The sequence below is a fragment of the Sciurus vulgaris genome (assembly GCF_902686455.1).
Source record: "Sciurus vulgaris genome assembly, chromosome: 9".
NCBI classification, from domain to species: Eukaryota; Metazoa; Chordata; class Mammalia; order Rodentia; family Sciuridae; genus Sciurus; species Sciurus vulgaris.
In genome coordinates this window covers 51769465-52057822 of record NC_136469.1, presented here as the reverse complement: position 1 = coordinate 52057822, position 288358 = coordinate 51769465, and the positions used below count along the sequence as shown (strand labels likewise).

Below are 288358 nucleotides of genomic sequence, written 5' to 3'. Positions count from 1 at the left end.
ATAAGTCGCAAATGCATTAGTTATTGCTTAGAGTGAAAAATCCACTTTGTTGGATTTGAATTCTGGGTAAACACCCTCCCCCACCTTTTAATGCCTGTGTCATCCCGATGCCATTAAGTGCAATCCAGCCAAATAAACACTTCCATTCTCTTTATCTTTATTGCTAAATTTTCAACAGTATCTGCCTAAGAAGGGAGTGATTCATGAAGGGTCTGGCTATTGTTTTTGTACTTCTATGAGACATGTTTTGAAGCTTCTTTTCAATATTCTCTAATGACCTAATAGCTGTTTTATTCCTTCTCATGTCCATGACTCTCCTTATACTGCTTTCTTAAAGGTCACAATATCCAACAGCTTCAAATTAAATTATCCTTTTTTTTCTTTTTGTGTTTTTTATATTCAATCTCTCTGTTGAAGCAATACTTTTTTCATCTCCTGTTTCCAAAGCACAAATCAAATTATGCTTCTCTTGTACTTAAATTCTAATAGTTTCCCTACAGAACAAAGAACAAACTTCTTAAGCATGTGCTCGAGAGCCTCAAAAATTTTCCCCAGGCTCATTTTCAAAAAATAAAATAAAATCTATACTCTATACCCGCTCTCATAAACCTACCCACCTCAAAAGTGAGAAGTGCATACATACACTATTCCCCTGCATACGTCTCACTTACCTTTCATAGACTTTCATCCAAACTCATGTTGTTTATAATATATACAACATTACCAGAGCCAATAATGGAAATTTTTAAAGCTATATGCAAAAATATCATATTAGCTAATTTAAAAGAATAATCTATTATGAAAACTCACCTAAGAAAGTAGGGAACAGTCATTGGAAAATTTTAAAGTAATTCACAGCTACAATAAAACAGAGCAATTCTTAACTTTCTAAAGGATATTTACCAACAACCAATACTGAACATTTCAGTAAAGTCAGAAGGCAAGGATGCCCACAATATTTCCAGTAGTTAAGTCTATATTGACTATCTTATTGGAATAAAATTTAAAAATAAAGTTATAAATGTTAGAAACAAAAAGACTATTATTATTTTAGAGAATACATCTGCCCCTCAAAATGAGAATCAACTGAAAAACTAACTAGCAAAGCAATAAGATGACTTGATATAAGATCAGTATATAGATATATCAATACTTTCCTATAAACCAATTTTTAAAAGTAAAATAATTAAAAAATTATTCACAACTACAACCCAAAGTTCTAAAATATTTAAGGAAAACTAAAAAGAAGTATAATACTAGCAAGGGGAGGGAGGAACATTTTGCATAAGCCTGTAAGAGTTTTAAAGAGTTGAGCATATGATACATTATCCAACAGGAGAGACAATAATTTCAAAGATGACATAACTCCCCAAAATAATAATATTAAAGAAATCCTGATCAAAATAATGAGATATCTTATGAAACTTTAAAATTATAAAATCATATGGAAACGAACTAAACTAGAATAATTAAGAAAAATAAATTAAAAGGCAAATGAGAAGTTGCTTTAGATGCCAAGCATCCACCAAAAACAGTATGGAAATAAACTAAAAATTCAGTGTAACTGAATGTAAACTATGAACAGAATCCACATATATACAGAAACTTGGTATACAACATAGTTGACACTTCACACCCAAACTAAACCTCTTTTAATGACACTGGGACAACTGAATGTGTATACAGAAAGATATGAGGAGATTCCAAAAACAGTGAATGCCTCACACTCACCTCCTCTGCCACAAAGAAAAACCAAAACAACCAATGAAGAGCTGCATCTTGAGTTGGGTAACTGAGGGCCCATGGCAAGGAAGGGACAGGAACCCTGTAAGACAGAGACCAGAGATGGCAGCATAGGGAGAGGAACAAAGCACATCAGCAACCATGACTCTGGCTCCTTGCCAGAGAACTCCCTGTTGCAAGGGAAAAGGTGAAAAGAGAATTCTAGAAGACCATACTCCATGGACAATGGCAATCCTAGCTACAGTGAAGTTGTACAGCCAACAGAGGTTTACAGACTAATTAGAGGAACTATTTACTGTCTGTACTGGTAGGTTTTCTTTGGAGAAGGAATGCATATAATCTTCCCACCAACCTCTAAAGCCTGCTGTAGCCTGGCACCATCTTAAGAAGCAAAATGCTCAGAATTCATACTACCCTAGGAATCAGAAGCTTCTGCATAGCCTCATCCCTGGGCCCTAATACACATTCCACCATAGTAGCACAGGAGGCTACAGCCTCACAATTTCAATTAGACCTGGTAGAGCAACTGTAACCCCAGCACCAAATCCCAGTGTCCAGTGCTATAGTGGACAAGAAGGGTGCTGCCTCCAAAACCTGAAAGACCAAGGAACTTCCCCTCTTGGATCTGAACCTATTCTCTTCCATTTTCTGCTACTGCCTCCCACAGCCTGCTACCTTAGGACCCACACCACCACTAGGGTTGGTACTGTCAATGGTGGAGGGCCCCGACCAACAGAGGAGCTTATCCAAGCAGTGCCTAAGGAAACATCCTCTGTACTCTATGCTCCCAGCACACTACTCCCATTTCCACAGTGGTCACAGAGTGGGCACCCCATTCTCACATGGGTTGCTAGAGTATCCTTATCCCTACCCCTTCCTTGGAGACTAATGGTCTCCAAGTTTGCTGCCACTAGCACCATGTACAAAGCCATTGAGGATAGCTGAAGAAGATAGAGGGAGATTACATTACAATGCTTAAACAGAACCAAAGCCAACAAAAGCTTACCAAACTGACACTCTAAGACACATTTTCAGGAAAAATTCTTCTATTACGAAACCCAACTCATAAAATTGGTAGAGATAACTGATCTTCCAGATGCACAATAATAAACAAAGGACTTGAGAAGTATGAAAAAGAAAGATAACCTAATGCCTTCACAGGGACACAATAACTCTCTACTAAGAGACTCCAAAGAAAAAGGTGGTAATGATATACCCAATAAAGGATTCAAATAAAGGATGATTGTAAGGAAACTCAATGAGATGTTAGAGAAAGATGATTCAACAAAATTTGGAAAATACTTCATTATATGAATTAGAAATTCAGCAAAAAATAGAATCATGAAAAAGAAATAAACATAAATCTTGGAAATGAACAATTCAATAAATCATTACTCTGATACCAGGACACAATGGAAGGAAGGAAGAAAGAACAGAAAAATAAAGTAAAAACCAAAATCCTTTATGGATATAGCTGTAAAAATTCTCAATAAAACACCAGAAAATCACATCCAACAGCACATCATAAAAATAATTCATTATGATCAAGTGAAATTTATTCCAGAGATGCAAGGATGATTTGAGACCCCTCAGATCAATAGATATAATAAATCAGATCAAGATAATAAAGGACAAAAGAATCATATCACTATCTCAATAGATACAGAAAAATATTCAGTAAAATTCTACATCCCTTTATGATAAAAATTCTGAACAAATTAACTTATAGAAGGAATAAATTAACTTACAGAATAGACATAATAAAGTCTATATTTAACAAACCCACAGTCAATAGCATACTGAATGAGGAAAAGTTAAAAGTGTTTCCTATAAAACTGGAACAAAGACAAGTATATCCAATCTCCCTGTTCTTATTTAATATAATACTACAAGTCTTAGCCAGAGCAATTGGGCAAGTAAAAAACTAATAATAATAAAAGGCATTCAATAGGAAGGAAGTTGAATTATTCTTGTATGCAGATCATATGATTCTATACATATAGAAAAATCTAAAGACTCCAAAAATGGTTAGAACTGATGATTCTGTAAATTTTCAAGATACAAAATCAGCATACAAAAATCAGTGACATTTCTATACACCAATAACTAACTTGATGAGAAAGAAACCAAGAAAGTAATTCCATTAATAGAGGCTATGAAGCCAGCCTTGTTAACAAATGGTGCTGGAAAAACTGGAAATCCATATGTAGAAGGATGAAATTTAACCCCAATCCCTCACTCTGCACAAAACTCAACTCAAAATGGATCTAAGACCTAGGAATTGGACCAGAAATCCTTCACCTGCTAGAAGAAAATGTAGGCCTAATTCTGCAACATGTCAACACAGGCACCAACTTCCTTAACAAGACTCCTAAAGCACAAGAAATAAAATCAAAATCACTAAGTGGGATGGCATCAAATTCAAAAAGCTTCTGCACAGCAAAGGAAATATGTAAGAGTGTGAAGAGAGAGCCTACAGAATGGGAGAAAATCTTTGCCACCTGCTCCTCAGATAGGGCATTAATACTCAGATTATACAAAGAACTCCTAAAAAAATTTTAAAAAATCAATAAAAGGGCAAAAGAATGAAATAGACACTTCTCAGAGAATAAATATAAATGGTCAACAAATATATGAAAAAATGTTCAACATCTCTAGCAATTAGAGAAATGCAAATCAAAGCTACATTGAGAGGCTGGGTTGTAGCTCAGTGGTAGAGTGCTTGCCTAGCATGTGTGAGGCACTGGGTTCGATTCTCATATGAATAAAAATAAAATATTCACATATGAATAAAAAATAAATAAATAGTCCATGGACAATAAAAAAAAATTTAAATACATTGAGATTTCATCTCACTCTAGTCAGAATTGCAATTATCAAGAATACAAATAATAACAAATGTTAGAAGGATGCAGGGGGAAAGGTACACTCATACATTGTTGATGGGACTGCAAATTGGTGCAGTCACTCTGGAAAGCAGTGTGGCAATTCCTCAAAACACTAGGAATGGAACCACCATTTGACCCAGCTATTCCACTCCTTGGTATGTATCCAAAAGATTTTAAATCAGCATACTAAGTGAAGCAGCCACATCAATGTTTATAGCAGCACAATTCACAATAACCAAGTTATGGCACCAACCTAGGTACCCTTCAATAGATGAATGAATAAAGAAAATGTGGTATATATACACAATGGAATATTACTCAGCCACAGAGAACAATGTCATTATGACATTTGCTGTAAGCTGAAAACTATCACACTCAGTGAAATAAGCCAGTCCCAAAAAGTCAAAGGTTGAGCCTTTTCTCTGATATGCAGAATCTAATCCAAAATAAGAGGGGGAGGAATTTTTTAAAAAGAAAGGAGAAAAAGAGAGAAGAAATTTCATCAAAATAGAAGAAAGATCAATAATGTAGGTGAAGGGGGTTGAGAAGAAAGGAGGAGGAAGAAGGGATGGGAAACAAGAAGAGCAATGGAATAAATCTGACTGAACTTTCATATCTGCATGTGTGGATGTGGCACACATCCCAGCATCAGGTGTACATATAGGACACTAAGTTTTTTAAAAAGTAAACTATAAATAGATTGAAAAGGGATCAGTGGTGTGGAGGGAGGGTGGAGTGATGAGGAGTGAATTGGAGTGAATTGTTTTCCACACTTTTGTGATAATGCCAGGGTGTATCCTGGTATTGCATAAAACTAAAATGAACTTTTTAAGAAGACAACACATTTAAGAATAATTTAACCAAAGGAGTGAAAGCACTTTTCAATGAAACTGACAAAAATTAATGAAAGATATTGAAAAGTTCGCAAAAAAATCAAAAGTCTTACTATATTTATAGATTGGAAGAATTAATATTTACTGGATGTTACATCCACAGAATTAGTACAATTTCTATCAAAATACCAATAGCATTCATCACAGCAATAGAAAAAATAATCTAAGAATTTGAATTTATGAGGAAGTACAAACTACCCCAAAGAATTCTTGAGTGGAAAAGAACAAAGCTGGAGACCTCGTTACCACTGAAACTGAAGCCATAGTACAAGAAGATGCTAAACCAAAACAGCATGATAGTAGCATAGGAATTGACACATGGTCCAGGAGAACAGAATAAAGATTCCAGAAATAAGTCCATGTATCCACTGCCAACTGATTCTCCACAAAGACATCAAAAACACACTTTGAAGAATAAACAGTCTTTAACAAATAGTGCCGACAAAACCACATATTCACTAGAAGATTAAAACTTAACCCTTATCTCTCATTATATAAAAATCAACTCAAGATGTATCAAAGACCTACACTTAACACCCAAAATTATGAAAATACTATAAGAAAGCATAGAGGAAATAATTGAAGACATTGGTATGGGCAATGATTTTTTATAAGATCCTAAAACCACAGGCAACAAAAGCAAAAATCAATAAATATGTGGCGGGTGAGACCCGGGGCCCAGGGTTATGCTGTGCATCTAAAGATGGCGACTGGCAGAGAGCAAACGGCGTCCTGATTATGCCTGGAGAAAGGCAGGAAGCGTTTACAATTGGCTGTATGATAATCAGTTCAGCTGCCTAGCGTGTGGACAGATATACTTTACATGTATGCTTGAGCTAGTGATCGCTTGACCTTTAACAGGATTGGATGGACATATCTGGTTACAATTGCTTATGCTTATATATTGAGGGTGTTATCTGAATAAACGGGAAGCTGCTTCATGAACTTCTGAAGAGTACATGTCTTTTGTCCTGCTGGTCGGGCCGGGCCGTAAGAGCAAGAAGCAGTGGCGAGCCACTTGGAGCAACCGGGCTGGGAGCGGCAGTAATCCGTAAAATAGAATCATATCAAACCAAAAAGATTCTGCACAACAAAGGAAACAATCAGCAGAGTGAAGAGACAGTCTAAAAAATGGAAGAATTTTTTTCAAACTATTTATCTGACAAAGAATTAATATCCAAAATTTATATGGAATGTGTTCATCAATAAATGAACTGATAAAGAAAATGTAATATAGATCCACAAAGGAATATTATTCTACCACAAAAAGAATGAAATCCTGTCATCAGCACAATGGATAGATCTGGAGGACATTATGTTAATTGACATAAGTCAGACACAAAAAGACAAGCACCCCCTCATTTTATCATATGTGGAATTCAATATCCCTCTATGTCAGGTGATCATGTCTCCCAAGAATCACACATCTAGTGCAGGTCTTAGGAAAAATAAACATTGGAAAATATTTGCTCTTTTTTTTCCTTTTTAAATTCAACGTGAATGTAGAATAATGATTATAAGCAACTGGGAAGGGTGAGGTAAAGGGAAGAGAGGATAGTTGGAAAACAGATACCAAAACAGAATAGAGATTCCAGAAATAAGTCCATGTATCCACAGCCAACTGATTCTCCACAAAGACATCAAATTACAGAACTATAGTACAATGAATTGACCACAATTATTTAAATAACCTAATGTAATTTTTACACATAATTAAATTAGAGGATCTGGTAGTCTCCAAAGTAATGATAAGAAGATGGAGATGCTAATTACTTATCAGTACATATGGTATACATGTATGGAAATATCACTTTGTACCCCATAAACATGTACAAGTGGTATGTATCAATCTAAATATTTGCTTTAAATATTTGAGATAGAAATATTAACTACACCAATTTAACCACTCCATACTATAGGCATGTACTAAATTATCACAGTTATATCCACTCCATAAATTTATGTAATTAAAATTACAATAAAAACTAATAATGTAGACAATTGGAAAAATAAGAAAAATACCTCACCATTCATTAAAAAAAAAAATCTGAATGGAGTAAAGACATTCATTTTGTAGAATAATTAGAAGAAAATATAAGAGACTAACTTGTGTACTCTGAGCAGGGAAGGTTTTTCTGAAGGGAAAAACAGAAATCAGAAAAGAGAAAAAAGAGACTTAACTATAAAAAAAGATTTTTCCAGTAAAGAAGTACCATTTTTAAAAAATTGAATATCAAGAAAATGATAGAAAAAAAATTCCAAGACACAAAGACCTGACTACCTATCATCTTTTAAAGTTCCCCCAAGTCAATAAAAAAAGATCAATTTTGAAATGAGTAAATGACATGAACAGGCAATTGAAGATTTCTAAAATGAAAGATATAATTAAAACAATTAAATTTTTCTAACTACATATCTGGGTTATAGTATAACCCAGAAAATTATTTCAAAATTCAGAAAATATCAACAAGACTTAAAATTTAACAAATTCATGTTTTTGGTCCAATTAAATAAAGTTTTCTATTTTGTTAGGTATGTATTTAAATTTTATACATAAAGAATATAAATGTGAGAATGAGAAATGAACAATGAATATCTATAATGAATCTGCAAATAATTTTTTACTCATTGAAAACCAGAATTAATATTTGCCAAGATCCACAAACCTTTAAATAAACAAAAAAAAAAAAAAAAAAGATTGATTTAGGTTTAAATGAAAAATGTTTTATGACTAACAGATGCAGGCACCAAAGTTGAAGGAAAGGAGCTCAAAGATGAGAGAAGGTTCTTTGCACATGAAGAATTTAAATGCTTTTCTCACAAAGGACCAGGCACAGTAAAGGCAGAAACTTTCATTACAATTGTCCTTGAGAACTTGAGACTTTTCAGGGTATCTTTGTGATGGGTTAAAATCGCACACACTATTACAATTTTCATATAATTCATTTCTGGAAAATAATATACATTAACATTGTTTCTTATCTGATTCCCATATAAGCGATAGCAGTTTTCCAAATTAAAAAAAAATTTGGAGAATACCAGGAAAAACTCTGATCATAAGATTTGATCATAATAGTTGGAGGTTTTTATAGTTATGAACATAAATCTTGTTATTTTACTATGCCAGACCTTAAGGAAATCATTTAAATCATTAAAGAAAAAAAATTCCAAGCACTGTAACAATTCTAGTTTCTTGAGAATTATAATTTTGGTCACCAAAATACTATTTTGTAAAAGGATACTTATTGAAAAGATTAACAATGAGGGCTGGGGTGTGGTTCAGTGGTACCGTGCTTGCCTAGCCTGAGGCACTGGGTTCCCTCCTCAGCACCACATAAAAAATGATAAAAAAAAAAAAAAAAAATGTTAAAAAAATCATATCCTTTAAAAAAAAAAGATTAACAAAGAAATATAAGAGTACTGTGGGCCTCTAGTTCTTAGCCAGCTTTGTCTTGCCTTTCTACCCTACAAAAATGTAAACACAAGTACATTCTTTCCGAAAGTCAAAGGCAATCTTGTAAACAACCTTACTAAGTTTGCATTGGTTATTTCTAAGTTAACTTTAGAAAATGAAGTATTTAAGCATAAGTCTAAAAAAAGTAGTTGAGAAGATGAATCAGAAAAAGAAACAACTGCTCTTCTGTAACCAATCTTTATTGTGCTCTGTAGACCCAGAACTGTGTGAAAGAGAAACTAAGAGTTCATATTCTTTTTTCATTGAGCTGACAATCACACCACTTTCATTTAATTATTTAATAAGTGTTTACTAAATATTTCTTTATCTCTGGTGTTATTGCTAGTTTCCTATCATTGTGACATCCCTAAGGATAGGAAACTTAAGTTTTATAGGTCAACCAGACACATAAGAAAAAGCAAAACAATTTCAAGAATACCATCTTAGTATGTTTAGAATTTCAAGCAAAATACCATAAACTCAGTGACTTATAGACAACAGAAATCTATCAAAATTCTGGAGGCAAGGCCCAAGGTCAAGGCATCAGATGATTTGGTATCTGGTAACATCCCTATTCCTGGGTCATAGGTGGTAGCTTCATGCTGAATATTCACGTGGTGGAAGAAATAAGAGCCCTCTTTTATATGGGCACTAGTTTCCTTCATGAGGACTCTGACCCCTGATCCAATCCCAAGGCCCACACCTCCTCATATCGACACCTAAAGTTGCAGTCTCAACATATGAACTTTGAAGGCACATAGACATTCAGTCTACTGCAGACATATAACTCAGATATTATAACAGGTAGTCTACATAAAACTTCTGGAGCAAGTATTAGCAGAGAATAAACACTTGAAAACATTAGTTCTTTTTCTTTTTAATTTTTTCTTGTAAATATTAGGTAGCATGCAAATCCCTTTAAGGCATATTAAAGTGAAATGAACTAATTGAATGTCTATAGAACTTCCTGCAGCAAGTGACGAGGACAATGTGCGTTTGTACTTGGGTTCAGAGTTCTTCTGTATGCATCCTTTGAGTGCTCTGTCTGCTGTGCTCCAGTGTCCTCAGAGTGGCCAGCCCCATCCACCATACCATTCAGCAGCAGATGTGCTATTAGTGTTCATTGAATTAGATCAAATGATAGTTACTTGAAGACCAAGTTCAGTCTGAGTTCGTTAAAGCAGCATGAAAAGATCAATGACACCAAACTTGGGGCAAATGTTGTTACAAAAAAAAAGTATACACAAGTTTAGAGCAGGCTTGTTTGCTGGTGGAAATGTTCTAGCAGAAAGAAAAGATTCATGATATGGATACAATGGGAGAAAACCAGAGGAGTAAACTAACAATGGCAGGAAACATATCATTGTCCAAAATTTCAATTTACCGCTTCACCCAATAACTTCTAGTTGAAACCCACCCATAACTCCAGAAAGCAATCTTGTTCGTTGCCAAGTGATCTTGTCTCCTACGAGTCACAGTGATCTGAACCAAACTCTCTTCAATTCTTCTGCAATTTTGGAATTCAGATGGTGATAGCACGGAGCTAGTTAATTATGGGGAGCTGAGCTAAAAGGTCACAAAAAGTCAGAACCGAAGTTACATTCACAGGCAAAATTCCAACAGAAACTGGAATTAGCAAAGGAGCAGAATCCATTAACAAGCTTGTCCCTCTAGCAGAGCATAGAGAAGATGCGTGGAGCAAGCAGAGATGGAAAACCAGAGAGAGGGCAGCACAGTTCTGGGCTGCCTGACATTTTCCCATGTCGCTTCTGTTCTCCTGAGGTGCAGCTATCGTTCTTTTGGTATCTCCATTTTTCATACTGATCCTTTATTTTTGCATACAAAATGTAAGTAGTTTCTCTTCCTTACAACATATGTAGTCCGACTGAAAAATAATTCAGGAGCAAAGAGTTTCAGATTCATGTATCTAGGATGGCATCACCCAATGGAATTATGATGCAAGCCATAAGTGTCATTTTTAATTTTTTAGTAGCCAAATTATAAAAAGAAAGTAAAATTAATTAAGAATATACTTCATTTAAACTAACCTATTTAAAATATGATCACTCAATAAGCAAACTATATAAAATTATGAATATTATACATTCATTTGTACTGTCTTTAAAATCCTGCACTCATATTTGCAACACATCTCAAATAGGATATGCCACACTTCAAATAGTCAATGATCACATATAGACAGTGGCTGCCCATATTGGGCAACCCAGCTCCAGAAGCAGCTCAGAAAGAGGAGAGAACAATCTGTACATAATAAAAGGGCCTGGGAGACTGCATGGGCGTTGGCTTTTCTTGTCAAAGCAGTGTGGGGAGATGCAGAAAGAGGATCTGTTAGGGAGAGTGAAGGAATGGGTGCAAGAAATCTGAAAAAATAATGAAAAGAATGAAGCTTTCTACCAGCCTTGTCAGATCCTTTAGTTATTATCCCAGAAAACATTGCTAGGTAATCCTGAGTGTAGTTATTTATCTTTTCCTGAAGTGGATTTCAACTTTCACACGTAGAACAAATTTTCTCTTTATCAGCTTTAGTGAATTTAGAACCTCTTAAAACCTTCCATTTGTTATCTTTGTAGAACTTTATGTCATTTCAGATTTAGAGACCAATGATACCTTTTACTGACTTACCCCAAGAAAGGGAAAAGATTGTTCCCAATGTCGCCTCTTATTAGTCATCTTTACATTAATTACTGCAATGAAATACCAGAGGCAATTAACTTATTTTTTAAATATCTTTGTGTTATTTATTTATTATTATGTGGTGCCATGGATCAAACCCAGTGCCTCAGACATGCTAGGCAAATGGTCTCCACTGAGCTACATCCCCAGACCCAGAGGCCATTAAATTATAAAGAGAAAAAGTTTATTTCACTCACAGTTTTGGAGGATTAAAGGCATGGTACCTGCATCTGCTCAATTTTGGTGAGGTCAGAAGATGGTGGAACATGCTAACAGGAGTGAGTAGCCAAGCAACCAATCACATCTTGAGCCAGGTAGGAGAGAGGTAGAGAAGAAGAGACCAGAGTCCCACAATCTCCTTTGAGGTCACGCCAACCAATGACCTAAGGACCTCCCACCAGATTCCCCCTCTTAAAGGTCCAAAGGCCCTCTCAACACTGGCACCCTAAGGACCAAGGCTTTATGTACAAGTTTTTGGGAACACTTCTAATCACACCCAAACCATAGCACCATCTTTCTGTAGGTGATAAGGGGGAGTAGCTGTGCTTGGGTCTCAATACCAGAAGGTTCTCTAATGCTCTTCTCTCACCTGACTGATCATTGTGAATCTTCTAAAGTTCTAAGGATCTGAATTCATTTTTAGCACTATAAAACCTCATTTTATTTATAAGCTTTGTTGTTTTCCAGGAAGGGAAGAGTCTGCATGATCGAGTAGAGGTGCATTAAAAGTCTGCAGCATCCTGGGACAGGCTGCCACCTAAACCTGGGAGGAGGAACTGAGTTATCTCAACAGCCCAGCGACCAGGTGGTCACTCTACTTCCCGGTGGAACACATGAAGGGTAGACACAGGAACATGTCTTATTTATCCTCCCAAGATTGAGTGTCTTCACTTACTAAATGATCAATAAAAGTGGAAGGAAAGAATAAAGGAAGGTGTGGATGCAGCTCTTCCTCAGAAGAATACAAGGTATAATCTGCTATCTGAGTTTGTTATGGCCCTTTTCTGTGATGCTAAATTCTTGGGAATAGTGGTGGGACAGAAGCACGCATCTGCAACAATTCACTATTCTCAGACCAATGAACTCCAAGGGCATTTAAAAATCTCACAGAACTGCCTAACTCATTGAATTCCTCCCCAGATCAAGGTGAGTGGGCAGATAGCTGTCACTCCCTCCCTCTTCTGCCTGCCTGGTTGATTCCAGCATCACACATGCATTAACATGTGGGCACGTTCTTTCCCTCTCTCCTTTCCTCCAGCAACCTAAAATCACTTCTCCATTTTTGATATTGATGTCCAAGATTTGACAGCTAAGAATCTTTGGATCCATTATTTAACACAGCTTAATATTCTACCCAAATCAGACTCTTCTTAATCAGACTCTGCTTAATTTTTCCACCACTAATTCTTCACCCCTCAATTCTTACATCCTATAGCACTCCTTGGCAATCCACTCCCAAGTATATTCTCAAAAGTGAAATAAGAGAGACCTAGAAAATCATGGAGTTGGGGAGTCTGTTCTCTGGCATCAGCATCCCTCTAGAGGCCTAATCCTGAAGGAATGACAGAGCAGCTTTGAGGAAGCCGCCCACCTCTTTATAGGTGGTTCCTTTAGGCCAGCTTAGACTAGAGTGGGTCCCAGAAAATAAATCATCAACTTATTTCTTTTGCTACTGAAGCAAGTTGGACAAAAGTCCTGTGATGCTCTCTGTCTTCAAGTTGAAATGATTAACCCCATTCTCAAACAAGCTCAAAATTTTAAAAATTCAAAAAAAACCTGTAACCTCTCTCTCTATGATCAGTATAAGAACTGCAAAGTAAATAGGATGTTGCTATCCACTGTGTCTAGGAATGCTGATTTTATTTAAGGTGGATTTTGCTTGTTTTTGTCTTTTGAGGCAGACCTACTGCATGTGTTGGAGACAGTCCCTGGCACAGCTTGCTGTTTCTGGTGTGGTAGCGATTTGGGTCTCTTCTGGCACTGTCATTGAAATGAAGGCTGCTGCCCTGTTTTGTTTCTTCTTTCGTACTAACTACAGGCATGTTGACCACCACTTATTAGCTCTTTGATCTTTTTTATTTTTGAACATATGGTCAAGACCTCACCAGTGCCCAGAATGGCAGGCTAAAATTCTAGTAGACTCAGGCCCACGTGATAAACTGCTTTGCTCTGGGAAGAAAGTGAGTGCTGTGCAGAGTAAAGCCCGGTGCATATTAAACACCCCCAACAGCGGCAAGAAATGTGCTTTCCTGAGTGTCTGTGAACACAGGATCGCTGCCTCACCATGAATTTAAAGGGCCCTACTGAGAGTCCTACTCTTAGAGAATAGGACTTCCAAGTCTCTTGGAAGTTCCAAATGTTGCCAAATACCGAATTCAAAAGCTGCATTAACTTAATGGAATCTACTTCATAAGTGAAAATGTGTTTAATTGAACCTGCTCTTTGTTCTTAATTTCCCTTGTCTGTTGCTTTTTCTAAAACAGTATCTGCACAGAACTCTGCTCCATAAGAAATCAAGTCCTCTATGCTCCCCACTCTGCTTACATTTCAGCAAGCCTAGTTTTTCTTAATAGCGTTTAATGACCATATATATACTTTGGAAAAACATTCATCAAGTACTTTTTAGTGAGCAAGAATATTGTTTGTCAAGTTTTTAATATGACTTTATTCCAAACTCCTTAGTACTCATTTAACAAATCTCTGGCACTTTATCATCCAAGCATAGAATAAGATCCATGGTGCCAATGTCCATGAACTGAAAACAGTTCTAACCCTTAGGAAACAAGAGGGGATTCTATGGTGGTTAATGAACGATAATCAGACAGTCATGGGGCCCCTGGCACTCACTGAATCTGCCACTTGCTAAATTCAGGTAAGTCACTCTCACTTCTCTGAACCTCATTTCTTCATTTGTAGAATAGAAATAATAGACCTGTGTAAGAGGAATGTTTATGGGAATTAAAGAATATATAGAAATGCATGGCTAATCATATAATGAAATTCAAATGTTGAGTTTCATTGACTAATAGAAAAAAGCACGTGGGAGGGGATATTTTGCAAATCCTTATTTCTTTCTTAGTTTAGAGAAACTCTACTCATTCTCCTCCGTGGGTCCACAAGGCATTTTTGTTCTCAAAAGTCAGGAATATTTTCTTCCACTTGTACAAGTATGAAAGTAGAGAACTTTAACCCTGTAACTTATTTCTGCAACATAGGCATATTTTTGTTTGTCCTCGTGGTACAACACCCCAGTAGACTGTGTGCCTGGCACTGTACAAAGCAGTTAGTATGCACCCCTCAGCCTCATGGTCTTCCTCCTCCTCCATTGCCACCACCACCGCCACCCCAACCACCACATCAACAGTGCACCTAAGATTCCTCCTGGTCTTAATGTCTTCACTGTACCCTACTACCCAAGCTCTCTCCTTATGCTCTTTACCTCCATGTCCTCCTGTCTAGAAGCATCCTAGAAAGCAGAACAATAAACCCTCTACCCCAAGTTTTTCAATTTCCATACTCTTTGTTTCACACACCACGATCTAGATCACCACTCCCACAACCCAGGTTATATTCATATTTTCACAAGAAATTTACATTTGCATCCTCCTCCTTCTGTAAGATCAAGGGATGGTCACAGAGCTCAAAATGTCCTGATTCTCTTTTCTACCTTTTACAGGGACATCTGTATTCCAAAATGGGACTGTGGCCTAAACAAAACTTGAAGTTATAGTTGTAAAAATGTTGGAAGTTAGACTTTTAATTTCTGTATTTAAAAGCATAGAATGGGAGTGATGTTAAAGAATTGAAGAGACATTTTATTAAATTTTACTCAGGGCTCAAATTTCAGCCTTAAACATTTTTATAGTACCAGACAGAGCATAAAAGATCTATATTTTAGCTCCTATGTTCATATATAGGCAATGAGTCTATCAATCATTTGAGGATGGTATGAGGATTACTGTGTTGACATCTTCAAGGACATTGAAGTCCTTGAATTAAAGATGGTGTGACTTGAGCACCTTCCACAAGTAGGCAAACTTGGCCATGTGTTTTCCCATTCCATTCCTCCCACCGTTGAGGTAACAACAGAAGGACCTGAATACATCAGGAGAATATTTTACCCAGGTAGTTGAGATTCTGTCTCTACTGTTGAAATTCCAATTTGGCCTCTAGAACACTCCCAAGACAGGGGTCCTTTTGAGATTACCAGAACAGAAACAAAATAAGGGAGCTAAAGTTTGCCCACAGAGCTTAGAATGTTTGGAAAACTGTTCAAGGAGATTAACATCATGGACTTGTCAACTCACCAAACCATGTACACACTTTGTTGAGGAACTTGACAGCAAGCATGAAAGCTGACTGCAGTTAACTCTGTCCTTCCCAGATCACCCTGAGCATCCACCAACATTAATCCATTCACCTACACTTCTCACACAGCATCTATCAATGAGAAGGAGAGAGGCTTACTGAGGACATCTTCAGCAGTCCACAGAGGACCTGGGTGAGTCTCTCTCTCTCACTCCTCTTCCTGAGAGTCAACTGATTTCAGTCTCCAAGTCTGAACTATATTATAAGCCTCTCTCTGACCTAGGCATATACTTTTGTCTCATTCACACTATACTGTAAGACAGTAATAAATGTCTCTTAATAAAAAATTTTGAAAGGAAATGAATTCCAAAGCAGATTTTAAAGACATTCTTGGTTCTTAAAGCAGCAGGATGGAATAGCAATATTTAGTAGATGGCAAGAAGCTTTTCACTGACACTCATCTTTCGCCAGTCTTCAATTTTGCCCATCAGTGGGTCACCTTGTTCTGTGTTCAGGGCCCTCTCTTTCTAAAGTAATTATTCAAGGGAAAGAAGTCTAGTGTCCTCCCTTGAATATATTTGTTAAGTAATATCTTTCTACTTCTGTAACATCATTGTCTAAGGGAAGCAAAAAAGAAGTGGCACTCTCAGATCAGAATAGTGACACTTCTTCATGTTTCTCTTTTGGGATGCTTTTGATTTCAAAGCAATTCCAAAGAAAATTCTGGGCCATGTAACTATTCTCCCAAGATTAATAAAGTGGTAGCTTTAAGTCATTACTTATATGCCTTTCCTGGACTTTATTCTAGACACTGTGCAGAAAAGTCCTCTTTACTGAAGGAGGTTATTCCATTTTAGATACTTGGAGACTCATAAGCCTTAAGGTTTTTGCTTGCTTTGTCAAAAGTGAGGCAAGAGTTTTCTCTTTTTATCCTGTTTTTAATTGACACATAATTTCACATATCCATGGGGTATCATGTGATGTTTTGACACATGTACACATTATATAATGATTCAATCAGGGTATCTGGCATATCCAGCACCTCATACATTGAAAAGTATATTTTCACTCTTCTTGTAGAATGCCATGTTTAGGTTAAAGAAGTAGATAGATATTGGTTAAAGAAGTAGGCCGGGCACAGTGGCCTTTGAACACAAGTTCAAAGCCAGCAAAGCCCCAAGAAAATTAGTGAGACCTTATCTCAAAATTTAAAAATTAAAAATTAAAGAGCTGGGAATGTGACTGAGTTGTTGGTTAAGCACCCCTGGGTTCAAGTCACATTTAAAAAAAAAAAGTAGCTATATGTTCCCTTTTCAATAATTAGGTTTTTGGTCAAAAAATGCTTATAATTGCAGACTACTTTTTAGCCAAGAGTTTTGGGAATATATTAATTGAATGTTTTGCCAAAGGCAACAGGCTCTGGTATGAGGGGAGAAGAGGGGTATGCTCAAATAAGGCCAGTATTCCTCATTCTTGGTCCTTTGGACTTACTTTAGTAGAGGGTAGCAGGTTGGTTTCAAGTGGGAAGGAAGGAGGCAGGCAATCAGGGTTTTCTCTCTCAGAAACCTAAAAAGACCACTCACAGAATTCTTGGCATTTTTCTCTAATTTTAAATTTTTATTCTTTTCTATTTGCTTTGCACAGCAGAATCCTTTTTTAAAAGAAATTTATGAACAACCAATATAGAAAGCAGATCAAAGCAACATTATTGGGTACAAAGTTATTTTGTACATGTTAAAGACCTTTTGCTTAAGTTAATCACTGAAGGCATAAGTAATACACCTGTGACTTTCATTATGCTCAAGTTTGGTATTTAACAGCTGCATATATTGGGTTGTTTTTCCATTTTACTAAAATTTGATTTTATAATGATAGTCATCAAATTTTCATAGGATCCCAAAGCCCTTTAAAAAGTACTTGTCTAATTATTGGGGTCAAATCCATAATAGAAAGATTCAAAAGTACAAAAGAAAGTACATTCTCCTGTTCTATCAGAAATACCAATGTCTTCACATAGAAGTTTTCCCCAATCTCTTATTAGCAAATATAGAATGAAATGATTCTCATTATGTATATTTGTATGGAAATATCACAATGAATCACCTTAATCTGTACAATTAATATGTGTTAATAAAAATAAAGTAAAAATAAATATTTTTGCTAAAAAAAAAAGAGGAATTTACACATTACAAAAGAATTAGAGACCATGTAACATTTCTAAGTGTGTTCATAAAACAGTGGAAGCTACATGTATATCAACCAGAAATTAAAGCAAATTTGAAGTTGTAAAACAAAAATAACAGGTAAACAGGTAGAATTGCCAAAACAAGATAGCTGCAGGAATTTCCTAAAAGGACACATTCAGTCATTTAACTTGGATTATTCGTATTTGTTGGTTTGCATGGAGGTATGCCAGTCAAGAGACTCCCATGGGGAAAAAAAAAAAAACAAAACACTTCATCTTTGGCCTGTTGCTGCGATGTACTCATGACCACAGCAAGCTCATGTCCAGAAGAAAAAGGGTATCACCCAGAGCTCAGCACTTGTGAGGGACCAAGGACTGCTCATCATTTCCATTCGAAATCTGGTCTCTCAGAAGAAACCACTGTGTGTAATCCAAAATGGGCTTGGATTACAGGCCTGGTCGACACCTGTATCTCTGCTTTCATGTGCTGTCTTAGATCTTCAATGTGAAGACAGATCTGTGTAGTGTTCACAGGAGTCCATGTGATCCTTCCATGGACTTTGACCTCTTCTGAGACTCACTCAGATGTCCGTTCTCATTCACCTGGAGAAATCATGGCCTATATCAAATTGGAAGCCAAGTGATTTTTTTTCCACCCACATATTTGCTTTTGATGATGAATATTTTTCAAACTACAAGTTCCTGTTAAATACTTTGATGTGATTCATAAATAAAATACAATATAAAAGCACAAAACTCTCTACAACTCTAAATCACATCTTTAAAATTAGTATGAATCTCTCTCTCTCTCTCTCTCTCTCTCTCTCTCTCTCACACACACACACACACACACACACACACACACACGGACATTTGTCTTTGCAAAATAATGCAATTCTTATGGTTCATTTCTGTTTTTCTAAGTATGTCTTCTGCAAGGTAGGTGGTGGTGAGTTCTCCCCTAATCTATTATTAAATTTTCAATGTCTGAAAAGAAGGAAGTTCCAAACCTACTTCTTCTGATTTTGCAACTTCTGACCACCTTAGAGAGGAGAACTGGATGAAAGCCAAGGCCCAACTGAGCCGGGTTAAGTGAAACTTTAAAGAGCTCACTGTTGGCATGATCACTCCAGAAGCAGCAATTGATGAGGCTGAGGCTAAGGAAGTCCAGGATTCTGATTTTCAGTTGAAGTGCTGGGGAAAATGGGGCTCCCCAAAGGCTACTGTGCTGAGAGGAAGCTTCATGCTTGATACATACTACCTTGCAGTCCTGATTGTCACTTGATGACCAATGCTACTCCATCACCACACTGCCACTTAGTCCTTGACATTTCATGACTTAATATTATCATTATAATTCAAGGTCACAGTATGAATCCTTTTTAAGAGGTTGTCCATGCTTCACCTCACTTTTTCCATTCCTTCCAAACCTGCAGGCAACTTCCTGTGTCTCCATTCAACTTACCTTATGAAATACTTCATATGACAATAATAGCAGCCAGAGAAATTTCCCTATTTGCTTCACATGAAATCTGGTGACTTTTTTCTTTCTTTCTTTCTTTTTTATTGACCATAAAGAAATTTAAAGAAAATTCTACTTCTTTGGGAATCTCTTTTCTCTATAGGCTTGCTAGAATCTTCACCCATAGTCATTACCCCTTTCTACCCTTACGTTATGAAGTATCCCTCAGGTGTGCAAATTATCCTATCATATGAAAAGGCACACGATGAGAGCCACCATTCTAAATAAATCTATTCTAAGTTGTGCTCTGTGAATTATGAAAAGGGGATCCTCAAAAGAATGGTTTGGGGTTAAATAAATTAGAAAAATGCAACATATTATTTTTCTTCTTTAGTCAGTCACAGGGCACATTAAAGATTTAAAGATTCTGCAAAGCCCTACAGTTAAAAAAAAAAAAAAAAAAAAAAACTACTGAATTTCACATAATACAATGTTTCCCAAATTTGTTTGAACAAAGGACCCACAGAACATAATTAGGAAAATGATGACCTAAAACAATTTAATTAGGAGAGTTTGAAAAGTTTTCTCATTGAAACTTCTTGAAGAATTGTCCCCTAATCTTTTGTAACCAAATTTCTGTTGTATTGTCCCAGCTCCTCTGTGGTGAAGGAAAGCAATGTGGCCCTAGCAATTAAGCACTAACTGGAGAACACACAGCCCTAGATTCTCCTCTAGGCTCTGCACCCCACTTGTTCCACCTATCTTTATTTTCCCATCTTTTTTGCAGCAATCCATAGTTATTAGGATTATTTTTCACCATGGTTGCCAGCCAAATATTGAGAATATGAAAGCTCAATATGAAGGTAAACCAAACCAGAGAAGCCTATGATCAGGATGGCTTAATTATTTTTTTTCATTTTTAAGGATAGATTAAAAAGAGAAATAGCCCCTATGGGTAATCTACACACTCAGAAAGCAATCATTTCTGATATTAATATTATTCCTTTCCAAGATGTATTTATAAGATTAAGGATACATTTAATCCTTAAAGAAGGGACTTACAGGAGTTCTTTTTTCAGAGCTGTCAAATCAAATTGGCCTATGTATGCAGAAAGATTATTATATACCTTAATATATACAAAATACTTACATTATTATTTACACTAGATTAAATTGCAAACACAGTGTTTTCCCCAAAAAAATATCAAATTTTGACTTTTTATCTTTTACTGGAACATAAGATCGTATATAGAACTTCTGCACCCAAATCATCCTCCATTCACCCCAAACATGGTCTGCAACAGTTGGTGAAAAAGACACTGAATCAATGAAATTTTAATCACAACTGTGAAGTAAGTGGTCAGAAGTTTTCCTGCTCCCAGAGAAAACAGTTAATGACATTTGTAAAAATGCTATAAAATAAACAAAAATGAACCCTGCTTTTAGATCTGAATACAAATCAGATGGAAAGAGCTACATGATGCCTGTAGTGCTTCTGGTGCTCTCTGTCGCTGCTTGTGTCTCCGCCCCCTAATGCATTTTGAAAATCATTTCTTAAAGACACTCAACATCTTAAAGTTTACAATATTTCTTTTAAGTGCAATGATTACTTTATTGTCTGAGTATCCCTGTAAATTATCAGTCCCCTGAAGGGTCTGTTTTGGTGATGGCTCCATGTCCCATGCCTTAGTACAATGCCTGGAATGTAGCACATGCTCAATAAGTATTTTTAATTGAAGTAAGAAATTAAGGATTCAAGCATTTTAGAGAAAGTTTTCTTTTTCTAAAACTAAGGAAATTGTAAGGGCTCGGTGCAACAGAACACACCTGTAATCCCAACAGCTGGGGAGACTGAGGCAAGAGGATCAAAAGTTCAAAGTCAGTCTCAGCCAGTTAGTGAGACTTTAAGCAACTTAGTGAGACCCTATCTCATAAAAAAAAAAAAAAAAAAAAAAAAGAAAAAAGGGCTGGGGAAGTGGCTCAGTGGTAAAGCACCCCTGTGTTCAATCCTCAGTACACACACACAGAGAGAAGAGGGGGGGTGGGGGGAAGGAAAGAAGAAAGGAAGGAAGAAGGAAAATTGTGTAAAGGCAGAAAAGAATAAGAAGAATTTTAAGGTGATGAACACATCGCTACTATTATCCTTTTGATGATAATTAATAAATGTCTTATTTTAAATAGGCTAAAATCTAAAATGTGTTATAAGCAAACTGCTGCAGAAAGATAAACCACCTTAGCAGAAATGCCAGTGAGATTACATGAGAAGAGTACCTACCTATCTTGAAGCTAATCTTATGTGCAGTTCCTCTGACATAGAAATCCCCCCCAAAAAATGCTCCGTAAAATTGGAACCTCCTGCTAAGGCTAAGATTTGGCAAGTTACTGCATTTCAACTAGGCTAAACCACTGTAGTCAAAGAGGAAATTTTAAATAAATATGTGTTTTAATGCGGCAATTAGACAAAAAGAAAAAATACATAAAGGAAGAGAAAGGAATATAATAGGTCAAATCTTCAAAACAGATGTAGAAGTAAAAACCAACCATTGTTTCAGCATGCTAGTACCCAGCATTATATTATAGGGGTCATTATGAGACATACAGACACCCCTGTTCACTGTCCAATATTTCAGCAGGAAATTCTGGAAAACAGTACCAAAAACCCAGAACTGCCATAGGCCTACTTCATTTTTTGTATGTCAAAAATTGAAAATTTTCAAGAAGAAAAAATACAAAGGAGAATAAACTAAGTTCAAAGCTCTGAGGCATTATTGAATAAATTGTTTAGTTTTAAAAAGTTGTTTTGAGGGGCTAGGGTTGTAAGTCAGTGGTAGAGCACTTGTCTAGCATGTGTGAGTCACTGGGTTCTATCCTCAGCACCACACAAAAATAAATAAATAAAATAAAGGTATTATGTCCTTTTACAACTAAAAAAATATTGTTTTAAATAAATAAAATAAAAAGTTGTTTTGAAGTCAGTCGAGTGCTAAAAAATATAGAGAAAAATATTTTTAAATGTATGGGATTTTCTAAAACACATACATATTATATGTATATTTATTTATAAAGCATATACATGTGTTTCCAATCCATATACTAAATAGTATAGTAGTGAAGCATGATTTCTTTGATCATTTTACATAAAAATAAATATTCCTTTCTTCCAATTCTTCAAATAATTATGATGTGCATTCCAAAGCTTTGTTCAGACTTCTTAATGAACCACTGCTCTAGGAATTTGAAAATTGGTAAAAAAAAAAAAAAAAAAAAAAAAAAAAAAAAAAAAAGTGTTCAAGATCAGAAATTGCATTGGAAAGTAGGCGATAAGAAATTTGAGAAAGGAAAGAGCATGAGAGGAATGGGTTGGTTTGTCGTGCATGGAGACATAATCAGAAGCTTATTCTTACATTATTAAAACTAAAAAGAGAGTCATGTAATTGATAGGTTGATTGTGTTTTAGCAATCAGCGATAGGTTTCTTAACTATACATACGACATACAAAATTGATTTTAAAATACTAATTTCCAACCAGGCACGGTGTACATGCCTGTAATCCCAGTGACTTGGGAGGCTGAGGCAGGAGGATCGTGAGTTCAAAGCCAGCCTCAGCAAAAAGCAAGGCTCTAAGCAACACAGTGAGACCCTGTCTCTAAATAAAACACAAAATAGGGCTGTGAATGTGGTTCAGTGGTCGAGTTCCCTGAGTTCAATCCCTGGTACTCCCCCCAAAAAAAAATTAAATTCCAAACAAGATTGGAATATCTGAACTGCTAGTGCAGATGCTGCAGGAACGGAGAAAATGCTGCCTACTGGTGTCCAGGCAGAGATGGAGATGTGGGAGGAGGGACGCTGGTGATACAAAATGAAAAGAAAAATAAGGGGATCCACATAAGCAGAAACCAAGCTGTCAGGATATCTATATCTCCATTATTCTGAAAGGTTATAATATAAATGACAGGAACCTATTTTATTTGCATACTCACAAGGACAATCACATGGCAAGTATGAAATTTTATTTCTGTATCAATCCCTAATATCTTCATTCATATCCTTGCTATGAGATATCAGTTACCCGAATTTAACAATGAATTCACCAAAAGAAATTTCCAGTGACAGGAAAAGATAGATTTTCAATTTTCCCTTGAGAGCCCACATACATTCAGTTTTTCTTAATTCCCAAACTTGCAGGTGCTTTTCATTTTCATCAATACATTTTTGTATGACTAGTCTGCCACTGGATATTATAAATTCTTATTTCAATTTTCATGATGCATTAAAATCTCACTTCAATGATTAAGCCCTAGAGCAAAAGGCTTCTTCGCCAGCACGCGAGTGTTGTATTCGGCAAAGTCTCCCTGTGGTACTGAGGTTCTATTTCTAACTCATTCAGTGTTCTTCCCTTTCAGGATGTTTTTTTACTCCATGACTTCTCCGTTTTCTCCAGGAATTCTTTCACTTGGGCAACACTGGCTCATTTTTCAGCAAAATATTTTTCCTTTCTTGACAAAAAGAAAAGAAAGAAAGGTCACGTTAGTCACTTGAGTTGCCACCTGTTGAACATTTTCAATTTCCACAATTTCCTCCCAATAAAATGCTGACCAGAATTACAAGAATTCTGAATGTGTTCTCACTGGCTCTTTATTTAATGCTGGAATAACTTACCACTGATGTACTATTTCTTTTGATATTTATACATTCCAAGACCTTGCATTTTACTACTGCCAAATCAAATGCAGATGGTTTCAATGTAGAAGCCACAGTCTATCCCCAGTCTGTTTCCTGATCAGTATTCTTCATGGGGTTTTCATTTCAAACTGTTGATCCCAGGAGTCTCTGGCCTTGTCTTTATAAACTAATCAATTCCCTCCACAAAGGGTGAAATGCTGAGAATATTGCAAAGTCACACCCCTTAGACCCATCAGAACCACTACTCTTTGTATTTATCAACACTCAAATCACTGTATATCAAACACCCCTCCCTAATCGATCACGCAGACATCACCAGGTTGGATGTTACTTCTTCAGCACCTACTCAACTTCCTCTCCCCACCCACCAGTTTTCAACATTCACTGCGTTTTTCCCATCTGTAGGTGAAATGTTGATTTGTTTTTCCCCTATCGCTCTTCTAAATTAGACCTAGACACAAACTGCATCCTCAACCACAAAAGGATTCTCAGCTACAAAAAATAAAATAAATAAATAAAACTATGAGAAAATCTGTTGCAGAGAAAGAATAAGAAACCTGGTCAGAGGAATGAGAGCGCCACTATAAATTGTGACCATTTCCACTTGCCCTTAGCGTGGGTTGAGTGGTGGCCCTCCAAAAGATATGTCCCCATCCCAGAAACTACAAAGTTTGGCCTGCTCAAGAAGAGGACTTTGGCAGATGTAATGAAGTATTTTAAGAATCTCATCAGAGATTATTCAGATGTCAAGTGTCCTCATAATCAACAGAAGAGGAAGACACAGCAAGCAGAAATTCATGTGAAGACAGAGGCAAAGACTGGAATTATGCAGCCACAAGCCAAGGAACATCTGGGTTTACCAGAAGCTGGAAGAGGCATGGAAGGATTCTCCCCTAAAGCCATCAGAAGGAGCACAGCCCTTCTAACATCTTAATTTTGGATTTCTGGTCTCCAAAGTCTGAGAGCATAACTTTCTGTTGTTCTAAGCCATCCAGTTCAAGGTAATTTATGACAGCAGCCTTGGGAAAGTAATAAACTCATGAAAGCTACATAAAGTTTATTAAGAAGGGAAACACCCCTTAAGAAGTCAAGACCTTTGAATGCAAATGATTGGATCACAAAAAAATTAGAGTCATCTAATGGTTCACTCATCCAATAATTATTGAGCCCCTGCTATTTGCCAGGCCCTATGCTAATTACTGGGGCTCCATGGCTAAGCTAAACAACAACGACAACAATCAGTGTTACTGCCCAAAGAAAGATGATATGGTTAGTGTTTCAGTCCCAAGCACAGCCAAATGCAACTTCAATTTCTAAAGGAAAATAAATCTTTGAAATCCTTTTAACTTGTTGGAAGTCCTTAATTATGTGTAAAATAATTAAGAACATGTGGAAGAAGTTTTCTTCCAAACATGAAGTTTCAGAAATGAAGCATTTGACATATTTTGGACACTACTGAGTTTGAGCCTTTAGGAAAATGGTTTGAAGTGCCTAATGAACCGTTAAATGACAATGGTGATGAAAATGAGCATACCGGAATTGAACTTTTTTTCTTTGTTTTCCTGAAGAGCTCAACATACTTCACGTGTACTATGGAAACCTTGTTTCTTCACTGTAAGCTGGACACCTTGGGAAAACTCGCAAGGTGGAATGGAGCATGACAATCCTCTGCTTGGCCATACAACATGAATTAATAATGATAACTATCATTTATTGTGATTATGTATTACTTTCCAGGCACTTTGATAGATGCTATTATACAAAAGAGCTCACTTAAGATATAGAGAGAGCTACAAAGATATGCATATATGTATGTGCATGCATGAGAGTGTGTGTGTGTGTGTGCATAGATGTATAAGGTAGTTCTCAATGTCCTGTGTTCTTTCAAATCAACTGTTGAAAACTTTGTGACTGTTCAGATTTGTAAGTTTTTGTAACCACTGCCTTGCTTATTGCCCCTCTGTGCCTTCTCATATTCTTCTTCTCTCATAGCCATTGAAATGATCATCACCACCTTAGAAATATAACCCAAAATGAGTATTTATAAAAAGTGTCCTCCAGTCTTCATCAGGTCAAGCTAAGAAGCAAAATAGCTCTGGGCTTGAATGGACTTCTCCCTAAACTGCCTGGGAGTAAACCTAGCCCCAGCTTCTCAGACACGCCTACTAAATAAAGAGCACAGGCTTAAGACCTGGGAATCTGCTCTGTTAAGACTCCCACTTGGTTCAACGTGTCATGAAGAACAGAAACCACTGTCCCTGGAAATCTCCCCAAAAAGTTATCAGTGAGTGCACGTCTACTGGTGAAGCTATGAAGTGTTTACAGGGAGGGCAAAGAAGGGGGACACAAGGACTGCAAGAGATGAGCCATAAACCATTTGGAAACAGCCGCAGTGGTTCAGGACTCCCAGACCTGGCTTCTGTGTGAACTCCACCATTTATTCATTCAAAATATATTTATTAATTACCTACTTGATAGCAAACATTGAACTAGGCTCTGAGAATACAGCAGAAAGCAAATCCCCAACCAAAAGGAGCTTTAAGAGAAAATAAATATATACTACTTGATAATATATAAGTGCTATGAAGAAAAATAGCACTGAGGATAAAGAGTGGTAGATGGTAGAAGGGATGGTATTTTAGATCAGGTTGGGATCTCTAGGAAGGGAGGGAAATAAGGGAAAAAACCACGTAGGTATTGGAAGGGAAAGCATTCAGGTTGATGGAATAGCAGTGAAAAGCTTTAAAGAAAGTAGTGAGTCTGTTATTTACAAGGAAGAGAAGGAAAATAATGTGGCTGGCTGGAGCAATGCATTTGAGCATATTACAGTGGATCTTACTCATCTCATTCCATAAACTTTATTTTCTCAATATACATTTATAGGTCAAATTCAATTTCCTGTGTTGTGACCCATAGCAGGCTTGGTTGGTGAAGTTCTGATTTAATCTTCTACATACAAGAGTGACTTGAAAAAGTCAGAATATTTCTTAAATCAATCAGCTTGCAGTCTACATAATCATGCTGCTGTGGTTTTCCAGCCATTCCCTGACATCCTGACCTAAACAGTCATCCTATTAAGAAAGGGACAGAAAAGCCCATTTTGTCTAAAAGGCTACTTAGTACCTCTAGAACTCTGGAGCTCTATTTCCCAGCCATGATCACATTAGCATGGCTTTGCTTATGAGATTAGCTAAGTCAACCACCCCCCTGCCTACCAGGCTCATAATGGCTGGGGCCACGGTCAGAGTGAGGAGGATGAGCAAAAATAAAATTTTGTTTCCAAACAGAAAAGAGGGAGAAGAAGGAGCAAGCTAGAGAGAGGCCTTCCTGTGATCCAGATTCTTGGTGGGATTCTTGGCCGCAGAATCCCGACTCACGGCTCAGAGACAGTGTGAGAGCAGCACCAGAACCCACGTGCCCACACAGCAGGCCAGATGCTGGAACTCCTTGAGTGAAAGTCATTTCTCTTCTTTTGACATTTTTCAAGACTGAACATCATTTTTTTTTCTGTTCACTGAGTGAATCCTACTTCCAATCTACTCCGTTGCCTTTCTTGTTCATCCCCAGCTGCCTCTTCTAGGCTCCTCTGCCTCCCACTCTCCCTCAGGGGCCCAGCAGTCCGCCTAATTTCTAGCCACACAGAGTCCCATTATCCTTAGTCATAACACCTTTAAAAAATAGTTGGTAGGTGCGATTGATTCCAAGGGATTTTACTTACATTGGAGCCCTACCTTTTTGTTTAAAGAAAAGGAAGTCTCTCCAAGAGAAGGTTAACTGGAGATGGACTTCTTGATTTGAAAATGAAGATTAAAAAAGGAAAAATAGTCTTTAGAATAGTTCTACAGCCAGGTGTGGTGGCTCACACCTGTAATCTCAGTGATTTGGGAGACTGAGGAAGGAGGTTTCCAAGTTAAAGTTCAGCCTCAGAAATTTAGCAAGACCCTATGTTAAGATAAAGAGGGACAGAGATGTAGCTCAGTGGTAAAGCACCTCGGGTGTTCAATGCCCAGGACCCAGGGGAAAAAATAATTCAATATAGAGAACTAAACATAAACAAACGAAAGAAGAGAACGTGGAACTACAAAAACACTGTCTAATCTCCCTAGACATGGAAGACATTTAAGATACAATAAGTAAATGCATCCCCTGCCGTAAATTTCATATCCACACTGAGAATTTCATCAATCCATATTTTGAGTACAATTTTAGAACCAAGAACAATAAGCAATTTAGTTGCCCTTTTCTTGCTATAAAAATGATTTATCTCAAAATCAGGCCACTGTTGGACCCCACTGAGTGAAACACAGTTGTTTTCACTGGTTCTCACAAAGCTGTTAGAATGTCCCTCAAGCCAAATTCTGAACATTCAATCATCTATCCACTCACTGAAATATAAAGTTAGAAACGAAACATTGAAAACAACATTTTAATAACTACAACTCTCTCTCTTTTAAATATCGATTGGCTTCAGAGTTCACTCCTTTGCCTCCCTCCTCTCTCTCTCTTTTTTTTTTTTTTTTTTTTTTTTTTTTTTTTTTAATTCTACATTCATTTCTCTGGCAGTTTCAGCCATTTCTGTTGCTGAAGCAACCATCTCACTGTGGATCAATTGCAGACCTATTTTCAGTCTTAGATTCATGCATCTAAATGCCTACAGGGCAGCTGCAGATTTCAGTGGAGAAACTAAGCTGGAGCAATGAATGAATGAACACTCACTGAGCATCTGCAAAGCTCTGAACACCTCAGACTTAGGTCGTCACCTTTCCTACCTCCTCTCACATACGGCTGTTGGCTCGAGCAGCCCCCTTTTCTCCCACCACTGAAACCAGAAATCAAAGAGCAACCTGGACTCCTCACTCTCACTGAACCACACACTCAACCAGCCACAAGAGCATTTTTTAATCTGGTCCTTTTTCTGTATCTTCACTTCCAATGCCATAACTTCATCTCATTGTTCCTCACGTGGGTTTATGTGCTAACCTCTTAGCTCTTCTTCCTACCACTCATCTTGTCTTCAGCAGGCAGAGTTATTCCAAAAATGCAAATAGAATCATGCCTTTCCTTACTATAAATATTTTAATGACTATCCATTATCCTCGCAAAAGTTGTAAACTCAGGTGCTGCCAGTCCCCCTTACCTGCCTTACACAGCCGCAGTGCTGACCTGCACACATTGTCCCAATCATGCAGTGCTCAGAACAGTGGTTGTGTGTGGGATTTTTTTCTTTTATTAAATTTGCTCTTTTTAGTTATACATAATAGTAGAATAGTGTGTGGTATTTTTAATGACTCCAGAAAACTCTCCCTGTCTTCCCTTCCCCTTTGACATTTCGAGAATCTCTTCTCTTTGCCAGCATAGTTCCACAGGAACGCTTATCATGTTGCATTCTTGTCTGAGTTGTCTTTTCTGTCCTTTTAAATCATGCATTCCTTGAATCAGAGACACTCTTTCACCTCTTCAGCCTCACCATCTAGCACAGTGCCTGCAACAAGTCCCCAGAAAAATGTGTCTGAAGGAGAAAACATGCCCAAAGTTCCCTTACCTATCTCTACCAAGCCTGGGATGGAGGGAGCCACAGCACGTTTGAGAGGATGTAAGGGCCATGAAGCAAAGCAGCAGCTAACTGTGCAATTGCCAACATCCCTAAAACTCTACCAGTCCCTCATCAACACACAGATAAGGAATGTTCCCTCATCTCTCATACAAGCTTATTTCTAATTGAAAGACCCAAAATAGATAAGTTTTGCATATAAAAAAGAGGGTGCCCTTGTGACTAGAATGACCAACGGAGACTTTTAAAATATCAAAGACTTTGGAGGTGATCATGCAGGAGACAATAGCAAACTCAGAAGGAGGTTAAGATGGGTATTTTATTCTCTAGACCACACTGCCTCCCTGTGGGAGCTTGCTGGGCAAGGATGTGCCTAAGAAAGCAAATCCAATTTTGGAAAATTGATTGTAGCTAGTGGAAAGTGGTTGTAGCTAGATTTTTTTGTCACTTTATAGTACAAGTTCATTCCCAAATACTGGGTTATCAATGGTGCCAGTGAGGAATGTGTTTTCTGAAGGAGTGATGCCCACTTTTACAGATTTGGAATAGAAAAAGTTTTTTCACTTAAAAATAAGTAGTCCTGGGAATGGTTTTTGCAAATGTTAAAACTAAGAAATGAAATAACGACAGTCTAATTATTTCATTTTACTACTTTCAATAACTATGGTTTAAAGGTTTTTACTCTTTGATTTTCTTATGAGGAATATATGAGTGTAAGATCCTTACAAATCAAAAATTGCAAATGAAAGATATTCCATTTGCTATGTACTTAACATTCTTAACCATTTAATTCTAATTATTAAAAACCCATATAGTTATTAAAATTCATTAATTAATTACTCCCTGCCTGGATATTCCTCCTGAATCAGAGCTTAAACCTAAAAAACAAAACTAAAACAGATGTACTTCTGAAAATTAAAAAGGTGCAGCCAGTTTAAAAAACACCTCAGGGACCATTTTCATTTACCTGGTAGAAGTTATTCATGTAACGCTACTTTTCAAAAGAAAAACAAATCTATTTCCTGTACAGTATACATTGTTAATGATTTCAGGATTTTTTTCTTTAAATTTGTCCCTAAGTTTCTAACAATACACATGCATCAGTCAAAGAAAATGGTTTAAGTCTAATGTTTCTTCAAAAGGCTTTGAGCAATTTCCAGAAATGAAATAATTGTTCATGAGCTACCTTGATGCAGATATCTGAAGGCTCCGCTTTTGAATTTCCGGAATCTCAGAAGTATTCAAATTCATTATTTGTCTATTTCCTGGCCAGTTTCCTTTGAAGTGGTTCTGGGATCCCAGCTATTATTTGAAATGTCTGGCTGTCAGTAAATAGTTACTATTTCCTTGATGTCTGTGAGCCTGCTTTCTTTCTTGTGACCTTAACCTACAGTACCTCTGCTGAAGCCACATATGCATTTCCATGTCTGCACACTGCGCGACCCATACATACGGTCCTTGTTAGATGTTTTTGCTGCTTTATCTCAATAGAAAAGGAAACACGTCCACATTATTGACTCTTGGCTGAAACTACATTTCTATTTTCTCCAAGAGTCAAGTTGTTTTATTTACTATATGAATATGCAAATAAAAGCTTGAGCAACTTATTTTTAATGATGAAAGTACACATGTCATCCATATGACAAGCACGTGATCTCTGCTGTTCTCTACTAACATTATTAAATACCTCAGAGATTAATAAAAAACGATAGTGTGCATAATGTTTTGTTATGAGCAATCAGAGATAGGAATATGGGATGTAGGGAGAGAAAGGTAGCCTGAGGGGAAGATTAGGGGAAATGGAGAGGAGAGCTGAGGGAATCTGCCTGGCTTTCACTCAAAAGGAGAGGCGGGACACCTCCATATCATAAGCTCAGGCCAAAGGGGAAAAACAGATTGCTGGCATGAGAAGTGTAGATCAGGAAAGAAAACAAGAATGTTTTCCATTTTCTCTCCCTAATTCAACTAGGCTTAAAAGGGACAGAAGAGAGAATTCTCTTCTGAGATGGAAAACCTGGACTTAATCTGGGATTTGCCACTAATATACTGTGTGATCTGGTCAAGTCAACCTCCTTGGGACAGAGCCTCCTTATACCTCAAATCAAGGTGGTACATTAGATAATTCCAAGGATGATTTGGTTCCAAAAATTCAAAACATATCAGAAGAAACACATGCAAGGACAGGTGGAGAAGGCCAGGAGTCCGTTCGAGGTTAATGCACTTGGATTGGTCACATGATGAGTCACTATTCTGACTTTATTTTTAAATCAAATACTGCTACAGTCTGAATGTTTGTACCCTCCAAAACTCAGGTTGAAATTTAGTTGTCACTGCAACAGTTTTAACAGACTTTTCTGTTGTCTTGGTTTTTTTTTGTTTGGGGTTTTTTGTTGCTGTTGTTTTACCTCTGAGAGGTCATGTGGACCCTGCCTTCATGGGCATATGACATGAAATAAAGGTGAGCCTGGTTCCCTTTAGCCTTTCTTGCCCTTCCAAATAAATAGGCATGGGTGCTCCTTCACTGTAGAGGCCACAGCTGGAAGACACTTGCCAACTCCCAGCACCTTGATCTGGTACTTCCCAGCCTTTAGAACCATGAGGAATTAGTTTCTCTTCTTCATAAACACCCAGTCTATGAGATTCTGTTACGGCAGCACAAATGGGCTAAGACAGATATTGAACATCGTCTTCACTTTCTGAGAGAACGCTATCCACAGGGACAGGATGCTCTGCTTGTCTTCCTTAGGAATGAAGGAAGGAGAAATAGAGAAGAACAAAGAGAAACAGAGAAAAGAACTAGCCCAAAACAGAACTAATTTTTTATAGCAAAGAGTAGAAAAACAGAAAGGGAGGTAGGGAGAGAGGTCGCCAAATAGACCACATCAGGAAGGGGAGGGAAATCCAGAGGAAGTAACAATCAATACCAGGATTAGAGGAATATAGGTACAGATTGTCATGGCGTGTGCAGGTAGCGATAAGCAGTTTGATACTGACAATCTGACATGGAGGAGCTAAAAAGAGTATGTTCTGCGCTAAGGAACACTGAATTTTTCTTTTTCCTCTGGCAATAGGACTTAATGGAGTATATTGAGAGGGTATCAGAGTAGCTGCAGACAGACCCCCAGAACAAATCCTAGCTGTGCTCTTTGTCATTGGGTACATCACCATTTTGTGCCTCTGTCTCCTCTTCTGTAGAGTGGGAATGATAATACTCATAGGATGGTTGTGGAAATTTGGGTGAGTTAATGCACAGGAAGTTCTTACAATATCACATGACATAGGGAAAACCCTCAGTAAACAATAGCTGTGACGACCACAATCAGACTTCCAATTTAGCCAGGTAATTCTACAAGATATTTCTTAAGTTCTGTGCCTACTTAATGTGGATTGGAATGGAAGTGTGAGGCAGGTATTATGCTAAGTTTGAGAATTTCCTATGAATATTTTTCACCCCCTGAATGAATAAAGCAAAGTTATAGTGACCTGTTGAGGACTAAGAGTAAGTATGTTTGGGGGTGAAATATACAATGGATTAGAGATTATTTATAATAGTTGGGACCTAGCCAGAGAAATAGTTTAAATCATCCATCACGAAAATTATCTCCCTAAATCAAGAAAAATCATCATCCCCTAAATCTTCCATGTGGGTTCTAGGGCAAATAAACCAGACTAAATGAAGACCCTTCTAATACCCACTTGCAGGAGAGAAGGACCAGGAAGAAGCCAGTCTTGGGCTGCTAGACTGAACTGAAGTTAGAGAGTCATAAATGAGAACGAGGCCCCAAAGGGTAGTACTGCCAATCTACTAGAGTGAGTGTCCACCGTCCAACCCCAGGCCTCTTGCTTTCTCTGGCCAGGAAATATGGGAACCTGTACGGTGAAGCCATAGGCTAGAGGGAGACTTAAAGCCCATTCCTGCTGTGAACCATTTTGTAGGAAAGAATGCATAAATCCCAAAAGACTCAGCCCAGAATCACAGCTGGCAAAATGGGAGTGTTAGAGGGAAATGATGATTAATATAAATTTGATGTCTTCCCATTTGTGGTCGGCTAAATCCGACAAATAGGTCTCCTTTCCGTCTTTAAATGTCTGGAGTAAAGAGAGCTAACCTTGGTTAAATCATGCAGGAAGACTAGGAAGAACTGAGCTCAGCTCTCAAATATTCAAGTTACACAGTCACACTCTAGTAGTACTTTAAGATCACAGATCTGACAGAACTATGCTGAGTGTAGGAAGACCAATGAGTCACCATATTCCAGGTCAGAGATGATGAAAATCTGAATGGTGGAAATAGAAAGGGAAGATGATTTAAAGGTTTTCACTAGGAGATAAAAGGAGCAGGTGACTGTCAAGGGGCAGTGTGGTATAGTAGTTCTGATTCTGGACCCTGAAGTCAGATGAATGGACTTCAAATCCCAACTCTGTCACACACCAGCTGTATGAGCTCAGACAGTTGTTCGACTTGTCTTTGACTCACTTTCTTCATTTATAACGTGGGCAAAAAAGAAAAAATAGGACTTAAACTAGGCAAAAAAAAAAAAAAAGTTAAGTATGCACTTTCATTAACTGAGTGTGAATGTTTCCTTAAATTTTGCTCACCAGGTGCTTCACTTGGCTCCCCCTACTCCCTGCATTGATAAAGATTATCTACTTCACAGTGTAAACAAAGAGATGAAATAAGTTAATACAGGCAATGCGTTTAAGAACATTATATATGTTTAAGAGTACAAGAATGGGGTACTACTTATATTAAAGATATAGTCCCTGCTTTTATAATTATATCCAAATGGATTCTGTCACATATAACTAAAAAGATTCAATAAAAAATAAAAATAATAAAAGTAAACTAAAGATACTTGTGAAAAAAGAGCATACATACTAAGGATTAGAAAATAATCAGAATTATTGGTCAGATTTTAGTGGTTAGGAGTTGAAATGACTCTAGAGGGTCAACTCCCATTTTGTTGTCCTACATGAAGATAGAAATGTAAGAGAAAGAACAGGTTGAGCCAAGGGCATGAAACTAACAGTTGAATTTGAGGTACAATTGGAACATTCGGACACAAACATCCAATAGTAGTTACCTACCTGCCTTCAGGTAGCTCGCTGATACCCAGAAGTGAAGATTAGAAAGACTATTAGCAAACAGAGTAAAAGATGTTTTTGGTGACAACAACAAAAACCAAAGTGGATTGTGTCACCAGGAAATCTAAGTGGTTATTTATTATTCCTGGGAAAGAAGCCCCTTACAACTTTTCACCAAGATCTTCATGAAGACAGACAAAACTGAGCAGTACCTTCAAAGTAGAGGCAATCATCAATCTTCTTCAAAAAATCTGAGATCTATTTTGTGTGTTCAGGCTGAACACAAAATGAACTGCCAATGCTAACCCCCACTTATCTGCTTGCCCAAAATGCCTATTCTTTTACCCTAGTAAACCAATCAGAAAATTGGAAAGCCAGCTCTTGAATTCTGAGACATTTCCCCCATGGTATACTTACTTCAGCTTACTTGCTTGAGCTTATCAGAAAATTGAAGTGTTTTCAGCAAAACTGGAGTCAGTCAAAGTCTGGAAAGTCCTTAGAAATAGGATAGCCATATGCATTAACTTGTCTTTTGCACATTGGAGGAGATTCTTCTAGAACCACTGGCCAGAGAATATGGCCAAGAACAACCCACACAACTTCCCTATAAAACAGTAAGCATAGATAGATTTGTCTTTCTAGTAAACAGAAAACCAAAATATATATATATAAAGACCTACAAGGGAAAATAAGCAGTCAATGGAAAATGAATTTTAATGAAGACTCAGAATCATCTTGTAGAGAGAAGATGAGAAAAAAAATAGTTTGGTATCCTTCCCAGAATAGCAATACATGTTGTTTCTATCAAACAGGAAAAGAAAGTAAATAAAGAGTTGAGATTAAAAGGCCATAAATAAGATTATAAATAAGAAAGTTTATGTGAAATAAGGAAGGATTAAAAGAAATTAAAATTCAATAATATAACAAAATCCTTATGAAAGGCAACAATATATGACAAAATTGTGAAAAATCAAATCAGTATTGTAAGAGACAAATTTGGAATGTTCTACCAGAGTTTAGAATTGTAAAAAGATGAAGAGACAATAGTGAAAGAGAAAATGACTTAGGAAAAAGAAAATGAAGGGCTTTTTTTGAATTTTTTTTTTTTTTTTTTTTTTTTACCAGGAATTGAACCCAGGGGCATCTAAACAGTGAACCATATCCCCAGACATTTTTTTGTACTTTAGTTACAGACAGGGTCTTGCTGAGTTGCTAAGTGCCTCGATAAATTGCTGAGGCTGGCTTTGAACTCATCATCCTCCTACCTCAGCCTCCTAAGTCATTGGGATTGCAGGCGAATGCCACTCAGCTCAGCAGAAAATGAAGATTTAAAGTTAAGAATTTTAGCACCCTGAACAAAGATGGCATTAACACTGCCAGTCACCCATGACATAAGTTCTGCTTCCCCAAATGTTGAACTTTGAACACCAGAGAAGTGCCAAGGCAAGCATAGAAAGCAAGTTTTATTTATAGGTTGGAAACAGACTTCTCCTGGGAGGAAGAAGGGGGCCATAGCTGGTATCCTGATATCCAAAAGTGGGAGCATCCTGCCCCCTTTATAAATTTTAGAGTCTCTTTGTTCTCCTGCCCTCTTTTCCCTTATCTCTCCCCATCCCGCATAAGTGACCAGGCCAGTGTGAGCCAAAAGGTGGGAAGCAAATGGGCAAGGGGAAGAAGGGTCAAATGGTGGAGTGATCCAGGCAGGTAACAGGCCAGGAGGCATTAATTAACAACTTTTACAACTCCCTGCAGGGGGGAACAATTCCTGGAACTGATTACCTTAGGAAAAGGTTGGAGCTTGAAAGGGGAGTGGGGGGGTGTTGGGGAAGGAAGAAGGGAAAAAGGCAGCATTGGATTTCCTTTCCTTTCTAACCAGCGCCTACCTTCCCAATAGGACCCAATTATTATCTATATGGACTGTATTTTTGTCCCAGGCTTCAGTATCAGTTGGATAAAATGTAATAATTAAAGATATAACTGAAGAAAACTTTTGACTTGAAAATAAATTATCTAATTCTCATATTAAAGAGTTCTTACTAGATTTGGGTTAAAAAAAATCAACGAAGGGTGACAGATAAAGTCATTCAAAATAATTGAATGGCAAGAGAAAAATGTCTACAAGTATAAGGAGGATATTTTTTCAAAGAACAAAACTCAGGTTATCATACATTTATCAAATAAATGTCAAAAAACAAAATTAAAATTTCACATCAAGACTCTTTTACTCAGCCAGTTTGTAAAGGCAACAAAACATATTCAAGTATTCAGAATCTGAGAAAACACACGACTCCCCTACTCCTTTCATCAGATTCCTTTCCCCCGCCCCTCCCTCTCTCTCTTTCTCTTTCTAGCTTCCACAGGAGAGAATATACTCAACTCTTGACTTTCTTATTCTAATTTATTTCACTTAGCTTGATGTTCTCCAGTTCCGTTTACCAGCAAATGACACAATGTCGTTCTTCTTTATGGTCGAGTAGAACTCCACTGTGTGTATATACCTCATTTCCTTTAACCATTCATCTGTTGACAGGCACCTAGGATGTTTCTGTAACTCAGCTATTGTGACTTGACATGTATAAACATCGGTATGTATATATCATTATGTTAGGTTGATTTTAATTATTTTGGATAAATAATAAGTAAAGGAAGGGAAATCAAGAGTGAAGTAGGAGAGGAGGGTACAAGTAAATAAAATCTACCAAATTATGTCCATGTACAAATATACCACATGGAATCTCACATATATATATATAGTTCTAATATGCTAATTAAAATAAAAATAATAATAATAAAAAACAAGAATCAGGAGAGAAGAACAAATGATCAGGGGGAGCAGAGAGGGGAAAAGAAAGGTGCTGGGAATAAGATTGATCAAATTATGTGCATTAATGAATATGGTAAAATGAATCCCACTATCATGTATAATTATAATGCACCATTTTTCTTTTAATTTTTTAATTGTAAACAAATGGGGTACAACTTTTTTCTTTGGTTGTTCATGAAGTAGAGGCATACAATTTGCGTAATCATACATTTACATAGGGTAATGAGGTTTGATTCATTCTGTTATTTTTCCTTCCCCCCACCCCGCCCATCCCTTTTTCCTCTAAATAGTTCATCCTTCCTCCATTCTTGTCTCCCTCCCACCCCCCATTATGTATCGCCATCCACTTATCAGAGAGACCATTCGTCCTTCGGTTTTTTGCGATTGGCTTATCTCCCTTAGCATGATATTCTCCAGCTTCATCCATTTGCCTGCAAATGCCATGATTTTATTATTCTTTATGGCTGAGTAATATTCCATTCTATACATATATACCATAGATTCTTTATCCATTCATCAATTGAAGGGCATCTAGGTTGGTTCCACAATCTGGTTATTGTGAATTGAGCAGCTATAAACACAGACGTGGCTGCATCACTTGTAGTAGGCTGATTTTAAGTCCTTTGGGTATAGGCCAAGGAGTGGGATAACTGGGTCAAATGGTGGTTCCATTCCAAGTTTTCTAAGGAATCTCTACACTCCTTTCCAGAGAGGCTGCACTAATTTGCAACCCCACCAACAATGTATGAGTGTACCTTTTTCCACACATCCTCACCAATACCTACTGTTGCTTGTATTCTTGATAATTGCCATTCTAATTGGGGTGAGATGGAATCTTAGAGTAGTTTTGATTTGCATTTCTCTTATTACTAGAGATGTTGAACATTTTTTCATATATCTACCAATTGCTTATAGATCTTCTTCTGTGAAGTGTCTGTTCATTTCCTTAGCCTATTCGTTGACTGGGTTATTTGTATTCTTGGTGTAAAGTTTTTTGAGTTCTTTATATATTCTGGAGATTAGTGCTCTATCTGAAGTATGAGTGGCAAAGATTTTCTCCCACTCTGTGGGCTCTCTCTTCACATTGCTGCTAGTTTCCTTTGCTGAGAGAAACCTTTTTAATTTGAATCCATCCCAGTTATTGATTCTTGCTTTTATTTCTTGTGCTTTGGGAGTCATGTTAAGGAAGTCTGAGCCAAAGCCGACATGATGAAGATTTGGACCTACTTTTTCTTCTATACAGTGCAAGGTCTCTGGTTTGATTCCAAGGTCCTTGATCTATTTTGAGTTGAGTTTTGTGCAGGGTGAGAGATAGGGGTTTAGTTTCATTCTGTTGCATATAGATTTCCAGTTTTCCCAGCACCATTTGTTGAACAGGCTGTCTTTTCTCCATTGCATATTTTTGGCACCTTTGTCTAGTATGAGAAAATTGTATTTATTTGGGTTTGTGTCCATGTCCTCTATTCCATACCATTGATCTACCTGTCTATTTTGGTACCAATACCATGCCGTTTTTGTTACTATAGTCTTGTACTATAGTTGAAGTTCTGGTATTGGGATACCCCCTGCTTCACTCTTCCTGCTAAGAATTGTTTTATCTATTCTGGGTCTCTTATTCTTCCAAATGAATTTCATGATTGCTTGCTCTATTTCTGTGGGGTATGTCCATGGGATTTTAATTGGAATTGCATTGAACCTGTATAGCACTTTTGATAGTGTGGCCATTTTGACAATATTAGTTCTGCCTATCTAAGATCATGGGAAATCTTTCCATCTTCTAAGGTTTTCTTTAATTTCTTTCTTTAGTGTTCTGTAGTTCTCGTTGTAGAGGTCTTTCACCTCTTTTGTGAGATTGATTCCCAAGTATTTTATTTTTTTCAAGGCTATTGTGATTGGGGTAGGTTTCCTAAATTATTTTTCTGAGGATTCATTACTTACGAATAAAAATGCATTAGATTTATGAGCATTGATCTTATATCCTGCTACTTTATTGAATTCACTTATAAGTTTTAGAAGTTTTCTGGTGGAATTTCCCAGCTCCTCTAAATATAGAATCATGTCATCAGCAAATAGGAATAGTTTGAGTTCTTCTTTTCCTATTCATATCCCTTTAATTTCTTTTGTCTGCCTAATTGCTCTGGCTAGAGTTTTAAGGACGATGTTGAATAGAAGTGGTGAAAGAGGGCATCCCTGTCTTGTTCCAGTTTTTAAGGGGAATGCTTTCAGTTTTTCACCATTTAGAATGATGTTGGCTGTGGACTTAGCATAGATAGCCTTTACAACGTTAAGGAATGTTCCCACTATCCCTATTTTTTCTAGTGTTTTGAGCATGAAGGGATGCTGTATTTTATCAAATGCTTTTTCTGCATTTATTGAAATAATCATGTGATTCTTGACTTTAAGTCTGTTGATATAGTGAATTACATTTATTGATTTCTGGATGTTGAACCAACCTTGCATCCCTGGGATAAAACCCACTTGATTGTGGTGCACTATCTTTTTAATATATTTTTGGATGTGATTTGCTAAAATTTTGTTGAGAATTTTTGCATCTATGTTCATTAAGGATATTAGCCTGAAATTTTCTTTCCTCGAAGTGTCTCTGTCTGGTTTAGGTATCAAGGTGATATTGGCTTCATAGAATGAGTTTGGAAGGGTTCCCTCCTCTTCTATTTCATGGAATACTTTGAGGAGTATTGGAATGAGCTCTTCTTTAAAGGTTTTGTAGAACTCAGCTGAGAACCCATCTGGTCCCAGACTTTTCTTTGTTGGTAGGCTTTTGATGACTTCTTCTATTTCATTACTTGAAATTGATCTACTTAAATTGTGTATGTCCTCCTGATTCAATTTGGGTGAATCATATGTCTGTAGAAACCTGCTGATGTCTTTGAGATTTTCTATTTTGTTGGAGTATAGATTTTTCCAAGTAACTTCTAATGATGTTTTGTATTTCAATAGTGTCTGTTGCGATATTTCCTTGTTCATTCTGAATTTTAGTAATTTGAGTTTTCTCTCTCCTTCTCTTTGTTAGTGTGGCTAAAGGTTTATCAATTTTGTTTATTTTTTCAAAGAACCAACTTTTTATTTTGTCAATTTTTTCGATCATTTCTTTGATTTCAACTTCACTGATTTCAGCTCCGATTTTAACTATTTCCTGTCTTCTACTTTTGGTGTTGATCTGTTCTTTCTTTAAGGATTTGAGCTGTAGTTTTAGGTTGTTTATTTGTTGATTTTTTCTTCTTTTATTGAATGTGCTCCATGAAATAAATTTTCCTCTAAGTACGGCTTTCATAGTGTCCCAGAGATTTTGATACATTGTATTTTCTCATTTACCTCTAAGAATTTTTTTTATTTCCTCCCTGATGTCTTCTGTTATCCATTCATCATTCAGTAACACATTATTTAATCTCCAGGTGTTGGAGTAGTTTCTGTTTTTTATTCTGTCATTTATTTCTAATTTCAATCCTTTATGATATGATAGAGTACAAGGTAGTATCTCTATCTTCTTGTATTTGCTAACAGTAGCTTTGTGACATAATATATGGTCTATTTTAGAGAAGGATCCATGTGCTGCTGAGAAGAAAGTGTATTCGCTCTTGGTTGGATGGAGTATTCTATATGTGTTCGTTAAGTCTAAATTATCGATTGTGTTATTGATATCTATGGTTTATTTATTCAATTTTTGTTTGGAAGATATGTCCATTGGTGAGAGAGGTGTGTTAAAATCACCTAGTATTATGTGTTGTGATCTACTTGGTTCCTGGAATTGAGAAGGATTTGTTTGACATCCATGGATGAGCCACTGTTTGGGGCATAGATATTTATGATTGTTAAGTCTTGCTGATTTATGCTTCCCTTAAGCTGTATGAAATGTCCTTCTTTATTCCTTCTGACTAACTTTGGCATGAAGTCCACATTACCTAATATGAGGATGGATACTCCAGCTCTTTTGCTGAGTCCATGTGCATGGTATGTTTTTTCCCAATCTTTCACCTTTAGTCTGTGGGAATCTCTTCCTATGAGATGAGTCTCTTGCAGGCAGCACATTGTTGGGTCTTTCTTTTTAATCCAATCTGCCAGTCTATGTCTTTTGATTGATGAGTTCAGGCCATTAACATTCAGGGTTATTATTGAGATATGATTCGTATTCCTGGTCATTTGGTTCATTTTTGTTTTTTAACATGGCTTGGTTTCTCCTTTATATGGCTATTCCTTTAGGGTTGTTCCTCCTGTTGCTGATTTACATCATTGTTTTTCATCTCTTTCTCATGGAATATTTTGCTGAGAATGTTCTGTAATGCCGGCTTTCTATTTGTAAATTCTTTTAGCTTTTGTTTATCATGGAAGAATTTTATTTCATCCTCAAATCTGAAGGTAAGTTTTGCTGGGTATAAGATTCTTGGTTGGCATCCATTCTCTTTCAGAGCTTGAAAAATGTTGTTCCAGTCCCTTCTAGCTTTTAGGGTCTGGGTTGAAAAATCTTCTGATATCCATATTGGTTTCCCCCTGAATGTAATTTGATTTTTTTCTTCTTTAAAAATCTATCTTTAAAATTCTATCTTTATTTTGTGTGTTAGGTATTTTCATTATAATATGCCTTGGTGTAGGTCTATTGTAGTGTAATGTAATGTAAGGTGGGTCTGTTGTAATGTAATGTAATGCACCATTTTTAAAAACAAGGAAACCCACTACTGAAACCTTTTCCTCAAAAAATCTTATTTGGAGATTTTATTTGCAGATTAAACAAAATGAAAGATTATGGCTATGTTCCTCTTCTTAGCAATTTGGTTGGATGGTACATGGTCAGGTGAATTGAACGGCCTGGGGAGGGAAGCTCTACTGTTTCTTTCAATTTCTGCTTCCTCTCCTTCCCCAGAATCAGAAAATTTTTCTCATACCCACTCTTCATCCCACAGGTTACATGGAATCTCCATCTCTGATAGTTCACAAAACACACAAACTTGTCCTATTCTGTTACTATCTTGTTAATAATGAAGAAAATATTTAAATGATTAAGGCTTATACTGAGAGAATAAATCTTTTTACTTCTCCTTCAACAAAGAGCTACATGGTGCAACTTAATGATTACTTCCACTGCAGAGGAACTTGAGTAATGATTTTCTATAATATTAAAAACCTGTATTCAAATAGTCCAGTCAACAAATGGGCTAAGGAAATGAATAGACACTTCACAGAAGAAGATCTACAAGCAATCAACAAACACATGGAAAAATGTTCAACATCTCTAGTAATAAGAGAAATGCAAATCAAAACCACCCTAAGATTCCATATCACCCCAATTAGAATGGCAATTATCAAGAATACGAGCAACAACAGGTGTTGGCGAGGATGTGGGGAGAAAGGTACACTCATACACTGCTGGTGGGGCTGCAAATTAGTGCAGCCGCTCTGGAAAGCAGTGTGGAGATTCCTTAGAAAACTTGGAATGGAACCACCATTTGACCCAGCTATCCCACTCCTTGGCCTATACCCAAAGGACTTAAAATCTGCATACTACAGAGATACAGCCTCATCAATGTTCATAGCTGCTCAATTCACAATAGCCAGACTGTGGAACCAACCTAGATGCCCTTCAATTGATGAGTGGATAAAGAAACTGTGGTATATATATACAATGGAATATTACTCAGCCATAAAGAATGATAAAATTATGACATTTGCAGGCAAATGGATGAAATTGGAGAATATCATGCTAAGTGAGATAGGCCGATCTCAAAAAGCCAAAGGACGAATGATATCGCTGATAAGTGGAGGATGACACATAATGGGGGGGAGGGAAGGGTTAGAGTTAGGGTTAGGGAGGGGGGCAAGTATGGAGGAAGGAACTACTGTATAGAGGGTAAAGAGGGGTGGGAGGGGTGGGGGGAAGGGAAAAAATAACAGAATGAATCAAACAACATTGTTCTATGTAAATTTATGATTACACAAATGGTATGCCTTTACGCCATGTACAAACAGAGAAACAACATGTATCCCATTTGTTTACAATAAAAAAAAAAAAAAAAAAAAAAAAAAAAAAAAAAACAAACCTGTATTGACCAGACAATTGTTGGGATTTTTTTTTCCATTGTAAAAGATGAATAAAACTTCTGTGCCACTGTGGATGTTAATGTTTCCAAGCAGGTCTCATGCCATCTCAAGAGTAAGGAAATGCAAAAATTAAATAATAGTGGCCTATCTCTGGAGGATAAAGTTCATTTTTATATTTTTTAAATTTTCTGCAGTGTTCTTGGTTATAAAAATTTAAATGACAAAGAATTTTGTATAAATCATTTAATCTCACATTTTTCAAAAGACATCAAATAATCTGCTTCAGAAATTTCTTTACAGTACTGAGAAGTTAATGCAGTATTATAAAGCAACAGTAATATAACAAATAACTATTCTCTAAGTGGTTTTATGGGGGAAAACATTTCTCATTTAATCAATGAAGGGAATTGGTCAATATTATTTTTTAATGTGAGCTCATTAGAGTCTATTTTAGGCATGTAAGTAATTTTAAGTAGCTTTACTGGGAGTCGCCAGTGTGGATGATGACTAGTAATGACATCAAGGCAATCAAGGAGGATAACTGGTAATCAAATTACCTCATACTGCAGAAGTCAAATATATCAGGACCTTAAAGTCCCCCTTGGATTGTCCAAGATGAGAACTGATTCAGTAAAATAGTGAAGGCAGAAGTCAAATGTCATAGTTTGAAGTAAGGAAAGAAACAGGGAAAGGAACTGGAAAAATATCAGAGAGGTTTAGTGCTCAAGGCAGCTGTCATGGGGAAAGGGGACAATTCTTGTCCAAAACATCTAAAGCAGGATACTGCTGGTTTCTTCTGCAGCTACCATCATTCTTTTGCCCCTTAAAAATAATTCCCAGTTTCCTAAGCTGGCACTAACCAGACCTAATTCAGGCACAGAAGGACAGATACCATGTGATCTCATTCATGTGGAATCTAAAAAGATAGATATCATTGAAATAGGGAATAGAATAGTGGTTAGCAATGGCTGGGGAGGATTGGGGGAGGAGTCATAGGGAAAGATTGGCCATAGGTACTAGGTTACAATTAGGAGAAATAAGTTCTGGCCTTCCCTTACACAGTAGGGTAACTGTAGTTAATAATAATGTGCTGCATATTAAAAAAAAAAGAGAAAGAGAGAGAGAGAAAGCATTTTGAATGTTCTCAACACAAAAAATAAGTGTTGGAAGTGACGGATACGTTACTAGTCCTTATTTGATCATTACAAGGTGTATCATGTATCAAACCATCACATTATACACATAAAGATGTATAATTATGGGTCAATAATGAAATAAATCATAAAACAAAACAAAAAGAAATTTAAAAAAATAATCCCCAGTTTCTTTTGGAAATCCATGTGGTTCCAATGAATCTTACTCATTTTTCTACAGGGGTGCCTCCCATGGCCCTAGACTAAACCAATATAGGCATTCCATTCTCATGACACTGTGCGTGGTTCATGGGTGGATATGAAGTCTACACTGGTCCAAACCCTGAAAGAATCAAGATACTTTTTGCTAGGAATTTGGGGATGCAGACGCCCGTGCCACCACCTCCCACCACCCTGAAAGACATGATTCACATCATTCCATGTGAACTGGGTCCCCTGGAGTTGTGGGACACAGTGGCCCTGACAGATGTTCTCTCCTGCTCTGGAAAGTTGTACTGTGAAGATATAAGGTCTTGAAGCTGAGGCCATCTTGAACCACAAAGACAGTACGAAGACAAAGACCATATGTGAATATAGTTGAGTGACATGAGAACAAACTGAATTAGTCACAGAGAAGGAGCACAGCAAGATCCTAGACCAATTTCACCTGCAGCCTGTCCTACCTCTGGACACTTTCAGTAACGTGAGCCAACAAATCCCTTTTGTTTATCAACCCAGTTAGACTTGAGTTTTCTATTATGTAGAACAGAAATCATTCTTATGATACAACATCCTGCTTCCTTGTTTGTCTTTGCTGCAAACATTCTGTACAAAGTCTTGAGTTTCAGTTTTTTGTACTTTTCTTATTTTTCCCCCCCAGACAAGCAGGCAAAACCACTTACATTCTCCAGAAGACAAAAGGTGAAATTTAATAGGACATTTCAGGAATTTTACCCGTGCCTGGGCCAAGAAGGAAAACAAGGCAGAGTTTGGAGGGCCCTGCTGTCATAGTCAGGCCTGAGTTGAGAAGCACACTGTCTTTCTTCTGTGGCTTCTGCCCCGCAGGTACACAGTGCTCTTGGAGACTGTCAGTTGTAACGACCCCCAGGCTCCTGTTCTCCATGTTTCTACCAGAGTAAGCTCATGTACATGTGCCACTTTAAATATTTCTTAGCTTACTGTCCATAAACTTTCCATTTTTCCTGCATGTGTATTATTTCTGTGTTATTTTGCCCATCCTAAGAAAGTGGAAAATCCTCTAGGTTAATCCTGAAAACAAGCTTTAAATTCAGGTTTCTTTTCATTACACACCATGCACAGATGAACGTCTTTTCCACAGAACAAAAATTACTGAATATGTCTTAATTTGAAGAATTAAGAAAGGAAAATACATGTTAAACCAAAAAGAATTTAACAAAAAAGGCAAGTCTCATCCCAAACAAATAAGACTCTTTCTGCCACATTCTGGAGGACATTAGCATAAATCCCCTCTGCTCCACTTGTGCCTTTAATCATACTTGGGCTAATGTTAGGTTCTCTCCTCATGTGAAAGTTGTTAAGTACATACAAGGTAAAACCAGCCCATATTTTTTGATCCTAATACTTCCCAATAGTCTAATTTGCAGACACAAAAGGCCATATTCAACTGAACTACAGTATAATGATTCTCTCCCCTTGAGAAGAAAAATGTACTTCAAAGAAGTACTACTCAGAGAAAACTTTCATTTGATTTCCAGTTACATAATCATTTATATGTATCATAGTCTCCTCCCCAACACAAGCATACACACACACACACACACACACACACACACCCCAAAATATTCAATATCCAAGAAATTTTAATCTGAACCCAGGAAAATAACAATTTAAAGATATAGGGGACAATAGAAGAAATAGGGAAAATAATATAGCAGACATGTATCAAAATCCAGAGGAAATTCCACTACTAAATCTGTTCTGTCATTATGAGCTGAACAGATTATATTCTATGGTCTTCGGAAATGCAGTTACCAGCTGGACTGCTAAATGTCTACTGCCTATAAGGGGAATCTCAGGAGAATGACCTAGACATACAAAATCACACAGGGAAGACTTTTTAAATTGCTGTTCTTGAAAAGACAAAAATAACTAACTTACTTATTCTTGCTTCAATATCACTGAGTTATAAATAACCCTTGGAGTATTAGAATTTCTGCATCTTATCATGCTACACACACTATTTAAATCATATAATATATTTGTCCATTTTGCAAAAGGTATTCTCTTATAGAAACCTTGGGTACTATGTAAGTAAGGTCTATTTCATTCTGGATGTATTGCCAGATTTGTGAATGGATTACTTTGAATTCTATCATATAAATATGCAATAATTATATGTATTAGCAATAATATATATTAAAATATACTTGCATTCATTTGATTTACAAATATATGTCTGGGTTAAGACCAAACTATTTTTAAAAGGTTGTTTTAAAATGTCATCTATTCTACATTTGTGATAACCTAGGGACTCATTAACTTTTGCAATACCGAGAGTCAAGAAGAAAACATGAACAAACTCTTTGTACTTTGGTAAAACAAACTGATGAAAACTAAGTGTCCAAAGAAGTAGTCTTTGTTGAAAACAAATATTTAAAAGATTTAAACTTAGATACTGGTAATGACCTTTTTAAATTTTCTAGAACATTAATTACATGTAATAAAAGATCTTAAACAAACATGAAATTCTACTAGTTTGTACCAAAACTGGTTTCTATCCCTTGACACCCAGGAAAACACATTTGAAAAATTTTTAATAGCTAGTAGTCTCCAAAATTCAAAATAACTTGCATATGGGAAGAAACAAAATTTATTGCATCCATATGGTATTTCTCCATACTCATGTACAGGCAGTTCAATCATCTAACATTAACCTAATTAGCCAATTAGCGAATGTTTATTTCATTCTATTGGGAATCTGAGAAAGTCAAAATTATCTGTATTATATTTTCTTGTGTTCTCCTAATTGATGATTCTAAAATAGACATCTGCATATTTTAACTTAAAGTGACAAACCTTACTGATTCTTTGAGGAAGCACCTAGGTACACCATTAGAGAGATCAAAGGTAAGTTGAAAACTTTGTGAAAATCATCAGCAACAAAGTACCCTGGTATTCAATTTAACTGGCTTTTCTTAGTGTAGAACAGTCTTGGGATTTCAGGTACATAGAAAGAAAATCAATATCAAATCATGTCTTGTCCCCATGGTTTGGGAAAAAAATTGAGCAGATTTTGAGTCTTCAAGTTGGAAAAGCAAAAAAGCAGCAGACTTTGTAACCACAGACCTGAGATAGATCTGGTCCAAGTTTCTTAAACCTATGGACTTAACTCTGTTTTAATAAAATAAAATCCTAACCCTAAAATAAGTCAAACTTGTCCTTAATTTTCAAAATCAGCAGTTAGCGAAGAAAGAAAAATGTATGTTTAAGAAGAAAGAAAAATGTATGTTTAAGATCATTTTCTGCAGTATTATTATTATTTTTTAAAATCAAAAGATTGGCTACCCCACAGATGTCCATCAGTAGTGGTTAGCTAGATAAACTATAGTATATCCGTGCAAATTCTATAAAAAGTTTTGTTTAAATACTGGGAAGCTCTCCACATGTTAGTATGAAAACCTTCAGGTATGTTTTTTAGTTAAAAATAAATGAAGTAATAAGAATGAATTCATGAGATATATACTACATATGACAGTTTATAGTGTACATATGCACCATCATATATTATGTGTACCAAATGTATACAAAAACATATTTGTTAAACAACTATGGGTGTGGTTATCATATGCCTTTTGTCATTCACACAGATGATAAGATTTTCTCATCTTTAATTTATATAGTGGATTATATCAATAAATTTTTAAAAATCAAAAATATGATATTATTGTATTAAATTATACATTGTCGAGGTTTGTTATTTTATTGTGAAGATGTGCTTAATTGCAAATATAATGGTGTTATGCTCAGGTGATAATATCTTATTATCTTTAAATCCACCAATTTTTACTCCCCAACTCATCCATAGTCCCACCACCCAACTCTAAGCATCTGGAAAAGCCTGCAGTCTCACAGAGGAGCAAGGCGTGGGGAGGGCTGGCTAAGTAACAATCGTCACTCTGCACTGCCCCCACATAGATGCAAGGCCCACATACCCTCTCCAGGTCTGGCCATGGTCCTTCTGCTCCTCTACCATGGATAATGAATAGAACCATGGCAAGATGGGGCACCGTGCAGATGCTCCCCAGGGCCAGGAAGAGGTGCAGACCTCTGCCACTCACAGTTCAATTCTCTGGTCCCAGCATCCCTTTATTGTTACTCTGGGGGAAGGCCCTCCCCATCTATGAGTTTTTCTTAGGGACTCACTTTTCCTCCACTTCCTCCAAGATCCCTAGCCATCTCCACATAGGCTCCAGCTTTAGAGGCCATACCTGGAGAAGAATGTCACAGAGGCAATTCTGGCTTCCCTCATTGCCACAAACTTCCCCTGAGACACATAGAACAGAACACCTATTCTATGGTAAAGGAGGAAAATGAAAGTAAAAAATATTTAAAAGTTTAAAAACAAACCCAAATATTTGAAAATGTCAGACATTTTAATGTATCATTAGGTATTCATAAAGCAGATTTATCTATAATTTCTTTGTATGTACTATCTTTGTATAGTTTGGGTAGCATTGTTATAATGGCTTTAAAAAAAATAATTTGTAAGTATTCCTACCCTCTGGACCCAGCAGTTGAAGTAGAATTAGAATTACAAGTTCCTTGAAAGTATGCTAAAATGTACTTGTGAAACCATTTGAGCTTAGCTGAAATTGTTCCATGACTATTTCTCGAGTATTCAATGGTCTATTGAGCTGTTCTATGTACTTCTGAATAATACTGGTGTGCTGGTTTGGATATGAGATGTCCCCCCAAAAGCTCCTGTGTTAACAAAGGAAGGTTCAGGTGTCAAATGATAGGATTGTGAAAGCAGCGACCTAATCAGTCCACCCTAGTTTGAATGGATTGGATGGTAACTATAGCCAGGTGGGGCATGGCAGGAGGAGGTGTGTCACTAGGGGGCATGCCTGGAAGGGTCTATCTTGCCTATGACCCCTTCCACCCACCCTTTGCTTCCCAGCTGCCAGGTCATAAGCAGCTTCCCTGTACCACACTCTTCCACCATGATGTGCTACCATGGAGTTCCACCATGGACTAACCCTCTGAAGCCATGAGCCAAAATAAACTTTCCTTCCTCAGAGTTGTTCTTGTCAGGTCAACACAAAGTTGACTAAAAACTGGTCATTTTTATTTTTCAAGAAATTTATTTATTTGTTGCAGATATTTAAACATATCTGAAAAGGTTTAAATTATCTTTAAATTATTTTAATTTTATTTTTATTTGTAGTCATTCCCTCCCTGAATTTCTAATTTTGTGGATTTGTAGAAAAGACCAATTTTAAACTAAGGAAAAATAATGATATTAAATAGAACAATTTATAAATTAAAATAAGGACATTCAGTCAGATAATAAAGAATGTTAGAGGAATCAAATTCTGAGCTAGCTCATATGCCTTCTAAATTGACAAATGATAACATTGGCATTCATTTTCATGTTGATTTCAACTCAAGTTATTCAGAGGCTAGATAGGAAAGATTTGCCATTATGTGTTCAGAATAGTTCATTGTTTAATTATACAAAATGCTTTCAAGTGGCCAACTGAGGAAAGCTCCCAAGTTTTTTGTTCTTCATTTTTGTTTAGATACTATTGGTTTTGCTTTTATTTCACTTTTTTTCTTTCATTTATTAATTTAGTTCTCCAAACGGTAGTTTTGCACTAACATTTCTGGTTTATCTTACGAATTTGTACATTTCTTTATTACAGTAGATTTGAATTCAGTTGCTTCTAGCCACAACGCAACCAATGAAAATGTAAGATTTTGCTTATTTTCTTTCTAATGATACCCATTCATGAACAGCAAACTTAGGGTTAAAGGAAGGGGCCTTGAAGAGAATGACTTCTGAGCAAGTATTCACTAAATTGAACATGAGGGATTTTTTTTTTTTTTTTTTTTTGGCCAGGTTATATAAATTATAGACTTAGCCCAAGCACTTTAATCCTTAATCTAGACCAGTGGTTCTAAACCTTGGCTAAATAGTAGAATCACCTGGGGAACTTTAAAACTCTTGCTCCGTGGGCCGTGACTTGGACCAATTAAGCTTGAATCTCTGGGGTTGAGACCCAGGCATCAGTGGATTGTTTTTTGTTTTTTTAAAGTTCCCCAATGAGCAGTCAAAGTAAAGAACAATGACATAGCTTATCTGATATAGAAGCCATCAAAAATGAGAACGTTTATTCAACTGAAGTTCATTCATCAATTTAATATATCAAACAGAATAATAATCTTCCACTGAGGGCTCTCAGTGGAAGGAAAAATTTCAGAATATTTAGTATAGAAATCTCTCCTTTTCACAGGCTATAATTTAGTGGAAGATAGAGCTGATCATGGTGAAGTTATAGAATTCATAAAGGACTTCCACTCTTGCCTGTTTCCTGCCTGACTCCAAATCAATTCAGATACCACCTTCCTATCCCACTTGCTAACATGATTCTCCATAAGGGATAAGAAGAATTCTGAATTCTTCTGTTTCACTCTGCATCCCATTCACACTGTGTCATCTAAGGTGCATCTTGGGCTGTTACTTTAGTTGTGTAATGACAGGTTCTCTCAACATATTCACCAAGGGGATCTGGATAGGCACGAGGATACATATGGAATGGAAGGGTGGGATGGATTCTGTGCCTCCACTGAGGTCTCAGATCAAGCCTGGCCTAGTGGGGCTGGGAAGGCATCTGTAAGAGAGAGAACCAACGTGCTGCTCTGAGCTGAGAATTGAGTGAGGTTGGTTACAGTTTGCTGCTTGCCAAAAGTCCTACAACAGCAAGAGGAGAAAAACATGGAAGACTGTGGACTTCTCTTTTTTAATATACCCAAGAACAATTAGATCACATCAAAGCAACCCAGGGACAAAGTCTAAGAGCTACTAAACACAGGAAAAGACTTATAGAAATTTCAACTCAGGGCCCTGAATGAGAGAGACAGTGCCTCAGAGAACTTCCAGGTTGGTGAATTAGGTGGCATCAGGATTAAGCATTTACCCAGGAACAAGGACTTTGCATATGAGCTGATTTCAATCATCCCTGCAGCAATGAGTGACAGGTACCATCATTCCACTTTTAAAGATGAGGAGGTTACCCCTTCTTAGTCCAATTGTCTTACTATAACATAACAGAACATTGGTGACCAGTAACTTAAGAAGAACAGAAGTTTATTTCTTAAGGTTCTGGAGGCTGGGAAGTCCAAGATCAAGATGCCAGCAGATTTGGGTATCTGATTGGCCTTGCTTTCTGCTTTTACAACATGGTACCTTGATGCTGCAATGTCTGGAGTGGAGAAATACTGGGTATCCACATGGCAGAAGGTAGAGCAAACTAGCCAAACACTGTATGAAGCTTCTCTTAAAAGGCTTCAGGAGGAAGCAGCCTGCATAGCCCAATCAACTATTTTAGGCCCCACGTCTTAATACTACCATATTAGCAACACCTGGATTTTGAGGGTAACACATTTAAACCATTACAGACTCCTACAAAGGTCAAGTGACTCACCCAAGGCCACATAGTTTGTACATGTTTATGCAACTTTGTATATATTCTAAAAATTAAGAAACATCATTTACAATAAACTTTAAAATCCCATTGTAAGTATTCAAGTCATGCCCAAACTGATCTTTACAAAATTTAGTATAAAACAGCCAAGCTCTGCCAGACTCCTCTCATTCCCTTCAACTTTAAAACAGTATGAGAGTCACCCTATACGAAAGATGAAAAATGCAGTGCACTCATTTCCGTTTACAAAAAATGTTAAATAAAAGAAATAGGGATTTGGAGATTCATCATGTTACAAACAGTGGGGGAAGACTGGTTATTGGTAACTGAGTTTATGATCATAGCCAAAATAAAACTTGATCTTGTTTTGCTCTGGTGCATTCAATTGCTCTCTGATCTCCTAAACTTATTGAAGGGATTTCACTTTTAAGGCAAAGATAATTCTTTTCAGATTTGCATGTTATATTCTAACTTTTAAACCATAAAGCTCAGAAATGCAGACTATGGCCTGGGATAACCTAGGTGGATGGAGTCCCAAAAAGTGATAATGTGATTTAATTTGAACAGTCATGTATCAAGTGGGCATCAGATTTTTATCCTTACACTTTATGAATGTGTTTACCAGGCATATGCTATAAAGTATACATGACTATATACCTGTGGAGAGAAGAAAGATATAGAAAAGTGTGATTTGTCCAAAATCGTTTAGGAAAAAATATGTGCAAACATGACATTTTTGACAAGGCTGTTTTGACACAGCTGTGCACTGATGCAGCTGTTTCAAGCAGGGGATTTTTAAACACGGCCCCCAAAACAAACTATTAAACCTTCAGCTATTTCTATTAACAAGTAATGTGTGAAACAGACATAGTTTTCCCATTCTAAAATCTCTCCACAACCTTGAGCCTCACCCTGCTATAGCTCCCCAGCCCCTTGGGTTACAAAGCAGGGATTAAGTGGGGGTCTGGAATGAGGTGGGGTCAGGAATGGGTTGAGGATGAGGGATGGGGTGAGGTTAGGCATCATCTGGCAGACAAACTATATGTGACCAGAAGTTATATGTTTACCACACTTACTCATCTTGGAGAGGCCATTCATCATTCTTAGTTAAGTGCCTGCTCATTCTCTGAGAATTCACTTATATCCTAAATAGTCTGCTAAATTTACAATGGCATATCCTTTTACATTCATGAACAAAAAAAAAAAATTGCATAAAGATGCTACTTCATCTGTTTTACACTTGAACATCTAGAGAACAAGATTGTGGCTACCTCTGAGTTTAGAGGTTTCCCAATTATGCAAATTTGATTCAATTGGATGTATACTGCACACCAACATAGGGAAGGATATTTGAACTATTATATGAATCCCAAACAGAAAATGTGAGATCTGTTTTCTAACAGTTCTCTCAATTCTCAGCATTTTTTTTTATTTATGAAAGTAATGTATAAAAAAATTCCAGGATAAGATCAAATAAAAATGGTAAGGAATAGTCAGGGATAGCTGTTATCCTCATTATATTGTAATAAGTGACCTAATCAATATGAGAGTTACATCAACATGTCCAACTTGGAGAAATGCCTACCTATGAGCATGCCTGAGATCTTCTTCTCCAAAATAGTGAAGACATATCTCTCTTATAGCTCCTTTTGCATTTTTTATTCATGTTTTATTCAGTTGCTTTACTGATGTCTCCAATTGATTAGAATCAATAAATCATGGCCTTGTTCCAAGAGAAGCTCTGATGATTGACATAGGCTATCTTCCTGGAAGAATATTCAGCATCATGAATTTAACATGTATTCTTAATTTGGTTAACTGCCTAGTTGGAAACACAGTGGGTTGGGGGATTCCTTGCTATTTCTTAGAACAATATCTATCCTTAAGCTACTACAGAAGCCAATATGTATATCCATTGTTCAGTGTGGAAACTATTCTATTCTGAATGACAGATTTGGTGCTTGGCTTTTGGGGAGTCCTTCGTGTATCACCTGGTTTCAATTTCTCCACCAACTTTGTGCTGTTGTGAATGTGTATATCTGTGTTTGTGCTTGCATAAACCCATAACTAACCTAAATATACTATACATGCATGCGTATAAATCCTCATTCTTTCAAAGTAAAACTCTTACATTGAAGACATGCACACACACAAAAGGCTGAGATGTAGCTCAATGGTAGTAGAAAGTTTGCTTAACCTGCACAAAGTCCTGAGTTTGAACCTCAGCACTGGGGGAAAAAAAAGAAAGAAATAAAAAGGAAGGAAGGAAGGAAGGAAGGAAGGAAGGAAGGAAGGAAGGAAGGAAGGAAGGAAGGAAGGAAGGAAGGAAGGAAGGAAGGAGGGAAGGAAGGAAGGATGGAAGGAGGGAAGGAGGGAAGGAGGGAAGGAGGGAAGGAGGGAGGGAGGAAGGAAGGAAGGGAGGGAGGAAGGAAGGAAGGAAGGAAGGAAGGAAGGAAGGAAGGAAGGAAGGAAGGAAGGAAGGAAGGAAGGAAGGGAGGGAGAGAGACACATACACCCAAGAATAGAATTAAATTGAATTGAAACCTGAAGAGAAAATGAACAAGGTGAAAAGATCAGGATATGGTTATAAATTTCATATATTAAGTCTAAGATAGCCAATGTAGAGCTAACAAAATGAAAATTAGAAAATGAAGAGTGTGGCTAATTTAATAAAATTAATACAATGCATTGTTATTTCACATGAATCTACTTAGCTCATAAATATATTTCTTTATAAACTGCCTTACGAGCCCTTATGAAACGCCAGGCACTGTTCTGGTTATTAGGGATATAGCAGTGCACAAGAGAGACCAGGTCCATGCCCTGCAGAAGCTCATAGTTTAGCAAGGTAAACAAGATGGATAAACAAATAGTTATATAATTTCACATCACAATCATTTTTTAAAGAAAAATAAAGCAGAGTAAGGAAATTCAGAATGACTCTGGGCTGGGGGATATATGATATTTCAGCAAAGGCTGAAATGAAATGAGGAAGCTAGTCTTGCAGGTGTATGATGAGGAAATGTGCCAGGAAGAGAGGAAAATATAGAGAATTTGAGGCAGGAGAAGCATGTTGTGGTCAAGAATCAGCAAGGGCAGTACAAGTGGAGGACAGCAGGAGGGGAGAGGTAAATAATGAGGTAGGTGAATTAGCAAGAACTGGACTGTGACCTCTCAGGACAGGAAGGAAGAGGCAACAAAGATGGAAGAGACTGGCCAATGGGATAGGAGAGTGTAGCATCTTGGAAACTCAGAGAAGTTTCTAGAAGGAAGAAGCGATACAATGTCAAACAATGCTGAGAAACCTGGAACACAGATTGAATGAACCTTAAGGTTTTTCTCTCTGGGGTTCTTTCAGTGGAGGGGTGGAGATCTCTTCAAGAGTTTTTCCTTAATAGAAAGCAGAGAATGGAGTATCAGCTGCAGGGGAACATGAGATGAAGAGAGGTGTTCTAAGACAAGAGGCATGACAATGGTCAATGAAGATTAACACTAACAAAGATAAATCTTGCACCATTTATTGTACCGCATTGCTGTGCGAGAATCTTACACAAATTCCTTAATACTGACTTTAATAATGTTAGGTCAGCTCTTCAACTATCCATCTTTTTCTTTCCCCTGTACCCTAGTCTACAGTCTTAATTTGCCTCCCAGGGATATTAAATGCATCGACAACATAAATTGTTATAGAAATCCTCAAAAAATATAACATCTGCATATATGAATACATAACCAGAGAAACTCCACATCATGTTCAACCACAAGAATGTGATCATAATTAGAAAATACACTCTACTGTCATATATATATAAAAAGAACAAATAAAAAATTACCAAAATATATATATATTTTATACCAGAAAAGTATGTATATATAAGTAATTGTCAACTGAAGTGACAACTCAGAATTAGTCAGGGCTCTTTAGGGGAACAGAACCAATAGAAGATGTGTGAGCTTAGGTTGGTTTGCATGGTCAGAAACTCAGCATTCCCAGAATGACCACCTGCTGGCAGAAGAGACAGAGAAACCAGGAGTTGCTCAATCAAAGAAGGGGGAGCCTCGGAAAAAAAGAGATCAATGATGCATTCTGCATCCAAGGCTGAAGGCCTGGAAGCTTCTTGGAGGGACACTGGGGACTTCATTCAAAAGCTGAAGAATCTGGAGTCTGCTGAACTCAGGCAATGCCAGCAGCAAAAAACACACCCACTCAAGAACCAAGCTTGTACACACATGTGTGCCCCCTTCCTCCACTTCGTGTCCAGTCCAGGTCCCAGCCTGTTGACTGGTGCCACCAGCATTCAGGGCCTTTTCCCACTCAGTCACTGCCCGCATGCTATTGTCTCTGGAAATGCCCTCACAGACATACCCAGAAGTATCTTCATCAATTTTTGAGGCTAGTTGACCACCAAGAGTAACCATCACAAATCCCAAAATGAGTTAAAAATCATCATTTTGGTTAAAAATTGCATATAATTATCCACTTTGATAATTTAAAATCCTCTTAGAGTTTAATATGAATCATATTCTGAGCACTATTTTGAAAGAAACGTGTATTTGTGTATATGTGTATATACAGAGACTTGAAGGGCACTGGCAGAATATATAAATCATCATCTAGATAAAGTCAAGTGACCTTGCAAAAACAATACAGACACAAAACTGGAGAGAACCAGGATGGCATCCCAGCTGTGCCAATTCCTAGCAGTATACCTTGAGCTCCTTGATTGAGCTCCAGGCCCCTCATTTGAGGCTTAAGAATTTGTAAAAAATAGAGGTAGAGAGACTGGCATATATACAATATGCTCAGTAAAAGGAAGCACTGTTTTTTATTAATTCAGCTAAGTAGGCTTTGATTTATATACTATATTTTCAACTGCCATTATTATTCTTTCATTGCAAAGACACAGGATGGTACATGGTACAGTATTCAATCCTGTAATGGTTAATTTGAATTGTCAACTTGATTGGATTAAGAGATGTCACTGATTAAGAGGCTTCTGGGTGTGTCAATGAGGGCGTGTCTAGGAAAGACTGGAATGTGGTTTAGTGAGCTGAAGGGGAGACCCTCCCTGAGGGTAGGCGGCACCACCCAGTAGAATGGAATAAAAGCTGGAAGAACAAGGAAGCAGATGCAGATGCAAGCTCCACCCTTCTTTTTTCTTTTTTCTTTTCTCTTTTTTTTTTTTTATTTTTACAGACTGCATTTTGATTCATTGTACACAATGGAGTACATCATTTCTTTTCTATGGTTGTGCATGATATAGATTAATACAATTTGTGTAATCATACACGTACTTAGGTTAATAATGTCTATCTCATTCCACCATTTTTCATACCCCCCTCCCTCTCATTTCCCTCTACATAATCTAAAGTTCCTCCATTCTTCTCTCACCCCTCCCCTCACCCCCATTATATATCATCATCCACTTTTCGGGGAAAACATTCATCCTTTGGTTTTTTTGGGATTGGCTTATTTGACTTAGCATGATATTCTCCAGTTCCATCCATTTATCAGTAAATGCCATAATATTCTTCCTTATGACTGAATAATATTCCATTGTGTATATATACCACAGTTTCTTTATCCATCCATCTGTTGAAGGGCATCTAAGTTGGTTCCACAATCTAGCTATTGTGAATTGAGCTGCTATAAGCAATGATGTGGCTGCATTACTGTAGTATGCTAATTTTAAGTCCTTTGGGTATAAACAAAGGAGTGGTATAACTGGATCAAAAGGTGGGTTCATTCCAAGTTTTCTAAGGATTCTCCACACTGCTTTCCAGAGTGGCTGTACCAATTTGCAACTCCACCAACAATGTAAAAGTGTGCCGTTTTCCCCACACCCATGCCAATATCTGTTATTGTTTGTGTTCTTGATAATAGCCATTCTAATTGGAGTAAGATGAAATCTTATAGTTTTTTTAATTTGCATTTCTCTAATTACTAGAGATGTTGAACACTTTTCATATATTTATTAATTGCCTATATATCTTCTTCTGTAAAGTATCCAATTCCTTGACACATTTATTGATTGGGTTCTTTGTATTTTTGGTGTAAAGTTTTATAAGTTCTTTATAAATATTGGAGATTAGTGCTCTATCTGAAGTGCATGTGGAAAAGATTTTCTCCCACTCATGAACTTCATCTGGAAGAATAAGAGACATCGAATAGCCAAAACAATCCTGAGCAGGAAAAGTGAAGCAGGAGGTATCACAATACCAGATCTTAAACTATACTATAGAGCAATATTAACAAAAATGGCATAGTATTGGCATCAAAATAGACAGGCAGATCATTGGTACAGAATAGAAGACACAGAGATGAACCCACATAAATACAGTTACTTCATACTAGGCAAAGGAGTCAAAAAAATACAAGAAAAGATAGCCTCTTCAACAAACGGTGCTGGAAAAACTAGAAATCCATATGCAGTAAAATGAAATTAAACATCTATCTCTCACCCTGTAAAAAACTCAACTCAAAATGAATCAAGGACTTAGGAATTAAACCAGAGACCCTGCACCAAATAGAAGACAAAGTAGGCCTGAATCTTCATCATATTGGCTTAGAATCAGACTCCTTAACAAGAAATCAAAGCAAGAATCAATAAATGGGATGGACTCAAACTAAAAAGCTTTTTCTCAGCAAAGGATACAATCAATAATATGAAAAGAGAGCCTACAGAGTGGGAGAAAATCTTTTCCACATGCACTTCAGATAGACCTCCACTCTTCTTGAATGGGTTTTTGATTGCTGCTTCGATGGTCTGAGGATATCAAACTCTTGCTTCTTCACTCTTCCAAGGTAGACTCTGTCAGTGGTCCTCCAGGTAGTTTCCAGAAGCCTTGGTCTCATTCTAGGGTAGCACTATTGATCCTTCTTGTTCTGGGGCTTCTGCCTCTGGGACTGTGCAGCTATTGGTTCTTCCAGCTCTCTAGACAGCAGACTACCATTGTGGACTATCCAGCTTCTGATCATGTAAGTGAGTCTAATAAATCCCCTTTTTATAATCATACTTCCTGTTGATTCTGTTCCTCTAGAGAACCCTAATATAAATCCTTCAGAGTCATTTCTCACCATCTGTTGTAACTGATAATCCATGAGACAGCTGTTATCTCTTAGACGATAACTAATCATTCCTTCAAAAGGAAGGTAGAAAAGAGATATGTGCAATAACTTTCTACCAAAATGAAAATCTGGCAAATGATTGTATAGAAAATGTATGTGTACAAGACTGAACAGCAGTGGTTTTAAAATGTGGTTACCAGACCTAGGGATAAAAGTATATCAAGGTCCTCAAAATGTCTCACAGGCACAAGGAGCAGGATGGAAAGAGTGTTTGGGAATGGAGGGGGTTTCGCTGCATCCATCCGAGCTGTTCCTCTCCTACCTGTGCGTACACTAGACGCTTGGATTTCATTTGAAGAAAGGGCTCCAAAACTAAAAGAACGTTTGAGAGTCTTTCCCTAAAAAAGAGTTCAAGGTTAGGGTGATCCTGTCATTACCCATTCAAGTCCCTCTCACTACAGTTCTACAAGTCAACAAATTTGATTTAAATAATCACTGAAACCAGACGGAAAATTAAATTACAAATGCAATGCACAGTCCAAGTTTGAAGTGAGGCTTAAAATTAAATAAGTGGCACTGAGGAGAGAATTGATAGATATCTCAAATTGTTTATTCATGAAACACCACATCATTGAAGACACAAGTAAAAACTTGCTTGGTTCTCCTTCTTGTCCACTATCCCATACAGTAATAGGATTTCCTCCTCTGCTGTGGTCCCCAATGTAATGGTGAGTTGGAAAATTAACTCTAAATTTCCTCTTTTCAAATGCTCATAACTCATCTGACCCTTGAGGGAGAAATTCTCACCCGTTTGCTCAGGGTGAGGGCCATGTGATTCCCATCGTCTTTAATAGAAATCACACATCTCAAATTGGAAAAAAGGCTTTAGCAATTTAGGTATTCGTGTTTCCATAGCCAAATCTCTTGCTTTTAATTTCCTCTGGGAGTTTTTTCCTCCATTAAAATGTTGTAAGAGACTTATGGAGTGTGTCCACAAACAAGATACTCTGTAGAGCTTCCCTTTCTTCTCCCATTGGGTCTGAGCACAGCACTACAGTTTCTTCACTCTGATAATCCCCCACTTGGCATGCGAAATGTGTTCTCATAGCCAAGTTTGGGCAGAGTCTGACTAATCATGGAGGCTGATGAGTTCACATGACTTCTTATGCCTAAAACGTCTCCAATACGAAGATTCTTTTGACTTCGAAAATATTATTGCCTTGCCACTTAAGAGTAATTGCACTTTTGAAATCTGAACATTGAAAAAAATATATAGGGGCAAGAAACTGTATTGATTACCTAGCCCTATTAATGAACCACTTCTTTTTTAATTGCAAGAATGGGCTTTGTGTGTTAGTCACAGGATACATCTGAAAATAGCATACATGAGTGAACTGTATTATACATCTGTCCGCAGATGAGTCTTAGCTTAGCACAACCATGGGCTCATGAGCTCATGGTCCCATACCACCAATGGACCCTTCAGAAATCCTCACACTAAACGTCACAAACTTTAAGTAGAGGAAAAAGCACAGGTCTCCAGAGTGAGAAATCTGATTTAAATTTTAAAATCAGCCTCTTATCATGAATGTAACCAACCTGAATTTCAGTTTCCTTCTCTGGTAGTTCTAGTTTTAGGATAAATATTGAGTATATTATAATATGTATAGTACTTCATATGCAGTAGTAAAAATGGCTAATAATTGTATATTTACTGTGTGTTATACATTGGGGTAAGTGCTTTAGACTGTCACAAGACATAGACTTGTAAACAACAATCCCATGAAGCACATTGTGGTGGTCAAGAGAACATATGCTGGTCAAGGGAACACTCCAAGGAGTCCAAGTCTCTGAACTCCAATGCCTGCTAGCAGTATAGCCAGGAACAAGCTATTTAATCTTCATTATGTTCTTTCTCATCTTGAAAGGGGGATCATAACAGTCCTTACCCTTTAGTGATAATATTTCAAGTGATTGAAAAAGTGCCTAGTACACAGTAAAATACATAACATTTGATGTCATTTTATAGGTGAGGCAACTGGATTCAGTAAATTAACTTTCCAAGGTCACATAGCTGTTAAAAGGCAGAATAAAGACTTTAATTCAGAATTATCTTATAGATGTTGGCTTCTTTCAGGCAGATACCTACTTTTCTTCACACTATTCCCCTCTAGATTCAGTTCTTCTGGATAATTGCAAGGGATAAGCAGCTCAATCTAAGCAGTAGGCAGGGATCAGGGTTCTAACCAGGAGCTACCTTAAATAGGCCACCAAGAGAATGAACTCCCTGTTCCCCTTCCAGAGAACAATGCTGATAGCTAGAACAAGTGAAATAACAGATTTGCAAATCCTTGCTTTCTTGTATTGATTGAAATCCACCAGTTAGTGAAAAAGCAGTAAGCACAGTATCCAGAAGCACTTGAGCACGTAGACTCAAAAAATGTCGCAACACATAATGCAGGTCTATCCCCTATAATCTCTCATTTTCCTCCCTCTGTCAAAAGTCTGCCAAGGTATCTACCATGTGATCCAGCAATCCCACTACTGTGTATATATCCAAAGGCTAGGAAATCAATATGTTGAAGAAACATGTGCATTCACAACAGTCAAGAAATGGAATCAACCTAAATGTCCATAAGCCGATAAATGGATAAGGAAATGCGGCAGATGTATACAAAAGAATACTATTCAACCATTTAAAGGAATCCTGTCATTTGTGACAACATGGATAAAACCGGAGGATGTTATATGAAATGAAATAAGCCGGGCACAGAAAGACAAATACCACAGATTTGCAAATCCTTGCTTTCTTGTATCAACTGAAATCCACCAGTTAGTAAAAAAGCAGTAGGCACAGTATCCAGAAGCATGGAATTTTAAAAAGTGGATCTTATAGAAATCGATGGTGGTTATAAGAGACTGTGGAGAGTAGGAGAAGAAGGATGGACAAGGGCTGTTCAACAGGTACGAAGTTACAATTAAATAGGAAAAATAAGTTCTGGAGTTCGATTGCACAATAGGGTGACTATAGATAATGACTATGCATTGTAAATTTCAAAAAAAGTTAAAAGAGAAGATTTTTGATGTTGTCACCACAGAGAAATGACAAATGTATGAGGAGATAAGTACACTGACCCTGATTTGAATATTATGTATATACATACTATGAATGTATATATCAAAATAACATGCAGTGTCCCATAAACATACATAATTCTTATGTGGCAATTTACATTTTTTTTAAATTTTTGTAAAATTTCCCTCCAGACTAACCTAATCAGGCTCTTGCATCTTTCCAGGATAGTCTGTATATTAACATAAGAACTCCCCATAATGTGATTAATATGAAGAAAATGCCCTTCTCAAGCTGAGAGTAATACAGACAGTAAAGTCCTGCAGAAACCTAGACTCAGCCTGCTTGAAGCCCAACTATCCACTTAGAGTATGAGTACCCAGAAGCAGGGCAAAACCCATCCTCTATCTCTCTTTGGTCAGATTTATTTTTTTCCTAAAAGTACTTTCACTCGAAATCCCCAGCCCAACATACTTTATTATTAATTCAGTATGAAACTAAAATTGATAATCCAGGTCCCAAAGTCTTTCATAAGACCTACCATAACTGTATGTGGTTTTTAATCCTTGAACCTTAGTTCCATTTTAATACATTCCAGTTCTACCAACTAGCCTTGATAAAAATATGATCTCCAATGACTTCCACTTTTCATCAATACTATAATACTATTTAGGACTTTCTATTTAAACTTGGCCTTAGAAGTACCTGAAAACTTTCACGATTTGAATAATGCTCAATAAGCCAAAAGCACAAGGAAGTTCTCAATGTCAATGAACTTTTGTATTCTGTATAAAATCACTAAAATTTGATGATATGACCCCAAAATACGTCATGATCCACTATCTTTACACCCTAAATAGTTGATTTTTAAAATTTGAGATAGTTCTTCTCAAAATTCTTCAAAGATTTAAACTTGAGAGTTGGTCTCACATTTGTATATCCCCCTGTGACCCTCATTTTTTGAGCAGTATCTTCTTTTCCATTAATAGACCATGCTTTCTGATCCATGCCACAAACCTCTCCACTTGACAAAATTGTCACTTAAGTTCAAGCAAAGTAGATGGCACATCCCCAACAAGTAACAGATGAACACTGAAAGGAAAGCCAGGCCTCCAGTAGTACTGAGATCGTCAATATAACCTTCAGAAGAAAAATTAAACGTTCCATTAGAAACACACAAAGCTCTCTTTGCCAAATTGAAAAGGAAACCCTAGTACAAGGAGAATTTCCAACTTTTTAAAAGGTCATATGAACAATAGAATTTAAGGGGAAAAAAACTATTAAAAAAAAAAAAATGTTGGCACTGCCCCCTTGAAACAAGTTGAAAGACGAAATAAGCTGAAATGTGAACACTGTAAGCGGGGTGCTCAGTCAGCCCAATCCTTGCCAAAATAGTCCCAGAGTCATAATTTTGTTGCCTTATTCTTGCCTTTCAAGTCTGAAGAATTTTCCTTTGATTAACTCCTTTCCAGGATGGGGGCCCCACAGTATTCAGAGTGCAAGCTTGAAACTTGAGGCAACTAACAATGGGACAATTTCCCACAGGCAGGATTTCAAGAAGAGGTGGACGTGTCAGCCCAATTTAGGACTCTTGTCTCAAGGAACCCCAGAATCTAACAATCCAAAAGAGTGGGTGGGGAGATTGGGTCTGAAAGATACAACCAGATCTATTTTCTTCTCCCAACACACACTCAAAACACTTGTGTAACTTTTTTTTTTAACCCTGAAATTTCTGCTTATATATACAATCACTAAATTTAGCATCCAAAAACAGTAGAAAATTAAGTCAATCACTCTAGTTACTGATTTATAGTCCAGCTCTCTGAAATCACAAAGGACTTTTCAAATTACCTCCAGCTAGCTGGAGTCCACCAGGCCTATGATCTTTGAAAGGTATCTGTGAGGAAGTGGAGGGAAAAAATGTTTCTTCAAGAGTGAAGGAAGTGGATTTATTCAAGTGTGAAGAACAGAACCAGAACTCCTGAGGGGCAAGAGGGGACCAGCAGTAGGTTACCCAGGGGAAGAAATTTTTTGTAATCTTGTTGGCATTGCAATGAGCTGATTACAATCATTTAGCTGACTTGCCAGTCTCAGCAATACCCTTTCTTGAAGGTTAACAGAGATAAAGCATGAGAATTTATTTCAAGAACCAAACCAAGTGTTATGCTACTAAAAGAAAGTAGAAACAAGTACTGTGACCTAAAGGAAGCAGGAGAGAGAGAGCACAGTGGCTTCCTAGCAAGCTTTCTAAATAATCCAACCTCAACTCTCACTCATTTTCTTAAGTCATGAGTTACACTATTCTACCAAATAATAACTGAGCACCAAACTAAATGCTTCCCACATTTTATCTCATTTATCTCTCACAGAACCTCCAAGAGAATATTTTGCTCTTCCCATTATAGATTTATAACATGAGAACCAAGTTACAGAGAATTGAAAGCAACTCACACAAATTTGCTCAGTAAGTTGCAAAGGTGAGATTTGTACCCAGATGTTTCTGGTTCCAAAGCTACTAACTACAATTAGGTCTAATGTAAGAAACAAATACTTAGTAGAAACCTTGTAACATTGAACAGTACTTTTGTAACTTCTCATCGCCTTAATATTCCATCATGAAAATAAAAAATGTCAACCAGAAAATAGCGTTTTTTAAATGTTCAAAATACTCAGAATACAGATTAGCATGAACAAAACTTGAGTTGTGAGATCTGTCAATAGTTTGTAACTCCTAATCTTGTTACTAAAAATAGGCTTTAAAAATTCCTCAAGGGTTGTTTTAAGGGAGAGATACCATTTCAGTGACTGAGTTTCAGAGACAGAGGAAAGATTCTTTCAAAAAAAAAACACTTGCTCCACACCAATTCCTCAAATTTGTTTAATCCTTAATTAAGGGCAATCCAGCAAAAACAAAATACTTTTAAGATATGTATCTTAGTATGGAATGATTATAAATTCATTCATATTAAGATGTGAATGACAGGTTATACCTTTCCTGAAAATCATGGTTTTGAGATGGAAAAGTAAACAAGAATTCTAGAATGGTTCTCAAACTTCTGTTTTTATCAGAACCACCTGGAAACTATATTAAACATGACTAGCTGAGTTTTACCCCCATTACTGATTGAGTATATTTGGCATGGACTAGAGAATTTGTACTTCCGAAAGTTCCTCGAAGCTTCTGATGTCACTAATCCCAGGATCACACACTGGGACACATTGAAATAACTGATCACAACTGAGACAAATTGAAATAAAGGTTGTGTTTCTAAAGATGCCAAAGTCCAGATGTGCCAGAAAAAAACTTCAAAATGCTTCATATATTTGTATTGGTTTTGTCCTGCTCTAAATCTCTAAAGGTGAGTTTTTAATGTTACTCTTCAAGTTCCTCTGTTAATTTAGCTGGCAGCTACTGACCCTGGCATCCAGGGGAGGCTCAGACAGAAGAGCACCCTCAGAGAATCCACCTGCAGGGGTTCTTGTGGGGCCATCAGGGTCAATGACACAATCATGATGAGAAAATTCAGAGACTTTTGTACTACTTACAGATCCTCCATTTAGGCATCAGACCAGAGAGGGGCAGACAGCATTCCTATATCCCCGTCTCCAGGAGCAACCTCAACCTCATGCACACAGGAGAGATCTTCCCTGAAGGGTCATCTGGGATGATTTTGCAGGCTTACTTTCTACCGGGTACTTCAAATAACTCTGACAGCAAGGGCAGATTTGGCACAGAGTTGGGGTTAAAACAGTATTCTAAGGAGGAGCTCTTATCTGCCTTGGTCATCCTGAGCCAGGCCTAGGCAGCAATCAACTCTGGCCTCTCCATGACCCCACAAACAAGATAACGTTTTTTCCACTTCCAAAGTCTGCTCACTCCTCTGACCTGTGTTTGCCTCCTTCCTATGCACACCTGAAATCATGAGCCAGAATAAAACTTCTCCTTCTTTAGGATGATTTTCTAAAGTATTTTGTCACTATGACTAAAAGCTGACTAACAGTGACGTATATGGTTGTTAATGGAGATGAACAATGAAGCCCAGTGAGGTGGCACACACTTGTAATATTTGGGAGACTGAGGCAGGAGGATTGCAAGTTTGAAGCCAGCCTTAGCAATTTAGCAAGGACCTAAGGAACTTTGAAAGACCCTGTCTCAAAACAACAAAAAGGGCCAGAGATATAATTCAGTAGTCAAGCACCTCTGAGTTTAGTCCCCAGTATAAGAAAAAGGGAGGAAAAGAGAGAGATGAGCAATAGACTCTGTCCCCAAGCATGAGAGTACCACAGTACTTAAGCCTCTGTAAGCCAAGAATCACACATATTCATTAGGCAGCTGCTCCTACAGGTATAGAGGTCAAAGCTCACGGACACATAAACACAGCCTTTTCAAGCCATGAAGAAATGTACATTTCCACAGTGACATTTGTGAGATTAGTGGAATCTTAATTCAGGAGAACGGGAATTGTTGCCGTCTCCAGGCTCTTCCCTTAGACCCTCTCCATCTCTTGGACCTCAGGTCTCAACAGGAGCTGCTCAGAAAGTAGCTAAATAGATTTTTAAATAGTAATTTGAAAATAACTACTTCCTTATCTCAAAACACTTCACGCTTCACCAGGAGTTAAAGGGAGATAGAGGATGGCTCATTTAGTCAAGAGTGGGAAAGAATGAAAACTCAGAAGCTCAGATTTCTCTGGCCACGAGTGTGTTTTGGGTTGTGCTGTGTTTACTCTTGGAAAAATGTGGCATCCCGTTTTTATTCTCAAAGGGCTTTAAATGCTTATTAAAAAATGTTCTTTGAAATCAAATAGCTCTTTAAAGGCTGTATTTTGATGATTTGATTGTAAATGAATGAAAAGCATATGGATTAAGTCACACATGGTTTTAAAGAATTACAGGCAAAAGTGTCTAACAAGACACATTAAGAGTTTTCCAAATTCAAATGCATGAAAGAAAAAAGTCATGGGATAGAGGAAAACAAGCTGGATTTTTTTAATTGCAAGTTAACAAATGTAAATATGTATATGTTAAGATTTTATCATCACCACTAATATCTCCATTTATCATTTCTGCCAGGGATCCAGTATTTCTACTTTCATAATATTCTAGACTAGGTTAACCACCTGAATGTACACCCCCTATTCTGAAATAGGAGGTTTCAGATAAGATAAATCATATTTTATCCTCCATCCAGGGCTGAGATAGAGCCCCTAAAATGGCTATTGTATTGTCATTAATGAATTACCTACATGTATAAACACAAAAGATAAAGAATCTTTTTAGATCTTCATTGATAGGGTTTCAGGTTAGAGGGTTGAACAGGTAAGGTTTCTAAGGATGTGGGGAAGGAAGTGGAAGTTATGGAAATAGTGAGTGGACACAAAAGGACAGGACACAAGAAAGCAGAGTTGGCCTCTAGGCTCCATGTGAATGGGTACTGAACATGACCTTCATTCTGCAACAGCATTATCATTCATTCCTGTCTCGTACTTAGAGCCCTTTTGTTGGTTATGGCCTTAATATTATTGTTTTATTCATTCTGCTTATTTTTCATGGTCAGTTTTTCCAGATTTTGTCTAAGTGTTTCTCAAAAGTCAGGTTTTAGTTTTGATCACCTCTGTTGGTTTTTATCTGTTTAATTCCTTGCTTGCTTTTTTTCAATATCTTTATTATGTCCTTCTTCCACTATATTTGTGTTTCTTCTGTGTTCTTTTCCTAGCTTTCTGAGTTGACTGTTTAATATCTTTATGTTAATTTTTTAAAAGAAATGCATGTTAAGTTATAAATCTCCCTCAGTGCTGCAATAATAAATGACAATAAAAAATCAACTGCATTTTGCTAATTTATAAACATTTCAAAATTCTAATGTTTATGACCTGTTCAACTCTTATTTACTTGGTATTATGTTTTGTAGATTCCAAATGTTCAAGAATTGCTTAAGTATATTTATTATTGGTTATATTAATAATATAATCTAATAATAATATATATCTAATGATATAATCTAAGTTTATTGGATAGAGTCTCTATGAAATCAATTAGTTGGGAAAATTACTTATGTGCTCCATGTTGAACTTGGGCAAAACTGTGTTCTCTTAATTTTTGAGCTCCGTGGTATCTGAATGTTCCCTAAATGAGCTTGCTAACTACATCATTAAAATATTCTACATAATTTACTGATTGTTGCCTTATTGATCCATAATTTTTTCATACCCTCCTATATGAGAGCAATTTTATTATCTTCTGTTTTCTTTCTCCTATATTCATTTTTCATAAGATACATGTTTCTCATTTCACCTTTTCTTAAGCAAAATATAAGCTATAGATACAAATAAAGATATTGATAGATACAGGGTGTGTTTATGTGAGTGCTTCCTTTTTCTCATTTGACAATATATCCTAAAAGTTATATGTAAATTAATATAAATCACACTTGATCATGGTTTATTGTTAATGTAAAGTGGTAATGGAGTCTATTCATTAATTTTTATTTAAGATTTTTAAACAAATATACATAAGTGATGTGGTACCACTATCTTTGTAAGGTTTAAATATCAATATTTTACTCAATTCATATAAAGAATTTGGATAGTTTTCCTTATTTTCTTTATTTCCTGTACTCTAAAATAATTTATGTAGGGCAATGTATGTATCTGCCTTTATAAAAACATTTAGGTCTGGTGTTTTCTTGAGTACTGGTTCCTTGATAATTCTAGTCCTCCTAAAAATTATGATCTATTGAATCTTTCTGTTTCTACTGGGATCGATTTTGATAAACTTGAATTCAAATTTGTTTGCATAGAGATGTGCAAATTAGTCTTTTAGGATGTGTAAATTTCCTTGCATCAATAATCAGTTTCCACTTGCCATTTCTTATTTTGCACCTCTGCACTTTTTTAAATCTAGCTATCGGTTTTGTATTTTAATAATTTTTTTAATAAATCAGAAGTTTTATTAATTTAACCTGATGTTTCTATATTCTATCTCAGTAAATTCTTCTTAGAATTTATTATACCCTTCTTTACCTTTTCTTTTTCTTTTTATTTGCTTTGTTATTCTATTATTGTTTTTTAAGGTAGGATTTGTTTATTTTTATCCTTTTACTTTTGTTCATATCGATATGTGAGACCATTATTATTTCTCTCTGATCACTGCTTTAAATACATCTCACAGTTGTGGTTATGTAGTTTTATTACTATCACTTTCCAGAAATTCCATAAATTCTATTTGTATTTCCCCTTTCACCCAGATTTGTTTAATAGAAGGTGTTTGGTAGCCACATAAGGGTCTTTCAGAGTCATTTTTTAAATTCATTTTAGATTTCCAGTTTTACTACATTGTTATGGAATATTATTTGTAATATTTTGACTTTATGGAACTTACTGATGTTTTCTTTAGACCTAAACTATGACTTATTTTTATGAATGTTACATGTAAGTTTGAAAAAAAAAGTCTAGTCTCTATTGTTAGTAATGTTCTCTCTATACATTCAGAACATTTCCTCATTGGTCATGTTCTTTAACTCTTCTGTCTTCTTATCTTTTTCGTGTGTGTGTGTGTGTGTGTGTGTGTGTGTGTGTGTGTGTTTTCTGCCTGATGATAAGGGCTGAACCTAGAGGGGCTTTACCACTGAGTCACATCCCCAACCCTTTTCATTTTTTTTATTTCAAGATAGAGTCTCACTAAGTTGCTGAGGGCTCACTAAATTGCTGAGATTGGCTTTGAACTAGGGATCCTCCTGTCTCAATCTCCCAAGTCACTTCGATTAGAGGCATGTGCTGCTGTGTCAGGTCTTTGTGTTCCTTTTTGATTTTATGAGTTCAAGGAGGTTTTCAGAGAGATCTAGATTTGGGTGATCAGCATTATCCTAGAATCAACCAAAATTCTCCATTAATTCTTTAAATATTTTCCCCCTAGTTCTCTCTTATTTTGGAGTCCATATTATATATGTATTGGACTCTCTCATTCTTCCTTCCATGTCTCTTGTTTCTTTTGTTTATATTTTTTCTTTCACATTTTTAAAAAATTTTGTCTCCTTTTATTTCTATTATATACTATTGTCAAATAAACCTTTCAATTCATTCTTTCTCTTTTCAACTGTGGCTTGTCTAATATACAGCTGTGTCAACCCCACTTTCTGCTATTATAACACAATGCCACAGGCTGGGTAAGTTATAAAGGAAAGAAGTTTATTCAGGCTCATTGTTCTGGTCTAAGGTCAAGATATCATACATATCTTGCTGATAGAGAACCAAGGCAGTGCAGAGTATCACATGGTAAGAGAAAGGAATGTGTGTGTGCATGTGCATGTGAGTGTGTGTGTGTGTGTGTGTGTGTGTGTGTGTGTGTGTGTGTCTGCCTGTCTGTCTGTCCATCTCTCTCCCTCTTCTTATAAAGCCACCAACAGTATTCAATTTCCAGGGTTCTACCACAATAACCCCCTGCCTAATTCTAATCACCTCTCAAAGGCCCCGCCTCTACACATCACAGTCACATTAAATTTCCTTTCTCATAATACCTGACAATAAGGATTAAATGCCAACCTAAGTTTCAGAAAAACAAGTCTCATTCACATCATAGCAATCTCCTTTGGAGATTTTTTTTTCCCAAATTATTCTTTCATGATTCCTGTTTTTGTAAGATAATAATAGTATGTATTTCATAGGATCCTTGGAAATATTAAGAGTTTTAAAAGGCTCATGTTTCAAAAGTTCCTGGCATACAGTAGGTCATTGTCTTAGTCCATTTGTAACAAAATACCATAAACTAGGTGGCTTATAAACAACAGAAATTTATTTCTCAGGTTCTGGAAGCAGAAAAATTCAAGACCAAGGTCAGCAGATTCTGTGTCTGATGAGGGTCTGTTTCCTGGTCTACAATGGTGCTTTCTCATTTTGTCCACATGGTAGAAGAGACTAGGCAGCTCTCCAGGGCTTCTTCTGTAAGGGCATTAATTCCATTCAGGGAGCTCTGCCCTCATGACCTAATGCTGTCACCTTGGTGACTAGGTTTCACCATATGGATTAGGGTGAGGTAAAAGAGTCAGCTATTACTATTATATATTTGGAAAACTTTAGCTGCCCTCCCCATAGGGTCTTCAACCTAGATTTTTCTTTCTCTCCAGATGTCAAAGTCGCAGGCCCCCACCATTTGGACCTCTATCTGCCTTCCATAACTCCATCATCAAATTTCAATCCAGCTCCCACACACCCCTCTATAACTTAATGTATTTCATTTGGAGTCTGGTTTGTCTGTATCCAAAAATTCCATTCTTGTATTTTATGATAATGGTGGCAATAAATTCTAAAAGACTTATAGCACTCTTCCTAGACTCCACTCAAAAGCCAAGATAGCTGGTCTTGTCATCCATATCTGATTAGAAATGGCCTGCAGCAACACGCAGGAATTAGCTTGAAAGCTTCCCAGAAGTTAATATCTATCCAACCCCTGAGAATGGGTTTGGCCCCTGCCTTTCCTCTTCATTCTGGATGATCCCTTTGCACTATCCCCAAGAAATCTGAGTTCCAGAGAAGAAAGTGAAAATCTTGAAAGCTAGCTACATAGGAGGAACGGGGGGGGGACACTCCCACACCCATATGTATGTACAGCCAGTTTAATAAAGTGCCTTGAGTATAATTGCTTTATGCCATATTTTTTCTAGCTATATAAAAAGCACTATATTAAGAAGTTCCCATTCATATTCTGTTTAGAGAACTTATTTTATCATTTCTAAACCTGAAAATATATCATCTGAGCCAAATAATAGATAAAAACAAATTGGCAGCAAATAGGAGATGGAGGGGAAAAAAGATGGCACAGGAAAAGGAAGAAAAGACACCAATTCAAACATACGAGAAAGTCAGCCAAGTTTCCTGGTAAAAGGGTAATGATGTAGAGAAGAAGAGGAGTTGGAAGAACTGGGAATAGCCCTGGGCAAAGGATAAGGATGAAGATGAAGATGGAGGCCAGGGCGCTGAAGGAGACTCAGACTGTAGTCATCATAATGTTTCAATGAGATGCAGAATAATATGAAAACCACCCCAAAGATGCTTTGATTTTTTATTTCCTTTCTTGTGGCAGCTAGTGAAAGGACTGAGTGTTACACCAAACCCATATACAAAACTGAAAAGGATCCCATTCAGACAGGAAAATTCCTCCATGTGGGTTATGGTAAGAATCAAGTCTCTTAAAAGGTTGTAGTAGGGATCGCATCTCGCCATAATAAAAATTTGAACATATGTAGTGGGAGGAAATAAATCTTTTATGCAAGGAAAGATGGAAAATCTAGAGAAACAACATTGCAAATGTTATTGTTTTTTTAATCAGTCTCTTTTCAAAGTCCTTTCAAGTAGCTTCAGCGAGGACACTGGTTCTGAAATATTTTTGATTGGGATTGAAAGTAGTGGTCCTGTCTCAAAACCCAAGGCCTCCATCAGTAGGAACAGAATTAATCCTTGCTAATCAGCCCAGCATGGTATTGCCTTAAGCAGTACAGGTGGCCAAATCTAGATGAAATACAGAAATCACACATCCCTTCTATTCCTGTGTGTTCTTGCCTATTAATTGATAATTCTCCTGGCTATAAACTGTTCCTTCCTAGCAACAACATACCATGATTTCTCTGGCCATTCTTATTCATTAATACCAGCTGCTTAGCAGTGCCTGAAGGTATCAGAAGAAATATGTGGAGATGTTTTTGCCATATGGTTTGTTAAAAACTGATGAAGCCCTTTCATGTAGGCTGGGGCTGGCCAGGCACAATGTGCACAAAGCAAAGTCCAGCCATGTGAAACGAGGATCAAGGCTGCCACAGAAGAAGCATTCTTTGCTCTTTGTCATCTTTGACTTATGACTGTCTTTGTACCTGGGTACTAAGAATAGCTAAAAATATCTTAGGCCATGTCACCACTGTGAATTTATAAACTGTGTTCCAAAGATCATTTTTTATTGAAAGCACTGGAACTAAAGACAAGAGGTTATGGTAGCTTTTTGATAAAAAATAAAATCTCAGTTACAAAATTGTTTCATGTTAATGGTTTTTGTTTTTTGCATTATTTGAGATTGATGTTCATATTCAAAAATACATTTCTGTTTTGTTTTGTTTTAGTACCAGGGATTGAACCCAGGGGCAGTTAACCACTGAGCCTCATACCCAGACCTTTGGTGTATTTTATTTAGAAATAGGGTCTCACTGAGTTGCTTAAGGCCTTACTAAGGCTAGCTTCAAACTGATGATCCTCCTGCCTCAGCCTCCTGAGCCACTGAGATTATAGGCATGCACCACTGTGCCCAGCTCATTTTTTTTTTAATTGACACATTATAAGTGTATATATTTATGGGGTCCTGTGTAATAATTCAATACATGTATATGACATTTAATGATCAAACCAGAATAAATAGCATTGCCATCTCCTTAAACATTTATCATTTCTTTGTGTTGGGAACCTTTGAGCTCCTTTCTTCTAGTTCTTTAAAAACTATACAGTAAATTGTTGGAAAATGTATTCACCTCGCTGTGCTTAGAACACTAGAACTTACTCCTCCTAATGGTATTTTGGTACCCATATCCCTTCATCCCACTTGCCCATACGCTTTCCGGTCTCAAGTGACCACTATTCCACACTCTACTTCCGTGAGATCAACTTTAGATTCCACATATGAGGTCATATAGTATTTGTCATAGTATTTATCCTTCCATACCTGGTTTATCAACAACAAGGTCTTACCTGAGACTATCCTGTGGAATTTATTCAGTTTTTCTGTAAATATTTAGTGCCTATCCTGGTCAGGCACTATTTTATATGCTGAGGACATGATGGTGAACATGATGGTCCCTGCCTGCATAGAACTCACACTGTAAATCTGTGGAACCAGAGAAGATGGTATCCTGGAGACAGTGATATTTAAACTGACTCTTTATAAGGACGGAAGGGTTGGAGTTACCTAGAACTGTGGGGAGCAGAGTTTCACTGGAAGAAAGAAGTAGTACATGAGCAAGAATCCTGAGTAACAAAGTGGAGGGGACTTCAAGTCACTTGCAGACATTTAGGATGGCTGGAGAAAATGAGTGTGGGTGAGGTGAATCTGACAACAAGATAGTGTTCTGATCATTGTGATGACATTTGATTTTATGTCAACAGCAAGGGAAGTAATGGGTACAGCATAAAGACTTGATCAGGGACCTATTTTCAAGTGATCACTTCTGACAGCAAATGGTGGATGTGCAGAAGTTGCTGAGAGTCTGCATCCGGTGGAAGCTGAGAAGATGAAGAGACATTGTAATCCCCTGAGAAGCAGAAGCCACAGACCACATTTCAGTTCCTAGGCATTGGCATCTCCATTCTGCCAAACATCTCCAACCCCAAAACCATACTATTCTTAACCCCATTCTCTCTGTAAGAACGGTAAGAAGGCACTTCCAGGTACCAAGAGTCATAGCTTTGGAAATATGGAGGGCCAGATCCTCAGTCACAGTGACCAGAGCAAACAGAACTGAAGCAGACCCATTCAAAGCCTAAAGGAACAGGATATGTGATCTACTGTGCAATCAGAAAGGAGGTGACAGCAAGGGAGGGAGAAAGAGTCCATAGAACAAAGAATCAGCAGGGCACCAGTCACCCCTTAATCTGGCCCAGAACAGTGATGAGAAGAGCCCTTCTTTGATCATTGTGCACCAGTGAGCCTACAACAGTCAGATTTCCTTCTGCAAGATGGATCATAAGGCCTTGTTGAATTTGATTACCTACAAAATATTCTTGGTCATGAAGATCTAAGAAACAAAGAAAACCAAATCAAAGCATTACGAAAGGTCCTCTGGGAGGCCATTTGACAGTGGGGCAGCTGGCTGTGGGAGGAATCCCAAGATGAGATTGAAGGCCTTAACTTGGTAAAAGTGCTAACCCTCCGTATGACTCAGAGACTTAGACCCTGGCCATTGCGTGATGTCCCATGAACATTAGTGATTAAAACTAAATGGCAAGACAAAATTATTAACAGTGGTCCTGGAATGTACTCAGACTTCGAAGATGGATGCAACATTCACCTGAGCGTAATTCTCTTGGACAAGACAGGTGGAAGCTGGCTGACAGCAGGATATCCATACAGATGTTTTAAAAGTTGAAGAAAGTCAATGTTAAATTAAAGAAATATTTTGAAAGTATAATGAAACACATACCAAATGAGCAAGCTTTTCTCTAGAGAGACATGAAAAATCCAGAGATATACCAAGCTATTCATTGATTAGAGAAACTGATTTTTGAAAATTTTTTTATCTGTTCTAATTAGTTATATATGACAATATAATGAATTTTGACACATCATATACAAATGGAGTATAACTTCTCATTCATCTGGTTGTACATGATGTAGAGTTACACAGGTCATGTAATCATATACACATATGAACATAGGGTAAGATGATTTTTTTAACATGGAGTTATTTTTAAGAAAAAATCAGTCTCATACTGAATATAGCATGATGAAAAATAATAATTAAAAAAAAGCTATTTTAGTCAGTTTTTTCATTGCTGAGACCAAAAGACCTGATAAGAACAATTTTAAGGAGGAAAAGTTTATTTGGGAGCTCATGGTTTCAGAGGTCTCAGTCCATAGATGCTGACTCCAATCCTCAGGGCCTAAAGCAAGGCAGAACATCATGGTGGAAGGATGTGATAGAATAAAGCAGCCAGGGACATAGTCCCAGGAAGCCGACAGCAAGAGATCTCTGCTGAACAAGGACAAAGTATAAATCCCAAAGGCACACCGCCCAGGGACCCACCTCCTCCAGTCACTTCTTATCTGCTTAGGGAATTAATGCACTAATTAGGTTAAACCTCTTATCTTGTATTGTCTTACACATGAGTTTTTGGACCCCTAATGTCTAAACCATAACGAAATCTAACCACTGGAAAGATATTTCCCTGGGCATAAGGACAACTCTTATATGCATGCAGTATAGAGAGGACTTGTATCCAGAATCTGGTTTTCCCAATCATTTGAGAAGCAAGAAAAAGACCTCAGCCAATGATATTTGATCCTTTCAGGAAGATCAGTGCCAAATTAGAGAAATCAAGTTTGTCATCACACTGAAATTCTCAGTTCCATTTAGACATCATCAAAAGCACCATCAAAAGCACAAAATTCTTTGTTCTTATGACATCTTGGCCTTAAGATGAGCAACTGAGATTACTCTGTTGGTCAGAAATAGAGGCATTTGCATTTACATTTTCCACTGTTTATACTTAAGCCGAAATATCACTCTGCAGAGTAACTATGAAATACTTTAAAAAAAAAAAGTCACAATTTTTTGACCCCTTTCCCATGCAGACGTAGGGGATAGACCGCCTTCTCTTAAATCTGGACATTGGTCTACCAACAAGTTACAAAAGTGATACTGGACCAGATACAGGGTAGCTCCTACTTCCTGTGTCTCCACTCACTCACTCTGGGGAAAGCCAGACACCATGAAAGAATCTCAGTTTCCTGAGATTTTCATGCTATGAGAAAACCTGGGGTAGTCACATGGGGAGGCTGTATGCAGAGGATACCTGGCCAGCTCCCAGCTGTTCTAACCACACCAGCCAGGACACCTGACATGAGGAGGGAAGTTCTCTTATATGTCCATTCAGTAGAGTTATCAGATGGTGCCAGTCCCATTTGACATCTCACTGGAACTATAAGAGGAACCCCAGATGAGAACTGCCCAGCTGAATAGTCAACCCACTGAGTCCTGAGAAACAATAACCAATTACTGTTTAAAGCCACTAGGTTTGGTATGATTTATTACAATAGTAGATGGCAGGAATGGTAACATTTTGCCAAAATCTCAGTGAGATTTTCAAGAATCAAATTATCTGAATCTGGGCTGTGAAATAAAGTGTTCCCTAGCCATACACCTATTTAAATTTGAATTAATTAAATTTAAATTAGTTAGGAATGGTGGTGCACTCCTGTTATCCCAGCTACTTGGGAGGCTGAGGCCGGAGGACCACAAGATGAAGGCCAGCATCAGTAATTTTGTGAGACCTTGTCCCAAAATAAAAAAGATGGAATATAGCTCAGTGGTAGAGCATCCCTGGGTCAATCCCCAGTACAAAAAAAAAAAAAAAAAAAAAAAGTGAAATTACATTGAAAATTCAATTTATCCATAACACAGGGCTAGTGGTTACCATATCCAGCAAAGCAGATTATTGGACATTTCAATTATTACAGAAAATTCCATCAGATGACACTGTTACAGACCAACCCAGAGCTCTGCCCAGGCTTCTCTGCAGAAGGATGAGGCTAAGAGGAAACATTTGAACAATGTATTCTGTCTGCTTAAGCATAAAATGAATTCCAAGCACAGCTCCCAGATCTAATTGAAGTGAGGAGAGAGTTGATAAGCTAGGCTCAAATTTGAAAAAAAGCTGGTAAAAGTTGTCCAGGCAGAATTTATCTAGGCATGAGTCACATAAAGAAAAACTTTTTTTGTTCATTATGTTTCCCCTGTTGTAACTGATCTCATTTTGTCACTGAATATGGGAGAGATTCTGAGAGGAAAAGTCTGAAGCTTAGCCTTGCAGAGCTGAGTCAAGTGTGCTCCTGTAATTGAACAGGACAGTATGCAGAATCCATGAAGGCTTTTTTCTGACAGAGAATCGTTAAGATAAATCAACTGGAAAAGAACAAGGATCCGGTAATTTGAAAAAAAAAAAGGATTTTGGCATGGATCCATAAAAAATGTTGCTTTTCATTATGAGATTCCCTTTGTTCCTTGTGGAAAATTCTGAATGTAAATGGGTATCCATTACATGTCTGCATGAGAGAGGTACAGAAGGGCTACCCACACAAATCAGCTATTCCCATGCATATACATAGGTCTGACTTAGAAACAGGACATATGTAAGAGGGCGTCTTGTCAAATGCCTCTGGGGCAACTTTGTGGGTTTTTTAAAGTAAAGATCGATCTGCCTAATTTCAAAAGTGATGACTTTCTAATGACATTTAAGAGGAGAATAGAGTTCAAATCAAGAGTGAGGTGAAGATTCTGACACACAAGAATATAAGATATAGGGTATTTCCTTTTCTCTGGTTTGGACCCCCAAATAATTCCTGCCTATGCCTTCCTTTCATTCCTTTTATCCTCGGGAATGCTGTTTAATCCTCACATGATAGTAAGCCTCAGTTTATTTTTCATTTCTGGATAAAGCAAGGAGCACAATTACAGTAACACTTATAGATATCCCTGGACCAAAAAATAAATAAATGTGTGTGTGTGTGTGTGTGTGTGTCTATGCAGGACCACTCCAAGACCTGTTTAGCATTATGACTATCAGAAATAAAAACATAGAAGCATTTTCAACAAAAACACCTAAAAATTCTAGAATCATCCTTATGTTCTGATAACCATATAACCATATGTTCTGATAAGAAGCCACTTTTTCTTTCTTAAAATAAGATTATATTTTTTTTCACCGGGCAGGGAATGGTGGAAAAGGACCAGGAAGAGACCTGAACTTCTATCTCAAGAGCATCAGAGACAGGGAATTATTGCAATTTGTCATAACAATCAGCTAAACATTCATATTTCAATATCATGGGAATCTAAGCTCTAGGGATCTTTTTTCCTGCTTCCATACAAAAGACTAGCTCCTGTAATGACTGAGGCATGCCAGATTCACAGTGAGCATGCTCCAGTTAGTTTAGGAAATGAGTTGAATGAAATGATCTTAGGTATAGACTCCAGAGGCTTTTTATGGTTCTAGTTGAACACACAAATACCATAATATGCTCCCTTACATTTAAATATTTCTTTTTTTTTCCCCTGCTCTTGCCTCCATTGAAATTAGGAGAGGTTTATATGATAGCCAAAAGAATTGCCCTGCAACTTTAAAAAATAATTTTTAAATACCTTTGAGCTTAAACCAGGCATGGAAAATTTCAACCCGAAAGATTAAATTTGGAGAAAGTTACTAGCAGATGAGGACTAGAGTTATAATAGAAACCACATTGTAGACACTATTACATGTAACTCATTACTAAAAATGTTGCTTTATATATATAGTAAACTTTATATACTCTATGCCACAAATTTATTGAAATCAGATATTATCTTGGAGGCATTATCTTGGAAATCAGATATTATTTCCAAGAGATATTGTCTTGGAAATATCCACTAATGTTTGCAAAGCATTTTAACCTTGAGAAAAGAAAGACACTGTCCTTCCCCATTGAAGGCATTTAGTACAAATTTGTTGCATTAAGTTTGGATTTTTTTTTTTTTTTTTTCATTTTAGATTTGGGAATAGACTTATCAGGGCTAGAATTGAGGTTATCTTTTCCAACTACAAAGAAAAAGCTCTGATTTCCTTAAATAGTGCCAGCGAGATGCTATATATGAAAGGGAGCATATTTAAGTTGAAACAACTTTTTTTAATTCAACAATTGGTTCGTGTGCTAATACATGTTGCTGATAACAAATCACTCTGCCAAAACAAAGTACCCACCTACATTCAGAGAATTTAGCCCTCCATATTGTGTGTTTTGAAACTTAAACTCCCCTCCACCATCACTACCACCACCACCACCACCACCACCATTTTTGATATGGGAAGGCACTGAGGAGAGGGAGGAGGAAGTGGCCATCAAATGTTTCTCATTCAGTTGGCGTTACCCATCCCCAGTGACCAAGAGTCACTCAAATCTAATGCAAAGACCCTGTCAGTATTAAAACAAACACAAAGGAGTCACGATGCTTCCTAGCACTTAAGCACTACAAATGCAGGGATTTTGTTGCCTTCTCTACAACTATAGTAGTAATGAGCACATAATTGGTGTTTAATAAGTATTTGCTTAGTTCTTCCATGAATAACTAAATAACACCAACATTACCATTTCACAAGGAGCAGGGTAAAATTGTTCTAACATTTCTTCTCCTCTCACACTGAGTGTGGTTAATGCTGCTGATCTTAGAGATGTATGCTGGTCCTGTTACTAGGGAAGGAGCGGCAATAATTTCAGGTGGTCTGGAAGTTGAACAAGTTAGGATCCGGTTTTTTGGTTTTTTTTTCAAGCAGGGGGTTGAACCCAGGGTTGCTTAACCCTGAGTCACATTCCCAGCCTGTCTTGTTTTTTATTTTGAAACAGGGTCTCACTGCGTTACTTAGGGCATCGCTAAGTTGCTGAGGCTGGCTTTGAGCTCTTGATCCTCTTCCTGTCTCAGCCTCCCGAGCAGCTGGGATTACACGTGTGCACCAACACACCCAGCTATGATCCACATTCCAGAAAGACCTCCCCTAATATCTGCAAGACCTAGAGCAAGGGCACTGGCACTACCCTCCCTTCAGTCAAAGACCACCAGGAACACCCCCACAGCATGATGGGATTTTTGACTTGCAACAAGGGAGCATGTCCATCATGGAAGATGGAGGTTTGTGGGGAGGTGCTTCTTATAAGAGGATATTTGAAGATGCTTCCAGGATTTGGGCTTGTGTCCAAAGGTTTTTGAAGAGACTTTAAGGTTATGGGACTTGGCTCTAGGATTGGGTACTGTCAGGCTGTGGGCATAATTTTATGCTTGAGCTTCTTTATGATTCTAGTCTAGAAAGTGAGGAAAGGGGAAGCTAAGTCATGATAAATAACTAGCAGTATCTCATAGTAACTAGAGGAGGGATGTTTGTTCACAGGTGGGTTTGGAAAGGTTCTCGTATTTCACACATGATTCCAGCGTGGTCTACTTCTGTCTTGCCCCTCATCATCAAAGAACAGCCCTGCCTGTGGTGGGCATCCTGTGAATCTGTCTGCACTCCACATAAGGACTGCTCAGCTTCCAGCCATCCAAGACTCTGCTGAGAGGACAGACCCCAGCTGTCTGGGGCTGCTTTTCTACTTCTCAGGTACATATCATTTATCTCTGTATTTAAAAATGAAAAATCCATTTAACTGTTAGTCAGGTATGTTGTATTTTCTTTCCTTGATAATCACACTTATAACAAGGCTAACAAGACTGCAAAAAGCTATGTTTTTAATATGACTGAAAATTGGCAAAATATTTTAAAGAACTGAATTTAATTATTGTTCTTCATGTCTGAATGTTTTGTTGATGAGTCAGTAATGTTTGTATGACTAATAAGAGAAAGACCTATGTGATTCACAGATTATTATATGTTTGTTTCATAAATATTTTGACTACATTTCAGCAAAAATCACTACATTGTTTTTAGTAAAGTTTTTTCTTACTTTTTAAATTTGTTCTAATTAGTTATACACCTCAGTAGAATGCATTTTGCAATTTGACTCATCATACATAAATGGTCAGACACATGAGTTACTCTTCTTTTGAATAACTAAATCCACAAGGGCTTGTGTAGAATGGGGGTTATAGCCAACAAGTTACAGGCAAGGTTCCCTCCTCCCTGAACTGCTCTTTTTGAGGCACAGCTGAGCCTTTGGTAAAACAACTTTATGTATTTGCCTTATAGACTATCAGAAGGGTTATGGCCCTATTCTCAAGATGCTGTGATGGATATTGAGAACCACCCTCAGAGAGGAAGTGGTGTTGCTCGCACCCTGGGTATTACCAGGCAGAGTTTCCGCTGGAGATCCATAGTGGCAAAGGGCCGCAGTAACAGAATGAATTCCCAGAGTTCCACCCCCATTCTCTCACCGCCACCATCTTTTAGCTGGGAAACACCAGACAAGGCAGAAACAAAGCACAAGGACCCTCCTGAACCTCCGTTCTGCTTGAAAACTTCTTAAAATTCAACAATATTCTATAACGTTCACAGTTCAGAACCCCAAACCCACCCCATTCCTCCAGAATACTTAAAATTTTACATTCCTGGGAACCATATTTTTGACATTTTGAAAAGGCTGTCACTGGTGAGGTAACTCCATCTACTGTAGATGAAATGGATATGAGATGTGCCCAAACATCATTGGTTTGGTAGCTTCTACTCTTTAGATTTCCATGATCCTCTTTTATTAATTTTAAAAACATTGTGCTCAGCTGCTGAAGTTACAAAGATGAAATGACAGTTTTCAGCCTCATAGAACTCAGCAGTCTATCAAAAAATGCTACTCCCTCTACATTAAATTATTTACTGTTAGAAACCACTGTTACTTAAACCTCTGAACTTACAGAAAAAATTCTTGACTATTGTAATATAAGAAAATTTGTATTAAGTGAAAGGAAAAACTATTTTAAATTGCCTTGGTGTTTATTTAACAGCTTATGAATTTGGCAGTTTATTCCTGCTTCATGGTATTTCATACTGTCAAACTACTGGGCAAGTGTTGATATTGGGTGGGGTTTCAAGTCAATGACATGCAGTTATTAACCTTGAATAATTCCAGTGTTCAAACTCTTAGTTTATCATGGGTCCATGTTTTAGGGAGGGTTCTCTAGAGAAATAGAACTAGTAGGATGTATATATAAAAAGATATTTATGATAAGGAATTGGCTCATGTTATTAAGGAGGCTGGCAAATCCAAATCTTCAATTGGGTTGGCAGGCTAAAGACTCAGGCAGGCACATGGTGCAATTCCAGTGTCGGACAGCAGACAGGGGACTCAGGAGAACTGATGGTGGGGATGAAGTTCTAAGACAGCCTGCTGGAGTGTTCCCTGTTCTTGGGGAGGTCAGTCTTTTTTGTTCTATTCAGACCTTGGACTGGTTGAGGCCCACTCACACAATGGAGGACAATCTGCTTAAAGTTCAATGATTTAAATGCTAACTTCATCCTAAAAAAGCCTCCAGGTTGACATATAAAATCAACCATCACAATCTATTATGGGTTTTTATAGATTTACTAAATTTAATTGTTTCAATGAGTCCTTAACATCACCCTTTGAAGTAGGCATACAAACTATTGTAATAGATAAAGAAAATCTTTTTTGCAGGGGATAGTACTGGGGATCGAACTCAAGGGTACATGGTCACTAAGCCATATCCCCCTCCCTATTTTGTATTTTATTTAGAGACAGCATCTCACTAAGTTGCTTAGCACCTTGCTTTTGCTGAGGCTGGCTTTGAGCTCTCAATCCTCCTGTCTCAGCCTCCCAAGCTGGTGGGATTACAAGCATGCACCACTGCATCCGGCAAGAAAATTATTCTTAAAGGTAAAGAAACTTGCTGAAAGTTACACCACTAGTATGTGGGAAAGATAGAACTTGCAACCAGATCTATTTGGCTACAAATGGTGCTTCTTTTTTCTTTCTTTTTTTTTTCCCCCATCAACCAATACTGGGAAATGCCACTTGCTGATGTTTTCTATCCTGACATCAATCAAAAAGAGGTTTGCCCATGAAAACCTATGAAAAACACTGTACAGCCCCAGTTGCTGGTTCAATTCTTCCTTCTATAATTGTGCCTGATTGTGTCCAGATACCCAAAGGTAGATAAAAGTAACAAAATCTCAAAATGCATGCTATGGTCTGAATATGATTTAAGTATGTCCACAAGTGTTCATGTGTTAGAAGCTTGGTTTTCAATGTGGCAATATTAGGAGGTAGTGGAACATTTAAGAGGTAGGTCTTAGTAATAAGGTCATTGGATGCACTGCCCTTGGAATGGATTAATGTAGATTTGGTTGGGCCCTAGTTATTTTCTGAAAGAAGTAGTTATAAAAGAAAAAAACTGGCCTCCTCTCCCTGGCTTCCTGTCTTGTCATGTTATATCTCTCTATAGCACATGCTTTTACCATGATGCCATCTGCTATGATATAATAAAGGCAGGGGGATCTTCACCAGAACTGGGTCTATGTTGTTTGTACTTTCATCCTCCTAAACTGAGAAAAATAAACCTCTTTTCTTTATAAAACATCCAACCTCACATATTTTGTTATAGCAATGGAAGAAGGGCTAAAACATTTCACTACTCCTATTTATGAAAAGGCTAAAGACTCTGAAGATTAGGGAGAACAAAAATAAAGAAGGTACTAACTCCATTATAAAATGGCATCTGCATATCTGCAAATATAAAATGAATATTCTTACAGACCACTCAATGATTATAAATACTCACATACCAAAATGTAATAAATTCATGAGTATGCAATTAAAATAGAGTCCAGCATAGTCATACCTCAGCACATCTCCCTGGCTGATGTTTTATGGTGAAACATCTTCTGTTTTCCATACCCAACCTTCATGGAATATATGTGTCTTTCAACACAACTTATTTTGGCTGATACCTATATAGGAGCATTTATATTTATATCCCTAAATCTCATGGCAAAGTATTAAACAAAATGATATGCAGGCAAATTCTGTGATTCCAAATACTGATGTTAAAATTTGAGAATCTACACTGACTTTTTTTTTTTTTTAACAGAACATGCTATGCACAGTCCAGGCAAACCAAGTGTTCATTAACCACTGTGCTTGTAGTTTAATGATCAGGAAGCAATCTTACAAGCATACTACAACCCATTAATATACACAATTGCTGCTTTAGTTTCACTGAAGGAAACTAAAGAGGATAGAGTACTGTATAATATTTATTATATGATCATCTGCCACATAATGTTTCAGTCAATGACAGACTGCATGCAAGACAGTGTCCCATGAGATTTAATGGCTTAGTGACATGATAGTCATCTTAGTTTGTTTAAGTACACTCTATCATGTTTGCACAGCAATCAAATAGCCTGATGAGGCGTCTGGTAGACTGTGTCACCCTCATTACTCAACACATGACTGTACCTCCTATTTAAAGTAATGATGCATGAGCTCCAAATTCACATTTGTTGCACAGAACATGTAAGTTTCGGAAATGAATTACTATGTTAAGAAGATTGTTTCGATTTGATTTCAATAACTATGGTAGCAAGCAGCAAGTATTTAGTGGAAATCATCCTGTTGGAGGAAAATGAAAAGTATCCATTTCCTTTCCTCTAGCCTGGAAATCTGCAAGTTTTAATGATTTCCTCATCTTGGGACTGGCTCCACTGGAATTATGAGGGCCAAAGAAGTCAAGTCGGAAGATTGTTTAATTGTCCTCAATGCTGATGAGATGGTCTTTTGGTGGCAACAAGACCCTCATGATATTGCCTAAACCCCTAGCTTTGGAAGGTGTAGCAAATGTTGGCACAGATGCTGGCCTCCAGCACTTGGAAGACCAGAGTAACAATGTCCAAATATTTGCCAGGTGCTCACTCTATACTGAGGTTGTATTAATTGTTTAAACGCAAGTAATAAATATAAAGTCTTGCTTCCTTTTCCCTTTGAGTCAAACATGGATACACAAACATGAACAAGTACTATGGTATTTTAGGACAGGTGAAGTGCCTAAGGTAGAAGCAGAAGGACTTTCTTGATTTCACCAGAAAAAGCATTTTCACCAAGTCACCAAGGAAATACACTAAAAGTTACTGGAATTTCTAATTTAGACCTTGATGCTGCCAAAATACAAAATTATAAGACTTCATAATTGAAGATGATAGTAGAGTTGTTACTATTTATTAAAATCCATGTGTCTTCATTTCAAAATGTGAGCTGAAGAAAGATAGGCCTGTTTTTAAATGAATCAACACATAAAGATGAATTTGATTAAGATATTTGGAAGATAGCAAAGGTATTTGCTTTAAGTTCTTTAAATGTAAAAGTTTTATGTTTCTCTTTGATTTTAAAATCAAATCTTTAAGGTCTAATGGGTTTTTCTTTTAATTGTGGCAGTGCTGGGGATTGAACCCAGGACATTGGGCATGCTAGGCAGGTACTCTACCATTGAGCCATATCCCCAGCACAAGGTCTAATGGATTTATGGATTTTATCAATAATCTTATCTTACATTATTTCTGTTTGTGGAGGAAGCATCATAATTGATAGTAGAAGTTTGTAATCATAGAAGAGTTGGTTTCTACTTGTCTATTATGATTTGGATCTGGAATGTCTTCCAGGGCTCATGTGTAAAAGCTTGGTCCTGAGGTTACAATGTTCAAAAGCAGAGCTTTTGGGAAGCAATGAGATCATGAGAGCTATGATCTGATTAGTGGGTTAATCCAGTGATGGATTCATAATTTGATGGCATTACAAGGAGGTGAGGGATATTGTGGTAGGTGGAGCCTAATTGGAGGAAGTGGGTGCCCAGGGACTGGCCCAGAAAGGATATATCGTGACCCAGCACCTTCCTTGCTCTCTCTCTGCTTCCTGGCCACCATGAGGTAAGCAGCTATGCTCTGTCATGCCCTTCCACATGATGTTCTGCCTCACCTTAACCCTAGAAACAATGGGGCCAAATGGCCATGAACTAAAATCTCTGAAACACTGAACCAAAATAAATCTTTCCTTCTTTAAGTTGATTTTCTCAGGTATTTTGTCACAGCTTTGGAAAACTAACATATTAGCCTTTCAACACATTAAGGTAGCTAAATATAGAAACACACTTAGCACTATAAAAAGGGACCGACAACCTACTCTCTGAAAGAAACTTCTAGCTGGGTATAGTGGTGCACACCTGTAATTCCAGCAACTCAGGAGGCTGAGACAGGAGGATTGCAAGTTCAAGACTAGTCTAAACAATTTAGTGAGGCCCTAAGGAACTTAGTGAGACTGTCTCGAAATAAAAAGGGCTGGGGATGTAGCTCAGTGGTAAATTGCCCCGGGGCTAAATCCCCAGTACCAAAAAATAAAAAAGAAAAGAAACTTGTATTCTTTTCCTTCCCTTGGGAAAAAAAAAAAAAAAAGGTCTTCATAGATACATCGTATTTCATCAATATAGCACACACACACACACACACACGCATGCACGTACTCACACATACACACACACTTGTGTAACAAAATAAGGAGCAAGTATTCAGAACATAGATTATCTTTTATATGTTGTTTATTATTGTTTTCCTTATCAATCACTCCACCATGAAAAGTGAAGCACACACAAAACATACTTGCACTCTTCATACACAAACATCTGAATTAGTGAGTTTAGAACTAAAGTATATACTCAAATAAATTTGTGTTTATTTCTTCTCTTTATAAAGTTCCAAATATAAAAATCCTTTCAATTGTTGTAATGAGATGAGGGAGCCATCTTATCATTTTCACCCATATTTGGAAACATAATTGCAAAAAAAATGAGCAGTTTGCCAGTTACATGACACATGAATGAATGTCACAAACAAAATCAAACATTAGAAGACAGACGAAAGGGCATATGCCATATGACTGCATTTATACAAAGTTTCAAAAGCAGGCAAAACCAAACTCCAGTATTTAGGGATGTATGCTTCAATGCTAAAACTATAAATAAAAGCAAATTGTGGTTTCCTTTGCAGGGTAAAAAGGAAATACTGACCGGGAGAGTGCACTTCTGGAGCAGGGCAATGTAAGTAGATTGGTGTTTGCTTTGTAATAAGTAAATGAGAAAAAAACTGTTTGAGGGGTGTGTACTTTTCTATTTATGTACCTCATTGCATAATTTAAAAGCAGGGTAAAATAATTTGTGAGTCCAATTATTTGCAAGAGTTTTAATTCTTTTAAAAAAAAAAAGGAGGCGGGCTGAGACTCTGCTACATAAATTCTACCTTTTCAAATTTACTTTATAGGTAATATCTTTTTAAAAAGTTCTATCCTAATGATAGTCACTGAAAAATTATTAATGCTTTGGAAATTAATATAATCTAAAATCTCACAATAAGCAAATAGCTTCAATAAATTACATTTACAAACCATCTGGTCTAATTAGAAATATGTAAAATTATAACTATTTTTTTTTGGTTTATGTTTTATTGTTTTTGGTACCAATGACCACATCCCCAGCCCTTTTTTGTATTTTTTTAGAGACAGGGTCTCACTGAGTTGCTATGGCCTCGCTAAGTTGCTGAGACTGGCTTTGAACTCGCATCCTCCTGCCTCAACTACTTGAATTCAGGTGTGCACTACTGTGCCTGGCCAGTTTTTTAAATTCTATCCATGAAAATAAGACTTTAGAGATGGACAAGAAAATATTAAAAGTAAGTTTGGGAAGTGGGATTATAGCTGATTTCTTTTCTCCATGCCTTATCTGATTTCTCTGCTTTATTTAGTGCTTATTAATTTTAAAATGTTTTAAAAGATGTTGCCCAGTTAAGGCAGATCTTTTATACATCTGGGATTTACCAAGATGCCTTTATATTTGAATATACAACTTGGAGTTTTGCAATACTTCCTCAAAGTCTCCTGTGAAACTTATGAAGAAAGATTACAGCCCCTTGATCAACTGAAGAATAGAGACCCAAAGAGCTTAAGTGACCTTTCCTAACTCATGCAATCAAGAAGAAGAGCCAGAATTTGAACATATCCTTGCTGATTCTAAATCAGATTGTGAAATTCATTAAATTATGTGTATATACTCATATAAACATATAATGTTATATATATTTATTATATTTTTATGTATGGTAATACAAAAAACATTAAATGCAAATAAGAATAGCAATAACTAATCACCTCTAAAAAATGTAGTAGCATTCCCAGGTCAATACCATGTTAACCAGTGATTCTCAACATTTTTGAAGGACAATATAGATGTTTGTGAGAATCTGTTGCAAACCAGAAAAAAAAAAAAAAGGCACATACACACAAATGCAAGTATGCACACACAAACACAGATGTGCAGGATTTTTAAAAATATACTTAGCGGGCTGGATTGTGGCTCAGTGGTAGAGTGCTTGCCTAGCATGTGTGAGGCACTAGGTTCGATTCTCAGCCCCACATACAAATAAATAAATAAAAGTTCGTCAACAACTAATAAAAAATATATATATGTATGTACTTACAGAGGGTCCATTAAATCTATGATGCTTAACCACATATCCCAGGTTTTAAATCCCTGCTGCATGAATATGAATGCCAGAGAAAAACAGGCTAATATTGAGTACGTGAATGGCTGGAAAAACACTGCTTAATATTCAGAGAGTAGCTAGAATAAATGTATTTTTCCTCCTCAAGAGTCAATAAATCTTACCATGAAGATGATAGAAATGAGTCCATTGATTGACCTGTGGAAGACTTCAAGGATGGCAGATCTTATTCTTTTCTTTCCACCTAGAAAAGTGGAAGTCGTACAAAGAACTTCTCAAAATCAGTAGATAAATCCCTACCACCCTGCTAATTGTTTTTTTTTAATTTATTTTTATTGTAAACAAATGGGATACATGTTGTTTCTGTTTGCACATGGAGTAACCGCATACATTTGCGTATTCATACATTTACATAGGGTAATGGTGTTTGATTCATTCTGTTTTCTTCCTCCCCCCCACCCCTCCGACCCCTCTTTTCCCTCTATACAGCCCTCCTGCTATATTGTTTAATGAAGAAGATGAAGGCTTTCTTTGCAATGTCTTCTTCCAGGTGCATAGTCCTGACCTGACATGTCATATCATGCCATAAAGCTGGGGAGACAGCTCTAGGCACAAGACCAACCTCCCACACTCAGATCTTCCCTACAAGTGCATCTGAGATATTTGAAGGAGACAACATAGGAGATTCTCAGAGCTCTGACCATCTCTCTTCACTGTGCTTGCCAGGAAGCTCCTAGCCCACCACGTTAGGTGCCACATTATCATTCATAAGTGTTAGACTGTACTCTCTCCTCCCAGTTTCTTATCCCCAAACAGAATCATTGGATTACAACTATAAACTTATTTATATTTCTTCCACCCACCATCCTGTTCCCTCCCAAGACTGAAAAAAGTGGGCTTAAACTTGGTGATGTTTCAGGTTATAAACATAAATATCTGGAATCTCACATATTACAGAATGACCTGACTACTCTGTGCCGTAGCAGAGTTTGGGGACCAGGTTGCAGTCTTTAAGCTGGTGTTTGTCTCTCCGTAGCCATGATCTAGATTACTATCACCCACCCTGGTGCCACATCAGAGGGGACACAGGCTCTGACTAGGAGATAAAAGAAGATCCCCATAAAACTCTAATAAACATTTGTAAATTCCTTTCTATGTGCCAGAAACTAGGAGTTAACTGATTTCAAATATTTTCTCTCACCAAGCCCCAAATCCTTCCGAGATTCTCATTTTATAGGTGTGAAGTGAGGTGACTTCCCCAAGAACACATTTGGCCTTGACTCTTGCTGGGGAAATAGAACGTTTGGCTGAGAGTTGTATTGAAATCAGCTTCTACCATAGCCAGCCACATCACAGCAATCAAGAACACTGTCAGTGTATGAGCTTAAAATCAAGATCCCCAAATGACACTTTGCCAATGGATCCCCTTTAGCCCCACTTTTCATCTGTCTTGGAGATTTAATCACTGTAACAATCACTTGCATGACAGTTACACTTAAGATTTTTGTGCTTCCATTTTAGAAGAAGATGGGGAAGTCACTATCAGACTCTTTCTTACTTCCCAGATTTTTATCAAGGCCAAAAGTAAGTGATATGGATGAGGCTAATTAAATAGGATTTCCATTTTGATTCCTTGTTGGACCCAATCACAGGGAAACTGAACTGGCGTAATGAGGAAAGAACCAGTGACCCTGGTTACATGATAAGTAACAAAAGAAGTTCAAGCTCATGAAACCTAAATGTAGTACAAGATACTTTTCACAGGGCTGGGGGTGTAGTGAGGTTCAATGGGAATCACCTGCCTAGCATGAGCAAAGCTCTGGGCTCCATTCCCAGCCCTGCAAATAAATAAATAAGTAAGTAAAAATAAAAGAGACATCTTTCAGTCTCATTAGCTCATTGTCCTCATTTCCATACTTACTTATTTTAGTCATTTCTCATGAATCCTCATCATTCTTAATTGTTTTTGAAAAGCATCAAGAATATTTTTAAAGTTCTGACACAAGTTAATTAAAGGCACATTAATCCCTATAACTATTCCTGTGAATTTAGAAGAAGTACATTTGCAAGCCCTCCTTGGAGTTAGATTGGACTGACTCTGATCAGTGGATATAGCTGATAAGTTGTGTCAGTCACTTTCCCCCAAAGCCCTGCCTGACCACCCCCACTCAGTTATCTTCCAGTGGTCAAGGGAGCTGTTTTAGTCAGCTTTTTTGATGCCATGACTAAAAGATCTGACCAGAACAATTTTAGGAGGAAAAGTTTATTTGGGGAGCGGGGAGGCTCATGGTTTCAGAGGTCTCAATCTACAGACAACAGGCTCCATTCCTCAGGGATCAATCAAGGTGAGAAAGAGTACTGTGGAGAGAAGCAGCTCACCTGATGATCAAAAAACACACACACAGAGACTCCACTCACCAGTTTCAAATATATACCCCATAGCCACGCCCCCAATGAACCACTTCCTCCAGCCACACCCCACCTGCCTCCAGCTACCACTCAGTTAATCCCATCAGATATCAGTTCACTGATTAGATTAAGGCTATAACCCAATCATTTCTCCACCAAACCTTCTTGCATTGTCTCACACGTGAGCTTTTGGGGGACACCTCACATCCAAACCATAACAGGAGCCATTTATTAATAGTAGCAGTGTCAAAAGATGGGGTCATCTAAATCTACCTAGATTGTAATAAACGTAAAGAATAAACTGGCTTGGTTAAAAAAAACATGAGATTTTTTAAATGATCAGTTACCTTGTTTATCCTGGTTATGCGGTAAGAAAATTCATATTGTTCTATTTTTGAAGGGTGGGAAGCAAGAGACAGGCAACTAAAAAATTTTTGTTTTTCAAGCTCTAGCAAAGAATTATGCAAACTTACAGACTCTTACACCTCAGGGCATGTTTCAGGTTTGGCAGAATTCCCAATATGACCCTCTGTTACTCATGCCTGGATCCATACATTTGACTTTTTCATTTGAAAAGATGCCAAAGCCCTTTTAATATGTTGTGGTTTGTTGAATGGGAGCCCCTCCTCCAAAAAACCTTTTTTTTTTTTTTCATGACCTAATCCCCAGAACCTGGGGATGTGACCTTTTTTGTAAAAAAGATTTTGCAGATGTAATTAAAGGTCTTGAGATGAGATCATCTTGGATTACCCAAGTGGACCCTTAAATACAATGAAAAGTATCTTTATAATAGAAATAAAAGAAGATGGTGTAGGCTGTGCAAAGGAGATAGATGTCAGAGTCATGGAGAGAGCCTGGGAACACCTGGAGCCACCAGCTGTTGAGGGGGCAAGGAAGGATTGCCCTTAGAGCCCTCAAAGGGAATACAGCTCTACCAAGGCCTTGGTTTCAGACTTCTGGCCTCCAGAGCTGTGAGAGAATAAAACTTCCTGTTCTTTTTAAAAACCACTAACTCGTGGTAATTTGTTACAGTAGTCCCCAAAACTAATGCAGGGTCCATCTTCTGTAAAGATTAACCAAAGCATATATAGCACGGTGTCCCCAATTTCCTGATCCTTCAGAAGGCAATCTCATGGCCCTTCTATCCCATAATTTTTATTGTTAATCACTATTGGAAACAAACCAGGGATGACCAAAAGTAGCAACCTTGGAGAAATTGTGAATAAATCTTTACAAAGCTATGTTTTCATTCAGCTTTGAGCTCTCTCATCCCTGATTATAAAGCACCCAAAAGCCTATAAAGTGCTACATTTCTGAAGGTGGAGCTCATAAAGACCCCACTCTCAGTGATCTTCAAATATTGAGATCACATGTTTGCATGTATTAATGATATTCTGAACACACATCTCTATTGATGCATAAGTCTTCATTTATCTTTTTATTGTGCTAAACCATATATAACTTAAAATTTACCATTTTGACCATATTTAAGTTATTTTTATTACAATACAGTGCCTAAGCACATTCACAATGTTGTATAATCATCATCACTATGCATTTTCAGAACTTTTTCATCATCCCAAACAGAAACTGTAACGTGTGTGTGTTTGTGTGTGTGTGTGTGTGTGTGTTTTGCCGGGGATTGAACCCAGGGTCTTGTGCTCTACCACTGAACTACATCCCCAACCCAAAACTCTGTAACACAACAACACCTCCTTCTGTGCACAACACCTCCTCCTTCCTCACTCCCTCCAGTCCCTGCATCCATTCTACTTTCCGCCCCGTACATGTGCTTACACCAGGTACCTGTATAAGTAGAATCATAAATATTTCTCTTTCTGTGACTGACTCATTTCACTTAGCACAAGGTTTTCAAAATTCATCTCTGTTGTAATGGATTATTTCAAGTCTGAATAATATTTCATTGTGTGTACATATCACACTCATTATCCATTCATATGCTGATGGGAGTTTTCCATGTTTTTACCTATAGGGAATAATGCTGTTATGAACATTGGTGTAAAATGTATTAGTTTGTGTCTCTACTTTCAATTATTTCAGGATACACCTTAAAGTTGAATGCTGGAGTGTATAGGAATTCTGTGTTTAACTTTTCGAGGAAACACCTTACCATTTTCCATACTGCTGCTCCATTAGCAACCCACCAAGGTTCCACTTTCTCTGCCTCTTCACCTCTTGTTATTTTCTGTTTTTAATAAGAGCCATTCTAATTGGTGAGATATTTATTTTTATATATGTGTCCTTCGTTCTAATGAAAACTTAAAAATAGAAGTTTGAAGGATATGATAAAGATCATATAGTCTATACTTTTAATAAATTCTAATTTTATGTTATTTCTCAGAACACTTTATACTAAAATTTTAATATTGATATTAATGATTTTGGTAAGCACAAAGGTATTAAACATATTTTGTTGTACTTTAAAACTTAGTTCAGCTTTTTGAGATGTTACTGAGTTTTAATGGCTATCATCTGAAAAAATGTTTCCTATACATATATTTAGATTCTCATGTGAAAAACTATGGTTGGTTGTAAATTCTGGAGTTTAGTTTTCAATTTCATCCGTCAGTTTTTAACATTTTTCTGTTAAAATACATTTTTACAACATTTTCATCTGATATCAAGTCTGTTTCCTTGTACAAAATCAGAAAGTATCTTTTTTTTATTACAGTAAAATAATTCAGATAGTTTTGTTTGGTTGGTTTTTGTTTGTTTGTTTGGTGATGGGGATTCAACCCAGAGGTTCTACCACTGAGCCACATCCCCAGCCCTTTTTATATTTTATTTTGAGACTGGGTCTCTCTCAGTTGCTTAGGGCCTTGCTAAGTTGCTGATGCTGACCTCAAACTTGTGATCCTCCTGTCTCAGCCTCCTGAGTCACTGGGGTCACAGATGGTCACTAATACTTCCATCTCCCAGTCCTTATTTTGAAGCATGATCTTGCTAAGTTGCCCAGGTTGGCACTCAAACTTGCAATCCTTCTGCCTCAGACTCCTTAGTTTTGGGATTAAATAGTGCACCACTCTGGCTTCAAATAGTTTTAAAACCTACTAAAACTTTCTTTGAGTGATATTTTAAGACATTGTAGTTTCCAACTTTTTAACAGTTTAGATATGAGAAAATCTGTATGGGACACATTTTCATTGTTGGAAATAAAATCACATTAACAATGGAAACATTTCCAAATATCCAATTTCCAAAATGTTTTGTTCATAGCAGGAGTTTCTTTTGAAAAGCAATTACTTTCTCACTCATTGTTAAAACATCATTGAATATACTTGAGGGATGGATTAAGTGTGTTTATATGTTCAAAAAATGTCTGGTGTGTAGCATGCTATTGACAGCCACTTGTCATCACAGGAAAGAACAGCAAATTTGAAGCATTTGTCTTTTTGTTAAAAAAAATGCAAAATACAACTCTAAGTTAAACAATTCTTTACTACTTTGCCATGAGAAATACAGGGAAACTTTTATGGTACAGATTTTCGGTCTCTTCCCATTTGATTGCAAAATCTATTTTGCTTCTGTGAAGCCAAGTGCATGAGTCCATTCTGCACTGTGGAAATATGTTAGGATGGGATCAGAGTAAATGAATAAGTAAGGGGTTCACTGGTAAGCGTACTGCTTGGTGAAATTCCCATTCGTAATACAATGAAAAAAAAAAAAAAAAGACCCCAGAATATTTGCAATGTGTCTTTCACTTGACTACAGTTCCTTCCATCAAAAGATAAATTGCTGTCTCTCCCCTTGAATTTCTGGTGGCCTCGTGCCTTGTTTTAGCCAATGGTGTATGTTAGTAGCACTATGGAACACATTACAAGAATGAGTCACTAGATTCTTTGCATGATTCTGCTCATGTTCTTGGTGATCAAGCAGGAGTTCCTGAGAAATTCAGATCCCTAGGCACCTTCATAGACTTGGAATCACTGGGTCAAGGATCTATACTTTTATCAAGCATCAGCAGCATTTTGATTCAGGAGGTCTTCAGATGACACTTCACACAACAGTGAGTATGGATAGTGGAGAGTCCTCAATTCCAAACATAAAAAGAACCAGAAAATACAGAGGAACAAGGGTTCACTCCAAGCAACTTCAAATGTGTGTGAACTTTTGCAGGATCCTGAGTTTGATTCTAGCCCTCCTTTTGCCTTATACTAACTTTGTGATTTTGGGTAATTACCCTCACCTCTCTGAGAGTCAGGTTTTGTTGTTGTTGTTTGTTTTTAAGAAATTAAACCTTATTTATTTGCTTTTATGTGGTGCTGAGGATTGAACCCAATGCCTCACACGTGCAAGGCAAGCGCTCTACCACTGAGCTACAACCCAACACTGAGCTTCAGTTTTCCTATCTATAAATAGAAATTTTGTCTATCTTATATATATTTGTTGCCAGAGGAAATGAGATAAGCTGTATGAAGTAGTTAAGGCAGAACTTAGTATACAGTAGATGTTCAACTATTTATTATTCATTTCATATGATGCTGTTTTAAGTATCTACTCCTTTCAAAGAGCTAATTTGCATTTTTGGACATATCCAAATCCCTCAGGGGAAATCTTCCTCATATACAGACTTTGGAATCAGCCACACCTTGGTTCCTGTCCCCAACTTCACTGATTAGTAATGTGTGACCTTGAGCAAGTCACTTACCCAAATATCAGTTTTTGCATCTGTGAAACCGGGGACAATATTAGCATGTATCACAGCATTGTAAACATTAGCAGAGTCAATGTGTTCAAAGCCCTTCCCCTGTCAACCTGCAGCACAATAGTAACTATGAATGTTATTTCCTCAGGGCTCTTCCTCTTAAGTCCTGAAATCCAAATTGATAAAAGACATCTACAGTTTTATCAAAAATGACCTAGAAACTCAATGCAAGGTCTCATCACATATTCCTAGTGCACATGAGACAGTATTGTAGAACATTTGCAGGGAAGGCTTCAGAGAAGAGGAAAAGAGGGGACCCTAGAGGCTCACCTGAGGCACAGACCCTGAAAGTAGACACACGTGGTGTTTGGAACTTCAGCAAAAGGAATGGATTTGGTTCTGTTGAATTCACCTTGACAAAAGCTCATCTGTGAGTGACCAATGAAGTTAAAACACATGTGGCCACCAAAGAACAGGCAGAGCTGTGAGGCCCAGGGAGTTATTTAGGACAATGGCAAGGGTGGACACCTTCTCCATTACCTGTTCCACCACCTAAGCCAGACTCCCCAGGCCCATCCTGGGAACGCACAGGCCTTTTAACTGGTCTCTCAGCATCTTGCTCTTCAGTTCATCGGCTCCACTCAGCACACCAAGTTACTGAAAACAGCCCTGGCCTCCACCGCAGGTGAGTGAACCCTACAGGGGCGGCTTCTAGGAGTCCAGTGTAAATGCTTCATTTGGTGATTCCATACCCAGGAGATTCCTCCCACTGTCAACAGTGATCTCACAACTGCTCAAGGTGTCCTGAACACTCAGGCGGCCCAAGTCAGAAGGCTTAGACTCAACAAAATTCCTCAGACTCTCATACCTTATGCCTGATTTTATTGCCAGCATGGAGCCTTTAGATTGGTCCAATTTGCATTAATAATAAATCTGCTGCAGTTGAATGTTTTTTTCATGTTTTTTTTCAACTTGGTATTATTTCATTTTTATTTCTTATGACATGATATTTTCTAACATTTTAAAATCTTTTCATTTTTTAACTAAGTTCCCTGTTACAATTTGGATGTGAGGTGTCCCCCAAAAGTTCACATGTGAGACAATGCAGGAAGGTTCAGAAGAGAAACGATTGGGTTGTAAGAGTCTTAACCCAATCAGTGAATTAATCCCTAAAGGAATTGATTGAAGAGATAGGGTGTGGCTGGAAGAGATTGGAATTGGGGTGTAGCTTTGGGGTATATACTTTGTATCTGGCGTGTGGAGACTCTCTCTGCTTCCTGATGATGTGAGTTGCTTCCCTCTGCCATGCTCTCCTGCCATGATGTTCTGCCTCACCTGGAGCCCTGAGGAATGGAGCCAGCCTTCTATGGACTAAGACCTCTGAAACCATGAACCTTCAAATAAACCTTTGCTCCTCTATAATTGTGCTGGTCAGATCATTTAGTCACAGCAGCGAAAAAGCTGACTAAAACCTTCCCAGAAACAGGAACCCAGCTTCTCCTAGTCATTTACTTGCTTGGATAGAGCCAAGATTCTTACTTCTAACCTACCATAGTCACATTCTGTGGCTCACTTCCAGATTAGAGGTGGGAATCTTCTAGCAGTGACTCCTGGCAACCAGAGAGGCAATGAGCTGCCCCTAGTGGTAAGGGGATGTCAGTCAGCCATCCATTACCATAAGGAATACCTGTAATAATAATTTATAAAGAGAAAAGTTTTTGCTTTTTTTTTTTTTTTTTTTTTGACTCAGTTTAGGAGGTTCCAGTCCACAGTCTCAGCTAGCCACATTGCTTTTTGGTCTTGGCAAGGCAGTACATCACAGCAGGAGCGAATAGTGGAACAAAGCTGCCGATCTTATTGTAGGGAAGCAAAAAAGAGAAAGAGGAAAGAGCTGGGGTCTCAATATCTGCTTCAAGGGCACACCCCAAATGACCAGAAGACCTCCTACCAGGCCTCACCTCCCAGAAGTGCCATGCTGGGATTAACACACGGACCTCTAGGAGGCATTTGAGATCCAAACTATACCAGATACCCAGCTCCCATGAAGGGCTGCATGCTTACCTTGCAACCCTCTGAGCATGAAGCAAATTTGAGGGGCAAAAATGTACTGAAATGCTTGCCTCAAGGCCTCTGGTCCTTAGCACTTTTCTGAGTCTGAAGCGTTCCTTCCTCTCATATTTCATAACCCTTTCATTGGGTTTGGAGAGCCATGGAGAAAAATGGAAATGCTGTGAGAATGGAATGCTGCTTTGGCCCTGAAGAACAAAATGCCTGCATTGTGATGGACACTGGGCAGAGGGGACAACAGAAACAAAAGTATACCTTGTGAAATTACATGGGCTTCTTCTCTAGTGTTGGAGGGTCTCCTGAGATAGGATTGACTTTTGGAGGACTCTGAAGATATTGGTAGGTACCTTATAATGTCGGTAACTTTTCCTTTTTAAAATTCCACTTAATTGATTATAAGGTTTTCAACTAGGAATTTTAAGGAGTTTTTGGAAGGAATCATGAAACAAACTGAAAATCCCTTAAGAGGTGACCTAGGCTCCAGAATGCATTAAAAATGTTCTTCTTACTATTGTTAGTGGTGGTCTTGTTCTATTCTTTTAAAAAAGATTATATGGAACTTTAGGATTTCAGAAATTTGTGAGAATTATTTGTGAGAACATATTTTTGAGCACGGTTAGCAAAGGAGAAATGATTTATTAGAGCCTAAGTCCAAGACAGGGCCATCTTTGTTCCACCCTGGCTTGAGCTGAAAATAAAGTGTTTACTCTTGACTTAAATATTTCTCAAAATGTCCCAAGGACCAGGGCTTTATTCAGTGAGTCTAAGCAATAATTTCTCCATGAACCTTACTTCTGGAGCTAATAGTCAAGTCCAAAGTTTATTAAAGTTTTTAACTAGCATATCCAAATGAAAACCATGTAATTTTTTAAAAACCCATCTCGGTTTTTATGCCACCAGATCTCACACTTTAGGATGCATATAATGACACAAAGCACCATTTAAAACGTATATTCCTGCCTTCCATCCAGAAATAACCATTCAAGTGAATTTAATACAAATGAGTCAAGGTCACAATTTGAAAAACATTTCTGTGATCTTTCTCAGATACAACTGAACAGAAATTGCTATATAACATCCATCATGTCTTGTTACAGAGTTGTGTCGGGTCCTCTCTGTCACGTCCTGCATGGAGGAGGAAAGGGTGAACTGCTGGAGGAGGATGTTGGTGGTTTTTCTATCTATTACTCAAAAAACTTATCTACTCAATGAACACACAAGAGCCAATACTCTTTTTATGAAAGATGGGGTGTGACAGGTCTGACCATACCAGCTCCGGCCTCTTCACAACATTCGACCTGGAGTAGCCCAACTCTCTTTTATTTATAGACACACAGATAAAGGGGACAAGGACCAGGAGGAGCTTCTTCAGTGATGGACAGGATAGGGTGGAGTTAGGGGACCTATATCCCCTAAGGGATAATTCCAGAAGAAGACAGGGAACCGCTCCCACGCAGCCACACACTTCCCGGCAGTTTCTAGAAGCCAGGCCTCTGCGTCCCATGGCTCAACCTAGTCTGATTCTGCTAAATAAGAATGGCTTCCCACAGAACGGACCGAGGAAGCTCTGTCGAATCTGCCTACTAGGCAGAAAAAAGAAGGGAACGGTACATGGCAAGCTGCGTCTTCTCTATGAGGAAAGCAAAGCCTCCACCCCAACAGAGTTCCACATAGGTCTCCTCGGCCTGAACTGGTCCCATGTCCTCAGACAGTCACACAGAGGTGTGGGAGAGCTGGGAGCAAGGCTACATGAGCAGTTCAAGTGCTTCCTGACCCATCCTCCAGGGCTTAGCACATCAACCTCAACAAAATCAGAATACAGACAGGTCCTGTCTATAAAGAAGGTGGAAAGGAGAAACACACAGGTCTTAGTGTATACCTTAAAAAAGACGGAAGAGTCATATTTGAAAACCTACTATGTGGAAAGTTCTAGAACACGTGCTTACACATTATTTTTAAAGTCTCATCTAACATTAATACCCCAAACTCCCTTGTAAACAGAGGTCTTTGCTGTTGCCATATCACCTCTGCTCTCTTTCAGCTATATGATGGTAGAAAACATCACGCCAGACCATTTTATAAGGGAGAACATTTTAAAAGTTTCCATTTCCATAATTTAATCAATTAAAACTGAATTTTCAAGTTTGTCTTTAAGCTATATTATACTTTAATTTTTCTTTATTGAGGCTCTTTGTTGTCTTTGGTTATTTCTGGCAGTAAGAGAAAAAAGGATCATGAAAACTTTGAGCATAATACACTTACTCCATTAGAAATATGAATAAAAATTGATTACCTTCACCATTGTTCCAAAATCAAAAATATAAAAAACTTAAGACCCCCAGTATAACTATTATGTGGTATATGTCGTTTCCCTGAGAGATCGGGAAATTAAATTTTTTCTTTTGTTCTCATTTTTTTTTTAAGAAAGGAAACTATATGCAAGGAGAAATGTTAATACAATGCACAGGGCACAAATGAAAACATAGGAGTCAGAAAATGCAATGGTGAATGATCTCACAGGAACCTCAACTCACGTGCTCACGTGCAGGATGACTTGGCAGCACTACTCATCTGGTGTTCCTGTGGGTAAACCTGACATTTTGGTTATGAACTTTTGTGAACCAAGAGTTGCCTGGACAGTCATCATAAGTTTAGAATGCTGGAATCATTGCTTATTAAAATTTATATTTGTCTTTATTCTCTCCACCCATATTTATTTTAAAGCAATATATTTATGAAGTTTTAGTTCCCATTACTTAGAATTGTTGCTGGATCAACATGCTACTGAAAAGTCTCGTTTATTTAGTACACAGTTCAGTTCATATGGCCCCAAATTGAGTCAGCACTTGATGTCTGACACCTGAATGAATTGTTTGGCCATTTGACAATTGCTAACATCCCATCTCAGTCACAGATTAGGAGGCAACCCAGCACAGTGGTTTTGCTTGATCTTGAGGTTGGACAAAGCTTATTGAAGTCTTCCCTGTGTCATCTCCCCCTCTCCATCTCCAACTCTCTGACCAAGTCCGAGAAAGGAATAGAAAAGCGAGATATATGGACTGAAAACTGTGTGTATCACTCTCTTCCCCAAGTCTGTCCCCTCTTTTTAAGTAGGAATTCTGAAATGGGAACTCTAGGTTGCAGAAGTAATTCCCAGTCTGAAGAAGGGGTCAGCAGACTTTTTCTATGAAGGGCCAGATATTCAACATTACCATCCATCATGGTTAATTTGAATTGTCAACTAGATTGGATTAAGATGCTGATGATTAAGAGACTTCTGGGTGTGTCAATGAGGGCATGGTCTACGAATGATTGGAATGTGGGATAGTGAACTGAACTGAAGACCCTCCCTGAGTGTGGGCAGCACTGCCCAATAGGATGGTGGCTTGGATGGAATAATAGTTGACAAGGAAGCAGATGCAGATGCAAGCTTGACTCTTCTTGAATGGGTTCTTGATCACTGCTTCAATCCTCTGAGGATATTGGACTCTCACTTCTTCAATCTTCCAAAGCAGAATCTGCCAGTGATTCTCCAGGTAGTTTCCAGAAGACTTGGTCTTGGACTAGGGTAGCACTGTTGATCCTTCTTGTTCTGGGGCTTCTGTTTCTTGGACTGCACAGCTACTGGTTTCATCCAGCTCTCCAGCTGCAGACAGCCATTGTGGACTATCCAGTTTCTGGTGGTGTAAGCCAATCTAATAAATCCCCTTTTTATAATCATACTTCCTGCTGATTCTGTTCCTCTAAAGAACCCTGACTAATATACCAGCTTCTCAGGACATAAGGTCTGCCTCTGTCTCAACTACTCAACCGTGCTGTTGGAGAACAAAAGCAGCAATGGACAATATGTTAACAAGGTTTGAATGTTGGAATAAAACTTCATTTACAAAAAGAGGCACTAGCTGGTCACTTTGCTGATGCCAGGTCTAAAGAAATCTACTAACTAGTCTATTTTTCCCTTAATATACGAAGTATATATTCAATTTTTTTTTGGAGGGGGGTTCCAGGGATTGAACTCAGGGGCACTTGCCCATTGAGCTACATCCCAAGCCCTGTTTTGTATTTTATTTAGTGACAGGGTGTCACTGAGTTGCTTAGTGTCTCACTTTTGCTGAGGCTGGCTTTGAACTCGCAATCCTCCTGCCTCAGCCTCCCGAGCTGCTGGGAGCACAGGAGTGCACCACCACCATGCCCAGCTATATTCAATTTTTTAACTGCAACTCAACACTTCTTAATACAGTTGCCCAATTCCATTTTATTTCTCACCACTACTATTCTAATTAACATACTCAATTCTTCTAATAGTAAAGTTTCTAGCTACTACTTTGGATTCCTTTTTCTTTACCTTTACCACATCCAGCTGTGGTAGTCATATTTCTATTACTGGGCCAAAATACCAGAGAAAAATAGAAGGAAAGATTTATCTTAGGTCATGGTTTCAGAGGTTTCAGTTCATATTCTGTTGGCTCCAAGGCAGAAACATCATGGCCGAAGGGCATGGTGGAGGAAAACTTCTGTGCTCATAGCCACCACAAAGCAGAGACAGGAGGAAAGGGTTAGGAACAAGATTTGCCCTTCTGGGACATGCCCCCAGTGACCTACTTCTTACAATTCAGTCCACCTCCACTTTCCAATAATGCCATCAAATTAGTCCATCAATGGATTAATCTGATGAGGTCCAAGCCCTCATAATCCCATCATTTCTCAAGTGTCCCACCTGGGAACACTGATGCATTGGGAACCAAGCCTTCAACACATAAGACTTCGGGGGAATTCCAGATTCAAACTGTAACACCAGTCTTCACAAGCTGGTGAGTCGAGTTAAATTAAGACACATTAGCTTAATACCTCTATTAATTATTGTGGAGAACAAGCATAGGCAACCCCCAAAATATGCCACTGTGGCATAAGGATTATTTTGAGGTAAGCCAAACTTCAAGAATCAATAGATGCAGAAAGAAGCCTTCCTAGAGCTTCCCTAATCTGACCAAAAGCAAAGACTTCTGAGAAATAACTGCTGATTATCCATCCCCTCTACTTGATGGCCCTGAAGAGGACAAAAGTCAGCACAGAGCGAACCTGCAAAGAAACCCTACTCCACTAGTTTCCATTACTCCAGTAGAACCCAGGAATCTCATACCCCAGTAGTCTGTTAGTGCTCTTAAGATTAAGTCCCAGTTCTAACCTCCACTTTCAGCCATTCATCACTGCTGATCCTAAATTCTGGAGCATCTTTCTTGGGAACCTGCAGCAGGAAATAAGGATAAGGAGGTTTTACTTCTTAAAACATCCCCACTCAACCATAGTCTTCAACTACATATCTTCAGAGGTGTTACAGTATGGATGTGAGGTGTTTCCCCAAAAGCTCACATGTGAGATAATGAAAGAAGGTTCAGAGAAGAAATGATTGGGTTGTGAGAGTCTTAACATAACCGGTGAATTAATCCCTGATGGGCATTAGCTGAGTGGTAACTGAAGGCAGGCAGGGTGTGGCTGGAGGAGGTGGGCATCAGGGGCACAGTTTTGGGGTGTGTATTTTGTATTTGGAGAATGGAGTCTCTCTCTCTGCTTTCTGATCATCATGTGAGCTGCTTCCCTCGTCACACTCTTCCTCCTCGGTGTTCCACCTCACCTTGAGCCCAGAGGAATGGAGCCTGCTGACTATGGACTGAGACCTCTGAAACCATAAGCCCTAAAATCTTCCTCCTCTACAATTTTTCTGGTCAGATCTTTTAGTTACAACAGAGAAAACAAGGGGGGGACCAGATTTTACCTCAGTTCAGAAAAAGTACTCGCTGGAAATTAGGTGGGCAATATGGTTTTTGCACAACTCATACATAATTATGTTCAGCACAAGTCTATGTGGAATAAGAAATGAAATCCAGCACAGATACAACCAGAGGCTTGTAGGCTCCATAAGAAATATATACCACACAAAAAGAGGCCCAATGGGCAAATACCTCCTTACTTTATGAGCCAACCCACTCCTGGATACATATGTGCTAATAAAGATATACCATATGTGGGAAGCATGACTTCCGAATTTTTCCTGATAAAATATTTGAATGTTGACTTCTAAGAGATAGACATAATTGTTCCCCCCTTGGATGGAAATAAAACTCAAATATGTGGTCTTGATTATCATATAGAATATTGACAGATTAAAGACATTATATTTCTGCCAAGATGATTGTACTTTTTCTTTTCAAAAAAGTAATTATTTTTCCACTCACTTCTCCAGCTGATGGATAGATAAAAATGGCACTTGGATTTCTAAGACCTCTTGGCAGGAGATGTTTGGTGTAAGGATTCAATGTATTAAAGATTGGTTTGGGCTCATTTTTATGAACTAGGAAAAGGAAAAATAAAATTTCCACACGCATCAGACTTGTAGACTAAAGAAACACAACTTATGAACACATGGAAATAACTGGTTGTTTTATTTTCTTCTCTATACCTCTGGAACACACAAGTGGGTGGCTAATCTCAAAGGAATGGAGGTCTGGAGTCATGTTTAAATCATGTCCCTCTCTGGTGAGCTCAAGGCTGGGGGTATATTGGGTAACTAGACTCAGAAAGGACAATAACCTGATAAAACCTAAGAGTACTTTCTATATCATATTTTGACCTAGTGTTATTAATTTTGATTTCTTCATATTCTCATCTTAATTTTGAAGTTTGCTGCAGTATTGAAAGGATGCTGTGAAGACTGTTAGAATCAAAATGAAGTCATTTATGTCAAACTCTAAGAAAATGGGAGTTAGAAGGCCATGAAGCCTTGGAAGTTCTGAGAACCATAACAAAAGATTTCTACAACCATATCCTTGGACAAAGTCTGCCATAACTTTACACAAAAAATACTTCTACAAGGATGCCTACCTAGCAACTGCTCCTTTGACCTTGAACTGACACCATCCTTATTATCAATCATTGCAGCCCTAGGACATTATTTCAAAACAACTTATGTAACCTTCTCATTTTACCTTTAAAAACTCTTGTCTTCCTTTGTCCCCCTGAATATACCCATTGTCTACCAGGGCACTTGTAATCACAGACTGCAATCTCATTATTCCTGAATAAAATCATTGTTTTGGACAGCCAGTCTCTGTCACTCATTTTAGGTTGACATGCTGTTTTCTGAGTGACAAACATTTGCTAAAATGCCTTTTACCAATGCATTTAGTTTTTGCAATGTTTTTGATAATAAAAAAAAAAAAAAAACTTGAATTTAGCAGTCCTCTTGCCTTCCTGTATCCAGGAATGGTTCCCACCACTCCTGACATGTGAATGGGGCTGTGATACGTTCTGCTCAGGGAACTAGCAGAAAGTGGTAGTACCTCAGCCTGAATGATCAAGGTGAACAGAACCTCTCTACATCCCACATAAGCCAGTTTTCCTAACTAAAGCAATAATACCCAAGTGCATTCTAAATCCTCAGTGGACTGTTTGATAGGTGTTTAAGAATGTTAAAGACATATTTGGGGAAGCTGGTTGAGTTTCAGGACAGATGAAGAATGTTTTAACATGTGTAATGTTATGTAACATATGTTTATGTAATATTTTTATAACATGGTATTAGGAGCTAAGTACTAGATCACAGAAATGAAAGATGCCTACATCTCCCCTCTTCCATCAGAAACTTCTTCAGGAGAAAAAGGGTATGTGTAAACAAAACAATATAAAAAGTATCCAATAAGAAGCCAAAAAAATTAATTTTATTGAATAAAGAAATTCATTCGGAGTTTACAGTGATCATAAGAATACTTTAGATTATAACAGCTGAAAGCAATAGCTGATTGGAAGGAAGAGAGGAGGCAGTTTACATTTTCAATGTAGAAAAAAATTCTAATTGCTACACGTCTTGTAAAATTCCCAAAACAAGGTCAAGCCACGTTTACTGTTTAGTGATTTTTTTTTTAAAGGGATGAAAAGTGAGATTCAATATGTATACTGGTTACAACTAATACAACAGCTTGAAAAAAAATCATGAGGCAGAGCATAAATATAATATAAAAAGACAAGATTTTAAAATCGTATTATAGGAATCTTAACTATTACAAGTGGAAAAGATACATTAAAACCAGCAGTGTGTTACACTAGTTCAAAACAGAACTCGTAAGGCAGACCAAAACTGACATAAGTTAAGGAAAATGGTCTGTTTTTAGGAAGCGTGTCCAGACAGATACAACCACAAAGAAATGCCAACAGTGACTATGTGGTCCCCTCTGTGAGTTGGTGAAGCATCGAAGGTGGAGCAACTGGGTTAACACTTAGGCTTTCTCAAGGGACTTGTAGTATTCCATCAGCACCGTCCAGGCCTTGGGTGCCATGAACCCTTCAGGAGGCTTCTGGCCTTCTCGGGCAAGTTTGCGCATTCGTGTTCCTGAAATAAATTCAAAGTCTTCATGGCTGAAAGAGTCAAAAGAAAATTATTTCACATTTTTAGAAAGCAACTGTGAAAAAATCTTAAAGCATTTATTCTTTCTGTTCATATTAGACTATTACACATGTTTAATATCAACTGGATTTCCCAAAGTTGTCACTGAGCAAAATACACTGCACTACCTAATATTATTCAGTTTTAGAACTAGGAAAACTTTTAACTGAAGTTTTTATTGTGACCATTGTAGATTCTTATGAAATTTGTAAGAAATAATATAGCAAAATTCTGTGTTTCTCTTCACCCGATGTCTCCCAACGATAACACCTTGCCGAAGCATGGCATTAATTATCACAACCAGTAGGGCAGCACGGAAGCAAGCTACCAGTCTTACTTGAATTGCCTCGGCTTCCCCTTGCACTCATTTCCCTGTGTGTGCATTCAGTGCTGTTTAATTTTATCATGTGTGTACATTCATATACCCACCACAGTGAAGCTGCAGAATAGTTCCAAACCACCAAGATCCCTTGTGTTGCCCCTTTTTAGCTGTACCCCCACACACACCTCATGTGCTCCTCTCCAGCCCCTGGCAACTGCTAATCTAGAACCAGAAACTTTTTAAATCAAATTTAGCTATCACAGATTGATGCACATTGGAACATGGAGAAGCAAAGCAAAATTTTCTTTTTTTAAAGCAGGAGTAACTAAATAGCAAATAATCAATATTCCTCTATCAATGAGATGTCACAGAGGAAGTGTTGACAGTTTTGCTCATCTTCACACATACAAAAACACATAAAAGCTTTTACAGCATTAAGCACAGGGCTACTACAGCTATGACACACTGCCTGCCTGTAGTTTCATCCCCATCTCTCAAACATGGAACCAATCTAGACAGCTGACCAGAATCCAGGGAGAGGAGTGGGTCACTGAGGTCATTAGATCATGGGCCCTATTTACTCTTAGTGAGCACCTCTATGCTCCCTCCTTTTTTCATTATTTGTGAAGTTAGCCTAAGGATGCTGCAAAATCATAAACTGCCAAGTGGCCCTTTCTTCTAGAGGTGACCAGCTATGTTTTAATAAATAATCATACTTCTAGGTATCTAGGCAGACAAACGTTATGCATAAGATAGCTATGTGAAAGTTGTGTTAAGACAGCAAAATACTATAAAAGACCTTAAGGTCAAATACCCTAAATAAATTAGTGCACAGCCCTAAGCAGACTATTAACATTGTCATTAAAGCAAGTATGGTACCAGGCACGGTGGCACATGCCTGTAATCCCAGCAGCGCGGGAGGGAGCCTGAATTCAAAGCCAGGCTCAGCAAAAACAAGACTTTCTAAGCAACTCAGTGAGAACCTGTCTCTAAAATACAAAATGGGCTGGAGATGTGGCTCAGTAGTCAAGTGCCCCTGAGTTCAATCCCCAGTAACCTCCCCCACCAAAAAAAAAAAAAAAAAGTAATAAGTATGGGATAAAATGTTTAAGACATAACTAAAGGTGAGTGAAATAATCAGGACACAAAATATTATATATCATATTGTTATGGACAGAACATCTGTCCTGTCCAAAACTTACACATAGAAGCCCTAATCCCCAGTGTGATGGCATTTGGGGGTGGAGCCTTTGAGGGGTGACTAGAGGTAGATAAGATCATAAAGGTGGGGCTCCTGGTGAGTAATTCCTTCATAATAAAGGAAGAGAAACAGGATCTCTCTTTCTTCCCCACACAAAGACACTGTGAGAGGGTGACTGCAAACCAGCTGAGGGTCTCACCAGACACCAAATCTGCCATCACCTTGATCCTGGACCTCCCAATACTCAAAAATGTGAGAAGTCAATGTCACTTAAGTCAATGACTACTTTGTTATAGTAGTCCAAAGTAGAACAAATACTGTAATTGTGTTAAGAAGGAGAATATGAAGAAATAACCCAGATGGTTATTTCCAGGAAGTGGTATTGCAAGGCTTTTTATTTTGCTCATCATGTTTTTTGCAGTTTTCTATGAGGATCATTTTCATTGATTATCATCAATATCAAAATCAAATAAAACATCAATTATCAGTAAAAATTTTATAGTAAGGAAAAATATCTAAAGTGATTTTCAAAAATTTCAAATAACATAACCTTTAACCTGAAACCTCAATTATTTGGAACATCGACCCTGATGAGAACAGATCAACAGGGCCATGTCAAGGCATTGTAGACCTCCTATTCTGCCCCACAGAGCTTACAATGGCTGCTACTTCCCACCTCAGCGATAGATGTTAGCAGTAAAGAGAGATGTCTATTCTGTTCAAGGGACATAGGACACAATCAATAAATATTTACTGACCACGGATCAGGTATTTTATTATCTTTCTAATTGGAGTTCAATAAATATTTGGTGAAATATGAAGGAATTAATAGGTATACACAGAGAAAAAATTTTATTGATTCAATACAGAACATTTCACCTCCCTAAATGAGTCATGCTCTTCCTACTGGCAATTTAGAGATCATTATGAAGGGAACAAATGATCCTCTAGTGTTAATAATCCAGATTTAGATAAAAAGAAATATAATAGCTTAAATCAACCACTGCATTCAGAAACTTATCTCTAATAGCCCCTTCAGGTCTGTCTGCTCTCTGACTTTGTTCACCTCCTCTGTAGTCAGGGGAACCTGAAAGTTACCTTCCCAACCTGGTTCATTTAGTCTATCTATGAGAGCTCAGGCTGGCCACTCCCTGGGAATGCAGTCCAGACCAAGAAAGAGGTACCAGGGTTTCCTCTATGCTCCATATTGGGCATCTGACTTGTGGTCTCTGGTCTCTTCTGCTTTCCTGATTTTTGTTTACTGTGTACCCAGAGACCCCACTTGCTCAGAGGCCTTGGAAGCACCAGCCTATAACACCTCCCCCACCTGGCTGGTCTACCTTCACACCTGAACACAACTGTCAGTTCCTAAGATCAATGTGAATCTTGCTCCCAGATCTAGTTCTACCTCTTAGATTTGTGGCTAGTCAATTCAACTCCATTGAAGTACTGGGATGTTATTGAACACTCCATTCCTTTTAACCACATCTAAGAGTTTATTCTGAAATACTCTATAGAGGATATGAATATAAAACAGTGCAACTATTAAATAAATCATAGGAAATCAACGCCAATGCTTTATAATTCCATCTCTACCTAATAAGCAGAAAGGCACTCCTTCAATTCAGACAGAACATCTCCCAGTCACCCCATCTGCTCTTACTATTCCCCTGAATTACCAGAAAGATAGGAAGATAGATAAGCATGTACATTCAACTTAGTATTTTAACTAACAGCTCTCTCACTTCCCCCACCTCGCCCGTTCCTGGATGCCATGGAGTTGAGTAGTGCTTCTCTTCCACACTCTTCCATCATGTTCTGTCTCACCTTGGGCCTAGAGCTATGGAGCTAGCTGACCATGGACTGAACTTCTGAAGCTATGAGTCCAGATAAACTTCCCTCCTCTATGTTGTTCTGGTCAGGTATTTTGGTCACAGAGATACAGAATCTAAAAATGCTTACTCCAACCTGATGTAAAATTAGTTTATCTGAGAAGCATCCAGCAAAATGTTGGTTGAATGCTTCAGGTTCCTCAGGAGGTCCACTTATCAGCTCCCTAAACAAACTTCACAGAGGAGAACTATGATTCTGGAGCTTTCTGGACATGCAAATCTGAAACTTCAGTTTCAAAAATGAAAAACTCATGTCATATGCATCAAGTGCATGCTCTTGATGGTAGTATTAAAGTAGTAAGAGAGCAGCTTGCTAGATGGCTCCGCCTGAACTTTTTGATTAAAGGAAAAAAGTCAGCCCAATTAAAGTCCTTTCTTTCCCCATAATGCCAAATTGTCTGAAATCCAGAAGTTTTCTTGCATTCCTTCTGAAATTGCATTTTTTTAAACCAAGGTCCCTGGGTACCTCTTTTCCTGAAGCTATTTCACACACTCCATCTGCCCTGCATGCCACAAGCATTTCTTCATCACATGAAATGGGAGTTCCTGCTTCCACATGGTGGTGGTTCCACTCCACCCTGGCTACGGGAAACACATTTCCCTCTGCCTCAAACTTGTATGTCTATCTTGGTTACATAAGGACTTTATTTTTACCAGGAGCCAGGTTTACAGTCTTGACACAAGTCACTATCTATAAAATTAAATCACATCTTCACAAGTATTACAGACATCATTTTGCAAAAATCATTCCATAAAATAAAAACTGAGGCATATCTGGAATCATCTAAATTTAGCTGTTAATTTTACCTATGAGTAATCATGAATTTGCCAGAAGCACAAAAGACTACTAAATAAAGGACCTTGGGCTTTCACTACAAAGCAATTCTAATTAGGGCTATTTCATTAGACTCCAGTTAACCAATCTCCCATGGCACCTGGAAAGAGAAACACAAATATGTTTGTTTTTTTTCCTTTCCAAAATCACTGGGTTACAGATTCCTATAATCTACAGCAGACAGAGGCTAGCTCTTAAAAAACAAAGAGGAAGGGGCAGAACAGCAGGAAGGGAAAAAACACCAGCAAGCAACCTACATGGGACCCTTAATAACACACCAGCCACATGTGGCCAGCATCTTGACTAACTCCAAAGTACAATGACTCTTGGCCACTTGCTGACGATTTTAAATCTTTACAACCATCTGCTGTCCCAGTCCACATATGTGGCCACCAGAGCCACCAGCACGAGTTATTCACACGGACAGGAGATGGGATCAGCAGATGGCTCTTCAAGTACACCTTTAGAAGGTCCATATTCAATTACCCCAGGTTTCTAAGATTGCTAACTAGATGATAAGTGATTCAGAGAAGGAAAGAGATATTTATTCTTTGATAGAACTCAAACTAATGGTGGTAACTTACAAGTGAATCTAATTATTTTGGATCTAATTAGCTTTTCATCTAACTTGAAGGCAGTTCATTTATAATACATCAAAACACTAAGAATTCTTGAGACTGAGATTAAAAATGATCTCTTCAAAACCAGATAAGCAGCTATTTATAGCTTTCTTTCAGAGACTACAAAGCCCTGGCTGATGTCATATATGATAACTTTAACAATTATTATTTTTTAATCAAAGACCAATGGAATATTTGAAAACTTAACTACCTATAATCTAATTAACCAAATTCCTTAACTTGTCATGTTTTTCTCCCAGCACCTCAGTCATAAAGGTCACAGAATAGCTCCCATCAGATATTCAGTCAATAATGAATTCTCAGAGCCATCCTAAAATATGTTATAGAATCAACTCAATTTTCTTGACCATAAAGTGTCATGAAATCTATAATATACCATGGAGTAGGTTGAATTTTTAACTGAGTAGTAATGGATAGGTTTCAAAAGGACTCAGAAAAATATTTTGATGCGCCAAATTTGAGGTTTCTGTGCTTTCAATTGGGACAGGGTACATGATTATTCACTACTCCTGGAAGTAAGTCTCTGATTACTCAGTAGCAGACCTCAAATGTCAGAAAGTAATCCCCAAAACTCTCAGATGTCCAATTATCCAAATAAAAGTAGTTGGTTCTGGAATGTCCCCCAAAGACCCACTGAGGCTTGGTCCTTAGCTTGGCACCACTGGAAGGTGGGGGAAACCTTTAGGAAGTAGGGCCAAATGCAAAGTCTTAGGTCACTGGGGGTGTGTCCTGGAAAGGTCTGTGAGATGCTGATCTCTTTCTCTCACTTTATTGTTTCCTGGCCACCACAGGTGAGCAGCTTGTTCCATTATGCACATCCCACCATGAAGTATTGCTTCACCAGAGTTACCAAGTAAGAGGGCCAAGCAGTCATGAACTAAAACATCTAAAACTGAGCCAAAATAAGCTCTTCTACTTTTCTGGTTGATTACCTCAGGCATTTTGTTACAGTACTGGAAAGCTGTCTAATAAGACACATTTTCATAGTTTTAGAAAATGGTAGTCCACTGTAATGTTTACAGAGAACCTCTAGCAACATGAAAACATGTTCATGAAAAGTAAATAAAAGGCAGGAAACAAAATTCTATTACAGTAAAAACTAACTATGCTCAACTGTATTAAATGAATATATAGAGGAAAAAAGGAAAGCACATAAACATTTTGGCAATAGCACAGGTGTTATTTTTCTCTTTTTAAAGGCTTTCATAATTTTTCAGAAAGACATTTTCTTAATTGGTAGACCTTTCATATTCACCCTTTATTTTCCCAAGAATACATCAAAACCAGGGTACTCCATTCATCCATGAAGATGGAACTTTCTAATAAGGGAGGATTTTAAGAGTGAGCTCACATGACTGAGGCTGATTTTCTTTCCACTGGGCTGCAGTATCAAGATCACTCTGCACTACATGGAGAACTGGACTACTCTGTCCTAAATACTAGGGAAAACATTCTCTCCAATGCTGTCTCATTTGCCTTCTGCTTTTTCTCTAATACTGATGGGTGTCATTTCATCCTTCAGAGTGGTCAGATCTGTAGATCTGTACAGAACTCTGCAACAGAAAAGAAGCAGAGATTGTGCCTTGCTTTAGGCTACTTTGGTTTCCTGGCATTAAGAAAACAAGCATTCCAAGGAATCTGTTCCAGCTCTAGCGTTCTACCGTGGGGCCAAAGTCTCAGAATACGGCTCTATATTACTCTGCTGGTTACTGCTTGGTGCCTAGCTCCCCCTGCCCTCTCATCTATTGGTAGTAAGGCAGATTGAAAGCAACACATGGGAATTGCTGCGTTTTACAGTAACAATATCACAAAACAGCTACTATAATAGAGTCTTATCTAATGCTCCTAAACATATCGAAGGGAAAAAAAATCATTTCTTTTTTATTTCTAGGACTGGAAAGCTTCTCGCTGCTCTAGAATGTTTTCAAAAGAGGGGTCTGTGAAAGGATGAAGAACAATGCACATTTACATATCATCTAAGTCTTATAAGATTTATAAGATATAAGATATAAGATATATGTCTTATAAGATATAAAATTGGAATCAGAATCATGCCATCAGAACACTTTCAGAATCAAAACAACTGTTCTTTTACAGAACACTTCAGAGTTTATCTTGCACAAAATAATGATACTATGAAAAACACAAACCCTTCGACAAATTTACCACACCTTTACTGCTACAATTTTTTCCATCAAATCCTCTGCCCATCATCTACAGTTCCAGAGGAGGACACTGAACTAAACTGTTCTGCTGTTACTGTTTGTTTTGAAATTGGTGGGATGGACAGGATTTCAGATATTTTTATTTATTAAGGAAAAAAGAGGTAACACCGGATTTAAGCAGAGGATATCTGTTTCTCGGTGAGGCAGTTTTTGCTGCTTATCGATCCTCTGGTGTTTACCCATTTATCTGCTGTGATGACCGGCAGTCTGCCAGCATATCGACGCCTTTTTTGAGAGCAGATTGCTCACTGTCAGGCGTCTATCAACCTCCATTTGCCTGCCTCTCGCCTGTCCATCGTCTGCCTTACTCCAATCCATCACCCAACGCTCGAGGTTCTCGTTCGACAACAGTCAGCAAACTGATCGCCAACCGCCAGTGGAGCACCAGCTGCCTGCTGCTGCCTGGAAGTTCACTGTTACAGTACCTGCAGGTTTGATTACACGTGGCTGCTGCCATTTTGAGACAACAGCCAGGCCCTGTAGGACCCCTGGCCGGACTGACTGAGCCCCATCTCCAGGATCCCTCAGCCCGACTGATCACTCCCTGCCTCTGGGGCCCTCACATTGACTGACTGCTCCCTGCTGCCAGGACAACCAGACCAACGATTGCACCCTATCACCAAGACCCCAGACAGACTGATTGCACCCAGCCTCCAGGACCCCACAACCCCACCAAACACACAGGACCTCCAGGACCCCTGCCGGACCAACTATATCCCATCTCCAGGACCGCCAGCTGACCACGTCCACTCCTGCGCTGCAGCTCCCCATTTGCCAACACATTTCGAAGCCAGAGCAGCCATCTTGGATAATCCTGGAAGCCGTGGTTCCGATCTTTGGGTGGGGCAAATTCCATCCTGAGACACCTGCTGGAGGCTTGAAGCTCATTGTCAGGTACTTCTCATGCATCAGGCTACTGAACACTGGGAGGTTTCATTAGTATATGACTGCTATACAGTAGATTTTCTTTTTTCTCCTTTTTAAAAAAATTTAAGTTTTTATTTCTTTACTTTTCTTGCTCTCTTTTCCTTTTGTTTACCTGTTCCCTCAGAGTCTCTTTCTCCCTTTTTTGCATGCTAACATCCGATTTCTTTTGATTACACTCTCACCCTTTCTATTGTATAGAACTTCTGTATATTCTTTTCTTATCCCATTAACAGCCACATTCTACATCCCTCTGCATCCTCTTTGTCCTCCATTAGAAACTGCAGACCTTATTGCAAACCTGTTTGTTTTACTGAAGATAATATTTGAACTCACTTTGTTTATTATGACAACTTTGTTATTGTCCCCATACAGGCTATTTGGTCTAGGATTGCATAGTGTTGATTTGGGCACTGCTAATATTGATCTCCCCTTAAAGAAAGGGTTTTGGAAACCTATAGGGCCACTATAAGCCTATCGGGGGATATCTGCAATACCCCAGATCTGCACTGCTAGAGGGGAAGATACATGAACAACATGAAAAAACAAGGGAAGAAAATGATCCAAACAAATCTAGATTCTATAGTAATAGAATCCAATGACAGTATGTTAGAAGAAATGTCAGAAAAGGACTTCAGATTATACATGATTAAGATGATTCACGAAGCAAAGGATGAGAAAAGAGAGCAAATGCAGGCAATGAATGATAATACCAATAAGCTGAAAGAGCACCTGCAGGAAGCAAAAGATCATTTCAACAAAGAGATAGAGATTCTCAAAAGGAAAAAAGAGCCATCATTTAATATAGCAATTACACTACAAATCCTACTGATTGTGCCTCCTAAAAATGTTTTGAGTCAATCCATCTCTTCAATCCTGATTGCAACCCACCAAATTCATGCTACAATCAAAACCTGCCTATCAGTCATCAGGACATAAAAACAATAATAAATGTTGGAGAGGATGTGGAGAAAAAGGAACTTCAACATTATTGGGATTATAAATTAGTACAACCTCTATGGAAATCAGTATGCAGATTCCTCAAAAGACCAGGCATGGAACCATAACATGACCCAGCTATACTACTCCTTAGTACTTATCCTAAAGAATTAGCCATCATACTATAATGATACATGTGCACAATTCACAAGAGCCAAACTATGAAATCATCCTAGGTGTCCATTACAGATGAATAAGTAGATAAAGAAAATGTGGAATATACACACAATGGAGCTTTATACAGCCATAAAGAAAAATGAAATTGTGTCATTTGCAGGAAAATTGATGGCACTAGAAACCATTATCTCAAATGAAATAGGTCAAACTCAGAAGATCGAGGGTCATATCTTTTTTCTCATACATGGAAGCCAGAAAGGAAACAGGAAAAGTGTGTGTGTGTGTGTGTGTGTGTGTGTGTGTGTGTGTGTGTGTCGGGGGGTGTCTTATGAAAATCAAAGGGAGATAAGTAGAAAAAAGAGAAAAGGGTAAAAGGTGAAGCAGGAGAGGGGAGGTGCTGGGGGGTCATATTGGCTAAATTACATTCTTACATTGTGTGCATGGACGAATACATAATAACAAATCCCAACATTATGTACAACTATAATGAACCAGTAAAAAAAAAATGTGGAAAGAAAAAAAAAAAAAAAACCCCTGCCTGTACTAATACACATCTTCACATAGGCCTCCACTATCTTTCTGTTTTCTAAACTGCTAGACCATCTTTACATTTTTATGTTCCGTGCAGAGTTTCAATCTTATCTTTGATTTTATAAACACTGTAAGTACCATAATCCGCGTCTGCTAATGCTAGTACGTGAAGTCCCTACAGGCTTGCTTCTGCTGACTATAGTTTCTTTTCTTGCTTGTGGCATTCACAGCTTTTATATTTTGTCACTTTTGACTAAAGTTGTTCTTTATGTTTATAGAATGATTTACTGGAGTAAGTAAAGGCCTAGGATTCAAGGTGAATGCTCAGCAAGACCTACTGAAGTTTGCTTTTGCTGAATGCTTTGAAGCATGCCTGATCAACCCCCTAAAAGTAATTTCATGGCTTCAGGGTCTTGTTGATCTGTTTTGGTATCACCCAGGTAATAAGAACTGGCCCTTTTTAGCAGAGCTTTAAGCTTTTGAGTCCACAGCCCACTACTCTGCTCACAGTCTACCAGGGAAGGAGAATGAGTTGGGTTCTCATCAGGTCCTCCCCTACACGTAAGGTAGGAGTAAGTCCCAACTGAATGGGAGTGTCTCCTGTTGACTGCCAATTTTGACGAAGTTCATGATTGTGTTTTATGACTCCACCTACACTATGAGGCCACAGGTCTACCAGAGCAAAAGCAGATTCAATGCTTAGTTTACCTGAAGTTCTAACACTCACTTAATGGCTCTTATCATCATCTTGTCAGTTCACAATACTTTTTTATGAAACTGCTGTTTTACATAGCCTTTTAAGTTAATTGCTTAGGAAAGTCAACCTATAAATTTAACTTAACTGATTACCAGAAACCTGAACTTCCTCCTTTCCAAACCACACTGTGACATCATCTTTTAAAATTTCATATCTATTCCAGTTCCAGTTCAAAGAACTGCCTTTATCTGGTTTCTGGCATCTCATCATCCTTTAACTCTGTTCTATACCATCCCAGCTTTCTTTCCAAGCCCTCTAAGATAATCTCCACAGGATCATGGCATGTGTTGATCCTCTGGTCCAGAATGTAATTATTCCCTTCTTTACCACAAGAATGCCAACTGTCTTAGCCCAGAACTCACTTCCTGCAGGAATCTATACCTGGTGCCCTAGACTTGGTCAGGAAAGTGCCAGCAGAGTTTCCCACAGTATTCTGCAAAGCTCTCATCACCCTGAACTATGCTGTCACTGGTTTACTGCCTGTCTTCGTCCCTAAAATTTATGTCCTGTGAAGGCAGGGTGTTTTTGCAGGGTGAAGTGGTACACATCTGTAATCCCAGTGACTCAGGAGGCTGAGACAAGAGGATTGCAAGTTTGAGGTCAGCCTGGGCTATGTAGAAACACCCTGTCTCAAAATTAAAAACAAAAAGGGCTGAGGATACAGTTCAGTGGTAGAATGTCCCTAGATTCTATCTCCAGTACCAAAATAAGTAAATAAATAAATAAATATCTGCCTATTTCCAACTATACTACCTACCCTCAGCAATGGCATATACATAGTAAAGGCTCAACAAGTAGTTAAAAGGAATAGTACACAGCAAAGTCAATGTTTTGTACTAATTTCAATATTATCTATTGACTGCAAATAAGAGAGGGTAAAAATAAATCATTTGATTTTCAAAAGTATACATAGTAATGCTATCCCTAGTTATGATTCAAATGTATGCTAAAACAAAGAAGATAAGAAATTCTAAATCAGGTCTTTTAATGGTAAATCCCATAATAAAATATATGCAAAATCTACAAATTCAGGATAAAACCACTGGCAAACTCATGCAGTTACAATCAGACTTCCACAGAAGAAACAATACAACTAACAAAACCAAAGTATTTTATGCATCACTAGAAAACACAGTTCTCCATGCTCCAAAAGATTTGTATATTGCAAAAACTGTGGCAGGAAAGGGAAAGAAAAGAATTCACACAAGAAGTATTTCAATGATCGACACAAGACTTGGAGGTGAAGAGTCAGGTGGAAGGAGAAATGACTTTACAGTTCTATGTAACAGGAAGACCAATAACTGAAGAAAGTCAGGATTCAGAAATATTATGAGAGTAAAGGTAGGATTGGTTCTGAGCATTTTACATAATATCTAGAAATCTAAACTGAAATGTCCATTCCTATGGTAGGCAAAATTCAAAGATGGCCCCAATGACCTTTGCCCCTGGTGTTTATCATGATCTGTTGCTGCATCGCAAAAAGGATTTTGCAGACACAATTAAAGTTCCTAATCATTTGACCTTAAAACAGTAATATCTGGTGGGGTTACCTAATCACTTACGACTTTTAAATGCAAAAACAATTTTTTTTTTTTTTTTTCCAGAAAGGAAGTCGCTGACAACGAAGGCAGACCCTCTGGACAACTGAGCCCGAGACCTCCAGCACAATGCCATCAGAGAAGACCTTCTTCAGCGCCACACTTTGGGACAAAAAGAAGAAGATGTGCGACTCATCAGAGAGCAGCATCCCACCAAGATCCCAGTGATAACAGAACGATACAAGGGCCAGAAGCAGCTGCCTATCCTGGACAAGACCACGTTTCTTGTGCCTGACCATATCAACATGAGCAAGCTCATCAAGATAATCAGAAGGTGCTTGCAGTTCAAAGCAAACCAAGCGTTCTTCCTCTTGGAAGGAAGAAGCATGGTGAGCATGTCCATGCCCGTGACCGAGGTTTATGTGAGAAGGACGAGCAGCTTCCTGTACATGGTGTATGCCTCCCAGGAGATGTTCAGGAGCAAGTGGGCACTGTAAGACTAGGACCACATGCCAGCCTTCTAAGCTCTTACCAAAGAAAATAAAGGGATGTCACCAAATGAGACTGATGAGTTCATCTAGTCACAGGCCATCAGAGCAGTTGTGTTCCACCTAGGAGCTTTAGGAGTTGTTTTTGTATTTCAAGCAGAAAAATGGATCTCCAAATGAGCATACTCAGCTTTGGAAACTATATCATTTAGCCTAGGTGTCTTGTTTTCAAATTTTAGAAGTTTAAAAATAAAATACTTTGCATCCAAAAATAAAAAATCAGTAGCAAATGGGAACCCAGAGAAATCTGAGGCATGAAAGGGATTCCATGAGTGAGGGAAATTCTGCTACTGCAATGGAGGAGTCCACAAGGAAGGACTGAAAGCGACCTCTGGACAGGGAGCAATCCTCAACCAACAGCTAGTACGAAAATAGGGATATCAATTCTACAGCAATAAAGAACTCAATGCTGCTAAGGATCAACATGGAAGTGGATTCTTTCCAGAACTATCACATATGAGGCCAGTGCAGCCAGAGAATCCAGGCAAGCTCACCCTCTCATCTGACCTAAAGAAATGCAACAGAATAAATTGGTAGGGTCTTAAACCATTAAGTTAGTGATAATGTGTTACTTCAGCAATAGAAAACTCATACAATCAGCAACTGGGAAACTGACTTATATGTTTAGAGCCATGGCATAGAAAGTCTCCTAAAAAAGTAATAAAAGAGGGCTAGGTTTGTGGCTCAGTGGCAGAGCACTTGCCTAGCACAAGTGAGCCACTAGGTTCAATTCTCAGCACCACATATAAATAAATAAATAAATAAAGGTCCATTGCCAACTTAAAAAAAATTTTTTTTTTTAAGTTAAAAAAAATTTTTTTTTTAAGTAATAAAAGGAAGAACATCTATAAATGCCCTAAAGGACACACACAAGTAGAGTATTTTTTTAAATTACACTAACAGGACATGCATTTAAAATATGAAAGAAATACTCTATTGAAAACATGAATATACCAGACAATGAACACTTATGCTCACTTCCCCCTCACCCCTCCATTTACCACTTTCCACAAGATACTTTTCACTTGGAACTTTTTGAGTTTGTTGTTTAATCATATAAATAAATTTGCATTTATCTATTCAAACACAAAGATTTATTTTTAAAGGAGAAAAATGCAAATAAGATAACTGAATGACTTCTATAAGTTTGTAATATCTACAAGAACAGACTTTAATACTGCAGTTCTAAAATTAAATTTCCTTGAGTGACTATTATAGCTAATATGAATCTCCTAAACTTCCTAAATATAAACACATGACTTTTAATCACAATTCCTATCAATACTATCTTGCCTGAAATCTTCATGATTTTTTTTTTCTCCTAAGCCTTGTCTTACACTGGTATTTAATCAAATCGAAAGCTACAAAATCATTAATTACATAAAAGTTGGCACTGAGTAATGACCATTAATCAAACTTAAGGCAACCTCATATGTGCATAATTAATAACTGTGTTTTCTCACTACATCAAAGACTATCGCCTTTCCACAAAATTTTAATCACTTTCCAACATATTCCCATCAACTTAATTATATTTGAACACAAATATAAAAAGTTAGAAAACGAAGGGAGTTTTAAAGCTTCCCAAGTTACAACTTATTAAGATTTGGTAACCCAAAAAAATTCCAAGGAAATGAGCCACTCATGCAACTAATATAGAATTCATCTTTGGAAAATCTTATGAGAACTGATGTAATTATTTAGCTTTTTGAATGATTAAAAGAAAGACTTAAAGCAATACTACACAGATTTAACCAAACATCAAAGTTATCAAGGGCTTCCCAGCACATCAGTCAACCACATACAGATGGGTTCTAGGGTCCTGCATGTGATTAAACTAGCTGACCATGCAAAGGGACCACAGTAATGAGATGTATTGGCACGAGAAGTATAAAAGAAAAGCTCAACTCTTTCTTAGGTTAGCTTTGCTTTCTTAATGCAGCAAAACAGAAACGCACCGAAGTTTGACATAGTTAGCCACTGAGAGGATGATTCTCTTCCTTGCTCTCCCTTGCCACTTTGTGAGTGAATTAATGCAATTAAGCACGACTCTCAGAACAAGTTGACATCCACAACCTCTTTTACACAGCCTACACAAATAAACTGTGTTGGGTGAGAAGCCAAAAATACTCTGTCCTAGCACTTCATCCCTGACACTGAATGTTCTACAGACTGTAGGAAGGTGCTGCTACCCTCCCTCTGGGGGTTAGGTGGGGACCCTTTAAAAGAATTACCAATGGGTAGACCTCCCCATAGACTAAGTAAAATTAGAATCTTTGATGGTGGCCTACATAAGTTTATCATAAAAGGGCAGGATTGTACCTGAAACCTATGAATTTTCCTTAATAATTTATATTTTAAGGTTTCAATAATCTTATGTGGCAAAGTTTACTAGAATTGCTTTCATTTTTCTTATAATACTTTTTTCCAAAGCTTCAGAAGTGGCATCCCTGGTAGAAAATGTCAATTTATAACCTTTAGCATATCACTTTTATGGCTATTACTTTTAGTGAAATTATAGTATATGCATATGAAGTTTGTGTATATAAATATACATGCTGTATATATACACCTTTGCAGTGGGGCAGTACTGGAGAATGAGCTCAGGGCCTCACACAGGCTAGGAAGGCACTTCCACTGAGTTATCTTCCCCAGCCCTTTTAAAAATTTTATTTTGGGACAGTCTTGCTAAGTTGCCAGGGGTTGGTCTTCAACTTGCAATCCTCCCTCAGCATCCTAAGTAGCTGGAATTACAGGCTTGCATCACTGTGCCCAGTCACACATATATTTTTGAAAGGTTTAAAAAAACAAAAAACCCACATGATGTAAAACTATTCCTAGATGTCTGAAATCTGATTTTGTACAAGGACAAAAATGTTCTGGTTAGCTCTGAATTCTGTGGTTGAGAAGTACACTGGAATCTGGGTTACGTTTGATAGGGAACACATCTGATAAGAAATGGTGACAAATTCTTTTACACTTGCCTGCATCAGTTATGAAAACCTTTTCCGTTCATTCACTCCCAGAAGACTTTCTTATATTATTAGCTGCAGTTATCACTCAGGAAAGCCATCTAAAATGTGCACTGTCCAGAATTATTTGTCATTAAATGAGAAATCAACAAGTTTTCCAATCTCCAGTGACAATAATAATATTTCTTTATCCAAATAACTTATTTTACCTCAAAGAAATTAACCAAAAAGGAACTTTTTGTCTATTTTAGAAACCGATCCTTATGGCCTAAATCTATGTCAAGGCAGGACCTATTCTAGACTGTAGGCTAAATATGTCAATTAAGACTGTTGTTTTAATACATGAAAAGGGGATCATCTCTAATAATTAGAGAAATGCAAATCAAAATCACCCTAAGATTTCATTTTACTCCAATTAGAATAGCTATTATCAAGAATACAAGCAATAATAGGTGTTGGTGTGGATGTGGGGGGAAAAGGCACACTTTTACATTGCTGGTGGAGTTGCAAATTGGTGCAGCCACTCTGGAAAGCAGTATGGAGATTCCTCAGAAAACTTGGAATGGACCCACCATTTGACACAGTTATCCCACTCCTGAGTTTATACCCAAAGGACTTAAAATCAGCATACTACAGTGATACAATCTCAACCATGTTTATAGTAGCTCAATTCACAATAGCTAGATTGTGGAACCAACGTAGATTCCCTTCAATAAATGAATGGATAAAAAAACTGTGGTATATATACACAATGGAATATTATTCAGCCATAAAGAAGAATAAAATTATGGCATTTGCAGGTAAATGGATGGAACTGGAGAGTTATCATGCTAAGTGAAATAAACCAATCCCAAAAAACCAAAGGCTGAATGTTTTCTCTGATAAGTGGATGCTGATATATAATGAGGGGTGGGAGAATAAGGGAAGAATAGAGGAACTTTGGATTGTGTAGAGGGAAATGAGGGGAGGGGAGTGGGTAGGGAAGGGAAAGATAGTGGAATGAGACAGACACCATTACCCTATATACATATATGATTACACAAATGGTGTGACTGTACATCATGTACAACCATAGAAATGAAAAATTGTACCCCATTTGTGTACAATGAATCAAAATGCAGCCTGTAAAAATAAAATAAATAAAATTTTTAAAAAAAATTAAAAACACTGTTGTTTTAATTTTTAAAAGGCTTCTTTTTCTTCCTGGTCCCACTGTGACAAAATGGGCCACACCAAGTGAGGACACATGTGAGCATCATTCCTCAATATGGGGCCAGTGTAAAGTGCCATGGGAAAAATGACAAGAGCTCTTAGAGTAAGTGTCACTGGAACACAGCTGACTTTCAGTGAGTGCCCCTCAGGAGAGTTGACACTGATGAAAAATAAACTAACAAATCAAGTGTTCTACTTGCTGAATCTCTGTTTTACTTGCTGAGTGTGAATCATAATTTGTACTATAAAAATAAGTGTACTATACATTAGTATCAAAACAACTCTTATGTATCAGCACCTACTGAAGTTTAAAAATAACTAGTTATTCCAAATCAGAGAAAGAGCTACAGATTTTGAAATGAAAGAAACTGCCGTGTCCACTGCCACCGTTCCAGAAATGAGAAAGTAAGAGCAAAAATAAATAAATAAATAAATAAATAAATAAATAAATAAATAAATAAATGAGAAAAACTTAGAACTAATTAAGTCACATAGCAAAGACAGGACTAGAATCTGTATCTTCTGATTCTATAGTTTCACAGTGCCACTTCGAATGCACAGAGTGTACTACCTACAGAAATTACCTATAGGTAGAAATTAATAAAACTTTGTCAGTCAAAGGGGGATACATATGTGCTCAATACCACCAATAATTTGTACTACCAATTGGTAGCAGACATGGTAGACACAGAAGTATCAGTACTGCCCTTGAACTCAAAATGAAATTCCTGAAACCATGAACAAAAACATAGATGAGATTTTTACTTCTACTTCTAACTTTTGAATGAGAGATGTTTCCCTGATTTGCCTTTCTCTGAATGGGTACGACAAAGCCTATCATAAGAACAGTTGTAAAGATGAAGTAAAGCCCCGGAGCAGCCTGGACTGCAAAGTGCTACACAGATTTGTGCAGAGAATGCCAAACTTACTGCTCAGAGTCATAGTAGTCCATGCGCTTCTTCTTCTTGTTGTAAGCTGCAACTCGAAAGGGAACTATTTCCAAGGTGATTAGGCCAGGGGCCATTGTCAGCACTTTGGCACCATGGGTCGGCTCATAGAGATCCTTCCCTGTTTCTGGATGAGGCATGCCAGCAGGGTCCCGCCCAACAATGTAAAAATTTGCTCCTGCAACCATCCGTGCTCTGCAATGCCACTGCACCTAGAATAGAAGTTTGCATATTAAATAACTATACTTTATGACCAAGTCCGGAGAGTAGTAAATGGATTATAAATGCATATACCTTTTATAGCATCAATACCTAAGAGTTGGAAATCTCAACAAATGAATCCTCTTAGAAAGCCAGAAACAAAATTAGCATATCACCCCTGCAAAAAAAAAAAAAAAAAAAAAAAAAAATTCTGCCCCAAAATGAGGGTGTATGGATAAATATATATACATATATGCTACTTACTTATACGAGATGTGTGAATGTACACATACCTGTGCATATGATTTTATACAACTACATGTTGTCCTTTATAAAGTTCAAAATCTAATCTATGAGGTGAGAAGTCAGGATAGTGATTGACCCCTAGAGTTAAGCAACTGCAAGGGGTTTTGGGATAATGGTGATGTCCCAGTTTCAGATCCTGCATCCAGGTGTCAATTCAGGGCTTGCTCATGGAAAAGTCCATTGAGGTGTATACACACAATGTAGAGACTTGCATACTTAATGAACTATTACAGTTGAATAGGTTAAAAAAAAATACTGGGTGAAAATGACCTAAATTATATGATTACTTACATAAGCTGGTACTGAGCCAATCATGTAACAAAGCACTGTTTTAGAAGTGCAATATACAAGGACAATCCCTTAACTGAATCCCCATAATTGAACTGGTCATACTGAGGGGTTTCAGCTTTTTTTGATAAGCTCCTATTTTCTGTAGTGATGGGGATGGAACTCCAGAGACTTATGCATGCTAAGTAAAGCAAGTTCTCTACCACTGAGCTGCACCCCCAGCTCCATTTTAAGTCCTTCTACAGTACATACTTCTGCTGCTTTGTCTTGACTCTGTTACATATTATATAATACAAACATTATTTTCACATCATTTAGATTTCCTACTATGAAAGATGATGTTTGGTTCTTATTCTACTCTATTTCCCATTCCATTTGCCCAAAACAATCATTTTTAAAGTAAAAATTATAATGGTATTCATCTCATAAAATTTTAAAGAAAAAAATGAAACATGAGGTTGTCTGACTTAATTCTAATGTTAGGAAGTTCAAATCATTTAATCCAAACCCTTTGGATTTTTAAAACAAGAGAGAAAACTGGAAAGCTCCCATCTCCCACAAATTAAGCACCTCACCGTGGGGTTGTATGCTCTATACTGTGGACAGCAGCTAGTTCTAATTGAGTTTTATCAAAAATTACCAAAAAAATCAACTCACCTCTTAAACTTCTTTTAGAGGTTTTATGAGTAAATTAAATGTGAACAGAACAAACAAAGTGATAACATTCTCCTACAGGTGACTAATTTCAATTTACATTTTAGTGAATGGTTTTCCAAGGAACACTATAAAAATTGTAACCAACATGAATAAAAAGAAGGTCTATTGTCGAGTCAACTTATAACCTGAGAATATCCTTTAATCAAGAGAATGCAAGCCAGCCAGCTATAAGGACTTCCTGTTAAGAATTCAGACTTTGGTATCAGGCTATCCTAAGTGATATGCTGCCTGGAAGATGAGGTTGGAAACCACCAGGAGCTGCCTAATTCCCTGGCAGAGTTAGGTCAGGAGGTATTACCTTGCTATACCCAGAGGCCAGCATGGTGTCTCAAGAAATTTAAGGTAATTTCTAAAGGTTTTCTAGAAAGTCCTAAAAGAATCTATAAATGGTCAGCCAACAACAAATGACTTGTTTTCTGCTTTATTATTTGTATCTATGAACCAACTAACGAATACTATTATTTTCTGATTACAAAAGTAATTTAAATATAATTTAATTTATATGTGGCAAACCCTGCTGTTTCTCTCTGCAAGTATTTCTCATCATTGCCCTAATCTCCCTATTCCTCAATGGAAGAAACACCCTCACTCTAGGAAGGATGAAAATGCCACGTTTTTGCTCCCAGAGCCTTCCTGGCCATACACCAAGAGCATCTGAGCCCATAAAGGAACCCCCAGGGGTTCTTCTGCTGAAGGTTTCTGGAAACTGTTTTCCTCCCTAATAAAATTTTTAAATTTTACCTGAAAATATCTTTACTTCACCTTTACTCTTTAAAGCTAGTTTTGCTTGAATGCAGAATTCTAGATTAAAAGGCTTATTTTTACTTTGCCTGTTTTTCTTCTTCAATTTTCTTTAACCTGTTTTGTCCTATTGTCCCAGATGTGGAACACATATAAAAACAAATTGAACTACTATGTATAACCAGAAAGCTCTTAAAATAAGTAAACAAATATTTTAAAAACAACAACAAAAAGCAAATTGAAGTCATGCATGGTGGTGCACCTGTGACCCCAGTGACAAGGAAGGCTAAGGCAGGAGGACCATAAGTTGGAGGCCAGCCTCAGGAACTTAGCAAGGCCCTAAGCAACTTAATTAGACCCTATCTCAAAATTAATTTTTTTTAAAAGACTGGGATGTAGCTTTAATATAAAGTCTGAATATTTGTTGTGTTTGCAGAATTAAAAACTTCGCACTTGATGGGTTAAGATGTTACTCCAGTGTTTCTGTTTCTTACTGATTCTGAGAAGTCAGCCATCATCCTACGGCTCCTTTGGATGAAATGTTCCCTTTCCTACCCCCAATCTCCTTTTCTCTTTACAGATAATTTTCAGCTGAATAATTAAATGTGCCTATTTTATTTTTTTCTCTGAATTCATCCTGAGATTCACTATGTTTCTTAAATGTGTAGGTTGATGTTTTTCACCAATTTCAACAATTATTTATTTTTCAAAACTTTTCTGCCACATATTCTTTCCCTTACTCCCTGCCTTTCAGAATTCCGATCAGACATACATTATCGCCTTAATGCTATTCCCAAGTCACTCAGGCTCTGCTCATCTTTCCCCCATTTTTTCCTTTTGTAAAATAATTTCTAACTTCTTTCTTCAACTGACCTGCCAACTCTAGTCTACATTTAAGGGCATCCAGTAAATGTGTTCACTTCACATACTATTCTCTTTTAGTCCTTGAATTTCCATTTAATTTTTTAAAAGCTTCCATTTTTCTGAGCTTCTCCATCCATAAGACCACATTTTTCTTTTGGAAGCTTTAATGCTCTTATTTGCTTAATTCCAACATTAGTGTCATCTCGACGTATGGTTTTAGTGAGAGCTTTGATTCTAGATTAGAATCTTTGGTGTATGATGTTGTATGATGGACTGGTAAATGATTTAAGAAACCTGAATTGCATTGTTTTCCTATTGAGTGTTGAGAAGTCAATTCTAGCAAGCAGGTAACTGACCAACATCTCTCCTTATCTTTTTGTGGCTTGGCTTTAGGTCTTGCTGGCCAGATTCAGTCTAGTCTTTTGTATCAATTATCAATCTATTGCCTCCCATCTTCAAATTTACCCTTTGGTACCCACCCTGAGATGACAGATTGAATATGTTAAGTATTTCCCCTTCACAGTGAGCATGATGTTAACTTTTATCAGCTGAGGACATTAGAAAGACATTGCAGGAGGAAGGTTGCTACTCTTGGTCCTGGTAAACTTTTACTTTTCTTGCTCCTACTGCATGGTCTGCCAGTCGTGACTGGGTAGCAAACATATGATGGCACTCTGCTCCAGCAGCTTGCTGCACAGTCCTTCTCATAGACCTCAAAGTCCTAGTCTGAACTCAGTGACCATATTGTTGCAGCCCTCCTTGGGTGGACACAGGGCCACTCCAAGCCTTGCCTCAGCAGGGGTTCCCACCTCCCACTGCACACTGCCAGCCTGTGCTCACATGTGCCCCAGATGGTTGTTTCTTGTGTCCAACCCAATACACATTTCACCCACTGCGCACCATACACAAGTGTGCTCCTGACACCAACCCACTGTGAGCACCAGGTCAGCAGCCTCAGCTAAGCTTGAGCCCCAGAGTGCTATTTTCTGCTCTCTGGAATCTATGAAACAATTCTGGTCTAACAATCCAGTGAAATTCTCCACCCTGTAGTGGGCTAAAACCGCCTTCTTCAAGAAGGTCTGAAGCCCAGTGTTTGGAAAAAGATCTCTTTATCTCTTTTCCAGCTTATCAACTTCCTTTGGTGATCTTCCTCATCCCCAAGGTATCCTCTGATAATCTTCTTTGTTTCCAAGGAACACTTTACATTTTTATAGCTACAATCTATTAATTTAATAATTCTTCAAAGTTCCCTGTACAAACTATGTTGTTTCCACCTCCTTAATGGATCAGACTGATAACACCCTTTTTCTCTAGGGCAATGGACTTTACTCCTCAGGAATGCTTCCCTGATGTCTTGTCAAATGCCTGGAGTTTAACAAGGTCTCTCCCCTCTAAGTGGACTGGAGTGTCATCTTCCAACTCTGTAACCTGTAGTGTCTCCATTTCTCCCTCAAATGTACTGCAGACACTCTACCAGGCCTTGCAGAATCACACAAAAACAGTCCAGGGATGATGGAAAACACTCTTGAAGTCTTGTGCTCCTCTCTGTGTTGCCCCCTCCTCTCTGTAAGCACTCAGCAAGTGAGCTATTCCACAGCTACAATTCTAGTCTCTGTTTCTGGAGCTCAGCAAGACCACTGTGCTTTACTTGGGTTCCAACAGCCTGGAGGAGGTAAGCAGATGAACTCCAGGCAGAGAACCAGGGATGATGCTGTGTTGTTGTTGTTGTTTTTAGTTTCATCTCTCAGGACGTGTTTCTATTCTCCTCTTTTCCAATGTTTACATTAAAAGTTCTACTATTTAATTTCGTAGCTGTATTCAGCAAGTCCAGCACAGGATGGTCAGTTACTCCATCATGACCAGAGCAGAAACCCAGCTATATTTTTCAAAGAAGAGGTAACAGCATTTTTGTGGATAGATCAGACTGAGGATGTGAAAGTGAGAGATCAGTGCAAGATTTTTGAAAGAACTGAAGTCAGCTGAGATAGCAAGCTAAGGATAAAGCATAGCTGACAGGTAAAATGAGGCAGTTAACATTTTAGACACATTCTATTGGTGGACATTCAAGGTGGCTGGAGATATAGGTTTGGAGTTTAGAAAGAGATGTGAATTAGTGGTGGATATCTGAGTATCATCAGCACAGAGAGAAGGCATTTAAGGCCAGAAGACTAGATAAAGCCAAAACCTGGCATAGGATAAATACAGAGGAGAGTTGTTCTTTTTTTTTTTTTTTTTTTCCTCTTTTTTTGTGCCGCTGGAGATTGAACCCAGGGCCTTGTGCATTGAAGGCAAGCACTCTACCAACTGAGCTATATCCCCAGCCCAGAGGAGAGTTATTCTAACATGTAGGAAATTAAAAAGTAGAATTATTTCCTTCAGAAGAGGAACAGCTGGGCCAAATACCATGTAATTTTTTGTATATTTTTTATGTACAAAATAAAGTGTTAACAAACAACTACTTCGAAATTAAATGACACACATAAATATCTCACAGCTCAAAAAGAAAGCATAAGAAAAGTAAATAAAAAGTGCTTTGAACTAAGTGATAATAAAAGCTTAAACTATCAGAATCTCTGGGACAAAATCGTACCCAGATGAACACTTAAGAAATTTGTATCAGAAAGAAGCTAGATTAACAATCAAATTATTTTCAAATTAGGTAGTAGGAAGGAAAAAAACAAGAATAGATACAGAAATATGTGAAATGTAAAAGAAATAATATAGCTAAAAGTTGATAAAAATTTAAGTCTAATCAAGAAAAAAAGCAAAGAAAAAATATCAATGGAAAAGGAGCTATCAAAACAACCCTACAAATGCTAAAAATGTATTAAGGTAATATTACAATTGTTTAATTACAATTATATAGCTTACATAACTTGGTTTATTTTAGAAGATATAACCCTGCTTATTTACATGATCCATGTAGGTAATATGTTTTTTCCCATTCTTTTACCTTCTGCCTATGAGGTGAGTCTCTTGGAGACACCATATTGTTGGGTCTTGTTTTTAAATCCAATCTGCCAATCTGTATATTTTGATTGATGAATTTAGGCCATTAATGTTCAAGATTATTATTGATATGTGATTTGTGTTCTCCGTCATTTTGGTTTATTTCTAGTTTTTAATTTGAATTAATTTCTCCTTTGATTGACTATTCCTTTAGTATTGTTCCTTCCTTCCCTGGTTTTCACTTTTCTTTTTTCATTTCATCTTCATGGAATATTCTGTTGAGAATATTCTGAAGTGCAGGCTTTTTCTGATTGCGAATTCTTTTTAATTTTGATTTATCAGGGAAGATTTTTATTTCATCTTCAAATCTGAAGCTTAATTTTGCTGCATATAGGAGTCTTGGTTGGCATTCATTTTTCTTTCAGAGCTTGGTATATGTTATTCCAAGACCTCTTAGCTTTGAGGGTCTGGGTTGAGAAATCAGAGGGGATCCGAATTGGTTTTCCCCTCTATCTAATCTGATATTTTTCTCTTGCAGTTTAAAATTTTATCCTTATTCTGTATGCTACACATTTTCATTATAATGTGCCTTGATGTGGGTCTGTTGTAATTTTGCACATCTGGGGTTCTGTAAGTCTCCTGTATTTGATTTTCTGTTTCATTCTTTAGCTTTGGGAAAATTTCTGATATTATTTCATTGAAAAAGATTGTGCATTCCTTTGCTTTGTATCTCTGCACCTTCATCTATCCCAATAAATCTTAAATTTGGTCTTTTCAGTTATCCCATAATTCTTGGAAGTTCTGTTCATGATTTCTTAAAATTGTTTCTCTATGGTTAACTATTTTCAAGATTATATATTTTCTCTTCATTGCCTGAGGTTCTGTTTTCCAAGTGGCCTAGTCTGTTGGTGATGCTGCCTATTGAATTTTTAATTTGGTTTACTGTTTCTTTCATTTCAAGGATTTGTTTGTTTTTTTAAGAATCTCTATTTATTGAAGTGATCTTTTGCTAACTGTATTTGCTCTCTTACATCATCCTTTACTTCACATCTCAGTTTAACTAGGTACAATCTAAACTACTCTGACATTTCTTCCACTGTGGTATTGATGGATTCTGTTATTGGAGTATCTTGGTTTGCCTGGGGGGATTGATTCCCTTGCTTTTTCATGTTGTTTGTTGTCTATCCATCTCACAGTATGGATCTGAGGCAGCAGCATTCTCCCCTGTGAACTCAGTGTCCGGAAGGTTTCCAGTACCTCCCTGGTTAGGGGGAAACAAATAATAACAACAACCAATTCAAACAATATACAGCGTTAAACCAAATAGTTTCTACTATGACATGTACAATGTTAATCATCACAACAAACAAATTATATGATCAGTTATTGCATACAATAAAAACAGAAAGTTTGTAAGAGTTTACAATTTTAAATGGTGGACAGGATGAGAACAGAAGTGACAGAGAATGTGATGATTATGAAGGAGGAGGAGAGAAGACAGAAGTAAAAGATTAAAGGAACAGTGAAAGAGAATAATAGCGATTGACTGATAGAGGAAGAAAAGAGAGAATCAAGGGAAATGGGAAAAATATACATAAAGCAAAAATTTAAGTTAAAAATTGAAAATAAAAGAATACAAAACTAAGGATACCAATCAACATCCTACTTCACAAAAAACTAATCCATTTTAAAATAACTGGTTTCAAAAATGCTACAGACAAGAAGAAAAAAAAAAATGGAAACCATATAAATGTTCACGTACCATTAAGGTCATAATTAAACAGTGAAAAAGAATTTAAAAATTTTTTTTTGATGAAAAGTTAAAAAATTCTTTCTGCTGGAATTCAAAATATTCTCAGGTTCTCTTCTCAGCAGTTTTAGGTGGGGTCTTTCTGGAGCACGATGTTCCACCCTCTGGATTGCCGGAGTGAGGGAGGTAATCCCATAGGTGGAGTTCCTAGAGGCACGGTTTAGGCTTAAGTGGGTTCCAGGCTCTTTGCTGAATGCCAATTAGTCTGGAGAGCACCTCCAGTGCCCAGTACTTGCTGGCCCACTCTGGAGGACTTTGCCTTAGGGCTCCCCTGGGATCCACCTTGTGTGGTAGGGGAGCCAATTCTTAGTCCCCTACCGTCACCTGCAACGCCAGATGCATTTCTCCCAGCTGGTCCTGCGAGCAATAGGATTGAATGGGGAGGGGTAGAGCCAGTTTGTTTCCTTTACCACTTGCACCTTGTGTAAACCTCTCTCCATGTTTGATTTTCTTCTGGTCAATTAGGCACACCCTATGTCATGCAGCCTGTGTTTACCAGGCCTGTATTTCAGGCCAAACTCAGGTTTGCCGGGAATTGGGTCCTACACTACAGCTGCAAAATGGTTCCTTCCTTTGTCCTCCACTCCCTGCCTGAACAGACGGCAGCTTCTTTCCCCACGATCAGATATCATGCAGTCTGTTCGGCAATGTCCTTGTGGTCACTAAACACTCCCTACCCAGACACACCTCAGGCCTCCCCAAAATATAGGGTTCCTATATATAGGAAAATATAGGGTTCCTTATTCCCAAAATATAGGGTTCCTTATCCTTCCACTATGCTCACAGACGGGGTGCTCTGGCTGGAGGTTCCCGCCCAGCTGTGACAGTAGCTGTGCTGCTGGGGTTTTTCCTTATTTTATTAATCCAACCTCCTGTGTCCCAGATCTGCTTTGATTGTCCAGTTTTAGATTCCAGTAAAGTATCCGCCCCCCTCACTTTTTTTTTTTTTTTGTACCTTAGCATCTGTTTAGAAAATACAAATAATATAATGTTAATAAATGGCCAACAACTGACAACTCAGTAACAATTTGAACAGTCATGCATTTAGGAACACATCCTCATAATCTGACATATGAATCTGTCATCTCTTGCACATGCACACCATTTTAAAAAGAAGAAAAAATGGCCAATGATAGTGTCTATTATCAGTCAGGAGCACAGCCTCTGATTTACCTATCACTTGGAACAACGTACACGGAAGGCTGCGTGGGAACTCGGTCCTGCTGCCTTCCTGCTTTCTTGGAACAGCTCAATACTATGCAGTTTTAAGACATCAGATACATATTATCAAATCACCTCCTAAAAATGGATATACCATTAGAAGAATTTAGGGATTAGATTCTCCTGTATATCACTGGGAGTGTGAGAGTGGAAACTAATATAACCCTTTTTAAAAATAAATTTGGATCACCATCCCAATTTGTTTATCTGCATTTCACAGGACTCAAATTCCACTCCAAGGAGAAACTTTTGTACTCTTGGTAAGACAGGCAACAAAAAAATTACAGTAACAATGTTCACAATAGCAAAAATTAAATACAAAACAAAAACAACACACACAACAGAAAAGGTAAAAACATGAATACTTCAATAATGGGAAAATCACAGGTAAAATGCAGTTTGTTCTCCTAATGAAAGATCACGTCACATACGTGAACTACAGCTACATACCATGTGGAAGAATCCTGGTAACATAAAAATATCTGCGAGTACCATAAGTAATGAAAGCAAGTCCAAAAGGACAACGTAAAGCATTATACCCTTTTCATAAAAGTTGGAAAACAAGTAAAAACTAAGAAATAGATCACTTAAACACATGTACATGTGATAAAACTGTGTTTGTGTGTGTGTGTGTGTGTGTGTGTGTGCGCGCGCGCGCGTGCGCACATGCAAAGGTGTGTGTGTGCACAGACAAGGAAAAATATATAAAATTAAAGACCCTGATTACCCTTTGAAGGAAGGGAATGGCAGCAGAGACATGGGATTGCTAGAGATACCAGTAGATATAAGTTATATTTCTCAGGTCAGAGGCAATTCATAATTGTTCATTCAATGGTTTAAAAAAACAACAAATGGTTAGGCATGGTGGTGTACACCTGAAATTTCAGCAACTCCAGAGGTTGAGGTAGGAGGATCACAAGTTCAAGTCTACCCTCAAGCAACTTAACAAGGCCAAGAGAAACTTAGCCAGACCCTGTCTCGAAATTAAAAAATAAAAAGGGCTGGGGACAGAGCTCAATGGTAAAGTGCCTCTGGGTTCAACCCCCAGTATCCCATAAAAATAAATATATGATTGAAATTTAAAAAGATCAATTAATTCATGAACAAATGATTATGATAAAGTACCATGTACCATAGATTATGTATGATCAATCTAATTTAATATATCTGAGGCCCATGCAAGATCTTTTTAGAAAGTAGTATTAATGTATATCCTCACCATATTTTACTTTTTTAATATAATAGGAACATGGTAGAAAACTTATTAAGGTTCACATTTCGCAACAAAGATTTTGGATGAAAGACTGTGAATCTTTATTATACTACTCAACAAATTTGTGAATAAAATAAATGAGTAGATGACAGAATTATCGGAAACCCCAAAGAAGTTTAAAACTACAGCTAGTACTTGGAAGTAGTATGCTTATATAATTAGGCTCAGATCTCAAGAAGTCAAGTCCCTGTAAATTGCTGGAGCTCCTGGAAGTGTTTACAGGCAAGCACAGGTTTATAGCCTAACAGTAAGTAGTAAGTACTACTTACTATAGTAAGTAGTAGATACCCTACTTACTGCTCCATATACTGATTTAAAACATGGACTAATTACACAAATAAACTGGCATTCACATGGCAATATATCCCCACTGTACCTTTTTAAGGGCATCTGCTCAGTTACACAGAATCAGTTTCTACCAAAGAGTCATTTACAGTGCATGGATAACTTTCATAGCAAAGTGCCTACCTCCAACAAATGCATTTCTCTCCCAAATTTAATTGATAATCCTCATTAAAACTTCATAAACCTAGAATATAGCTGTTAGTTATACATATTCACATTCCAAAATACATCTTACTCTTAGCACTTCCATGTAACAGGTCTTAGAAAGCATTATTTGTTCTTTACAAACATAGATTTAGTATTTAACAAGGTGAGACTCACAGAATTTCCTATATTGCCATTTAACTCCTCACATGGTCAAAAATGTACATTCATAACACCATTTGAGCATTAAAAAGTTAATTCTACCCCCAATCTCCCTCCCACCCCATTCCTAAATGGAACTTAGGAATCAAGACATTAAATCTTTATAGACTGGAAAATCAGGAACATCCTGTTGATAATCAAATAGTCTTAACAGCTGCTCATTGTTCTGAAAAGCATCTGTGCTAAGGAAACAAATCTGGTATCAATGCCTTCTAAATGACCTACAGAAAACGATTAAAGGAAGAATCATTGTTTTTATTTTATTATTATTAGTTGGCAAATAAGTGTTACTGGCAGACTTCTTCCTGATGTCACTGGAAAAGCTACAAAAACAAGGGTGTGTATGTGTGTGTGTGTGTATTATTACAAGAAAATTCTTCACTTAAAGGTTTGCAAATGCACCAATAAACACACAAGTGAAGCATTAAAGAAAAAGAAATGGATAGCTTTCATAAGCCACTTAATCTAACAGTTTAAATCCTGCCAGATCATAAGCCTTAAAACATTTAATGGTTTAAAATATGAAGATGTTCACTAGAATTTCTAAAGGTTATTACTTAAAAGCTCAGATGTTAAAACTGCCTTTTGCTCAGGCACCAGATCTGGAGCTTCCTGATGAGAACCATATCTCTTAGTTCATAATTTACATTTTGAGCAGAGGTCTATAGACAAGTACAACTTCACTGTGACTGTGTTCTCTTGCAAGCAAATAAGGTACTTCAAGGCATTTGGCTGCAATGAAATGAGTGCAAAGAAGGTCCCAGCCTATTATCCAGGACCACTGCCATCCCAGCTCTGTATCTCTTTGGTCTTAAGGCTGACAAAGACTCTCCCCTTGACTCAACTTTAGTCAGGCTGACGTGGATACACTAGTCTTAGCCTTAAGTGTCCACCTTTTTTGGGTCTGCAGTTGTCAGTTATAGCAGAAATCTTGCTAAGCCTATTTATTGAGACTCCCCCACTCTCCATATTGGATGGACCTCCGTGTCTGCTCAAATTCCTCATCTTCCATGCACCTCAGGTGACATGTGTTTACCTGGTCCGCCTTTAGCAAGAATCCTAACTACAACTGCCAACAGCTCATGTTTTATTTTTTTTCTCAGTAATTTTCCATCCCCTGATCCCTTCCTGCTTTTTTGCTATAAATCCCCACTTATCTGTGCTGTATTCAGAATTGAGTCTCATTCTATCTAAAATTCAATCTCTTTTCCCCTGTTGCAATAAGTCCTGAATAAAATTTGATTTTACTTCTATACAGCTCAGGGTTTCTTTGATAGAGCAGAGTTAAGTTACTTTCTCTAAATTTCAGTAACCCCACTGGGAAAATGTGAATAAAATATGTATCTCACAAGCATAAATTCTGTATGTGACACATGTACTCAAAAATGTTTACTTTCATTTTCTATATAGTAATAGTTTTTATTATTAAACACCACACAGCATTTCAATTCAGACTGTGGATACATGCTCTGACATGAAAACTTGCATAAGTCTCTGCCACATTCAAAACTCTAGGTCTTTAAGCAGACTTAAGAAGCAGCCTTGAGATAAAGACAATTCCCTTATGTGGGAACAGAATAGGACACCGAGACTGTGCAGTATAGTAATTTTTCAGTTTTTTAAAAGCTGCTAGTAACATTAATTATCATTTGACATGAGCCAGGTAACGCAGTAATTTGCATTTGTACTATTTACTCCCAACACCACCCACAAAAAACTTAAGTATATATTACTAACAATATGAGGCAAGTATCATAAGAATACAAGGATAAGAGGCTGGAGTTGTGGCTCAGTGGTAAAGCATTCGCCTGGCATGTGTAAGGCACTGGGTTTGATCCTCAGCACCACTGACAACTAAAAAATATTAAAAAAAAAAAAAAAAAAAGAATATAAAGATGAGAACACAGAATAAACAAAGAATATCAAAACACCACCGTAGGCTGTGATAAATGTTTGATAGTCACTCCATTAGGCAGTCTACCACTAATGAATACCAGTCAGAAATATTCTCACTCATTCTTTTGGAAGAACTACATCAATTTACTTCAAGTCTGTTTCCAAAAAATAGAGTAGCTACATCATTACCCTATGTACATGTATGATTACACAAATGTTATGAATCTACACTGTGCACAACCATAGAAATAAAAAGATGTACCTGATTTGTGCAATGAATCAAAATGCAGACTGTAAAAATAAAAAAATAATTTAAAAATATTTTAACATTAAATAATATTAAAACCCCTGTGAAACTGCACAGCATGGTGCTGGAGTCAGATTACATAGGTTCAGGAACATTCCTATTATAACAACTTCTATCCATTTACTACCAGATGAACTTGAACGTTTATTTAACTTCTCTATGTCAGTTTCCTCACCTGTAAATCACAAATAATCATAGTACCTACTCTCTTATTATTGCTATAAGGATTTTGTTAGCATATATAAGGCACTAAGAATATTGCCTGACAAATGCAATAAGAAGAGAGTAAAACTGCTTTATTATAGTTTATTTCTTCATCATTATCTATAACTATATCTCTTTTACTACAAATCTCCATCTCCTCTTCAGTGAAACCCGGTCCAATGAAAAGATTTTCGTGGTTGGTAAAGAAATAATAAAAGTATTAGAGTGTTTGGCTAAACAGTCAGAAATAAAAGATCGAAATGGCTACAATGAGAGAGGATCAAGCTTGGAGAGGACACACTGCTGATGGTAGTATAAAACTAACTAGAAAACAGATTAGCGGCATCATCTAATGCTGAACAAAAGCACACCCCATGACCCAGCAATTCCACTCCAAGCTGCAGCCAGAAGACATGTTCACAAGAAGGCATCACTGGAATCTTTATGCCAGCTACTGTTCATAGCGAAAACCTGGAAATGGCCCACATGCTCCTGAAGGATACTGGGTGAAATCCCACAACAGAACATTACAGAGACCTGAGAATGAACAATCCACCACTAACCACAAACAAGAAGGGTGATTTTTCACAAGCATAATGGAAGGTGAAAAAAATCCTATTTTAACTCTCTGAGTCTGCTTCCCAGGGTATGCAATCCTCAACAGAAGCACAATGTGTGTAACATCAGGCACAAGGACAGAGACTACTGTTGGTAGGGTAGGTACAAATTAGAGGGGGCAAGAAGGAAAGCTTTTGGCACTGATTGAAGTCTTTTTCTTAAATTCTGGGTGCTTACATTCAAATATTTATATGCTTATGTTAAAATAATAAAAATTAATTTAATTGAATGCTTATTAGGAAATGTTATTTCTAACTTCCTTCAACATGAAACATTTACCTTTTCATAACTTCCTTCGATATGAAGTTAAAATAAGACAAATTAGAAAATGATAAGAATGGGATAGAACCTTAAAGAATAGTCAGTCCAACTTGTATATTCTTTAAATAACCAGTCAATGTGCACTTAAACATAGTTCAGAGAGTTCTAAAAAAGACTAAGCTGAAATTATAGTTCAGCTGGTAGCAAACCAGGTCAAACCCACCCCTGAACTCCTCGACAATATGCTTGTGTTATTTTTACTAGACCATGCTCTTAAGGGTAGTGATCAGAGGCCAATGCAAGTTCTGCTACAGTCAGCTCATTGATGGGTTTAGGGTCATGCTTCCCCAAAATGCATCACCTCGATATCTAAGAAAACAGCAGAAGCAGGAAGACAACTTTCACTTCTCTCCTTCTTTATTCCTGAATTAAGTCATAAAACCCTGCTGACTTTACCCTAAAGTAGGTCATAAGACTCTCACATTCTCAGGTGTTCTCTCTGTACCCAGAGGAAAAGAAGGTTCCTGAAGATATAAAGATATAGAGAAGGATCTGAGGAAACAGTTCCCAGGGGGGTCATCGGTATCAGATCATAATCCTTTTTCCAATCATATTTCTGCATGATTGTCCACTCTTCATCAAACCACAATGTAGAATTCACAGGATTCTGTTTCATTGGGTCTTCATTTCTAAAGGTCTTCATGTCATGCAAAACTTGTACTACGCAAATGTGTACCTTTCTCTTGTTAATCTTTTGTAATAGGTACCTTAGCCAAGAACCAGGATGGGTGAGGAAAGACATCTCTTACTGTTCAGGATCAGTGACTCAGCTTTGCCCTGCAAGGAGGTCAAGATGCTAGGATAAGCCATGACCTTTAGGTTCCTTCTCCTTGATTTTCCTTCACAAACACCTGGCTCCAAAGTCAGAAGGCATAAACATCTTCCCAATTTAGACAAAGGAGTATACCTGACCCTTTATGGTAGTCTCTGAGGACCTTCTGTTTACTATGGCTAGCTATTTTATTATTTATCTACTCCTCCATTCTCACTTTTCAGTTTATTTGAGAAAATGTCATATCTCTTCCACTTTTAGATAGGGAATAAGAAACAGAAAAAGGACAAAACAGGCCCTAAAAAGTGGAAGTAAATTGCTTCATTTTTCTCAGCTGACTTTTAATGGGATTATTGATCTTAAACCCATTTCTGATCTCATTTGGGTCATTCCCACATTAAAAAACATTTCTCCTTTAATTTAGGAGAATAACACCAAATGTCCTCCTTAGAAATGAGCACCAAGAGAGGCTGAGGTTGGGGGAACTACTAGAATAAAATTATTACTTTTATTTCCAACACAATAGGCTTTTGAAAGGCAAGAACGAAAGGTCATGGTGGTAGTTAGTGAACATGAAGGGACACCACTGGCCAGTTCTTAGGAAGGTACCACACAAAAGAGGGTGGAATGTGAAGCATTACCCGACAAGGAAGTTTCAATGCAATGTTTAGGCTGGACCTGAAAGAAGAGTCAAATACATCTTAATCTTTTATCCTGTTGTTATTGCTGCTTTTGTCTGTTTTTCTCAGATAAAGAGGTAACAGAATATACAACCCCATAACTAAACTCCAATAAAAATGTTTAGGCTTAATCCCAAAGAACAGTTAAATGTCTTGGATTCCTTTTGAAATTGTTTCTAGAGGAAGATATCACAGAGTTTATATGACTAAATTACTTAGATCTTTTTAGAAAGGGTTTGCCTCTCAGATAAACTGAAGAGAATTCATCACCCTTCAAGGCAGGCATGAAAAAGAATGCAATAATAATGTGCATTCCATTCTTTATCTTGAAAAATCAACAGGAAGCTGCCTGGGAATTTCCCGCCCACTGTTTTTGAGGTCACTCACTGATTTATTCATTCGTTTAGCAAATACTTTTTTGAAAGCCTACTTTGCCTTGAAGCTAAAACTTAATCAAGTCCTCTTCTTTACATATGGATATAAAAAAAATCTCAAACATTCCTTTTGACCAAGAAATAGAATTCCATAACCCCCTCCTCACCAATATCAAGAAGCAATTTTACATCTGACTCAATCATGCTCCAATCACTCACAAAGAACAGATGAAAAACATCCTGAACCTTTTTCTAAGATACTGAACGCATTTTGCATTAGCAGATGAAAATGCCATAAGTTTGGTATGGAATGTCCCCACAAAGGCCCCTGTGTTGGAGGTTCGGTTTCTAACTTGTTAAACTTGGGAGCTGGTGGAATCTTTTAGGGTCTAAACAGATGTCTTCAGGTCACTAGGGTCATGTCTTTGAGGGAACTGTAGGACCTGAGCCCCTTCTCCTTTCTTTCACTCCCTGGCCATGACATGAATGGTTCTGCTCCACCATGCGCTTCTGCCACGATATGCTGCCTTTACCACAGGCCCAAAAGCAATGGAACCAACTGATCATGAATTAAAACCTCTAAAACTTTGAGCCAAAATATAATTACCTCAAATATTTGTTATAATAGAAGGTTGACTGAAGATACAGTGCTTTTTTCCTCACTGAAATTCGTTTAGTTCTTGCAAATTTAGATAAAGCAAAAATAAGATCAAATCTGTTGCTTGAAGACAGTAACCTACCTAGGATTTTGTTAAAGGAACAATATCAGTGTTGCTAGAGCTGTGTCTGTAACATGGCCAGGGGTTACAAAGAAGGCCTATGTCACACCTTCCCAGTCTCACCAAGACTTCTATCTGCAGGGAAAGTTCTCTCTCTCAGAACTGGTACTAAGAATCACAAGAAAAGCAACAAAAACCTCTCCAACCTTCCCTTTCCCAAACAGGCTTCTTCTTGGGGGCTACAGGTGGGAAATATCCCTGCCAGCAGGAGTACTCAGGAACACTGAATGTCTGGAATAGATCTGCCCATCACGGAGAAATCAGCAGGTAAACTAGCAACACTACCTGCTGCAGTGAAAAATCTTAAAAGCAACCTACCTCAGTCGGCCCAGCATACATCATGGGAGATGGGAAGATGGCCACCACCGTGCTTTCAGGATTCAGGACTCCTTCCTCCAGCACCGCAGCATGTTGCTTCATACGCCACATCAAAGGAACATCGTCATCCTTAGTCCAGCCACCGAGGGGGTGAAGAAGGAGGACGGGGCGCCGGTAGCCCCTCTCTAGAAGTTGCTTGTGAGTGTCCTGCATTAACAGAGCATGTCCATTGTGCACTGGGTTGCGTAATTGAAATGCAAAGACAGCATCTGAAAAGAGAATTTCCAGAGTGAAGAATTTCTAATATTACCTTCTACAGATTAAGAAATTCTTAAAGTTTGATGCTTAGGTTTAAGAAAACACACGCATGCTTAGAATCAGAAAATGGGTGAAAAATAAGTTCTGCTTTGACCATTTGTTCTAGGGCAACATGACACATACGTCTAGTTACAAATATTAAGTACATCTTACATGCCTGAGGATATGTAATATAATAGTCATGGATTTATAGGAATTACTCTCTCCATTCACTGGAAACTAGAGTGTCAGACTCTCTTTCTGTTCCTAACATCTTGTTCAATTACAACAGATATAATTTCTTGGTGTGTGCTTCAATTAACCACCAAGTCAACTCCTCATAGAACCTTAGACACTGTCTTAATAAAGAAGACAGAAAGGTAGAGATATTTGTAGTTTCAAAATCTTACTGTCCAAGTATGCTTATTTATGTTGACCACTTCGCTTGTCTAGAACCCTACTCTGTCCTGTGATCCTGTGTCAGGATTCTGGATTGCAGTGCAGCAGGAACAGTTCCCCTTTACAAGAGTCACTGCAATTACCCAAACAATGGAACCACAAGATTAACTGAACTGATTACTGTTTCCTGCTTACAAACCTGGTTTCATTCCTACATGGTGCTCGCTACCTACCAGAAGACCACTCTTAGATGCCATGATTCTTTAAGGTATGGAGTAATTTCACAGAACAGAGAAAGAAGCCAATGTGAGGTTCTCTGTATTTATTGCCCTCACCCCTGGTATAGCATCCTATAATAGACCTGATCCTACTCAGAGAGAGAAACACCCTCCTTCCCTAATACTTTTTAAACCACAGTAGACACCTTACTCAACCTCTGACCCTCTCCTATCACCATGACAAAGGCAGAGTAGGAAGACTGTTACACTGCACTTGACTAAGACATTTTTGTTTGTTTTGCCACATCCGATAATACCAAGATATACAGTATTATTACTATTATTATTATTATTATTAGAAGTTCTCCAGTTGCCTTTTATACATGAAGAAGGCTGGTTTTCATCCAGGAAATGGCTAATATGACATTAGGTACAAAACACAGTAAAGTCCATGATACAAATACTCTATTCTGCTTTGGGATGGAAGAGGGATATGTAGACCTGAAATTTTTTCTATCCTTCTAAATTTGCTTCAAATTTTATCTTACATATGGACATGAAAAACCCCAAAACCATTCAGGAGAACTGCACGGCTCCCCTAGATCAAGAATCAGTTTTCTTCCTAACTCTATCATACCAGTCTTTCAAAAAGAATGGATGGAGACTGCATACATAAGTACAAATACTCCTTAACTTAGAGAATGACTTGCTGAACTTATTCTGCCACTCTGGTACTAGTCTAAACAATCCCATCACTGAATTTAGTCTTATGGTCTCTCTCCCCTCACTTTACTCTGCCCCTTCTGCATAAACAGCCTTGAGCCATGAAGTCACACTTACTAAGCATTAATGAATCTGACTCGTGGGCTAATCTGGGTCCCTGAACAGAGTGGAGAGCACAAGCCTGCAGCAGGATCAAGAAGCCTGGCTGGTACCTGGAGCTAATAAGGCCAAGGCTGAGAGGACCACTGGTTTGACTAGAAGACTGTTTACATACAGAGAGGTAGGGTGAATAAGTCACCAAATTAAGGATAAGGAACAAGCATTCTCACTGTGGAAGGAAGGCATAAACACAGAAGGGAGAAAGGCCATGATGTTCTCTCAGGTCCCTGAGGAATGGAGCTGGCCTTCTACGGACTAAGACCTCTGAAACCATGAGCCCCCAAATAAATTTTTCCTCCCCTAAAACTGTTCCCATCAGGTCTTTTAGTCACACCAGCAAAAAAGCTGACTAAAACAACATGTGAACTACAAAAACATCAAGGTCATGCAAGTCAAGATAAAGACTAAGTGACTGTTCTAGCTAGAAGGAGACTAAAGTCACATGACCTAGGTTCGGAACAGGAAGAACTGGTGAGAAAGAGAATACTTGGCTGTTGTTGTTCACTGACTTAAAAAAATATGTGTGTGTGTGTGTGTGTGTGTGTATTTAGTTGTAGATGAACACAATACCTTCATTTTGTTTACTTATTTTCATGCAAGCTGAGGATCAAACCCAGTGCCTCAAACATGCTAGGAAAGTGCTCTACCACTGAGCAACAACCCCAGCCCTGTTCACTGGCTTTTCAATAAAGACTTTGTTACAACATGAGATAATGTGAATCAATATTTGGATTAAAGAGTATTGCAACAATGCTACTTTCCTGAGTTTGATGAGCATTACACTTTTAGGTAGAAGACTGTCCTTATTTTTAGGAAATACAGGTGAAAATATTAAGGGGTAATAAGACATCAAGTCTGCAACTTACTCCCGAAAAGAGTGAGAACAAGAATGCAAATGAAGTATGTCAATAATTGTGGAATCTGGGTGAAAAATTACACAGGAGTTCCTGGTACTATTCTTGGAATTTCATGTAAAATTAAATAAAATGTAAAAAACAAATGAAAACTAAGATGACATATCAAACAATTACAATGTGCAGATCTTATTTAGGTCCTGGATTAAACAAATGCTAAGAAAAAAAAAAAAAAGAAGGGAAAGAGGGAAGTGGCTATGAAATTACTAGAAATTTGAACACTGACAGGATATTGACTAATATTAAGAAACTATTATTATTTAGGTTCAATAATGGCATTGTGGTTGTCTTTATCATTAGTAGACACTGAAGTAATGAGATAAGATGACATGGAGTTTGACATTTATTTCAGGATAATATGAGGGGGTAATGGGTACACATGAAACAAGATTAGCCTAGAGTTGGTAACTAACTACTGAAGCTGGACTAGAAGTACACAGGAATTTGTTACACTATTACATATGTTTTACACTACATATGTTTTAAGTTTCCCACAATAGCAAGTGTTGAAAGAGAAGAAGCACTGTAGGGTATCAGAAGAGGCACTGCTCTGCAATAGGGTATTTATAGGCTTGAATTGTAGGTCTACCAGTTTCTAGCCATGCCTGTGCCTTTAAGGACTGAATTTCAATGTCTACAACTTTGAAATGTGGATGATTCTAAGGTTATTATTATAAAGAAAATAATATAAAATGCCTAGCCTGTTGAGAGACACCTTGTAGTACTCACAAATCCAAGTTCACTAGATAATTCATTCTTTAAAATAGAAAACAACCCCATAGACAGGGCATTGGATCTCCTATTCCACTCCACTACTATCACTTTCAGCCAGTTTCCAGAATGAGAGTGCATTACCATGCGGTGATACACAGGCTCTGTCCTCCTTAACCCCAATCGGGCTCCTGCCTTTGAATACACATCTCAGGTAGAAGATGACTATGTTCTTAGACTTCAATCTGATCAAGTCTGAGTTTATGAAACTTGTCGATTAGCAAGAGTATTTATATGGCAGAATATATGAAAGCAAGCAAGAAATATAAATTCTGTCTCAAATGTACATGTTCTAAAGATTCTAATAGTTTACCTGGGTTTTCTTTCCAAAAAGACTTAATCTAGCTTCATACTAGACATTTAACAAATGAGGTTAAGATATATGACTTACTAAAACTTCACTTCAGCAACATATAAAAGATTTTATTGCCCAAATTTCTTCCAGGTAGAATTATTTCCTATCAATTTCATTCAAAAATCCAACGGTCACTTGATCTGCTTAGTCTTTCATAAGCTTCTGGTTTTCTCAATCCCGTGGAACCATTTATCAATGAATTACACAAATGGCTTTAAATGCCTGTTGTTCCAGGCTGAATTTGCATCCCTAACAGTTTGTTTCTCCACTAGATATGAAAAATGTAATATAAGTCCTCAATCCATTGGAAACTTACATGTCCAAGACATTGTCACAACCAGCACAAGCCAATATGCCTGTCTTCTACCAATTTCAATAAAGGATAGAAAAAGAATAACAAGTTACTATGGGTACTTAAAGTCACTTGCGTCAACATCTTACACCTTGTCCCCATTTTCTAAAGGACAATGACTGTCACACCATAATCCGTGTAAAACATTTGCCTTTGCACTGCAATTCCTAGTGACTTATTTTAATACTGCTTTTAGCTAAAATTGAGGGAGATATAGAAGGGCCTAGATAGCTAGGGTAAGATGGTGAGGGCTGGGGATATAGCTCAGTTGGTAGAGTGCTTGCCTCGCAAGCACAAGGCCCTGGGTTCAAATCCCTGGCACCACAAAAAAAAAAAAAAAAAAAAAAGATGGTGAGCGAGGAAGTCAGGGGCAGGACCAGATCTAAGGAGCATGGAGAGGGTCTTCTGATGAGGTCAAACTTCCTGACTGACAAAAAGTGCTCATGAACATGAGCAGGGACCCGATCAGACAGACACTTCTATACTCATGCTTAGGAAAGCAGAGGATCCAATAGAAAAACTAAAACAGACATGAGGACAGAGGGGGCACCAATCAATAACAGGAGTTTATGGTCCATAAAAAGAACAGGCCAATACTCCCCCACCAGATTCTCTGTTCTAGGGTCCCTTCTTTGGAGAAGTCTAGCTCTGTCACTTTTGCAATAAACCTGCTGCTTGCTTACTATCTCTGGGTCCTGTTCTTCAATTCTTGGAGACAATGAACCTAGCACCCCTAGATGATAACAAAACCATGATTTCTACTGAGTTTGAAAATAGAAGATGATCTATAAGATGACTGAACGTTAATTTTAACATTATAACTGCCATTTTCTTCCTAGCCATCCATCCCTGTTCCTGAGAAAGGATTAGGAGTTCTATAATCCTGACTCCTGGAAAAGCACACTGCAAAGTGTGCTTTGCACCACACATAAAAGTACGCTTTTTCTATAGGAAGTCAGAGCAAGTATTTTAGGCTTTGCAGGCTGGGGGTGTCTGCAACTGCTCAACCCTACATCAGAGTGCAAAAGCAGCCACCAAATAAAGCTGTTTTCCAATAAATGTTATTTACAAAAACTGATAGCAGGACAGATTTGGCCTTCGGGCTGTGGTTTGTTGATCTCTGAAAGACAAATAAAATGTGGTAGGTAGGAGTAAAAAGAAAATTCTAACTAAGCCAACTGGTATGAGGAAAAGCACAGAGGAAGGGAGGCAGATTTTGTGTCTGAAAAGCACAAAATCATCCATTTTGTCAAAGATGGAAGACACATGGAGCCTGACACAAAACCTGGCAAAAGATTGCTCTGTAAGGATTCTGAATGCCCAGTTGGGATCATACTGGGTACCAGGCTGTGAGTGAAAGTAAAATAAGCAGTAACATTTACAGCAATTAGTTGAATAGGACTGTGTAGAATTGACATGGGGGAGAGCAGAGAGGAAATAGGTAGAGTAGCAAGACAAAAAAAAAAAAAAAAAAATCAGCAGGCTGCTGTCCATTCATATAAAATTTTCATATAAAATTCCTGCCAACTCTATCTACCATTCATCCCCCAGGACACTGGACAGACTTATCTGACAAACCAATCTCCACACTGGTGGAATGAAGTCACACTAAGACAATGGCAAAGATAGCTGCTGCCTACCTCCTACACTCTCCCCCTCAGTGCCCAGGGGCACTGAGCAGATCTGTGAGTCAGCAACTTGCAAATTCCTGTTTTCTAACCAAAACTACCCCCCCCCCCCACCCCCCAGCTCAGAACATCTCTCCGTCTGCCTTCATGGTGTACAGACACCCTAAATTCAAACCCTGCTGGTCTCCTCAATGCCCTCTGAGCACAGAACCATTCCACTTTGGAATCTTTGACTCCTTCCCTGCATTTTCCACATACAGCGGATCACTTGTGCTCCTACTCTTATTCACAGATCTACTTTCTTCACACACACAGACTTCCTCAGCCATTCGCCATCTCTTCATGAGGTGCCTCAATGAGGGCTCTTTCTCCCCATACAGCCTCCATAGCAGGCAGGCACAGAGAAGAGAAGAAATAAGTTTGAACAAAACAAAAAATTCTGGTTAGACCAGCTGCTCCTGAGGTAATAGAAGAACTAATCTTTCTCTCCAGAAGCTTACAATCTAGAGAAAGAGAAACATTCACGAGTAAGAGAATAACTACATGTTAAAAGAAATATAGTGCCTTCAACTCCAGCAAGCCATGAATAGGTCTGTTTTCAAAAGATAAGGCTGCTAGTAGTGTGGAGACAGTGATGAGGAAAAGAACAGGGCTACAGGGCTTCATCTCTTCACCTCTACATGAACTGCTGCGCTGGATTCACTCATTCAACCAGGTCCTTCCTGCTCTGTCACGGTGAGCAGGAAACGCCTGCCAAATCCAAAAGGCACCTTCCTGCTTTAAGAGGTCCTGGCCTCTCTCTACTGCCTGCAACATAAAAATCTACCCGCTGTCTTCCTAGCCTTGAGGCCCGCTAAGCACAGCACCAAGCTTTCACTGTTCTCATCTGCCTCTTTACAGCCCTCCTGCCCCTTTCTGTTTAAAGTAAAACCACGAACCAAATGGAGAAAATTTAAGGGGAAAATCATTCTTAAATGGATTATCTCAGTACAACTGTCTTTTTTGCAGTTTCCTATTTTTTCTTTTTGTGCATTTTATGCAGTCATAATCAAATATATGTGATGTTTTACATTCTGCTTGGCTGTTTTGACCTAACCACCTGTTTCTCACATCTCGCAGTTCTCTTGGAGCAGCAGGGCTCACTGCTGGGCCCTCCGGAATTCTTTCTTTACATTCTCATTTAGAAACTGACCCCTTCACCTGGATTCGATTATTGCACATACATAGATGCCTTCTTTTAGCCACATCTCTAAGTCCTGACCTTCTAATTCATCAGTTATAGATTAATCATAAAACACATTTCAATATATATATTGCTTATTACCTTCCCACCTTCCCTCAGATCTTCTATATTGACTATTACTGTCACATCTCAAGTCAAACTCAGATCTAATCCCCACACCTCCTTGTCCTCCTGCACTAAGTAGCCATGTGAAGGGACCGCCTTGTAACACAGGCTCACTTCCTTTGCTCTGAATAGATGCTACACCATCCAGGCCAGGAGCAAAACGCAGAGGGAACAAGTGAAGTCTGACCCCTTGTGACCGTGGAAGGAAAGGGCAGTATCAGTATTCCCTGATGGTATGAGGCAGGTGGAGCACCCAAGCCCTGGAGAGGTGTAGGATTTGCCATTTCTTGCCTCATCTAGCAGTACAGGCAGCAAGAACTGCCGTGGCCCAGTGCAAAGAGGCAGGCAGACGCTGCTCGTTCCCAGCTGAGTGCTGGAAGACAAATGCAGTTCAGTGAACTAATGAAGGAGGTGATAAGCAGGAAAATGCTCCCAAATCCTAATCAACCCTCCAGATTTCTCATAACTGTGCTTCAGACCCCAGCCCAGTAGGAGTGTGCCCCAGGATGCACTGGAACCACCAAACCCAAAATTACAACATCTGCCTGCATCTTTCCATTTTTCGGTACAGTGTCCTACACAGCAGTAATTAATAATTCTCCTCTTCCATTCTGACTCAAGATCTACCAGCTGCCATCTTATCCATTCCAAAGGTCTAAGAACAGACATTTCCAACTGTCCCTAAATCAACAAAGTAGTCAAACAAGAAGTTGTGACAATAATTCTAGGGTTGCCAGTGAGCACGTGTTGTGTGTGTGTGCTTTCACATGGATATCAATAAGTAGGTGGGTATGGGTGCCTTGTGGAAGTTTTGTTGTTTTGTTTTTTTAAGGGAGCTGGAAGTAAGGCGTTTGATCTCCCCTCATTCCTCAAGATTGTCATAAATCATAGGTCTTTCTTTTATACAAACTGTTCATGAAGAGAAAGAAAAAAGGAATCAATAAGACAGAGACAGGCCAACTGAGTAACTAGGAGCACATGAATTAGGCTATTCACAGGCTGGTATTCTCATACCCCAGGATATAGCAGCAATGGCTATTCCCTGAAGATAGGAAATGCTTTAAAATGAAAGTAAAAAGTTATGCTAAATATAAAGCTTTTGCCTACTGCTCTCTGTGCCAATTATTGCCCATGCTCCTCTCCATTCAATGCTGTCTGGGTCAGGCAGGGCAGGGGATCCTTATATAAAGAAATTACTCTAGGGTAGGGTGCTGGGTTCCTGCCTCCACAGGGGGAGGCATTAGCAGCATTAGCAGGCAACCGGAGGCTGAAGGCAGAAACCGCTGGGGCAGCTGTGGTCCCTGGCAACATCTCAGCACTGTAATTCTGACTGTTCCCTGTGCACCTGCACTGGCTTCTGCCAGCAGGCCCTCTGCACAGCTCCACTTCAGCCTGGTAATGCTACCCAATGCTGCCAGCCTCTGGAACCCTGTGGGTTCCCTCAGCTCCAACCAGGAACATGCCTTCTGCTTGCTGCTGGGCCCCAACACAGTTTCTTCCTTCCCACCCTAGGTGGCAGCACCTCCAGCTCACTGCTGTTCGTGGCCGGGAAGCCCACCACATCAAAGACAAACCTCCTGCTTTCGCCTCGGCTTTCTCACACATTGCTGTCACATTTACCTAAAATGGCCTAAAACTCTATCCATTCATTTAAAATACAGTTTATAACCCATTCTACAAAGCTCTCTCAGATTTATTCACACTATTCTGCAGCACACTAGGTTGACGGAAATTAAGCAAGCTTTTCCCTTTGTCATCAGCAGTACACCCATGGTTCATGTGTAACAAACACTAACAGTCTCTTCTGTGGCTTAAGTGATATTCCTTCTCCCTCTTCAGGATACTGACTGACCATCAGTAATTCAAAGGACCTGCCATCTGGAATTAAACTGCTTGCTATAGCTGGTGTATGTATAAAAATTCCTTGATCCTTCAGCTTCAGAATAGTCTAGAAATAGCCAAACAGACTGAATTAATGTAGCACACAGGACAAGAGCCCACCTGAGGTAATCAAAATACTCTTTCTAAGATGAGGGGAGAAGGAGAAAGAGGTAAAAAAAAAAAAAAAAAAAAAAAGAAAGGAAAGAAACTCTGGGCAAAAATAATAAATAAATACTGCTCTCCCTTAAACACATCAGTGGGTGACTTGTTACTGGCTTCCTAAAAGAGTGAACAAGGATTACAAAGTAAACTCCTTAGTCTGTTGCTTATTTGCCTTAGTCTAAAATGGAAAAGTAAATAAAATCGCACCATGAATCTTTGTTGTTTGATGTAAGGCTAATAACTGGCTTTTAGCTACTTTAAACAAAGATGCAGTCACTCATTATGCAACAAATTCCCTAAATGACTTAAAATGTTTGGCTCACAAAGAGGAGTGCAAAACAGATGTAATATTAAAGTTTCTAATTACGAACAATAATTCCATGATAAGACCTCTCTACTGTGCCAACAATTAATTTACTAATATCAATTCCAGATATGAATTCAAATTTTGGCAAAAATAAAATAAGGTGGTCTCAGCAAGTCCTCGGTTAAATGTGTTTCTGTTGACCAAAAACTGAGAAGTCTACATGTAATAAATTCTCCAATGCTTCTGTTATAAATAACAGAAGACCCAAATAGAAGTATCTTAGATAATTCAAATATGTATTTTCTCTTTGAATAAGAAATCTGGAGGTAGGTGACTCCACAACCAGATCAGAAATGGTAAAAGGACACAGGTTAACATATTTAGGATTCTTATGTATACAAAATGGCTACAGGAGCTCCAAATACTGTATCTTCACATGGCAACATCCAAATCAGAAAGAAATCCAGCTTCTCATCAGGAAGGAGAATCTTTTCTGGAAGCCTACTCAGTTGCCAAAACTGACATACACAGAGCCTTAACACACACTGACAAGAGCCTACTAGGGTGCCATTACTGACTTAGACCAATCATTAACTATTCATCAATTGGGCTCAAAATGTGTTAGCAAGAAAGAGAACGAACTGTACACAGGTAACCACCAAGTATAGCTCTCAGAAGTGTGTAAGTAGTTTAAGCCAAATATCTGCTTAAAATTCAGAGGAGGGGACTAACGTTCAGGAGGCAGGGAAGGTCCTACCCTAAAATTCCAAGAGGACACACAGGAAATGTGAATGAAGAGGTAGACTGTGTGGGAACCATGGAGTACCAGAGAGTATGCACCCCACCTAAGGCCTCCAGTTCTTAACCCACGTCAAGTTCCAGCAAACTATAGCAGGGCTCAGGAATAAACACATGCTCTTTACTCTTCATACAAAGACAGACTAGTCTGGGCTCACACAACAGACATAACCACACTACTCTAACCTCTCACTAGGTGCCAGGTACTATTTTAAGTGCTTTACACCTCTAATTTCATTTCACTTTTAAAAATAGAATCCTTCTCTTTGTTAGTGTGGCTAAGAGTTTGTCTATTTTGTTTACTTTCTCAAAGAACCAACTTTTTGTTTTGTCAATTTTTTGAATTGTTTTTTTTTGTTTCGATTTCACTGATTTCAGCTCTGATTTTATTTATTTCCTGTCTTCTACTACTTTTACTCTTATTCTGTTCTTCTTTTTCTAGGACTTTGAGCTGTAATGTTAGGTCATTTAGTTGTTGACTTTTCATTCTTTTCTGGAATGCGCTCCATGCAATGAATTTTCCTCTTAGTACCACTTTCATAGTGTCCCAGAGATTTTGATATGTTGTATCATCATTCTCATTGACCTCTAAGAATTTTTTTATCTCCTTCCTGATGTTTTTGTTATCCATGTTTCATTCAATAGCATATTATTTAGTCTCCAGGTGTTGGAGTAATTTGTTTTTTATTTTGTCATTGATTTCTATTCTCAGTCCATTATGATCTGATAGAACACAAGGCAGTATCTCTATTTTTTTGCATTTCCTAAGGGCTGCTTTGTGGCATAACATATGGTCTATTTTCAAAAAAGTTCCACATGCTGCTGAGAAGAAAGTGAATCCGCTCGTTGATGGATGGAATATTCTATATATGTCTATTAAGTCTAGGTTATTGATTGTATTATTGAGTTCTATGGTTTCTTTGGTTGATTTTTGTTTAGAAGATCTATCTAGTGGTGACAGTGGTGCATTAAAGTTACCCAGAATTATTGTGTTGTGGTCTATGTGATTTTTGAAATTGAGAAGGATTTGTTTGATGTACAGGGATGCACCATTGTTTGGGGCATAAATATTTACCATCGTTATGTCTTCCTGATTTATGGTTCCCTTAAGCAGTATGAAATGTCCTTCTTAATCCCTTCTAACTAACTTTGGCTGGAAGTCCACTTTATCAAAAGAGGACTATTTAACAAAATAGACAAACCTTTAGCCACACTAACAAAGAGAAGGAGAGAGAAGACTCAAATTACTAAAATTCGTGATGAAAAAGGAAATATTACGACAGACACCACTGAGATACAGAACATAATGAGAAGCTACTTTGAAAATCTATATTCCAACAAAATAGAAAGTACCGAAGACATTGACAAATTTCTAGAGACATATGCTCCTCCCAAACTGAACCAGGAGGACAAACACAATTTAAACAGATCAATATCAAGCAAGTCATCAAGAAGAAGTCATTAAAAATCTACCATCCAAGAAAAGCTCAGGACCAGACGGATTCTCAGCCAAGTTCTACAAGACCTTCAAAGAAGAACTCATTCCAATACTTCTCAAAGTATTCCAGGAAATAGAAAAGGAGGGTACCCTACCAAACTCATTCTATGAAGCTAATATCACCCTCATACCCAAACCAGGAAAAGACACATCAAGGAAAGAAAATTTTAGACCAATATCCTTGATGAATAAAGATCCTTAACAAAATATTGGCAAACCGTATCCAAAAACATATTAAGAAAATTGTGCACCACGATCAAGTGGGGTTCATTCCTGGAATGCAAGGATGGTTTAACATCTGTAAATCAATCAATGTAATCCATCATGTCAACAGACTTAAGGATAAGAATCATATGGTTATTTCAATTGATGCAGAAAAAGCATTCGACAAAATACAACACCCCTTCATGCTCAAAACACTAGAAAAAATAGGGATAGTAGGAACATACCTGAACATTGTAAAAGCTATTTATGCTAAGCCCATGGCCAACATCATTCTTAATGGAGAAAAACTGAAACCATTCCCTTTAAAAACAGGAACAAGACAGGGATGTCCTCTTTCACCACTTCTATTCAACACTGTCCTCGAAACTCTAGCCAGAGCAATTAGGCAGACCAAAGAAATTAAAGGGATACAAATAGGAAAAGAGGAACTTAAGCTGTCACTATTGGCGGATGACATGATTCTATATTTAGAGGATCCAAAAACCTCCTCCAGAAAACTTCCAGACCTCATCAATGAATTCATCAAAATAGCAGGCTATAACATCAGCATGCATAAATCTAAAGCATTTTTATACGCAAGTGATGAAACAGCTGAAAGGGAAATGAGGAAAACAACTCCATTTGCAATAGCCTCAAAAAATAAATAAAATACTTGGGAATCAATCTAACCAAAGAGGTAAAAGATCTCTACAATGAAAACTACAAAACATTGAAGAAAGAAATTGAGGAAGACCTTAGAAGATGGAAAGATCTCCCATGTTCTTGGATAGGAAGAATTAATATTGTCAAAATGGCCATACTACCAAAAGTGCTATACAGATTCAATGCAATTCCAATAAAATCCCAATGATGTACCTTATAGAAATAGAGCAAGCAATCATGAAATTCATCTGGAAGAATAAGAAACCCAGAATAGCTAAAGCAATCCTTAGCAGGAAGAGTGAAGCAGGGGGTATCCCAATACCAGAACTTCAACTATACTACAAAGCAATAGTAGCAACAACGGCATGGCATTGGCACCAAAATAGACAGGTAGATCAATGTTACAGAATAGAGGACACAGACACAAACCCAAATAAATACAATTTTCTCATACTAGACAAAGGTTCCAAAAATATGCAATGGAGAAAAGATAGCCTCTTCAACAAATGGTGCTGGGAAAACTGGAAATCCATATGCAACAGAATGAAACTAAACCCTTATCTCTCACCCTGCACAAAAATCAACTCACAATGGATCAAAGACCTTGGAATCAGACCAGAGACCCTGCATCTTATAGAAGAAAAAGTAGGTCCAAATCTTCAACTTGTTGGCTTAGGATCAGACTTCCTTAACAGGACTCCCATAGCACAAGAGATAAAAGTAAGAATCAATATCTGAGATAGATTCAAACTAAATAGCCTTCTCTCAGCAAAGGAAACTATCAGGAATGTGAAAAGAGAGCCTACAGAGTGGGAGAATATCTTTGCCACTCATACTTCAGATAGAGCACTAATTTCCAGAATCTATAAAGAACTCAAAAAACTCTACACGAAGAATACAAATAACCCAATCAACAAATGGGCTAAGAATATGAACAGATGCTTCACAGAAGAAGATCTACAAGCAATCAACAAACATATGAAAAAATGTTCACCATCTTTAGTAAAAAGAGAAATGCAAATCAAAACTACACTAAGATTCCATCTCACCCCAATTAGAATGGCGATTATCAAGAATACAAGCAACAATAGGTGTTGGAGAGATGTGGGGAAAAAGGTACACTCATACATTGCTGCGGGGGGGGGGGGGTGCAAATTAGTGCAGCCACTCTGGAAAGCAGTGTGGAGATTCCTTAGAAAACTTGGAATGGACCCACCGTTTGACCCAGCTATCCCACTCCTTGGCCTATACCCAAAAGACTTAAAATCAGCATACTACAGAGATACAGCCACATCAATGTTCATAGCTGCTCAATTCACAATAGCCAGACTGTGGAACCAACCTAGATGTCCTTCAATTGATGAATGGATAAAGAAACTGTGGTATATATATATATATATATATATATATATATATATATACAATGGAATATTACTCAGCCATAAAGAATGATAAAATTATGGGATTTGCAGGCAAATGGATGAAATTGGAGAATATCATGCTAAGTGAGATAACCCAATCTCAAAAATCCAAAGGGCGAATGATCTCACTGATAAGCAGATGATGACACTTAATGGGGGGTGAGAGGGGGACAAGAATGGAGGAAGGAGGGACTGTATAGAGGGAAAAGAGGGGTGGGAAGGGTGGTGGCGGGGAGAAAAATAAAATAAAATAAAATAAAATCCTACTCTTTGGGTTCAGAGTGTCCTCAGAGGAAAGTTTTCCCCCAGCTACAGAACTGCTAGGTGGTGAAGCAGGCAGGAGTCTGTGCTCCAGACTCTGGAGTTCACAGGAACTGATCACAACTGACAGAGGGCTGCCTTTCCCACATGCTCTATAGTCCCTTGGGAACAGGAGCTTCTGCATCATAGGTATGGCTGGGTGGCCAGATATTTCCCAGTCAGCCACATTTACCTGCCCCTTCTCAGCCACATTCACCTGACCTCTATACAGGAAATAGCAACGATCAGTGCTTAAGGCTTTCCCATCTCTGTGGAGGATAAGCATCAATGACAGCATGAGAGCAAGATGCTTAGAATTCTTCAGATCTTAAGAAAAGGCTCCTAAAGTCTACATTGGATGCTGTTCCCTGACAGGACACCTTGGATCTACCAGTGTGGGCAGAGAGGGAGTTTGGTGCACCCACTTAAACAGATCATTTCCCTACACACATGTACGAGACCTAACAGTAGTAAGTCTGACATAAAGATCTTGTCCTGGAGTACTTTACAATGTACAAGACAGTATGGTAACGAATACCATCTATGCCTTTCGATTCTTACTGCTCCATTTCATCTAAACCCAGAAATGATTAGAAATCGTTAGTGACCTACTCTAAAAATTCTCTACTACTGTTTAATGTCTCACTCTTTTACATCATGAACACCTCACATTTATTTATTGATGGCTCTTTAGCACATGGCGCACTGGCATATGAAATACTGTTTCAATGAATAGAATGTGATAAAAGTTCTATTGTTCTAGTATGTGCTGCTGTGAACATTCCCCTTTAAAGAAATCCTTAAATAATGCATTTTTTCAAATAAATTCTGTTCTAACGTTCTATTCAGCTTCAACACAAGTTTTATAGTAAAGAAACTAACAAAAGGTCAGTATGTTATCAACATCTGTTTTAGTCAGTTTTTTCATTGCCGCAATCAAAAAACAAGAACAATTTTAGAGGACAAAAAGTTTACTTTGGGTCCACAGTTTCAGAGGTCTCAGTCCACAGATGGTCCACTCCAGTGCTGTGTGCCCAAGGTGAGGCAGAGCACCATGCAGAAGGGTGTGGTAGAAGAAAGCAGCTCAGGACATGACAATCAGGAAGCAGAGAGTGCTCCCCTCCTCAGAGACAAAATACAAACCCAAAAGGCAAGCCTCCAGTGACCCACCTCCTCTAGCTATACCCTACTGTCACTATCAGTGGATTAATGCACTGATTAGGTTAAGGCTCTCATAATCTAATCATTTCACCTCTAAACTGTCTTGCACTGTCAAACACATTAGCTTTGGGGGAATACCTTATATCTAAACCATAATAGCATAGAGCTTCCAGAGTATATAGAAAATGTTAGGTCAAATTATACCATTTTAACAAAACTACACAGGTTGGTTTTATCTGCCATTCCTTACATGGTAAATTGCTATAAATACCTTTACTTATCATTCTTTTATATATATTAGTTAGCATAAGAAAAAAATATTCTAGAACTCTGTCTCCAAGTGCCATACTATGTAATAAGATCCATGTCTTACCAGCATTCATATCCTTAAACTTCTGCTTGAGCTCAGTAGGAGTAAGACGATATTGATCAAGACCATCATTCCAATAGATTCGGTCCAAGACCTGAAGATCTCCCCCAATCAACCAATCTCCCTGCTCCATAACCATCTAATGGGAAGAAAAAAGAAAAGATTATATTCAAGCAGAAATGAAGAATTAAGAACATACCCCTCATACAAACTAAATACATTTGCTATGAACTATTCTCCATCGTAAAGGCAATAGCAAATCTGTTGAGCTGATCAACTGAATTGGAATTGGAGGTGCTAGAGAATTAGAAATTACATTGTGTACTTTTTCTCAAAAAACTTGTGAAACAACTATTAAATTTACATATGAAAGGCAAGAAACCATGTGAATAATGATTTTCTAAGTAACAAAAGCATTCTTTTTGTTGTTGTATATTGACAAACAGAATTTGTAACCGAGTCACCCCAACCCTCTATGTGCTACAACCTTAAATTTCTAAACTATTAACATCATTGACAAAATCAAATTCATACTAATTTGTCAAGTTCATTGACAAATACATCTACATTACCTCAAATTTCCTCCAACTTCACTCATCTTCTTTCCCTGCATCTGAAAGGAGACAGTACACTCCAGGACCTGTCTGTTTTCACAGTGCAGCTCGAGACCACCCTTTGACCCTTTTGGTTCACATGCCAACAGTGCACCTAGTTTCTTTTCAAGCTTCAGCTACTTTTAACTCACAGAAATTTGACCTCAATGCTAACATTCCATACACAATACATTAAGTAAAAAGGGCACTTTGGGAAACTAAGTATATTCCCTTACTTTTATACCAGAAAACATGAAGACCCTGCTGTGGGCTCCTGTAGCAGCCTGACCCCACACTCTCTTGTAAGTAATGATTAATATCTACTCCCACAAAACTCCAAGGGTATAAACATGGTGCCCAGCACGTCCGCAACTCTACATTCCAAGCACCATCACCTAGCTCTGTGCCTATATACATACTTGATATTTGTTAAATGCTTGTTATAGGTGGGGGGTATAGTTAAGTGGTAGAGCATGTTCTTAGTATGTATAAGGCCTTGGGTCCAATCTTCATCACCAAAAAGTAAAAAAAATTTAAAAGTACTTGTTGCACAAATATTTATCTGGTCCAAAATGACAAGCCCACATGCTCACTACACCAATCTAAGCAACAGTCATAATTCTGCAAAATATTAACAATGGAGCAGTTAACATGCAGAAAGTGCCCACATTTTGGCACAAATGTTATTGGCAAATCAAGATAAAATGCAGCAAGGGGTATTAAGGACCTTAATATAGGGGTGGCTCTTGCATGTTGTTCCCCATTGTCTGGCACAGCGCTCCTCTTTCCTGTGCTCAAAAAACTCTGGATTGCGAAGAATTGCCACACGGCGGCCTTCATACATCAGAGCAATCGCTGTACAGCCGTCCAGCCTCTCCTTTTCCTCTTGAGTAGCTGTCAGAACTATAGGCACTGACAAGTTAATGACACCCCCTGCAGGACACAAGAGAACACATGGCACACAGCGTGGATTACTCAACAAACCTAACTTACAGCCACCTCCCACTTCAGTGGACACTTCAAATGACAAAAGGACAAGGGTCCAATGACAGTATTCACTTGGTATCTAGCATAGAAAATCAGGAAAAGGAACAAACTACAAGGGCAGGGAGAACAAGCAATAATTGCGAGAGTCTTTTAAAAAAAAAAGACAAAAATTAAAAGATTCAACACTGTGTAGAGTAGTACTTCTGAAAATAATTCTTCAACCTGGGAGAAAATTTTTATGAGAATTAAAATGTAAAAGAAACCGTTTAACAAGGCAGCATCGGCTGGTTATGACTAACAGTGCCAAAACTATAGCAAGCAAAACCACCATATAAATGGAACTAAAATCTGTTTCAGGAACCTTGCAAGAAAAATTTAAATCCTTATTAAAAACAAAACATAAATGACTACATTTTAAGTGTCAGGTTAATTAAGTAATTTGAATATTCTTTGATTACCACTGCAATAGGAAGACAAAACTGTCCCACAAGTTTGTTTGTTTTTTTTTTTAATAGTCAAAATCAAACTAATGTCTGCCCTTACAGGTCAAGAAATAAAGCAGCAATCAGTGGCACCATTTAGACCAAAATGTGCTCTGAAATAGATCAAAGGCACAGTTTCAGGTTCCAACCGTTCAAGCTGCAAAAGTTTTTCTTAACACATGGTGTATAGTTTAGAAAAATAAAATGTAAATTCATATTTGGACTGACTTATTGAAGAACCCATACTTTTTTGGGAATCATGGAATGCATTATTTGGACACAGATGTACCTACCACCACTAGATACAGTTTAAAATGAAAAGCTGCAACCAGGCATGGTGGTGCACACCTATAATCCCAGCAGCTTGGAAGGCTGACGCAGGCGGATTGCAATTTCAAAGCCAGTCTCAGTAACTTGGTGAGGCCCTGACTCAAAATATTTTTACAAAAAGGATTGGGGACTAGCTCAGTGGTTAAGTGTCCCTGGGTTCAATACCTAGTACCAATTAATTAATTAATTAATGGAAAGTTAATAGGGAGATTTGCACTAAGCCTGAGTCACTACAGACAGTCCACAAAGATGACCAATAATTTCAATAAAAAAAAGTATAATATTTAATCCTTATGTTCTCATAATAAAGTTTTTTGAGGAGAATGATTAATAATATTATTTTCTAACATCAATTTCATTTCCCAGGTAATAGAAGTCATGCATATAAGAACTTGGTAGCAATTTAGTAGGGTTCTAACATTCAAAAATATTTTGTGTAATGTATGCTCAATTACACTAACCAATAGTATATAATATAAAAATAGCTAGATTATTAAGATACTACACTGAATATTAATTCCCTTGGCAATTTTTTTAAGTGCTTTAATAGGAAGAACCACGTGTTTAGTCATCTATTTCAGGATTCCTTAAATTAGATTCCATGGTTCCCCTTTACAAGACTCTATAGCTTCAGTATAGCAAAATTTGGTGTGCATGTGCATGGTTCCAGGAAGAACTTTCCACAGTGATCAGGTGGATGTGACACAGGAAAACTGTATTTGCTTTTACAACCCATGCTCCACCCAAATCTCCAGGTCTTCCCTCTCCCTTTGCAATAAATCACAATGAAAGAAACAAAAATGGAAAAAGGCTCTCAGAGTTCACATGTGTTCAGTACCAAGTAACAGCTTAAAAAAACTACCTCTATTAGCCCATTTTGTCCCATCATCAAAGATATGGAGCACCTATAAAAACTTCAGTATATATACACACACATCATTATATGATATATAATATTATTATAAAAATAACAATTATAACAAAGTAATAACCACATTAGGATTATTAGTATAATTATGTATATGAGTTCTAGATTACCATTTCCAACCTATTTTAATGTACTTGTATCAATTTTGTTGAACTATACTCAGAACTGAAAACCTGGGTTAAGAAGATAGCAATATTTTTTATAAACAGTGACAGATGACTAAAGCTACATAATCTCTCTTCCATACATGGTGCAATTTTGAATATAAAATATCTTACCATCCAGAAGACAATCAAAATGAAGGCACTGCAAGTACTCCCTTTCTCTCATGAAGCCATTCAATGGGGTTGCCCAACCTTCAGCCAGAACCTGCACCCACTGCATATCCACCTAATAAATCGGAAATAAAGTAAAAATTTCAATTTCACATGTATGCATTTATGTACACAAGCAATAAAGGCCTTAGCAATTTAAATTCTTTTTTTTTTTTTTTTTGATACCAGGGATTGAACACAGGGGCACTTAACCACTGAGCTACATCCCCAGTCCTTACTATTTTTTATTTTGAGATAGGATCTTGCTAAGTTGCTTAGGGCCTTGTTAAATTGCTGAGGCTGGCTTTGAACTCTCAATCCTCCTGCCTCAGTCTCTTAAATTGCTGGGATTACAAGAGTGAACCATCATGCACAGGACTTTAATTTTGAAAGTAATGGAAGAAAACATTTTAAGGATGGTTATAGATTTTACATATCTAACAAAAAAACAAGGGCACTAGAAAAATATACATTTCTCCTAATAAATTTAAATAACATAGCCAGGTGTGGTGACAGATCCCTGTTATCTCAGTTGCCTGTTATCTCAGCTACTTGGGAGGCTGAGCAGAAGGATCAAAAGTTCAAGGCCAGCCTGGGCAACTTGGCTAGATCCTCTCTCAAAATAAAACCCAAAAAAGGCTGGGGATATAAAATGGTAGTCACCAGGGTTCAATCCCCAGTACTGAAAAGAATAAATAAATATAAATATATATATATATATATATATATAAAAATAACATTAGACTTCCAAGCATTTGTAATAGACAGCTTTACCTAAATCAGTGGCTTTCATACTTTAATGTATGTCAGATATCTCTGGAAGGTTTGTTAAAAGAAAGTTTCACACTCAGTTTCTGATTCAGTCAGTTTACTCTGGAGCCCAAGATTTTGTGTTATCATGTTCCTCAGAAATGTAACAATGAAAAGTCTGGCAAATATACTTTGATGACCTAACCAAAAGAAATTTTAAATAAAAATATTTACCAAAACCAAGTCCCTCACCCATGACAGAATACCATTCATTTTACAAAGATTATTATTTCTTGAACTTTTAGATTTCCAGCGTTTCCCAACAGAACACTGAAGAACTGATGAACTGTGTATGTCATTGCTGGATATATTCCTTTTTTTTTTTTTTTTTTTTTTTTTTTTTTTTTTTTTGCGGTGCTGGGTACATTCCTTTTTTAACTGAATATTGCAGTGGATCTCAAATAAGAAAAGATGAAGTACTTGGCCAAGTGGACTGCAATGAAATGCAGTCTTCTATTTATTCCCAAAACATGTTGGCCAATGAGTCCTACAGGAAAATCAAATAATGGTAAAGAATTCCCCTGCTTAAATTCACAGGAGAAAATGTATTTATAAGTAAATTTTTTTCACTTTGACGTTTTCCTCTTATTAATTTTTCCTGTATCTTTGGAAGTGACTATTATTTGTCTCTATTAGAAACCAATTCTAGATGGTGTCTGTGGGGATAAATGTTTATGCCCTTGCCCCCAAATTCCTATGTGGAAGCCTTAACCCCCAAGGTGACTATATTTGGAAAAAGTCCTGTGAGAAGGTACAAAGAATGGCAGTGTGCCCTCCAAGTGCACTGCTGACTGAATGCATTTGAGAACCACAGTTCTGGAGAAAATTCACATTTAGAGAAAGTACTATCTTTCTGGGTTTTAGAGTCTGACAAACCTGGATTTATATTCATTCACTCTCATTGTACATGTGTGTTCATTCCATGCAAAGTCATCACTGACAAATTCTGGCTCCTTTCCCACAGGGAGCTACAGGCCTCCCTCCCTGCCGCTCCCCAGCATGTCCTGGATTCTGGTCAGATATCCAGTCACATAAAGTACGTCAAGATTATCATCAACTTCTATCACAGATTTGAGTACTACTTGAAAAGTCCCTCTCCAAGCCCAGTTTTGTTCTTCCTTCTTACTTCCAGATTTGGCACTTTGCTGGATGTTTTGAATTTTTGCTATCTTAGAAGAAAGGCTAGGAAATCCAGCTTTTATTCCACAGTCTTATTCCTTAACCTGTTTTTAAAATATACATAAATGGTGCAACTTAAGATTCTCTAAGATTTGCAAATAAATTAAAAGTTTCCATTTCATCATGCTTAGTTTAATTAGGCAAGTTTCTACTGGGAAAGACCCAAATGATATCATTAGAGCTAAGATAAAAAAATGGAATCATTCTTAATATATGAAAGAGGGCATAAAGTATTGGGCAGGAGATTAGGAAACATGTTTAAAGGAAATATTCATTTTAATTATTATGGATTATTATCTCTTAATATTTTAGAACCCATTCTTTCTCTTAAGCCTAAAAATCTCAAACAATCTTATGTTGTTTGATATTTCAAAATAAATAAATATTAGGACTAAAGCAAATCAAAGCAATGGCAATGCAGGAATACTGTTTCACGGAGTAAACATATTCCCCATCCTGGGAAATTATGATATACACCCCGAGTCTACCACCAACCCTGGCCTCAAACTTTCACCAACCTAACATCAGCACAGAAGGCTGCAACAACTGGATTGAAAAGCAACAGAACTTACTTTATTAATTTTCAGTGCTGGTAATGTTTCTGCATCTGTTTTTGCCAAATGAAGTTTATTTTCTGGTACATACAGTTCTTTCACTTCATAAGAGGCATCGACAGGTACAATATCCTATATAACAAAAGAATAGTTTGATTCAACAATTTGGAGTCCTTGAGAGAGAAAAAGAAAATAAATCACTGATAGACAGTAAAAAGGCAATGTGACAACATACCATGGAAGGATCAATAAATGTATAAAAAGAGTGAAAAATAAAAATAAAAAAAAAACAATTTAGACTTCCCCCAAAGAAATTATAACTATTAAGACAAACAACAACATAAAAAGGGTTTTGAAAGCTGTAGTCCCTCCACTCAATTTTACAAATGTTTGTTGATCTACTCTTGAACAAACAGCATCCCATATGCAAGCTTGTGCCATGATCTAGTGGAAGAGAATAAATTCCTAGAATACACTATATGCCAAAAGTAGGCAACTTCAAATGTGAGGTGATCTCAAATATAATGTAAGAAAAGGAATTTAAAACAAAAGAATTCCTTGAAACATAACCATTTTATTCATTTGCAGATACACCTTCATTAGTGTCACTAAAGCCACCTTTTAATTCATGCAACACGATTTTCCAGAATGTCAGTTTTATTCCAACCATCACAGTTTGAGAAACAGTACTTTTTCATCCCACATGAAATTCAGCCTGAGCCTGATTGTTTTTCTTAGTACTAGGAGAATTGAACCCTGGGCCACACACGCTAGGCAAGAGGTCTACTACCAGAGTTATATCCCTAGCCCAGGCTGGAACTTTTATCAAAGCTCCAAAAACTCATTCGTAGGAAACAATGTCTTTTCCCATTTATCTTATAAGCACATAAATATTTGTGATTACCACATCATAACCATTACACATTGCTCTTAGGAGATCTTCACAAGGCTTTATCACAACACCTGTCATAGTACTAGGAGTATCTTAAATGTATTTGAACACTTTAACTTTTTTTTTAAGCCAAATCAATATGGTAACCTATACAATAAGAACACAAAATGGTACTGTTTGAGGGCTTTTCATACGTTACGTCCAAGCAATATTTTGTTACTCAAATTAAAGCAAATCTCAAGGGAATGAGAAGATAAGGCATAGATGGGAAGAAAATATTTCCCAAAGGCATATCTGATAAATACTATTATACAAAATATACAAAGAACTCTTAAAACTCCCCAAAAGAAGATATCCCATGTTCATGGACTTGGAAGAAATGTCATTATAATGGGCATAATTCCCAAAGTGATATACAGATTTACTGCAATCCCCATCAAAGTGCCAACGAAACAGAAAAATCAATACTAAAATTCATATGAAATCACAAAAGACCCACAACAACCAAAGCAATCTTGAGGAAAAAAGCAGGATGGTTAGAGAGGCTGAAGGTATCATGCTAACAGACTACACAACACACCATCAATAGTAAACAAAACACCATGGTATCAGCATAAAAACAGACAAATAGACCAATGCAAGCTAACAGATACCATGAATAAATCTACACATTAAAACAATCAACCCATTTTTGACAAAGGTGCCAAGAACACACACTGGGGAAAGGACAATATCTTCAACAAATGGTATTGAGAAAACCGGATATCCATATGTAGAAGAATGAAAACTAGAGCCCTATCTCTCATTAGGTACAAAAAAATCAACTCAAGATGAAGTGAAGATTTAAATGTAAGACCTGAAACCATGAAACTATGTTGGAAGAAAACACAGGAGAAATGCTTCATGACAGTGGTCTGGGCAATGACCTTTTTTGGATATGACTTGCAAAGCATAGGCAACAAAAACAAAAATGGACAAAGGGGATTATACCAAACTAAAAGGTTTCCACACAGCAAAGGAAATAATCAATACAATGAAGAGAATGGCAGAAAATATTTACAAAGTAGGCATGCAATGATGGGTTGATATCCAGAATACACAAAGAATTTAAGTATTTTAATAGCAAAAAAAAAAATAAAAATCCTTAAAAAATGATCAATAGACCTAATAGACACTTTGCCAAAGAAGACATACAAGCTGAGTGTGGTGCTGCTTGCCTGTATCCCAGCTACTCAGGAGACAAACGGGAGGATCATGAGTTCAAGGCCAGCCTGGGCAAAACAGTGAAACTGTCTCAAAGTTAAAAAAAATAAATAGACATACAAATAGCTAACAGGTATATATTTTTAAAAAATGCTCAACATTACTAATCATCTGGCAAATCAAAATCATAATGAGATATTACTTCACTCTAGTAGAATGACTATTAGCAAAGAAAAAAAAAAAGGTAAGTGCTAGTGAAGATACGAGCAAAAGGGACTTCTACACTATTGGTGGGCTGTAAATTAGTATAGCTATTCTGGAAAACAGTAAGGAGGTTTCTCAAAAAACTAGAAATAAAACTACCATAGGATCCAGCAATTCTACAACAAGGTACACAAAGGAAATGAAATCAGTATGTTGCAGAAACATCTGCATTCCCACGTTCATTGTAGCAGCATTCACAACAGCCAAGATATGAAGCAACAGAAATGTCCACCAACAGATAAAGCAAAGATGGTATATTTACACAACACAAAACTATTCAGCCATAAAAATAAACAAAATTCTGCCATTTGCAGCAATATGGATAAGCCTGGAGGACATTATGTTAAATGAAACGAGCCACATACACAAAAGACAAATATATGATCTTACTCATTTATGAAATCTAAGAAAGTGGACTTCATAGAAGTAGAAAGGAAAGTAGTAAGTTACCAGAGGCTGAAAAAAGGTGGTGGGAGTGGGTGTGTGGATAAAATTACAAAGTTACAGACAGAGGAATAAGTTCTAGGGTTCTACTGCACATTGCGGTAACAAAAATATATCACATATTTCAAAACAGCTAGAAGAGAGGATTTTGAATGTTCTCACCACAAAGAAATGATAAAGGTTTGAAGTAATGGATATAGTAATGACTCAAGCTAAACCATCACATACTGTATACATGTATGGAAACACTACACAGTATAGCATAAATATGTACAATTATTACATATTAAAAATAGAAAATTAAAATAGTTCAAAAAGTTCTTCAAGAAAATGAACAACCCACCAGGTATGGTGTGGTGCATGCCTGTAGCCCAGTGGCTTGAGAGACTGAGGCAGGAAGATCCACAGTTTAAAGCCAGCCTCCTTAACTTAGGCACCTAACTCAGTGAGACCCTGTCTCTAAAGAAAATATTAAAAAGGGCTGGGGATGTGGCTTAGTGGTTAAGTGCCTCTGTGTTTAATTTCCAGAACAGGGAAAAAAAAAAAAAGACACAGTACAATTAAAAAAATCAAAATACCTAAATTGACACCTCACCAAACTAGTTACACAGTTAGCAAATAAGAATACAAAAAGATATTGAACATCATATAGCATTAACAAATTGCAAAGTAAAACAATGAGATGCCACAAAACACCAATTAGAATGGCCAAAAGTACAAATACTGACACCACTAAATGTTGCTGAGGATGTAGAGCAATAGAAACTTGCATGCCCAGTTGGTGGGAATGCAAATGATATAATCACTTTGGTTTTTTATAGAACTAAACATATGAAATATGAAAAAACATGGAGAAAACTTAAATGCAAATTATTAAATGAGGGAAGTCAATCTGAAAATACCATATACTATTTGACTCCAATATATGACATCAATTTTGTTAAGAACCTAAAACTTCTAATATAAATAAAGTCTATTTTTAAAAAATACTAAACAATGAAAAATTTAATTAAAAATGAAATGTTAATAGAAGCATGGAATTTTTAAGAACACTCCCTATTTTCCCTGAGGAATGATTTCTGGAAGAAACTTCAACTTTTTACAGTCATATGTCACATAGCAATGTGTTGGTAGATGACAAAACACAAAATCGGTAACGCTGTAGCCATCTGAGTTTGTGCAAACAAATTCACTCTAAGATGCTCATATGATGACAACAACGACAGTCCCCTCAGAATACACTTTTCTCAGAACATGCCCCATGTTAGGTCAGTTTTTATTGCTATAACCAAAGTACCTGCCAATAACAACACAGAGGAGGGAAAGTTTGTTTGGGCAGGAACTTTCAAAGAGGTTCTGTTCATCATCAGTCCATGCCATTTCTCTGGGCCTCCACTGAGGTTGAACCTCATAGCGACAAAAGGATACGAAAAGGCACAGCAGAGGAAAGTTGCTCGAGGGCAGCCACTTTCTGGCAGCCAGAAAGGGGGGTGCGGGCTGCGGAGGACAAGACATAATTCCCAAGAACACAACCTCAATGACCTGTTTCCTCCAGACATGCCCAACCTGCTTACAATCACCACTCAGTACTGCCGTAGTCCTTTCAAATTATCCATCAAGTGGACTAATCCACGATCAGGTTATACATTCTATAATCATTTTGCCTCTGAACATGACTCCATTGTCCCATGAGCTTTTGGAGCAACACCTCATACTCAAACCACATGAGGGACAAGGGCCTACGTGTCACATGACTATATTTTGTCCTACGTAAAATCTTCGGAAGAAACAAGGTAGAGTCACATGTCTATTGAAGCTAGATAACTTCACAGAAGCCTATGTGCCACCACTCAAGTGGCTGCTGTGGGTTCTAAGAAACTAAAATTAGTCTCCTATAGTTCTCCTACTTTTCTCAGAAATTCTATGCCTCAAAGATGAAAAACACTGACACAGTTTGGCATTGGCAAAATCTGCAACAAAATCAGGCTGCTGCTACTGGTAAGATCAAGGTCTCTAACCTATCTCATAATAAATCTAAGAATAAATATGAGTAAACATTAAGGAAAAGAAATAATAAATTCAAAGAAATAAACAGTGCTAGCTTCAACACCAAGTTCCATCAGCGATACAGCAACACAGTTCCTAGGGTGCAGGTAAGAATGGCACTTTCTAGGGACCCCTTTGTCCCTGGAGTATTCCATAGCTCACACAGGAAACCAAAAATGTGTGAGGCACAAACCCTGTACAACCCAGGATTCTTCATATACCTTCCAGATCTAAAATGAAGCTTCTGGCAGGTACCTCTTGTTGAAAGCCACTCATTAATATTTCCTGAGGATAAATACTATAGGACGCCATTATAAAACAATGGTGAAGGAAGAAAGATAGCTCCATCTGCTGCCTCTATTTTCTTTGTAGCCATAAATACTATTCAACCATATGCTAATAGGGTGAATTAGTTCCCCAAACTAAAGAACCCATGCTAAGGTAGGCATGTCTTAACTTTTGCCAATGGGGTCAAAAAAGTGATAAAGTAAAACACAGTTTGTATGTAATACTTGACTGAACTGTATACAAGGGGGAAAAAAGACTCTTCTTTAAATCTAACACAAGGAATAGCTTAAGGTTGTTCATTCAGTGCCTTCCAACTCCAGAAGTTGTTTTTAAATTCATTTATTTAAAATTATAAAAAAAAGCAGTAAAGAGGATCTAGGAATGAGGGGGGAAAAAAATCACCCTGCGTCCCTTTAAAAGCTCCCCATTGTCATTGTTCTACCTTTCCACCAACTGTTCTCCACCTATAAGGACATCACAAGGCAAATGATAGTTTCAGCAACTTATGCAAAGACTATTATACTTCTTCAACTAAAAATAAAAATTCAGAATCAACTTTTCCTGGAAGGACAACATAACGTCCATTAAGTGAACTGCATACACACATCCTATATAACTCAATTAGCTTCTTGAATATGTAAAGCTCCCAAAGAGGAGGCTTGAGGCATAGATTCTTTGCAGCTGCAAAATGAAGAATTAAAATCTTCCATACCAGGAAATAAATGCTAAAAATCATTGAAGTTACACAAAAAGCAAGCATTCATTAGGATTTGGGTAAGAAAGAGTAGGATATGGTTTCACAAGAGATCTGAAATTAAATATTCACATTAATCACAAAACTTTTAGGACATAATATCTCAAAATCAAAAAGAGATACAAGAAAAGAACAGGGGTTTATCAAACAGTTACTTCCAATGTTCTCACCTCTAACACTGTGAAGTAAGTAAAGAAGACACAGGCTTCAAGTATCTAGAATCTGTGTTCGAATTCTAACTGTGAGGCCTTGAGCAGGTTACCTAACATCTTACCACCAGTCCTCTCCTCTGATGCTAAAATTGAAAAAAGACACACACATATATGTTCCAGTGCTGTTGGAACAATTAAACTGTGGGGGTTAGATACTTACTACAACACCACACACTGTTCTAAGGGCTTCACACGAATTTACTCTCTTAATCTTCACAGAATCCTATCATGAAAAGTAGCAGAAACTATTCCTATCCTCCCTCTACAAATGAAGAAATTGAGGCCCAGGAGAGGTTATTAACTTGCCCCCAATTGCTGATACAGTATCTTCCAATGCACTTAACACACAATAAAATCTCAATAAATAATAATTATAGAGTGTTTGCTACATGCCAGAACTGTTCTAAACTCATACAGTATATTAACTCACAGAATCCTCAGTATAACTCTGAGGCAGGTATTATTATCATTTCCTATTTCACTGTTGAGAACAATGGAGTCAGAGAAATAAGGTTTTTTTTTTTTCCCCCAAAATCATATAACTAGTTGGTAAGTGTTAGAACTGGGATTCCAATTGAAATCCCAATACTATTCAACTCCAAAAATACTCTGCACTGTTCTTCCCATGATAACTGAGTTATGAAATATTATGTCACACAAACTGTTCATAATTTACTTTCATAAATAAATTTTATTAAGCATTTATAATTTTCAAGGTTTCTGGCCAGTTTGTGATCTTTCAGTGTGTTGACAGAATTCTAGGCAAAAAGTGAAGATACTTAACTTTTCTGTTAGGCCTGAATAGCTCTAATAAGAATAAGTGAATGATTTTCAACCAACTTTTTCAAACCCTGCTGCTGGGAATAAACTGAGGATCAACCCCCATTTCCACCACTTCAGACCCCTTAGCACTTTGAAAGCCAGAATATGCCATCTGGGAATGAATAACATAGGGACTTCAGGAAAACGAAGAATCTCATTCTCCACTTCAGTGATGAGAACGACTTTCCATAAAGCTTTCTTTCTGAAGCATCTCTGAAACCTGCACCACTATGAGGTCAGGATATGTTTTGGTATGGTGTGTAGGGTCAGTTACTCACACTTCCCCGACGCTTACTGCTGATAATAGTGAACAGTCAGAAAAAAAGCATCGAGCAAACTAATCTTTTGATCTTTGTTGGATGCAACAGGGCATGTTTAGCTGGTTCCCTAAGCCAGCATCCCTAGGCACAGCTCACTGATACTGATGAACAGCAGCAGTGGGAACCGTCTCCTGCAAGGCTCCAGGCACACCACTGGGGTTATGCTTTACCGCCACAGGAGCTGTCCCCTGCAGAGACACCACAACATGAGAAGGTGCATGCAGATATCTGACTCTAGTTTCCCTAGAGAGAGATTCAAAGGAAGAAAAGCAAAGTCCATTTCCTTTCAATCATACCCCCAAGTCAAGATACAATGTGCAATAATTTGTGAGCAAATCAAAGTGTCTCCCAGACAACTAGTTTGAACATGAAACAGGTAATATCACATTAGGAGCCAAATAAATCATTTGTTTTTAATGTTTGTGCACAGATTTTGTGCTTTAGCAAGAATGTATTTTCAGTCACATGCTGCTGCTTTACAGGTAGCCTCAGAGTCTTTAATCACCTTCTTTCCAGAGGAGGGAAATCCTTTTTTTTTTTTTTTTTTTGGTACAAGGGGTGCTTAACCACTGAGCCACAATCCCAGCCCTTTTTATTTTTTATTTAGAGACTAGGTGTCACTAAGTTGCTTAGGGTCTCACTAAATTGCTGAGGCTGGTTTTGAATTTGCAATCCTCCTGCCTCAGTCTCCTGAGCCACTGGGATTACAGGCATGTGCCACCACATCCAGCAGAAAATCTTTTTTATATTTTATTTTCGAGTCAATTTCATTACAATGAGTTAATTTCATTACAAGCATTTCACAAAATTCTTCCTCTTTCAAATTCACAACCTGCAATATTTTTGAGTGAATTTTATCCTCACAACTGGGATACCAAATTCTTCTGATGCCCAAACAATGTGAAATAGAAGGACAGGGGATTGCTACTGTTTTTCAAAAAACAGAGTGTATATTTCTGGAATTAACGCAGATATGTAGCATGAATCAGGAAGAACATGAAACATCTGCTCAGGGGAAGTGAGCCCTACGTAGAATCTACGTGTAGGAACCAAAGGATTGAGTCTCCATCGGGAATACAAAAAGAATCTTAAAAATACAGACAGGCAATTTCAAGCACACCCTAGTGACAAATCTCCGTTTCCAAAATCACCACTAAACATCCAAAAGGAACAAAACTACCTCAAAGTGAGACAAGCTATCTGGACAACAGAATGTGATGTCCCTACCCCATGAGCTATTTGTTTTATTTGGGATTCATCAGGATTTCCACAGCTACAGTTGGCTATTAGAAACAATGTGTTCTTCAAATTGTTCATATAAAAACCTTTATTTCAGCAAATTTCCTTTGAAACCATAAACAGATCACAAGCCAGGCCAGGAAGTGTCTCTGCATACCTGGATGCCACCCCTCCCATCTACAGAGCTCCAGCTTCCCCACACTTCAGGGCAAAGGGGGCTCAGGGCTACTCCTAGGCGTCCTGCACAGGGGCCCAGTGAACAACTCAAAGGCAGCTATTACGTGAGAGGTGAGTTCTACAACCTATAAGTCTAGAAATATTTAAACATTACGAATTTTAAATATTAATTTATTTTTAAAATGCAACATGGGTGTCCAAACACTTTTTTTTTTTCTTGACTGAGTAAACACAATCTAAGAAAATCTAAGATCTAACACATACTATATCCATATCCTTGTCAAGACAGATTATTTGTTTTTACCTGGAAATTGGCAAGCAGGACAAACAACACTTAGGACACCAAAATAGTAGCTCTTGCCTTCTCATTTTAACCCTCCTGAAGAACACTGAATATGTTAAAGTATGTGGATCAACAGCGATTCCATTTGTAAGTTTTTCTTTAAGTATTTTCTGTACTTTTTTCCTGCAGCCAAATCTGCTCCACAGACTTGAACACTAGGGCTCATTCATATTTTTATATAACTATTAAATTTCTATTATCTAAACTACATGCATCCAAAGCATGAACACCAAACAACATTCTGGCAACACTTAAAAACTGAGCTGCAAAATCTGGTTTTTATGTGTGGTATAAAATCCATTTAGAGCACTAAACCACCATTTTGTAAAAAGACAAACCTTTAAATAATTTATAGCACTAGTAAATCTCGAGTTCCTGGTGGATTTAAAAACAGTATTTAAAATATCACTTTAGATTAAACCCAGCGGCAAGAAGCAGACTTCCTTATGTCATAAAAAGCCAAGCTAAAGTGCAATACTAGCAGGCCATCTAGTGACCACTGAAGGGTTAGGGAAAAAAATTAAATTAAAAATCCTTATTATTTGTTAGTGTCTTCTATATTGTTGAATTCATACCAAATGAAGCATATTAAGAAAATGAAGATACTTTGACCAAATGCCAAGAAATTCAGTCTTTATAGCAATGACTATATTACCTATCCCAATTATATTACACAGCCCAACTAAAAGAGAGGAAAGAAAATCAAAGATCTGTATGTAACATTACACTCAAATTATCCACAGTATTTAAAGCACCATCATCATCCTAAAACACCCAACACAGTACACTAAAAACATATTTTGCTTGGACAATGAAATAAATGCTTTATCTTACTAAAAGACATTAAATTTAAAAATTCCAAGTACAATTCATTTCAGAAGAGTGTCTCCAAAATAATGTTGAGTATCAAATAAAGAGAACTCCATTTATCATTTATAACTATATTCCCAGGGAGGCTACACTTCTCAACCACTACCATTCTCTGGAAAGCCCTCTTCCCTAATAGAAAGTCATGGTACAATGGGAAATGCACAAATATTTTTGTCTTTTTCCCTGGTACCTGGCACACAGCTTCTAAAACTCTTGGAAACTCCTCAGTGTCTTACTAGGTTGCCTCATGGTTGAACTTTCCTGGACAGCTCCAGGATAGGGTCTGGTCTCCAGGGGAGACCAAGCCTTGATCAGAGGATTAAAACTTTCAGCCTGCTGGGCGAGGTGGTACACGCCTATAACACCAGCAGCTGGGGAGGCTGAGGCAGGAGGATTGTGAGTTCAAAGTCAGCCTCAGCAGAAGCTAGGTGCTAAGTAACCTGGTGAGACCCTGTCTCTAAATAAAATACAAAATAGGGCTGGGGATGTGGCTCAGCAGTCGAGAGCCCCTGAGTTCAAATCCCCAGTACCACCCCAGACAAAAAAAATAAAACAAAATAACTTTCAGCTTTACCCCACCCTCACCTCTGAGGAGGAGAAAGGGGTCAGAGATTGAGTTCAATGGCCAATGACTTCATCATTCATGCCTACATAAAGCCTTCATTAAAACAAACAAAAAAGCCTAAGTTTATCATAAACCAGCAATAGTAAATAAAGAACTTCCCTGAGTTCCATGAGTCATTCTAACAAATTAGCAAATCTGCAGTAGGTGGGGGAATATACTTAATTTGTAATCAGCTGGGCATAAAAGTGGGTGGGCTGGCACCTCATTCATGGTTAGCATCTGAAACAGAGGCAGTCCTATGGGACTGTGCACCTAACCTGTGAACTAAACTAACTGCAGATAGTTAGGGTAAGAAATGAATTGAAATGCTGGACACTCAGATGATGCTAGAGATCAAAGGACTGGTAGGTGTAAGGAAAATAAAAACCTCAAAAGTCTAACAAAACTGAACCTGAAAAGAAGATAAATTTTACTTAGCTCATTTTAGAAATAAAAAGTTTTTATTTTAAGTCACTCATTCACAACTTAAGATTCAGGTTTTACAACCCAAGTAAATCATAACTATCAAATAAAAATGTACCTTAGCCTTCCAAAGTGGGAAAGTGGTCTGAATCAAAATGGAGTCATTTGTGTCAAATTCTAACAAAAAATTAATAAAGCCCAGAGATCATGAAGGAGGGAATCTCTTGCACATACGTCTGAACAAGAACTATTAAAAGTAACTGCCAGACCACCACACTTCACAAAGACTACAGCAAAGTACTTCTGTGAGGAGATCTGCCCAGCAACTGCCTGCCCAACCCTGGGCTGCTGCCACCCATGGTACTGATCCGTATAGCCGATGATAACTGTTCAAAAATAGTTTATCTAACCCTCCTCACTTTACCTCTAAAATATCCTGTCTCCCCACATTGCCTCCCTAAATACTTAGTTTACTTTGATAGGAATATACCCACTAAAATGTTCAACCTGTACGAAATTCATTATCTTTGAAGGATCTCTGTTTTTGTTATTTCAGACTGACAAAGGTAAATTAAACAACCTACAAACACTTTCTTATTTCATACTGTACAGAACAAACACTTCGCTAACCAACTAATGGTAGTTTATTTTTCTACATGGTTACATTCTTTTCAACAGTATTTCCGGCAGTGTGGTCTTCTACCTGCTCTGAAATTCTTGAAAATCATTCTAAAAATACTCATCTTTCTAGGGTCAATGAAATGCCCTCCTCTATATGAGGCAATGTGTTCGATTCTCAGCACCACATATAAATATATGAATAAAATAAAGGTCTATCATCATCTAAAAAAATTTTAAAAACAGAAACGTGAAAGATCAGAGAAAAGATTCACATTTCAAAAATAAACTAGGGAATAATCTAGATATTAATAAAAAACCATGTAGTAGAAATCCCAGAATATGGACTGCAGACTCTATCAGTCCTGACCCAACTATCTGGGACAAACAACTTCATATGATCACTTCTCAGGGTTTAACACAAATTCAATTCAACAAAGCTGAGATTCTGAAGGTGCCCAACCTCATCTGCGGCATTCTCTATCAGCTCACAAAATACCCTCATACACCGTGCTGGTTAATGCAGGACCTCTACTCCTCATACTGTCATTCCATCATCATGCTACACACCATGAATTACAGATATGAGGTCGTCAGCCTTTGCTAAGGCACCAGTGAAATGACATATTCATTCCCTTCACTTCCTAGTCTATGTTTAAACTCTGCTATATACTTCCTCAGAACTCACCTATGGAAATCCTCACAAACGCCTGTTATAATAATGAAGTTGAAATGCATTTGCTACTCCTAGGTGGACAGTTTGCTAGGGGAAGTGCATATGACACCAGATTACTTGCAACGTGGGTGCAGTAGGCAAACGTACTCCCCGCATCCCCCCAACTAACTGAACTTTGAGTCAAGTGTCAGGTATTCACTGATTTCTCCCTGTGCCCTAGTGCCTACTAGAGACTCAACTTTGTCAACTTTGTAAGCAAAACAAAGGAGATGTAGTATTGTGTGTGTGTGTGTGTGTGTGTGTGTGTGTGCGTGTGTGTGTGTGTGTGTGTGTGTGTGTGTGTATTTCTTTCAATTGTCTTTTTAAATTCTACATGATGTTATGAAGGAAAGAAAATTCTGTATGTTCATTCTGGGCCATACAATACAAACCAAACAGTGGTGGTGAGAACCTAAAATTAAGGTATACAAGGCAAGAAATTTTATTGTTTAATTCACTGCTCCATATCAGTGTTTAAAACAGTATCAACTACATATGGCACTAAGTATTTCTGAAATTAACTAATAAGATCAACCATCACAACAGAGAAATACATGCTTTCAATGAGAACTCAGTCATTTACTTAGAATAGCACATAACTGAAATCTTTTGCCCCAAAGAATGCTGTTACCAAAAGAGAGTAATCACATCACAAAAGCATTTGCACTTCTTCTTTTGTTACTACTCAGCTTTTAAGATAAAAACAAATAATTTTCATTTGAAAACTTCTCTGCCTAAACGAATATAATCCAGAATCCCTTTCTGGATATAGATTTAATTACACTGTACTAAAATGCAATGAGAAGAGACCTAAAAGTAAAATCGTCAGGTGCAGAATCCATGAGCAAGTGTCTTAACTTTTCTGAAATATTCATAGGTTTACTGTATGAATAATATTAGACAACATGTAGAAAATACTCAGCACAAAGATCACTTGGGAAACTACCAAAGTAATTCAGGTGAAAGGTGGTTGGAAGCTAAACTAAGAAAAAAAGTTCCTTTCCCAGATTCTAATAATTAGGACGCACTATTTCTTAAGACACATGTCCTGCATATATGTACCTTATAATAAGTATTCAGCAAGTATTAATTTATCTATCACTTTTTCAAACCTTGAATGAAATTTTCCAATCATCACACTGACTAGCAAGCATAATACAGTCTAATATTTGTATAAAAGGAAAGGCAATTCATATACACATCAATTAGGAGTAAACAAATTAGGAGGAAGGCACTAATTAGGACTACAGAGATGAAGAAAAGCAACCGAAAGAGAGAAACAGAGATAGAGACACGGAAAGACAGAAAATACTGCAGAAGAAAACATAAGGTCAACAAATAAGAAAATACACAGCTTGGAACCAAACTATGAAGAACCTGGAACACAAGTTACCTGGGTTCTATAAACAATGGGAAACAATCAGTTAATGTTTCAGAGTGAAAAAGGGAAATAGACTACACTATAGAAAGATGATTCTGCAAATACTAAAAGGTATACAAAACTGGAGGTGTGGTAACATCATATCATGGCATTTACCCTCAATTTCTAAGCAATAGGGGGAAAAAAGAAAAAAGATGTAAACTCCTGTGTATTACACATACCACAGGAGTCTGTATCATTATAGAATTATGGTTAAAAATTAATTTAATTCTGAATATAATATGATATCCTGAATTGAATTACGGAACAGGAAAGTACATCGATGGGAAAATCAGCATAAAAGGAAGCTGAGTAAAGGATGTATGGGAATTCTCTGTGTTATTTTTAGACTTACAGAGGAATTGCAAAGTTTTCTCAAAATAAAATGTTTAAAAAAAAAATCTTCCTTCCTACAAGGGAAAAAAAAAAGCATGTATGTAGGTAAACATCAAACACAAAGGATGCCACTCTAAGAAAGGCCCTAAAAAAGTGATTAGGAATTGAATGAAAAAAAGAAAGGCAGAAGGGAGATACCTGCAGTACCTATCAAAATACTTATAAATGTCAGACCTATCTGAAATTATCTCTAGTCCATAAAACAGCCCCAGAGATTCATGAGCGCATAAAATTATATAAAAAATTTTTTTCTGGGATTTTTATAAAATAAAGCTTCCTTAATTAGATATAAAAATAGTTAAATAAATTAAAAAGTATATATAATACTTTATAACTCTGATATAACAAATCTCAAGTTAAAAAACTTAAATTCAATGTACAAAAATGCTAATAAAACTCCAATCAAAAGAAAAAGAAAAAGCACTGGAACCACAGTTCCAATGAAAAGGACAGAAAATTATTATCCATATCTAATAAAGGATTTTAAACCAACTTAAATGAAAACTATCACTAATACTGTAATAGTTTGGATCATAAATACCCTTCAAAGGTCCAAGTGCTAGAAGCTTGATCCTCAGCCCTGTGGTGCTATCAGGAGGTGGTGAACCTTTAAGATGTGGGACCTGGGGCAAAGAAGTTTGGTCACTGGGGCCATGCCCTTGAAATTGCTGGGACTCCAGCCCCTCCTCTTTCCTGACCAACATGAACTGAGCAGCTTCCTCTGCCACTCATTCCCACCATGATATATTGCCTCATCTCAGGCTCAAAGTAACAGGGCAAACCAACCATGGACTGAAACCTCTGAAACCATCAGTCAAAATAAACTTCTCTTTTTAAGCTGATTTTCACAGATTTTATTACAGTAATGCAAAGCTGACTAACACTTACACCAAGAGTAAAAGTAGAGTAAAACTTCACTGAAAATGAGACACAGAGGCTCCACATGTAAGTGAAAAGGCCAGCTAATCTAAAAAAACATAAAATTCCTTCAGCCTATCACAGAGCTAAGGTCCTAAAACCGTGAGCTGAACTCATGAGTGATGGGTGCTACCAAGAAAAGACAAGACATATGAACTGCTTCCCAGAACATGGGAGGAATAAAGGCAGGTAAGAAGAAAACAGTTAAAATATGATCAAAGTTTTTAAAAGCTGAGAATGGAGTAGTGTGACAGGTGAGTATAACTGAGAGCCCCAGGAACAAGGATTCTGTATTCACTCATAAAAAGACCAAAACCAGGGGCTCAAAAGAAAGCTCAGGAGTCAGGTCTGGAGACTGAGTCTTCCTCGGGGGTATGCAGAACTCTGCCCATTCCCAGAATCCTTCCTTCACATCCACAAAAGCCTTAAGTCAATGGACAAAGCAGGAAGCTCTCCTAGGGTCCACTGTATCTAGGGGAGTGGTAGGATCAAATATGATCTGCTCAAGGTGGGGAGGTGAAGAAATTCTCTTGGGCCCAGGATCCTGCACAGATACAAACCAGGTAAACAGACACAAAACATACTAGTGCGTATGACAAACAGGAAACGCACCCACAAAACACCCCAGGGTCAAAGGAGAGGTTAGCTGCCATGTCAGGAAGAGGAAGGAACACTGAGGAAAACCCACCTCAACACTCAAAAGCATTAAAACAACACTTAGGTCCTGCCTAAGACTGAAGCTGGACCAAGAGACCTAGAACCATCAATGCATTTTCCTATTATAAGCCTAGCACTAAAAAATAAGCAACAGCAGTTTGCTGTTGAAAGAGGAACAGGAGTAGAGAAAGAGACACCTTCTGTGGAATAGGCATGCAAAGGATGCAGAAATCTGGAACAGGTATACAGAAAAAACATGAACAGACTAGGTCCCACACCTAGCACAAGGTAAAGCGATTCACCCCTGGGGAAATTTGGGGAGCCTGTGGAACAACAAGAGGAACTATAAAATAAGGAAACCCAAAAGCAACTGAATACCGACTAAATTAATTTAACTCACTACATTAAAAGCACAGCAGAAAAAGAGATGTCCGTGTGGTATAAACATTACTTATCTCAATCTCTTCTATTCATATAGACACAATATCCAATTTTCAACAAAATAAATCACAAGATACCACAAAAAGGCAAGAAAACCGAACAATGTCAAGTGATAATACAATTAACAAAGCCAGAGCCAGAAACAACCCAGATGTTCAAGTCATCAGGAAGGACTTTGAAATAACTATGATTCATGATTGTGTGGTCTAGTAGAAAAGTGGACAACAGGTATGAGTAGACGGAGAATTTCAACAGAGATGTACACTATAGGGAAAAGAGAGCCAAATAATGACAAAGTTGTTTGTTGATGATTATCAGAGTTTTAAAATTCCTTCCATAAGCATATCACTATAACAGATACACTGAAGAGTCAAGAACTTAAAAATGAATAAAAATTATCAAAGCTACATTATTAACAGAAAAGAATGAAAAAAGAACATGTAAATACCATGGGACAATATTTTATTGTTTAACATACGTATAACTGGAATCCCAGAAGGAGAAGAAAAAACAGGGCAAATGAAATATTAAGAGAGAAAAGCCAATCTGATCATTATATACATGTATTGAAATGTCACACTGTACCCTATAAGGATGTACAATTACTATGTGCCAATTAAAAATAAAAACATATTTAAAAAGAGTAATGTCCAAGAATTTTCAAAAACTCTTTAATAAAGAACAGGGCCAGGAGCAGAAATGCATGCCTATAATCCCTGCAACTTGGGAAGCTGAAGCAAGAAGGATCACAAGTTCAGAATAGCTTGGACAACTTAGTGAGACCCTTTCTCAAAATAAAAAATGAAGAAAACAGCGTTGGGATTCCAGTTTAGTGGTAGGGCACCTCTGGATTCAATCCCCACTACAACACAGAGAGAGAGAGAAAGAAACAATTTACCAACCCAAGAGGTCAGAGAACTCTAAGCTGGAAGAAAAAGATCCAAACATACTAGAAGACCTAGAAATATCATACTAAAACTGCTAAAAAAAAACAAGAATTAAGAGAAAATCTTGATTCAGACGGGAGGGTGGAGAAGAGAACAATTATAGAGAAACAAGAAAAAAACATCAAACTTCTCCTCAGAAATAATGCAAACAAGGTCTATGGAGTGAAATCTTTAAAATACTGCCAGGAAATAAAAAATCTGTCAACCCAGAATTTTATACCTAACAGAAGTACCTTTTTAAAATGAGCAGAAGAGAAAGATCTGAAAGCCTTTTCAAACTAATTCCTCTGTGGCTCCAAGATGCCACAGACATACTGAAATCATGATTTCTAACACTTTGTAGGAGTTCTATAATCTTTTTTTTGTTGCTATCCCTTACAATGTAAATTCCTCAAGAATGGAAACACAGCTTATTAACCTCTGCACTGCTAGAGTCTAGGACTGTGACCAACTATAGTTGTGGGCTTTTAATCAATGTGTGGTTGAGGAAAAGGAGAAGGGAAAGAAAAATAACTTCTAGAAACATCAAAATTAGGTATTGATGTGGTAAGGTGATTTCCAAGTTTTCTGAAGTTTATTTAACTGGAATATTTTCATATATTGTACATATATAGATAGCATGCTCCACAATACCCAACACAGTGACACACACAAAGAAAACTGTTGGCCCTTAAAGAATTTAAAATACAAATATTTCTCAAAATTAACACTACCATGTTTTTGGAGGACAAAGGTTATAAGATGGATATAATTCTTCTCTGGTTTTTCTTCTTTCACTTTCTCTTACCCGTTCCTGTAGAAGTTCCACAACTTGCTGGACACAGTCATTTACATCACAGGAGTCTGTTTTCAGCACCAATTCAGGGGCTTCTGGTTTTTCATATTCAGAATCAATCCCAGTGAAACCTTTAAAAGGTATCAGATAATAGAGGAGGTGGAAATTAAAATAGTTGGTTTCTTCAGTACAAGTTTCTATGTTGAAATTAATATTTATGCTATTCCCACTCAGCTTCAGGGTTATGGAATGGACACTTCTTTCTTGGGAGAAGATTTCTAATTAAACTTCCATTTCTTCTTAAAACACATACAGTCAATTATCATTATGCACTGAAATTATGTTCAAACAAGTTGTCACAAATACTAATTAAATATTGAACCACTACTCCTTATAAACTATAAGATTAGCTTCCTGACAGTCTCTGGTCACAGTTTTGTCAACTGGTCAATTCTTTCACTTTATTTTGGGTGTGTTTCTGTTAAAAGATACTTTATTTAACCTACAGATTCATTTACATTGAACTCACAGCCAATCACACTACAATGCCTGAACATTAATGATAGTTACCTAACACATGCTAGATAACACACAAGTTATTTAGCATGTGTATTTTTCCCATGAGGGACATCACAATCTTTTTGCCCTTAGAGGTACTACACAGCATTTTTGGTAATGGGGAACATTTTAAAGAGCAAAATCATTCAAAAAAGCATTAAAATGCAAAAAGAAAAAAATGGTGTTAAGTAGTGTGCAAAAAAGACATGTGTTTAAGGTATGAATTGAAACAAGAAGGACAAGTGTCACTTTTGTTGATTTCAGCTGGGAATGTGTGAATCAAGAGACTCCCACTGTTCACCACTGTCCTGTCCACAAGCAATCCCAGAAGTTCCAAGAGTACTGACAACTACAAATAATGAGGATCAACTGTACTTCTGTCACTTTTCTTTTTTTTTTTTTTTTTTCCCCCTCTTAAGTAAATGCCTACACTGTGAAGAAATAAAGAAATGATACCATTGGGTGACCCACAGGAATACAAGCCATGGTACCTGAGCTCTGGGCATAAAACCAAACTGAACAAAGTTTTTCCCTCTCTATGCAAAAACTGACAATAAGTCAATCTGTCCATCACATTCACACAGATCAAAGCTCTGCAGGCTTCTTCTACTATTAGATATTGAGGCAACATGAATTAACATTTGCTTAAGTAAAACATAATAAATAAGAATGGTAAGTCCATGATATCACCAAATAGATTCCACAATCGAATATGATCAACTGAGATACTAACCACTACTCCAATTTTTCCTGTTGCATGTGTGTTACCACATAACTGCAGAGAAAAGAATAAATACATGACAGTTCCCCAGAGTAATTCAGCTGAGCCGAAGATGGGCTCCTGACACCCTGACTGACATTTCACCAATGTAAGTTGTTCAAGGTCTGCCTAACTTGGGAAGTTTAGGCCAGTCTTAGGTTAGAATGGTACACATATATTTAAAATCATTCCTATCAAGAAGTATAGTTAGCCAAAGAATTCCAAAATAAGTACTATAACCCTGTAGCACACTTACTTCATTTTTTTTCTATTTCATATTTCTAAGCATCATTTGAAGTTCTGAATCCAAGAAAAAATATCTACATTTTCCCAACAGTATTTAGCAATGGGTCACAGTAAAATAACTAGGATAAAAATAATTCACAACATTGGCTGTGAAGTTCAGATTTGAACTGTGGCTATATTACTGAAGTTGTCAGGTCCCACTCCATGGTTTCTCCAGCTTTAGCCCTTGATTATAAGACTTCCAAGCCAATGTGCAACAAAGCTAATGGAGCTTTGATAAAGACTTAGCATGATGCTACAGAGATTCAGGAGTTCTCCACCCAGCTATCTAGGTGATTCCAATAAATGCAGGCTATGGGGAAAACACTTACATTTAAGTCAATAATAAATAACTACTTGAATAGGAATGGTGAAATAATCCACATATGAAAACGGCTAACAGGGATATATTCGCTGCCTAATAAATATCTCTAAAGGTCCAGAAAAGACTGGGGTCCCCTGAATATATGTGATTTTGTGTGTTCTTGAATGTTTATCATTACAGCTCTGAAACTACAGGTAGGGAATTGTTAAGCACCATTTCGACAAGCAAATTCTTTCTTTTTTTTTTTTTTTTTTTAAAGTGCTATAGTCAGGAACCAGAGCACCAGGGAAAACCTAAAAAAAATTATTGTATGTGAGTACACACACATACACACAACACATTAACCTAAGGATCATTTTCTGAGGAATGTAGTCAACACTTGGCAAAGTTTAAAAAAAAAAAAAAAAAAAAAAAAACAGACTAACACAAACACCCCAGTTATACAGAATACAAAACTAAGTGACTCAAGGGTATTTTGAATTTGGTCTTAATCATCTTTTTATTCCTAAGCACCAAACATATACCCCACAAATAGAAAGCATTGATAATATGTATTGAACACCCCATTCTCCCTCCTGCTTTTCATTCATTCAACAGCACATGTGTGTGACGGGTATTACACATTGGGCCACACGCTGTATAAAATCTGAAACTACAAAAATGTTCAAGATGTTGTTCCTGCTCACAAGTTGTTTAGTTTACTCCAGACAGACAGACAAATTTACCTCCCTCACAAATCCACCCTTGCAAAAAACAATAAAACCAACTACAATTAAGTAAAAAGTTTAGGCTGCAGGGTCTGGACACACCATTTTACAGATCTCTATACAAAAAGCTGAAGTGAAACTGGCCATCACTAGAGTGATTTTGGAGCTAAAGAGTTAAACTGGTTTCCCTCCCACTGTCATTATCCCAGTCAAGCAGCCGGTTCTGAGTCAAGAAGCTTAGTGGGTAAAGGGGATTATACGCAGTGGCCCTTGTCAAGAAGCTGAGTCTCCATTGTAGAATGACAGGAAGGATGTCAGATTTGTTCACAGAATGAGATATCACCAAGGCAGGCAGAATTTGTCTCACCTAGCAAAGCATTCCCAGAATAACAATCACTTTCCTTCTGGTTTAGCTTTTACTTTTCAGAGTCAGAAACTGAATACCAAAATCTAGAACCCACAGAGCTCCTGGGAGCTCCTGTGATGGTCCCAGGCTACCACACCCAGTGTTGGGAAGACAGACAAAAGTTACCTGTATGAATCACTCATCCCTAAACAATGCTTAATGAGTAATCTATCTTTATTCTTTTGTTTTGTTTTGTTTTAATGCTGGCATGTCCTGTTTCCCTAAGGTCAAAGGATGTCTATAAGATACATGATGACTGGCATCAAAGGCAACAGTAGAAACTGGTCCTCGATGTCTCCTTCAAACTCTAACTTTCACCACAGTTGAAACTCTGGGAGCAGATCATGAAACCTAAAAAGCAAGGAGTATATATTTTGATAGAATCAGTGATATTAGTCCTATACAGATTGAATAAATAAGAACAGGATATTTTCCTTGCCATCAAGATGCTTATAACACAGGCATTTTTCCCAATAGGTCAGGAAAGTCCTCCATTTTCACTGAAACAAAGAGAGAAGTGTTGGCAGCCAGTAACTTAATGCTAGACACCTAATTTTACCAAGCAGATTTTTACCACCTCTCAAAGTCCCAATTCTGTCTTATGAGTAGGACTCCAATATGACCAACAATAAGTGTACAATAAGTGCTACTGCTAGGCCTGAGCGAGAGAATAATGACATAACACCCACCCCATCTCCTTGAGGAGCCCCAGGTCATTTGAATGGTCATTTAAGTATTCCCAATCTCTGAGAAAAGAGTATCAGAGTGATGAGGACATAAAATATCTAAGCAAAGAGAAACTGAGAAAAAAATATCACTTGCCTTTAATTTCTCCTGCTCGTGCTTTTTTGTAGAGTCCTTTCACATCCCTCTGTTCGCAGACATGCAGGGGAGCATCAACAAATACTTCAAAAAAGGGTAAACTTGCACCCTCATGGATTTGCCTTGCATTGTTGCGATCCTTTAAAAATAAACAAGAAGCACAGAAGCAACAAAAAGTGATCACACAAATCAAAGGTATTATATCAATAGCAAGGACAAGTAAAGGTGCTTTCCAACTGAGTTAGTGGAAAATATATCAAGGAAAATTTTAATTTATATTTTTAAAATATAAACTGAAAAGGACAAATCCAAGACAAAATTAGGTTAATATTTATTCTCCATAACGTCTTTAAAAAACACTGTTCTGCAAACCCAATATCTTGAAAGGTTCCAGAAAGAGAAATAATGGATGTGCCATGAATACTCTGACCAAAATTCAACAGGAAACCTGAGCCAAAGTCCAGCAGAAATGCAGTGGTCATCTGGCCTCTCGCTATGATCACCTTCAACCTCGGCCCAGGTTGGTATGAAAGTGACTTCACAAAAGAGGTCCATCCAGAGCCCTAAGGCTAGCTTAATCCTTCACCAAATGCAGGACTGCAGCTGCCTCTCTCTAGCACTGCCAAAACTTATCTTTCTGTAAGCTCCTAAAGCACAACTCTCTAGAAACCACATTTATCGCTCTATCTAAACTCTCCACCCCACACTGGAACGCTTTTTCCTTTGAAAGTCGACATTGTCTTCTTTTCTTTCTTAACTAAAAGTCAGCTTTACCTCAAGGATGTCACTCCTCCTGCTGTTGTTCTCAAGTGTGAGCTCCACACTTGTACTGTATGATAACCAAACTGCAGTGCCAGTATTTTAGAGCTGGCCTGTCAACTTCCCCCATTCTTTTCCCACACAGTTCATTTCAGCATTCATCATCTTTCTTTTGGGCCCTCTGGCAAACCATGCCTACTTCCACTCTGACCAGATGACCATATTTCCTACTTCAAAAAGAAAATCCCCAGGCACAAAAGGTCTTGGTCAAGTCTCTGTCATATGAATTCATCCAGATCCTAACCATCTTATCCTACCCACCAATCTACCCTTCACACATTCTAAATCTCCTCCTCTTTCACGTTTTCCTACAGGAACTTGTTCAACCCATTCTCCCTACTCCATCTAAAATCATCAGCCTTACCCCTCCCTCTGCTGCTTTTCTGCCCTGGCATTATACAAGTCACTCTCATCCGTTAAAAACAAAATAATCATACAAAAAGGTTCCCTTCACCCCAGCTGCTTTTCAGTGCTTAAAATGCCAGGAATCTTACTGCATATTGCACTGCCACCTAACAGAACCCTAGACTGTGACTCCCTGATCATTCCCCTGCAGACACCATCCGACTTCCCCACCCCTCATTTTGCCCTTACTTCTTCTTTTGACACAGGGTCTCGCTACGTTTCCGAGGTTGGTCTTGAACTTGTGATCCTTCTGCCTTACTTAGCCTCTGGAGTTATTAGGAAAAAAGGCATGCACCACTTCCTTTAAACACCTGCGTTGCCCACGCTCCATCCAGAGCATACTGCTCACCTTGGACAAGCCATGAGCACCTACTCAGCTGCTTCCACAGTGTAAACAAGAACACATACACCAACACTGACCCTAAGCCCTGACCTCTCTCCTGAAATTAAACACATATTTCCAACTTCTTCCTAAATATACCTGTCTAGATATCCCACAGGTGCCTCAAACTGGGATGACCAACACTGAATCCAATCTCTTTTCTCCCAAGCTTGCATTCCTTCTTATGCTGCCCGAATCAAGGGATGACAACACTACTTGCTCCTAATCCTGAGTTAGCCTGATTACCTCTCCCACAACATTCACTTGGGTCACAAAGTCATTCAGATTTTACCTCTACGTGCTATACCAACCATCTGCGCTCCTTCCCCATTCCCCATTTCAACCTCATTTCTCTGACTGGAACAATTTTAAGATTCTTTTCATCAGTCTTCTCATTGTTCAGAGGCATACTCTACACTATTCCCAGGGTAACATCTAATGCAAATCTCATCACCTTACTAAACTCTTCAGACTTCCCACCACCGTCAAGCTAAGAGGTTTGGATTTTACAGCACTACAGCTGGCCCCACCAATCTCAGGCTTGTACTCCTTGATCTATAATAATTAATACTAGAACTATTAGGTTTGTTTTTAGAACCAAGATGCCCAAAACCATTATTGAATGCATAAATATGAATGTGACTGGACAGGCAAATACACATATGGGTATTACATGATTCAATCCAAATATTATAAATTTTGACATATTCTACACATAGTCCAACCTCATTCTTAGAGTGTTTACAGATGAGGTCAACAAAGATTTTGCTCCACACTATGGAAACAAGGCAGTGAAAAAGGGAGAGCTTTTTAGATACTGCAGTCTCAGCTGGTAGCTCTCCAATCAAGTCTTACTGATTTTACCATTTTCCACAAGATGCAAAAACCTCCAGAAGGTACAAGAACTTCACTGAGATTACACTTCCTTTAAAACCATTCATATCCATGGATAACACTCATTCTGTTTACATATTTCCTCTGATACACGTTTAAACTGACAGACTGACACTGATGTTAAGGTTTCAGGAAAATAAAAAGTAGTTAGTCCTCAGGGAACATTTTAGTACTACTGCCATTCTTCAATTAACTGAACCTGTGTGATTAACATTCAATCTGACACTTCTTACAGGTCAAATTTTGTTTTACAAAAGTCTAGATGATCATTAAAATGTGTTTCTGATGCAGTACTAGAACTGTGCCATTATTATTTATTACATTATTGAATACTTGTCACAAACTAGGCATGTTGCTGAAGGCTTTCATGCTTGATTTATCTAATCCTCAGAATGCCCCTGTGAATAGGTACTAATGGAGCTGAGGAAGGTTAAGTGAACTGGTCAAGGCCATGGCAGTAATGACCAGCAGAGATGAGATTCCAAACCACTATGTACAACTCCAACACCCTTGCTTTGAATCATGATACAAATTTGCTTATTATGATATATGAGCTTCCTAAGGATATTAGGCTGTCATTCGATGAACACTAAGCATCTGGGCTTGATACCAAGATTACAAACATAAATAAGACATAGTCCTAATACTCAAGGGAGTTTGGAGGTAGCACAGCATGGTGGATACAACACGGGTCCTTGAGACATACTGTCCAAGTGTTTTAGTCAGCTTCTTTGCTACTGTGACTAAAAGGATCTGACCAGCATAATCATAGAGGAGAAAAGGTTTATTTGAGGGCTGACAGTTTCAGAGGTCTTAGTCCACAGAAGGCCTGCTCCATTTCCTTGCAGCTCCAGGTGAGGCTGAACGTCATGGAGGAAGAGTGTGGCAGAGTGAAGCAGCTTGCATCATGAGGAAGCAGAGAGAGACTCCACTCTCCAGATACAAATTATATACCCCAAAGTCACGCCCCAATTACAATCTCCTTCAGCCACACCCTACCACTTCAATTAATCCAACCACACCCTACCACTTCAATTAATCCCATCAGGGATTAATTCACTGATTGGGTAAAGATTTTTACAACCCAATCATTTCTCTTCTGAACCTTCCTGCATTTCTCACATGTGAGCTCTTGGGGGACACCTCACATCCAAACCATAACACCAAGTATATATCCTTGATTTACCACTATAGTATATGACTCTGGCCAACTTACACCTTAGTTTTCTCACACATACCTTCTTCACTGAAAATGAGAAGTACGTGAGTTCCTTCACATAAAAGCAATTTACGACAATTAGCAGCACATATACGTTTTCAACAGCCAGGCGCCGTGGCTCACACCTGTAATCCCACTGGCTCAGGAGGCTGAGGCAGGAGGATCACAAGTTCAAAGGCAGCCTCAACAGTTTAGTGAGTCCCTAAGCAACTTAGCAAGATCCTGTCTTAAAATTAAAAAGGGTTGGGGATTCAGTTCAGTGGTTAAGTGTCCCTGGGTTCAATCCCCAATACCAAAAAGAAAAAGAAGTGTGTACTCAATAAATGTTATCTACTATTATTATCACTACTGGTACTATAAGCACCACCAGAGACACTAGAATATTGTAAAGTAATGTGTTAAGGTACAATAACAGGGCATAAAATACAGAGCTCAACAAAGCCTGAGGGAGGAAGGAAAGTGCTTAAGAGGAGGAGATGCCTAACCTGTGTCTCAAGCTTTGAACAGAAGTCAACTAATGCTAAGAAGAGAGGTATCAGAGGAAGGAGAGAAGTGCCCTCCAAACCAGGAAGAAACAAAAATCCTGAGGTGAGGAACAACATGATTTTTTCGGAGAAATATCAAAAAGTGATTTGGTGTTGTTAAGGTCTCTAAAGTAAGGGTGTGATGGGAACTGGGAACAAAGAATTGTGAGCAATGACATCATGGAGGACATGCGTTAAGAAACCTGGATTTTCCCTAGTGCCTGACACCTGCCAAGTGTTCATGATAGGTTTAATGAACTGAAAAGTCAAGCTTGAACTTTAGCCATTGGTTTAAGTTCAATAACTTTATTATACCCTGGATTATAAAAACCTGTTTTTATAACAGGATTAAAACTGGATTTACTCAAAAAAGTCACAGCACAGAACTGTTGTAGGATATTTTAATTTGGATTTAGCCTTAAAGAACAAGTCACTGTTTAAGTTATATGCTCCACCAGACACCACATTTTCAACAGATGTCATCAGAATAGGAATGGCACAAAACCCACATACCTGTGTATAGGGTGATATAAAACTTGTGATACACACTAAGCCAGCATCTGCAAACAGTTTAGCAACTTCTGCAATGCGCCGAACATTCTCTTCTCTGTCTTCTGGACTAAAGCCAAGATTTTTATTAAGACCTTGACGAATATTGTCACCATCCAAAGTGTAACATGGGATGCCATGGCAAACCAAGTACTCCTCCAAAGCCATGCTCACTGTGGTCTTCCCAGCTCCAGACAAGCCTAAAAATAAATAGTCCAGAGAGACTCCACATGTAAAGTTAGAAGTTTCTACAAAGTATTTTAATAACAGACTTAACTGCACTCATGATTCACATTGGTCTCTCAGAAACATTCTTATCCAATATTTTTATTTGAGATTTACTTCTTACCTAGGAAAGTTATCTATATTATAAATAATAAATACTTGGTTTTGATCACATCTCTATGCCCAAAGGTATCCTAGAAGTAAGTCATCAATAAATTCTAAAATGATTAAATAGATTTATTTACTTTGCCCTCTTGTTAATACTATTCTAAAAATACTGCCAATTTTTTTAAAAAAGTTAAATTCTCAAATCACTTATAAAGGAATAAAAAGAAAGGACAAAAGTAAATGAAATATTACAAAGTTACCTCCATATTCCAGGATCATCACCTACCACAGACTACCATGATAAAAAGTGTATGAACAATATTCTTTTGCATCATACAATTTATACAATTATTTATACAAATAAGTATTTGTACAATTTACAATATTCTTAAAAGAATATCCTCATTTCAACTCACTTTCCTCTATAAACAACAAAGGAAAAAGCACATTTATGCACTAATACTTTGACACCTTGATAAGTACGCGATTATACAATTCACAGTGAAGAGAATCATAAGGCAAGAGATACAATACTGAAGTTTAATGTGTCAATGCTCTTGAGAGAAAGCATGGTAGCAGAGAAGGTTAACTGAAAAAAAGACAAGAAAGGATGACAATGTTGAGATGATCAATAGAGCACTGGCTGTTTTATTCATTAAATACTCAATAAGCATAGCAAATTATATTGCCAAGATATGACAATGCCACTGTCACATCAAGGGTACAATCTAATGCCCCACCCTTGCATCTGGGCTGGCTTAAATATTCACCATTAGTAGAAAGAATGTACTGAAAGGATGATGTATGACTTCCAAAAGTGGGTTAGAAAAAACTGTGCGGCTTCTCTGTGGTTACTGAATTTGGGAGACTTCCAGAAGAAGACGTTTCAACTGACAGTGTCAACAACTAAGCTCCCAACTGACACATAGCATCAACAAGAATATCCACGTTCCCTGGATAGTCAGTCCAGTCTTCAGTGATGGCCCAATCTAGCATGACCACAACCAAGCAAGGCCTTAGTAAAAGAGGCTGTTGAGTCCTCCTGAATTCCCTGCCTTCAGGGTGGTAAGCAGTTGGGTGCTGCTCTACACCTCTAGGTTTGGGATAATTTGTTATATAACAATACTGGAACAAAGAGGTGGTGAGGCCCTAAGAAATTCAATGAGACCCTATGTCTATAAAACGCAAAAAAAGGACTGGGGATGTGGATCAGTGGTTAAGTGCCCCTGAGTTCAATCCCCAGTACCAAAAACAGTTCTTCAGGTACCAAATGGAAAAAGAAAGTTCCTAAATCTGAATAGCCTCTCACCTCCTCACAAACACATTAAATACCAAAAGACAATGGAGTACTGTTTTTACAATTTCAAGACAAAGTATGATTCAAATATACACTTTACCCAGTCAGTCATAAAAGATGGGCAGACATTTGCAAACATGAAGTCTCAGGATTCAGATCCCAACAAAAGACATCTTGCAAAAACTACTTAACAATGAAATATAAGCTATTAGGACTTGATTCAAATAAAAGGCACATGAGCAATCATACCAAAAAAAAAAAAAAAAAGAAATGATGGTGAGTATTAAATCAACTTAGTTATATAAGGAAAATGTAAACGAGTATAGAAATTTAAGATGTTACACAAAATATAAGTGTTACAAACCTGGGCAATTTAAAAGCAACAATTTTACAACAATCTAGATAGATTTAAGAATGAGAGAAATGGGGGGTATGAAAAATGGTGGAATGAGACAGACATCATTACCCTATATACATGTATGATTACACGAATGGTGTGAATCTACATCGTGCACAACCACAGAAATGAAAAGTTGTACCCCATTTATGTACAGTGAATCAAAATGCAATCTGTAAAAATAAAAATAAAAGAATGAGGGAACAGGTTAAATGTGAGAAGGCTATTTTCTTTCACAGAAAAACAACTATCTATAACATGTAATTTTTTTAAAATGTTGCTTTTTTGACAATCAGCACAATTTTTTAAAAATTTTTTTAGCACAAATTTTTAAAGACTGGTAAAGACAGTGTTGACTAAGAGACTGGAAAATGGACCCTCTCCCACATTGTTGGTGGTAGTTAATTGATACAAAATTTTAGCAGACAATTTGGCAAAATGTATCAATTTTTAATACATTTCCTACATTTTTGTAATTAGTGCATTTTAATTACGCTGAACCATGGATTTCATCATGGCGTATTCATACATGCAATTAACATTCTTTGAGGAGCCATCATTTTTAAAGTTACTCCTAAAATTTAGATCCACTTACCCTCTAGCCACCCTACTATGGATAAGCCCAAAGAGATAATTAACACAAGAAACCATCAGAGGCCAAAGAAAAGCTGAAAGATGGAAACTGATTATGTGAAATTCCTTATTACTCATTCTTTCTCTTCATACAATTAACACTGTTAGCTCCTTGAAGCAGAACCAGATCTTATTTGCACTCAGTTTAGAGAATTTGGTGTGGTTTCTATTAAAAGATGGTTTTAAGATGCATTCTTGTATTTTCCTCTTTATTTAACAGCAGTCTTATAAAAGAACAAAAGGAATTACCAACAGGAAACATTATTATTCAGCAACTATGTCAGTTATACATTGTCCCTGCTCCAAAGACAAGAACTAGGTCTCCTAGTGTCCAAAGCTATTGATGAGCACTGCTTTTAAAGCAAACTGGTTTCTTTCTTGACCATACCTGTCAGCCAAACTGTGCAACCACGAAAGCCACCTCTGGTCCCCACCACCTGACCTCTCTTGTTTCTGCTGACATGGTGAGCTTGATAGGTGACATTAGTTGCTCTCTGCATTCCCTGGGAAAAGAGAAGAAAAAAAATTGGTTCACTTGCATCATATAAAAGGTAAACATGCACTCCTTGAAAACATACAGTTATGTCAAAAATAGGGAGAGATAAACAGCCAGCCCTCCTTTCCTTTAGAGAACTGGCATGATGTATAGTATTTCCCATATGCCAGTTGATTTAATCCTCAGAGCAGCCCACTGACACAGGTGCTCTTATAAATGAAGATGTTAAACCTGAGAAAACTAAATATATCCCAAGTTCCTGTGACTAATGAGTGGTGAACTCCTGAGCCTAGTCTTTCCACACATTCATTTATTCATTCATTCAACCAGTATTTACTGAGCCCAATTTGTGCGCCAAGTAAACAAGGTCCCTCTCCTAGTGAACATTCAAAAAGAGGAGACCACAAACCAGTAAAACTTATTTAGGAGAGTACTACCTAAAAATAATAAAACCAGATAATGAGGGTCAGAGAGAATGAGAAGGAGTGTCTCTTTTAAAAGGATGATCAAGAAAGGCCTCTGAGAAGGTGGTGTTCCAGCAGTCCTCTGAATGCAACATGGAAGAGATGCCTACAGGTACCATGAAACAGTTTCCTTTGAAAAGAAAAAAGTGAAACGCACTGGTTACAACCTGGAGTTTTCCCAACGTTTCTTCTCTTTCGCGAAAGACAAGGGCATAAAATTTCATAGGCCTTAAAAGACCTGAAAAGACTTTTTTCAAATAAGACATAAAAATGGCCAATAAGCACATTAAATGAGGACAATACAACTAGCCACCAAGGAAATGCAAATCAAAGCCACAATGAGATATCACTTCTCAACCACAAGGAAACCTAGAATAAAGACAAGAGGCAACAATAAGCACTGCGAGGAACTGGAGACAATGGAATCCTCATACATTTGCTGAAGGGAAGGTCAACAGTACAGCAACAGCAGTCCCTCAAAATATTAAACACAGGATGACCACGTGACTAAGCAATCCCACCCCTCGATAAATAAAAACATATCACCATACAACTTGTATAGGTATGCCCACAGCAGCATTATGCACAAATATCAAAAAGGAAACTAACCCAATTGTTCATCAATTAATAGCTGGATAAACAAAATGTAAACAAAGTTACATGGTACAGCCATATAGCAGAAAATCACTTGGCAGTAAAATGAAACACTAGTACAAGATAAAACGTGACTGAATCTCAAGAACAGTATGTCAGGTGAAAGAAACCACACAGGTCACAAAGACCACATTTTATAGAATTCCATTTATATGAACTGTCCAGCACAGACAGTATAGACATAGAAAGATTAGTGGTAGCCTCAGGCAGAAGAGGTTGGGAAATGACTAATACATGCTAATGGATATAGGTTCTTCCTGGGGGTAATGAAAGCCCTAAAATTGACTGTGGTGATACCTGCACAAATCTGTTCAGGTGCTAAAACTAATGAATTTTACATTTTAAATGGGCAAGTTGAATGGTATGCAAATTATATCTCAATAAAATTTTTTTTCTAACAGAAAAATATAATCAGAGTACACAGAGGGGCAGACAAAAGCAGGGGGATAGGGAAGGGAGAAAAGAGCTCACTCCATCTTCAGTGATGAAAGATCACTCCACCCAGAGTGATAAAAAAATCACACATAAGCCACATCCTTCAAGGCCAGTTACTAGACCAGCTTAAGGGACTTTCCGACTTTGGAGCACACACACACAGCACTGAAGTGCTGTCCTCTTGGTGACCCTGGTTCACAGTAATATCATTTACACTGCAGTTTTGACATCCCCAGGGTGGTTCTGCTTAGGTGCCAATAGGAAATTTTCTAACATGGCAAAGTCAGCACAGGCACACTAAGCCATGGAGGGAAAACCTAGTAACCACCCCAAATGCATAACACACAAGGATTGAGGTTTCCAGATCAAATGTAAAACTCACCTTGGAAAACCCCAGGCCACCTTCTCTCTTGGGGCAGCCTACTCCAGGCTCTCAGGAATATACTTTCAATCACTTCACTAAATAAATCCTTTGGGCCTATCCTATCTCTCTCCAACCCAGGAACCCATCACCCGATTCCAGCCTCAATTTTCTCCTCCTATGGAGCAACAACATAATTTAGGTTCTTTCCAACAAGTTATATCTTTTTAAAATGGGTATCAACATTCTTCTGAAAAAAGAATTATTAGATATTGTTTATGATTATCTTTAAAGAGTTCTATTCAACACTCATTTGTTCAAAAATATTTACTGAATTCATGCTGTTCTTGACATTCTTCTAGACACTAACGAAACAGTAGTGAACAACACTCTTACAGTTACAAATCACTGCCCTCAGGGATCTTATCTTCTAGTGCAGTGGTTCTCCAAGGATGATCTCTGATCAGTAGCTTCAGCATCTCTTGGGAATGTGTTGGAAATGTGAATTTTCAGGTCTTGCCCCAGGCCTACTAAGTCAAACTCTGGGAAGGGTCCAAATATCTGTAGGTTTAAAAGCACTCCAAATGAGTCTTATCAAACTCAAGATTGAAAGCAGTGGGATTAGTGCAGGGGAGGAGAACCAGAACCAAGACAGATAGATAAATTACCATTTAAAATTTTTCAACTCCAATGTTAAAGTAATCCACATTCAATAGAACCTATACTTCAGATTTTGAATTCTAATCTTCTTCCAGATTAGTGATAGACAGTACAATGTTCTCTTAATTTAGGGCAGCAGCAGCAAAGTCCAGCTGCCAGTCACATGATCATGTAGGTGAACAATTGCTGCTTTAAAGTGTACTGTGGTGCTAAGCTACGATGTTCAATGTTCGCAGGTTAGGTGTACTAAAAGTCGTTCTGACTTAACATATTTTCAACTTACAATGAATCTATGGGGACATAACACAATTCTAAGTTAAGGAGCATCTGTATATAAATCAAACAGTAATAACTGTCAAAAGAGAAAAAACCTTTAACAAAGCAAAAAGTGTTGCTCAGAATTACCAGAGGAGGAGTTGTGCCAAAAATTAAGACAGGGTGGACAAGAAAGACTTCATCGAAAAGAGGACAATTAAAAGTTTGGATAATCTCCAAGGGAAACATATTCCAGAGAGAACAAATAGCAAACACAAAAGAGGAAAAGTGAATGGACTAGGGAATGGCTGTTGAGCATCCTAAAGGACTCATTTGAGGTCAATGATCATAAATGCAAAGCAAGACCAGTTCCTATGACTTTATATTTTACCACAGGTACAAACAAGTGGCACAAGTTAGAGGCATTAAATAGTGACAGATCCAACCAGGGCTGCTGTTTGGCCCAGAGGTCTTCAAAATGGGAAAGGAATACCCTTACAGGTATGTAAGCATGGATATTTTTAAATGAACAAGTAAAAATTATATATATTCATCATGTACAACATGATGTCTTGAAATATGTACACACTGTGGAATGGCTAAATGGAACTAATATATGCACTATTTATTTTTGTGGGGAGAACATTTAAAATCTAAGTGATTTTTAGGGATATAATGCATTGTTATTAACTATTGTCACCAGCTCGTATAACCTTGTGAATTTATTCCTCCTATTAAACTGAAAATTTCTATCCTTCAACCAACATCTCCCCCAGCTCCTGCCCCACATCACGCTTGGCAACCACCATTCTACTTAAAGGAGTTCAACATTTTTAGATTCCATATATATGTGAGATCATGTGGCATGTGTCCTCCTGTGCCTGTCTTATTTATTTCACTAAACAAAATGTCCTCCAGGCTCATCCATGTTGCTGCAAATGACAGGTTTCCATTCTTTTATGGCTGAAGAGTATTCCACTATACTTTTGCATTACCTTTTTATCTGCTGATGGATACTTGGGCTGTATCTACATCTTGACTATCATGAATGCTGCAGCAATGACCATCAGAGCACAGATACCTTGACATGCTAATTCCATACCCTCTGGCTATATACTCAATAATGGCACTGCGATACATATGGCAGTTCTTTTATTAATTTTTTGAGAAAACATCATATTATTTTTCCATAATGACATTACTAATTAACTTTTCCACCAATAATGTACCAGGGTTCCCTTTCCTCTAAATCCTCTAAAGTGGGAAGCCATCCTTATTTAGCAGAATCAGACTAGGTTGAGCCATGGGACACAGAGGCCTGGCTTCTAAGAACTGCAGGGAAGTATGTGGTGGCATGGTGTGGGAGTGGTTCCCTGTCTCCTTCTGGAACTTTCCCCCTAAGAGGATGGCTCCCCTAACTCCACCCTATCCTGTCCATCACAGAAGAAGCTCCTTCTGGTCCTTGCCCCCTTTACTTGCATGTTATAAATAAAGGAGAGTTGGGCTACTCCATGTTGTTGTTGTAAAAGGCCAGAGCTGGTATGGCCAGACTCATCACGCTGCCTCTCATTAAAAGAGTATTGGCTCTTGGGTGTTCATTGAGTAGGTAAGTTTTTTGGGTAATAGAAAAACCGCCAACATCCTCCTCCAGCAGTTAATCTTTTTCTCCTCTATGTGGAACATGGCAGAGAGGACCACCACACTCTAACACTTATCTTCTTTTTGTTAATAGCCATTCTACCAGATGTGAAGTGGTATTTTATTGTGGTTTTAAGAATTAGTGATGTACCAACAAAACAGTAAAAGGGGAAGGATCCAAGATGGCGGACTAGAGGGAGGCTGCGTTCCTTCTCACTCCGTAACTCCAGTTTCAAGTACAGGATATCTGTTTCTTCGAGAGGCAGTTTTTGCTGCTTATCGATCCCCTGCTGTTTACCCCATTTGTCTGTTGTGATGACCTGCAGTCTGCCAGCATATCAATGCCTATTTTGAGTGCAGATTGCTCACTGTCAGGCATCTATCATCCGCCATTTGCCTGCCTCTCGCTTGTCCATTGCCTGCCTTAACATATCCATCACCCAACGCAGGAGGTTCACCTCCCGATCGTCCGAAAACAGTCAGCAAACTGATCGCTGCCTGCTGCTGCCTGGAAGTTCTCTGTCACAGTACCTGCAGGTTTGATTACACATGGCTGCCATCATTTTGAGACAACAGCCAGGCCCTGTAGGACCCCTAGCCAGACTGACTGAGCCCCGTCTCCAGAATCCCTCAGCCCGAACGATCACTCCCTGCCTCTGGGGCCCTCACATAGACTGGCTGCTCCCTGCCGCCAGGACCCCCAGACCAACTGAATGCGCCCTATCACCAGGAACCCAGATGGACTGATTGCACCCAGCCTCCAGGATCCCACAACCACACCAAACACACCCGACATCCAGGACACCTGCCTGACCAACTGCACCCCGCTTCCAGGACCTCCAGCTGATCACCTCCACACCCTGAGCTGCAGCTCCCCATTTGCCAACACATTTCAAAGCCAGAGCAGCCATCTTGGATAATCCTGGAAGCTATAGCTCCGATCTTTAAGTGGGGCAAATCCCATCCTGAGACGCCTGCTGGAGGCTTGAAGCTCATTATCAGGGGCTATTTGGTCTAGGATTGCATAGTGTCTGAATTGGGCACTGCTAATATTGATCTCCCCTTAAAGAAAGGGTTTTGGAAACCTATAGGGCCACTATAAGCCTATAGGGGGAAATCTGCAATACCCCAGATCAGATCTGCACTGCTAGAGGGGAAGATACATGAACAACATGAAAAAACAAGGGAAGAAAATGATCCAAACAAATCTAGATTCTATAGTAATAGAATCCAAAGACAGTATGTTAGAAGAAATGTCAGAAAAGGACTTCAGATTATACATGATTAAGATGATTCACGAAGCAAAGGATGAGATAAGAGAGCAAATGCAGGCAATGAATGATAATACCAATAAGCTGAAAGAGCACCTGCAGGAAGCAAAAGATCATTTCAACAAAGAGATAGAGATTCTCAAAAAAAAACCAAACGGAAATCCTTGAAATGAAGGAGACAATAAAACAAATAAAAAACTCAATGGAAAACATCACCAAAAGACTAGACCACTTGGAAGACAGAACCTCAGACAATGAAGACAAAATATTTAATCTTGAATATAAAGTCACCCAAACAGAAAAGATGGTAAGAAATCATGAACAGTATCTCCAAGAACTATGGGACATCATGAAAAGACCAAATTTAAGAATTATTGGGAATGAGGAAGGCACAGAGATACAAACCAAAGGAATTAACAACCTATTCAATGAAATAATATCAGAAAATTTCCCAAACATGAAGAATGAAATGGAAAATCAAATACAAGAGGCTTACAGAACACCAAATGCACAGAATCACAACAGATCCACACCAAGGCACATTATAATGAAAATGCCTAACATTCATAATAAAGATAGGATTTTGAAGGCCGCGAGAGAAAGGCATCAGATTACATATAGGTGGAGACCAATACGGATAGCAGCCAACTTCTCAACCCAGACTCTAAAAGCTAGAAGGGCCTGGAACAACATATTTCAAGCTCTGAAAGAACATGGTTGCCAACCAAGAATCCTATACCCAACAAAACTAACCTTCAGATTTGAAGATGAAATAAAATCCTTCCATGATAAACAAAAGTTAAAAGAATTTACAAAAAGAAAGTCTGCACTACAGAATGTTCTCAACAAAATATTCCATGAGGAGGAAATGAAAAACACAATGGAGGTCAGCAAAGGGAGGAACTACCTTAGAGAAAAACCACACAAAGGAGAAACCAAGCCAACTTAAAAACCAAAAGTAAGCCAAATGACTGGGAATACAAATCATATCTCAATAATAACCCTCAACGTTAATGGCCTAAACTCATCAATCAAAAGACATAGACTGGCAAAATGGATTAAAAAGAAAGACCCAACAATATGCTGCCTGCAAGAGACACATCTCATAGAAAAAGACATCCACAGACTAAAGGTGAAAGGATGGGAAAAAAATCTACCACGCACATGGACTCAGTAAAAAAGCAGGGGTTTCCATCCTTATATCAGATAAAGTGGACTTCAAGCCAAAGTTAGTCAGAAGGGATAAAGAAGGACATTTCATACTGCTTAAGGGAACCATAAATCAGGAAGACGTAACGATAGTAAATATTTATGCCCCAAACAATGGTGCATCCCTGTACATCAAACAAATCCTTCTCAATTTCAGAAATCACACAGACTACAATACAATAATTCTGGGTGACTTTAACACACCACTGTCACCACTAGATAGATCTTCCAAACAAAATCCAACCAAAGAAACCATAGAACTCAATAACACAATCAATAACCTAGACTTAATAGACATATATAGAATATTCCATCCATCAACGAGAAGATTCACGTTCTTCTCAGCAGCACACTTCTCAAAAATATGTTATGCCACAAAGTATCCCTTAGGAAATGCAAAAAAATAGAGATACTGCCTTGTGTTCTATCAGATCATAATGGGGTGAGAACAGAAATCAAACACAAAATAAAAAACAGAAATTACCCCAACACCTGGAGACAAAACAATATGCTATTGAATAAAACATGGAAAACAAAAAACATCAGGGAGGAGATAAAAAAATTCTTAGAGGTCAATATTTTAGAGGTCCATATTTTACATTTAAGTCTTTATCCCATGTAGTGTTGTTTTTTATATATAGTGTAAGAGAAGGATCTAATTTTGTTCTGTATGTCAACAGATATCTGGTTTTTCCAACATTGTTAATTGAAGACTCTCCTTTCCTGTTATGCCAAAAATCCATTGACTGTAAATCTGTGGGTTTATTTCTAGGTTTTCTGCTATGTTCCTTTGGTTTATATGCTTGTTTTTATTCCACTATCATGCTGTTTTGATCATCACAGCTTTATAGAATATTTTGAAGTTAGATAATGTGATGCCTCCAACTTTGTTCTTTTTGCTCGATTGTTTTTTTTTTTTTTTTTTTTTTTTGGATCCTATATAAATTTGGGTGTTTTGTTTTTGTTTTGTTTTTCTGGTTCTGTGAAAAAAAAGCAGTCATTGGAAATTAGATAGGAATTGCACTGAATCCGTAGTTTGCTTTAGGTGCATGGATGTTATAACAATAACTCTTCTGATCCATGAGTACAGTGTCATTTATTTCCATTTATCTGTGTCTTCTTCAACTTTTTTAATCCAAGCTTTATACTTTTTAATGTACAGATCTCTCACCCTTGGTCAATTTAATCCTAGTTATTATTTTTCTGATAGCTATTAGAAATGGGATTATTTTCTTAGTTTCTTTTTCACAAACTTCATAGGGCATAAAAACACTAGTGGATTTTTTGTATGTCAATTTTATATCCTACAATTTTAACTGAATGTGTAAGTTCTAACAGTTTATTAGTTCTAACAGTCTTTTGCTGGAGTCTTTAGGTTTCCTATATACAAAATCAGTTTGCCTGCCAAAAGGGACTATTTAAAGCTCTTCTTTTCCAATTTGGATTTTTTTTTAATTTCTTTTTCTTGACTAGCTGCTTAGACTTGAATAGAAGTAGCAAGAATAGATCTTGTTTCTAATATTAGAGGAAAAGCTTTCATCTGTGTTACTGTACAGTTTGATGCTAGCTGTATACTAGTCATATACAGTCTTTATTGTACAGTGATAATTCCTTCTATACCTAATTTTATTAAGCATCTATCAGAACAGGATGAATTTTTTTTAATGGTTTGTCTGCATCTATTGAGATGACCGTACACTTTTTGTTCTTCCTTCTGTTAATGTAATATAACACATTCACAAGTTTGTGTATGTTGAACCATTCCTGAATCCCTGGGACAAATCCCACTTGATCATGGAGAAAATCCTTTAAATGTACTGTTGCATTGCTCTGCTATTATTTGTAGATTTTTGTGTCTATGTTCATCCTTGAGGTTGGCCTATAATTTTCCTTTCTTGCAGAGTCCTGGTCAGACTCCGGAGTCAGGTTATGTTGGCCTCATTAAATGAGTTTGACAGTATTCCATCTCCTTTAGATTTTGGAAAGAGTCTGAGAAATATCAGTACTAATGATTCTCTAACAATTTCAAAAATCCAAGAGTGAAGCCATCCCTTAACAACTTATCCTTGAGGCACTAATAATTAATGAATTATTAGTTATTGTTTTTGAAAGTTTTGTTTACTAACCTTCATACCAAAGATTAAAACCTTAAAATAAGTACACTAATTCAGAATACTATAATCAGTGAATTTTAGTTTTATATGCCTTCTGAGTTAACTAATTAGCATCCTTTTCTTTCAGTTTGAAAAACACCCTTTGGTATATTTGTAAGACAGGTCTATGATGACTAACTCCTTGAACTTTGACCCAGGAAGTTTTTACCTCTTCATTTCTCAAGGACACTGTTTTAGTCAGCTTTTTTGCTGCTGTAACTAAACGATCTGACCAGAACAATTTTAAAGGAGGGAGTGTTTATTTGAGGGCTCACAGTTTCAGAGATCTTAGTCCATAGAAGGAATTCCTCAGGGCTTGAGGTGAGGCAGAACATCATGGCAGAAGAATGTGGCAGAGGGAAGCAGCTCACATGGTGATCAAGAAGCAAAGAGAGACAGAGACAGAGACAGAGAGAGACAGAGAGAGAGAGAGAGAGAGAGAGAGAGAGAGAGAGAGAGAGAGAGAGAGAGAGAGAGAGAGAGAGACAGACAGATTGACTGACTGAGACTCCCATGGCCAGATAAAAATATATAACCCAACCCACATCCCAACCACGTCCTCCAGTCACACCTTACCACTTCAGTTACCACTCAGTTAATCCCTATCAGGGGATTAATTCGCTGATTGGGTTAAAACACTTACAATCCAATTATTTCTCCTCTGAACCTTCTTTCATTGTCTTACACGTGAGCTTCTGGGGGACACCACATTTAAACCATAACATTCCACCCTGTCCCCCAAAGCTCACACTCATCTGACAATGCAAAATATATTTAGTTCATTCTCAAGCATCCCCACAGTCTCAACGGTTCAAAATTTGCTCAAAGTTCAAATTCAAAGTCTTCTCTGAGGCTCAATGCAATCTCACATTGTAACTCCCGTAAAATTAAAAACAATTTACAGGTATCCAATACATAATAATCCAGAAGAAACATTTCCATTCACAAAACTAGGGTCACAAAAAGAAGGGATAGGACCAAATCAAGACTGATATCCAGCAGGGCAAACAAGTCCTGTAGCTCCATGCCCAGCATCTGGAGAAAATGATGTTCCCTCCAAAGGGCTTGTGTAGCTCTGCCCTGTGGCCTTCTTTGTTGCATCCCATGTGACCCTTCTGTTGGCTCTATTCATTCCTGTGACTTCCAAGGATGATGTCCCACGTTACTGGCATTTCTTGCATCCCATGTGACCCTTCTATTGGCTCTATTCATTCCTGCGACTTCTAAGGATGATGTCCCATGTTACTGGCATTTCTTAATCTCAGAGGTTTCCTCTGCAGTTTCAGCTTCCTCCTCACATCTCCACACTTTGCCTTCCCAGGGGATGCCCAGAGGGACTCCAACCCTGCTGCACCTTGCCTGGCCTCTGAGGCTTTCCTTTGAAATTTTAGTAGAAGCCTCAATGAACCCCTAACTCCAGCATCTTGCTTTCCTGCAGAACAAAAACCATCCACATGGTTGACACCAAGTTCTGCTGCCATCCTGAACAGTAGACAAGCCTCCAGCAACCCTGGTTGCAGCAGCTTGAGTATCGAGTGGCTAAGCATGTTGAAAAAACTTCCAAGGTCCCCTTGTGCAAGAAAGATGCCTCACTGGTCTCAAGGGAATTTTCACCTTTACTCCCTTGAGCTTTAGATGGGTGTGGTCTTGCCAATTCCTGAGATGCCCTCAGACCAACTTTCTTACTGACTCTGGGCAAAGTCTTTAGCATTTCTTTAGTGGCAGTAAAATCTTTTAACAACTGCAACTTCCTTAGCCTCAGTTTTACTCCTGCCTTTTAAGTCCAAGTTTTTAAAATCTTTCTGCTCTGCTTTCTGCTCCTGAATATCACAATAAACTTAGCTAAAAGTCACCAGCAATATCCATGCCACTTCCTGAATGCTATGCTGCTAGACATTTCTTCCGCCAGACTAAGAGATCCACCGCTTTAAAATCAGCCTCACAGAAAGTCTCAAGACACTGGCAAAATGCAGACAATTTCTCAGCCAGAACATAACATGAATGGCCTCTAGTCCAATTATCAATAGTGTTCTCCTTTTCTTCTAAACCCTCTGAGCCCTGTCTTCACTGTCCATAGTCCTACTGGCATTCTGGTCTTCTGAACCCCCACCAGAATTGGCCATTAAGCTCCTCTTACAAAAACCTAAAGCATTTCAAGCTTGTACTACTAAACATCTCAAAATTCCTCCAACCAATACCAAAAGCCTCAAAAAAGCTTTGGAAACACATGGTCAGGTTAGTCACAGCAATGATCCCACTTCTCAGTACCAATTTCTGTTTTAGTCAGCTTTTTCACTGCTAAGGCTAAAAGGATCCAACCAGAACAACTGTGAGGAAAGAAAGGTTTATTTGAGGGCTCACGGTTTCAGAAGTCTTAGTCCATAGAAGGTCAGCTCCATTCCTCAGGGCTCCAGGTGAGGCAGAATATCATGGGGGAAGAGTGTGGCAGAGGCAAGAAGCTCACATGGTGATCAGGAAGCAGAGAGAGAGACTCCACTGACCAGATACAAATATATACCCACAAGCCACATCCCAATTCCCACCTCCTCCAGCCACACCCTACCACTTCAGTTACCACTCAGTTAATCCCCATCATGGATTGGGTTAAGACACTTACAACCCAATCATTTCTCATCTGAACCTTCTAGCATTGTCTTACACATGAGCTTTTGGGGAACACCACATCTAAAACCATAACAGACACCTTTGCTAAGTATAGTGTTCCTAGATAGCAATTTTCCTTCGCACTTTGAATATATTGTCTCACTCACTCTTGACAAGGTTTCTGCTAAAGAAATCTATTGCTAGACTTATTTGAAATGACTTTCATGTGATTTGCTTATTTTCTCTTACAGCTTTCAGAATCCTTAGTCTTTGATTTTTGACTATAATAGGTCTTAATGTGTGGTGGGCTAAACCTGACTTGAGACCTTTACCTTTCTATACTTGGATATTTGTATCCTTCATCAAATTTGAAAAGTTTTCTGTTACTATTTCTTTAAGCTTTCTACACCTCTGTCATTCTCTTCTTCATGAACACCTTTAACTCAAATATTTGCTCTGTTCCATAAACACCTGATACTGTCCCATCAAAGTAAGTTTTCTCCATTCCTTTTCTTTTCCCCCCACTAATACTACTTTAATTTTTTACCATACTAATTTTTTACATGACAATAGAATATATTTTGAATCATTTACATACATAGAATAAGTATAACTTCTTCAAATTAGGATCCCAATATTGTGGTTGTACATGATGTGAAGTTACACTGGTCATGGATTCATACATAAGGATACAAAAAATATGTCTTCCCTATTCCCATTCCCCTCCCTTCCCTTCATTCCCTTTGTTTAATCTGCTGAACTTCTATTCTTTCCTCTCCCCATTATTGTGTGTTAGCATCTTCATATCTGAGACAATATTTGGTCTTTGGTTTTGGGGAGTTTGGTTTAATTCACTTAGCATGATAATATCCAGATCCATTCATTTACTGGCAAAAGTCATAAAAGTATTTTGTATGGGTAATATTTCATTGTGTATATCTGCCTCATTTTCTTTATGTATTTATCTGTTGAAGGGCACCTAAGTTGGTTTCACAGCTTAGCTACTGTGAATTGAGCTGCTATAAACACAGATGTGGCTGCATCACTGTAGTAAGCTGATTTTAAATCCTATGGGTATAAGACAAGGAGTAGGATAATTGGGTCAAATGGTGGTTCCATTTCAATTTTTCTGAGGAATCTCCATACTGCTTTCCATAGTGGTTGTATCAACTTCCAGTCCCACCAGCAATGTATAAGTGAACATTTTTCCACACATCCTCACCAATGTGTATTGTTGCTTATATTCTTGATAATTGTAATTCTGGCTTGGGTGAGATGGAATCTCAATGTAGTTTTGATTTGCATTTCTCTAACTGCTAGAGATGTCAAACATTTTTTCATATATTTGTTGACCATTTGTATCTTCTGTGAAGTGTCTATTCTGTTCCTTAGCCCATTTGTTAATTGGGTTGTTTGTTTTGTTGGTGCTTTTTGAATTATTTGTATATGCTGGAGATTAATATCCTGTCTGAGGTGCAGGTGGTAAAGATTTTCTCCCATTCTGTAGGCTCTCTCTCCATGTTCTTCATTGTTTCCTTGCTGTGAATAAGCTTTTGAGTTTGATACTATCCCATTTATTGATTCTTGATTTTACTTCTTACACTTTAAGAGTCTTATGGAGGAAGTCGGTTCCTAAGTTGACATGGTGGAGAGTTGGGTCTACTTTTTCTTCTAGAAGGTGCAGAGTCTCTTGTCTAATGCCTAAGTCCTTGATCCACTTTGAGTTGAATTTGTGCAGAGTGAGAGATAGGGGTGTAACTTCATTTTGTTACATATGGATTTCCAGTTTTCCCAGTACCATTTGATGAAGAGGCTATCTTTTCTCCAATGTATATTCATGATGCCATTGTCTAGTATGAGATAACTATTCATGTAGGTATGATTCTGGGTCTTCCAATCTGTTCCATTGGTCTTCAAGTCTGTTTTTGTGCCAATATCACACAATTTTTATTACTATCGCTCTGTAGTATAATCTAAGGTGTGGTAATTGTGATGCCTCCTGTGTCACTTTTCTCGCTAGGATTGCTTTGGTTATTCTGGGTCTTGTAATTTTCTAAATGAATTTCACAATTGCTTTTTCTATTTCTATGAAGAATGTCATTGGGATTTTAATAGGAATTGCAATAAATCTGTATAGCACTTTTGGTAGTACTGCCATTTTGACAATATTAATTCTGCCTATCCAAGAACAAAGGAGATCTTTCCACCTTCTAAGGTCTTCTTCAATTTCTTTCTTTAGCATTCAGTAGTTTTCATTATAGAGGCATTTCATCTCGTTTGTTAGATTGATTCCCAAATTTTTTTTAAGGCTATTGTCAATGGGATAGTTTTCCTCATTTCTCTTTCAGCTGATTTGTCATAAATCAATTATAGAAAAGCAATTGATTTACGGGTGTTAATTATATAACCTGCTACTTTGCTAAATTCACTTATGAGTTCTAGAAGCTTTCTGGTGGAGTTGAGTCTTCTAAATATAGAATGTCATCAGCAAATAGGGATAACTTGAGTTCTTATTTTCCTATTCGTATCCCTTTAATTTCTTTCTTTTGTCTAATTGCTCTGGCAAGGATTTCCAGAACTACACTGAATAGGAGTGGTAAAAGAGGACATCCCTGTCTTGTTCCCATTTTTAGAGGAAATGCTTTCAAGTTTTCTCCATTTTATAATGTTGAGGTATGTTTCTACCATCCCTACTTTTTCCAGTGTTTTGAGCATGAAAGGATGCTGAATTTTTTCAATTTTTTTTCTGCATCTATTGAGATAATCATGTGATTCTTGTCCCTAAGTCTATTAGTGTGATGAATTACATTTATTGATTTCTGTATGTTGAAACAACCATGCATCCCTGGGATGAATCCCACTTGATCATGGTACACTATCTTTTTAATATGTTTTTGTATGTGATTTGCCAGTTATTATAAATTTTTGCATCTGTGTTTATCAGGGATATTGGTCTGACGTTTTCTTTCCTTGATGTGTTTTTGTCTGGTTTTAGTATCAGAGTGATACTAGCTTCATAGAATAAGTTCAAAAGAGTTCCTCTTCTATCTCATGGAATAATTTGAGGAGTCTTGGTGAAGGTCTTGTAGAACGTGGTTGAGACTCTATCTGGTCCTGGACTTTACTTTGTTGGTAGACTTTTGATGGTTCCCTCAATTTCATTACTTAAAATTTATCTGTTTAAATTTTCTGTGACCCTCTAATTCAATGTGGGTAGGTCATAGGTCTCTAGAAATTTGTTGGTGTCTGCATGATTTTCTATTTTAGTGGAGTATAGATTTTCAAAGTAGTTTCTGATTATCTTCTGTATTTGAGTGGTATCTGTGGTGATATTTCCTTTTTCATCTCAAATTTCAGTAATTTGACATTTCTATTTTTCTTTGGTTAGTTTGGCTGAGGGTTTGTCAATTTTATTTTTTCAAGTAACCAACTTTTTGTTTCATCTATTTTTTTAATTTTTTTGTTTGTTTCATTAATTTCAGCTCTGATTTTAATTATTTCCTGCTTTCTACTGTTTTTGCAAAGCCAAGCTGGCTAAGAAGGAGAAGGGAGCTAGGACTCTGCTGGAAGAGTGATGAGGAGAGTACTAGACAAGTTATGCTGTCAACACCTATAGAACCTGTTTGGTTGCTCATTTTGTTTTGGGATGTTTCCAAGTTACTTTGCTCTTGGGCAAGAAGAAACCTGTATCTAATGAATTATAATTTGTTTTGGTCTTATAAAATATCTTATGTCTTTCTTATTAAATTGAGCTAGAATGGATAAAAATTACCTGACAAGCTATAAACTTCTGAGGTTATGGATGAGAGAAAATACAAGACAAGTGGAAACTGTACGGTTTAATCACAAAAAAAAAGGATGCACCCTGAGAGTTTCATGCCTACTATATTGAAAAATATGATGGTGGCAACAAAGTCGAGGTATTGGGTGGTGGTGGGGTATTTATATTTAGTGTTTCGCACATTTAAAAATGAAATCTGCAGGGCTGGTGATGTAGCTCAGTTGGTAGAGTGCTTGCCTTGCAAGCACACGGCTCTGGGTTCAATCCCCAGCACAAGAAAAAAAAACCTGCAACTGGGTGTGATGGCACATGCCTATAATCCCAGCAACACAGGAGGCTGAAGCAGTAGGACTGCAAGTTTAAGGTTATACTCAGCAATTTAGCAAGACCCTAAACTACTCAAATAAAAAGGGCTGGGGATTTGGCTCAGTGGTAAAATGTCCCTGAGTTCAAGCCCCAGGACCAAAAATTTAAAAATTAACCTGAATCTGGAGGATTCCAAGATGGCCAAACAGAGGTGCCCCACGTTCACTTCATCCACAAAGAAGAACCAAAATGAGAACCAAAATAAATAAATAGCTGCCTTTCAAGATGAAGTAGCTGAAGGAGAGCACTGGATCTCAACAAGGGAGAGATGGGATCTCTGTAAGACATAGAGACCTAGATGGTAAGATACAGACAGAACAAAGCATAAGGCAATATTAGCTCCTTAGCTCGGTGATCTCCCCACTGCAGAGAAACAGGTGAATGGAAGAGTCCAAGCAGACCCCACCACCACATATGCTGACAATAAGGCACAGAAGTTCAAGTCACCAGAAGCTTGGAGACCAGCTAGGGAGCTGCCTGAAGTCCACATGGTAACTCTGCTTTGAAAAAGGAACTCCTATTTTCTCTCAACTTCCAACCTCCAGAGCTACTATAGTCCAATGCCATCTTGAGAACAGTCTCAAGAGTTAAGAATCCATACTGCCCTAGGGGAAAGAAGCCTCTATCCCTTGAGCCCCACACTCACTCCACACTACCTCATGAACCCAACTAGACTCAGTTGTGTATTTGTGACCCCAGAACTCAAGCCCACACAATGCCCTGCACTATAGGGGACAGGTGACCCACCACAGCAAGGATCACCACCCCCCAAGACCTGAATAACCAAGGGCCTGGGGCCTATGCCCCAAATACTTCCAGCCTCCCACTGCTGCCACCAGTGCTCATCACTGTAGGACTTGAGGACACACCTCCCATGGTCCAAATCCCTGGTTCCATAACTCTCATTGCTGGAGGACCCCAGTGCCAGTGGCGTCCAATCCTGCAAAGCCTGAAGACATGTCCCCTAGGGTCCATACCTCCAGCACTGCTACTGTCAGTATCAGGCACAGGTGCAATCAGCATTCAGCACTACTCTACCTTAGTTTTGAAGTCATATACCAGACCACCTCCTTTACACTGAAAACTCACAATACCACCTCTACGAACATCTGAAGTCTAAACAATTAGGATACCTCCACTGCTAAGGCAGATTAGAGCTGAAGAATTCATACAGAGATCACATCTCTGGGCTCACTCAGGACCAAAACCAAAGCACCCTGTACACAACTTATACACCTATATATAACTGATCTACAAGAAAGTCATTCCGTACAAGATAATCCATGAGATCAGCAGATTATTGTACCAGAAGCACAGACATCAATGTAAGGACACAAAATCATGAAAAATCAAGGAAGTATGAAATACATACAAAAGAACACCATAAATCCCCAGAAGCAAATTCTGAAGTAAAGGAAATCTACAAAATGCATAAAAAGGAATTCAAAATAATGATCCTAAGAAAACTCAGTGAAATATAAATAGAAAAATCAAACAAAAGAAGGAAAACAATACATGATCTAGATGAGGAATGCAACAGATATGAAAAAGAAATAATCTTTGACCTGAATAATTCAAAGAAAAAATACAATTGAGATCTTCAACAAAAGACTAGACTAAGCCGAAAAAAGAATTTTGAACCTGAAGATGGGTGTTTTGAAGCAAGCAAGTCAGAATAGAGGGAAAAACAGAGTGAAAAAGTCTATAAGACTTAAGAGTCAACATAAAGCAAACAGATATTGGCATTATGGGTATTTAAAAAGGAATAGAAGGGGAAAGGCAAAGAAATTATATTTAAAAAGTAATAGCTAAAAACCTCCCAAACCTTGGAAAAGAAATGAACATTCAGGTCCAGGAGGCTCAATGACTCCCTAGAGATTTGACCAAAAAGGCCCTCCATGACATATTATATCAAATTGTCAAACAATCTGACAAAGAGAGAACCTAAAAATATGAAGGGAAAAGCAAAGTCACATTTAGGGAAGCCACATTACACTAACAGCAGATTTCTCAGCAGAATCCTTATAAGCTAGGAAGAAATGGGATAACATATTCAAGGCTCTGAAAGAAAAAGGGAAAAAAAAAAAAAAAAAAACTGCCAACCAAGAATATTATACTCAGCAAAGTCATCCTTTGGAAATTAAGGTAAAACAAAGACTTTCCAAAACAAACAAACTCGGAGGGAATTCATCACCACTAAAGCAGTCCAAAGAGAAATGAATGGTTCAAGTCCCACAAGTCCCACATCAGGAAGTGGTAAATACCATCATGAAAACATGTGAAAGAATCCAACTCACTGGTAAAGTAGACACGAAAAAGAAAGAGGAAAAAAAACAAACTTTATAACTACAGAAAACAACAAATCACAAAATTAAATAAGAGAGACAGAAAGGAACAAAGAACTCAAAACAGAAAAATTTAACAAAATGACAAGAAGAAATCTTACCTACCAATAACAAACTTGAAACAGATTCAATCTCCCAACAAAAAGATATAGAATAGCTAAATGGATACAAAGCCAAGACCCAAGAATATGCTATCTATAGAAAACTCAAAATTCATAAGACAAAACAACACATTAAGTAAAAACAAAGGACTGGAAGAAAGATATTCCAAGCAGAAAAAAAAAGAAAAGAAAAATAATCAAAATCATGTCTTCTCTGAATGCAATGGAATAAAACCAGAAATCAACAAGAGAAACTTAAGAAGTTGTACAAACACATGGAAACTAAACAACAGGTTCTTACATAACCAATGGAGCAATGAAGAAAACTAAAGGAAAATTTAAAATTTTTCTTGAAACAAATGAAAATGGAAATACAACATTCCAGACCTATGGGATACAACAAAAGCAGAACTAAGGGGGAAGCATATAGTACTAAGTGACTACATCATGAAAACAGATTCCAAACAAAGAATGCAGCTCAGGAAAATAGAAAGCAAGAACAAATCAAGCTCAAAATTAGTAGAAGAAAATAAAAAGAGCAGAATACAAATAAACAAAATAGGCTAAAAAAAGAAAAAAAATGTTTTTTTTTAAATGAACAATATCAACAAACATTAACCAAGCTAACCAAAAACAAAAAGAAAAAAAAATGGAGAAGACCCAAATAATGAAAATGAGAGATGAAAAGGAAATACTACAACTGATACCACAGAAACATAAAGGATCAATAGGGATAGTATAAACAACTATAGGTAAACAAATAGGAAAACCTAGAAGACATGGGTAAATTTCTGGACACATGGACCTACCAAAAGTAAAACACAGACACAAAAAAAACTAAACAGACCAACATCAAGTTATGAAATTGAATCAATAATAAAAAGTTCCCCAACAAAGAAAAGCCCAGGATCTGAAGGCTTCACTGCTGATTTCTGTAAAACACCTGACGAAGAGCTAATACCACTTCTTCACAACCTAATCCAAAACACTGAAAAGGAGAGAACGCCCCAAATTCACCCCATGAGGCTAGTGGATACCAAAACCACACAACGATACAATAAAAGAAAACTACATACCAATATCAATAATAAAGATGCAAAAATTCTCAACAAATAGTAGCAAATCAAATCCAACAGCCCATGAAAAAGATTATACATCATGCTCAAATGGGATCTATCCCAGTAATGCAGAATGGTTCAAAATATGCAAATCAACAAACAGAATACAGTACATCAACAGAATGAAGGACAGAAATCACATAATCATCACAAAGATGCAGAAAAAGCATTCAATGAAATTCAGTATCTTTTCATGATAAAAATCCTCAAAAAATTAGGAACAGAAGAAATATACCTCAACATAATAAAGATTACATATGACAAACCCACATCACACTAAATGGGGAAAAGTTTGAAAGTATTTCCTCTAAGACCTGGAACAGGATGTCCATTTTTACCACTCCAATGTAACCATACTAGAAATTTTAGGCAGAGCAATTAGGCAAGAGAAAGAAAGGGCATCGAAACTAGAAAGGAAGAAGTCAAATTACTCCTATTTGCAGATGATAAGATCCTCTATGAAGAAAATCCTGGCGCGTCCACCAAAAAAACTGTTGGAACTGATATTTGAATTCAGCAAAGTTGCAGGATACATAGTCAACATACAAAAACAAAGTAAAAAAAGGGCATTTTTATATCCCAATAATTGGCTGAAAAAGAATTTCTTTTAAATCCCATTCATAATATCCACAAAAACATAAAATGCTTTTAAATACGTTTACCCAAAGTAAAAGAGGCCTACAATGAAAACTATAAAAATGATGATTAAAAAAATTATAGAAGAAAAATTTTTAAATGGAAAGACACTCCTTGTTCACGAATTAGAAGAATTAATAGTGTTAAAAGGTCCATAGTATCCAGAGTAAACTAGTCAATGTAATCTCCATACATGATGGAATATTACTCAGCCATAAAAAAGATACAAGTCTGTCATTTGCAGCTACATGGATGAAAATGGAGGACATTATATTAAATGAAACAAGTCAGGCCCAGAAAGACAAGTACTACATGTTCTCACTCATCTGTGGAAGCTAAAAGCAAGTTAATAACACAGAAATAGGATAAAGGTCACTAGAAACTAGGGAGAGGAGAAGAGAGGAAAGATAAAGACATGGTGGAAAATGAGCACCAAAATATAGTTTGGAAATAGAGGTGAATAGTACTAATGTTCTATAGTATAGTAGGGTAATTATAGTCTACGACAATAAATTATACATTTCAAAATAAATAAAGGGGAAGAGTTTGAAGGTTCCCAATACAATAATATTTGTATATATGTATCAAATTATCATACTGAACCCAATAAATAAGAATACTGTATGTCAATTAAAAATAAAACTTTAAAAATAAAAGTTTGCCACATTCTCCTATTTCCCAGTTTTTGAGGATTAGGAAAAAGTATACTTTTTAAAACTACCAGAATTGCAAGGTGGTAGGCTTATGCCTGATTTTTAGCTCTAAAAAAGTCTTCTATGCAATCCTTTTAGTTCCCCTTTCTTTTCCACCTGCATTCACTCCAGCTAAACCCTTTCTCTAATTCTGCTGAAGACATTAGTGATTTATAAAGGGGTCAAGACTGAGTCATTTCCTTCCAACTCTAAATTTCTGATCTCAACCCAATGACCTGGTTTCCATCTACAGGAGAGCAATCAGACTTATCATTTCTTACCTAAGAGACTTGAGTTTTCATAGAAATATATGTATGGCTTGGTGGAAGTACACATCCCAGGCCATTCCTTCACACTACTGCCCATATCATTTGTTTGTTATTTATGGAACATTTAAAACACTTTCAAGTATCTTTTTGTGCATACACACTTTTTACTTGAGAGGATAGGTCAAGGACCATCAGAACAATTCTTGGTATTTTACATAACGCCCAAGTTCCTTTCTTGATCCTAGTCAGTATGTGGCAAAAGTTAGACATAAGGCATCTTTTTAAAGTCTTGTCTGTTCTGGGTGACTTGCAAAGGGAATGATAACTGACATTAGGAAAACTTCACTCTTCAGAACTGGGACAACTCATTCGATACTTCACATTGGGGAATCAATTCTGTCACTAGGCTAACATCACATGATCTATGGTATTTCTGGTCATCATTTTCTAAACATTCTGTCAACTTTGGTCCTCACCACCCACACCAGTAGCCCTTGGTCCTTTTCTGACTCCCCTTCATTTCCATCCACATGGGCTGCTTTGTTATTTTATCCACTTCTCTCTAGGGCAAATTAAAGTCTCCTGTGATGTCACTTAGAGAACTTCCATTTTGTGAATTTATTATGAGTTTGTAAAGAACTGTGCATTTTTTAGTGAAATTTGTAAAGGCACAGAGCATATAACAAATAGAAATCTAAATTCTGGACTTTCAGACACTTTTCACCCATTCCACCACTCACCTTAAACTGACTGCTGAATAGCATATTCCTCCAGGGAGAAATCCCTGAAATGGTAACATGCACATTTATGTCCTAAAACACAACGTAGAAAAAAATAAAGCAATGGTAACATGGATAAAATGGAGATTGTAGAGCACCATATGAAACCTTTAGTTCAGAGTTCCTGAACATTGAATTTAATCTTTTGAACACTAACAAATCAAATACAAATGGCAAAAGTGAAGAACATAAATTCCTGAGTTCAGAAGACAACTTGAAAAGGCTATTACTAAAAACTTACTACTACAAAATATGTCAGACAGCAACAATGGCATGACCTAGTTGCTTGCTAATAAGTGAATCTCGAGACCTCTCCCACAGCTACTCAATCAGAATTAAGTAATGGCATGCTTATCTAATTACCATCAACTGCCATGCGTGCATGCTCTGCATACACATTATGGCTCTCCAACTATTCTATTTTAAAGATTAAAGGACTCTCAAAAATGTATTCAGGTGGATTACTCTAATATCAAACCTTCAACAGGAGGGTCCCTGGATGACCTCAGCTGGGAATCCTGGCCCTAAATATTTCTGTAAGACATGTAGGTCTACAACTAACTGTACATTCATTATTTGTTAATTGGTTCCATCTAGCACTGAGAATACACCAAACGACAACATTTCCGGGAAGGAGACTGATTAGATACAAGTAAAGAAATGGTCATATGTAGCAGACCAGGCTTCCCACCATGACATGGTGAGGCATTCCTAATAAAAAGGAATTTCGGAGCTGGGCAGCCAAAAACACACTGACACCCACTTCAGAGATAGAAATTGACCACTAAAACCATATGGGAGTACACACAAAAACTTATACACAGTTATTTATTATTCATAACATTATTCATAACATTCATAGCATTATTCATAACAGCCAAAGAGTAGGAAAAAAAAACAAATGTCCATTGACTGATAAATGAATAAACAAAATGTGGTAAATTTGTAACAGAATATTATTTGATCATATAAAAGAATGAAGTATTGATATAAGCTATAACATAGATGAACCTTGAAAACATGACCCCAAGTGAAAGTCAGGCACAAAATATGTGTATTCTATAATTCCATTACGGCAAAGTCCACCGTGAATAGCAAAATCCATAGAGAAAAAATATATTACTGGTTGCCTGAGATAGGGGTGGAGGGAGAAGATGGGGAATGACAATGAATAGTACAGGACAAAAGAAGATGTTCTAAAATTAGATACTGGTGTTTTCTGTACAACTCTGGATATACAAAAAACCACTAAATTGTACTCTTAAACATATGACCCAAAGACAGGAAAAGAATATGCTATGGTTTGGATATGAGATGTCTCCGAAAAGCTGTGTTAATGAAGAAATATTCAGAAGGGAAATGACTGGATTGTGAGTCATAACCTAATCAGTCCATCCTAATTTAAATGTGTAATAATGTGGGCAGTTGGGCTATGACTGGAAGATGTGGGTCACTGGGAGTGTGCTGTGGAAGGGTCCATCTTCCCTGCGGCCCCTCTGCTTCCTGGCCACCAAGAGTCGAGCAGCTCTCCTCCATGATGCTCTTCCTCACCTCAGGCTAAGTGCAATGGAATCAGCTAACAATGGACTGAACCTTTGAAACCATAAGTCAAAATAAACTTTCACTCCTTTAAGTTATTCTTGTTTGGTATTTTGGTCACAGCAATGAAGATCTGACTAACCCAAGACGGAAGCATTAAAAAAAAAAAAAAAAAAATAGAAGAATTAAAGAGCCTGAGCAATAGCTATATTCATCTGAAGTTAGAACTGGATTTCTATTCACTAATACTTCCACTATTAATCCTCGGCTAAAACTTCCTTGTTAAAGCACTGAGTCCTTAGAAAAGGATAAGTCACAGAAATAACTTCTACTAACAAGGATGCACTCCTTAACCAAACTCTAGTCAGGCTCCTCTGAGCCTTTTTCAGCTAGGCCTGTCCTTAGGCATGTCTTCAGAACCCAGTTTTAGCAAGAATCCCCACTTCATATTTGACCAAATTCCTAATCCCACACCAATCCCCGGATGATTGATCACACTGGCCTGCCTCCATAAAGAATCTTGTTTAGCCAGAATTCTCCCTAACTCCTGATGTTTCCTCATACTTATTTTAAACCCACTACCCTACCTTGCTTTGTAACTATAAATTCTCACTTTTCCAGGCCTTGTATTACAAATAGCCTGTTGTTTATTTCACAGTCCTTTATTTATTTTCTTTTATAGTTATTAACATCATTATTTTGAAGGTACAAATATTTTTCCCATTTCTAAGTCCTTTATATATAAATATTTATAATTTTTAAAAAATGTTTCCACTTTCCCTTGTTGTATTTAGAGTTGAGTCCAATCTCTCTCCCCTATTGCAAAACTACATTGCAGTAGTCCCTATACCTACAGTAAGAGTACCCCTTGTCATTTGAACTAGTGAATTTTTTTTCTTTACCACTTAGGTGAATACTAAAAAAAAAGTCATTCTCTTTATTTGAACTAATTTTACAGTCAGCCTTTTATATACATCAGTTCTACAACTGTAGATTCAAGCAAACATGAATCAATAATATTTAGAGAAAAAAATGTGTCTATTGAACATGTATACTTTTACTCATCCATATTCCCCAAACAATATTGTATAACAACTATTAACACAACATCTACATTGTAATAATACGTAATCCAGAAATGACTTAAACCATATGGGAGGATGTGCGCCATGTTATAGACAAATACTACATCATGTTATAGAAAGGACTTGAATATCCAGAACCAAACCCTCATGCATTTTGTGAGACCCTGTATTTAGTAATAACTTCAAAACAACCAAGGAGTCAGGCCTGGGGGCACACACCTATAATCCCAGTTTCTCTTAAGGCAGAGGCAAAAGGATCATAAGTTCAAAGCTAGCCTCAGCAACTTAGTGAAATGCTGTCTCAAAATAAAAAATAAAAGGATTGGGGATATAGCTCTGTGATAGAGGATCCTCAGGTTCAATCCCTAGTGCAAAAAATAAAATTCAGGATAGGAGCTTTCCTGTCTTCTTACTGGTATACTAAGGGTAACTGATCCATCTCAGGTTAAGAGATGGTAACTTTCAGGCTGGTAAGGGAAAACCCTATATCAACCAAAAAATGCAGGTGATACAGGATTTTCTCTTTATTTACAACTTTTGCATTTCATATTTAAGTAATTTTATTGCTTGTTCAACTCGAAGCAAAGAATTAAATAGGGTACCCAATTTCAGCATTGAATGACTTTTTGGACCAAGTAAATTTGATACTGTGGGTTTGTCTTATGCATTGCAGGATGTTTAGTAGCACCCATGTCTTCTAAGAGATACCACAAACACCATTACCTATACACAACAAGTCAAACCAAAATTGTCTCCAAAATTGCCAACCACACCTAACGGTGGCAAAAATCTCACTTGGTTGAGAACCACTCCTCAAAATTAAATGCAACAAAATGAACATACTGGCACACACCTATAATCCCAGCACCTCAGGAGGCTGAGGCAGTTGTTTACCAAGTCCAAGGCCAGTCTGTGCAACTTAGCTAGACCTTGTATCAAAATTAAAAAAAAAGAAAAAGAAAGGACAGGGGATAAACTGGATTCAATCCCTAATATGAAGAAAAAAAATTAAATGCAATAGAGGCAGGCTGGGAAGCTTACTGACAACTTCAAAATCAAAGAAGCAACTACAGTAAAGGGAAGATATTATTGCTAGGTAAGTTGCCAAAAACCAGGAATACCAAACTGCCCAAGATTCCAAAATAGCTGTTACCTTTGGAAATTCCTTGCCCTGGGAAGAGAACAGAAATACAGAAATGTATAAATGAACAGGTATGTAGAAAGAGCTATCTGAAGTGATCAAAAAAATTCTATACTACACTGTTCAATTCTGTGGCTATTAACCACATATACAACACCTGAAACATGGTTAGTGCAACTAAAGAACCCATTTTTTTCTTTTCTGTACTGTTTTTTTATTATTTAAATTTAAGTTGCCATATGTGGCCAGTAGCTACCTTACTGAATAACAAAAATCTATACTTTGCTATCATCTTGCTACTAGTTGTTAGTAAGTTTTCTTTTACTGTAAAAAAATGCCCAAGATAATCAACTTAAAAGGAGGAAAGGCATATTCTGACTCATGTTTTCTGAGTTCAGACCACAGTTGATCCCCTTTGCCTTTAGGCCTATAGGGAGGTACACATCATGGCAAGGAGTATGTGATAGAAAAAATTGATCACATCAAGGCAGCTGGGAAGCAGAGATGGGAAGGGGCCAGAATTCCAATATTCCCTTCAAGAGTGTTGTGATTTAAATATGAGTGTCTCCAAAAGTTCATATGTGAGCCAATTCAAGGACCAGAAGTGAAATGATTAGATTATGAGAACGTTAACCAAGTCAGAGGATTAATCCATTAATATGGATTAACTGGGTAGTAACTGTAAGTAGGTAGGATGTGGCTGGAGGATATGGGTCACCAGGGGCATACTCTGGGGTTTATATTTTGTCACTGGTAAGCAGAGGTCTATGCTTCCTGTTACCATGTCCTGAGGTGTCTTCCTCAGCCATGTCCCTCCACCATGATGTTCTGCTTCACTATGGACCAACAGATATGGATTGAGACCTATGGATTGAGATCTCTAAAACCATGAGTCAAAATAAATTTTACTTCCCCTACATTGTTCTTGTCAAGTCTTTTGGTTCAGTGACAAAAAAGCTAACTAAAACAAAGGGCAAGCCCCAATAATCTGATTTCCTCCCACTAGACCACACATCCCAAAGGTTCTATCACCTCCCAATAGTAACACAGGCTGGTGAACCAAACCTTTAACACATGGGCCTCTGGGGGACATTTATTCAGACCATAGCATTAGTGAATTTTAAAAAAGTATATTCTTAGTAGAATCTCAGCTTTTTCTTTCCTTTAGGCAATTTTTGTAATATTACTTCACAGGCTTCTAGGGTAAGACCTACCCGACCACGTCCAGGCCAAGTCTTTGTGTGTTCCACCTCTACAGTCTTGTTTCATTTTTGTACCATTTCAGTCTTCTCCAAACTCCAGAAAGGGCTGCTGGCTTTCTATAAGGGCATCTAACAGTATGAGGGGACAAAATCTTTGGGAAAGATATAATGGGTAAAAGGAAGAATTATCTTCTATTTATTTGTTTGTTTCATCAACTTTCTCTCAAGCAGAATGCAATATCCATGAGAACAGGACCTTCTCTAAATCTTTCTACCACTGTATCCCTAGTATATGGAACAAAAGAATACACAAAGCAGGGGTTAAATATTTAAAGATTTAATAAATAATAACAATATGTGATTCATGTGCCAGGAAACATAGTGCTTTAAATATATTAACTTATTAAAACTCCCTGCATCCCTATGGGGTATGCATGATTAGCCTCACTGTAAAGTATAATCCCTGACATTATCAGTGAGGATATTGAAACACAAGAGGGCTTAAGGGAACATGCCCAGTATCACCCAAGTGACAAAACTAACTGGAATCCTATCACATATGCAGTTTTGTTCCCTTACTTAAACTGTGCTAAGATGAAAGTTATCTAAGGATTTTTAATATCAGAAGCACCTTAACTACTCTACACCCTGCCCCTTATTCCCATCCTGTTAGATCAGGAGAGGTCAGTATAGATAAAAAATACCTATAGTGAAATATGATTGCACATATGTGACAATAGCAGAGAGTACACAAGCAATTCAGATCATGAGCAAGTGAATGTCATGGGTCACATATTTCATACAGTTAGGTAATAACAGCCCAAGGCTCTTATCTCAGCTGACAATAAAGGGTTATGGGAATCCCAGGCAGAGGAAGGGTAATATAAAACCATGTGGGTGTAAAGTATGGAAGGAAAGTTGGGCTATGCTATGGAAACTGGAAGGAGGGGTGTTAATGGAAAAACAAACCAGAGTAAGATTATACATTCTTCTGAAAGTCATACTGAGTTTCAGACTCTTAGGTGGGAAGTAGGACACAATTTCACCTAAGGCTAGTTCAAGTAGGGGATTCAGCTCAACATAACCCTACAAAATGGGTGAATGACATCTGAGTCTCAACTGAATACTCCAAATTTCTCTCAGTCCAAATAACACATCACTAAGCGCAGATGAAAACTGGTCCCACTGGAAGTCAATTAGAGAATGATATTCATTACATCTGATGTTTTTTCAAACTAAGGTAAAAGGAGCTTCCAAGAGCAAGGAGACTCTTGATTTTGCTTTGCTATTCTTATACATATATAGAGACATCTTTCTATAAAACTAAACGAAACATTTCCCAGTGCCACAACATTGTATTTTCCTATCTCCTGCCTGTTTTCTCCAAGAATTCACTTCCTTTACTTGCTCCTTAACAGAAGAAATTACCCAAAGCTTAGTTCTTGGTCTCCCATCAACTCTCTCTATTCTCTAATCCAAATCTAACCATCAGACCTTTACTTTACAAACTCAATCTCTACAACTGTGGTGCCCACGTCCCTCCTGAGTAGCTGAAATATAACCAGTATGAACTGAAATGTGTGTCAGTGTAAAATGTACTCTCAATTTGGAAGTACAAAGGTAAAAGTAATAACTTTATATTTACTACAAATGCTATTGAGCTTATATTTATGCAAAAAACATTTACATTGAAGTGATAGAATTTTGGATATTTGCCCAAACAAAATATTACTGAAATTTATTTCACCTGTTTCTTTTTACTTTTTTAATGTGGGTTCTAGAAAAATTTTAGTTACTTATGTGGCTCCTATTTCTATTAGACGAACATGCTCTACAGACTATCTCCAGTCAAGCTGTCTCTCAAATGCAGCATGCTTAAAACTGGATCCACGAAACAACTATTACACCTCTATGCCTCAGTTTTTTCATCAATTAATTGCAATAAAGAGGATGATGACAAGAAGGGTGAGAGTTAACTCCTTTTAGCTTCACAATATCCCTGTGAGGCTACTGTTTCCCCTTTCATAAATAAGAAGACACAGGTATAGGGAATTTAAGTGATCAGTCCAAATAAGCATGTGATCATGTGGATAATAAACAGTTGAGCCCAGATTCAAGTTCAGTCAGCTAGCTCCAGGGCCCCTGCTTTTAACCCCTGTTTCATGATAGCCTCCTCCCCTCAGAAAATGTTGCAAAAATTCAATGACTTAATTTAAGTAAAACATTTCAACCATTCTCCCTACTTCCTTGGATCAAAACTGCAGGACCATCTTAATATTTCTTCTCTTTTCATCCACTGAATTTAGTCAGGTCTTCCCTACACTTCCTCAAAAGTTGTTCATGCATCTGCACAATCTCCTCACAGTGCCGCCTTAGCCCACCCTTCCTTCACTTGCTCACACTGGATGAATCTAGAACAATAAAAAGACTGCCTTAAATAGTGCTCAGGTGCCAGACATGCCTCAAATGTATTAATTCATTTAATCCTTCCCATAACATTTCTGGACTTCAAGACTTTCATGTCCAAGTTCTAACAGTGTACACATTTCTTCAGCAGATCCATCTTCCTGGATCACCAATTTTATCCTGTAATGAGAATGTTAAAGGTATGTGGTTTTCTTCACACTTGCCTCTATCAGTAGATATATGTGAGAAGTGGGTGTTCTGTTGGGTAGAGAAAAGACTTATAAGGGTCAGAAAATTAAAAATTCTTGTCTCATCAAAAATCGGCCTCAGAGGCTGGGGTTAACTCAGTGGTAGAGCACTTGCCCAGCAGGTAGGACATCATGGGTCCAATTATCAATCACCACACACACAAAAAAAAATCTCCCACAGAATCAAGTATTAAGTCTGCAGCCAAATTTACAACTGAATAACCCAGCCTCACCCTACCTATTTAATCTTATCTCCACTTCCTAACAAAAACTTCCCATAGTAGTTAAACAAGTCTCTTCTGTCTAAGCACTTATTAACACAGTTCCCCTGTGTCTCAGAAATCTGAGCTCCTCCATAAGCTCTCCCAAAAACATTCAGGCCTAACTAATTTCTCCTCTAAATTGCAATAAATCTTCCATGTCTTGCCACTCACTGTTTTTCATAAAAACCTATTCATCGCCGTGCAAAAGCCACTAAGTTCCACCTTCTTCATCTCCAGGTCTGGCACAGATGTGTACAAAGGCTACACATTAATTTAGCAAATGGAATAATGAGTTATGAACAGTGCAACTGAAATTATCTGTAAAAACCCCAATTTAGCCAACCTTATTTCCCTAACCATGAAATACCTCAAAGTCACAGAAGCAAAACCCAGTCTGAGTTTCAAGGCCATAGTTTTGCTGTACTTTCAAATTCATTATCTTCTTTGCTCATACAAACAATCTTGTGAAGGACACACTATTATTCCCTTAACTCAGCTGTGGTTCAAGGTAGAGTAACTTTCCTGAAGATTACGCAGGTAGTCAATGGCAAAGCTGGACTGGAGCCCAGTCCAGAAGTCTAGTGCTCTTTCCAATGTCCTAATCCACTATTTATCTTCCTTCCTCCTCACAAGGTGAGGAGAAGTTAAAAGGAGAAAGAAAACCTGCAAGAATCCTTGATCATAGCAACAGATATGGTAAATTAATGACTTTGAAAGAACATTCGCCTGAAATAGCTTTTTTTTTTCCTTTGACTCACCAAGGGCAAGTGATGATTTGCAAGACTGCATTTAAACCTCATGATTCTGTTAGTCTGTGAAATAAAAATTTCCATCCAACTTAAAACCAGTGCCTTTCCAGACTCCAAAGTTGGACCATCCCCATCCCCCGCGCTTACAGTATTAGCTCTGTCTTACCAAAGAATAATTACGGAAGGAAACAAACTTCTGAGGACACAGCATCTGACCAGTAAGGCCAACTGGCAATCGTTGCTAAATGTATAAACCATTAGTCTTCCCACATCTAACTGTCACCAGGAATCGAGACATTAAACTGTTTTTTGTCAGAATTCCTATTTAAAACAGAGCCACAAAGAAGCTCAGTTCAGGGCAGTTTCGATTAATGAATGGCCACATTGTTGGGTACTCTCCCTTCACACTGAAACTCAGAAATGGAACGACGTGGAGATGGACCCAAACCTGAGCCAAAAAACCGCAGGAACGCGCACAAGGCGCCTGCCTCCGCCTCCTCTGCAGACCTCAAGCCTCTCAGGGGAAGCAGGCAGCTCTCTCGTCGGGGTCCCAGCTTTTATCAGCCGCCGCCTCAGTCACGAAGGGCTGTTCTCAATGCCTTCCCGGAGCCGGGGCCCCGGAGAAGGGGACGTTCTTCGCCCAGAAGTGAATCCAACCGTCCGCAGCGACCAGCCCAAGACCCCTACCTGCGCCGTGCCTCTGCGTCTCGCAGCCACCAAACACCCCAGCCCCGAGGCGCCGCGGCTCCGGTCCCTACCCCACCCCCATCCCCCCGCGCTCCTGGAAGGATGCAAAGGAGACAGGAGGGAGGTGGCGGCTCCGAATGAGCAGCCAGAGGTCTCTAGAGCTGCATCTGCTCCTGGCCCTATGGCCCTCTGCGCCCACTCACCCAGTTCTGCGCGTTATTGCTCAGCTTGACTTTCTTGCACAGACTCCCGGGGATCTCCATGGCTGCGGAGCGCGCGCAGATGCCGGGTTCTCGGCGCCTAGAGGGTAGCAGGAGGGCAGGCCGGCGGGGGCGGGGCGGCAAGGCGGGGCCTCCTCGCGTCGGCGCGGGCGCGCGCTGACGTGTGCACGCGCTGCCGCTCGGGGCCCGGGACTGCGCGGCGTGCCGCGCCTGAGAAGAGTCCTGGGCAGAGGTATGTGGGAGGGGCGGAGGGCGGGCGAGAGCTGGGGGCGGAGCTCCACGCACGCACCCACGCGAGCGCGCACCATGCTCCTCCTTGACCCAGAGAAAAGGGCGGGGCCTGAGAAGTCGTCCTGGAACCTCTGGGCCTCACCCCACTTTCCACCCTGTGGAGAGCATGCGCACAGAGTAGGAATGCGTCTCCCAAGTCTGCCGCCAGGCCTCTGAAGAAGAGCAAAGATGCGCTTCTTGCCTCGCCCCAGGCTTTCTCAATTAAACTGGGTTGGGGAAGACGCTTTCCTGAGCTCCTGCTGGGTTAGCTTTTCTTGGACTAACCCGGTCAGTGACTTCCTATGGGTCGCGCCATCTCTGCCCATGTCATCCTGTGTTTTTAAAATATTTTCTGCCTTGCAAAGGGAAAATTTAATTTACTGAACAGTTCATTTCATTGCATGTGTGCTTTGCTGTAAAATTCTATTCAATGACAATGAATCGCACCGTTATTTATAATTATAATGCACCAATAAAAGAGGGAAAGATCTGTTCAATTTGCAATTTTTGAAAAAGTCAATGCCCCATATTTTTTTAAGATATACATGACAATAGAGTGTCTTTTGACATACATACATGGAGTATAACTTAATCTAATTAGGATCCCATTCTTGTACATGATGTGGAGTTTCACTGGTGATGTATTCATATATGAACATGGAAAAGTTATGTCTGATTCCAATGCCCCATTCTTTGATATCAGTAGTTAATTGCTCACAGGACGCAGTGGTGCAGGCCTGTAAGCCCAACACTCAGGAGGCTGAGGAAGGAGGATTGCAAGTTCAAAGCCAGCCTCAGCAACTTAACTAAGCTTTAAGCAACTTAGTAAGACTCTGTCTCAAAATAAAAAATTTAAAAGGGTGGGGGATAGGCAGGGTTTGCTGGGAGTGTAGCTCAGTGACAGAGCACTTGCCGAGAATACCTGAGGCAGTGGGTTCCATCCTTAGCAAGATATTTTTTAAAAATAATAAAAATAATGAAGGTATGCTGTCCGTCTACAACTACAAAAAAATATTTCTTAAAAGGGGGGCTGGGGATGTGACTCAGTGATTAAGTGCCCCCGGGTTCCATCCCTAGTAGTAGTAGTAATAGTAGTAATAATAATAATGAATTTCTCAGCCAGGATTAGTGATTATTTGTAAAATGCCTCCCACCCCAATTGTAGACCCCACTTTATAAAAGAAATTTTGGGTGCAATGCTTCTTGCCCCTTTCCTGGTCTAAAAGGGGCATCTGTATTACTAGGAAATCCTTAGAGGACTGAATTCCATGGCCCCTCATATCCCAGAGTATAATGCCCACCTCTGAAGGTCATCTTCAAATTTATCTAATTATTCCCAGACTAGTTCATAGGATGGGCTGGGAAGTGGTTTCCTCCACCAGTTCTCTACTCTTCCATTCATCCCTCTAACTCTGAGCTCTCTTTTCCACAACTTGCCCCTGGTACCAAGAGAGTTATTTGCAGTTCTCACCCTGTGTACCCAATTTACACACACACATCAAATATGTTTAAACATAGCAAATATGTTTAAATCTAGGGGTTCATAAAGATGATAATTTAAGAACCTCTTATACCCTTGGAAGACACTGGCAAACCAACATCTTGAAAACTGACAAATAAAGGAAAATAATTAAACATTTACCTCCTTCCCCTGCAATAACTGTATGTCAGGGGTCAATTAATCCAAACTCAAAAACTGCAAATGTGAAAAGGACTTTATTTGTGGCTGCTGCAAATTAGAAATTAGCCCACTATTTATTTACGCCACTGCTACTGTCTCAAATCAGGCACCTCCATGTCCAAACTGAATCATCACTAAGCCCCTTCACTGGACCTGCCCTATCTGTGCAACTGCTCTTCATTTCTGTGCCACCTACTCCAATCTTAATACTGCTCTTAGGATGGTACTTCTGAAATAGAAATCTGATCTTGTTACTCTACCTCTTAAAATGTCAATGGTTTTCTTTAGCTTTTACTAGAAGATGCTTTTTATAAGGTCCATATATCAAACTGAATTTGAGTATAATTCTGAATTCTGGCAATAACAAGAACTGGCTAAAAAGAGGATCCCAAGATTCAGAAAAGAAAACTATACTACATTTGGAATGTTAGTTCCCCAACTTAGTACTGGTTCCTATAAAGGAAAATGGTACTTGGATATCACAATCTAGGCTCTCGGAGTGCTCATGGCTTGTGAGTTGATCCTGATTTCTATGCTTGGTTGAAGACTATTTTTAAGGTATAAAGTGTAAGTTTACATTGATACTGTCAAATCAAATTTGTAATTTCAGACATGGGTCATGCAAACAAGTCTGATATATCATGTCAGACCAGAAATAGGAAAACTAGCAATAACCACTGGAAGTATGTCAAAAGGACTCAGAAATCAACTTAAAGAAGTTTTCCATGTCAAAGAGGGCACAATTAGACCATTAATGGGATAACTACAAGATATTGAAACATATCAAATATGTTTAAATCTGGGAATTCATAAAGATGATAATTTAAGAACTTATTATGCCCTTGGAAGACACTGGCAAACCAACATCTTGAAAACTGGTAAATAAAGAAAAATAATTAAACATTTAACCTCCTTCCCCTGCAATTAATGTATTTCAGGTGTCAATTAATCCAAACTAAAAAACTGCAAAAGTGAAAAGGACTTTATTTGTGGTCTTGGGAATTGCAGTTTAATAAGACACAGGTTCACATAGCTCTGAATCAATTTTCCAAGTAAAATATAAATGTAGGGATACAGAGATAACACTGAGTCTCTAAAGGAAAAATATCCCTGATAAACAATTGAATAATCAACTCATAAATAACTCATGACCCAAACGAAGGAGTCTAAGGGACAGAATAGGGATAGAATATAAGGATTTACTAAATACCCTGTAAATTACTTTGTAACTTTCCAGTTCCTTGTAAGTTTTCTGGAATGTTAGTAAAATAAGAACAAGACCTCAATAGAAAAAAGTCATTAACCTGTTAAGGATAAGGGCTAACCTGATTGGACCACCCAATCATCAAGGACATTGATGTAAGCTGAAACCTACACACCAGATGAGACCCCCTAATGGGGAAACACAATCTTTCTTTCTCAATATTTTCCAGCCACAGGAGAAGCCCATATATATTCCACCTAGTTGAGGACTCTAATAAAAACTTAACCTTCAGCAAGCCCTAGTGGCACCTCTCACTCTTGAGATTGCCTGAATTCTGCTCTGAGAGAATTCCTTCTTTCTGTAATTAACTTCCTTCTTTGCTATTAAGACCTGACTTGTACTTAAAATCTTTCCTGTGAAGGAGCTAAGAACCTGGAAGCTCAAAGTAAAGGTGTCCTTCAGACTTTCTTGAACCCCCAGCTATTGTTACAAGGAAGACAGGGAAAGTGAGAGCTTATGGGCTATTGAATTTTGAGAAGGAACAGGGGCTAGCAGATGAATGAAATATAGAGAAAAGAATGTATAAATTGAATGGAGATGTCCATAAAGCAAGAGTCCGATAACCTCTTGATGTGCATCTTGAGCCACTGGGCACACTATAATTGTCAAGTTATTCTGGTCATTCCAGATGCCTGTAGTCAAAGGGTAAAGGGGACCAAAGTTCATATCCCCAGCAGTATCTGAAGACATGCATGAGTCCTACTTCCTAATGACCTTCCAAATCCATCCTGAAAAACTCTTTCAACACTGCTTTCACAATAATTTTCTTTTTATTTGCACACAGGTAACCAAAAAAGTTCAAAGGAGTGGCAAAAAAAAAAAAAAAAAACTGCCTAGAGACTGGGGTTGTAGCTCAGTGGTAGACCACTTGCCTAGCATGTGTGAGGTACTCAGTTCAATTCTCAGCACCACATATAAATAAATGAATAAAATAAAGGTCCATCAACATCTAAAAAAATTATTAAAAAAAAAAAAAAAAAAGCTGACTAAAACACCTGTGTTCCAGCAGCTCCACTTTGGTGCTTACAACCCATGGCAATGAAGTCAGTATTTTGAACCCATACTTGCACTCCCAAGCTTTCTGCAGCATTATTCAAATAGAAATGATATGCAATTAGCCTAAGTGCCCATCAGAAGAATGGGTAAGAAAATACAGTTGTATGTAGAGTAGAAAACTTTTCAGTCTCAACAGAAGGGAAATCCTGTCATTTGTCACAACATAGATGAACCTGGAGTCTATCATTTTAAGTGAAATAAACCAGAGGAAGAAAAAAGTTAATTTTAAGAACTTTCGTTGTGCAGCGACATTGTTGGCAAACAATGGGTTTTCACTGAGTCACCAGCTTTTGGGGAAAGCACAAAAAGAAGAATTCTTAATGAAATTTGGGGAATGAGCTAAACCTCCATTGGATCCCCTTGCAGCCATGGTGTCAGTGCCTCATGGGGCAATTCTGTTGGCAGAAGCACCTCCTAATCCATTCCTGATGCTATGCTGCTTGGGTGATCTTCAGACACTGCACTCCTCAGTTTATCGTTCATCATTTTAAAGGGCACAGGGACCCTCCAGGCCCACCTCTGATCTGGCCTCTGCTGCTGTTACCTGTCCCACCTTCTCGTTGTTGGTTCCCATCACATTTAGGAAGCTCACACTGTAACCTGATGCCTGTGCACAGGCCAGCTCCTCTCTTCCTCTAGCATGAACCTGGGAGAGGCTCCTTCTGTCATACCTGGACCCAGCACCCTTCCCTTGTCAAAAGGCCCAGACCTCCCCTTCTTGGTCCCCAGACTCTATTTTGTATGCTTTCCCCACTATAGTCACCCCCTTCCTCCCCTTCTACCTCTGAATATTTTAGGAATTGATGCATGTTTAAGCTTATTTTAAAATGCTTTAAAATTCATCTTTATTACTAAAATGTTACTTTAAAAAAGTTTGGAGGAAATTTTTATTTGTAGAAGAGCAGTATTCTATCCTTAATTTTTCCCCGCCACTCAGAACATTCATTGAGTACTTTGACCAATGTCATGGTTTCCTCACTTTGGTGGAAACACAAACTCTCTGCTGGCACTTGCTCCTCCATTCCCTCTAGGTAGTATTTTCCCTGATCTACATTAGTTTCCTCGCTTGCCTTTGTTCAGATGTACTTTCTACATTCCCTAGAGCTCTCTGTGTGATGCATGCTCGCTGCGCCACCCTGCCCCTGCCACCTCCTGTCTATTACACTTGTTGCTCCATCTCTTTAGCCCAGAGGTAATATGCATTTTCACCTGGGTTCACCCTCCCTGCACTGTGGCCTGAAAACTCTCTGCAAAAAGTAAACTGGGGCAATTATAGGGCTTACTTTATCTGTTTCCTATCTCTCAGAGATCACTGTTATGTACTGTGTCCAATCATCCCAAGTCTAGAAACCAATCTTTGCCTACAAGTGTAGTGTAAGTTTTTTGAATTTTTGTTTATTTGTTTTATTTTGAAAATTTCTTATGTGATTATTTTTATAGTAATAATTTCCTTGTTTTATATTTTTAGTTCCACCATTTAAAGGTGCCCTAGACAGTACAATTAAGTCTTATCAATTTAAGAAGTATACTATATATTTAAGTACCTTTTATTGTGTAAATCATTCCTCCATCCCTTCCTTTTCCTTACAACCTCACTAAGAAGTAGGGGGAAGGGTATTGGCCTAAGTAAATGTGGAAATGAGTGGAGTCTCTGGGATTAAAAGCAAAAAGAACTGTACATAAGCACTGAACTCTAGTTGATAAAGTGATTTTCTACTGAAGTACAGTTTAACAATTTTCATACTGCTATACATGTATAATGGAATTAAACAATTAAGCAAATAGATAGCACCTGGTGAAAGTCAAGTTTTTCAGTGTTGGAATGAGAATTGACAGATGAGCAAGGTAGGAAGGAGACTAAAATGACTTAATCCAATAGTGTATTCAAGTTGAAGACATTAGGAAGAACTCATGTTTAGCTTAATATAGATACAGATGATTATGTATAAAAACATTTATGTATATGTGCTTAATGTACAACTGCTTACATATAAAATATTTTGTATGTGTGTATATAAACAATTAGCATATCCACATATATTTCTTTGCTCTGCCAGGGGGAGAGGGCTTAAAAGAATGACACCCCAGTAACAATAAGTACACCTGACACTCATATCTTGATGTTTCTAATAATACAATACTTAGAAATGCCAAAATCATTTCTAATACCATTTGCAATCAAAAGAATTGGTGCTCCTTGGAGAAATGGCAGGAGTAGGACAGGAAATATTTAGGGTGAGCCTGGAGCACATTGAACTATAAGAAAGAAAAAAAGAGCAAGAACAAACAAAAAGCCACCCTATTCTCATGGGTCTCTCCAAGAAGCACAAGAGCCAACTGAAAGAGCTCTAGGAGGTCAAAGTTGGAACAATTTGAGCAACAAAATAAAGTAGGATTGTATTATCAGAGTATAAAATAAATATCTGTAAGTCTAGACTAATATAAATAAATGACTGAATAAATAAATGAGAGAGAAGAGACATGTGTCCCATGCAGAATTCCAAAACAATTTAAATACGCTAAAGGAGAAGGGACAAAATTTCCTGTTCCTTAAATATGAACTGTGCTTCCAAATAGTACATTATAAAAACAGAAAAAGAGTAACTGTTTATAAAGAAAACTGACAAACACTACATCAACCAAATGATCAACAGTGACTAAAAGTGGAGAGCATATAACCTTGATATGATATGATGAAAATGATGCTTCGTCTCTGCAATCTTCCTCCCATAACCTCAGTTAAATCATAGGAAAATTATCAGACAAATTCCAGAAGTGGGAAGCCCTATAAAATCCCTAATACTCTTCAAACTGTTGAGATTACCATTAATAAGGAAAAGCTAAGAAATTCTTTGCCAAGAAGAGCCTAATGAGACATATCAGCGAAATGCATTGTGATATCTTAGATGGGATCCTGGAACCAAAAAAGACTTTAGGTCAAAGGTAAGAAAATCAATAAACTGTGTCATTAACTGTGGACTTCAGTTAACAACAATGTATCCACAGTGGTTCATTAAATGTAACTATACTAAAGTAAGATGTTAATAGTAAGTTATATTATTCAAATTTTCATCACTGTGACAAAATACCTGAGAAAATCAATTTGAAGGGGAAAAAGTTTGTTTTGGCTCTCAATTCCAGAGTTTTCAGTCCATGGTGGTATGGGCCTGTACCAGGGCAGAACATCATGGTGGGAGTGCATGGCAGATTAAGCTGCTTCACTGCAGCTGCAGAACAACAGAGAAAGACAGGAAGAGGCTGGAGTCCCAATATCCTACTCAAGGGCATGCCCCCCATTCACCCAAGTTCCTTCCACTTGGCCCTACCTCTTAAAGGTCCCACCACCTCCCAGTCATGCCACAGGCTGGGGACTAATCCTTCAATTCTTGAGCCTTTGGGGAACATTTCTGATCCAAACTATAGCATAAGGAAAACAGGATGTGGGGGTATATAGGAATTCTCTATATTACATGCTTAATTTTTCTGCAAGTCTAAAACTGTCCTAAAAAAATAAAGGCTATTTAAAAAGAAGGAAATAATCTTGATACCTCAGAGCATATATATTTCTCTCTTGTGCTAAATTCCCTGATACTCAGCATCCACTGAGCCTTTCCAAATAGCAGCAAGCAAGTTCTGGTGACCACTTGCATCTGAACATAGTTTTCTTCCCCCTGACGCAAAATGCAGCCCTACCAGGTGATTTACTTGGTGTTGCTGTATCAATTTCTCTTCTCCTCTGTCCACAGACTTAAAGTGAATTAACTTGAAGTATCTGGATGCTGTTCCCTGCTCCTTCCTCCTAACAATACCTTAGAGAGTGGATGCATTTTTACTCCACCATAGTCATAGATTTGGGGCATACCTGTGAACCTTTCTCCTAGTTTTCCATTATTCTCTAGAACATCTGTTTAAGCAAGTAGCTAAAAATGGTGCAGCAGTTCTAGCTTAACTGGTGTCTATGTTCTCCCTCCTGCAACTTGTCACCTTCCTTCTAGAATTAATGTCCTCTTATTCCTTTCTGCTAGTCATTGGGAGGTTAACATGCTCAGAACTAAAATTTGGGGCATGTATTTCAGAGATCCCTTAAAGAAAAATTCTCATCTAAATTCATTTTCTTTTGCAGCTATTGACCAGTTTCCTCTAACAGTTGAAAAAAATCTGCCTCAGCCACTGGCTTGCCATTCTGCCCTATCTCGTTGGTAATTAGGTCCCCCAGTAAGGGTGCCCACAGGCTTGCATGCTTGTGAAGGGACATACTACAGTAGTACTTGTTGCTTGACTGAACAACTAACTGTTTCATTTCTAAGAAAGTATAGGCCTCTCTCCTTGATCTTATGTTTAGTTGGACTCTTTCTGAGATAACCTCAGTTAATGTTTTTTGTTTTGTTTTGTTTTTGTTTTGGGTACTAAGAATTGAACCCAGGGACTCCACTGAGCTACGTCCCAAACCCTTTTTATTTTTTTATTTTGAGACAGGGTCTCACTAAGTTGTTCAGGCTGGCCTTAAATTTGCATTCCTCCTGCCTCAACCTCCAGAGTCATTGGGATTACAACCATGTACCACCACACCCAACTAAATGGGGTTTCACACTAAAGATGGGGGGGAAAAGGAAAAGAGAAGGTGTTCCCAGAAGCCACACAACCAGAATTATGAAGACACAGCCCCTGAGGATTCCATATAATGAATATAATTATTCTCAGCTTCTGCTTCTGCTTCTACTGCTCCTACCCCTACCAACTAACTCACTACTTTTCTCTAATTCAGGCAACCCAAGGGAGGATATAATTTGGTCTGCTTATAGCAATCCAATTGACGTTGCCCATGTTGATAACAGGTCTTCTGCCAGTTCCCCCAAGAGTAGCTGGCTTAGCTGTAACTGGCTGCCTTCGGGTCAGGTGCTCATTTGGGTGTAGACACCTGTGACCACAAGATATGCTCATCTAATTTAATGCAATGACCTCCTCATTAAGAAGCACCTAGGGGCTGGGGCTGTAGCACAATGGCGGAGTGCCTGCCTAGCCCATGTGAGGCACTGGATTCGATCCTTAGCACCACATAAAAATAAACAAATAAAATAAAGGCTTGGTGTCCATCTACAACTACAAAAAAAAATTTTTTTAAACTTACAAAAAAAAAAAAAAAAGATAAAGAAGAAGAAGAAGCACCTAGATAGAGCTGTGAGCCAGGAAGAAACTTGGAATCACACATAGTAGTCCTCTATTTTCCATGGGGGATATGTCCCAAGTGAATGACTGAAACTAGGGAGAACACTGTACCCTGTATATATTATACTTTGTTCTTACTATAGATCTTAGCAACCTCAGTATACAATTTTTCTTTCTTTCCTTAAAAACTTTTACCTTTTCACTTAAGAGAAACACTCCACAGCTTCTCTTTGGTATATCCAAATTGATAGAAACCAATACTCTTGTACTTTGGAGTCATTATTGAGTAAAATAAGTTCACTTGAACAAGCACTTTGATACCATGACAATTGATCTGTTAACCAAGCTAGCTAAACATGACTAACAGGCAGATAGCATGCTAACCTGGACAAAATGATGATTCACATCCTGGGCAGGATGGAGTGGGATGGTTCAGGATGGCCTGAGATTTCATTATCCTCCTCAATAGGGCATGCAATTTAAAATTTATAAGTTATTTATTTCTGGAATTTTCCACTTCATATTTCCAGACCTTGATTGACCATGGGTAACTGAAACTATAGAAAGCAAAATCTCAGATAAGAGGAGATGGCTGTACTCCCCTCTTACATATGTGAAAGTTGTCAGAAGCAAATGGAGCCACTGGTGTCAAACCCTAGGAAGGTCAGAAGGAAGGAAGGAAGGAGGTAGGGGAGGAAGGAATGAGGTTAAGAAAGGAGGGTCCTCATGAACACATGTCTATGATAAGAAATATTACAAAAACACCTTCCTATAACTAGAACTTTCCAAGGATTTCCCAGACTACAGCCTGCTATGTGAGTCACCAGGACAGCTATTCTGTTGCACAAAAACAACTGCCTGACACAGCCTTCACTAAGGAATTTATGTCAACTGCCACAGTAAGCCCCTGTGACTCATGTTCTCTTTGCCATAAAACACTATACCTGTATTCACTTTACACCTAAAAACTCATCCTCCACCAGGCACAGTGGTGCAAACCTGTAATCCCAGCAGCTTGGGAGGCTGAGGCAGAAGGTCTTGAGTTCAAAGCCAGCCTCAGGAAAAGGGAGGAGCTAAGCAATGCAGTGAGACCCTGTCTCTAAATAAAATACAAAACACAGCTGGGGATGTGGTGAAATTGAAAAAAACCAAAGTAATGCCATTTTGTTCTGACCTGACTCCATTGTATACTTGCTTGTAGAATTTTCTTTTCAGCCTCCTGAAACTGTATCTATGTTGACAGTACAGTGTGATCTTCCTGAATCCCTGACTGTGCCCTGATGTATAACAAAAATGATTCTGAAATGTGTAATCAAAACTATTCTCTCATGTAATCAAAATATCTGTCTCAACAAGGTCTTCTCTGACCTACATGTGCCTCAATTGTCCTTGTGGCTTTGTGAATTTTGCCTCTATAAACTCTGTATTTCCAAAATCCAGGGGCTGGGAGTTCTTTGAGGCATTAGCCTGCCCCCAGACACTGCTTACCTGGCATGCTCATTAAAAAACAAAAACAAAAACCTTTTCCCTTTTCAATTTGGCTCAATGTGTATGGTGGTTTATAATTTTCCTGCATTCCATAACAGTGGCTCAGTGGTGGAGTTCTCCTGAGTTTAATCCCTGGTACAACCCCCCCAAAAAACACCTCATCCTGCTTTCCCTCCCAGGCCTCGCCCACAGTTCACTATGGCATGTGTAATCTCATTGCAGTGTTCTGCTATTTCTGATTAAATTCATTATCATTGGAGAATCTGTTATTCTAGTTTTCACATAATAGACCAGGGTTTCCCAAAGTTTCTTCAGTAGAAATACCACAGAACAGGTAAAGTTTGCACTGTCTTCAGAACTTATTATACTGGTGCTATTTCAAAAAAGCATTTATATTTCAGATTATATGAAACATACATCTTGAGAAACACTTGGGTATACAATTGAGGGTCCAGGAAGTCACACTGAACCACACCTCCTGGTACTCTTATATAGTCCTTGTCCACACTGAATCCAGGCTGTGACTTTCCTAGTATACAAAATAGGGCAGGAGTGAATGTGTGTCAGTTCCAAGATTAGTCTTGAAAGCAGTATGACTACCAAATGAAATGAAGAATTTTTTAAAAATGAGGATATAATAAAATTTTTAAAATAACTGTGTAGCAAACATTTTATATATGCAAATACACACATACTTGCCAGGTACGATGGCTCACTGAGTCTCAGTGACTCATTGGACTAAGGCAAAGTGATCACAAGTTGGAGGCCAGACTGGGCAACTTACAGAGATCTTGTCTCAAAATAAAAAATAAAAAGGGCTGGGGATGTAGCTCAGTGGCAAAGTGCCTCTGGGTTCAATCCCTAGTACCAGAAAAAAAAAGAAAAAGTATGGCTACCTTGCTAGAAAAATATCCATGAAGAGGCCACATGAAGAAAGAGAAAATAAACCTTTCAGGAAGAACTAAATTTCCAGATATATGACCTCAGTTGATAATTCTATCCAGACCCATTCACTTGAGCCATCATAGCTGATGTGGTAGACATGTAACTGAAGAAACCATCGTGGATGATTCAGTCCCAGTAATTACCAAGTGAGAGAGAGGCACATTATCTCTGTATACCCTGGCCAAATTCCTTGCCCACAAAATTGTGGGAGATAACAAAATGGGCAATGTTTATTTTAGTTCATTTTATGTTTCTGTAATGAAAATACCAGAGTCTAGTACTTGATAAAGAACAGAGGTTTATTTAGCTCACAGTTCTCAAGATCCATAAGCATGGTGCTGGCATTAGCTTCTGGTGAGGACCTCAGGAAGGACAGCTTCACACGGAACACATGTAGGAGAAAAGTCACACCGCCAGAGAGGAAGTGAGAAAAGAAGGAGAGCTAGTCAAGAAAGGTGAACTCACTGTATGACAACCTGCTCTTGAGGTAACCAATCCAATTCCACAACACCTAACCCACTTCTGTAATAAGGGTATTAATTCTTCCAAGGATGTTGACTCCCCAACCTAATTACCTCCCCACTAGGCCTCACTTCTCAAAAGTTCCACCATCTCTGGACATTTCCACACTGGAGCCAATGTTCCTGCACATGAATCTTTGGAAGGCAAACCACATTCAACGCATAGCACTGTCTTAAACTACTAAGTGTTGAGGTAATTTATTATGCAGCAATAAGTAAACAAAATATATCTATTATTTTGAAAAAACTACTGCATAAGCAATGTATTGTGCCTAAATTACATTTATAAGCACAAGCTTATGCTTCAGAAGTGACACATTTTAGAGGAAATACATTGTATCATCTATAAATACTTACGTAATTTCAGCTTATTACAGTCATTTGCCTTTTGCAAATAACCTTTTTATTAGTAAAAATCAAAAGTCAAATAAGAAAAGTTATGAAATATTTATTCACAGAAAACCAATTTAATTGTGCATATTTCTTACAGTAAGCAAAACTAAAATACCTTCATACAATAAGGAACTAAGAAAAAATTGAGCTTGAGGCATCTATTTGTTTGTAAGAAGCAAATCTAATTTAAAAGCACATGTGCTTGTTTATGCTACAACCAGTCTCCATGGCAATTAGGAAATTATAAATTCCTAACATAAAATTGAGTCCATAATTTTAGTCATAGAACATTATCCTGTTATTTACAAGCTTGAAGATAAGCAATCATTTGCCGCTCAGAATGTAAAATGTACATGGTTCTCCTCCTCTTCTCCCCTCCTTTCCTCTTCTGATCTTTTCTTCCCTGGATGTCCAGAATACTCAGTAGTTCACAATTGCCTGTGTTTTTGCAATGTAGCGTTCTGGAAAACCCACACATTTGTTTCAAACAAGACCCTAGAAGCCCAGATGCTGCCTTCCAATGTTGCAATAGCTCAAATCCTCCCCATTTTGGGCTCACCACAAAGATGCCCACGATCCTAACTCACAGCTTTTCACTTCCTGCAATAAAGCTGCAGTCTTCTTGATTATCCTTGGACAGGACTTTCTGATATTCACACAGAATTATTCCACATAGTTATTTTAGTAAGTGAAAATAACAAAAGCAGATTTGTAGAATGAGAATTTAAATATGTAAAGTGAGTTTTTACTTTGGATTTGAAACAAAACTTCTCAGGATAACATGAAAATATGTATTTAAAAACCTTTTATCAGCCAGGCATGCTGGTGCACACCTGTAATCCCAGTGGCTGGAAAAGCTGAGGCAGGAGGATCGAAAGTTCAAAGTTGCCTTAGCAATTGAGCAAGGCCCTAAGCAACGTAGTCAGACGCTGTCTCTAAATAAAACATAAAAAGGGCTGGGGATGTGGCTCAGTGGTTAAGCACCCCTGGGTTCAATCCCTGGTACCAAAAACAAAACAAAAAAAAAACCTTGTTATGTCCAATAAACCAAACTGTGAAATTAATGTTGCTCAAAGAAAAAGTAGAAGAAAATAAGGCAGTGGGGTTTGTTTGTTGTTTCTGTTTTTTCATCTAAGAATTTGAAGGTCAGCGTGGGTTGACTACTTTATCTTATGTTTCTTTTTAATACATGTGGTTTTACTCACCTCAGGCTTGACTTTTTAATCCCTCACATCTGACTATTGCAGAACAAATACTGGGGGATAAATATATTTTTAATGGAAGAATTATAAACCAAGCAGGTCTGCATCTTCCCTGTAAGAATATTTGAGTTCCATCAGGCAATAAATGACAATACTTTGTTTCATCTTTTAACTCCAGGTGCCTCCTTTTAAGTGTTCTTTTGTTCTAATCACAAATCAGATTTTACTAAACTAACCCTAAGAACAGTTCTTTCATGAAAACAGACACTATCACTAAATTTAAACTAACTTGAGAGGAAATATTTCACTAAAGGTGAAATACTATATCTATCAAGAATACTGTATCTATTAAGAACCTGGTTCCCTTGTTGTGTTTCTGCATAAATTACAAAATGAGACATAAGAAAGAGTACCCTGAAAAAATTGTAGATGTAAGCCCTAGGACGCATTGGCTTAAAGAGTAGAAAGTTTGTCTCCAATGCTCTACAATGCTTTCCTTTTTTCTAGCTTTTTCCTTCAACTACATTAACTCTGTGGGTTTGGGCATGATGTGTATATATGATCTGCTGTCCATTAGAGAACCAGAAAAGGTGGTGTTGTGAAAATTCAATCTGAGCCCAAAGGCTTGAGAACCATGGGATCCATTGGTATCACTCCCAGTCACTTCTGAGAGCCCAAGAACCCAGGTGGGCCATGGTCATAAGTCCTGGAGTCTGAAAGTCCTACACCTAGGAACGCTAATATCCTAGGGCAAGAGAACATGGACGCACCACCTCAAGATCAGAGAGTGAATTTGCCTTTCCTCCCCACTTTCATTTTGCTAGGCTCCCAGCAGAATGGAATGATGCCCACCTGCCTTGGTGAGGGTGGGTCTTCTTTACTCAGTTTCCCAATTCAAAGGCTAATCTCTTCCAGAAACACCCTCACAACATCCAGAAATATTTTACCAGCCTTGTGGACATCCCTTATCCTAGTCATGTTGACATGTAAAATTAACCATCACAAAGAATAAACTTGGATAAAGCCCAAAATACAGAAAACTTATTTGTATAAGTTATATCACCAAATCTTAAAAACTTCATTCTATTTTTTAAAAAAGAACCCAAGATGAATAAAACCATTGACATATTTGCCTCATTTTTCCTTGGGGGATGGTGTAGTATACACACTTGCATAGACTTAAGCTAAGCTTTTTTATTTGAACATCAAGATAGAAATACTATAAAAGCCTGTCAAAGCAAAATCCTCAAGGGAAAATCTGCACTGATCAATCCACAATCTAACCAATCAGATCAGTCATGACTCTTTTGCTTACAAGTGACTGGAACAACTTGGATGGATTTAAGATGAAAGTGACTCTATCAGTAGAAGCATGGAGAAGCCTCAAGGACAGAAGCTCAGGAGACACAAGGACTGTTTGTGGGTGTCTCTCAGCCCCCTTCCCTCTGATCAGCTTTGCTCTCAGGAAAGTTCTTATGAAGGAATATCAGTTAAATCATCAGCGGTTCCAGACTGAGGTCCTCAACTGACAACCACAACGGAAAGAGAGAAGCCACAGAGATCCAAGTCCACATTGTAGGAAGGGTTCAGGGACCACCCACCCTCCTTGCCTGCCCTAGACAAGGAACCTTCCTATCCTAAACCACTCACAGGAGTGCGGTGATACATGGCAAGTTTTGATTGGCCAGACTGAGATGCATGTCTTCTGGATCTTGGGCAGCGGTAGCAGAACAGGGGTTGTCATCCACACAAGCCAGAAGAAAAGAGAGGGAAGGAATGACTCACCAAGGAAAGCTGAGGATGCTTTTCCAGCATAAGGATGAGTACATGACAAGGACGGTCTTCAGATTAGCCTCCTGAATTTCTTTCGTATAAAGGTATACTGGGGTGGAATGGGGGGATCTAGTTATTTTGTTTCTGATGGTTATTTAACTTGTGGCCAAAGGAAAGTTTTGTCCAATTAAAATAAAAATAAATTCAAGAAAAATTTAAGTATTGTGGAAATGACAACTGGCTCTGAGAGAAATGTACTATCAGAGCAGCTGGTCAAGGAATCATACCACTGAGTTGTTAAGGTAGATTCCTTTTATGTGCCTTTTTCTGACTGATCATTACCTTTTGAACATTATTTCCTTATCTAGATCATTTCCTGTTCACCTTCACGTGGTAGAAGCCAGAAAATAAACTCACTTTCCCACGCTCACTTGCAGGCAGGTAACCTAAGCTCACCTAATGTCTCTCTCTCTCTCTCTCTCTCTCTCTCTCTCTCTCTCTCTCACACACACACACACACACACACACACACACACACACACAACAGGTGCTGCATGAAATCCAGCTTTGGCAAAGACAGCAGAGATGTCATTTTTCATGGTAAGAATAATGGAAATACTTGTATCCCATGTCCAAAGTGAGCAGCATGCACTACAGCGTCTGGTTTCATGGAGCCATAATTGGCACATTGTCACAATGGAGTCTGGGGCTTGCTTCTGACTAGCCTCCAAACTTGTCTCTCTGGCCCTCTAAAAATTCTCTGAGCTATCTAACATTCCTTAATAGATTTTTTTTTTTCTGTTTAAACTAGCAAGAATATTTGTTGTGTGCGTGTGTGTGTGTTTTTTTTTAATTTGTAAACTAAAACCCTAATTGACAACAGTGACTATGTTTGTTTGCCAGAGCTACCATTACAAACTACAAAAGACCAGCTTAAACAATAGAAATTTATTTCCTAACAGTTCCAGAAGCTAGAAGTTGGAGATCAAGATGTTGACCGGGATGGTTCTTCTGAGACTTGTAGATGGCTGTCTTTTTCCCTCTGTGACTTCATGTGGTCTTCCCTCTGCAACCACCTGTGGCCAGATGTCCTCTTTTACGGACACTAGTCATACTGAACAGGCCAACTCTGATGACCTTGTTTTAAGTTATAACTAACTTTAAAGATCTTTAAAGATCCTATCTCCAAATCCATCAACATATTTATTTGGGGATTTGGGAACGCAGTTCGCTAACAATAAACATAGCTCTGTTCTTGGTCACAAAGAAGACAAGCTAGAGAAGAAAGTGAGCATTGCTACTAAAGAAATTAATGTACAGTCTACAAATGAAAGCAGAATACTACAATATTGTATATGAAAAAAATTCGTGTACTGAAGTTCATCAAGAGTATAGCATTGATGTAAAAGGGAAAGTTAAGCAATTATTAGACATTCACCAGTATACAGACATCAGATCATGATAATAAAAATAATACAACTTGATCAATTTTTTAAAATAATTGACTAAACTTTCTACCTCACGTTACATGGTGACCCAGTGTAAGTTCTTTACTTACTGGAGGAAGAAGCACAGCAGTCCTGCGTCAAGAACATAAACACGAGAGCCAGCCTCTTGGTTTAGGCAAATCAATATTGCCACTTGCCAGTTTTATAATGCTTTCTGCATTTCAATTTTCTTATCTTTAAAATGGTGGTATAAATAGTAATTATAAAAGTCAAATATGTGTTACATGCAAAGCATTTAGAATATCTGGCACTCACTAAACACTCAACAAATGGTAGCTATTATTGATGAAACAAAATTTCTTCAAAAGTTGTGAACATCCGATATATTTTCTTTTAAATTTCTGTTCAATATATTTCAACCACCAATTGTACCATTTTCCTACCATTACACAGATTTGCCCCCAAACTTATCCTTATTCTCGTGCTCTTTATTCACCCTAAGAGATCCTGGGCATTTTGGGCATTTGCCACTTCTCTTTCTATTATCTGTCCTCATTCATAACTATATGTATATATATCATTAGTAACCTCTGACATTTTTCCCTTTTTTTTTTTTTTTAATTTTAAATTCAGGGTCTCACCACTCATCCTCTTCTTGATTTTTAAGACTTACCTCGAATGAAATTGTCTCTTGATAATCTGGTTCCAATTTCAAAGAGTAAAGATTCATGATACATTTTGAAAATAATTTGTTTATGAAAGGGGGATGTTTTGAAATGATCTGTTCAGATTACACTAATGTTATAGGACTAATTCTAAAGGTGAACACTAGATGGCAACATTTCTAACTTGTGCTATTTTCCTAAGACCTGATGCCTGATCGTCGGAGCCTCAAAATGGGAGCCTATGATGAGTTTTGTCTATTTACTTTGGTTTACTTGGGGTGGTTTTTTTGTTTTTTTGTTTTTTTGGTTTTTTTTTGGGGGGGGGGTTTAAGCTACTCTGGTGGGATACAAGCATATGATTCTCTAGTTTCTTAAACTTTTGTTTTAATTTTAAAAAATTAAGTAAGTTTTTGGATCAGCCCATAAAGGAACTCCATGGTGTTTTATTCTTAAATCCTTTTATATTTCATGCGATCACTAGTTTTTTTAAATTTTTTTTTCTGATTTTGTTTTTCTTAAAGTACTAAGGCTAACCTGTGTATATTTATTATACCATATTCTGTTTGTGCCATTTTTAAATAGAATCAGATATTTAATTTCACAGAGATCCCAAAATGATATTTTATATGATGTACATAAGAAAAGGACACATACTCTTTTACCCTTCATATATTTTACTTATAGAAATTGGAATGTAGAGACTAGAAAATAGTAGGTGAGAATTTCCTGATAATGAGGATTTAAAGGAATCTAAAAATCATTGTTTTTAAATCATTTGTCTAGTTTTCCTTGAAAAATTAAAATATTAGCTAGGATTTTATCCCTAGTAAGATGTATAATTCATTAAATAAAAATTGTTTAGGCCAGACTCAGGGGCATATGCCTATAATCCCAGCTACTTAGGAGACTAAGACAGGAGGATCACAAGTTCCAGGCCAGCCTGGACCACCCTATCTCAAAATGAAAAAGAAAAAAGTACTAGGAATGTATCTCAGTGACTGAATACACCTGGTGCCAAATATATACATTTATCCTGATATATATTTATTCTGATATCTGCATGTGTACATATATATATATCAGAAATATAATCCAAAAAGAAAAGAAAACAAGGATTTTCTAGAAATGAATGAAAGTGCTTAAATTAAAAAAAAAAAAAATCAATTAGCTGCCAGATGCAGTTGCACATGCCTGTAATCCCAGCTGTTTGGGAGGCAGGAGGATTGCAAATTTAAGGCCAGGTGGGCAATTGTACAAGACCCTGTCTCAAAATACAATTAAAAGCCTGGTGATGTAACTCAGTGGTAGAGCACCCCTGGGTTCAATCCCCAGGAAAACACACACACACACACACACACACACACCAATAACAGATTAAATAGGTTTCAAAGATAATTAGAAAGTGAGGCCAGGTGACACATGCCTATAATTCCATTGATTTCTTGGACTGAGTAGGAGGACTGCAAGTTCAATCCCAGTACCAAATAAATAAATGAAGTAATCTCACTAATTAAACATCTGATTGTATCTAAAAATCCAACTAGGGGTTGGGGCTGCAGCTCAGTGGCACAGCACTTGCCTAGCATGTATGAGGCACTGGGTTTGATCCTTAGCACCACATAAAAATAAACAAAATAAAGGCACGCTGTCCATCTACAACTACAAAATTTTTTTAATAAAAATTTTAAAATATCCAGCTAAATACTGATTAGAAGTCAGGCACATAAAACATAAGGACACATAAAGGTTAAAAGTATAAGTCAGTGAAAAGATAAATCTGCCAAACATTAACCCAAAGAATTTTTGGTGCATATCAGTATTGATATCATTTTTGTGGCCAAAAAACAAAAAGAGATCACTCAAAGCATTATTATAGGAGGATGAGTTCATCAAGAAACTCTAATAATTTTTATTTTGTATGTAACTGATAAGTCTTAAAAATGTAAACCAATAAATGGTAGAAGTACAAGAAGAAATTAACAAATCTATAAAACAGAATCTCGATATTCATTCACTCATTTCACTCATTTTATTCAATAAATTATTTTGAGTTTCTACCTGCTAAGAACTTTTCTCTTGATTGGTACTATGTGAGCAAAACATAAAAATCTTCAACTTTTTGAAATGTACATTATAATGAAAGGAAAGAGAAAAATATGCAAATACACAGATACAATAATCCAGGTGAAAGTACACTCAGAATACGATGGAATTCTGAGACTATAGAGTGGAAGCTTGTTCCCATCTACCACCCAAGTTCAAGTGTAAAGCAGAGGGGGAGAAAGAATAAGGCCCCTGTTGTGAGGCTGGGGGACAAAACAGTGCATAGGAAGAAAGGGGCATCCAGGCAGGAAAATTGCACAAAATTCAGAGGGAAGGTAGCGTTTCAATTCTGCTTGCTCGGACGTCCCCCCACTCGATATTCCCAAACGGAGCCAACAACATTTGGTGTTACCTAGCCAGGAATTTCCTGGAATCATTCATGCTTTCCAAAATCCTGAAGGACCTGAATCATGCCCATCAGTATTTAAGCTGGAATGAATAATCACCACCAGATGGCGCAAAACTGCAGTTAGGATCCGGACGGATCTGGGCAGTGACGCAATCTCCCCAAGACCACACTCTCCTACTTCGATTATTGACGTCATTCTGGGAGTCAAGAAAAATTAATCGAAGACAAAAAGTTGGAAAGAAAGACAAAAGACTTAATTATATCATAAATAATACGTGGTCTATATTTTAAAAATCCTAAAACCAACTGAATTAGAAATATAAATTTACCATAATCAATACACAAAATTCAGTTGCATTTCTATAAAATCGAACAAGTATTCAGTAAACAGTTCTATAACAAGTACACAGAGAAAGTAATTCAAAAAAGGTTTCACTCAAATATCAACTAAAAATAAATTTAATAAAAGATTGTAAGACTTACACAGAAAAAAACATAAAACTCTATTATAAGATACTCAGAAGACCTATGTAAATATAGAAATATGCTGTGTTTATGGAAAGGAAGGCTAAGTTAAAAAGTGAAAGTAAATTCTCCCCAAATGATTAATAGAGCTATTGTAATTCCAGTCAGAATAGAAGCAGAAGTGTTTGTGTAACATAAAAAGCTAATTCTGAAATTTATATGGAAAAGCAGGAATATCCTCAATAAAAGAAAGAACTTGGCCAACCAGACATTGAAACTAAGGATGAGGCCATAATGAGTAAGGTTCAGAGAAAAGTCAAATGACTAATTGAACAGAAGAGAGATCCCAGGAAAACCAAAGAACATATGGAAACTTGATATTTGACAGGGGTGACAATGCTGATCAGTGAGGGAATTCATATTGAGATGAAATAAATACATGGGTTCCGACTTATAATACATAAGGGAAGAAGAAAATCTCCTTTCAAGTAAAATCTCATGTAGAAGGAATTGTGGAGGCAATTACCATTTGGTAGCCATGAAAATAATAACTGATTCAGACAAAATTATCAATAGATCCCAAAACCATTGGGTTGAGATGTGATGGAGAACGATAAAGTTATATAGTCCCAAACTATTTACTTTAAATTATTTATACCCAGGGGAAAATAATAATACTATTAGAACAGGCAAACCTGAAAAACCAACCTAGTAATCAAGATGACATCACTCAAAATGGGAAAAACTGACATGATTCAGTGCACTGAAAAGAACAGAACCTCATTTATGTAGTATTCCTACTAAAAAATGAGTAACCTAAATATTACCTCAAGGAAATATCCAATGAAGAAAACCACACTGAGGGACCCATTTTATAAAATAGTTGGCTAAACTATTCAAAAATATCAGGAAGCACAAAGATAGAGGAACTATTTCAGATTAAAAGAACAGCAGGGATATGACATCTAAATGTAATGTGTCACTCTGGATTGGAACCTGTACAGGGGGCGTGGGAGGGACATGGAAGAGCAAAAGGAGATGGCTATACAGGACATTCGATTAGGACAACTGGTGAAATTTCAAATGTGTACTGTCCATTAGATATAGTAATACATCAGTGTTAAATTTTCTGATTCTGAACTGAATGTCCTTGTTCTCAGAAACACAGGGTCTAGAATTTTGAGGCAAAGGACGTGTCTAACTTACTCTCAAATGGCTTGGAAATAATCACAGCACATGTAAAGAGGGAATGAGATAACAAATGTGGAGGATAATAATAATTTTTGAGTCTCGTGAAGGGTATATGGAAATTCTTGGTAATTTCTCCTTCCCTCCTCTGGTACTGAGATGAACCCAGGGCCTCACACATGGCAGGCAAATACTGTACCACTAAGCCACATTTCCAGCCCTACATGCTTGACCTTAAATTCTGGACTTTATATTATTTTGAAATTAAAAGTTAAAAAGTAGCAAGGGAAAATAAAAATAAATAAATAAATAAACAATATATATTTTTTTAAAAGTAGCAAGGGAATGATGAATACAAAACTGAAAACTGGCTAGCTAAGGGAATTGGGGGAGACAAGATGGAGGGAGAAGAAAAGGGCACATAGTGTGTGCCTTAGTGCTGATTGAGTTCTAGTTCCTGAATTAGATGATGGAATTGAGGATATCAACTGTATTAATTAGTTTTCACAATTAGACATATCTATTATATATATACATATATATACATATCAAATATTTAAATCAACATATCAAATATTCTAAAGGATAAAGAGAAAAATTATAACAGCATGAATTCTGTGCCTGATGAGATGTATGTGTGCCTGCGGCATCTGGCCTTGAGTGTGTTTCTTTATCTCTGGGTAGTTCAGGTTCCTCATGTGAAAAAGAGGGAATAAAAAGATCCACTGTGTAGTTTTGCCATGAAATGCTTGGCAGCAAGTGCTCATGAAGTGGTCATGGGTGTTATTATTGCTATTTTCTCTGATAGGACAGAGATAATGGTTGTACATCTTGACCAAGTGATCAAAGTTTGGAACAGTCTTTATAGTCAATTGATAGGGAAGCTATCTAGGAAGTAAAATCGAGCTGATGTTGGAAATTAACAAATAATTATACAGCAAGTGAGCTTTATAGATTGTTTTCCAGCTACTCTCCAGAGTTTGAAAGTAAGACTTGAAATTTTAAAAACCCATATATTTTTATTGAAAAGTCTAGAGGAAGGTCAGTGTGGCAGAAAGGGCTGCAGGATGAGACAGATACAACCAGCCAGGGATCCTGTGTATTCAGTAAGCTTTCTCTTACCCCAAATTTTGGGAAATAGAACCTATAAAGTAAGCTGATAATGTAGTAGATTAACTGGAGCTGTATGAAAGGATGACTAACCGAAGTATAACTGTACTCTTCCAGTAGAAGTAAGTGAACCCACTTTTAATTTTCTATCAAATAGATAAATTATTGTTAAGTGATGCTAGTATAGGTACACCTAGCTTGCATAATTTCCCCTGTGGCTTACCTTCTTTTTCTATACTCAAAGCCTAAACAATTAGAAAACAAACCATTCAAACATGGATTGAGCAGCCACTTTGCTCAAGGATATATAAAAAAAGAACTGATATGAGGCAGGTCATCCACATTTCTTTTTTTAAAAAAATAGGTTTAAAAAAAAAGAGAGAGAATGCTTATAGGTCAACTATGATTGATTGAAATTTAAAATTTTTCAGTATCAAATGCTTTATAAAAATGGACACGGACTAGAGGGTGACCGCATCTTCCGTCACTCCAGAACTCAGGATTCAAGAAGGGGAGGTATTGAGAGACTTGGACCAACATAGAGCCGCTGGGTGAGTCTTTCCCACCGGGTGAAGCTCAGCCTGGGCGGCAGGCCTGGACAGTGGGCAGCTTCTTGGAGCTGGGCAGGGCAGCGAGAGTCTTCCCCAAGCAGCCCTGCTCCCTCCAGTGGCAGGCGGGATCCACAGCCAGCTTCTGGGAGCAGGCCCACTCAGTGAGAGCTTTTCCGCACAGAGCCAACCCCAAACCCCGAACCCAGCTGCAAGCCCACAGGTGGCTTCCGGGACCAAGGCAGGACAGGGAGAGGCTTTTACAAGTAGCCCGGCTCCCTCAGGCAGGGTAAGGCCCTCTCTATATCCAGCTTCTAGGAGCAGGCCTGCCCAGTAAGAGGATTTCCACACAGAACCAGCCCCCAGCCCTGGACCCAGTAGCAGGCTAGGGGCAGCTTTCTTCAGAAGCACTGCATTATCAAGTTCCTCCAAGACTTCAGGCTACTGAAGGCTGGGAGGTGATACACTGGAAATCTACAGGGACACTATAAGCCAATAGAGGAAATCTGCAATATCAGAGTCCCACTGACATCTGACCAATATGAGAAAACAAGGGAAGAAAATGTCCAACAAATCTAGATACTACATCAATAAAACCCAATGACAGCACAGCAGAAGAAATATCAGAAAGGGAGTTCAGAATGTACATAATTAAAACAATCAGGGAAGCAAACGAGGAGATGAAAGAGCAAATGCAGGCATTAAATGATCGCACCAATCAACAGTTCAAAGAGCAAATACGGGAAGCAAAAGATCATTTGAATAAAGGGTTCAGAGATACTGAAAAAAAAAACAAACAGAAATCCTTGAAATGAAGGAAACAATAAAACCAAGTTAAAAACTCCATAGAAAGCATAACCAATAGGATAGAACACCTGGAAGACAGAACCTCAGACATTGAAGACAAAATATCTAATCTTGAAAACAAAATTGACCAAACAGAGAAGATGGTAAGAAATCATGAACAGAATCTACAAGAATTATGGGATATCAAGAAAAGGCCAAATTTAAGAATTATTGGGATTGAGGAAGGCTTAGAGAAACAAACCAAAGGAATGAACAATCTACTCAATGAAATCATATCAGAAAATTTCCCAAATCTGAAGAATGAAATGGAAAACCAAGTACAAGAGGATAATAGGACTCCAAATATACAAAATTACAACAGACCCACACCAAGGCACATTATTATGAAAATACCTAACATACAAAATAAAGACAGAATTTTAAAGGCTGCGAGAGAAAAGAATCAATTACATTCAGGGGGAAACCAATAAGAATATCAGCAGATTTTTCAATCCAGACCCTAAAAGCTAGAAGGGCCTGGAACAACATTTACCAAGCCCTGAAAGAAAATGGATGCCAACCAAGAATCTTATACCCAGCAAAACTTACTTTCAGATTTGATGATGAAATAAAATCCTTCCATGATAAACAAAGGCTAAAAGAATTTACAAAAAGAAAGCCAGCATTACAGAACATTCTCAGCAAAATATTCCATGAGGAAGAGATGAGAAACGATGCAAATCAGCAACGGGAGGAACTAGCCTAAAGGAATAGACAAATAAAGGAGAAACCAAATCATGTCAAAAAAACAAAAATGAGTCAAATGACTGGGAATATAAATCATATCACAATAATAACCCTGAACGTTAATGGGCTGAACTCATCAATCAAAAGACATAGACTGGCAGATGGGATTAAAAAGAAAAATCCAACAATATGCTGCCTGCAAGAGACTCATCTCATAGAAAGAGAAACCCATAGACTAAAGGTGAAAGGATGGGAAAAAACATACCATGCACATGGACTCAGCAAAAAAGCTGGAGTATGCATCCTCATTTCAGATAATGTGGACTTCAAGCCAAAACTAGTCTGAAGGGATAAAGAAGGATATTACATACTGCTTAAGGGAAGCATAAATCAGAAAGACATAACAATCATAAACATCTATGCCCCGAACATTGGCTCATCCATGTACGTCAAACAAATCCTTCTTAATTCCAGAAATCATGTAGACCACAACACAATAATACTAGGCGATTTTAACACACCTCTCTCACCACTGAATAGATCTTCCAAACAGAAATTGAATAATGAAACCATAGATCTCAATAACACAATCAACAATTTAGACTTAACGGACATATATAGAATATACCATCTAACAAAGAACGAATACACTTTCTTCTCAGCAGCACATGGATCCTTCTCTAAAATAGACGATATTTTATGCCACAAAGCTACTGTCAGCAAATACAAGAAGATAGAGATACTACCTTGTATTCTATCAGATCATAATGGATTGAAATTAGAAATAAATGACAGAATAAAAAACAACTTCTCCAATACCTGGAGATTAAATAATACACTATTATATGATGAATGGATAACAGAAGACATCAGGAGGGAAATAAAAAAATTCTTAGAAGTAAACGAGATCAAAGACACATCATATCAAAATCTCTGGGACACTATGAAAACAGTGGTTAGAGGAAGATTTATTTTATGGAGCGCATTCAACAAAAGAAGAAAAAATCAACAAATAAACAACTTAACACTACAGCTCAAAGCCCTAGAAAAAGAAGAGCAAAACAAAAACAAAAAAAAAAAAATGGACAGATACACACAGGTCATTTAAACTCAGTAAATTCAGTATGAAGAGTAGAGCAAATTTGGTGGTGCTTATACATCACTGACACTCAATTCAGGGATGAAAGTAAATAATATTAATTGTTCTTTATCTCAAACCCCAAGCATTTTCCTGTGCAGATAGTATGTAGAACAACCTGTCACTCAAACACCAGAAACGTTGCAGAGAACCACTATACTAGCTGTTGGTATACGGAAAGTGTTTTTGATTCCTTGCTTTAGAGTTTTTAATTTCTTAAGTATTAATGATTTATATTTTACAACTATCTACCATTGCTTTATTTTTTATCAATATGATACATATTAACAACACAGTGTCAGTCATCCATTCTCTTTCCTTGCCTCCTATCTAAATGTAGACCACCCCAAAGATGAAGGCAGGTATTAAAGTGAGAGATTTTCACAGAAATTCAGAGTTGCATGAAAAAGATTTAGTAAACTAACCAATTGCCTTGCTCTTCCTCTGACAGCTTTGCAGCAACCCCTGCCTTCTCCTGAAATAGGACTGTGCAGAGCAGTTACAACAACCAAAGTAAATTTTAGTGCATTGGAGGCTACAGAGAGGGATGATGCTCTCGGAGACACAGGAACGTCGTACATGAACCAATATAACAAACTATGAGGAGGCACTAGTGATAGGAAAGCATCTTCAGGATAAAAAGTCATCTGTGCAGAGTGGAGTGGTGCCCAGCAACTCCAGAGGCTGAGGCAGAAGGATCAGAAGTTTAAGGTCATCCCAGGCAATTTAGTGAGACCCTGTGTCAAAATAAAAAATGAAAAGAACTAGGGATATGGTTTAGTGGTAGAGTACCCCCGGGGTCAATCATCAAGATCAAAAAAGAAAAACAACAGACTACCATTTTGTTGTACCTGTTATATAAACAATATAAAACCAAAAAAATAAAAAAAAAATCTCTACTTACTCCACCCAAACTGCTTTTATTTTTTCATGTACTTACTTGTTTCTCATATCTATTGGACATTTTATTTGCAAAGCTTCTACTTTTTACCCTTATTATTATATTATGAGCACCTTCATTTGCAAAATCTTCATGCTTAACATTTTAGTATTTATATAATAATCTATTTGTTGCTATCTGCATAATAACTAATTTATTGTAGCATAATTGTTCATGGTTATATCATTACTCTCAGTTTTTAGTTATCTGTGGAAAAATAGGTCTATGTTTATGCACCAATAATATTTAATAAATTTAAAATGCATGTATCCTCTAATTTAGCAATTCAATCCCTAGGAATCTATATTTGACAGGCAATTACTTAAGGATATAAATTATATGTATAATGTTCTGCCATCTAATAATAAAAATTGGAGATCATCTAAATTATCAACAATAGGGTAATAGCCAAATGAATATTGGCATACCACATAGCATACTATTTGACCATTTAAAATAATGAGTTAGGTCTGTTTGGGTTGACTTGAAGAATATCCATGGCAAATTGCTGAATTCTAGAGTTGGGATGGAAAAATAAATTTTAGGTAGGTAAAACTCAATTTTGCAGGAAAAATAGATTCATGTATTTATAATAAATATGTAATAATATAAAATATTTCTGAGAATAAATATTCCACATATTGGTGCCAGTGAATTCATAAAAATATATCTAGAAGGCTGTATAATAAACTCAGTAGTGGTTGTCTTTAAGTTCATCAGGGAGAGAAAGTTTGACTTTTTATGGTTCAACTTTACTTGAATGATCACAAGCATATTTTACTTTTATTATTTTTGAAAAGCATGGATAAATACAGTTAAAAAAAACTCATCAGGTAGTTATAACTTTTATTTGTACATAGATTACCCTAGCAGCTTTTAAAATTGCTCCAGGAAGAAGAGGAGACTTCCTCAAATAGGCCTTCTTTCTTAATTTTTTAAAACTTTTTTTATTTTTATTATCTGTTTTTTTTTAGATGTACATGACAGTAGAGTGCATTTTGACATATTATACATACATGGAATATAACATTCTAATTAAGGTCCCATTATTGTGGTTGTACATGGTGTGGCGTTTCACAGGTGGTGTATTCATATATAAACTTAGGAAAGTTATGTCTGATTCATTCTACTGTCTTTCCTATTCCCATCCCCCTTCCCTTCCCTTCCCTTCATTTCCCTGTCTAATTCACTGAACTTCTCTTCTTCCCTCCCTGCCTTATTGTGTGTTAGCATCCACATATCAGAAAGAACATTCAGCCTTTATTTTGGGGGGATTGATTTATTTCATTTAGCATAATAATCTCCAGATACATCCATTTACTGGCAAAAGTTATAAAGTATTTTTTATGACCGAGTAATATTTTATTGTGTATATATGCCCACATTTTCTTTATCCATTCATCTTTGAAGGGCACCTAAGTTGGTTCCACAGCTTAGCTATTGTGAATTGAGCGGCTATGAACATTGATGTGGCTGTATCTCTGTAGTATGCTGATTTTAAGTCCTTTGGGTATATACCAAGGAGTGGAATAACTGGGTCAAATTGTGGTTCCATTCCAAGTTTTCTGAGGAATCTCTATACTGCTTTTCAGATTGGAGGAAAAATAGCCTCTTCAACGAATGGTGGTGGGAAAACTGGAAATCCATCTGGAGCAGAATGAAATCTCTCACCCTGCACAAAACTCAAAGTAGGTCAAGGATCTAGGCATTAGACCACAGATCCTGAGCCTACCAGAAAAAAATATAGGCCCAAATCTCCAGCATGTCATCTTAGGAACCAACTTCCTCAACAAGACTCCTAAAGTGCAAGAAGTAAAATCAAGAATCAATAGATGGGATGGTAAAAAATTAAAATGCTTCTTCACAGCAAAGGAAACAATCAAGAACATGAAGAGAGAACCTACAGAATGGGAGAAAATTTTTTCCACCTGCACCTCAGACAGAGCTTTAATCTCCAGGATATTCAAAAAACTCAAAAGCAACACCAAAAAAAAAAAAAAAAAAGCCCACAAATAATCCCATTAATAAATGGTTACTTCACAGAAGAAATATAAATGGTCAACAAATATATGAAAAAATGTTCAACATCTCTAGCAATTAGAAAAATGCTAATTAAAACTACACTGAGATTCTACCTCACTCCCATCAGAATGGCAGTTATCAAGAATATGAGTAATGATAAATGTTGGTGAGGTTGTGGGGAGAAAAGTTCACTCATCCATTGCTGGTGGGACTGCAAATTGGTGCAACCACTCAGGCCTCCTTTCTTAAGGGAAACAGACAAGCCGACCTTCTCTGGAATCTAATCTATTCAGGATTGCCAGCATGCTCATTAGGTAAATCAAAGTCAGCTGTGTATAATCACAAAGCCTTATAATGCCAAGTAAATGGGAACAAACCAGATCAGTCAAAAACTTGGGCCTTCTCCCTTTTGCCCTTCTCAGAATCCTTAAGGGTTTCACGGATAGATAGGAGTTTCTTTGAAGATGTTTAAGAAGATTTCTCAGGTGTAATACTGTGGACATTTGGAACGGAATACATCTTTGCTGTAAGTGTATGTGCTTAAACTCTACCCACTAGGTGCCAGTAGCAGCTCTCCATCCAATCATGACAACACGAAACCATCTCTGACATTGCCAAATGTCCCCTGGAGGAAAAATGGGTCCCAGTTAGGAATAGATATTCATGGAATGGTATTCAGCCACTAAAATGAATGGGTTGGTTCTATACGTATTGATGGAAACAATTTTCAAGGTAAAATATTAAGTGAAAAATAAAAGGTACAAAACAATAAAGAGTATGCCAAAAACACAGTGATGTAAAGTGCAGATTTTGGAGCCCATTTGCGGATGGAAGCTTAGCTCTTCCCCACCAGCTGTGAGAAGCTGGGCAGGTTTTCTAACCTCTCTGCTCCCAGAGTTTTTTATTTGAACAGTACTATCATGGCACATTGCATACAGCTAGTGTGAGGACTAAATAAGCTGATTTATGTAAAATGCTTAGAACAGTGTCTAGCAAAAAAGTTACGATTTTCTCAAAAAAATTTTTAGTTGTCAATGGACCTTTATTTTATTCCTATGTGGTGCTAAGAATCAAACCCAGTGCTTCACACATGCTAGGCAAATGTTCTTCCACTAAGCTGCAACCCCAGCCCGATATTATAATTCCTGATCATCATCATCATCATCATTTGTGAAAATATAATAATTATGGAACATCTCTGGAAAGACAGGTAAGAAAATGGATAACTACGGGGAAGGAGCCACTAAGAGAATAGGGAAAGCTCACTTTATATTGGATGCTCTGCTACATTTTGAACTTTTCTAGTATTACCTATTCAAACATCATAAAAAGATAATTTAGTGGAAAAAAGTTTTATGACCATTTGTTGAATGTCCATCTTATGTATTTTATAAAGGTACACTGAAATTTCTGACTAGCTATTTTTCTGCTCCTGCTAACATAATCCAAATTTGCTTGTTGGAAGATAATTTAGTAATATATGAATTGTGCCATGCCTCCACCCGCAGGGGATAGGAGAAAAAGCAGAGAAGTTTCATTTCTAGTCACAATAATAATTTTCTTAAAATCTGATTTTGTTGGTTATAAGTTTTATTTCACACTGAAAAAAAAGTCAATGTACACAGAAATAGGACAGCAAAGTGACAAATGGCTCAAAATAATGTGTAGCCCTATAATGTGTTTTTTTTCTACCTATATTAGAAAATGAGCATGCCTCACCAGCATTACATCTATACTAAAATCATTCTAACAGAAGAGAGGCATTAAATTTGAATTTAATAAGTAAAGGCTGGAATTTAGCAGAACACTGTTCTAATAGTGACAGAAATGCATGTTTGAAAATGTTTGCAACTAAAAGCCCACTTGAGTGAAATGTGATAAAAGATAAAAGATGATGGGGGATCTGGATTTCTGGTCCAGAATAGAAGGAACTTAGTAGTCACTACTCTGTCCTAACCACAAATAAAATGCAAAATAAACTGAAATCAACAACTCCTCTTAAACCCATCAGAGAAATAAGACCACAGGAAAAACACTGCTCCTAAAATTGGAGATACAGACAGGAGGATACAGAGCACAACCTACTGGGGAGTAGAAACCACAAGTAGAACTCTGCAGGAACCAGTGTAGGGACAACAGGATCATGTATGTAGATAATCCAGAAGAATAACAAAACCAGTTAGGCACAGTGGCGCATGCCTGTAATACTAACAGCTCGGGAGGCTGAGGTAGGAGGATCTTGAGTTCAAAGCCAGCCTCAGCAATGGCGAGGCTGCTAAACAACTCGGTGAGACCCTGTCTGTAAATAAAATATAAAATAGGACTGGGATGCGGCTCACAAAAACCCTGGACTAACAAGCAGGTATAGCAAAGTTTCAGAATAAAAGGTTAAAACTCAGAATCAATCAATTTTCTTCATATTAGCAAAAAACAAATGGAATTTTGAAGAAACACATTACCATTTTTTTGAGAAATTAAAATATTTTATTTCATTTTCTTTCATTTTTAATTGACAATTATATATATTTGTGGTTGGAAGTATTACTTTGATATGCTCATAAATTGTAGAATGGTTAATTAACATGTATATCACCTCTTATTCTTATATATTTTATGTGATAAGAACTTTTAATGTCTCCTAGGGATTCTAAATAATATATTATTAATATATTATTATTAACTATAATCATCATACTGTGTATAAGATCTCAAAAACTTAGGAAGATACAGAAGGCAATAATAATAATATATTACTTGTTTTTAACATTAGTTAAAACATTTATTTCAATAAAAATTATAAAATAATTATGAAAATAGTTATAATTGTAATGTAAAAGATAACTAAGAAAAAAGGCACACAATGTATCTTTAATTATTTATGTAAATATTATTCCATAGTATATTGTTCTCATAGTCTATTGTGAATAATACCATATAATTATAGTGCAGATAATTTGGCTGGCTAAATTATATTAACCAAGCTTCCACTTGTTGTGGGGCACGACTTAAGAACAGACTGATCACCACTGAGAATTCCAAATTTGAGAATCTTTATTAGCTGGCCGACTGAACGCCTCACACAATGCCCCAAAAATGGCTATTAGGAGAACAGCCCAAACCATAGGGTTGCAGGGGGTTTTATACCGTAAGTCAGTACATCAATCATAAGTGTTTGTTGCTATGATTCAACTGTGAACTAACATCATGAGATCTAAAATCATAAGCAGAAGGGGAAGTGGGTCAGAATGATCTTAGTTGGGTCTAAGTTAAAGAATGGTTACTAACTCCAGACAATCACTGTTGACATGGTACATTGTCTAAGAAAAATAGGAATCAAAAAGACAACAATTTTACGTTACATAAGAATTGCCATTTTGTGTTGCCAAACATGCTATGCTAAGCAACTGTAGATGGGTACAGAGGTGGGGTGTTCCCGTGGGAGAAGCATTTCCTACATGACATGGAGTCTTGGGGTAAAACAGAGTCTGTTTAGTCATTGCCCTATAGCCTGGCCTGTAACATTTCCATGGAGTCAAGTATATCAACCCATCACACCACGGACCATTATTTACACATTATAAAAAGGAATCCCCCCCAAATAAAATATTTAAGTATAAATCTTACAAAATGTGTATAAGATTTGTATGAGAAAAACTATAGAACTTTGATGAAAGATATAGAGAAAAAGAATTAAGTGGAGAATTAGTTCATGTTCACAGATAGGGAGATTCAATATTATCCAGATGTCAGTTCTTTTCAACTTGATCTATAGATTTATTGCAATTCTAATTCAACTTCCAGCAAATTATTCTGTGGATATCAACACACTGATTCTAAAGTTTATAAAAAGAGGCAAAAGACTCAGCATCACCAACTAGGTATTAAAAAACTAAGTCAGAAGTTTGACACTATCCAACGTTAGGACTTACTATAAAACCACAGCAATCAGACACTGTGGTGTTGGTTAAGAAACAAAGAGAGGGAGGGAACAACTAGAGAGCTCAGAAATAGACACACATAAATAGAGTCAACTGATCTTTGACAAAGTGGTACTGGAAGAACTAGGGACACACACACACACACACACACACACACACACACACACACACACAAACGAATCTAGACATGGACCTTATACCTTTTACAAAAATTGACTCCAAATGAATCATAGACATAAATGTGAATTGTAAAACTACAAAATTTCTAGAAGATAACAAAGGAGTAAAACTAAGTGACCTAGAACTTGGCAATGGATTTTTACATGCAACTACAAAGACATGATCAAGGAAGAAAAGAATTCATAAGCTGGACTTAATTAAAGTTGTAAATTTCTGCTCTGTCTGCAAAAGACACTGTCAAGAGAATGAAAAGACAAGCCAAGGATTAAAAAAATACTTGCAAAAGAGTCATCTGTTTTCTGGACTATTATAAAAAATATACGAAGTGCTCCTAAACCTCAACAATTAGAACAAAAACAACCCAATTTTTAAAAAATGGGTTTGAACAAACACCTTAACAAAGAAGACATATAGTTAGCAAGGAAGCATATGAAGAGATGCCCCATGTCATATATCATTAGGAAATTTCAAATTAAAACAAGATATCAGTATATACTGTTAGTCTGCTTTCCATTGCTGTGACAAAATACCTAAGAAAAACAACTTAAAAGAGAAAAGATTTATTTTTGTTCAGTTTCAGACCATAGTTGCTTGGTCTTGTTGCTGTGGGCTTGTGGTGAGTCAGAACATCATGGCAGAGAGGATGTGGTAGAGCAAAGCTGCTCACCTCATGGCAACCAAGAAGGAGACGCACACACACACACACACACACACACACACACACACACACATACAGAGAGAGAGAGAGAGAGAGAGAGAGAGAGAGAGAGAGAGGAAGGAACTGGGGACAAGAAAGAGTCTTCCAGGGGGGCAAGAATGGAGGAAGGACTGTATAGAGGGAAAAGAGGGGTGGGAGGGGTGGGGGGAAGGGAAAAAATAACAGAATGAATCAAACAACATTACCCTATGTAAATTTATGATTACACAAATGGTACACCTTTACTCCACGTACAAACAGAGAAACAACATGTATCCCATTTGTTTACAATAAAAAAAAAAGAAAAGAAAGAGTCTTCCAGGGCATGGCCACAGTAACTGGCTCTCCCCAATAAGGTCCCATTTCGTACAGTGTCTATCACCTCCCAATAATGCCATCAAATTAGAAATCCATGGATGGATTAATCCACTGATGAGGTCAGAGCCTTTGTGATCGAATCGTCTTCCCAAAGGCCCATCTGTGGACACCACTGCATTGGGGACCAAGCCTTCAACACATGGACTTTTGGGGGACATTCTCGATCCAAACTTTAACACACACCTTTTAGAATGGTCCCAATTCAAAATACTGACTATACCAAATGATGGCAATGATATGGAGCGGCAGAAACACTTATTCTTCCCTTGCTCCCAGAACGCAAAATAACAGGCACTTTTCAAGACAGGCAGATTTTTATTTAAAAAAAAAAAAAAAACCAACTGTATACCATGTGATTCAACAATTTATATTCCTTGGTATGTACCCAAATGAATTGAAAACTTACATTTACACAAAAACCTGCAAATAAATATTTGTATCAGTTTCAGTCATAATTTCCAAATCTTGGAAGCAGCCAAAATGTCCTTCAATAGTAATCTCTATTCTGACCTAACAAGTAAAAAGTGGAATCAACTGAAAGCTAAATGGATAAATAAGCTATGGTGCATACAGACAATCGAATACTATTCAACCCCCCCCCCCAAAAAAAAATAGGTTATCAAACCTCAGAAAGATATGTAGGAAGCTGGGCACAGTGGTACATGCCTATAGTTCCAGCAACTCAGGAGGCTGAAGCAGGAAGACACAGATTTGAGACCAGCTGGGGGCAACCAAACCAGATCCTATCTCAAATTTTTAATTTTTTTTTTTTTTTTTTTTTTTTTTTTTTTTTTTTTTTTTTTTTGGTGTTTGTGGTGCTGGGAATTGAACCTAGGGCCCTGTGAATGAGAGGCAAGCATTCTACCAACTGAGCTATATCCCCAGCCCTTTAAAAATTTTAAAAGGGGTTGGGGGATGTGATTCAGTGGTTAAGTGTCCCTGGGTTCAATTCCTAATGTCAAATATACAGCATTCTGGGAAATGGCAGAACTGTGGAGACAGTAAAAGAATCAACAACTGACAAGGGCTGAGAGAAGAAAGGGGCGGATAGACAGCAGAGAGGAATTTTAAGGTAATGAAACTACTCTGCATGACAATACAATGGTGGATATATGTCATTACAACTCGTGGAAACTCATAGACTGTTCACCAAGAGTGAACCCTGATGTAAACTATGAATTTGAGTGATAATGATATGATAATGTAGGTTAATCCATTGCAAAAGTAAATAAATAAACCACTTGGAGAAGGATTTATGAGTGGGGAAAATTGGGTGGAGAGCATATAGAAGCCATACAAAAACTCTGTGCTGTCTGCTCAATTTTGCTGTGAACCTAAAACTGCTCTAAAAATTAAAATTTATTAAATAAAAAATAAAACAGGGCTGGGGTCATGGCTCAGTGGTAGAGCACTTGCCTGGTACGTGCAAGGCCTGGATTCAATCTTCAGCACCACATAAAAATAAATAAATAAAATAAAGGTCAATTGTGTCCATCTACAACTAAAAAATATTAAAAAACAATAATAAAACAGTTAAAGGCATATTTTCATAGAAACACAAGCAACTTTTTTTTAAGGGTTTTTTGGTTTTGTTTTGTTGGTTTTTATTTTTTGTAGTCCTGGGGATTGAACCCCGGAGTACTCCACCATTGAGCTACATCCCCAGTCCATGTTTTATTATTTATTTTGTGACAGGTTGTTGCTAAGTTTCTGAGGCTGGCCTTGAACTTATGATCCTTTTGCCACATCCCAAGTTAATGGAATTACAGATTCGCACCACCATGCCTGGTACAATCTGTTTTTGAACAAACGTTCACTTGTGGTTTTAAAAATGAAACATGTTTTTTTCCTGTCTTAAGAGCAAGGAGGTCTCCAAAGCAACTTATCTGAAATATTTGTATAATGGAAAGCAGAAAAGTTAGAGTACCGAAAGAGTAGGAGGCAAAGAGAGAGAGGAAAAGAAAAGGAAGAAAGAAGTCAGATGGATTAAGAAAAAGGAAGTATGCATATTCATAAGGCATTTATAAAAAAATATATACATATACAACTTTTATTTTTTCTTTTTAATACTGAACCCAGGGCCTCACACATGCTTAGGCCAACACTTTAACCTACATCCTCAGTCCTTTATAGATGTTTTTAAAATTTTGAGATAGCGTCTTGCTGAATTGCCCAGACTGGCCTCAAACTTAAATTCTCCTACCTCAGCCTCCAGAGTTACTGGGATTACAAGTGTGTGCTGCCATGAGCAGTGACAGATATTAAGCTTTTTTTTTTTCTGGCGGTGCTGGGGATTGAACCCAGGGCCTTGTGCTTGCAAGGCAGGCACTCTACCAACTGAGCTGTATCCCCAGCCCTTAAGCTTTTTCTTAATTGGTCATTCTGATTTTCCACTCACAATCCAGGTCTAGAGAGTCTAGTCCTACTCTTCTATAATTTGCTTCCTATGCATCTTAATATAGGTGGGGTAGTGTGGGAAAGGAGGAAAATATTTCCACTCCTGCATCCCTAGACAGAAGACAGCTTCAAGTTCAGCTCAAGGGCCTTCTTATGATGAACTACAGGATTTCAGAGAGGGTTGATTAGACCTGGGATAAACAGCATCATTGCAAGTTCCCTGCCTCAGTAACCTTTCTAGAATGTTGGGACACTGATCCTCTAAGTAGCTAGTCCTTGCGCTTTGCTTTGAGTTCAATACTGGTTCCATAGAGATGCAGACAATCACTATATAGTAGCCATAATCATGCAACCAGTTGAAATACTGAAAACCAAATTTGTTCTTTCCAACCAAGAGACAGTCTGCCATGAGCTTCTTATGCTCCCACATGCTTTGCTATGTGTGCCAAAACTTGCAAAACCTTGACCAGTTTCGCTCTGGAAACCCCACCACCATGAGCCACTTCTTAAGATTGATTTTGCAACTGGCAATCCCGAAGAGCAGGTAATGCATTGCAGATCCCTGGTCTATAACTGTCTCTCTCCAAAGGTTTACTTACAGCTGTCTAAAAAGTTCTAGATTCCCTAAGCTTAGGTTTCCTCTCCTGTGGCACAACCCCCCGCTGCACAGGCTCCCTCTGACATTCTGTCTCCCCATGAGACTTGGGGCCTGGGACACAATCATGCTGATATTCATGTGAATGCAGTAAGTAATGAAGTCTTTTATCTCTCACATGCTGAGTCTCATGTTCTCTGACACCATCCCTGGACCTGTGGCAGGCTACTAGCCAGTACTATAGTCTTCTTAACTCATGGCTTTGTTTTCTGCCATTTCAGTGACCCATGGTCAACTATGGTCTGAAATATCAAACAGAAAATTCCAGAAATGGACATTTTATAAGTTTTAAATAGCTTTTATTACCATACATTTTTATACTTGTTTTACTGTTATTAGTTTTTGTTGCCAATCTTTTACTCTACCTAATTTATAAATTATATTTTACCATAGGCACACAAATATAGAAAAAACCCCAGAGATATAGGGTATGGTACTATCCCTGTTTAGGAAACCACTGGGGTCTTAGAACTTACCCCTACCCCCGTACTCCCAGGTGATTAGGTGGGACAGCGGTTTTAGTGGAAGCTCCCCTGCCTCTAGCTCTTCCACAGTTATTCACCTCAGGGGGGGGGAAATGGGTGGAAAGTAACTAAAATGACTCACAAGCATCTAAATAGTGCTCACAGTGGTAACAATTATTAGTCACCTGGCACTGTCATCTGGTTAAACATCCACATTGTTACACCTTGATCCAAATGTTTTAAGCTTTCTCAAATAAGGCTGCTAAGCTAGTTCAGTCCCTGGTTTTCCAGGGCTTTTACAATCTCATGCCTTATGCACCAAGCATCTTTCCAGAGTTCTCCCTACCAAATGACAATGGTTCATGCTCACACAGGTACTACGGACCATGGGGAGTGTGCCACAGCCTTTCCTCCTCTCCCAGGGTGGCCTTGGTCATTTCATCAGTTCAGGACTTGATGGTCCCCCAACACTAGCCTCTGAAATCTCCAAGGGTTACTTCTACCATGGAGGAAGGCTCTGGCTCCTGCAGTAAGAGGGACATCATGACATGGAAGCTCCAACTGAAGGCACCCTGGCAGCTGTTTCAGGTGTAGATTCCTCATGGCAGGAATGTGGCAGCAGCTACTCCATATTCTTCTCCTCGTCCCATTCCATCTATGGCACACTGTCCCAAATGCACTAAAGACAGCACTAAGTACTATTGACCTCTTTGTTGCACTTAGTGTCTTGTATTAAATCTCATTTTTATTTCATGACTTTGCATATCAGAGGTTCTGGCTCATAGCACCAAATAAATGGTAACTTCATAGTATAATCATTATTATTGTTGTTACTGTCATCTCACTAAGAGAAAAGGCATGGTGTGGTACATGCACCTCCTCCCCACCACCACACACACACACACACACACACACACTCAGAGTAACTGAAGCACCACCCATCTTTAAAATATGAAATATGAGATTTCAAATAAGGCTTTAGCTATAGATAGCACATTAATTCTCAAAATGAAAGATTCCTTTATTTATCTCAAAATTGCCATGGGAAATGCTAGTTGTGCAATATTAACCATCTTCTCCTAAGGGAACACTCTACCAATGCTAAGACATGAGATTTATCTTCACTATATACACATCCTTTGCCAAACCCATTTGAAAGCCATTCATTTGGAAGGTTTATTTGATCAATCTAGTTTGCAGCCAAGACTACTTCCTGTTCTGTAGTCAAAATTTGGAACAAAACACAAGGGAACTGGATCCTACGTATAAAAAGACAAATATGAACTAAACCTTAATAAAACAACTGATAACAACCACATGATCAAATGAAAGGAACACTAAAAGTTGTATTTATATAAAGGGCACAGAAAAATACTTTTATGATCAAAATAAGCCATCCAAGATACTTAATTTTCTCCCTTCTCTACAACTGAAGAATTTCTCTCGTGTATTGTACAGTTTAGTGGTTAAACAGGTTTTGGAGTCAGAACCTCCCTGCTTTGAATACCATTTCCCACCACTTCCAGTTTTGCACTCTGGCCAAGTTCCTTAACTTCCCAGGATCTCTTGCACACCTGTGGAAGAGGGAGGATAGTACTATTTGTTTCACAAGAGTTGTTGTGAGGATAAATTAGATAATAGAAACAAAATGTTAGAACAGTGTCTGGCACTTAGAACAGATGTGCCCAAAATCATTACTATTGTTATATGTTACTTTTTGGTATGGTAATTATTGAATGAACAGTACTTAATATGATCATATGTCATACTATTACAATTTCTCATTTGGTTTTCCAATTCTCCATGTAAGGCTTCCAAGTTAAAATCTAAGATTGCCATTAAAGAGAGATTAGGTTTCTCAAGTCTCTCATTACATAGTCTGTGACAGAGGGAAGGGAGGAAAAGAGAGATGGACGAATGGAAGAGAGGAAGAGAAGGCGAGAGAAAAGGAAAAGGTAGAGGAGAAGAAGGAGGAAGGGATCCTAGGACAAAATTAACCCTCCAAAGGCGTGCCCCAGTGACCTACTTCCTCCAACAAGCCCCACCTCCCAAAGTTTCCACCACCTCCCTCTACTGGGGACCAAGCCTTCAACATATGAGCCTTTTGGGGATATTCAAGATCCAAACAATAACACTCCATCTCTGGCCCCAAAGGTTCATGTCCATCTCACAATGCAACTCCAAGAGTACTCGAGTCTTAACAGTTCCAGCATTGCTCAAAGGTCCAAGTTCAAAGTCTCCTCTAAGACTCAAGGCCAACCCTCAGTAGCTGTGAATGTTTATAAAAACCAAAAAATAAGTTATATATTTCCAAAGTACAATGGAACAGGGTAAACAAGTAATAGAAAATTTATCTTCAGGAGTAGAAAACCAGTAGTTCCTGTCGTGGTTTCCCGTGTAAGAGTAGAATTCTTTTTAATTGCACAAATAACTTGATTATCCTTTTTCTAAGTTGAGTTATCTTACACTTTTGACATATACATATACTCTCGATAGTTTAAGTACATCACAGACACGTTTTATGTTGAACTTTCTGAAAATTTGCAAGCATTTAGTTCACTCGCAAACACTGAAAAATATGAGGGAAAACAGAGAATGAAACAAATTCATGTACACAGGCTAAATCAAGGTGTAGCTTTTAGACTTGTTATGTCAAAGAATTCCCATGTGTGTAGTTGTTGACCAAACAATAAGGTAGTTTAATTTGTTAATTCAAAAATTTTACAATCTTAACAAGTAATAATAAAACTATTACTTTACTTAAGATATATAATTAGAAGTTTATAATTATTTGCCGAATAGTAAAATTATAATCATACATGTTAATAAAAAAGAATTCATAAAACATAAAAAATTCAAAACTGGTAATTATCTTGCTAATTTAAGTAAATCCAATTAGTATGAATTTGGATGGTCTAAAGCGTCCAGTTTGGCTGACTAGATTGTCTCCTAATAGTCATTTTTTTTTTTAAATCTCACTGTGTACCTGATAAACTTAGTACGAAGGTAGTTGTTTATAATTTGAAGTGATTATCAGGATTGTTTTAGCAATACTCATTCCTACAAAACAAATATTCCCTTCTAAATTTCGGGCTCTACTACTGGAAACTTTTTATCCACTAAATAAACATTTTCTTTTCTGTATTCTTGTGTGGGAGAGCTCTTTCCAAAACCACTATAGCTATTCATCTATTTGTCTTACAAGTGGGATCATAATTTTTGTGGCTATTTTCTTGACTATGGAAAGAACAGTAGTGTTTTACTAGAAAAGGACAACAAAATGCTCTTTAATCCTGGTACTTCTTACCCTTGGTTTATAAAAAGCAGGCTAGGATTATGGAAGAAAAAAGATTACAAGGCAGTGCTTATAATCTTAGGCAAAAGTATCCCCCAAACTGGCTACAGAAATAAGGCCCTTTGAAAACATTACATTGAGAACTATGATTTTAAGTCCCTTAATTTGCCTTTGAAGGGTAAAAACTCCTTGAACTCCAAATAACTTTTAAATTGTAACTCTACTCTCTCATTGAGTTTTTCAAGTCCCAAAGCCACTATTTGTTTGAACACAAATAGCATTTGCAGGATGGGCTCCTCACAAACTATGCACATGGACTTGCCAGCTATCATTTCTCAAGCTAATTGCTGCACTAGTGACCAAAGGGTAAGATCAGAAGAAAGCCTGAGGGAGGAACAAAGGCTGAGAGGGCAAATCTCTATCACCTCCCAATTTGTCTTTCTTCAGTTGAATTTTTACACATACTGGATGGAGAGGGAAGGGGAAATGGGGGGGCACTCTTATTCTTGGCTTTAAGAATTGAGGCAAATTCCTACATTACATTGCGTAACAAGCCTGGGTTAATAGATAGTATAATGATTGCAAAATGGGAAAATATAATTAGGTAAACATCGAGATGAATTTCAAAAAAGTTCAGACTGCATAAATGGTTCTCAGCCCTGGCACATGTTAGAATCACTTGGAAAGTTTTTAAGTAACATAAAATGCCTGTGCCCGGCCTGCTCCCCTTTAAATTCTGGCTTAATTATCCTCCCTTGAGGCTTGAGAATTAGCATTTTAAAAAAATTAACAAGTTGATTTTAATGTACAGCCGGAGCTAAAAGCCACAGGTCCATAACTTACTAAATAAATACTTAGGCAGATTTGTAACCAAAGAAACTGGTTGCCGTAGCACCAAACGACATTTACCAAGGACCCATGCAATGCAAGACACTAAACTCTGAGCATACAAAAATATGAAATCTGAAGACCTCATAACATACCTGCAATTTAAATTCCTAAAAAAACATCTATACACTTCCCTCAATTTTATAATAGTAGGAATATACAACAACATATATTTCTGATGAATTAAACTCATTAAAAATAGCAAATGATTTGCAAATAAACTATAATTTGAAACATGAGGACATACAGGGCAATAATAACTAAAATATTTCCTGTTTAAAAATGGAGATTATTGGCTCTAGGATGAAGGTCAACACTAGAACGGCAAGTTCAAAGTGGACAGTCAAATACCTCTACAGACTAACATGCAACTGGTGTTTAGAGAAAAATCCTGAGAATAACAGTGCCCATCACTTAACTGTAAACATGCCAGGAAACTTACCACAACACAAAGGAGTTGGAAATCAGAAGAGAGAAAAAAGCAGGAACATGCAAAGGAACCAGCTCAGGTCAGAGCTGTAGGACAGAGAGAAGAGGCAGCTTACCAGAAGCAGAGAAAGAAAATGGTGCAATGAATTTGAACAAGTAAAATTTTAAAAGCTGAAAAACTCCTGGGCTTTGTTAACTAGAAATGTTCTGAAGAAAATCTCCGCAAAAAGAAACTCTGACTTCCCAGAGCAGCCCATTCCTCTTAGGACAGCTCTATAAACCCTGAACTACCCCAGGGGCACTCCATCACTCAGCTGCACCCCAAACCCTCTTCTCTTGCTATTTTATTTTAAGACAGACTATTGCTCAATTGCAGAGCCTGCCCTTAAACTTGCAATTCTTCTACTTCAGTTGGGATTATAGGTGCATGCCACTGCACACAACCTGAAACTGTTCTTGCCATATGTACAACTGAGATTCCCATTGAAAAATTCAAGTCCTATTTTTCTTTATTTTCTTTTTTATTTGTATTTTTAAATTTTTTAAATTTCTACATCTTTTTCCTTTAAATTTTCTACTTTTAATTTCATATGATTTGAACCACCTGGAACTTGTGATACAAATGACCACACCTTTTAGGACTTCTTGTCCAATATCATTTCTTCTCCTCAAATGAGATCATATACCCTAGTTAGATGCTTGATATCAACCTATTCTTTCCCTATAGATCACTTACTGGAGTATGTAAATAAATGCTTAAGAGCATAGATCTTGGTGCCAGACTGCCTGGTTTCAGAGTCTACTGTCACATGCACTAGGTGACCTTGGTCAAGTTTTCTCTGTATCTCAGTTTCCTTGTCTATTAAATGAGGATAATGGTGTATCAACATCATAGATTGTTATATAGATTAAATAAGTTAATATTTATAAAGTCTTTAAAACATTGTAACTGGTAAATAGTAAATACTATGTGTCTGCATGTTAAATAGATTACTTGATTAAAATCTGTAGTCTCAACTAAGTTGTAAATTCTGTGAGGGCAAGAATTGAATCATGTCTACTCTGCTTATCATTTTATATCCGCTGCTTAGTTCTGTGTCTTTCACATCACATTGTTTGTTGAATGAGTGAAGGAATAAAAGTATGAGTGAAGCAAGAATAAAAAACAATGTTAGTGGGATAGGACATTACTGTCTCATATAAAAGAGTACACCCATCTAGGTATCTTCCCACAATTGGCCCTTAATGGTCCCTGCAAAACACCTATTCTAGACAATTTCCCTAGACTTGATTGACATCAACTAACTGCTCTTCTTCTCTTCCATGTCCTTCTTCTGACCTCCCTGTTTCTGGTTACATAAGCTGAGCTTTGAGAAATCATTCTGGACCCTCAGTCTTGGCAACCTGACTAGATACCACTCCCCAGCACACTGAAGTGCTTCCTCCTTGGTCTTCAGTTGCCCACTCCTTGATTTTGGTGTTTCCCAAAGCTTAGAATCTACAGCTAGTGTGTATTTAAGCTGACACTGAAACTCAGGTCTTCTGATTCATGATCTGTGATGCTATTTAAACTATAGAAATCTGCAGTTCCTGGATAGAAGAGTAATTACTATTATTCCAAGTAATTTTTATTTCTCAGTTAAGATCTTTCCATTTTTGCCAGATCTAAAGGTATATCTCCTACTTAAGATAACCTATCCTATTCAAGATATACTTGATGAAGTCAGTTTTGCATTAATAGCTTTAGTCTGTTTTGTTTTTACAGTTGTTGCATTCTGTTATCTCTAAAAGAGAGCACTTAAGAGCATTTAGATCCTGCAAAACACGGGGTCCCTCCCAAACTTTATTTGCCAGAAAGGGAAGCTTACAGGAGTACAAAATCAGCACTGCTTAAATGGTGATAAAGATCATGGTGATCTTTAGGTTAAAAGATAATAGGGTATGTGAGGAAAGGGATAACAGCAAACAGAGTTTGTCTTAAAATCTTGGAGTAGTTTTCCTTACACAGTATTTAGTCACTAGCTTGTAAATAAATGCTTACTATTTAAAAAATCTAGGCTCCAAAACAAAATTCAAAACTACACTAACAAATTTATGTGCATCAAAATGAGTTCATCTTTCCTTGTTCATTTTCTTCAGGCAGAATTATTAAAAGTTGGTTTGACCCTAAAAGTCAAGAGAATTAAATATGCCTGACAGAAATGGTGGTGCATGCAGTTAATTCAGCCAGCCACTAGGGAGACTGAGGCAGAAGGATTGCAAGTTCTGATCTGTCTCCACCAGGGATGTGGCTCAATGGTAAAGTACCCCTGGGCTCAATCCCTAGTGTCTCTCTCTCTCACACACACACACACACACACACACACACACACACACACACAAGAATTAAATATGACAGAATCACAGGATAACTAAGATCAAAGATCACAAAAATAGCTGTTCAAACAGCTCATTTCTCTTTCTCAGTTTTCCCTCTCAACAATAAGAAAATAAAGGTAAAAATTCTGATTAGATACAGGTAAGTAGATTATATTTACCCAGAAACAAGCCCATCTCTAAACCAAAAAAAAAAAAGGTAGTAGTTTACTCCAAATCATATGTTTTTAAATAATCAGAATGTTGAAGTTCTTCCAAACACACACACACACACACACACACACACACACACACACACATACCATATTTCAAATATTTGAGAATTTTATAAATGTGTCATTGTTGTTAGAGATCTATATAGAGAGTATTTACAATTTGCCTGGCATTAGGGCAAAAGTTTAAAATTTTATATCAAAGAGACCCAACACTTCAGTGGACTCAAAATAACAAAGTCTATTTTTCTCTCATTTGACAGCCCCACAGGATGGGTTAGTGGCCCATTTCATCCCACGTGGTCCTTTAAGGACCAAAGTTCTCTCCATCTTTCTATCTTACCTTTTAAGACACCATACCACCTATTATACCTCTTACCTTTCTTGTTGCCCCTTCTGTTATTTTTTAATTATTTTCCACTGATGCATTATAATTATACAAAGTAATGGGATTCATTATGCCATGTTTGGACATGCACATAATTTGATCAACCTCATTCCCAGGTACCTTCCCTTGCCTCCCCTCCTCCTTCCCTCTCACCTGCTTGCTCTACTCTACCCTCCCTCCTCCTCCTGCTCATCATCATCATTATCAGTAGTAGAACATTATGATTATATATATAAGCAAGATTTATTTGGTATATTTGTACATGGACATATAATTGTTGGTAGATTTTGTTCCCCAGTAATTTTCCATTCCCTCTCTTCCTCCCTTCCCTGTATCCCCTTCCTCTACACTATTGGTCTCCCTTTGTCTTCTCAGTTATTTTTGGTTTTACTTTTAGGGGGGCTTAGAAATTTTGTCTTTTGGGGAGATGGGACCGGTTCTCCCTCATCTGTCTTATTTTTAAGTGATCTTTGGACCATTTCTTTTTTCTATACCATTCATCCCCAGGTGATCAGATATTATTAAATAACATCTGATGACGTTAAATAATATCTATGTTGATGACTTCCAAATTAATATTTTCAGTCTGAACTTCTCCTCTGACCTGAAGGTTCAGATTCCTGCTGGTCACTTGACACCTCAACTTGGAGTCGAAAACCTCAAAATCTTGACACCTTCAAAATGAAGTCGTGGTAACTCCCGCCCCTGCCAGTGCTCCTACTGTCTAACTCAACAAGTTTTTCAAGTCCCTCAAGTCAAAACTCTTGGTGTCAATCTGAGCTCTTTGTTCTCTTACACTGCCTATCTGGTTCCTCAGCAAATCTTCCCAGCTCCACTTTCAGCTCAGTACATGTCTAGAAGACAATAACTTCTCCTCCCTCTGCAAATCCCCACCCCCCGAAATATTTGCTCCCATTTCATATTCTATAACAACCTGATTCCAAGTGTTTATGTCAAATCTCCCTTCCCTTCTTTATTTTTCTCCTTGCCATTTATTTCTAAGAAACTACACATTATACTCATTTACTTTTTTAAAAAAATTGTCTGTCTGAGTTTAAGGAGGGCAGGGATTTTGTTCTTCTTCTCTGGTGTGTCTCCAGCATTTAGAAGGCTGGGATAGACACTTAGTGAATACTAGCTGAAAGAAGGAATGACTGTTGTTCTTCTCCATTGTCCAGGGGGTTTTCTCACTTATGCGGTTGAAGCTTACTCCCAGGATGGTCTGTTTACCACCCAGAGGGAGAGAGTGGAAAGGTCAACAATCAGTGTTTGAGGTCTTAACCTGGAAATGGCATAGTCACTTCCATTAGAGAGACATTGGCTACATGGCCATATCTTGATGCAAGGGGGTCTGGAAATAGCATCCCTGGTTTGTAAGCCACAGACCCACATAGATTGCTGTAATTTAGAGGAAGTATATGGAACACAAACTGGTAGGTAGCTGGCAGCTTCCACCCTACTTGGTATTTACAACTCCTTTTATCCAGAATGACAATGGAATTAAAACACTTTAGAGTCCTAAAATGAATTATAGGTTAATAGCAGGCCAAGCTTTTCAATAGTGTGCATATCCCAGAGTATTTTACAAACTATTGATCACTAATTTGTTCATTAAAACATCTCTGTGGAAAATCCCACTTAAAGGCTATGCCACGTCCGGATAGTTTTACTAATTGCTTGAGAGAGAAAATGCTTGGAACACAAGGACTACATCGTCAGACTTTTATTATGTTATTGTTTAACACAATCAGCAAAAGTTGTGTAGAAAGAATATTTAGAAGTAAGGGGAAAGAAGTGTGGGTCAAAACTCCTGAATTAGTGTAAAGAAAGAAACTTGTGGCTGGATTTTCTATTCTTACCTTCTCATTTATTAGAACTCCTGACTTAACAAAACTTTTGTTCTAACAGAGTCAACAACCTATGAAACAATCTCAAGAGAACTGGAAGATGGAGAACATGGGGTGTGGAGAATGTATTAATAAGTCCAAGCATAGCTCCTTGCAGGAAACATAATCCCAGGTATTAAAATTAATCAGACTAGAAATAAACAGTGTTATGTTTTACCTAAAGTTCAAAGAATTTTCTTAATCCTTTAAGTCTTATACAAGTAATTAACTGAAGTTAATCCCTACAGTTGGTAAATAGAGTTTATGTTCTCATGCATCAGGATATAAACACAACAAAAAAGCATTTGTTAATAATAAATATATATTTATTAAATATATATTACACAAATAAAATATATTAAGTACCTGAAACTGGCCATGGTTTATATCAAAAAGGTTGGCATTACCTCACTTCAAGACTTTATGATGTTTTAGGCAATTAATTTGTTCCTCAGCAAGGAATCCAAATAGTTTCAAATGTCTGTCCTTTTCTTCAGTTTTCACAGTGTCACCTAAAGAGTATTCCAGTTGAAAGTAGTAGGTATCAGCAAGGTGGGAAGAGGTGATCTCTCAATTGTTTTAACTTCAAAATAGCTCAGCTTCTAGATATTCTCTTCAAGCTTCTCCTAACAGAATTTTTGCTTTTGTCTAACACAAATTTTTTTTTTTTTTTTTAGACAGGATCTTGCTAAATTGCCCAGACTGGCTTTGAACTTGTGATCTTCCTACCTCCACCTCTTGAGTTGCTGGGATTACAGAGTAATTTATTAATATATGTAAAGTAATGCACAGGATATGTACATTAGTCAGTTTTTTTCACTGTGACAAATACCTGAGATAATCAACTTTAAAGGAGGGAAAGTTTATCTAGGCTTTCATGTCCAAGGTTTTTGTCCAAGTAGTGCCATTGCTTTTGAACCAATGACAAAGCAATACATCATAGCAGGGAATGCATGGTGGAGGAAAGCTGCTCACCTCATGGTAACTAGGAAGCAGAGAGAGAGATACAGAAAGGGTTTTAATAACCCCTTCCTGGTCACACTCCCAATGACCTGACTTCCTTCCACTAGGCCATACCTCTTAAATGGTCCACCACTTCCCAGTGGTGCCACATGTTGACCAAACTTTGAACATGTGGGCCTTTAACAATGTCAGATCCAAACTCCAGTGATATGTAAAGTTTTGTTGCTTTGTTTTGTTTTGTGTTTGTTTGTTTTGGTACTAGGGATTGAACCCAGAGGTGCTTAGCCACATTCCTAGCCCTTTTTTATTTTGAGACAGGGTTTCACTAAATTGCTTAAGAATCTCACTAAATTCCTGAGGCTGCCCTTGAACTTGCAATCCTCCTGCCTCAGCCTCCAGAGTAGCTGGGATTACAGGCATACACCACCATACCTGACTGTAAAGTTAATTTTTAGTTACTATTTTACTATTTAGCTTCCCACTTTAATATATATATTAGACTCTCAGTTTATTGAAAAGTTATCCACCTTGCTACTCTTGGTATTTACTTATTTTTAGGGACTTAACAATCTCGGTTGGGAGATTATAAAATATCTCCATATAATTCAAGACACTTAATAAAATAGAGAAATTAAAGAGTATTTTCCATTTTAATAGTCTCTTAATCTACTTTTGTTGTAATACCAAACAAAGTGCCAACCCAAATCATAAAATCAGAAAAACTTTCTATACAAGTCTACATAAAATGGCATTTGGTATGAGCAAAGTAATTCTTTCCCTCTTTACTAGCACTATTTCCCAAATACTTATTAATAAACCCTTGGATCAACTTTTTTAGGGATCTTTCCTTAAAAGATTACTATCTTACCCATATGGATCCTCAAATTTCTTGAACCTGAAGCAACAGCAAAGGACAAGTTAATTTTGAAACAAAATATGGCAAAAAGCATTGAAATCATTTGGACTCTAAATAATAATCAGAATCTAACTTCCTCACCTTTCTGCCATGTCACAGCTGAAAGTCCCATTTTCCTTCCATTCTAGTAGAGAGCCATTTGGAGTTTTAAAGTGGGCCTCAAGAGGCAATCGGTAATGATGGAAGTATTTCTGTAACACTGAGTCCATAGTGGTCTCGTTTATTTCACATTTAAAGGCTAGACTGTCTAGTCCAGATGGCTATAATCAGTCTCCAAGGACCACGACTAGCAAGGGGTATGAGAGTGGCCTGTCTGTGCTGTCAAAAGGCTGACTTCATAATCTTGTGGCAAATGGGGTCTGAGAACTATTTGTTTAAACCTTACCACTCCGTGGATCCAGGATCCCTTTGCCAGTAGTTTTATAATCGTTTTTTCCTTGTGGTCATACTGTTAGCTATCAAGCCAGTCATTACTGTTTTCCCTGTTTTTAAGTAAACAAGACAAAGAAAGGAAAAAAAATTTAATGAAGCAAGGTACATACTAAGGTAAGCATTAATAAAGATTGACTTAGGACTCAAGACTGTCAGTCATCTACTGAGCAACGTGTAGGGTTCATACTATACATTCCTAGCACATTTTTACTCTCATTCTTAATCTTCTGAAATGATTAATCCATTGCCTCTCCAATGCATTCAGATTCATTCTGTAATAGGCATGGTTGTGATCTGTAATATTTGCTGAAATTGAAGAATTTATTACTCTTCTGACCTTATACATCTATAATCAACAGATCACAAAACCCATCTGGTGGTCTATAAAAAACTCTTTAATGCAATGTCCCTTTTAAAAAAAAAATTGGATGAGCAAACTCATAAAACCATAACTCAAAACGATGGTCTAGTCCTCTGTAAATTCATAAGGTCTTCCATGGTTCACTGGGATTACAGGTTTCCAGACACAATTGCATATATGCTTCCCATATACCAAATATGAAAGAAAAAAGAAATTACTTTCCAAGTGAAATGCACAAAACAATAAATCACCTACTTAGCCAAAAATCTTATAAGGCATATACTCCTTGGGTTTATTGCTAGGACATTAATCAAAAACAAATATGCATTCCAGAATCTGCAAATGTGGGCAGAACAAGCATTGGTACTTTTCCATCACTCTTTCCTAAGAAACATACAAGAGAAAAGTTTGAGCTTAGGAGAGAATCCAGTGAGCGAGCTATTAAACTTGTCTCATGTTTCTCGAGCTGAGGAGCCTGAGAACGGAGGGTAAAGAGAGGCTCGGTCAGCACAGGATGCTGGGTCAACACGGCGCTCCCATTCCCCTTTCTCAGCCACCACCACCTCTCTCCACTGGCTCCACCTTCCTGCTGTTTAAACAAATGCTCATGGTATCTGACATTTTGGGCAAATCCAATCAATGTTGGTATTTTCCTGCATGATTTGATGTCTTATGTTTTTTTTTTTTTAATTATAAACAAAGGGGATACATGTTGTTTCTCTGTACATGGAGTCAAGGCATACCATTTGTGTAATCATAAATTTACATAGGGTAATGTTGTTTGATTCATTCTGCTATTTTTCCCTTCCCCCTACCCCTCCCACCCCTCTTTTCCCTCTATACAGTGCTTCCTTCCTTCATACTTGCCCCCCTCCCTAACCCTAACTCTAACCCTAACACTAACCCTTCCCTCCCCCGCATTATGTGTCATCATCCGCTTATCAGCGATATCATTCGTCCTTTGGTTTTTTGAGATTGGCTTATCTCACGTAGCATGATATTCTTCAATTTCATCCATTTGCCTACAAATGCCATAATTTTATCATTCTTTATGGCAGAGTAATATTCCATTGTATATATATACCACAGTTTCTTTATCCATTCATCAACTGAAGGGCATCTAGGTTGGTTCCACAGTCTGGCTATTGTGAATTGAGCAGCTATGAACATTGATGTGGCTGTATCTCTGTAATATGCTGATTTTAAGTCCTTTGGGTATAGGCCAAGGAGTGGGACAGCTGGGTCAAATGGTGGTTCCATTTCAAGCTTTCTGAGGAATCTCCATAATGCTTTCCAGAGTGGCTGCACTAATTTGCAACCCCACCAGCAATGTATGAGTGTACCTTTTCCCCCACATCCTCACCAACACCTATTGTTGCTTGTGTTCTTGATATTCACCATTCTGATTGGGGTGAGATGGATTCTTAGGGTAGTTTTGATTTGCATTTCTCTTATTACTAGAGGTGTTGAACATTTTTTCATATATCTGTTGATTGCTTGTACATCTTCTTCTGTGAAGTGTCTGTTCATTTCCTTAGCCTATTTGTTGATTGGATTATTTGTATTCTTGGTGTAGAGTTTTTTGGGTTCTTTATATATTCTGGAAATTAGTGCTCTATCTGAACTATGAGTGGCAAAGATTTTATCCCACTCTGTAGGCTCTCTCTTCACATTACTGATAGTTTCCTTTGCTGAGAGAAAGCTTTTTAGTTTGAATCTATCCCAGTTGTTGATTCTTGCTTTTATTTCTTGGGCTATGGGAGTCCTGTTAAGGAAGTCTAATCCTAAGCCAACATGTTGAAGATTTGGACCTACTTTTTCTTCTATAAGATGCAGGGTCTCTGGTCTGACTCCGAGGTCCTTGATCCATTTTAAGTTGAGTTTTGTGCAGGGTGAGAGATAGGGGTTTAATTTCATTCTGTTGCATATGGATTTCCAGTTTTCCCAGCACCATTTGTTGAAGAGGCTATCTTTTCTCCATTGCACATTTTTGGCACCTTTGTCTAGTATTTGTATTTATTTGGGTTTGTGTCCGTGTCCTCTATTCTGTACCATTGATCTACCTGTCTATTTTGGTGCCAACACCATGCTGTTTTTGTTACTATTGCTTTGTAGTACAGTTGAAGATCTGGTATTGTGATGCCCCCTGCTTCACACTTTCTGCTAAGGATTGCTTTAGCTATTCTGGGTTTCTTATTCTTCCAGATGAATTTCATAATTGCTTGCTCTATTTCTGCAAGGTATATCATTGAGATTTTAATTGGAATTGCATTGAATCTGTATAGCACTTTTGGTAGTATGGCCATTTTGACAATATTAATTCTGCCTATCCAAGAACATGGGGGATCTTTCCATCTTCTAAGGTTTTCTTTAATTTCTTTCTTTAGTGTTCTGTAGTTCTCATTGTAGAGGTCTTTCACCTCTTTTGTGAGATTGATTCCCAAGTATTTTATTTTTTTCGAGGCTATTGTGAATGGGGTAGTTTTCCTAACTTCTCTTTCTGAAGATTCATCACTTATGTATAAGAATGCATTGGATTTATGAGCATTGATATTGTAACCTGCTACTGAATTCACTTATGAGTTCTAAGAGTTTTCTGGTGGAATTTCCAGGTTCCTCTAAATATATAATCATGTCATCAGTGAACAGGGGTAGTTTGAGTTCTTCTTTTCCTATTCGTATCCCTTTAATTTCTTTGGTTTGTCTAATTGCTCTGGCTAGAGTTTCAAGGATGATGTTGAATAGAAGTGGTGAAAGAGGGCATCCCTGCCTTGTTCCAGTTTGTAGGGGGAATGCTTTCAGTTTTTCACCATTTAGAATGATATTGGCCATGGGCTTAGCGTAGATGGCCTTTGCAATGTTAAGGAATGTTCCCACTATCCCTATTTTTTCTAGTGTTTTGAGCATGAAGGGATGCTGTATTTTATTGAATGCTTTTTCTGCATCTATTGAAATAATCATGTGATTCTTAACTTTAAGTCTGTTGATATGGTGAATGACATTTATTGATTTCCGGATGTTGAACCAACCTTGCATCCCTGGGATAAAACCCACTTGATCGTGGTGCACTATCTTTTTAATATGTTTTTGGATGTGATTTGCTAAAATTTTGTTGAGAATTTTTGCATCGATGTTCATTAAGGATATTGGTCTGAAATTTTCTTTCCTTGATGTGTCTCTGTCTGGTTTAGGTATCAGGGTGATATTGGCTTCATAGAATGAGTTTGGGAGGGTTCCCTCCTCTTCTATTTCATGGAATACTTTGAGGAATATTGGAATGAGCTCTTCTTTAAAGGTTTTGTAGAACTCAGATGAGAACCCATCTGGTCCCGGACTTTTCTTTGTTGGTAGGCTTTTGATGACCTCTTCTATTTCACTGCTTGAAATTGATTTATTTAAGTTGTGTATGTCCTCCTTGTTCAGTTTAGGTAATTCATATATCTCTAGAAACTTGTTGATGTCTTCGAGGTTTTCAAAATAGCTTCTAATTATGTTTTGTATTTCACTCGTGTCTGTTGTGATATTTCCTTGTTCATTCTGAATTTTAGTAATTTGAGTTTTCTCCCTCTTTCTCTTTGTTAGTGTGGCTAATGGTTTATCAATTTTGTTTATTTTTTCAAAGAACCAACTATTTATTTTGTTAATTTTTCCAATTGTTTTTTTTGTTTCAATTTCGTTGATTTCGGCTCTGATTTTAACTATTTCCTGTCTTCTACTTTTGGTGTTGGTCTGCTCTTCTTTTTCTAGGGCTTTGAGCTGTAGTGTTAAGTCATTTATTTGCTGATTTTTACTTCTTTTTTTGAATGCACCCTATGAAATAAATCTTCCTCTAAGTACTGTTTTCATAGTGTCCCAGAGATTTTGATATGATGTGTCTTTCTTCTCGTTTACTTCTAAGAATTTTTTAATTTCCCTCCTGATGTCTTCTGTTATCCATTCATCATATAATAGCGTATTATTTAATCTCCAGGTATTGGAGAAGTTTCTGTTTTTTATTCTGTCATTTATTTCTAATTTCAATCCATTATGATCTGATAGAATACAAGGTAGTATCTCTATCTTCTTGTATTTGCTAACAGTAGCTTTGTGGTATAAAATATGATCTATTTTAGTGAAGGATCCATGTGCTGCTGAGAAGAAAGTGTATTCATTCTTTGTTGGATGGTGTATTCTATAAATGTCCGTTAAGTCTAAATTGTTGATTGTGTTATTGAGATCTATGGTTTCTTTATTCAATTTTTGTTTGGACGATCTATCCAGCGGTGAGAGAGGTGTGTTAAAATCACCTAGTATTATTGTGTTGTGGTCTATTTGATATCTGGAATTGAGAAGGATTTGTTTGATGTACATGGATGAGCCAATGTTCGGGGCATAGATATTTATGATTGTTATGTCTTGCTGATTTATGCTTCCCTTAAGCAGTATGAAATGTCCTTCTTTATCCCTTCTGACTAGTTTTGGCTTGAAGTCCACATTATCTGAAATGAGGATGGATACTCCAGCTTTTTTGCTGTGTCCATGTGCATGGTATGTTTTTCCCCATCCTTTCACCTTTAGTCTATGGGTTTCTCTTTCTATGAGATGAGTCTCTTGCAGGCAGCATATTGTTGGATTTTTCTTTTTAATCCCATCTGCCAGTCTATGTCTTTTGATTGATGAGTTCAGCCCATTAACATTCAGGGTTATTATTGTGATATGATTTGTATTTTTCCAGTCATTTGACTCATTTTTGTTTTTTGACATGATTTGGTTTCTCCTTTATTTGGCTATTCCTTTAGGCTAGTTCCTCCTGTTGCTGATTTGCATCTTTGTTTCTCATCTATTCCTCATGGAATATTTTGCTGAGAATGTTCTGTAATGCTGGCTTTTTTTTTTGTAAATTCTTTTAGCTTTTGTTTATCATGGAAGGATTTTATTTCATTGTCAAATCTGAAAGTAAGTTTTGCTGGGTATAAGATTCTTGGTTGGCATCCGTTTTCTTTCAGGGCTTGGTAAATGTTGTTCCAGGCCCTTCTAGCTTTTAGGGTCTGGATTGAAAAATCTGCTGATATTCTTATTGGTTTTCCCCTGAATGTAATTTGATTCTTTTCTCTCGTGGCCTTCAAAATTCTGTCTTTATTTTGTATGTTAGGTATTTTCATAATAATGTGCCTTGGTGTGGGTCTGTTGTAATTTTGTGTATTTGGAGTCCTATACACCTCTTGTACCTGGTTTTCCATTTCATTCTTCAGATTTGGGAAATTTTCTGATATTATTTCATTGAATAGATTGTTCATTCCTTTTGTTTGTTTCTCTAAGCCTTCCTCAGTCCCAATAATTCTTAAATTTGGCCTTTACGTGATATCCGATAATTCTTGTAGATTCTGTTCATGATTTCTTACCATCTTCTCTATTTGGTCAATTTTGTTTTCAAGATTAAATATTTTGTCTTCAATGTCTGAGGTTCTGTCTTCCAGGTGTTCTATCCTATTGGTTATGCTTTCTATGGAGTTTTTAACTCGGTTTATTGTTTCCTTTATTTCAAGGATTTCTGTTTGTTTGTTTTTTTCAGTATCTGTAACTCCTTATTGAAATGATATTTTGCTTCCCGTATTTGCTCTTTGAACTGTTGATTGGTGTGATCATTTAATGCCTGCATTCGCTCTTTCATCTCTTCCTTCAATGCTTGCATTTGCTCTACCATCTCCTCGTTTGCTTCCCTGATTGTTTTAATTATGTACATTCTGAACTCCCTTTCTGACATTTCTTTGCTGTGCTGTCATTGGGTTTTATTGATGTAGTATCTAGGTTTGTTTGGGACATTTTCTTCCCTTGTTTTCTCATATTGGTCAGATGTCAGTGGGACTCTGTGATATTGCAGATTTCCTCTATTGGCTTATAGTGTCCCTATAGATTTCCAGTATATCACCTCCCAGACTTCAGTAGCCTGAAGTCTTGGAGGAACTTGATAATGCAGTGCTTCCGAAGAAAGCTCCCCCAGCCCACTACTGGGTCCAGGGCTGGGGGCTGGTTCTGCATGGAAATTCTCTCACTGGGCAGGCCTGCTCCTAGAAGCTGGCTGTAGACAGGGCCTGCCCCCGCCTGAGGGAGCCGCCTGAGGGGAAAGCCTCTCCCTGTCCTGCCTTGGTCCCAGAAGCTGCCTGCAGGCCGGCCCGCCGCTGGGTCCGGGGCTTGGGGTTGGCTCTATGCAGAAAAGCTCTCACTGGGTGGGCCTGCTCCAAGAAGCTGGCTGTGGTTGCGCCTGCTGCCTGAGGGAGCCGGGCTGCTTGGGGAAGTCTCTTGCTGTCCTGCCCTGGTCCAGAATCCACCTGCGGGCTGGGGCCTGCAGCTGGGTGATGTCTTATGTTTTATGATAAAGTGCTAAGGCCAGCAATGAGAACCCACACAGAGTGCTATGAAATGCGACCCTGTTTCGTGGGTATCATACTCAAGGTCACACCCCAATCTCTGCTTACTTTGAGGAACTGCTGCTGAGAGCACTGTTGTGCCCACCCTCCATCATCTCACTGTAGGTCATCTGCAAACACACACTCTCTGACCCTCAGGATAAAATCCCAGTGTTCAACGTGACACACTGGGACCTCAGTGACAAGGCCCTGCCAACTTCTCCAACTCAAACCCAGCTCTACCTCAGACGCCATGTGACAACCACCCTTTCTTTCAGTTCCTCGAAAGCCAAGCTTCCCCCATGACATTTTAGCTGCTCCTTCAGTCATCTCCCCAAATCTTATTTCCCACATAGACACAGGCACACACACCACACACTCTCTTACTAATGCCAACTCAGAGTTTTGTTCTTGGTTTAATGTCATTTATTCAAAAAATGGTCTTCCCCAACCACCAAATTTAAATTAGGTTCTCCTATAACAATGACTGAAAGAACCTAATAATTCTCTTTTATAGCACATTACCACCATGTTTGAAAATATTTATTTATTTTTGTAATTCAGTTTTTCAAAGTATTTTCCCTCACTAGCCTAATAGCAAACTTCATCTAGATAGTGTGGAACTCTAACATCTGTTGTCCCTGCAACTAGCCTGTAGCAAACATTCAGTAAAGAAATATGTACTGAGAGGCTGTGGGCTGGGGCTGTAGCTCAGTGGCAGAGTGCTTGCCTAGCACATGTGAGGCACTGTGTTCAATTCTTAGCACTGCATAAAAATATAAACAAATAAAATAAAGGTGTGGTGTCCATCTACAACTCCAAAAAAATTTTTTAAAAAGAAAGAAATATGTACTGAAAGAATGAATTATATGTACACATCACATGCTAGGCAGAAAGGTTTTAGAACAATGGAATCAAAGGTTATAAGTTTATAGTCCTATGAACTTGTGATCCTCCTTGCCTCAGCCTCCAGAGTTACTAGGATTGTAAGCATGTGCCACTGGAACTGGCTTATAATGAAGTTTCTAAAAAAAGGATAGAATGTGTTATTTTTTTGTATTTATTGGTGCCAGGGATTGAACCCAGGGGTGCTTTACCACTGAGCCACAACCTCCTCCATTTTTCATATTTTATTTAGAGACAGGGTCTCACTGAGTTACTCAGGACCTCGCTAAGTTGCTGAAGCTGGCTTTGAACACACAATCCTCCTGCCTCAGCCTCCTGAGCTGCTGGGATTACAGGTGTGTGCCACCGTGCCCGACCAAGATGTACTTTTTTTTTTTTAATTTATTTTTATTGTAAACAAATGGGATACATGTTGTTTCAGTTTGTACATGGAGTAACAGCATACCATTTGCATATTCATACATTTACATAGAGTAATGATGTTTGATTCATTCTGTTATTTTTTTCCTTCCCCCCACCCCTCCCACCTCTCTTTTCCCTCTATACACTCCCTCCTTCCTCCATTCTTGCCCCCCTCCCACCCCCAAGATGTACTTTTTAACTGTCACGGGGTCTACTCAGGCCTAGAGATCACTATCCAGTCATGGACCACTCTGCCATCCTTCAGAATAGCAATTAGTGCATTCCTTACCTGGTCCTGGCAGGAAAGAGGTAGGAACAGGGACTATAAAATTCTATGGTGGTCAAGTTATTTGTACTCTTTTCTCTGTTCTCCACTCAGTTTGTTCATCTTCACTGCTTTCTTCTGGTTACTTCCTCCATTCAAACAGTTAAAAGTATTAAAGTACTCCTGATAACTGTCTTCAAGTTTTCAAGTGTCATTAGGCTATTATTGTAAGGAATGTTATTTTTCATAATACCTCAAATCAACATTTAACATGTTAAGCCTGGGCTCCAGGGTGACTACATCACATAAGCTCCCAGGCCAGTCCTTCATCTGTGGAGTTCTGTAACTTTGTATAGTGTTCCCAGATGTGGAACACATACAAAAACTTAAATGCAGTATCTAATATACAATTACATAAGAACATGGTCATATTGTTAAAATTAGAATATTAATTAATATAATAGTATATAAGCTCTAGATTTTGATTTCCAACCTACTTTAAGGCACCTGCATCAATTTCATTGACATATTTTCAGAATTGAAAGTTGAGGATTTAATGGGTTAATGTGAATGTCACTATTTCACTGCAGTCTAACTTCTGCCTCAAGACTTCCTGGTGCAGCTACAGGACAAATCATTGCTGAAGTGTGTCCAAACAAGTGATACTGGCGCCAGTGTTAACAAATGCATCTCCATCGTGTTCTCTTCTGACATTTCTGTCCACATTGTGACATGAGAATGCTGCTCACTTAATCACCAACAAAATCTCTTAAAAGAAGCTCAATGTCCCTCTTAAGGACAGTGGTCTGTGGTGAAAAGCATAGTCCTGGAACCACTTGTATTAATAACCCCAGCTCTGGGCAGGCACTGGATCCTGCGTGCTTTTTCCACAGCTGACTTCCAACCCACGACTGTCATTATATCAGAGACATTCCTTAGCATCCTCCACGGCCAAGAGCACAGCTAGGAGCACTGCATATGAATCATTATTAGAAATTCTCCCTGTAAGCCAGCTGACTTTACAGTTCTTGGACCATTTCTTTTAAGTGTAGTTCCCTTGCAGTTCCTAATTGGTCTTGGCCATGCATAATTTATGGCTTCTATTTTTAAAGTGCTATGAGAAATCAATAATAATATAAACACACCCACTGTTATTAATGTCCTCGAAACAATTGTGATCCCATGTCATGCTCTTCTTTGCACAGAGTTTACTAGAACAATTGATGTCCTTTTGAAGTCAATTGTTTCACTCAGGTTGAGCTACAGCTGAATGAAATATTAGCTAGCATTAGGGAAGAACTCACCACCCTGGAACTTGTAACTTAGGAGGAATCATTTAAAGGATGATTGGAACTCAGTAGTGCTATAGCATGGTTGAGTTTTCAATATATTAAAAAATGTCTACTGTATAGATTATCTTTTTCCAACTAGCACAATCATGATTACAGTCCTACACTGCAAATTACTTTTCAGTATTTATTGAAGTCTTTGACTATATTACATGTATTTGGTAGTATCACTACAATATGATAGTTGCTTTATTAATATTCGGTCAATAACTTCATTAAGTCATTTTATAAGTATTGTAAGTATTATGGTTTGGATATGCGGAGTCCCCCAAAAGCTCACGTGTGAGACAATACAAGAATGTTCAAAGGTGAAATGATTATATTACAAAAGTTGTAACCTAATCAGTGAGTTAATCCACTGATGGATGAACTTGGTGGTAATTGTTGTAAGCAGGTAGGGAGTGGTTGGAGGAGGTAGGTCACTGGGGGCGTGTCTTTGGGGTTTCTATTTTGTTTCTGGTGAGTGAAGCTCTCTCTCCTTCCTTGTTGCCATGTCCTGAACTGCTTTCCTCAGCCATGCCCTTCTGCCACGATGTTCTGCCTCACCCTGGGCCCAGAGCAATAGAGTTGGCCATCTATGGTCTGAGACCTCTGAAACTGTGAGCCCCAAATCAACTTTTCCTCCTCTATGTTGTTCTTGTCAACTCTTTTGGTCACAACTAAAAACAATAAGCATTTGTTAGATGCCTACCATATGCCAGTCACCATGCCAGGGGTAATTGATACAACAATGAACAAATTTCCATCAAAGGTATTTGCAGTTGGGCACAGTGGTGCACACCTATAATCCAGCAACTTGGGAGGCTGAGACAGGAGGATCACAACTTAGCAAGGCATTAAGCAACTTAGCAAGACCCTGTCTCAAAATAAAAAATAGGGCTGGGGATGTGGCTCAGTGGTAAAGTGCCTCTGGGTTTGATTCCCAGTACCCCCACCTCAAATTTTAAAATTAAAAATGGCTGGGGATGAAACTCAGTGGTAGAACATTTACCTAGCATGTGCAAAGTACTGAAAAAAAAAAATCCTTTGGTAAGAATAGCATTAGTTCATTTAATTAAAAACTGACCTACAAAGTTATAGACAGCAGCAAATTAGACAACAAAGGTATATATGGACCAGTTTCCACCCTGGAAGGACTCCCCATCTAAGGGGTAAGGCAACATCAAGCGTGTGGGAGGGGAACCCCAAACGTGTTAAGTACCGCAGGAGGACTTAGGTAAGCTGCTGTCTGGGAGAGAGAAGGGGTACCTCTTGCGCTTCGTACAAAGGAGTCTTTGTAGCTCCGTGGTTAAGAGTATGTGGAACTTGAGTACACAAATGAAAACATTCTTGTCATACCCATGGAAAACAGAGTCAAGAGCTCAGGGGAAAAAATACTCAGGTCTTGACGATCATTCCAGGAACTGCCTCACTAGGCCAAACCAGCTTAACAGGCCGTCTATCTTAAAGACTCCTTTTCATCTTAGCATCTGTCAATGGAACGGCCAGCAATGGAACTGCCTAGTCACTGCTGTGCTGGTCAATTGGAGCTTGCCAGCTCCCTCACAACTTATGGTAGATTTCTCTGTCTGGAGACTGTTATAAACCCCCAACCTTGCCTGTGTTCTCCAGAGGTAGCAGAGGCCACCTAACCTGTGCATGTGTGTCCTGGATTTACATCCTATGTTTTCTTCCCAAATAAAAGTTCCTTCGTTAGAAAACCTCCTCCTCCTCATTTCCCTCCTCCTCCTCCTTCTCTTCCAACTTCGTCCTCTCTTCCTCTGTCTCTCGTTTCTTCTTCTGCACTGGGAATTGAACTCCAGGTCTCGGGTATGCTAACCACAGACTCTACCCGTGAGCTACTTCCCCAGCTCTCCTCTCTATATTTTTGTTTGACTTTGACAAGTGCAAACTCTGGAAACAGATTCTTCCACTATTATGGTTTGGATATGAGGAGTCCCCCAAAAGCTCACATGTGAGATAATACAGGAAGGTTCAGAGGAGAAATGCTTGTAAGAGTCTTAACCCAATCAGTGAATTAGTCCCTAGTGGGATTAATTGAAGTGGTAGGGTGTGGTTGGAGGAGATTGGAATTGGGGCATGGGTATATATACCCCCAGAGGGTATATTTTATACTGAGAGTGGACTCTCTCTCTCTCTCTCTCTCTCTCTCTCTCTCTCTCTCTCTCTCTCTCTCTCTCCTTCCTGATGATGCAAGCTGCTTCCCTCTGCCATGCTCTTCTGCCATGATGTTTAGCCTCACCTCAAGCCCTCTTCCCACCCCGAGGAATGGAGCCGCCCTTCTGTGGACTAAGACCTCTGAAACCATGAGCCCTCAAATAAAATTTTCCTCCTTTAAAACTGTTCTGGTCAGATCTTTTAGTCACAGCAGTGAAAAAACTGACTGAAACACCCACGCACACCCACATTCAATATAAGCACTTGGTAAACGCTTAGGAATTTTTAGCTACTCTCCACAAAGATGCTGGACTTGTTCTATCCATTTCTATTTGAAACAGTATTATTGCTCCACTCTTTTCTCATTATTGAATATTCATTTCTGTTCCAAAAATCTTTATTGAAAATCTGAGTACAAAAAACAAAAAGAAATAAAATCTGAATACAAGTTGTTTTTTGCACATTAGCTACTGAAAGCTATTTCCAAGACCAATGAGAACACTGGCAAGAATAACAACAAAAATTAAGCTTGAAAGGACCTTGTTCCCAAGGGCAAGGCAATTGGAGGTGGCCCCAAGTGCGACACTAAGGAACACTCGAGTCTCCTGGAGTCTAGGTAACCAGTTTTTTCGGTACACACAAGTATGTTGTTGGCCCCAGGAGACATGCAGGCACTCTAACTCACAAAATTTTTATGGTTTAAGGAATTGCAACCAAGGGACTTGTGTATGCTAGGCAAGAGTTCTACCACTGAAGTACTTTGTCTGCTATCCCCAATACTTTTTTTTTTTTTTTTTTTTTTTTTTGAGACAGGGTCTGACTATGTTGCTTAGGCTGCCCTTGAACTTGTGACCCCTCTGCCTCAGTCTCCTAAGTAGTAGGGTTACAGGCACGTGCCAACATACCAGCCCAAAGGACAAATTTTAAGGCAGGACCTCAAGAGGTTCCAAAGACCTACTTAATCCATATTTGGGCAAGGTTTTGGGGATGGAGATTGGGCAATCTGGACCTACCTCTTCATTTTTCATAGACAGGACCGTTTCTAAATGCCAGACCTAGGAGGAGAGGAAAAGCTAGCAATACCTCTGGCCTGTCTTAGTTCCTACCAGTCTTCTATCTAAGGAAGGATAGCTCTGCCTGATGTGGGGAAGAAGGAGTAAAGGTTGTCTTTAGTGCCCTTTCTCTTTATTTTATTTATTTATTTAGTTAGTTAGTTAGTTAGTTTTGGTACTGGGGGATTGAACCCAAATATGCTTTACCACTGAGCTACATTCCTATCCCTTTTTATTTTTTATTTTAAGACAGGGTCTCACTATGTTGCTTAGGGCCTTGCTAAATTGCTGAGGTTGGTGTTGAACTGGTGATCCTCCTGCCTTAACCTCCTGAGTTGCTGGGGTTATAGGCATTTGCTACCATGCCTGGCACTTTCTCTCAATTTCAGAGAGCCTGTCTTCAGGATGGGATGAGTTAAAATATGTTCCTCAAAAACAAACAAACAAACAAACAAACAAACAAAAAAAAACATGTTGGAGTCCTAACCCCTAATACCTCAATGGGACATTATTTGAAATAGGGTCTTTGCAGAGGTAATCAAGTTAAA

At 37.8% G+C, this 288358-nt stretch overlaps 1 protein-coding gene and 1 pseudogene across 2 annotated transcripts; one reads left to right on the top strand and one right to left on the bottom strand.

Annotated features, from left to right (window-relative positions):
* Positions 1-106373: 106373 nt before the first annotated feature.
* PAPSS1 (3'-phosphoadenosine 5'-phosphosulfate synthase 1) lies at positions 106374-225307 on the bottom strand. Its single transcript, XM_079154729.1, has 12 exons — positions 225153-225307; positions 193731-193845; positions 190647-190882; positions 185891-186029; positions 182040-182158; positions 164258-164371; positions 161661-161772; positions 159383-159588; positions 158066-158201; positions 142134-142402; positions 124766-124995; positions 106374-107094 (listed from the first exon to the last, which is right to left on the bottom strand). The coding sequence occupies exons 1-12, from the start codon at positions 225210-225212 to the stop codon at positions 106956-106958; spliced, it is 1875 nt and encodes a 624-aa protein (XP_079010855.1). The 5' UTR covers positions 225213-225307; the 3' UTR covers positions 106374-106955.
* LOC306670156 (microtubule-associated protein 1 light chain 3 beta-like) lies at positions 114038-120442 on the top strand (annotated as a pseudogene). The gene is made up of 2 exons (XR_013766749.1): positions 114038-114339; positions 115955-120442. The product of XR_013766749.1 is annotated as a microtubule-associated protein 1 light chain 3 beta-like (transcript).
* Positions 225308-288358: the final 63051 nt, after the last annotated feature.

Bases quoted from the DNA above. Each gene is read 5' to 3' on its own strand.
- PAPSS1 (XM_079154729.1), bottom strand. From the start codon at position 225,212: ATGGAGATCCCCGGGAGTCTGTGCAAGAAAGTCAAGCTGAGCAATAAC. The intron at 190,883-193,730 runs GTATGGTCAAGA...ATTTATTTTTAG, and splicing joins TTGCACAGTTTGGCTGACAG to GCTTGTCTGGAGCTGGGAAG. The intron at 107,095-124,765 runs GTAAGTTTGGCA...TGACTCTTTCAG, and splicing joins GACTACTATGACTCTGAGCA to CCATGAAGACTTTGAATTTA.